Here is a 231,901-nt window from a genome sequence, read left to right as displayed (position 1 = left end):
AGATGAAATATTTTAAGTCAGACCATACCTACTTGACAGTTAAAATACTATTTTCCCATTCTACCCCTTGTTCATAATTGCTTTCATTATTGCAGATTGGGCAAACCTGACCTTAATCAAAGCAGCAAAATAACCAGAAATCACATTGCTTAGATAGTGAATATTCCTCAACAATGTCAGGTCATTTTTTTAAATGTTTATTTATTTATTTTGAGAGAGAGAGTGCAAGCAGGGGAAGGGCAGACAGAGAGGGAGACAGAATCCCAAGCAGGCTCTATGCTGTCAACATAGAGCCCAACTCGGGGCTCCAAGCCATGAACCATGAGATCATGACCTGAGCCGGAATCAAGAGTGGGACTCAACCGACTGAGCCACCTAGGCACCCCCATTTTCTTAATTTTTCTTTCTTTTTATTTTTTATTTTTGAGAGAGCATGAAGGAGGGAGGGGCAGAGAGAGGGAGACAGGATCCAAAGTGGGCTACTCACTGTCAGCACAAAGCCGGACGTGGGGATCCAAACATGAATAGTGAGATCTCGACCTGAGCTGAAGTCAGACGCTCAAGTGACTGACCCACCTGGGTACCCCACCCCTCTTTTTAATAAACTAGTTTTTAGAACGGTTGTTGGGCCATTTAAGAAAAATGGGTTTAAGGGCAGCTGGGTGGCTCAGTTGGTTAAACCTCCAACTTCAGCTCAGGCCATGATCTCACAGCTTATGTATTTGAGCCCCGTGTGGGGCTCTGTGCTGAAAGCCCTCTCTGTCCCTCCCCCACTCGTGCTCTGTCTCTCAAAAAATGAATAAACATTAAAGTTTATTAATAAATAAATAAATAGGTTTACAATTCTGACAGATCTGATTTGCAAAAACAAAAGAGAGAAAAGGCAATCCTGCTATGTTCAGCATCAGGAAGATTATTCTTAGAGTATTGTGCACAATTTTGTTTTCCCTAATTGAAGAAAGATGTGCACAACTTGGGTATAGTCCCAAAAAAATCAACCGAAACATTCATAGGCTAGAGAGTAAGCCATATGGAATTTGTCATCCAGATATACTCACACAAATGGGAAATAGTAAATGTTCAAGTTTATTCATTACAGCATTATTCATAATGACAAAAGATTGGGGTGCCCAGGTGGCTCAGTCAGTTGAGCATTGGACTCTTAATTTCAGCTCAGATCATGATCTTGCAGTTCATGGGATCAAGCCCCACATCTGGCTCCATACTGAAGGCATGGAGCCTGCTAGGATTCTCTCTCTCTCTCTCTCTCTCCCCCCTCTCTCTCTGCCCCTCCCTCACTCTCTCTCATTCTCTCTCTCAAAATAAATAAATAAGCTTTAATTATAAATAAACTCTATATACACACACACACACACACACACACACAGTGACAAAAGATTGGAATCCACCTAAAAGTTCATCAGTGTGAGACTGGTTTGATGAATTATAGCACAACTATACAATTGTATTTATTGTAGCTGTAAAAAAGATTGAGAAAATTCTTCATATTGTATTATGGAAGGAGCTCTAAGACATATGTTAAGTGAAACAAGCAAGTGCTGAACAGTGTATGAATAATGCTGCTATCATGTTAAAAAGTAAAAGGAAGGGCATCTGGGTGGCTCAGTCGATTAAGCATCCAACTTTGGCTTAGGTCATGATCTCACAGTTCATGAGTTTAAGCCCCGCATCCAGCTCTGTGCTGACAGCTCAGAGCCTGGGGCCTGCTTTGGATTCTGTGTCTCCTTCTCTCTCTGCCCCTCCCCTGCTCATTCTCTCTCTCTCTCTTTCAAAAATAAATAAACCTTAATTTTTTTTTTTCTTAATTTTTTTATAGTAAAAGGAGATGGGGTGCCTGGCTGGCTTAGTAGGTGGGGCATGCAACTCTTGATCTCAGGATTATGAGTTCGAGTCCCATGTTGGGTGTAGAGATTACTCAAAAATAAAATCTTTAAAGAGGCTCCTGGGTGGCATAGTCAGTTAAGCGTCCAACTCTTGATATCTCTCTCTCTTTCTGTCTCTCTCTCTCTCTCAAAATAAATTTTAAAAAATCTTTAAAAAGAAGGAATAGGAGGGATGATATATTTATATCATATATATATGACAGCTATATTTATATCTATTTGTGTATGCATAAAGACAATCTCTGGAAGTAGACACAAGAAATCAATGATAGTGATTACTCACAAAGAGTAGGTGGGAATTAGATGAATGGGAGATCGAGAGATAAAGAGACTTTTTATATTATAGATTTATATACCTTTTGAATTTTATTCTTGCAAATATGGTACCTTTTAATAAACCAAATAGATCATTCAAGTGGACAGCAAAAAAGAAAAGAAACAAAATGAAGCATGGTAAAGGGGATGAAGATTTAAATTTTGTCTACATCTATGATGAGCCCCAAGTAACACATCTTATCTGAGTATCTCCATAAGCGGTGTAAATTACCTTATGGTTAACTCACTTGCAAAGACAAACAATGAATGAATTGATTGTGCCATAATATAGTTCACTCATGATTCAAAGATATAACCCTAATTTGCAAAAGAGAAGATTGAATTAGTATTGGATTTTTCCAAAATGACAAGGAATTGGTCAATAAAAGAATAATATAGTTCACCATTCCCTCAACTTAATAATGTTTGTAAAGCACTTTATAATTTGAAAACTACTTTGACATATTTTATCTCATTGGGCACATCTTTACAAAAACATTATGTGGTATATAAGACAGAAATTTGTTTCTCATTTTGCAAATTGAGAAATGGAAATAAAGAGAAGACAGATACTTGTGGGTAGACTCGACCAATAGAACGGGATACATGAGACCAGAATTAGCTTGCAAAATGAGACACCTATGATCACTAAAGTATTGCCAAGTCATTGGACTCCTTAGATGTACTTACAGCTTTAGAGTTTTTCTACTTAGGCTCTTTGCCTAGAGTTATTTCTCAATTATTAATTTTCCTTTGTTCTGGTTGAGAGATTTAGCTGAATTTCTGACTCATGTTGTTTCTTCATAGTGAAATGCAGAGAAACTCTTTATCTCACATCCTTTCAATCTTAAATTTTAACGCAAGAATCATGGAAGATGCAGATTCAAATGCAGATTCTTAGCACCTCTCCCCAAAGATTCTGAGTCACTGAGTATCAGGTGGAGCCTAGGAATATGCTTCTTTTATAAGCATGTGGCTATACTTGTCCAAGTGGTCTGAGCATTGCCCTAAATAATATGCTCAAAAAGAAGTGCAATCATTTGTAACTAAGAACTCTGTGTGGCTGATTAAAATTAAAAAAGCTTCTCAAATCCTCTTTGCAAGCTCATTATTGTTACTGAAAGAGGCAAAGGCGAGGAGCTGGGAGTGATGATTAGCCTCTAGTGAATTGAAGAGAAGTCAATGGTGGCAACACACCTTGCTAATATTTGCATAGCATTCCAGGGAAGATGCGCAAAATTAAATTGAAACTCATCAGATTTATTTCCTTTACCTCTGAAACTCTGAAAGTATGAAATTGAATTCATCTTGGAGGGTTTGAACAATCTGCCTATTTGCTTCTAAGAAGAATTTTAAGTGTTGACCGTGTCTATTAAAGACCTAAGTGGTTTGAGACTTGGTTACCCTAGTGACTGCCTCTTTCCCCCTGTAGGGCTGCAGCAGTCTGAGATCTGGCAGGGCACATCCACAGACACGTCCCAAATTCCATCCAGGAAAGAGGGAACGGAAAACCACAGAGGCCTCATCATGGAGGACCCTTGTTTATATAGCTTCCTTCCCACTCCAATCTGGGTAAAGCCCCTCATCTGGCTTCCTTCAGAGTTTGGACCAACATTTATCTTTCTTCAGCTGGCTTCTCCATAAGGAAGTATTTTGTGAAAACTGCTTTAAAATAATTTAAAATGGTTGAATCCTCAAAGTGCACCTTTATCATCAGTTGAAGGCTTTTATGGTTTTACATAACTTTCTGAGTGTTTTTAACTTTGTACTCATGGCCCAAGGCAATTATCGCAAAGGACATACTTTTATTAATTGAAATAATAAATACTTTATAAGTGTTCTAATAAAATGTGGTGATTTAAAGTTTAAATGGTATATTGAGTCATTCAAGAATAGCCATGGAGCACCCTTCTGTGAAAGCCAAATGGAAAAATATAGAGGGAGAACAAACTCAATGAAAGGTTAAATCATGCTGCACCAGGTGAACTCACAGAAACAATGGAAAGAATTGTAAGAAAAATCTTCTCATGAATTTTCAAAAGAAACATTCACCAGAACTTTCATTTGCTAACTATTTCTCTTGGGTTCAAAGATTAGCGGATGCAAATTTGTCTTGCTACCCTGTCAATAGGGCATGTCCTCTACAGAAATAAGAGTCACCTGAGTTGTACCCACTTATGGGCCTTACGGAGTTATTGAAAACATATTGGCCAATTTCCTGTTCTCCATACTCTGCCTCTATTAGTTAGTTGATCATTAATCTGCTTTCTAAGAAAGAGATAGATACAGCGACTAGAAGTTTGTCCAAGGGCAAAACTGGGTTACCTATTACATTTGTCTCCAATCCTTAAACTCTCTTTCACAAATAAACATAAAAAGGAGCCTTACCTGGATGGGTTTCTTCTGTTTCTTGGTAAAATCTTTATTTGAAAATCTTACGGGGCACCTGGGTGGCTCAATTGTTAAGCAGCATCTGACTTCAGTTCAGGTCATGATGTCATGGTTCGTGAGTTCAAGCCCCACATCGGGTGAGCGTGAGCCCAGGGTGAGCTTGAGCCCCGCTTCTCACTTCCCGTAAAAACACAAGCCCCGCTTAGGGGGAGCCCTGCTTCTCTCTCCTTTCTCCCTCTTCCTCTCCTGGGATTCTCTGTCTCTCTCTGCCCCTCCCTCACTTGCGCCCTCTCTCTCTCAAAAAAAAAAAAAAAAAAATGGAAAGAAAGAAAAAGAAACTCTCAGAGATGCAGGACAGAAAGCCTAAGCGGCTTCCCAAAAATAGCAGTCTCCAGGGAAGAGCGGCAAGGGCTCTAATTAGCTAGCTCTGCCTTTGTCATTCATGTACTATCCAGTTTCCTCACCCAGAGTTGCACATGCAGAAGATTTTTGAAACCAGGAAGATGGAAGTGGGAAACTGGAAAGTGCAGGAAATGACCACAGCTGCAACGTAATGCCAGACCAGCTCTGTCCAACGGCTCTTTCTGTGGTATGGACGTGTTCTGTATACGTGCCGTCCAACACAGAAGCCACTAGCCACATGTGACTGTTGAGCACATGAAAACCTGCCTAGTGTGACTGAGGAACAGAAATGAAAATTTTTGTTTAGTTTTTCTAAACTTAAATAGGCACATGTAGCTAGTAGCTGGTAGCTGCTATAGTGGACAGAATTACTGTACTATTCACATATACAATCCTAAACCAAGTAGATAAAAAAGAAAAATGTAGTTGATCACTTGAACATGTGGTATCTATACAACACCAAAACCCTATTTTGCTTTTTTTCCCCTCTGAACTGAATGGAGTGAATTGGCAGATGAATTTGGCATTATGTAACACGGTGAAATATAAATGAAATACACCCAGCAAGCCTGAGTGGATGTGGATTACATTAAATATTTACACACTACACAACAGATCTTTTGTAAAGGGCAATGGTATAAACCAGAAACTTCAATAATAAAGGGGTGGTAGGGAGGGTTTTATTTATATAAGACCTGTTGTTTGACACCTAGGCCAAAGGCAGTCCAACCCAGCTGCCAGCAGGTGACTTAGGTATCACAAAATAAAATGATCCAATTGGACTTAAACTGCATTTGTATGATGAATAGAAAAGATAGGAGATATATAAACCAATCAATATTGGCAGTGGTTATTTTAGCTAGGTTTTTGCTATTGTTATTGCCTTTATCCTTTTGTTTTCTCCAGATTTTCAGCATTGAGCTATAACATTTTTTTAAGAAAAGAAATTTTTTCTTCAAAAGAGAAAAGCACAGGGGCGCCTGGATGGCTCAGTCGGTTAAGTGTCGACTTCGGCTCAGGTCATGATCTCACAGTTCGTGAGTTCGAGCCCCACGTCGGGCTCAGTGCTGACAGCTCAGAGCCTGGAGCCTGCTTCACATTCTGTGTCTCCCTCTCTCTCTGCCCCTTCCCTGCTCGTGCTCTGTCTCTCTCTGTCTCAAAAATAAATAAACATTAAAAAAAAAAAAAGAGAAAAGCACAGAGAATAATATCATAAACATTCATGTGCCTACCATCCAGTTGAACAGTTGTTCACAATTTGGTGTATTTGATTTGAATATTTCTTTCTTTTAAAAATAAAATAAAATACAGGACACGTGGGTGGCTCAGTAGTAGGTTAAGCGTTCAACTTCGGCTCAGGTCACGATCTCGGGGTTTGTGATTTCCAGCCTCCTGTTGGGTTCTGTGCTGACAGCTCGGAGCCTGGAGCCTGCTTCAGATTCTGTGTCTCCTTCTCTCTCTGTCCCTCTCCCACACTCTCTCTCAAAAATAAAATAAGACATTTAAAAAATAAATAAAATAAAACACTAGAGCTACAGGTAAAGTCCCCCGAGTCCCCTTCCCCAGTCCCACTTCCTCTTTCTCCCGAGAAGAACCATAAGTAGGAGTATAATATGTTTGCCCACATATTTGAAGTACTTTTTCTATATATGTATATATTCATGAACAACATATAGCACTGTTTTCTGTGTTTTAAAATTCACAATGTTCTTCAAAGAAGACATATAGAATGTCCAAGAGGTACATGAAAAGATGCTCAACATCATTCATCACCTGGGAAATGCAAATCAAAACCACACTGAGATATCACCTCATACTTGTTATAATAGTTATCATCAAAAAGATAAGAGATAACAAATGTTGTCCAGGACGTGGAGAAAAGGGAATCCTATTGGTGGGAATGTAAAATGGTGCAGTCCCTGTGGAAAACAGTACGGAGGTTCCTCAAAAAATTAAAAACAGAACTACCATATCTGGATCCAGCAATCCCACTTCTGAGTACATGTCTAAAGGAAATGAAATCACTACTCAAAAAGAGATCTATACCACCCCCATGTTCATTGCAGCATTATTCTCTATAGCCAAGACATGGAAACAACCTAAGAGCCTATCTACAGATCAAGAAAATGTGGTAATTAAATGTAATGGAATATGATTCAGTCCTTAAGAAGAAGGAAATCCTGTCTTTTGTGACACTATGTATACACCTTGAAGACATTATCTTGAGTAAAATAAATCAGGCAGAGAAAGAAAAATACTGCATGGTCTTACCTATGTATGGAACCTAAAAAAGTCATACTTAAAAACTAATAAAATTAAATTGAAAAGTCATAACTTTTAAAAACAGAATGCTGAGGGGCACCTGGGTGGCTCGGTCAGTTGAGCATCCGACTTTGGCTCAGGTCATGATCTCGCGGTCCGTGAGTTTGAGCCCCGCGTCGGGCTCTTTGCTGACAGCTCGGAACCTGGAGCCTGTCTCAGATTCTGTGTCTCCCTCTCTCTCTGACCCTCCCCCGTTCATGCTCTGTCTCTCTCTGTCTCAAAAATAAAAAAACGTTAAAAAAAATTAAAGAAAAAACCAGAATGCTGATTGCCAGGGTTTGGGGAAGAGGGGGGAAGTGGGGAAATGTTGGTCAAAAGATACAAGCTTCCAGTTATAAGGTTAATAAGTTCTGGGGAGCTAATGTACAGCATGGTGACTGTTAACAATAGTTAAAAATATTGTAGGGGTGCCTGGATGGCTCAGTCATTTAAGTGTCTTACTTCAGCTCAGGTCATGATCTCATAGTTCTTGCGTTTGAGCCCCCTATCAGGCTCTGTGCTGACAACTCAGAACCTGGAGCCTGCTTCAGATTCTGTGTCTCCCTCTCTGTCTGCCCCTCCCCTGCTCGCACTCTGTCTCTCTCTCTCTCTCCAAAATAAATAAACATTAAAAAAAATTTTTTTTAACACTGTATTGTATACTTGAAAGTTGTTAAGAGAATAGGTCCTAAATGTACTTATCACAAAAAAGAAATGGTGATTGCGAGGTGAAGTGAGGAATGTGTTAACCAACCCTATTGTGGTAATCATTTCACCACATATAAGTGTATCAAATCATAAGACTCTACACTTTACACTTACATAGTGTTACACGTCCATTATATTTCTTTTTTTTTTTTTTTTTTTTTTTCAACGTTTTTTTTTTTTTTTTTTTTATTTATTTTTGGGACAGAGAGAGACAGAGCATGAACGGGGGAGGGGCAGAGAGAGAGGGAGACACAGAATCAGAAACAGGCTCCAGGCTCCGAGCCATCAGCCCAGAGCCTGACGCGGGGCTCGAACTCACGGACCGCGAGATCGTGACCTGGCTGAAGTCGGACGCTTAACCGACTGCGCCACCCAGGCGCCCCTCCATTATATTTCAATAAAACTAGAGAAATAAAATTTACAATGAATTACATTGCATATGTTTCTACAAATCACTCTTTTCATTCACTTTTATGTTTCCAAGAGATGTTGAAATATACATGCCTTCCTTAATTAGATAAATTATTTTTTTTTAGTGCTCCATTAAAAGCCACCACGATTGGGCACCTGGGTGGCTCAGTTGGGTAAGTGTCAGACTTCGGCTCAGGTCGTGATCTCATGATTTGTGGGTTCGAGCCCTGCATCAGATTCTGTGCTGACAGCTCAAAGCCTGGAGCCTGATTTAGATTCTGTGCCTCCCTCTCTCTGCCCCTCTCCCTCTCACACTCTGTCTCTCTCTCCCTCAAAACTAAATAAACAGTAAAACCCACCACAACAGACTGCTGGGTGGCTCAGTCAGTTAAGCATCTGACTCTTGATTTTGGCTCAGGTCATGATTTCATGGTTCCTGAGCCCAAGCCCCACGTGGACACAGACTGACTCAAGCTCAGAACCTGCTTGAGATTCTCTTTCTCTCTGCCCATCCCCCACTGGCACACATGCTCTCTCTCTCTAAATAGATACACTTTAAAAAATAAAAAATAAATATAAAAACCACCACCACAGTAATGAAAAGTAACATTTTTTAGCAATTGGAAGGTGTAAGCTCAAAGTTCCTTCATCTGAGTTTCAAAACAAGCTGGGAAGGAAATGTTACTATTAAGCCCATTTAACAAATAAAGCAACGTAATTCAAGAAGTTCAGGTACTTGTCCAAGGCTAAATAGGTAACAAAAGGAAGAACCTGCCCTCACACCCTGGCTTTTGCAGCCAGGAGTTTTGGAGAATAATTTGCCTGCTGTAGATTCTTGGGTTTTTTTTTTTTTTAAACGTTTATTTATTTTTGAGAGACAGGCAGAGTACAAGCTGGGAGGGACAGAGAGAGAGGGAGACATAGAATCTGAAGCAGGCTCCAGGCTCTGAGCTGTCAGCACAGAGCCCAACGCGGGGCTCGAACCCACAAACCAAGAGATCATGACCCAAGCTGAAGTCAGACACTCAACCAACGGAGCTACCCAGATGCCCCTGTAGTTTCTTGGGAAGCTAGAATCCTGGGTTTTCAGTTAGCCCCAAGAACCACCAGGTAGGGTAAAAAATGCTGGGCAGAATTCTCCCTTACTGACTAAAGGATGGTGAGAGCTGAGAAGTCACTAAGAGGGAAGAAAATTAGAGCAATTGAGAAAAACAGAATGGGGGATGGGGGTGAAGAGAAAAATAATCATTTTGGTCAGGTATGTCGTGTTCCCAAATTTTGCCCCAGATGTCCATAGCTCGGAAAGGATAGGCCAAGGTTTAGGAAGATTGAGAGACGTGGCTTAGATATTCTTCAACATTTTCAGTGTCCCAGTGGGCGACCCTAGGGCTATTGGGTGGGACAGAAGGTAACACTGCATTTCCCTAGAGCAGTGTTTTCCCAAATATAGGAAGTACCAACATTTTTAAAATTTTATTTCATTTTTAAATGTTTATTCATTTTTGAGAGAGAGAGTAAGAGCAGGTGCATGAGTGGGGAAGGGGCAGAGAGAAAATCCCAAGCAGACTCCACACTGTCAGCACAGAGCCCAACGTGGGACTCAAACTCACGAACCATGAAATCATGACCTGAGCTGAAATCAAGAGTCAGATGCATAACTGTTTGAGCCACCCAGGTGCCCTACAAAGATAATTTAAAAAAATTTTTTTTAATGTTTATTTATTTTTGAGAGAGAGAGAGAGAGAGAGAGAGATTGAGAGTGCAAGCAGGGGAGGGGCAGAGAGAGAGGGAGACACAGAATCTGAAGGAGACTCCAGGCTCTGAGCTGTCAGCACAGAGCCCAACTAGGGGCTCAAACTCACTAACCGTGAGATCATGACCCAAGCTGAAGTAACCGACTGAGTCACCCAGGTGCGACATATACTTTTAGATGTTACAGTATGGGTGTTAGTTGAATGGCAGAGTCTTAAAGTGAGGTCTTTTTCAGTTGTTTGAATTCCTCTCTACTCAGTTCATTGAACAGTCTGAATCAAGTGGAGAACAAACATGAAATGTTTTATTTTTCCCCTTCTGCCATGCTCAACCGAATCTCTTTTCCCATTATTTTGTGAAAGAAAGGAGAGGGGAGAAATGTGTCTCCCTTAAATGATGTCTGACCTTCTGGCTGCCTTGCCTCTCTGGCTAAAACTTACTGGTTACGGATGCCCCTTTGTTCCAGTATCCAAATTCTGGTTCTCACACTAGCGTGAGGGTGAGCGCTTCAGTGCGGCCTGCATCGTTCCTGGACATCAGAGGCTCACTCGGCCTGAACCACTTCAACCGTCCCCCATCTCCCATTCCCAAGGGTCTCAACTAGGGTCGTGTACACATCCAGCTCCAGGAGGGTCCACCCAGCCTCCTCCAAGGCCTCTGTCTCCACACCCCGTGCTGGCATAGCAGCTCAGGCCAGGGAGACTGATTCCAACCTCAGTGAGGAGGGGAGATACCCACTCCTTTCTTCCTCTTCCGTGGTTTCTGTGACTGATTCTCTCAAGACCCTCACTGCCTCAAGGCAGTAGCATTCCTGAACTGCCTAGTCATCGTACGTCATACCTGACCATGCCTGAGAAGTCAGGACTGATTTCCTCCAGCCCCTCTCTCCAGGCATCTGCTTTTATGGACATATAGGGACATAATGATAAAGTAGCAGAAGCAGGCTCAGGGGCCTCCTGATAAGCCCTGAGAAGGTATCTGGACTTTATTGTTTTCAACTCTGTACAGAAGGTTGGGGCACAAAAAACCTCCTTTGTTCTCAGCCTGGGATCCCAGTCGCAGGTTCTGATTACATCAAGGAGAAATTCTCTGTTGGTGTTAGTATGTCAAAGTCACCTCTCTACATTTTCAGGCTCCTTTTCCAAGCAGAGAGAGCAAGGCTTCTTTAGGCAACATCTGTCTGCAAACTAAGGCCATTTGGCTTTTCTTGTGCTTATTCTCACAGAATTTTTTATTTATGACAAGTGATAATGGATTTTCCACTCGCCATAGCAAGAGAATGTTTTATTTTTAGATGACCTTATATAAGGTTTTCAAAAAGTAATTTGTTTAAAGAAAAATATTTGGTTGATAATTGTGCAGATGTAAGTGGACATGGAAAAATAGTGAAAGTGGTATTTGAAACAGTGAAACTTTGTGAAACTTACAAATGTGCCTTGGGGCTCATATATATATGGGCCTGGGTGGCTCAGTCAGTTAAGTGTCCAACTCTTGATTTCAGCTCAGGTCGTGATCTCCCCTCAGGTTATGATCTCATGGTTCGTGGGTTCGAGCCCCAAGTCAGACACTGTGCTGGCAGTGCAGAGCCTGCTTGGGATTCTCTTTCTCTCTCTCCGTCCCTCCCCAACTCACATGCTCTGTTTCTCTCTCTCAAAATAAATAAATACCCTTAAAATAAAAATAAAAATAAATGTGACTTAGAAATAAGACTTGGGGTCCCTGGGTGGCTCAGTTGGTTAAGTGTCCAATTCTTGGTTTCAGCTCAGGTCATGATCTTATGGTTCATGAGGATGAGGCCCATATCAGGCTCTGTGCTGGCAGAGACAGCTTGGGATCAGAGACAGCTGGCAGAGACATCCCTGCTTGGGATTCTTGCTGTGCTCCTCCCCTGCTTGCTCTCTCTCTCTCTCTCTCTCTCTCAAAATAAATAATAAACATTAAAAAAAAGAAAGAAGGAAAGAAATGGGGCACCTGGGTGGCTCAGTCAGTTAAGCATCTGACTTTGGCCCAGGTCATGATCTCATGGTTCGTGAGTTGGAGCCCCATGTTGGGCTCTGTGTTGACAGCTTAGAGCCTGGAGCCTGCTTCAGATTCTGTGTCTTGTTCTCTCTCTGTCCTTCCCCCACTCATGCTCTGTCTCTCGATCTCAAAAACAACAACAACAACAAACATTAAAACAACTTTTAAAGAAAAAAGAAGTAAGAGTTAAATTGAGCTGGGACATGAAATGTATTTAAAGAAGCTTACTGACACCTGGCTGGCTCAATCTGTGGAGTATGCATCTCTGGATTTCAGGGTTGTGAGTTCAAGCCTCATGCTGGATGTAGAGATTACTTAAAAATGTATATATTAAAAAAACTTTTTTAATCTTACCAATAAAAAAAAGGTAGTTTACCAATAGATGTTTATTAAATGTTAGTGATTCATTATAGTACTGAATATCACATGCCTGGTAGGTTTATTAAAACAGACTTATTGGGGCGCCTGGGTGGCGCAGTCGGTTAAGCGTCCGACTTCAGCCAGGTCACGATCTCGCGGTCCGTGAGTTCGAGCCCCGCGTCAGGCTCTGGGCTGATGGCTCGGAGCCTGGAGCCTGTTTCTGATTCTGTGTCTCCCTCTCTCTCTGCCCCTCCCCCGTTCATGCTCTGTCTCTCTCTGTCCCAAAAATAAATAAAAAACGTTGAAAAAAAAATTAAAAAAAAAAACAAAAACAAAAAAAAACCAGACTTATTACTGAGGGTTGGTGGGGGGTGGGAGGGAGGGGAAAGTGGGTGATGGGCATTGAGGAGGGCACCTGTTGGGAGGAGCACTGGGTGTTGTATGGAAACCAATTTGACAATAAATTTCATATAAAAAAACAGACTTATTGATGTATAATTTATATACTATAAAATTCTACATTTTTTAGAGAAATGCTCATTTTTTTAAAATATATTTTTTTTTATTTTTGAGAGAGAGACAGAGCACGAGAGGAGATGGGAGGAGATGGCAGAGAGAGAGGGACACACAGAATCCAAAGCAGGCTCCAGGCTCTGAACTGTCAGCACAGAGCCCGACGTGGGGCTCGGACCCACAAACCGTGAGATCATGACCCAAGCCGAAGTTGGATGCTCAACCTCCTGAGCTACCCAGGTGCCCCTAAAATTCCACATTTTAAGTGTATTTGCAATGACTTTTAGTAAATTTACAGAATTGTGCATCCACTACCACAATCCAATTTTAGAGCATGTCCATCACTCCCCAAAGATCCTCCATGCCCTGCCACTTGCAGTAACTCTCCCACCGTCCTCCCCCAGACCCCCGCAACTCTAACCTTCTTTACGTCTTTATAGATTTGTCTTTTCTGGATTTGCCTTTCCTCATGCAATTGGACTTATAGAATACGTGATTCTTTTTTGTGTGTGGCTTCTTTCACTTAGCACACTGCTTTTGTGGTTCACTCATGAATAATATTGCTGTGAACATTCACACACGAGTCCTTGTGTGGACATGTGTTTTCATTTCTCTTGGATAAGTGCCTAGCAGCAGAATTGCTGAGTCGTATGGTAAATTTATGCTTAACTTTTTAAGAAACTGCCAAACTGTTTCCAAAGAAGTGGCATCATTTTCCATTCCTACCAGCAAAGGATGAGAGTGTGGGGCGTTGTACATATATTATTTTGCATAGATAGGTGTGATCATATCCTAACCACTACTTTATAGGTGGGAAACCTGAGACTGAAGAGGTTAACTGACTTGTAGCCTTGACAAAGCCAGTATTCAACCATGTCTGATTCCAAAGCTATCCTATTTCTACTATAGGCTTTGTGCTGGATGTTTGTTTCCTTCAGCAGAGACGGGGGAGGGTGCTTTGCTTTTGGCCCCCTCACTCTGTGGAGCCCCACAAGAGACCAGGTGACTAATGGAGCCTCAAGCCAGGGAAGGAGGCTTTCCGGTTTTTGCCCCCTGGTCCTGGATTCCAAGCCCCGGAAACGATTTACATGACTCATTTATTTCTTCAAGTTTAGAATGAAACTTCAGTCCTGCTTAACGGGTGACACAGCAAATGAGCAAGCTGGGCAACAGAAACAGGTCCCCATTACTGTGGACTTTGACAGTCTGGTAATCGCTTGGCTGGCCACAGAACAGGGACAGGAGAGTTTTGCTTTCCTCTTGTCTCTGAGTCAGCAAGTAGTTGGTTACTGAAATCACATCCGCTAACAAGTCCAGGCAACTGCTGACTGCATTGTTCCCTGTCTTGTTTTGTGTGGTTGATCAGAACACAAACAGCAAGATGTGTAAATTGATTATATAAACACATGGGCGACAACATAGTCAACTGAAAAGACCAAGCAAGAGTGCTTGCTTTCTGTAATCTTTACCTTCAGCAAGATTTTAATAAAAGTCTATCTTCTCTTACTCAGACCTTCCCACTTCACCTTCCCCCAGGGCACCATGTTAGGGTAAACAAGCATGGAGTCTGGCATTTTCCTTCATTCATCCTTCACAGCAGGGACTGTGTCTTGCTCAGCTTTGTGTTCCCTGCTGTGCTTAGCGTGATGTCTTGTAACATCAGACCTTCCTCATATCTCACCTGGACGGTGGCAATCAATCTCCCAGTGGTCACCCTCCACCTCTATCTCCTCTCCGCAGTCCATTTTCCACACTGTCTCTTGAATTATCTCTCCAAAACACATGTTTTATTTAAAGAGAAATGATTCCATTGTATTATTTAATTAGATGCATGGTGTTGCAAATATGGCAAAGTTAATGCCATATATGTCTGTGCATTTAAAGATGCCTGCTGATTTATGGTGTGGCCCGAAGAAAGGAAAAAAAAAGATATTTTAAAGCTGTCAGTTGCTGTGGGGGAAAAACAAATCCATATTCTTTAGCAGGTTATAAAAGACCATTTGTAACCTGGCTCAGCAACCTGCAGGTTTGATTTCTCACTATTCTCTTGCCCCCTCTGCTCCAACTAAAAGAACCACTGGAGCGCCTAGGTGGCTCATTCAGTTAAGCATCCATCCGACTCTTGATTTCAGCTCAGGCTATGATCTCACGGTTTGTGGGTTCAAGCTCTGCATCCAGCTCTGTGCTGGCCATTCTCTGGCCATTCTTTCCCTCTCTCAAGATAGATAAACTTAAAAAATAAAATAAGATAAAAGAACCACTTATTAAGGGTGCCTGACTGGCTCAGGCAGTGGAACATGAAACTCGTGGTAACATGGGACTCTTGATCTTGGGGTCATGAGTTCAAGTCCCACACGGAGCATAGAGCTTGCTTCAAAATAAATAAATAAATAAATAAATAAATAAATAAATAAATAAGAGGCTTCTGTGTGGTTCAGGAGGTTAAGCATCTGATTTCGGCTCATGGTTCATGGGTTCAAGCTCCAGATAGGGCTCACTGCTGTCAGTGGGAAGCCTGCTTCAGATCCTTTGCCTCTCTCTCTGCCCCTCCCCTGTTCATGCTCCTCTCAAAAATAAATAAAATTTAAATTAAAAAAATAGATGGGGCGCCTGGGTGGCGCAGTCGGTTAAGCGTCCGACTTCAGCCAGGTCACGATCTCGCGGTCCATGAGTTCGAGCCCCGCGTCAGGGTCTGGGCTGATGGCTCGGAGCCTGGAGCCTGTTTCCGATTCTGTGTCTCCCTCTCTCTCTGCCCCTCCCCCGTTCATGCTCTGTCTCTCTCTGTCCCAAAAATAAATAAAAAACATTGAAAAAAAATTTTAAAAAAAATAGATAAATAAATCACTTATTTACTCTGTTTATATTTCCTAGCACCTGCTAGGCTTGAACATAAAGGGAGGCTAGACAAATATTTTTTGGTAGTTGTTTTGACCTGTTAAGAGCTATATTAATTCAATAAGGTTTCTTTTTTTTTTTAATTTTTTTAATGTTTATTTTTGTGAGAGAGAGAGAGACAGAGCATGAGTGGGGGAGGGGCAGAGAGAGACAGACACACGCAGAATCCGAAGCAAGCTCCAGGCTCTGAGCTGTCAACACAGAGTCCAACTCGGGGCTTAGAACTCATGGACCATAAGATCATGACCTGAGCTGAAGTCAGACGCTTAACTAATTGAGCTGCCCAGGTGCCCAATTTAACAAGTTTTCAAAGGAGGCTTCTACTAATTCCTAGGTCTTTCTTCATAACAGAGAAGGTATAAAAATGATAAATAAAGGACACTTTTTTTTGTTCTCTGAGTGAAACTACTAATTCATTCAATCTATGTCTTAAATTTTTAAAGTTCTTTTTATATCTTTATTTTAAAATTTCAGAAGTGTCCACCCTTCAGAGTAGAAGAAGTTCATAAAGAAATAACAAGAGTGCTAATTTTCCTAACGTCAGACAGTTTAATGAAATGCAATTGAAAAGCTTGAATGGTCATTTAAACTTGACCTGCTAATTATTTTCTTGAGAAAACATAACACAACAAAGAAATAAAGAAAAAAAAACATACATGAAAGGTCTCATATAGGGTATTCGAGATGGCTCACATTTTACAATCCACATGTAGGTCAACATTTAACGGTCCTGTCGATGCCATTCTTTGAATGGATGAGTTAAAACCACCAAGAGAGGGCCACCTGGCTGGCTCAGATGGTTAAACATCTGACTTTGGCTCAGGTCATGATCTCAACAGTTCACAAGTTTGGGCCCCACGTCAAGTTCTCTGCTGTCAGCACAGAGCCTGCTTCAGATCCTCTGTCTCCCTCTCTCTCTGCTCCTCCCCCATGCTCTCTCTCTCTCTCTCAAAAATAAATAAAACATAAAAAAAAAAAACCACCAAGAGAATCTTAGTGTTTAGCCAATTTCAGATTAGCATATACATTTGTAAATTTCATGATACATTAATGATTTTGCCATCAAAGTGTCCTATTATGTGTATGACCACCCTCATAAGCAAGTTGACACAATAGAGGTTATTATTTTTTATTTTTTAACCCCCTTTTGTTTATTTTTATTTTTTAACCCCCCACCCTCTCAAACCCTTTAATAAAATACTTACAGGTATTACTTAAAAACTAAACCATGTGCCAAAAAAAAAAACTAGTAAAAAAATTGTAGCACATTTGACAACAAATTAATATATTATATAAAAAGCTATTAAATGAGATAGAACCCTGTATCCAACAGTGTTGATGGGCAAACGGCTTGAAAGACAGATAAAGGAAATAATAGGATTAATAGATGATATGAGAAAGTCATTCAGTTCTTCACCAGAAACCAAGATACCACCATTTGCTGAGCAAACTAGCCAAAGTTAAAGAAAAAATTAGTTTTCATCCATGCCTGGTGAGTATGTAGTAAAACAAGGAACTAATATATTTCTGGTGGCAATATAAAGCTGGTACGGTACTTTTGTAAAGCTATGTGGCAATACGTGCCAAGGATATCTAAGGGAATAATCCTACATGAAGAAATAAAGAAATATAATATGCAGAAAGATATTTGTCAAAACATTATATACAGTTGCAAATCACCTAAATATGCAACAGTAAGAGACACAAGAGAAATTATTATGTATTTATTTGATGAATAGGACAGAGCAAATATGAATTGGCATGAATGACTCTCATAAATATTATATCAAAAAGAAAATAAAAGCAGATTGTAGGATACATACTGTATGGTAGTAATTATGCAGGTGAAGCTACTTAGTGAGGGATGCATATGTATGTAGTGAAAGTATAGAAATGCATGGACTGAATAGTTTCTTCCCCTCAGATCTGCAGTTTTGGGGTAGGGCTGAAAGTAAGAACCGGTGTAGTTCTTTTTTTTCTTCCCATTTGAAATACTGGATGACTTTCAGAAACACGAAAGGAATGATTTCGAAGGACCTGGTAAACAAGCGTGTGGCTTCACACAGAGTAAAAATCCCGATGATTTGGTCAGACAGTTGGGTCATAGAAGATGCGTCTCAGTAAGGGGGGAATTGTTAGTTTATTTTTTTTGTGTTAAGTTTCAGATGTTGGCATCTGATATTGATAATCTGGTATTGATAATCTTGGGTAAGTCAATTATAATAAGAGATGACAAGAAAAATAAAGTGAATATATAAGATGAAATAATCTTGTCCCTGCTGAAATAATAAAATGTGTTTGTTTTATGTATTTCTAAACCTGTTTATAACAATGCTTTATAAGCCTTGAAAAAGAGAGTGCAGTATTTTACAGTTTCGAAGATAATGGGACAATGACTTTTTTTTCTTTTCTTTTTTTTATTGCCAGGAACACCATCAATTTATGTCTATCTGTACTTGGGGAATGGACAGCATCTTATTAAACTCTCTCTAAGGAAACCATTCTATGGATGGGAGGAATGGTGGAAAAAATGCAATAGGAAATACAATCAGAAAGCTTCCAATGTTGTATGACATCTGCAAAAACTGACTTCAGACATCCAAATAGTGGGGAATGGTGTAACTTTTCATTTCATGAATGTACTCTTTTTTCCAAGTTTGGCAAAGTCAGTGCTGCTAAGTGTTTATTCTCCTTTCTTTGTCGGACCTTAGGGTATACTGACCAGTAAGTATTTGATTCTTCTTTTTGAACTTTGTTTTTAAACATTTATTTATTTTTGAGAGACAGAGAGAGACAGAGCATGAGCAGGGGAGGGGCAGAGAGAGAGGAAGATACAGAATCTGAAGCAGGCTCCAGGCTCTGAGCTGTCAGCACAAAGCCTGATGCGGGGCTTGAACTCACAACCTGCAAGATGATGACCTGGGCCAAAGTCGGTTGCTTAACCGACTAAGTCACCCAGGCGCCTTTGAATGTTCTTAGCATATGAAATTTTCTGAACTCTGCATAGGGCCTTGCTTTGGGTGTGTCATTTTTTAAAAAAGTTTATTTATTTATTTTGAGAGAAACAGAGAGAGCACAAGTGGGGGAGGGTCAGAGAGAGAGGGAGAGAGAGAATCCTAAGCAGGCTCCGTGATTCCAGCGCAGAGTCTGACTCAGGGCTCAAACTCACCAAACTGAGAGATCATGACCTGAGCTGAATGCAAGAGTCCGATGCTTAACCAACTGAGCCACCCAGGCTCCTCAGGTGTGTCATGTTTTTTGACATTACTCAAAGTGTGGTCCATGCACCAGCAGCAATGGCATCACCTTAGAATTTGTTAGAAATGCAGAATCTCAGACCCCACCTCAGCCTTTCTGAATTATAATCTGTATTTTCTACAGGATCCCCACATGACTCATATGTGAATTAAAATTTGGAAAGCACTGATGTAGCCAATTAAGAAAATGAAATTCAACATAAAAGTCCCTTGGATTTTAGTAATTATTAAAAGGCAATGATTCTTAGCCTTTATGGAGTTTTGGACTCTTTGGAAGCTGCTGGAAACTATGAAGTCTTCCCTCAGAAAAAATGCACATATGAACTGGAACATGATATTTAGCATAAAGCTTTTACAGAGACTCAAGCGTTTCAAGGTTAAAAGCTAGGGCCCTATTTTTCTTCTCTAACCTGGGAGAAAACTTTTCAACAATTTGCGTATGAATGGACTGAATGACTAGGGCCTGAACACGACCTGAATAGTAGAAATGTTTGTGTGAGCCTGTGACTTTTGTATGAAGATACAAAAGAACCTAAAAAGATTTTTTTCTAGAAACATAGTGACCAGCAATGACTGCATTTGTAGGTATTAATGATTAATGTTTCTTCCTGGTGAGGAAATAAATTTAAACTTAAAAAAAACTTGATTTTCTTTTGAATACAATGAAGAGATTGGATGCCATGCTAGAATTTGAAAAGGAACCTTGATAGAAAAGAATCCTGCTTAATTCTCAAGTTTTCTGTTGGTTACTTTAATATGATAAGAAAGCAAAGTTAAGAGAATATTTACATTCCATGACCACAGGGGTAGAGTGAATAAAAAACACTGTTAAGAAGGAGAAAAGGTCTTACTTAAATTTAAATCTATGTAGAACCTGCCTCTTGTTAATGTTTGCTGAAGAGCAAAAGCTCAGCAACTTAAACTCCAAACATAAAGTATCGTGATAGCCATTAAAGTACAACAGACCTGGGGCGCCTGGGTGGCGCAGTCGGTTGAGCGTCCGACTTCAGCCAGGTCACGATCTCGCGGTCCGTGAGTTCGAGCCCCGCGTCAGGCTCTGGGCTGATGGCTCAGAGCCTGGAGCCTGTTTCCGATTCTGTGTCTCCCTCTCTCTCTGCCCCTCCCCCGTTCATGCTCTGTCTCTCTCTCTGTCCCAAAAATAAATAAAAAACGTTGAAAAATAAAATTTAATAAAAAAAAAAAAGTGTATTTATTTATTTTGAGGGAGAAAGGGAGAGAGAACATGCATGAGTGGGGTAGGGGCAGAAAGAGAGGGAGAGAGAGAGAATCTCAAGTAGGCTCTGCACTGTCATCATAGAGCTCGATGTGGGGCTTGAACTCACAAACCATGAGATCATGACCTGATCAAAATCAAGAGTCAGACGCTTAATGGACTGAGCCACCCAGGTGTCCCCACAAATAAAATCTTTAAAAAAAATAATAAAGGGGCACTTGGGTGGCTCAATCTCTTTTGCCCTTTTTATAAGAACACCAGTCGTTTGGGGCGCCTGGGTGGCGCAGTCGGTTAAGCGTCCGACTTCAGCCAGGTCACGATCTCGCGGTCCGTGAGTTCGAGCCCTGCGTCAGGCTCTGGGCTGATGGCTCGGAGCCTGGAGCCTGTTTCCGATTCTGTGTCTCCCTCTCTCTCTGCCCCTCCCCCGTTCATGCTCTGTCTCTCTCTGTCCCAAAAATAAATAAAAAACGTTGAAAAAAAAAAATTAAAAAAAAAAAAAAAAAAGAACACCAGTCGTTATGTTAAAGCTCAACCTATCTAGTACATTATCTTAAGTATTTATATCTGTAAAGATCCTTTTTCCAAATAACTCAGTCACAAGTTCCAGATACGAACTTTGGAGGACACTGTCTAATGCAGTATAAACGTCAAATACCCAATTATACGCATAGTCACCCCACACTTGAACCCTCTTAGGTTTCTTTCTGAATGACCCCTATCTAAGTGTGAAGCTCTGAAAATTTCTGACCTGGTCACAAACTCCTTGACTCTTTCTCTGCAGCCCACCCAATTCCAATATCAGTCATCCCCTTTCCTCATAGTGCAGACCTGAAGCCAAATGACTGGGCTTCTGGGTTTTTTGTTTTTGTTTTTGTTTTTGACTATTATCATGTTTTATTATTTTGAAATGATAGAAAAGTTGCAAAAATAGCACAGGAATTACCATACACCTATCATGCAGTTTCTCCGTATGTTAACATTTTAACCATATGTACATGGGAATTTTTTTCTTTTTCTGAACTGTTTGAGAATAAATTGCAGATACATTTTTCCTTCATTTGGTGTATATTTCTTAAAAGTAAGAATATACTTTTATCAATCCACAATACAATGCTCAAAATCAATAAATTCACATTTATACAATATTATTATCTCATCTACAGATTTTATTCCAGTGTGGCCAGTTGTTCTCTATATGTGAAAAAATGTTTTTCCCGGTCCAGCATCAAAATCCAGGGCATTTAGTTGTTATGGTTTTTTTTAGTCTCCTTTAGTCTGGAACAGTTTCTCAGGCTTTGTTGTTCGTGACATTAACTTTTTGTTGCTGTTGTTTAAGTAGTCTCCAGAGACACCCAGGTGGCTCAGTCGGTTAGGCATCTGACTCTTGATTTTGGCTCAGGTCATGAACTCATAGTTTGTGAGACAGTGCAGGGATTCTCTGTCTCCCTTTCTCTCCACCCCTCCCCTGCTCACTCTATCTCTCTCAAACTAAATAAATAAACAAACATTTAAAAATAAATAAATAAATAAATAAATAAATATGTTAAAAAAAAATAAAGTAGGCTCTATGCCCAATGTGGGTCTTGAACTCATGACCCTGAGTAAGCCAGCCAGGTGCCCCATGACATTAACATTGTTTTTAATGACATTAACATTTTTAAGGTGAGTACAGGCTAGTTATCTTGTAGGATGTCTCTCAATTTGGGTTTGTTTATTGTTTCCTCACAATTAGGTTCAGGTTATTAATTTTTGGCAGCCATATTGCAAAAGTGAAGTTGTATTCTTCTCAGTGTATCATAGGCAGAGGCACATAGTCCCTAATGTCCTATTCCTGAGGATAATAACTTTGATCACTATGATGGTATCTGCCAATTTTCTCCACTGTAAAGTTATCTTTTCCCCTGTAATTAATAAGTATCTTTTGTGGAGATATTTCAAGACTGTGTTGACATCAAACCATCAAATTTTCATCTGTTGGTTTCAGCATACGCTGAAAATTCTTGTTTGAAAAACTTTAATAATTGTTTCAGTTGCTTGTCAAATGGTAGTGTTCTTTTCCCAGTGTTCCTTTTTCTTTATTCCTTTGCTTTCCTCTATAATGATGAGCTTTCCCTTTTCACTCACTGACTTTGTTGTTAACCTTTATCATCTCCTCACTCTTGTCAGCTCTGTGATGCATTTAAAAAAAGTCTTTTTCAAACAGCAGATACAGCATTTTTGATGTTTTTATTGGCCTAGTTTATCGGCTACACTATGGGCAACAGATGCCAATCATCACCTCCCATTATTTCTTCAGGCAACTCCTACTGTTTCCCAACCTTCCCTTGAAATTGCTATTAAGTTACAAGCTACTTGCACCTCCATCTTTCCAGATCCAAAGGTTATCTGCCTCTATCTTTCTTTACCTCTCAGCAAAATTAGCTGCAGCTACTACCCCCTTCTCGAGACACTTCCTTCCCACAGCTTCTCAGACATCATCCTCTTCTGTTCTCCTTCTGTTTTACTGGCCTTCACAGTTTCTTTCTTCACAGTTGGATCTCCTCCTGTCCTTCACCTCTAAATTCAGCAGCTCCCAACAACAGCTTAATCCTGGACCTTCTTGTGTCCAGAGAGTACAGATACTCTCTTCTTCACCTAAGCCTTATTAGATGACCTATCTATCTAATTAGACTTCACGTAACCTTACGTACTTAAATTTTTTAAGTAGACTCTATGCCCAATGTTGGCTTGAACTCATAACCCTGATATCAATAATTGCATGTTCCACTTACTGAGCCAGCCAGGTGCCCCAACCTTATGTATTAAAAAAAAAATTTTTTTTTAATGTTCTATTTATTTTTTTTATTTTTATTTTTTTTTTTTTATAAAGGAAACCTCATTTATTTATTTATTTTTGGGACAGAGAGAGGCAGAGCATGAACGGGGGAGGGGCAGAGAGAGAGGGAGACACAGAATCGGAAACAGGCTCCAGGCTCCGAGCCATCGGCCCAGAGCCTGACGCGGGGCTCGAACTTGCGGACCGCGAGATCGTGACCTGGCTGAAGTCGGACGCTTAACCGACTGCGCCACCCAGGTGCCCCAATGTTCTATTTATTTTTGATAGAGACAGAGTGTGACTGGGATAGGGACAGAGAGAGAGGGGAACAGAAGATCTGAAGCAGGCTCTGTGCTGATAGCAACAAGCCCGATGCGGGGCTCAAACTCACAAACTGTGAGATCATGACCCCAGCTGATGTCAGATGCTCAACCAACTGAGTCACCCAGATGCCCTCAACCTTATGTATTTAAATACAATTTATAGTCTGATGAATCCTGAAATTGTGTCATAGCCCTGATCTCTCCTTGAATTCCAACTGTCAGTACAATATGACCAGTTGGGTTTTAAAATATATACTTCAAATGTAACATGACTACAAGGGAATACTGCATTTTTTGACCATTTCTCTCCCAATCTTCCCAATTTATGTGAAGCCATTGACATTTACTTGGTCACCCAATTCTCAATTTTTCTTTCTAAGTCTTTTTCAAGCCATTCTTTTTTTCTTTTTTAATGTTTATTTTTGAGAGAGCGAGAGTGGGGGAGGGACAGAGAGAGGGAGACAGAGGATCTGAAGCCAGCTCTGTACTGACAGCAGAAAGCCCAATGTGGGGCTCAAACCCATGAGCCAGGAGATCATGGCCTGATAACCTGAGCTGAAGTCGAGGCTTAATTGATTGAGCCACTCAGGTGCCCCTTTTCAAGTCATTCTTGATCATTCTCTTGTCATCACAGAAACCCCCACTCTGTTCCATTATTTTATCTACTTGCAAGTTCTGTGGCTTTACCTCCAAAATATATCTCGTGTCCACAAACGTCTCCCATCTACACTACTTCTAGTCAAGATCACCAGCATTTCTTAGAGTATGCTGCAACAGACCTCTAACTACCCTGTCTCTTACTTCTTGCCTTCTCGCCAACAAAGTAAGCTCCCAAGAGCACCAGAATTATCTTTAAAAAATGTTTAAAAGTTATACCCCTCCTGAAAGCCTCCAACTACTTTATTTTTAATACTTATTTATTCTTGACAGAGAGAGACAGAGCGTGAGCTGGGGAGGGGCAGAGAGAGAGGCAGACACAGAATCCAAAGCAGGTTCCAGGCTCTGAGCTGTCAGCCCAGAGCCCGACGGGGGGCTGGAACTCACAGACCACAAGATCATGACCTGAGCCAAAGTCAGCCACTCAACCGACGGAGCCACCCAAGAGCCCCTAACCTCCAATTACTTTAAACTGCACATAGAATACAATAACAATGTCAATACCACAGCCTTCAAAGCTTTGTATGATGTACCTGGCTCTTGCTATCTCTCCAAGTTTTCTTGTATCACTGTCCCCCTTGTTTTGGATTCCAGCTACCTCGCTTTCTTACTGTTTTTAGTGTGATAGAGTGAAAGCTCCATAAATGCAGGGATTTTTGTGTCGAGTTTTTCCTTTTGTTTACAGTGTTGACAAATCCCAAAGCACCTAGGACATTGCCTGGCATATCATAAGCATTCAATGAATACTAATTCAGTGGGGGAATGAATCAATATGTGCACACCTCTTATGTTTTTACATTTGTCATTTTCTCAGACTGGAATGTTCTCCAAGATCTTAGCAAGGATGGCTTTTGTTTCCTTCCTCCAAGTTTTTATCTAAATTCTAGTTAATTAACATACAGTGTAATATTAGTTTCAGATGTAGGATTTAGTGATTCATCACTTACAACACCCAGTGTTCATCACCACAGGTGCCCTCCTTAATATGCATCACCGTTTAGCCCATCCTCCCTCACAACTCCCCTCCAGCAACCCTAAAATCCTCAGTGTTCTTTGCAGTTGAATCTGTTTTATGGTTTGCCTCTCTCTCTTTTATTCCCCTATGTTCATCTGTTACATTTCTTAATTCCACATACGAGTGAAATCATATGGTATTTGTCTTTCTCTGACAAACTTATTTTGCTTAGCATAATACTCTCTAACTCCATCCATGTCATTGCAAATGGCAAGATATTCTTTTTTATCGCTGAGTAATATTCTATTGCATCTCTCTCTCTCTCTCTCTCTCGTTCTCTCTCTCTCTCTGTATGTATTCTACTTCTTCTGTATCCATTCATCGGTCAATGGACATTTGGGCTCTTTCCATAATTTGGTTATTGTTGATAGTGCTGCTATAAACATTGGGGTGCATGTACCTCTTCAAATCTGTATTTTTGTATCCTTTGGGTTAATGCCTAGAAGCGCAATTGCTGAATTGTAGGGTAGTTCTATTTTTAACTTCTTGAGGAACCTCCTTACTGTTTTCCAGAGTGGGTGCTCAGTTTGCATTCCCACCAGCGGTGTAAGAGGGTTCCCCTTTCTCCACATCCTTGTCAACATCTGTTGTTTCCTGTGTTGTGAATTTTAATGGCTGCCTCCCCCCCTCTGCCCTTCCCCCATTATTCTAGTCTCAGCTCAAACGTTAGTATTTTAGAAAAGACATTTTTGACACTCTATTTAAATTGTCAGCATTTCCCTCTCCTTTGCTTTTTCCTGCTTTAGTTTCTTCACAGCACTTATCATCGCCTGGAATTATCTTGTTAATTTTCTTCTGATGCCTCTACTACATACAGTACATATTCAATAAATACTTACATGCCAAAAGGGGTGAATTTTACTGAGTGTAAATTTAAAATTAAAAATTTATATGAAATGCAGAGTCCTGAGTTTCACTCAAGGCCTTCTGAATAAAAAAATGTCTGGGGTGGTGTCTCCCTGTAATATGTGTGCACTCTAAAGTTTCAGATCATTTCTCCAAGTCTGTGAGGGTAACTGGTGCTTTGCAGTCCAGATGGCCCCATTCCTCATGGCAACTTCCTCTTTTGGATTCCTTGGTGTGTTATTTCTGGTCAGCGGACCTCATTTGGGACCATTGTAATCCATTAAGGGGCATGTAATGTCAAATATCAAAATGGGGAAAGTTTTCTCTAGAGGTCAAGAGATACAAGAGCGGACCTGTCCAGTCTCTGACATTGTTTGTCTGCTTACAGCACTAAAGGGGAACACTGGAGTGACTCTTTTAACCAATACAATCTTTGTTAAGGCAACTGCTTCCAAGTGTCTGTCCACTGAAGAGTTACTAGCATCCGCCTTATCAGGCCCCAGATTACGCTTTCTTCTCAATTAAATTCAAGTGTTTAAGGATCGCTGAATTCTAAGTCCAGCGTGACCTCCATCTCTCTGGAGGAACAAGACATGGTCTAGTCATGGTCTACCTTACAAGGTAATCAACTGTCTTGAAGCTTGAAAAACACTATGTTCTTCTTTCCACTTTGTTTCCAGTGTTTTTTTTTTTTTCGTTTTTGTTTTTAATAAATGAAACAGTGAGGAGGACACTGCTGAATGAATTTTACAAATTCCCCTCCCCACCAGTGGGTGTTTTCAAGTCTCAAGTCTTTTGCTTAGTTGTGCTTTCTTCCCCTTCTTGGTTAGCCAATTAGTTTAGCAGTTTTGTATGTCTTATCGTCATTAACACCTTCTATTCGTTTGAGTTCCAGCGTGGGAGGTACTTTTACATGCAAATCTGTCTTCAAAACAATGTAGCAAGGTAGATGTCTTGGAAGGGAACACTCCCTGAAGGTTCCAAGGTTCGAAGTTTTTTCGAGATTTAGTTGCCATTCTTATTCAGGGTGTGTAACGAGGGCTGGGCGTCTTGCTCCAAAGCTTGGGCTCATTTCTGTGCACTTGGCTGCCCTTTGGGGAGGCAATTTTAAGGGATGGTAGGATGTGGAAGCCTGAGGTTAAGAAATGAGTGATTGAGTTGCCGGTTCATCAGTGTTGGATAATATTTCGTGTTTCTGAAAATCATTTCCTTTTTCAGAATGGGAAAGGGTAAAGGAGAGATGCAGTGAGGGGCTCCAGGGTTGGGCAAGGACTGAGCAAAGACGCAGTCGCGCGGTCAGAGGTGGCGGCGCCATCAGCCCCAGGAGGAGCGGCGCTCGGATCGCGCTGCACTCCGGGAGGCTGGAGCCCGAGGCCCAGGAAGGCGCTTGACCACCGGTCGAGGCCCGCGCCGCCTTCGGAGTTGGCGCGTAGCATCCGTACAGCTGAGCCTCCGCAGGCAGGTCGGCTTCAGGTGCAAAACTGTGTGAGGGCGCCAAGCAGGAGCACGCCCGTAAGCCCGCGGCGCGCTCCCCCCGCCACATCCCCTGGTGCGGCTGCTCAGCACACCGAGCATCTCGGGTGCAGGGGGCTGGCTCGGCCCAGAAGAGCACTCCAACCCGTCTAATCCGGCCACCGAGGTTGAACGTTTCCCCACCTCCGCGGCCACGGGACCCTCAGGGCCGGCTTGACCCTGAATCCTAAGAGTCGGGTTTTCTGATTGGCTGAGAGTACAAACGCAAGCGAGCGCTGACTGAGACCCGCTCTTTGATTGGGTTTTAAATGAACAGCAGAGCACGAAATAAAGAGGCCTTCAGTCATTGGGCCATTGTGTGAATCTCCTTTTGGCTTTCTCTGCCGCCAGAATAAGCGTCTCAGGATCTTCGTCATGAGTCTTAAATCTGGGCCTGTCAGTTCGCCCCAGCATTACTCGTCTCTAAGCAGGGCACGGGGTTTACGGAGTTCAACCAATCATATGACGTCGAGATCAGGTTGCCAGGCAGATTATGCTAATAAGGCCCCGCCTTTTATGCTGCTCCCACTCTGCGGCGGGAAGAACCACCTGGAGGTGGCGGGGGGGGTTTGATTTCCATCACCCCTAGGGAGAGAGGATCGGGGACCCGCTGATCTTCCAGCTCCCCTCACCCAACGTCGTGTAAGTACCTAAAGGATTAAGGGAACCGGATAAGCCAGCGTCCAGAGTACCCCATCGACTGGGAGGGTGTTTCGTCTTTGCTTAGTCCCACCCAAAATGGCGCCAAGCTCTTTCCGCGTCTCAGAGCCCGGCCGGGGCCAACCGACCGCGGACCCGGGTGGGGGGGGAAACTGATGGTGGTGGTGGGGGGGAGAAATCCCGGCGGCACCGCCCGATGGTACAGTCCAGCCGGGGCTGGGACAAGGCACCTCACTCGGGGTGGGGGGTCAAACCATCTGCACCTTCTAAGGGGAAAGGGGCAAAACCCCCTAAAGGAGCCCCTCCTGGCGCTGCTTTCAGCGATGGCTTCGGCGCCTCTTGGCCCCTGCCTTCCCCGCGCGCAGCCTCCCCTCTGCGACCCCCGAGTGGCTCGCACGCTCCGCCGGCCGCGCGCACCTCTCCTCCCCTGCCCGCGTTGGTTGGGCCGGGACGGCAGTTGGGCGCCCTGCGCGCTCCTGCGGCGGCGGTTGGGCCGGCGCTCGGGGTGCGGCGGCCGCTCGGGGTGCGGCGGGCGGTCTCCGCCGGCCCGATACCCGGGGGGCGGCGCGGGGGTGGCGGCGCGGTCCGGGCCTCGGGGCCAAGCGGGCGGTCGGCCCGCGTGATGGAGGGCTCCCGCGGCTGGGGCGCCCCGCTTTGTCTCGTGAGGCCGCGCCACCCACCTGCCATTGATTGCCGGTCCCCCCCAGTCCCACATTTACAAGCTGGCGTCGCCGGGACCCGGGGAGGCCGGGCTTGGAGGGGCGTGGGGATGGCACGTTTGGGTCAGTCTCGGTAAACAGCGTCCCGGGGGTGGGCAGGGCGCAGGCCGAGGTCAACCTGCGCCCGGTGTTGCGTGCAAAGGCGTGAGCCCGAGGCCCTTTGCGAGCGGGTTGGTTGTGTGTAGTTCCAGCCGATCATCAGCTTTCCTTAAGCATTTCTAAGTCCGCAGCCAGGTGTTAGGTACTCTACCAAGTAAGATGAAAACGCGGCGCTGTTGAATTTTGTGTGCGGGCGTGTTTAGCCTTGTTTGGAGGATTTGCTGGATTTCAATTTTCAAACAGTGTTTGTGTACATTTAAGCACAAGGAGGGCTGCTGGTGGTGCTGTCATCGAGGATTAAGTGTGCGACGAGTCCCACCCAGCTCAGCCCTGTGCCGAAGTCTGCGCCATCGTCTGTTCAAATCTTGTCCCCCCAAATTCTTGATCCTCAACAGTACTAACCTTCATTAAAAACCAAAAGAATCACTCGTGACTGTACTGTGGCCTCTTTGCCCGACCCATTCCTTTGACATCACTCCAGTTTTTGCAGTAAGCTCTTTGAAGGCAGGAAGGTACACTGTTTTGGGTACTCTTCTCCGCACTCCACACCCACTCCCCCCCCCCCCCCCCCCCCCCCCCACCTCAGTAGTTTGCACCTTCAGGAACCATACTTCTATGTTGCCGTCCAATTCAGAAAACAAAATTGTCATTGTTGGGGGCAAAGCCCTGTTGCAAGCAGTGTTGATTCAAACTGGTATATTTAGAAAGTTACTTCTACGTTTACTTTTTTCGTGAATTGAGGTGAACTTGACAAATGAGCTGTTTTAAAGCGAACAATTTAGTCGTCGGTCTACATTTTAAAATTTTCGACCAAGACATTTTTCCCACCTTGAGACTCCTTAAGAGGAATCAATTAAGATTGATTTATTCTTTGAGCATTAAACTGCTTTCTGTTTTTCTAAGTGAAGCATTTTTTAGTTTTCTAATGTTTTGCAGCACAAGTATTAATGTGTGCATCTGTATTGTACGCGTGAATATAATCAAGATTCTACTACAGACAAGGCATGGGCCCTGAATGCTTTCTTCTTAGATTTGCATGGTATAAGGGATAGCCTGTCAATGCAATATAATCCTGTTGATTGGCACTGCCTCAGATTCCACCTGTCTAAATTTTTTCACCCTAGTTTTAACAATAATACGTGATCATTGTAGAAAATGCAGAAAACCTAGGAACAGTATAAAATACCATAACTGAAAGTAAAATTACCAGAAATAATCCCTGCTGCTATTTTTAGTGTGCTCCAAATCTTTTGTGTGTGTGTATGGAACATTTTTACAAACTCGGCATCGCGTGTGTGGTTTTTGTATCTAGTTTCCGTTGTTTTTAATGTAGATGGGTAGGTACCCTGAGGACTTCGCTGATGATTTGCCACTTGCAGTAGTTTTCCCCATTACTTGAAGGGGCATCATGAAATCCTCAACTGCAGGAATTACAGCGTTTGATTTCTTTTACTTTTTACAAACGTATCCTGATGGGATGAGTTTCTGTATAACAAGCAGAATTGATCAGAGTGCTTAATTTTACCTTTTAAGCACTAGTCAACACATCGTAACTACATACTTTGATTTGGTAAAAGTGATAAACGGTGAAACTCTTGTTTGCAATGTTTGAATGGTTTAGTGCGAGTCTGTTTTAAAATTGAATGCTGATGTACTTTGACCTATTACCACATAAAATACATAATCTCCCACCCTACCTCTTGCCCAGAGTGGAGACACACCCTGTCCAGCAATTTGTATGTATTTTTACAGGCAGAATTTACTGATTATTGTCTAAATTTATCATAAGTACTTCAATAGATTAGCAAACAAGAATTTGATCTGGTGTCTAGATCTTAAGACCCAGTGAGTTAAGAAAAAGGAAATGGGGGCTCCAGGGTGCCTCAGTCCTATGCAGCTCAGTTCTGGGGTTCCAGCCCTGCCTCAGGCTCTCTGCTGTCAGCTCAGAGCCGGGTTCAGATCCTCTGTCCCCCTCTCTCTCTGCCCCTCCCCCATTTGCTTGCGCGCGCGCGCGCTCTCTCTCTCTCTCTCAAAAATACATAAAACATTAAAAAAAAGAAAAGAAAAAGGAAACGTTTGCTACCACCAAATCTTTGCTGAAGGGTACCTCTGGAATTCTCCTTGGGTATTGTGTGGGAGGAGGAGGGTGAGAGGGGAGCTCTGACTTCATTATTTTGGTTCTTCTCTGTTGAAGCCTTCCTCTCCCTCTTCTGGCATTTTACCGTTTACATGATTTACTTAAATCACTGCTAAATCTAGCCTCTGTCTTTTTTTTTTTTTTTCAAAGCCACATTCCTATTTCAAGATTTATGTGGAACATTCTGAACAGGTGCCTTTCCAGTTTATTGCCTACAGCACCTTCTGTGACATTGATAATTCACTATTAGTACTGAAACATTATTTCCAATTCCCTTATCCAAATCCTTCAGAGGCTTACACATTACCTGTGTAGATTTTAAATTTGTTCAGGTTATGGAAAGCACCTGGAAGTAGTTTTTTTGTTTGTTTTTATCTTTTGTTTTTGATAACTTTGAAATAGTTTAGAGATTACTTGGTGGGGGTGGTGAGGAAATGGGGAGGGAGGGGAGAAATTATGGATAATTCCAAATCACAATTACAGCAAGACTAGTTACAATGTAGAGGAAACAAATATCATAAAATCAATACTGTACAATACTTTAAGAACCTCCAGTACATTGCTGAAAGGTCATTATCTGCTAAAATGGCCCATTATTGTTTGTTATTCATTTCCTAGTTGAACTCTCATTTATTTCAACATTAGAATATTGGAGGAGCTACATGCTCCTTTTCTTGACCCATATCCTTCACTTTCTGGGTCTGACTCTCTGGTTGTGATCCACAGCCTCTTTCCGGCTGTGATCTTTATACACACACACACACATACACACATATATATATTTAATTTATTTTTTTTATGCTTATTTATTTTTGGGAGAGGGAGAGCGAGAATCCCAAGGAGGCTCCACACTGTCAGTGCAGAGCCTGATGCGGGGCTTGAACCCACCAACCGTGAGATTGAGACCTGCTCTAAAATCAAGACTCAGTCGTTCAATCTACTGAGCCACCCAGGTGCTCCATGTTGTGATCTTTGAAGGGCTGCTCCTGGGGCACCTGGGTGGCTCAGTTGATTCAACGACTGACTCTATTCTAGCTCAGGTCATGATCCCGGGACTGTTGGATGCAGCCCAGTGTCAGGCTCCACACTCAGCTTGGGATTCTCTCTCTCTCTCCCCCTCTCTTCCTCTGTCCCTCTCCCCACTGTGTACCACCCACCCCTCTAAAAAACAAAATAAATAAATACATTTATTCAAAAAAGAAAAGAGCTATTCCTTAGATCTGTGCCGTCCAACATGGTAGCCAGTAGCCGTATGTGGCTGTGGAGCACTTGAAATTTAGCTTGTGCTGTAAGTGTGAAAAACATGCTAGATTTTGAGATTCGGTATGAAAAAAATTCAATTTATAAAATACTATAAAGTTTAGTATTTTTAAATTAAGAGAATTCTTTAAGTTTACTTATTTATTTTTGAGAGAGAGAGGGGGACAGAGAGAGAGGGAGAGAGGGAGAGGGGCAGCTAGAGGGGGAGAGAGAGAATACCACACAGGCTCCATGCTGTAAGCATGGAGCCCAACCTGGGGCTCTATCCCACAAACGTGAGATCATGACCTGACCTGAAACCAAGAGTAAGACACTTAGCTGACTGGGCCACCCAGGTGCCCCTATTTATTTATTTTTAAGTAATGTCTATACCCAGTGTGGGGCTTGAACTCATGACCCGGAGATCAAGAGTCCCATGCTCTTCCAACTGAGCCAGCCAGGTGCTCTTAAAATACTGATTATATGTTGAAATGATAATATGTTGCATATACTAGGTTAAATAAATATATAATTGCAGTTAATTTCACCTGTTTCAACTTTTAAAAGGTGTAGCTATTTAGATTTAAAATTACATATGTGGCTTGCATGTATGGCTTATATGATATTTCTATTGAACTGTGCAGCTTTAGACTTAGTTTGATAGGGGTGGGAGTGTTTCTAAGCAGTAAGCTGTAATAAGTAATTACCTATGTATTAATTAATATGTATTATTACATACACTTAGTACTTAATATGGAGTAAGTAATAAGATAATGTATTATCTTTTCCTTTCTATGGTTTCATCTAATAGATACTGCTAATGTGTACATGTGTCTGATTTTTTTCTTAGTGCTTATGATAGCTCTCTCAGACACATTATTCTTTTGAAGAAAAACTTAAAACCACCTCCAGATAATTGAGTTAACTGTTGAATTAATGTATTCAATTAATCATTTGAACTTAAAATAATAAAATGGAAATCTGTTGAGCACATAATCCATTAAAAAAAAGTTGAGCTAAGCATAATCAGCTGAATTTTCTCAAACTTGGTCTGCTACTTACTCATTGATTTTTATAGTGAATCACTTTTGCAAAGATTTAAGAAATATTTCTAGGCAAAACCTGAAATTGAAAAAATCAAGCTCACAGTTCTTTTTCTCCTATGACTTAGGAAAAGCCCATGATAATTTGATTTCAATTGTGGAACATTTTGGACCACCAGCTCATGGGACAATTGTCTTTTTGTTTTGTTTTGTTTGTTGTTTTTTTAAAGTAGGCTTCATGCCCAGCGTGGAGCCCACCATGGGGCTTAAATTCACGACCCCGAGATCAAGACCTGAGCTGAGATCAAGAGTTGGATGCTTAACCAACTGAGCCACCCAGGTGCCCCTGGGATAACTGTCCTTTTAAACACAAAAGAGTCATAGCCTACAGATAAAATCATATCCCTTTTACACCTATAATTGAAAACATTGAGAGTTTTGCCCCAACTTACCTTTGTAGAAATATTTCCTTTTACTACCCTGTATGGAGGTTTGATATAGTGTAGCATTGAACAGCATGGGCTCTGCAGGGAAAAGAACCTAGATTTATAGACTAGATTCACTTGACTCATCTTGGGTCCATTACATAATATCTGTAAACTTAGTTTATCAAATCATTTGGCTAGTTTCTTAATTACTATTATTTGTTAATTTTTTAAAATGCTTATTTATAGGGGCGCCTGGGTGGCGCAGTCGGTTAAGCGTCCGACTTCAGCCAGGTCACGATCTCGCGGTCCGTGAGTTCGAGCCCCGCATCAGGCTCTGGGCTGATGGCTCGGAGCCTGGAGCCTGTTTCAGATTCTGTGTCTCCCTCTCTCTCTGCCCCTCCCCCGTTCATGCTCTGTCTCTCTCTGTCCAAAAATAAATAAAAAATGTTGAAAAAAAAAAAAAAATTAAAAAAAAAAAAAAATAAAATGCTTATTTATATTTGAGAGAGAGACAGAGAGAGCGCAAGCCAGGGAGGGGCACAGAGAGAGAGAGAGAGAGAGAGAGAGAGAGAGAGAGACAATCTGAAGCAGTATCCAGACTCTGAGCTGTCAGCACAGAGCTGGACACGGGGCTCGAACTCAAAAGTGGTGAGATCATCATCTGAGCTGAAGTCGGATGTTCAACCAACTGAGCTACCCAGGTGTCTTGACTAGTTTCTTAATTGTTAATGTGGATAATAATAGTATCCCTCTCATAGTCTCAGTGTGAGGATGCTTGTCATTAATTAGTACAGTAGTATAAACAGCTCAATAACAAAGCAAATAGTGATCAGTGGGTCGGTATCTGTTTGCCGATTTTGGACCCTCTGCTTCAGCCAAACTGGTCTTCCCACTGTCCTTGCAGTATTCTGGAGATTTCCTTCATGTTTTCACTCCTTCATTTCTCAGATGGAATGTTTGTCTTCTCCTTGTACATCCCCACTCCCCTGCCCCCAACCCAGCCTCCTCCTCCAGTTCTGCCTACCAAATTCTAATCCATCCTTCTAGAGCAGTTGGTTGGTGATTTTTTTTTTTGTTTTTTTGGTAAAGAACCAGGGACTAAATATTTGTGGTTTTGTGGGCCATATGGTCCCTGTTACAACTATTCCTTCACCCCTGTCGTGTGAAAGCATGGCTGTGTTCCAATGAAACTTTGTTTATGGGCCCTGAAATGTAATGTAATATAACTTTCATGTATGATGAAATACTCTTTTTTTTCCTAAGTCTTTGCAACTATTTTAAAATGTAGAAACCATTCTTAGCACACAGGTTATATCCAAAAATAGGTGTCGAGCCACACTTGGGCTGTAGTTTGCCAACCTCTATGCTAGAGCAAGTCGAAAGCACATAGTCTTTCTTCACTGAGGCCCTATTTGACCATGTTACTTGGAAGTGATCCTTTTGTCTCTGTCCTACAGGATTTTTGTACTGCTTTGTAATTAATAGTACCATTTATTGAGAAATTAATCTGTATCACGTAGCAATTATTTGTGCTTATGTCTTGTTTCCTAAACATGTTATAAATTCCTAGAAGTGATGGATACTTTTTTGCCTCCCTTGTCATATAGAATGCGGTACAAGAATGCCCTTTACTTACTGGATTCTAAATGTTTGGAGGAATAAAGCAGTGAGTGTAATTAAGGTATTCAAAGTGATTTCTGAAGTTTTCTTCCCTTCAAAAATTTTTTTTTTTAAGTTTATTTGTTTTTGAGAGAGAGGGAGAGAGTGTGTGAGCATGAGTGGGGGCGGGCAGAAAGAGAATGCCAAGCAGGTTCTGTGCTGTCAGTGCAGAGCTGGATGTGGGATTCGATCTCACGAAGTGTAAGATCATGACCTGAGCCGAAATCAAGAGTCCGATGCTTAACCAATTGAGCTACCCAGGCACCCCATTTTCTTCAAAATTCTTATTTTTGTGTGCAAATCTCTACCATTTTCTTAGCGTTGCTTGAAGATTTTTGAGGCCAATCTGTTGGGGGTTATTTTCAGTCTTGCTACAAACCATGATTGTAGGCAACCTTAGTCTCATGTCCTTCTGGTAGTGGAACACCCTTGAGTAAATGTTGCTTTGTGTTTTTGACCAACCATTTTAGTTGTTTTCTAAGGAATTTGTTTATGTTTCATCCTTAATGTGTGACATTGACAGAACCATATTGTAACTACTTTACAAATGGAAAAAAAGGAGGCAATTTTAGCAAATGATATAAGAGTGGTGGGAGCTAAGGCCAGGAGCAAGGTGTGTGGGTTCTCAATCCCAGACAACAGTGTGTATATCAACAAGATTTCAGTCTCTTACTTATTTATTCATCCTGTCTTGAAGTTGATGAATGAAATTATTCTGCATTGTAAGTACTTCATACATTGATAACTATAAGGACCTACAACCAGTAGGTGTTTAGGCCACTTGTTTATGTGACATATAAGTTTTCTCAACTACATTAAACCTGCTGAGGTGAGATATGACATAAGTACAAAATGATAATTCTAGAATTAAAACTAAATTATGGGGTGCCAGTGGAATGTGTGACTCTCGATCTCAAGGTTTTGAGTTCAAGTCCCAAGTTGGGAGTAGAGATTATTTAAAAAACAAAACAAACAAACCCCAAACCTAAATTATATAGCTGAAATTGTACTTTGATGAACTTTGTTTTATTGAAAAATTTTAAGTATGTTTATATTCATTCTTTTATATATGAATGATATATGAGTTATCCCAAACTCTAGCTGTCTCATCAAAAAAAAATGATATATTTTTATACATCATTTAAAAAATCTTTTTTCAGACTATAGGAGCTGTAGGGCTTCTGGTTGGCTCAGTCAGTGGAGCATGTGACTCTTGATTTCAGGGTTGTGATTTGGAGACCCATGTTGGATGTAGAGATTGTTTAAAAATAAAATCCTAAAAAAAAAAGTATAGGAGATATATTTTAAGTCTAACAAAATATGTATAAAAGACCTTTACAAAAAAATTCTAAAACTTTATCGAGTGACTTTAAGTGAAGTCTAAGTAAATGAAGAAGATACACTGGGTCAAGGATTGGAAGATTGGATATTGCAGTATGTCAGTTCTTTGGAAACAGACTTATAGATTTAATATAATTCCAGCAAATTAAAAAAACAACAACAACTAGACAAGCTGATGGGGTGCGTGGGTGACTCAGTTGGTTGAGCGACCAACTCTTGATTTTGGCTCAGGTCATGATCGCAGGGTCATGGGATCGAGCCTTGTGTTGGGCTCTGTGCTGAGTATGGAGCCTGCTTAAGATTCTCTCTCTTTCTCTTCCTCTCCCTTTGTCCTTTGCCCCCCCAAAAAAAAACAAAAACAAAAAACTAGACAAGCTGATGCTAAAATATCTGTCAATGCCTAAGAAAAGGCAAGAGACTCTTGAAAAAGAAAAAAAATAAATTGGAAAAACTTCTCTACTGGAAGTCAACAAAAGCTATAATAATTAAGACAGTGTAGTATTGGCACCAAGATAGACTAATTGATCAATGGAATGCCGCAGGAGTCCAGAAACAGATTCACATGCATTCAAACACTTAATTTATGACCCAGGAAGCATGGCAGTTGAAAGGCAAAACAATAAATCTTTTAAGTTAACATAGGAGAATATATCCATGACTCAGTATAGGTCTTGAATATTCAATCTTATTGTAGATAAGATGTTACCTGCACTAATAAAATAATGGGCAGAAGTCTTGAACGGGCCCTTCAGAAAAGGAGATATCCAAATGTCTAATAAACCGATAATAAGGTGTTCACCCTTGTTAATAATTAAGAAAATGCAAGCTATAACCACAGTGCCATATTCCTGTATACCTAAATTATAGTTGGCAATAACAAATTCTGAAGCTGTGTTGAGCAATATGAATATTCATACCTGGCCGATGGGAATATAAGTTGCTATGACTACTTTGGGAAAGCAGTTTGGTATTACCTAGAAAGTAAAAAAATATGCAGTCTCTAAAGCCCAGCAATTCCAGTGTTAGAGAAATGCATATACATGAGATAACCAGAAAGTATATTTGGAGTAATTTTCCTGATATGAGCTGACTCAGTTAACACTGAGTATTTGAGGGCTGCTATTTTCTGTTCTGTACACACAGGTAGCTTTTGTTTTGGTACAACTGTGAATTAATGTTATTTATATTTTCCCTTTCTGCTGAATATTTTAATACAATCTTCCATCCAATCTGTTGTTTAGTTCCTAAAATAATGCTGGGCACAAAATTGGCATTTAATAAATATTATGTTTCTAAAAATTATTGTTTGAATTTTTATTATTTTTATAGCTTTGTAGTTACCTCCACTCTCTGGCCCATTTAAACCTCTTTGTGGGTTTGGTAAATTATAACCTCTTTGGGTTCCTTTGAGATCAAGCCTACCCTAGTGATTGCATCATCTGGTAGGAGGCCAAGGCAACAGCAGCAGGTCCAACCCAAGCGTGGGTTCTGGCAGCTTTGCCTAGGAGGACGCTGTGCAGCAGAGAAGGAAATGATCAAGCTCTGGAGTCAAAGGGATCTGGGTTCAAATCCCACTTACCAGCGTTATGACCTTGGACAAGTACAAATTTTTGGTTGTTGTGAAGATTGAAATTGAGTATTTTTAAATTTTTTAAAATGTTTATTTATTTTTGAGAGAGAGACAGCATGAGTGGGGAAGGGGCAGAGAGAGAGGGAGACACAGAATCTGAAACAGGCTCCAGGATCCGAGCTGTCAACACAGAGCCTGATTCAGGGCTCGAACTCATGAGCCGTGAGATCATGACCTGAGCCAAGCTGGTTGTCCAACCGACAGAGCCACCCAGGTGCCCTGAAATTGAGTATTTTTTAATTTTTAATTTTATTTAAAATGTTTATTATTTATTTTTGAGAGAGAGAGAGAGCCTGAGCATGGCGGGGGGTGGGAGGGCAGAGAGAGAGGAGAACAGGGGATCTGAAGCAAGGTCTGTGCTGACAGCAGAGAGCCTGATGCAGGGCTTGAACTTGTGAGCAGTGAGATCATGACCTGAGCCAAAGTCAGAAGCTTAATAGATTGAGCCACCCAGGAGCCCCAATTGAATATTTTTTATTTTTTTTAATTATTTTTTTTTAATGTTTATTTATTTTTGAGACAAAGGGAGACAGAGCGCAAGTGGGGGAGGGGCAGAGAGAGAGGGAGACACAGAATCTGAAACAGGCTCCAGGCTTTGACCTATCAGCACAGAGCCCGACGTGGGGCTCAATCCACGAACCATGAGATCATGACCTGAGCTGAAGTTGGACGCTCAACCGACTGAGCCACCCAGGTGCCCCTTGAGTATTTTTTTTAAAAAGGCCATCTCACAATGCCTGGCATGTGATAGATGCTCAGTAAATGGTAATAGCTATAATTATTACTATTCCCTTGGTGTTTACTTACTAACATTGGATTTCCACAGTATACATTTTATTAAGATGGACTATGATTATGCTGAATTTTAAAATAAAAAACTGCATCCATTAGGGGATTCTAATTTTGTGGTTTCCGTTAACTACTTCACTGAATTTGCAAATGAATCCAACATGTTTTAGTCTACATCTGAATGAAATGGTTTGTAGAATGAAAGTGTTTGTAGAGTAGATATGGCTGAGCTTTCTAAACAGGAATGCAATGCCACTATTTTGTTTCTCTTTATGGAAGAAAATGCTAATCATGTAGTTTTAAAATTCTATCAGTTTTAATTTGAAATATACACATTTTTTTTGAAATATACATATTTTCTTGTGAAACATATCAGCTGAGAACCCTTGCTTATAGTTAAGAGATATTTATTCCCAAATCAATTGTTCAATAATGAAAACATATTAAAATGTCTTTTAATTGGAAGTAAAACTTTTCTGGATATACCTTTATGATCTAATACTTAACCTGGGGTGATCATAACTTTAATAGTTATTAACATTTATAATATGCTCAATACTATTGTACTATATTGTAACTTTTTACTTGTCTTCACATTCAATATTTTCACCTTGCTCTGTACTTTAAGAAATGTCCTGGCTTGAAGAAGAAAGGAAGGATGGAAGGGAGGGATAGAGAGAAAGAGAGAGAGAGGTAGACAGAGAGAGAAAGAAAGAAGGGAGGAAAGAAAGAAAGAAAGAAAGAAAGAAAGAAAGAGAAAGGAAGAAAGAAAGAAAGAAAGAAAGAAAGAAAGAAAGAAAGAAAGAAAGAAAGAAAGAAAGAAAGAGAAAGGAAGAAAGAAAGAAAGAAAGAAAGAAAGAAAGAAAGAAAGAAAGAAAGAAAGAAAGAAAGAAAGAAAGAAAGAAAGAAAGACATGAAGGAAGGGAGGGAGGGAGGAAGATAGTTAGATCCTGGCTTATAGAAGACAATTGTGAATACTAGACCATGCTGGCCTCCTATAGTTAGTTTAAGATGGAGGAAGTTGAAATTTGAAGAAGGTTGAATTTTGATTACAAGTCTACTCATATGCCAGTAAGATAGAGTTTTTATGGAGACAATAACTGCTTCCCCTTGTCATCCGTCTTGTTAATCAAATGCTTGTTTTTGACCATTCTGTGTTTTATTTTTAAATTTGCAAACAAGGGACTGAGGTTGAGGAATGAAAATTTGAAAAGGAACAGCAGGTGAGACCCACATTAACCTTTTGTGGGGGAGTGAATTGGATATAAAGGGAATTACTTCAAACTAGTATCAATTTGCTTTTTGTCCTGGGTCAGCGCCATGGTCCCGCCATGGTGCTATGTATATTTCAGGAGTTGAAGTAGCCTGAACAGGTAGTCATGCTGTTTTCTCTTGTATTAAACACATAATGTTAATTAAGGAAAATTGTGTTCCAGAATAACTTCCTGCAACCAATTTTAATAGGAAATTCTTTTTTTTAAGTTAAAACAACTTAAACCACTTGAATTTAAAGAGACAGCTTAGCTCTGCCCCTGCCCTGCTCGCTTTTGCTCTCTCTGAAATAAGTAAACATTAAAAAAAAAAGAGAGAGAGAAACAGCTTAGTACTTAAGATTATGCTTCTTTACATTATCCAGTAATTTATCCTAACAATTTGGGATTGTGATGGTTGAGTCATCGTGACGATGGAGAACCATCTGTAAGAAAGGCTTTTAGAGCTTCAGAACACCCATCTGCAGTCTCCTACTTAGTTACTGCAATTGCTAATTCAACAGAAGAGCTTGAGATATTTGGGCCAGATAGCTTTCTGTGTCTAGGTGTGCCAAGGCCACAGCAAGTATTTGTACCCCTGCCAGTTGTCTGGTGAAGCAATGCTACTGTTTGAAAAGGGAGCTGGGGTTAAATGCTTGCAGCTATGTAAATCTATTATCTGAAGTTGAAAAACATGGGTGCTCAATATTACTTGATGAGTCATTTGTATCCATTCGTATCCATCGTTGAGTCTTCAAATGTTCCTCATACATCCATATTTACTTTGGAAGCTCTTTTCAAATGTTACTCATTAAGTAGACAGAACAGATTTGCTTGTTAGCAAGTGGCGAAGGGAAGCTGGAAAATCAAATACCCATCAGAGCAAGGTGGTTGGCAAGGAAGACCACCTAAATTAACAATTGCCTCAGCATTTCAGAATTCTGACATAAATTCCACAAACATTTTAGAGAGGCTGGTAAGTTGTGTATTTTGAAAGGTGTCGGGATTCTTGCTAAGTTTTTGTTTAGTAATAAAGTGTTTTACTTTGTTTTGTTTTTTTTTAGGTGACGACTTATAGCACTGAAAGTTTGTGTATGAGTGTCTATTAATGTCACTAAGCCCCAGTAAGAATTCAGAGCTCTGATCCTTCCTTGCATATTAAAGTCAGGTCTTGGCCTAATTATAATCAGTCTCTCGTATTACTTCTAGAATGATTTTCAAAAAGTGTTACTGCTGTGATAAAAGATTTTTCTTTCCTCATTTGTCCAAGGGTTGGCCAGATTTGGCTGACATCAGAATCACTTGGGGACATTTACTTATTTAGTTTTTTTTTTTTTTTTTAATGTTGATTTATTTTTGAGAGAGAGACAGTGCAGGAGCAGGGGAGGGGCAGAGAAGAGAGGGAGACAGACAACCCGAAGCAGGCCCCAGGCTCTGGGCATCAGCACAGAGCCCACGAGGGGCTCAAACCCATGAGCCGTGAGATCATGACCAGATCCAAAGTCGGATGCTTAACCGACTGAGCCACCCAGGTGCCCCTATTTAGTTTTTAAAAATATGGAACACCACGAGTCTGCGTGCTATCCTGGTGTAGGGGCCCTGTTAATCTGAACGTCGTTGCAACTTTCGTATGTGTGCTGCCGAAGGGAACACCTCCTGGGGATGTTGAAAAACTAAAATTCCTGTGGTTCCCACCTATGTCTGCAATGGACTGAATTCTCAGGGAAGTGAGTGCAGGGCTGGCTCAGTTGGTAGAGTATGTGACCCTTGATCTCAAGGTCATGAGTTCAAGCCCCATGTGGGGTTTAGAACTTACTTAAAAAAAATTCTCAGGAGTAAGGCTCTGGAATTTGTTTCTTTGCCTAGCTCCCTAGGTGATTCTGATAAAACCAGTTCGTGAACTTTGGGAATTGTAACTCTTTTACAGGCTCATCCTGTTCCAGACTTTTCTCTCTCAGTACGCCCTGAGCATGTCCTCAATTCCTCTCAAGTCTGGAACTTTCTTAACCTGTTTTTATATATATATATATATATATATATATATATATATATATATATATATATACACACACACAGTAATATATAATATATAACAATTACATAATAATATAAATATTATGTATGTACACATATGTCAAAGTTCTTGATGTTTATTGCCAAATTGCTTCCTAGAAGGTCTTCACTGATTTAAATGCTCATCTTTCTTTTTCTTTTTTAAAAATGAGTTTATTGAGGTATCATTCATATACTATACAATTCACTCATTTAAAGCATACAGTTCAGAGGCTTTAGTATATTCATAGAGGTTTGCAAGTGTCACCACAGTCAGTTTTGGAATATTTTCATTACCTCCAAAAGAAATTCCATAGCTCTCATCCATGTTGTCCTAATTCCCCATCTTCATTCTGCTGCCTACCTCTATTCATTTGCCCATGCTGCATATTTCCTACAAGTGAAATCATTCAGTATTTGGTCCTTTGTGACTAGTTTCTTTGACTTAGCAGAGCACTTTGTACCTGGTCCTATCAGACATGCCATACTACAGTACTTTCCTTACTGGTGGCCACAAATAATTCCAGTTTTTTTTTCCCTAAGTTTATTTATTTATTTTGAAAGAGAGAGAGAGTGCAAGCAGGGGAAGGGCAGAGAGAGAGAGAGACAGACAGACAGAGACAGAGAATCCCAAGCAGGCTCTGTGCTGTCAGTGCAGAGCCCGACATGGGGCTCAAACCCATGAACTGTGAGATCATGACCTGAGTCGAAACCAAGAGTCGGATGCTTAACCAACTTAGCCACCTAGGCACCCCGTTTCAGGTTTTGTTTTTTTTTAAGATTTTATTTTATTAAAAAAAATTTTTTTAATGTTTATTTGTGTGTGTGTGTGTGTGTGTGTGTGTGTGTGTGTATGTGTGTGTGTGAGAGAGAGAGAGAGAGAGAGAGAGAGAGAGAGAGAGAGAGAGGGCATGAACAAGGAAAGGGCAGAGAGACGCAGAAGGAGACACAGAATCCGAAGCAGACTTCAGGCTCTGAGCTGTCAACACAGAGTCCAATGTGGGGCTCAAACCCACGAACTGTGAGATCATGACCTGAGCTGGGGACAGATGCTCAATGGACTGAGCCACTCAGGCACCCCTTATTTATTTTCAATGTTTGTTTGTTTGTTTGTTTGTTTAGCGCCTGTGTGCCCCCCGCGCACCAGTGGAAGCGCAGGAGGGGCAGAGAGAGGGGGAGAGAAAGAGAATCCCAAACAGACTGAGAGCTGACAGTGCAGCTCCCATGAATGGGGCTTGATCTCATTTACCATGAGATCATGACCTGAGCTGAAATCAAGAGTCAGACAGTTAACCAACTGAGCCATCCAGACACCCCAGTTCTTCCATTTTTGATAAACACAGTCATCAGAAGAGGAAATGTTTTCCACAGTCTCATATCTTTGGGATTGCCCTCACTTTCCTACTGAGGGAGGCAGCCAGCCAGGCCTTGAGGGATCAGATCCTGGGCAGAGGGGATGTTTATGAAAATGAGCCCAGGCTTTCTGCACCTGCTTTTCCTCTTGGACCATTTTTCAGTTCTTGGGATGTATCAGGAGTCTCAGAAGCTGGTTGGGAGGGGCTTGCTGAGAAGTCTGAGAGGCAGAGAATCCAAAGAGCTTTAGGTAGTCTCTTGGGACTGGAGAGATAAAGATCCGAGTTGAAGGCAGTCATAACAGGAGGGCCAACATTTCAGAGGCAAGGAACACACAGAGAGGTGAGCCTGAGACTAGCACTGGTTTTCCTCTGAAGGTATTCACTGCTAAGCTGTGCTGCTCAAGGGGCTAACAAGCACAAAAGCAACAGAACAGAAGAGCATGGATTTTGGTAGTCTCACATTGCTGGGGTGATAGAAACTGGAACTCAGGGCCCAGCAAGGACAAACCTCCCTAGGTGACACCTCAGAGTCTCTGCTGCAACTCCCAGAAGGTCAAAGCTAGGAGCAGACCCAATCTTCTAGTTTCATAGACTGCAGAACAGCCAGGGGTCAGCTCCCTGGGACCCAGTGCCCTGTCCTCCCGCAGCCTGCCACGGGATGGGTGGATCTCGTGGAGGAAGATGGTAGCTGCCTGTGGGAGAGGGCACCATGAGGCTTTCAGGCGGTGGTGGTGTCCTGTTCCCTGTTCCACCGCCTTTACGGTGTGAACATCCCTCAAGTCGGATGCTAATGATTTGTGCTCTTTTCTGTAGGCCTGTGATACACTCTGCTGCTTTGAGGTTCCCTCCTAAAATCTTGTGAGAGGAGAATAGAGGACTCCTGACAGACTCTCTTTGAAATTGCTTTCAGGTTTTACCAGCCAACTAGCTATTCTTTGTAAAAAGGAAAAGTCAAACATCAAGGTTTAGCATTCTTTAGAACTCACACTGAGTGGTGGTTCCTTTTGAACCCTCCAGGATTTTAATGTAGAATTGTGGGCTCAGACCCCCAATAAGACTCTTAGCCAAGGTTTTTCTTTTCTTTGAGGAAGGAGGAGGACTCATTGCCTGGTGGGAAGATTTCTGCATGGGAAGTAGAAGGGCAAAGGGACAGATAAATGGAGGGGGAAAAGAAGGCCAAGGTTACCATTTCAGTTCTGCTTCATACTGCTTGATACACTTCATTCCTTGCTTGTTTTTGTCATCCTGTGTTTTTAATCTTTATTGTTATTATTACTTTTAAACCTTAGTTCAGTTCTCTTCTGGTTACACAGTGTTGTTCTTGATGACGGCCAGAAACGAATTAGGAAAGTTTCTTTAGGATATATATATTCTGCCATGGTTTTTAGACTGTAACACATCAGCCTTGTAATATTAAAAGTGCAGCTTATTCTGAAATTTGCCTGCCATCATTGCTCATTTACCCCATTTCGGAAGTTTTTTCTGGAGTTTTTTTTTCCAATGGCATAAAATTTTACCTGGAGGGGCACCTGGCTGGCTCAGTTGGTAGAACCTGTGACTCTTGATCTCAGGGCGGTGAGTTCAAGCCCCATATTGGATCTGGAGCCAACTTGAAAAAAAGATAAATGAATAAAATAAGATTTTATCTGGCGGAGTTTTTCTGCAGTCTTGAACTTTTCATTATTTGCTTCACTGTTAACACTTATAACAAATGTTAAATTGAATGGTGTCAGTAAAAATACCTGGAGGACCCCACTGTTATCACTTGTCAATTTTTTATCTTTACCCTCAGACCTCTCTGGTGATACGGAAATATTCCAAATCCATAACAGCTTACTTAGAAACACTTTTTACCTTTGGAACCTAGTCAGAGGCTTGTTGTTATTACATTTTAAGTTTGTTGAAAGCTTTTATGAAAGCCGAGTTTCCCTCATTATTTTCCCCCCTGCTCGCACCTAACTGGCTTCCCTGATTATTTACTTTCTCAGAAACCCTTAGTTCTGTAGGCATATTTTCCCTAATTAACATTGTGTTTATTTTACTTCATTGTGGAATTAAAAATAATATTGTAGTCCTGTGACTCTGCCCTCAAGCATGGGTTTGCAGTAGCCCTTTAGCTGGGGCAGGGGGGCACAGTAGGGTGGGGCTGAGCCCTGGCAAACAGAGGGGGCTCAGGCTGACCAGACCCACGGCTGGGCAAATTATGCCACCTCTCCCTGCAGTCATTTCCCGCTCTGTGAAATGGCACACAGTGTGGCCTTAGTCTCTTCCCAGGGTTGAGGTCAAGAGCAAATCAACAGCGTCTGTCGGGGCGCTTGGAACCTCGCTGGACGAGGTTCTAGTATTGTTCTTTTAAACGTCTCATTTCTAGTTTTTCTCAATGTTCCCAATTTGTTGTGAATTTTTAAAATTGCGACACATGGGGTGCCTGGGTGGCTCAGTCGGTTAAGCGTCCAACTTCGGCTCAGGTCACGATCTCGCGGTCCGTGAGTTTGAGCCCCGCGTCAGGCTCTGGGCTGATGGCTCAGAGCCTGGAGCCTGCTTCCGATTCTGTGTCTCCTTCTCTCTCTGCCCCTCCCCTGTTCATGCTCTGTCTCTCTCTGTCTCAAAAAAAAAAAAAAAAGTTAAAAAAAAAAAATTAAAAAAAATAAAATTGCAACACTTACGTGACAGCTTGTTTATTAGACTTCCTCTTCCCAGCAAGATTGGAGAATTTGTGCTGAAGTTTGTATAATTTTGGGATTTGCCCATCGCTACTTGCGCTACCAGTTCCTGTTCCTCCTTTAGAATGGAGTCCAGTACTTTTTTCTTTTCTTCCAAGTTCCGAAATGATCTCTCCCAGAAATCAGTTAAATGTAAAACCTCTACTTGCCATTCTAAGTGAGTGAACATAACAGAAGCCCTTTATTTTCACTTCACTTGGCCTAATTTTATAGCTTTCGAATTTCATACTACACCTCAGTCATGGAGTGGTTAGCAGCTGTTCAGAGCGCTCGTTTATGACTCTGTACTGTTGTTTTCTGAATGATGAAGGTATGGGTTTTAAACAACTTCATTGGGTTGTTGTGCTATTAAATTGATTCACAAATTGATAAGTGGTCATTGCTTACACTAGTGACTATGGCACGGAAGGCACTCAATACACGTTAGCTATCCACATATCCTGTCCCCAGGGTTGGCCCTGTGCACACTGCGCCCCCGGGCCATGCCCCGGGCACAGTGCCAGAACCAGAGGGCTATGGTTAACAGTAGATGCTCCCATGGCTGGTGGGATAGGGAGTTTCCCAAACTTTGCATTAAAAAACATGGTATAAAACCCAAGATGAATCAGGACAGGGGGCTGAGATCCAAGAAATAAATCTAGAACCAGAGTCAGGGAGTTTGTGGGCTAGGAAACTAGGATGTGAGGGGAAAAAAGGAGCAGTTGAAATAGGTCCACAGGGTGGCCTGTACTGACTGGGCCTTTAATAGGAAAGTGAACTGAACTTGGCTTCCTTTGTACCCTCTCACCCACCCACCCTGCTCCCCCTAAAATGAAAGTCTCAGAGGTCTCTCTTGTCAGGGAGGTATTTGTACCAAAGAAGTGGGAAGAATGAGACTAAGGTTGGACAGGACGTTGGCAATAAGAGCAGTCACTTCTATTTATTGTTCACCTACTGTGTGCCAGACACTTAGGGGGTGCTTTATATGGCAACTATCCTGCTAGAAGAAAAGAACAGCTAATTGGCTGTCAGGAATTCCAGAGACAGGTGTATTGGAAGTCAGCCCCTTTGACCTGAGCTGGGAGTGATTGCAGTGGTGACCTCAGGAGTGCAGGTTCAATCTGGCTGGATGGAGGCCATTGGAGGGCAGGGTTCATCCTGGATGGGAGAATCGATTAGGGGCCCCGAGTGACCATGGTGTTTCTTCATGGTCCTGATGTAAAAGGGACCAGTAGAATCCCATGTCCAGCATGGTGGAGATGGTTGACCATTACTACTGCAGCCATATGGTGTATTTTTATCTTAATTTGTTTTTGTGGTAAAGTATACATAAAATAAAATCTGCCGTTTAACCATTTTTCAGCGTACAATTTGGTGGAGGTTAAGTACATTCACAGTGTTGAACAACCATCATCGTTACTCATTTTCAGAACTTTTTCATCACCCCACACAGATACTTTACCCATTAAACAGTAACCTGCCCAGAACCTGGTAACCTCTCTTCTACTTTCTGTCCCGATGCATTTGACTATTCCAGGTACCTTGCCTAAGTGGCGTCCTACCATATGTGTCCTTGTGTGCCTGGCTTATTTCACTTAGCATAATGGCTTAGAAAAAAAAAATTTTTTTTAAAGTTTTTATTTAAGTCATCTCTACACCCAACATGGGGCTTGAACTCATGACTCTGAACAAACTGAGATCAAGAGTCACATGCTCCTCCTACTGTGCCAGCCAGGTGCCCCCTTGGCATAATGTTGTTAAGGTTCATCCGCCTTGTAGCATCTGTCAGAATTTCCTTCCTTTTTATTTTTTATTTATTTATTTATTTATTTTTTAATTTTTTTTTCAACGTTTTTTATTTATTTTTGGACAGAGAGACAGAGCATGAACGGGGGAGGGGCAGAGAGAGAGGGAGACACAGAATCGGAAACAGGCTCCAGGCTCCGAGCCATAAGCCCAGAGCCTGACGCGGGGCTCGAACTCACGGATCGCGAGATCGTGACCTGGCTGAAGTCGGACGCTTAACCGACTGCGCCACCCAGGCGCCCCACCTTACTTTTTAAAGCTGCGTAGTATTTCATTATATGTATAAACCACGTTGTGTTTCTCTTTTCATTTGTTGATGGCACCTAGGACGTTTTTAAGAGCAGTGTTCTGGGCACTTTACCAGGGTCCCATTTGTTCCCAAAAGGTCACTGTACTTAGTAGTCTGAGAATGGTGGAGCCTCACAGGTGTCTCCTCCCCCAAACCTGACTGTAACTGTTGGGCATCTTTTACCTCAGGAAATCTCTAGCACGGGAATAATCTCATGTTCGGCTTTCCCTTCTAATTCTTACCCAGTTAGCTCAGAACAATCAGATTCACTTTTTGTCTTTGGCTTTTCTTTCCCTTCTCCTGCCCATCCCCGCTCCCCCCTGCCTATTTTGCTTGTTAGTTATTCCTTTCTTAGATTTCTCTCCACCCTGTTTATTCCTGTGTTTTCCTGCCTCCTTTCCTCCCAGTCTTATCGCTGTCTTCTGGAATACTCGTATCTCCTTCTGTTTCCTTGTTGCTTTCCTCTCTTTTCTTCTTTTCTTGCCTTACTTACTCCCTTCTCTCTTTCCCCCCAGTTAATTTCTTCTTGCTCTACCATTTTTAATTTATGGCTCAGAATTGACCCTAATTATTACCTCTTTCATTTAACACCTAAAGTGCTGACTATATTCTAGTGTTCTACGCACTTTGCAGATATTAGTGCCCTTAATCCTCTTTACACCTCTACGAAGTAGATCCTGTTCTTGTTTCTGTGTTATATACGATGACATTGAGCCACAGAGAGGTTAGGTAATTTGTGCAAGGCCAACCGTTGGTGAGGGGTGGAGCCAGGATTCGAACCCAGGAGTGTGGCTCCAGCTTATGGGCCTGACCCACTTTGCCACACTGAATGGCGTTCCCTAGCTCACGGGCAGAGGGGTTTTGTAGCTCATGGTCAAGTTAAACGTAAACAATGCTTGTCCCACCAAGCTCTAAATGTTTACGGGTGCCATATCCAGAAGTCTCATTGTAGCAAGGGCGCAGGGGCACAAGAGCACCTGGCCGGGGGTCCCAAACAGGGCACGCTGCTCACAGCTGTCAGAATCCAAAGGCAGAGAGAGCAGTGGTGGGGAAACAAGAAAGGAATTTATTTCAGTGAGGCCAACGCTGGGAAGATAGTCCAGCGTCTCAAAGACTGTCTCCAAAGTGCCAAAAATAGTTGCAGGTTTATATAAGGAAAATGTGGGGCAAAGCTGGGTGGGCACGTGCAGGTGGGCAGGAAAGGTCAGGTCAATCATTGTCTTGGGGTCAGTCACACTGAGTCTTGTGTCTTGCTGGCCCAGGGAAGTCCTTACTTCTCGAGGGGGCAGGTTCGGTTCCCATCAGGGAAGGTTATGCTCTCAGAGCCTTCCATCTGCTACAAAAAAGAACCCAACTGGAAAGTTTAAGGTCAGAACAGAGGCAGTCAGAGTCCGTTTTCATCATCTTGTATCTTTACAGGAGTCTTTACAACTTTTATCTTACACTATTTGAACCTGTATTTTTTTCAAGTACCATGATTTTAAAAAATCATTTAATCTTAATTATAAAGGTGAAAAGTATTTTGACAAACTTATTTTCTAAAGAGGTAACTGATTTTCCTTAATACATTTAGTTTTGTTTTCTAGCTTTGTTTCATCACTGACATCTGACATCATAACATAACAGATGGTTCCTTAAATTTTTATTTCAGCTAAATTTATGTTATTTCAATTAAATTATTAGTAAGTGAACTTTTTTATTATCCAGGGAATCAAAATATAGTACATAACATAACTTTAAAGGAAATATACAAAGCATTGTCCATCAATTTAAATTATCACCGTTTGGAGTGTAATCCATGTCTAAGTTGCTTTTTGTCTTCTACTCATCTTTACTGGGAAGGTTTCTCTAACTGGGGAGTCAAGGACAATAAGCTTAAAAAAAAAAAAGGAAAGCTAAGATAAACAGTTTTAGGCAGTGTAAGAAATCTCTGCCTAAAGCATCTTCTAAATCTTTTCCACACTCAGTCCAGTGGGGGCAGTGGGGTGGAGGGGTGGAGGGGTGAGAGCCCTACAAGTCACAGGCTCTGCTTTTTGCGCTCTTTATTTGCTGTGTGACTTGAAGTGATGCACCTAATCTCTGGTTTTTCAGTTTGTCATCTACAAAATAGAAGTTGCTCCAGAGGGGTGGTTCTCAAACTACTCCCCGCCACCCCGCCCCTTCTGGCCCAACACTAGTGCTCTACAGCTGTACCAAGGTGTTCTTTCTTTTAAATAAAAATAAAGGGTACAATTTTCTTAGTTTTGAGTTTTCACCACATGAAATCTCATTAACCTTTTGTTGCTGTTTCTGTCAGTTGCCTTAGCCAGCACTAGGAGGTCACAAAAAAGTGGCAAAAAGAAAAAAAAAAATCGGGGAAAACTTGGAGCCCTAGTCCTGCTTAATTGATAGGTCTTTCTTTCTTTGAGGAGGGGGAGGGGGAGAGGGAGGGGGAGAGGGAGCATCTTAAGCAGGCTCCATGCCCAGTGCAGAGCCCGACATGGGGCTCCATCCCATGACCCTGGGATTATGACCTGAACCAAAATCAAGAGTTGGACACTCAACTGAGTGAGCCTCCTAGATGCTCCTATTTGATCATTTTTGAAAAAATTATAAAGTGAGGTCAGATGTGATTTTTATGTAGTTTATGTAATGGAGTTATTTGTGCTGGAATCATAACACAGGTGAAGTGTTCTTAGTTTATAGGATGAGAAACAGTGTAGAATAGTGGCCAAACATACGAGCTTGGCAGCAGGATCGCTCAAGCTCATATTGAGCTCTCCTACTTACTCTCACTAGCTCTTACTAACTCAGTTGCTGGACAAAGCATTTAACCTCTTTCTCAGTCCTTTACTGGTAAGGTGGAGATAATAACATACCTACTTCATGATTATTGTGAGGATTAAATGAATCAATGCATATTAAGGTGCTTAGAACATGCCTAGCACATAGTAAGTATGTTACAAATGTTAGCTATTGTTATTCTGTAACAAATGTATTAATATCTAATGGTACTCAGCCAAGAACATTGATTTCCCGAGCTCTGTCTTTTAAACGTATTTGAGAGCCAAGGGCCTGGAATTTCTCTTCTTGTTCTGAAATTCTGTTATTCTATGTCGTAGAATTGGATTCCTATAATCTTCTTGCTCCCTTTTTATAACTTAGTGCCTTACTGAACATGTTTTTTCTCTATACATAGAGTGAACTCACTTTTTTCATTTATCAAGTAGAATCTAATCTTAAATAGGGCTTTAGAAGGGTTTCCTTTCTGTTTCTTGACGTAAAGGTGTTTTTATATTACATACATTAGTTACAATTGCTATCTATCATTAAATACCTAATATACTTTATTCTTTGTCCTTAAGGCTGAAGAATCTGAAGCTCAGAGAGAGTAAACAAATTGTCAAAAGCTCTAAGTGGCAGATCCAAGATTCTAAGCCAGGCTATCTGACTCCAAAGCTTGCCCTGCTAGAAATACAGCAAATCTGAGTTCCTATTCCAGTTGCTGTAGTGTTTATGGAAACTAATTTAAAGCAAGCTCAAGCAGCTCTCCTTTAAGTGGAGACTAATTTCTATGTGAGTATTCTTTTTTTTTTTTAATGTTAATTTTTGAGAGAGAGGGAGTGGGGAAAGGGCAGAGACGGAGGGGGACAGAGGATCCAAAGCAGGATCCACACTGACAGCAGTGAGCCCAGTGTGGGGCTCGAACTCACTAACTGGGGATCATGACCTGAGCCAAAGTTGGACGCTCAGCTGATTGAGCCACCCAGGCGCCCTTCTATGTGAACATTCTTGAGGAATGATCTTTTTATACAAGGGTCAGCTGAAGTCACCATGTAGCTGTTCATACTCGTTCAAAGAAAGGTGAAAGATCAAACAATGACCATAAGCAGTTGTTTGTGTATCAGGTCAGCGAGCCTCTGGGCCCAGCCACATTCTGCTTGCCCCAGAAGAACCTCTTGTCTGTGCACACTTCTGTCCTCACCCTGAGGGGAGGCAGCTAGCCAGTCTCCTGCCTGGCCTGTGGTCTCTCTGTTTGCCACCCAGCCTTCTTGCACTACCTTGAGGATTCCTCACCTCTTGCAGCACCGGGCTGGCTCCTGTGTTCCTGTGTGGCAGTGATGATATAGGTACAACATGGGCAGTGGGAGCTCAGGGAAATATTAGGGCGAGATCTACACAAACACTCTGCCTCCTCCTCCCCTTCTGTGGTGACTGGTCCCCTTCTGTTCCCCTCATGAGTCCATCCACAGCTCCTTCTCCGGATTGAGACCCCGCTTCCTCCATTTTATTCCTCACACTTTTTATGTTCATTTTGCAAATCTGTCAGTCTCCCTCTAGCTTCTTTCTATGGTGTGTCTAGTGTTGGATTTCAGGGAAGGAGCCAGCAGTTTATGATAATTAGTCAGTTTGTAATGAGCCAGGAAAGTTAATTTGTAAGTGCACTGTCTGGAATGTGGGACAGCTCTTTCTGTATGAATAATGATGACATATAAGGTGCCAGGCCAATACAGAAACCGCTGTTGAATTCTTAATGTTTCTGAGTTTTAATAATGTACCAATAATCCTATGGAATTTAATTTCTCTGTGTAACAGCATTTTCTTTTTCTTTTTAATTTTTTTTCTAGTTTAAAAATGTTTATTTTTGAGAGAGAGAGAGAGGGAGAGACAGAGAGAGAAAGAGAGACCACATGTGTGGTGGAGGTGGGGGGAAGGGCAGAGAGAGAGAAAGAATCCCAAGCAGGATCCGAGCTGTCAGCACAGAGCCTGATGCAGGGCTTGATCCTGTGAACCATGAGATAGTGACCTGAGCCAAAATGAAGAGTGGGACACTCAACCCACTGAACCACCCAGGTGCCCCAATAACTATGTATAACAACATTAAAAAATTTTTAAATGTATTTCTTTGTTTATTTATTTTGAAAGGGAGAAAGTGTATGTGCAAGTGGGAGAGGGGCAGAAAATGAGGGGGAGGGAGAGAATGCCAAGTAGACTCCATGCCATCAGCACACAGCCCGATGTGGGCTCCACCCCATGAACCCTGAGATCATGACCCGAGCTGAGATTAAGAGTTAGACGCTCATTTGTGACTTCAAGCCCCGCGTCAGGCTCTGTGCTGATGGCTCAGAGCCTGGAGCCTGTTTCAGATTCTGTGTCTCCCTCTCTCCCTGACCCTCTCCCGTTCATGCTATCTCTCTCTGTCTCAAAAATAAATAAATGTTAAAAAAAGAATTAAAACACACACACACACACACACACACACACACACACACACACACACAAAGAGTTAGACGCTCAACCAACTGAGCCACCCAGGCGCCACTGTATAACAACATTTTAAAGTGAAATTGTGTTTATAGTTCAACCCTTATCTTAGGTACACATCTACCTTTGAAGGCAGACCTGTGCCTTGTCTAACACCTCTACATTCAGGTGATGAAGTGAGAGTCTCTCAACTTTAAGTCCTGGGCAGTTCTGGAGTAGTGGCTTCATTTAGCGCTCTAGGCCCAGTGGTGGTGGGAACTAGGCTGGTGGATGATGAGGGGGTATGGCTCAGGGGTGAATGGCAGGATGGGAACTCTAGGAAGTAGGAGGAGGGCAGGTATTTGGGGAGGCTGGGCACAGTAGCACGCTCCATTGACCTGTTTAAAATTTTTTTTTTTTCAACGTTTTTTATTTATTTTTGGGACAGAGAGAGACAGAGCATGAACGGGGGAGGGGCAGAGAGAGAGGGAGACACAGAATCGGAAACAGGCTCCAGGCTCCGAGCCATCAGCCCAGAGCCTGACGCGGGGCTCGAACTCACAGACCGCGAGATCATGACCTGGCTGAAGTCGGACGCTTAACCGACTGCGCCACCCAGGCGCCCCCATTGACCTGTTTAGACCCAACCTTATTAGTGAACTGGCTGGAACAGCAGGCATGTATCTTTCCTTCTTCCTTCCCCTTACTCTTCAGTGTGGTCAGTCTTTTCATGTAAGTATTACTGGGATGAGCTGGGAATTGGGCCGCCTGTCTCCTCCATCAGACTGTGAATTCTACAGGAGCAGGGTTTTTGCTCACCTTTTTATGTGTTTGATGTTCACAAAGCATGAAAAAATATTGATACCATTTCTTGAATGTTCATCATTATGCTATGTTATCCCAAGTGTTACCATGTTTTATTGAATCTAAGATGTCTATGGTAAGATACGTAATTGCTTTATGTATTGTTACAAAAGAAAAGGCCTTGCCAATTAAACTCTGATACAAGTGCTTTTGCCGCTTAGAATTTTTATTGTATACTTACTGAAAGAGCTCTTGTAGATTTATTTAAACATGGATTTTTATCACATTGCTCTTATGCACACATAAAAGGGAAAATGTAAGTGAAATAAATTGATTAAGGTATTCCCCCAATTTTATCACTTCCAGAGTCTGACTCTTCAGAATCTTTTCTGACTCAGAGTCATTGATGTATCTCTGTGTCATCAAGAGTGTTGGTGATGCAGTATTTCTTAAAAGAAGGCATACTGTCTCCAGGAATCCCCTCCAAGCAGCTAGTACCCATTCTGGGAGTTTTAATCCCAGTGTTTTTTCACTCGATCTGTGGCAGGCTAGTGTTCCCCGTATCCCAGTAATAACAGTGCATATTCATTGCCATCACTGTCTCCCCAGGTCCTATCGGCCCTTGGTTGTTAAGGGTATATTCCCAGTGATGAATATTTGCTTCCCTAATCAGATTTATGCCCATGCCTTTCAGTTTTAATGCCAAATTATAGTGTAATCTTTTTGAAGACATTTAAAATGGCAGTTAGACTCAGGGTGTCCAGTGTTGACAACATCATGACTCAGTGAAGCGAGGACAGAGCTAATGAATGGCTGTGAGCAAGGTCACACGCAAGCAGGCAGTGGCATCCACATCCTGACTGCCACCTGGAAGATAGTGACCACAGGACACAACAGTTGTAAAATGGATTCAGAAGTGTTAAAATGTGGGGAAAAATGCACTATAGGCTTGACAAAATATAGATTGTTAATTCCAACAACAACCATGCTGGGCAGATCATTTGGATTTTCAGATGACAAAACTGGGGATCAGTGTGTGGCTTACTAACGTCAGAGCTCCTGAGCACCTGGTAGATTTGGGAGAGTAGAACCCAGGTTTGTCTGATTATAAAGTTCATACTTTCAACTATACAACATTATTCAAGAAAAAATAACTAGACTAGAAGCTTCAAGGAGGCAAGGATTATTTATTTATTTTAATGTTTATTTTTATTTTTGAGAGAGAGAGACAGAGCACAAGCGGGGGATGGGCAGAGAGAGAGGGAGACACAGAAACCGAAGCAGGCTCCAGGCTCTGAGCTGTCAGCACACAGCCTGACGTGGGGCTCGAACTCACGAACCACAAGATCATGACCTGAGCTGAAGTCTGATGCTTAACCGACTGAGCCACGCAGGTGTCCTTGTTTTTGTTTTTGATACACTGATGTTTCTTTTTTTTCTATGTTTATTTATTTATTTATTTATGAGAGAGAGAGAGAGAGAGAGAGAGAGAGAGAGCATGCATGAGTGGGAGAGGGGCAGACAGAGAGGGAAACAGAGAATCCCAAGCAAGATCCGTGCTATCAGAGCAGAGCCTGACATGGGGCTGAACCCATGAACCACAAGATTGTGACCTGAGCCGAAACCAAGAGTTGGACACCTAACAACTGAGCCATCCAGATCTTAAGGACCCAGAATTGTACCTGGCATATACTAAGTACTTAATAAATAGTTGTTGAATAAAGTCTTTAGAGAAAGGATAGAGATGCAATCATGTCCTATTTTCCTGGAAATGAAATCTATACATTTTGGACAATGGGTAAAAGCAGGGAAGATGGGTGACGATTTTCTAGACAAAGTGTAGTGTGTAGTTTACCAGTTCTTTCAGGTCTTAGAAGAAGCACAATAGTGAGGAATGGAAGGATGTCCATCGCTAGCTAGGAGGCTGTCAGCACCAGGCTGCTGGACAGCACTAAAGTAGTTCCTGGACTCTTCCTCCCCATCTTAGATAAATCAAGATCAACAAGGGAGGTACCTAGCTGGCTCAGTCAGTGGAGTGTGTGACTCTTGACCTTGAATGTGAGTTCGAGTCCCATGTTGGGCGAGGAGCCTACTTAAAAAAATAAAATATAAAAAAAAAAAAGATCAACAGGACTCTATGAATTGTATAGTTAAAATAAATAAAAATGGAGGGACATCTGGGTGGCTCAGTTGGTTGAGCATTGGACTCTTGATTTTGGCTCAGGTCTTGATCCCCAGGTTGTGGGATTGAGCCCCACATTGGGCTCTGCGTTGAGAGTGGAGCCTGCTTAAGATTCTCTCCTCTCTCTCTCTCTCTCTCTCTCTCTCTCTCTCTCTTCCTCTGCACCTCTCCCACACTTGCATGGGCTCTCTCTCTCAAAAAATAATAAATAACAAATAAATAAAATATTAAAAAATAAGGTTTTAAAAATAAAAAAGGAGAACAAATCTGAGAAGACTTACTATCCAGGAAATTTGTATATAGGGCATATGTTATTGGATCAATTGCTGGGTTTAAGAAAATACATGAAATGTTTTGAAAATTCTGAAAGTCTTATAGCTCATCTGTAAGATATAAAAGTTGACATATTTGGACACTACTATGTGCTAGATCTTGTGCCTAGAAGTTTTTCATATATCATGTAACCCTTATAATAACTCTAGGAGGTGATTACTGTCTTCATTTTACATATGATGATATTGAGGGCAGACAGTAAGTGATTTGGCCAAGGTTATATACCTGTGAACAGTTGAGCCAGTCTGGGAGCCAGGATGTTCAATTGGGATTCTGTGGATTTTCCTCTGCACTCTGCTGCTTCCCCTCTAAGCTGTTTTCTTTTAAGTTTTTATTTATTTGTTTGAGAGAGAGAGACAGATGGTGTGAGCATGGAAGGGGCAGAGAGAAAGGGATAGAAAATCCCAGGCAGGGCCCGAGCCGCCAGCATAGAGCCCAATGAGGGGCTTGAACGCACAAATCGTGAGATCATGACCTGAGCAGAAACCAAGAGTCAGATGCTTAACTGACTGAGCCACCCAGATGCCCCTCCCCTCTAAGCTTAAGGCAGGACTAGACTTTAGAAACCACTTTACACTCTCATTTTACAATGGAGACACTGATACTAGGTGATATAAAGTTACTTAGTAGTGGAGTCATGTCTAGAATTTAGGTGGCTTTTTTCTTAAAGATTTGATTAAAAATTTTTTTAAATGTTTATTTTTGAGAGAGAGAGAGAGAGCATGAGCGGGGAAGGGGCAGAGAGAGAGAGGGAGACACAGAATCTGAAGCAGGCTCCAGGCTCCAAGCTGTCAGCACAGAGCCCGACACAGAGCTCAAACTCACAAACCTTGAGATCATGACCTGAGCCGAAGTCGGATGCTTAATCGACTGAGCCACCCAGGCACCCCTAAAGATTTTATTTTTAAGTAATCTCTACACCCAACGTGGGGCTTGAACCCACCACTCTGAGATCAAGAGTCACATTCTCTACTGACTGAGCCAGTCAGGCACCCTTTAGAATTTAGTTTTCTTGAGCAATTTATTAAACAGCAAGTAATTATGGAATGTCACACTGGTGTTTTAAGTAGTTTCGTAGCTACAGAAGCTGAATAGTTTTATAACTATATTTTAAAGAACAAGAACTACCAAGTGAGTATTCTAGGGACTGCTTTGGATTCCGGACACTTTCCGAATTAAAGAGTTCTCACCCTCTTGGGTTCCTTTATTTGCTAATGGTATTCTAAAATTATTGGGAAATGCGACTGTGAGCAGTATTTCACATCCTCGTTGCTAAATTTTATTGGCAAGCTTTCCTACGTGTAGATTAACTATTGCGTTGTTTTGCTCCACATCTGCTAAGTAGTTATTTCCTTTTTTTCTGCCCTTTATCCTTGCCTTGTGTAGCTTACTGGTGTTTTATGCCGTGTAATGCCTACTCCCTTATTTGGGTAAGATTAGAAACAAGATGTTTCAGTCTGGGGCAAATGTCCTGTCCCTTCTTGTTTTGCTTTTCTGCTCCTCTCCTTCCTTCAGGTGCCCTCTTCTCTGAGCTCCTTCTTGAGCACCCATTTGGGACCAGGTGTCCTGTTTTCCCTAGCACACTGGAATTGCTTTGAACACTCCATACAGATTATTGGGTACCTGGCACATGGCAGATCTGGAGTTCCTCTCATGAGCACACACATTCCTTGGCCTGTAAGAACTTAATAGTTGAGATTGGAGAGCCAGACAATTTGATAGAAACATGATTGAATACCTTTTTTTTTTTTAAAGCTAATATGTGAGTGTTATGTAGCAGGCATTGTGTTAATAAGCACTTCACATTTATTATATCATGTCATTCTCTCAATAACCTTATGATTCCCATTTTACAGGGAAGGAAGGGGAATTTAGAGAACTTCTATGTTCTGTGTGAGGTCAGTTATGTTTCAGAATTGCTACCCAAATCCAGGTCCAGAGCCCAAGCTCTTAACCACTGTGTTCTTGTACTGACTACTGCCTCTGCACAGGTCAGAGGACTTTTCCCTGTGTGTCCCCTGTGCCCTCACTCACCGTGTGCCACGGTTGGAATTTGAAAACTAGTAACAACTTACGAGTCAGACAGCCTCTCTAAATGATTCAGCATCTTCCCTCAGAGGCTTCAAAGGAATTCATGATCTGAACAAATGTAAAACAGTGTCCAAGTTATTATCACAGTATTGCTTGTAATAGGAAAAGATTAGAAATAACCTAAGTGTTGGGGCACCTGGGTGGCTTAGTCAGTTGAGCGTCCGACTTCGGCTCAGGTCATGATCTCACAGTTTGTGGGTTCAAGCCCCGTATCAGGCTCTGTGCTGACAGCTCAGAGCCTGGAGCCTGCTTCAGATTCTGTGTCTCCTTCTCTCTCTGCCCCTTCCCCACTCATGCTTTGTCTCACTCTGTTTCTCAAAAATAAATATATGTAAAAAAAATAAAATAATAAAAAAGAAATAACCTAAGTGTTGATCAAAAAGAGATTGATTAAATGAATTAGAATATATTTATATAATGAAATGATGCAGCTGTGCTAAAGAATGAGGAAATGACATATAGATGTGGGACAATATAAAAGGTAGGGCATTATGTGGAATAAACATAACTTAGAAGAGATGTTACTTTGCATAGAATCAATAGTACGCTGTCATTTGTGGTGGGAGAGGCAGAGAGTGTATGTATGTATGTATGTATGTATGTATGTATGCTTGTATGCAAGCCCTGTGTCCAATGTGGGGCTTGAACTCACAACCCAGGCATCAAGAATTGCATGCTTTACTGACTGAGTCACCAGGCAGGCACCCCTCTATTTTTGTTTGTACATGCATAAAATCTGTGGAAGGATAGACAGAGATTGGTAATATAGGTTACTTCTGTAGAGTGGTTAAGGGATTCCAGGTAGGGAGATTGTCTGCTATATACCTTTTGTGTGTCTTGAATTTGGATTTCAAATAATAAGCACCTTCCTAGAAATGAAAACAAATACAGAAAGGCTTTCAAGGCTGTGTATGTTTCACAAATGTGTGGGATAAGCCTGCCTTCGTCCTTGCTCCATCCCAGTGCCTGGCATAGTATGTACTTGCGTATTTGTGCAATCAATGAACCGCGTTGAGAAAAATATCTCAAATTCCTGTATAGGAAGGGTACAGCATCTCTTTTGTGGTATGCCTGCTAAAAATACATATCCTGGATCTAACCATGAAGAAACATCAGACAAACTCAAATTGAGGAACAGCCTGAAAAATAAATGGCCTGTGCATTTCAAAAATGTCAAGGTCATGGATGGCTAAGAAAGACTAGGGGACTCTTCCAGATCAGAGGGGATGGGGGGATATGACAACTGAACGCACTGTGTACAATGCCAGATTGGATCCAGGGCCAGAAAGAAAGTTGTTTCTTTCACCATAAAAGACATTAACTAGACAGACAATTAGCAAAATATGAATAAGGTCTGTAAATTAGGCAATAGTACTGTTACATTGTATCTTCCTGGTTTTGATAGTAGTACCATGAGAAAAAGTCCCATTTTTAGGAAATAGGCACTTATGATTTTAGTAGTAAAGTGGCATTGTCTGCAACTGACTCTCAAGTAGTTCAGGTAAAAAGCAAAAGAGGGAGGAGAGAGAAAGAAAGAATGGTAAAGTAAATGGGGTAAAATGTTACCATTTGGTGAGTCTGAGTGAAGAAATACAGGTATTCTTTCTACCATTTTGCAGCTATTCTGTCAAACTATTAAAAAAAAATATTTCCTGTATGGAACATTTTGTGATTTTATAATACTGAGCCTTTTATATCCTCTTATACAATTTTATGGTTTTCTTCGTGTAGATCTTTATATCTTTGGTAACATTTAGTCCTAGATTTCTTTATGTATTTGTTCCTTTAAAAAAATAACAGGTGGGGTGCCTGGGTGGCTCAGTCGGTTAGATGTCTGAGTCTTGGTTTCGGCTCAGGTCATGATCTCACAGTTTGTAGGACTGAGCCCCACAGTGGGCTCTGTGCTGACAGCATGGAGCCTGCTTGGGATTCTCTCTCCCTCTCTCTCTGTCCCTCCCGTGCTTACACACTCCCTCAAAATAAATAAATAAACTTAAAAAAAAAATAACAGCTTTGTTGACTTATAAGCCACATATTGTATAGCTTGCCCTGAATGTCTTTTTATACATGCTTAAATGGCACTGTTATATAAGGAAAGTATGCTTTTTTTTAAAACAATAATAAACTTTTTTAGGGTATAATGTACATATATTAAACAAATTTTTTTTAATGTTTATTTAGTTTTGAGAGACAGAGAGAGAGAGAGAGAGGGAGGGAGGGAGCAGGGGAGGGGCAGAGAGAGAGGGAGGCACAGAATCTGAAGCAGGCCCCAGGCTCTGCTCTCGGTAGTGCTGAACCACCCAGCCTAATTTGCACATATTTTAATTGAATAGGTTGACGACTTTTTTTTTTAAGTTTATTTATTTACTTTGAGAGAGAGAACCCTCAAGGAGGGGCAGAGAGGGGGTTGGGGACAGAAGATCCGAGCAGAGAGCTGGATGCTGGGCTAGATCTCACAAACTGTGAGATCATGACCTGAACTGAAGTCAGACACTTAACCGACTGAGCCATCCAGGCTCCCCTGTTGACACACGTATTCCCTCTGTAACTACCCACCAGTCTAGATAGATACAAGATAAAGAACATTTCCATTTATTAGAAAGTTCCCCAAACCCCTTTGTTTGTACATGCACCTGTTGGTAGATGTGGGTGTTGTTTCTAGTACCCCCTAATGGAGAGAAGAGTAGGCTGTATGGGGGGGTGACTGTGTGTGGTGGGTGTGGTTTCTGTGGGGGTAAGGCTGACAGTGCTGAGATGAAGCAGGGACAGTCTCCTCAGAAGATCGGAAGAGGCTGCCAGGCGGTTGGGATGTGGCAGTTCCTGTATTCCGGAGTAAGGCCCAGACATTGGATGTTCCCGTCTTTTCTTTCTTTCTTCTTTGGGTCTTATTCTGGTTCAGAGGTTGGAGCGTGTACAATCTAAGAATGTGCTTCTTGGCTTATTTCCATTGACAATGGGGAAAATTCTGACTGAATCTGGTCTTCCTTACCTTTGGTTTAATGGTGTTCTGAGCAGTTTTAACCTTTTCTGTTTACGTATGCTACTTTCATGGGGTGGTGGGAGGATGTATATCAGGCACAGTTGCCCTATTAAACAGCAAATCTCACGTGACTCTTAATATGTCAGTGTTTTATCATTATGAAAAGGAAAGCTTGATTTCCTTTTTTTTTTTTAATTAAAAGAAAATTTTTAAATGTTTATTTTTGAGAGAGAGAGAGAGACACTGAGTGTGAGGGGAGGGGCAGAGAGAGAAGGAGTCACAGAACCCGAAGCAGGCTCCAAGCTCTGAGCTGTCAGCACAGAGCTCTCAGCACAGAGCCCGACGTGGGGCTTGAACTCAGACTGTGAGATCGTGACCTGAGCTGAAGTTGGACACTTAAGTGACTGAGCCACCCAGGCACCCCAAGAAGATTGATTTCCTTAAAACGCCTATTTTGGAAAACAATAGGGTTTCAAGATGCAGAGTTAGTGCATGTTGATGTTTAGTAAGGCTTGTGATTTGTTCATTAATTGCTCCTGTATTGACCAAATGTGAAACAGTCTACATTTGTGTTCACCAAATTGTGAACTCAGAAAACTCAGAAAACTCAGCCCTCCTCGCCTGCCATTTTCCCCTTGTTTTGTGACTTTTATGATTCTGCTATACATTTCAAGTAGGGGGTATAGGAGGTCAGTGTTTAAACAAGTGTGCAGGGGAGAGCTGAGCTGGGGCCGTGCAGCATTCAGGAGTGCATGTGAACCCATCACTTATCTGTGTTTACCATCCAGGAACTTCATTCTCCTTATCAGCAGAGCTAAGAGAGCTACCGTTAGCTTTTTCCCCCTCTCTATTCCACATTGTTGACCTTCGGTATTTATTCATTCATTTATTTATTTTTTAAGTTAACCCTACCCCTAACATGGGGCTCGAACTCATGACCCCAAGACCAAGAGTCGTGTACTCTGCTATTGAAGCCAGCCAGGCACCCCAGACCTTCAGTATTAAAAAAAATTTTTTTTGATGTTTGTTTGTTTGTTTGTTTATTTATTTATTTATTTATTTATATAATTTATTGTCAAATTGGTTTCCATACAACACCCAGTGCTCATCCCAACAGGTGCCCTCCTCAATGCCCATCACCCACTTTCCCCTCTCCCCCACCTCCCATCAACCCTCAGTTTGTTCTCAATATTTAAGAGTCTCTTACGGTTTGCCTCCTTCCCTCTCTAACTTTTTTTCCCCCTTCCCCTCCCCCATGGTCTTCTGTTAAGTTTCTCAGGATCCACATAAGAGTGAAAACATATGGTATCTGTCTTTCTCTGTGTGACTTATTTCACTTAGCATCACACTCTCCAGTTCCATCCACATTGTTACAAAAGGCCATATTTCATTCTTTCTCATTGCCATGTAGTATTCCATTGTGTATATAAACCACAATTTCTTTATCCATTTGTCAGTTGATGGACATTTAGGCTCTTTCTATAATTTGGCTATTGTTGAAAGCACTGCTATAAACATTGGGGTACAAGTGCCCCTATGCGTCAGCACTCCTGTATCCCTAGCAGTGCTATTTCTGGGTCATAGGGAAGATCTATTTTTAATTTTTGGAGGAGCCTCCACACTGTTTTCCAGAGTGGCTGCACCAGTTTGCATTCTCACCAACAGTGCAAGAGGGTTCCCGTTTCTCTACATCCTCTCCAGCATCTATAGTCTGCTTATTTGTTCATTTTAGCCACTCTGACCAGTGAGGTAGTATCTCAGTGTGGTTTGATTTGTATTTCCCTGATGAGGGTTTATTTATTTTTGAGAGATAGAGAGATAGAGAGAGAGAGAGAGAGCAGGGGAGGAGCAGAGAGAGGGAGACAGAATCCGAAGCAGGCTCCAGGCTCTGAGCTGTCAGCACGGAGCCCGACGTGGGGCCTGAACCCACAGACTGTGAGATCATGACCTGAGCTGAAGTCGGACACTTAACCAACTGAGCCACCCAGGCGCCCCCAGACCTTCAGTATTTTAAATGAGGGTTACACCTATCTAATGAGTGTGTAGAACATAGCAAGCATGCAATACATTGTATTATCATTATAAATAATTTCTCCATTTTTACCTTTTTGTCCAGGTGTGTTATCTTTTACAAAGCTCTTTTTTTCTCTCTCTCTGTGGTTGAAACTGCAATTTACTAAAATGCATTTATCTATTTAAAGACGTGGTTCCTTTTCTCTCTCTTTCCAGGCACGTTGCAGAGAGGTCTTTCTGTCCTTCATGAACACGCGCGTGGTGGACAGATGACTGTCCCCCACCCTGTGCTGTTCTAGCTGCCCTGGACGTGGAGCTGTCCAGTAGGGGGAAGGATGGATTCCAAAGATGACAGCTCACACGTGTGGTCTACATCTGCAGAACATGAAGAGAATGCTGCACAGGTGAAGAGTGGCCTTTCCAGCTTGGTACTGATAACAGTTTTTCAGCTGGGTACAGTTTGCGGACAGCTACAGAAATTGCAGCTTCTCTGTAGGGATGAGTAGCTGGGAGGGAGCAGCACACAGGACTTGCACAGGAGGAATAAGGAGGGTTTTAGCACTTTGAATGCTCCATCAGTGTGAGTCACTATGATTTAGAGGAGCTCTGTGACCCCCCCCACAGGCTTCTCTGCCATTTCTGCAACTTATCGTCATACTTTGTTTCACTGTTGTATTTTATGTTATTGGCACTGAAAGCCTCCAACTGTAGTGTGTTTCTTTTATGTTATCTCCTATAGGGTTTTGATTCTTCACGTGTAATGAAGCACAAAGTATGTCTGTAGAGTGGCTTTTTCTTTTCTTTCAAATTCAGAATGTAAAGGTCTAATTGAAAGTGGTCCCATTGAGTCAACCTCTTTGGAGGTTAGTCACTTACTAAAATGTGGCCATAATGGATGATCACTGCCTTTTGGACTGTGATCATAGCCAGCTGCATGTTCTTTTGAATATTCTTAGCAAAGGCAAATGTATGCTTTTTTGGTGTGGATTTGAATTTTGGGAACAGTCAGCAGTCATATGGAACCACACGTGGCCAAAGTATAAAACTTGATTTTTAAGCATTGTAATAAATATGCAATTTTAATTCAGTGTTTTGTTAAATTACATAACCTTAGTATTATAATCAAAATCAGGCAGTTAACATTGAGATCCTTAAATATACACATTTCATTTAGCTTAAGTAGTATGACAAATGTTACAATAAAGTTGATCTTCAATACTTAAAAACAAACAAACAAACAAACAAACAAAAAAACGTTCTAGTGATGCTTCTAGCGGAATAGCTGAGAAAACTGTGCTGTTTCTCATAGAAAACATTTTGAAGACAACTTTCATGTAGCTATGCATTTTGGTGTATTTTGTTTATAAACAAAAACATAGTCCATTCAGAAACAGGGTCCCCATTTGTAGGTAACCACATAGTAGAGCTCAACACCCCTCATTGAAGTCCCCCTTCTCAGTTGATTCTTTTCCTAGCCAAGAACTCTGATTTAGCAAAGTGCTGAGTGATGGAGACCAAGTTTTGATGTTAATGAACAAATCTAAAGTCACAAAATTATCATGTAGCACTTAAAACTGCAAATATGTTATAAGCTTAATTCTTCCAATAGACAAATTATATCTTCATAGACAATCAAATTTGTGTAGAAACTGGACTAATCACTGAGTATAGAAGTGGAGGTTTGTTTTATTTGTCTGATGGTTTGATTCTGTTTGGTCCCCAGGTTTCTTTCTGGGGATTAGATTTGCTTATTTCATCTTTGGAATCTACTATTCTCCACTGGAGAACACTGGAAGAAAACAAGTTAGGTCTGAAGCCAAGATGATATAAGAGTAAAGATCCCAACCTAACTTCAGTATCAGCACATAAATTATTTCTCTCCCAAAATGTGTACTTGGCCATCTGCTTCCATACCTTCAATATCAGGCATCAGGCTATGTGCCAAGCTCCAGCCTTCAAGAATTCAAACCTCCAAAGCTGACTACTCAGAAAGCATTTTATAGAATTCAGTTTCTGCTTTAGTTCTTGGTAGATAGAAAATTACTTACCTTGGTGATAACTGCAGTAGTTTTCCAAAACCCCTTGAAAGTGCTTGATTAGAATTTCCTTACTGGCAAGGAAGAGTTCAGTCACACTCACTGATGTAGCAAACGGTCACTGACATGTGTCCATATAGACTTGGATTGTGAAAAAACATGTAGGAAAGAAAGTGACCTTGTGTTAACGTGTCTCCCGAAAGGCACTGTTAGTTATAAAGCGTGATATTTATGATGTGTTGAGAGCCATTGGCTTTTGAGTTGACATTTTTTTATATTACAGAATAATTTGTATTTTGTATTTTGGTCATATCGACAACCAGGAATCTTCAGTCACATTTCCAGGTTTAGCTAACTGCCCCCTCAGGACTCCCCAAAAGAGATGTCTGCATTGGACATTTGAGGCAAAGAGAGATTTATATCAGTTGCTTAATATAAAGCAGTAAATGATCTGACAACAAGGTCATTGGATCCTGTCTCCAAGTCACTAATAGTGTAGATGAAGGTGTATCAATTCTTCTTTCATTGGGGATGTTTTAGAAATACAACCGTGTACTGTGCTTGGTCAGCCATACAGCTTTGTGAGATTGGTTTTGTTCTACAAGGACACTTTCTACCTACTTGCTGCTTTTTGCCCCAGGTGCACTTTGTTCCTGACGCTGGAACTGTGGCTCAGATTGTCTACACTGATGACCAGGTTCGTCCACCCCAGCAGGTGGTATACACGGCAGATGGTGCCTCCTACGCTTCAGTGGACGGTCCTGAGCATACGCTGGTGTACATCCATCCTGTGGAAGCTGCACAGGCATGTGAAGGATTATTGTTTGTAGTTCGTTTGTTAATTGGCTAACTCACCAGTGACTTCTGTGTTCATTCTCTGCCAGTCACTGTGCTAGGTGTGGTGATGTATGATATGCTTCAGATAAGATTTGTGCTCTTCGGGAGCTTATAACTATCTTGGCAGAGGAAGATGTGCTTTGTTTATTTAAATTAAATGTGATGAGTTAGAGCACTGCCTTCCCATGAGTTCTTGTCCCAGTCACTATTGACTCTCAACTTGTTACTTTTCTTTGTATCAAGAACCAGGTCAAAAATGGCATTTAGTTTTGTATAGCTTAATCAAAGACAGATCAGTGAAAACCATACAGACTATTTCAGTTAAATATGTAAGCAAAAAGTCCTACTAGCTTATTAACTACTATTTATTAATTTACTGATTTGTAGAACTGCGATGGAAGCAAAGGTAAATGCTGCAAATTAGAATTACTTTTATTTCATTTTTTTCTCAGTGACTTGGGGTGTTAGTTTCCAAATGCATGACACATATATATACACGGGTGGGCACCTGGCTGGCTCAGCTGGAAAAGCATGTGACTCTTGATCTTGGGATTGTAAGTTAGAGCCCCATGATGGGTATAGAGATTACTTGAAAATAGAATCTTAAAAAAAAAAAAAAAAAACAAAAAAACCCCCAAACCCCCACAAATATTTAATTGTTAGTTTGTATGTTACCACTTTAGAATGCACAGAGCACTTCTAAATGTATTTACAAAAAAGTTCCATACTTTTATAGTAGAATCCTGGTAATAAAAATTTACCCTCATCCAATATTTAATCAAGAGACTCTAGTCACTCTCAAGAAGAAATAGGGCCCACCTAATTAATACCTTTCAAATTTATATGAAGGTGAAATCACCTAATAATCAGATGGTACTTTCAGAATGCTTCTGCTGCATTTTAGTCACATAACTATGTTAAAATAAGGTCATATAGTTTATGTAAAAAGCCCAACTTTAGTTTATTACTATATTACTAAATGTCTGATTATGAAGAGAAGTACAAATGTCTGACTTACTAGAAAAATTAGATGTTTGACTTATGATAATTTTTTTCAGTTTATTTAAATTTAGTAATCTCTACACCCAAGGTGGGGCTTGAAATCACAACCCTGAGATCAAGAGTCACCTGTTTTTCTGACTGAGCCAGGCTGGTGCCCCCCTGACTTAACAATAAGTTTTAAATATCAAGTCTAAGAAATCTTACAACTGGCTGAAATTCTCCTATGTGTACCTCTGGAATCAAAACTCAACTACAGTTCTTATTCCCCTAGGTTTGCTAAAGGCTTGAACAAATTAGAGGAAAGAAAACTTTTCTGGATTGGTGATTTTTTGTGGTGCCCTGGCTAAAATAACTTTGAAGATTTTCCTTCTCTAGTTAGCTTTGTTGTATCATGACCAAATTATTATGTGTTTATAATGAGAACTTTTCAAAAATTATGATTTTACTGGCTTTATCCAGGGATGAATCTGTGGAACATTAAATTCAACTTATTTTCCTTCTCGTTCTTTTTTGCTAATGAGCATGCATTGTGTTTGAAAGATATCCTTGTGTATATACTAGTTTTCTGTGTGTCTGTGTCTCTATCCATTTTCGCTTAATCACGAGTCTCCTCCTATGATGTATAGTGTCATGTGTGAACGTATGCACCCTTGTTCATGCCATGTCTTTTACGTTTCTGTGACATACCCTTTTAATTAGTGCTGACATTCAACCTCAAGAGAGATTTTGCTTAAGAGTAAAATTGTCCAGTATGTTAGCTAGTTGAGATGGTTAACTTATACAATCTCTTTGGAGCCCTCTGAATGAAAGGCTTTAGCTAAAAGTACGATTACTATCTTTATCTTCTTTATTAATGAAGGATTATTACTAGCTACATGGGAACAAAGCCTGTCAAGAATTTTTCCTGTGCAGGCAAGCTGTCTAAAGATTTATTGATATGTTTTTTGTTTTGTTTTGTTTTTTTGCCTAGACTCTGTTTACAGACCCAGGGCAGGTAGCTTATGTCCAGCAGGATGCTACAGCTCAGCAGGTAATGAGTTGGTTTTTTTTGCCTTTTTATTGTTTACTGTTCCCTGGAATGTGCCCCCCTCCCCACCCTATGCTGTGCATTCTCTGGTTGTCTATTTCTTATGTGTTACAAATGGTCTCTACTTCCTTTGATGAAAACAAAGCAAAACATAGCCCGAACACATTCCAGTCAGTACATATTGAAATAGTCTGGTAATAAGAAAATAATTCATCAGGAAAATGTGAAAATTAAGTCTATCAATAAGATATTGATTCAAGTTCCAAAGAATAATCCTGAGTTAAAAAATGTCTCTTTTTGGAAATTTGGAAACATTTTGGTACTTTTCCTATTTTTAAATATTAGGGAAAACATTTCTATATGTAAATTTGATAGCACCCTTTCTTATCCTAGCTTCTGAAAAATTGAGATCCTTCTCGGTTTTCTTTTAAAATGTTTTTTTCCCCTTTTATCCATATTTCTAGTATGTTCTATTTTACTTTGAGGGATTTCTTCCTTATTTTCCTCCAGATTGTGAAACTGGTAAAGAAGGTATAGAAGCTAGATACCCCTCAGTCTTACTGTAAAGGAGCGATGGATCCAAATGGTTTTATTTCCATGTTGGCTAGCGTGACTGTTACTTAGCGGTACTACTGAGTGTCATGAGTGATTATGAAGTAAATTCCCATTAGTAAGCACTTTGTGCATTTAAATTCTTTTTTTTTTTTTTAACATTTTTTATTTATTTTTGGGACAGAGAGAGACAGAGCATGAACGGGGGAGGGGCAGAGAGAGAGGGAGACACAGAATCGGAAACAGGCTCCAGGCTCCGAGCCATCAGCCCAGAGCCTGACGCGGGGCTCGAACTCACGGACCGCGAGATCGTGACCTGGCTGAAGTCGGACGCTTAACCGACTGCGCCACCCAGGCGCCCCTTAAATTCTTTTAGTAGATGATTCAGATACTTCCATTTGAAATATCAACAGTAGTTTCGTTAATGTTATTTATGAAATCTAGAGAGAATTCTTAGGAGTCTTTGTCATTTAAGTTATAGTTGAATTTATTCCTGATTGATAATAATTTGCAATTTTGTGGTGTCTGTGAACTTGAATGAGAATTTGTCTTAATCTGTTGAGGCTGCTGAAATACAATATGAAACACTGGGTGGCTTATAAACAACACAAATTTATTTCTCACAGTTTTGGAGGCTAAGAAGTCTCCAGGTGTCTGGGGATGCCCGTTCACGAGGGCTCTACCTTCAATACCTAATCACCTATCAGAGGCCCCACCTCCTAATATCATTACGTTAAGGATTAGCTTTCTTTATTTTTATTCCCTGTGTAGCTAATATACAGTGTTATATTAGTTTCAGGTGTGGGATTAGCGTTCAACATACAAATTTTGGGGAGACACAGTCCATAGCAGAGTTATTTTATTTTAATAGTTTTAAAATAATTAGGTATATTCTTGACAAATCATATCCTTTTCTGTATTTATTGATTCCATCAAGCAAGCAAAGGCTAGATTTAATTAGTTTTGACAACTTGGCAGAAAAAAAATTTTTTGTCTTTCCTAGGTGATTAGTTCATTTACTCAGTTTTGGGGTAATGATTTTTTTTTCATAAAATATTGAAGCAATACAAAAAACAAAAACAAAAAAAAAAGAAGTACATAAAAAAAAAATTCTGTCCAGAAACATCCTCATTAACTTAATATTTGGTGACTATTATTCCAGACATCCTTCTAGACATACAAATAGATAAACAGGCATGGGCGGGGCGGGGGGGGACAAATGGCATTGTGCCCTAATGCTGTTATGAATCTAAATGCTTTAAACTTAAATTGACTTGAGCAGAAGAAAACAAAACTGAGGTGAAAGTAAAGGAGGTTGGAGTCATCATGTTCTCCTGGACTGCACTTGAGCTCTAGTCCTGTGTTGTCCTTGGCTCCTGCTGTGATAAGAGCATCACTGACGCTGACACTTCCTCCCAGTGTCCTCACCACTGTTCTGTGTCAGGTGCATTATTATTGTGACTCATATATTTATGTCCTGCTCACTAACCACAGTTATTTAGAGTTTAGCTGCATTCTCTATTGGCATTTCAATCTGTAGAAATCTTGAGTCTAATTTTGATTATTTTCCTCATTCCTTCTCTGTCTTCATGCCTATCTGATACTTTATCCTTGAAGTTTTCCTTGGAAGTCTAATGACTTCGCCAGCATATGAATCAGAATTTCCCTATACAGTGTATGTCCTTGAGATGTATAGGTTAAGACTATTTCAGGAGCGTTTTCATTTATCAGACTTTTGAAAATCTTTTCAGTTTCATTTGATATGTTTACTTTTCAGGAACATCAGTCACAAGTATATTGACTCTTCTTCTAGTTCTGTACCTAATCTATTCTCTATAATCATTTTTATATCTGTTCTCTTCCATGTTATTGTGTAATTTCCTTTGTGTCCACCGTGTGTGTGTTTTTCACTTTTTAATGAACTTACAACATACATCTAGAAAAGCACAAAAGATTGTAAGCATATAGCACACTGATATATTGTGAAGTAAGCATGCAGTATAACCAACACACAGATATATAGAACATTCCCAGCTCCTGAAAGCCAACCTCATGCTTCCTCCTAATCACTTCTTGTTCCTTCCTCCTCAAAGTAACTACTCTCCTGCTTGCTAACATCGGAGATTAATATTCCATGGTTTTGAACTGTATATAAATGGAACTATTTAGTATCATTTCCTTTCTTTGTGGCTTCTCTTGTTCAGCATAAGCCCCCAGAGATCCGTTTGTGTTGTTGTGTTGTTGTTGTGTTGAAGCTGTGGGGTTTTGTTTCCTTCTTGTTTTATTGCCATCTAGTATTCGGTTTTATGAATATACCACAATATATATTCCAGAGTGTGATCCTTTCTCCACTTTGTTCTTCAAGAGTTTCTTGGCCCCTTTTCCACATGCATGTTAGAATCAAACTGGAAGTGTCCACAAAAGTCCTGCAGGATTTATTTCGCTTGGAATTTCATTGTATCTATGAATCAGTTTGTGAAGAATTGACATCTTTATAGTTTTGAATCCTCCAATCTGTGGACATGATATATCCCTAAGTTTAAATAAAAGTTAAAAAACTATCTTCTGAGTAGTGAATCTTACATATCCTTCAGTGGACTTATTCCTGGATATTTGGTGTGTTTGATGATATTATAAGTGGTATAATTTTTAAAGTTTTCATTTTTTTAAATGTTTGTTTATTTTTGAGAGAGGGAGAGACAGAGACAGAGTATGAGCAGGGGGAGGGGCAGAGAAAGAGGGAGACACAGAATCCAAAGTAGGCTCTAGGCTCTGACCTGTCAGCACAGAGCCTGATGTGGGGCTCAAACTCACGGACCAAGAGATCATGACCTGAGCCAAAGTCGGGCACTTAACCAAAGGAACCACCCAAGCGCCTCTACAGTTTTCATTTTCTAACTTTTATTTTGGATTTTCTTAACAGTCATGTTGTCTGTGAATACTGACACTTTTCTTTCTTTCCGATACTTTCTAAACCTTATATCTTTTAATTTTATTTCTTTTTTGTTCCCCTTTTCATCTATTGGCTGGGATCTCTAATACATTGTTGAACAGAAGTGGTGCTAGTAGGTTTCTTTTTTTTCCTTCCTGGTCTCAAAGGAAAAATTTTCACTATTAAAAATGATGTTTAATGTAGGATTTTAAAAATATATATATTTAAATGTCTATTTATTTATTTTGAGAGAGAGCACATAATAGGCTTAGAGAGAGGGAGAGAGAATCCCAAGCAGGCTCCATGCCTGGCGTGGCAGGGATCTCAGGAACCATGAGGTCATGACCTGAGCCAAAATCAGTAGTTACATGCTTAGCAGACTGAGCCACCCAGGCGCCCCTATGGATGTTGACTTTTCTCAAATGCTTTTTCTGAATCTGTTGAGATTTTTCTCCTCTTTTCTGTTAATATGGTGAATTATATTAATTGATATTTACAAATTAAGCCAGACTTGCACTCTGGAATAAACTCTACTTGATCCTTTTCATATATGTCTGAATTTGGTTTGCTAATATTTTGTTTGGATTTTGCATATTTATTCAGTAGTCGATGGTGTTTTCAACTAGAGTATTCGATTTTTTTCTTTTAAAATGACTTTCAAATATCAAATCATTATGTTGTATACCTGAAACTAATATAATGTTATATGTCAATTACAGCTCATTTTTTTAAAAAAGAAGCAAAAACAGAAGTAGCTTTCATCTTGATTTTCTTCTTTTAATAGCATCCTGAAAAGCTACATTGTCATTATTGACTGTATAGCATGTGTGTGTGTGTGTGTGTGTGTGTGTGTGTGTGTGTGTGTATATATATATTTTTTTAATGTTTGTTTAATGTTTTAATGTTTAATATTTGGAGAGAGAGAGAGAGAGAGAGAGAGCATAAGTGGGGGATAGGCAGAGAGAGAGAGGGGGACAGATGATCTGAAGCAGGCTCTGTGCTGACAGCAGTGAGCTGGATGTTGGGCTTGAACTCATGAACCATGAAATCATGGCCTGAGCCAAAGTCAGGTGTTCAACTGACTGAACCACCCAGGTGCCCCTGTATAGCATTTTATTATTTATATTCTCTGTTTATTGTTTTATATGTAAGTTATTTTCTTTTTTTGCTACTATATAGAACATTGCCATAGATATCATATCCACTTATTTCCTTAGAATAAATTCCCAAAGAGAAATGATAGAGACTAGAGGTATTCATATTTAAAGTTATTTAAGAACCAAGATTTTTTGTAAAAGTGAAAAAAAGATACAGATGTAAAAATCAAACAAGTTAAATAAAATCCCAGAATGCTAAATCTGAATTAGAATGTCTGTGTAAACTCATAATGTGTTTTCTCTTAAAACACATGTTTTCTAGTTTGGACCACTGAAAAAGTTTAGCCCGAGTCATCAATCCAGTAACAATGAGCCAGTGTGGTCTCTAATACAATTTTCCAATAAAAGGGAAATGGCAGATTCAAGCTCTGGGACAGGAAATATACAAGATGTGCCTCAAGTGTCTTGTCAGAATGCAAGGAAGGTAGTGAAAACTTCTGGGGTCCTGTGGAAAGAACTCACAATCCAGCTTGAAAATGTCAAAATGGGACATTTGACCTGTAAAAAAAGGAAAGCATCAACAATAGATTGAAATACATCAAATATATTTCAAATCCGTAAGGTCATTAAATAGTAAAAGAAATAACTCATTGGTCACTCTTTGAGGATGTTGGGGGCGACCACATTATTTGAAAAACTGGTAAATGTTGGAAAGGAATCCAGCCTTTCTCTCTGAATGCACTCAGGTAAATAATTACTTGAGGGAAATTTCTTTATAGGAGCATTCCAACTAATAAATAAAGAGAAGGTGATTGGCTTGGAATATCACCATTTTTCATTTCCTAATGAAATGGGGATCTAGGCAATGATCATCAACAATAGTCTGAAAGCATCAGGAAAAAGCTGATGAGGCACTTTATAATGGATGGCTCGACCTAACCCTCTGGACGTAGTTAATATCACTGAGAAGAGAGAACCATTCATTATAGGCCTCCTGGTGTTGTGTACCTCCTATTGCATTTTATAACATATGAAGTGTTCCTCCCCCAACACCGAACACCTGAATCTCATTACATCTCCAGATTCTACTTTCAGTTTAGAGGAAGCACAGTAGACAAAATGGAACAAGTAAAAGACACAAAAGGATGAAGTCAGTGTAGTTGGACAGTGGGAAGATCTTTGGACAAATGGCCTATTTTCTTCCACATGTAAATTGTGAAGGAAAAGAAGAGGAACAGGAATTTACACATTCAAGGAGTCTTCACAGACATATCCATCACATGTGATATGTGGACCTTGAGTCCTGATTTGAACAAACTAACTGTTCAAAAACAGCAGCATGAGGGGCACCTGAGTGGCTCAGTCAGTTTGGCGTCTGACTCTTTTTTTTTTTTTTTTAATTTTTAAAATTTATTTTTGAGAGAGAGAGAGCATGAGCAGGAGAGAGACAGAGAGAGACACACACAGAATCCGAGGCTGGCTCCAGGCTCTGAGTTGTCAGCATAGAGCCCAATGCGGGGCTCAAACTCACAAGCCGCTAAATCATGACCTTAGCCAAAGTCGAATGCCTAACTAACTGAGCCACCTAGGCGCCCCACGGTGTCTTGTTATTGGCTCAGGTCATGATCTCATGGTTATGGGATCCAGCCCTGAGTTGGGCTCCATGCTGAGTGGAGCCTGCTTGGGATTCTCTTTCCCTCTCTCTGTCTCCCTCTCTCTGCCACTCTTTCTCTCTCTCTCTCTCTCAAAATAAATAAATAAATGAATAACTTTTAAAAAATGCAGCAGTGTAAGACAATTGGGGAAATTCTAACACCAGCTACATATTTGATATTACTAAGGAATGATGCATACAATACAGAAGTTCTTTTCTTTTTGAGATATCTACTAAGCCATTTATTTATAGATGAAAACGTATCATGTCAGAAGTTTGTTTCAAAATAATTTAGTGAAGGGGAAAGTGAGTGGCAGGATAACTGAAATAAGGTTGACGTTGAATTGATAATTGTTGAAGCTGAGTGATGGGCGCATGAGGTTTATTATACTGTTCTCGCTAATTGATGTGTTGAAAATTGTTTTATTTATTTCTTTTTTATTTATTTTATTATTTTCTTTCTTTCTTTCTTTCTTTCTTTCTTTCTTTCTTTCTTTCTTTCTTTCTTTCTTTCTTTCTTTCTTTCTTTCTTTCTTTCTTTCTTTCTTTCATATGAAATTTATTGTCAAATTGGTTTCCATACAACACCCAGTGCTTATCCCAAAAGGTGCCCTCCTCAATACCCATCACCCACCCTCCCTCCCTCCCACCCCCCATCAACCCTCAGTTTGTTCTCAGTTTTTAAGAGTCTCTTATGTTTTGGCTCCCTCCCTCTCTAACCTTTTTTTTTTTCCTTCGCCTCCCCCATGGTCTTCTGTTAAGTTTCTCAGGATCCACATAAGAGTGAAAACATAGGGTATCTGTCTTTCTCTGTGTGACTTATTTCACTTAGCATAACACTCTCCAGTTCCATCCACATTGTTACAAAAGGCCATATTTCATTCTTTCTCATTGCCATGTAGTATTCCATTGTGTATATAAACCACAATTTCTTTATCCATTTGTCAGCTGATGGACATTTAGGCTCTTTCTATAATTTGGCTATTGTTGAAAGCACTGCTATAAACATTGGGGTACAAGTGCCCCTATGCGTCAGCACTCCTGTATCCCTTGGGTAAATTCCTAGCAGTGCTATTGCTGGGTCATAGGGTAGATCTATTTTTAATTTTTGGAGGAACCTCCACACTGTTTTCCAGAGTGGCTGTACCAGTTTGCATTCCCACCAACAGTACAAGAGGGTTCCCGTTTTTCCACATCCTCTCCAGCCTTTATAGTCTCCTGATTTGTTCATTTTAGCCACTCTGACTGGTGTGAGGTGGTATCTCAGTGTGGTTTTGATTTGTATTTCCCTGATGAGGAGCGACGTTGAGCATCTTTTCATGTGCCTGTTGGCCATCCGGATGTCTTCTTTAGAGAAGTGTCTATTCATGTTTTCTGCCCATTTCTTCACTGGGTTATTTGTTTTTCGGTGTGGAGTTTGGTGAGTTCTTTATAGATTTTGGATACTAGCCCTTTGTCCGATATGTCATTTGCAAATATCTTTTCCCATTCTGTTGGTTGCCTTTTAGTTTTGTTGATTGTTTCCTTTGCAGTGCAGAAGCTTTTTATCTTCATGAGGTCCCAATAGTTCATTTTTGCTTTTAATTCCATTGCCTTTGGGGATGTGTCAAGTAAGAAATTGCTATGGCTGAGGTCAGAGAGATTTTTCCTGCTTTCTCCTCTAGGATTTTGATGGTTTCCTGTCTCACATTCAGGTCGTTTATCCATTTTGAGTTTATTTTTGTGAATGGTGTCAGAAAGTGGTCTAGTTTCATTCTTCTGCATGTCGCTGTCCAGTTCTCCCAGCATCATTTGTTAAAGAGACTGTCTTTTTTCCATTGGATATTCTTTCCTGCTTTGTCAAAGATTAGTTGGCCATACTTTTGTGGTTCTAATTCTGGGGTTTCTATTGTATTCCACTGGTCTATGTGTCTGTTTTTGTGCCAATACCATGCTGTCTTGATGATTACAGCTTTGTAGTAGAGGCTAAAGTCTGGGATTGAAAATTGTTATTATAAACGGGAAAGTTATTTGCGGGGATGAGAGGGAGTTATTTTGTATATGTGCTGCGGAAGTGAGCACTTGGGAAAGTTATTTTGATAAGACTCTCTAAATTGCTTTGCAGATGCTGAAGAATTTACCTTCCCACTAACGATACGTGCGAATACCTATTTCCACTCACCCTTGCCACACTGAGTATTTGCATTCTTTTCAAATTTTGCCAATCTGATAGGCAAAATGGCATTTTGTTGTTTTAATATCAAGGCATAGTTTTAATTAGAAGTTTTGCTGCCCTTGGCACCTCAAAGAGCCCTTCATTTTCTCTAATCTCCAGAAACAATCTGCTCCTCTCATGTTTTGTAGTCGGAGAGCTCTCTGAGCCCTGGTGTTACGAGGTGGTGTAACTATTGGCTTAGCACCTTTCCTTCTTGCAGTTTCCTTTCAACCAGCATGGCTTTTATTTCTGCCTCTAATAAATACCTTAGAGATGGTCAGTTTATTCTGTGACCTGGAAAAATTCTAGATAGGAAGTTAAGAGTGACAGTTTACCACAGCGGATGAGTGCTTTTTCCCCTCTCCCCTTAGCAAAAACTTTCCTATTTTCAGTTGTTTATAGTGGTGGCAACATTCATCTGAAGCCTTTTTCATATATGTGCATCCCTTGTCCTTAAGGAAGACACTGGCACTCTCCAGACCTAGAAGCTCTCCAGACCTAGAAGCACGCTCTCCCCTTTGTTTCTGAAAATGAACATGTGTGACTCCCCACACACTGAGAAGGAAATATGCTACAATGATAATTGGTCTCAGTAGGAATCCAGAAGCATTCTGTTGTGTTTGCTGCTGTCCAATGTAGTTTCATATTTCACTTCTGGGATACATTGTATCCTGAAATGCATTATGTAATTTCAGAAATAATTACGGAGACTGATATTAAGTGGGCAGGAGAAAGTGTACCATAAGTTGAACACATTCTTTTTCCTTGTCCTGTGTTTTGTTGTGCATGATAAAGTGCATAGGATTAACATATTTTTGTTGCTTACTCACTTCCTGTGAGTGAACTTGGCACACACAGCTTGCCTCCTCACTGCCTGGTTGGTGCCTCCGGAGCAGGTGTGGTTACCTTGTTGCTCTGGTATTCAAGGTGTGTGTGATGTTTACCTCCTCTGGTGCCCTCCTTGAACAGACTTAACCACATAGGTGCCACTGTGACGGAGTGGAAAAAGCAGGGCAGAGTCTGAATTTGAATTCCCTCTCTGTCACTTAGGAGCCGTATGGTAGTGTTACCCGACCTCAAAGGAATTTAAAGACATGCCTAGCTCTCCAGAAATGTCAGTTGGCTTTGAATTATTAATTAAACAAATTTGTAAGGTGTGCCCACTGTGTATTAAGGTCTGTGCTACCTAGAAATACACTGGTTACCTAGAAGTGATTATAATCGACACTAACGCTCACAGTGTCTCGCTTGATTCTGGTCTATACACAACCTCTGCTTTAGCGTCAGTTCTTCAAGCTAATGCTGAAGGATTCAAGCCTTTTAGTCGCTACAGCCTTTCAGGAGTGTTCCAGCACAGGGGAGGAGGAGGTTGTTGGTACTATTTTAATGTCAGCTTTCTCAGCAGTGGCCAGAAGCCAGCGGTAACCTTGCCCAACCACAGTCTCTCTAGCAGCATCTGTTGGGAAAAAATGCATCACAGCTTCACTGGGATAACTCTGGGTTACTGAATTCATTTGTTTCGGTTGGCTCTGCAACATGATAAAGAACTTATGTGGAGTAGAGGTGGATATATATGCTTTAGTTTGTTCAGTGTGTGATAACATTCATCACTAACGCTGGCATGAAATTTAAGTGGCTTCAAATAAAGGGTGATAAGGAAAACGCACTCTGAGATAGCAAGAATAGCTTGGTTGCAGGATCAGGAGAGGATCCGGGGGGAGGTGACGCACGCAGTTTCATTGCCAGAAGTCCCTCGTTCTTTTCCTTGACGAGTCTCACTTCAGTGGATGTTTTATCCTGTTTTTATTGTGATGCTGAAGCATCTCCCAGAATTTTGTTCTCTCATATAAAAGCTTCTAAAAGGCCCTGAGCCAGAGATGGAATGTCATATACGAGTCTGGCTCCTGGGTTAAATGAATGCATGTTTAAACATGCTCATGCTATTTTGAGGTAACTGATTTTATCTGCTCTCTGGAGCCTGAGTGCTTCAAATATTGGGCAGTAATCATAAGCTGCTGTACAGCTGTCCAGGTCAGATTCTGTAAACACAGACAATACTGTTTCTTCATGGAGTTTGAGAAGTTCTTAGAAGCACGACTGAGGAGCACCTGGGTGTCTCAGTTGGTTGAGCATCCTACTCTTGATTTCTGCTCAGGTATTGATCTCAGGGTCTTGGGATCAAGCCCCTCATCGGGCTCTGTGGCATGGAACCTGCTAAATGCTCTCTCTCTCTCTCTCTCTCTCTCTCTCTCTCTCCCTCTCTCCCTTTGTCCCTTCCCTCTCCCCTGCTCACGCACACTCTCTCTCTCGCTTAAAAAAAAAAAAAAAGAAGCACTACTGAAAAAGGACTTTCTGTGAATACAGTAGAGTTCCTTTACGTGGCTGAAGAGATTAATGTCATTTCCTAAAGGGCCAAATGTATTTCTATAAATGAATCTTCATTGAATCCCTGCTACATGCTCTTTTAAGGTTGTGGAGGAAGTATGTGATATCTCAGTCCTTAAAGAACTTGTGATAGTAGTTGATTATTATTAAATCAAGCAGTTACTAAATGCCAGATACTCTACTACTGGCCTCATATACATAGTGTTTCATTTTATCCTCACAACAACTAATGAGGCATGTATGACTATGTCCATTTGACAGGTAAAGAAACTGAGGTTCAGAGAGGCTTTATTAACTCACTAGTGGGGCCGGGATTTTAATCCAAGTCTGTGTGAGTCCAAAGCCCATGGTCTACTTCCTCGAGGTGCAGTTGGAGAGGCAAGAAGGACTCACATGCAAATGCACGCTAATTGAAACCTAGATGGTGTTTGGCACTGGATACAAAGCTATGAGAAATAGCTAATGTGTGAGGCGTCAGAATCAAGACTCTAAAGGATCTTGGCAGACTGGAAGAAGAGAAAAAGTAACAAAATGAAATTACTGGAGATAAATGCAAAATCTGCCTGCCCCCCCCCCCCCTTTTAGGTAAAAATCAGCTATTTAAGTCATGAGGAGGAGTAAAATGGTTTAATAGCACTCTGTGGGAGGAAGAAAGGACTCAGGGATTTTAGTTATTTTCAAGTTCAAACTGGGTCAGTAGTGGAACAATGGCTGTCATCAATGCTAATGTAATCTGAAGCCATATTCATTTGAAAATGTGGACTCCATTGATGAATACTTGAAGACAACAGGATGGTGAGGGATCTGGAAATTTGGCCATGTGAAAATGCTTGAATGAGGTAGGGGTTTTGGTCTTGGAGTATTTGCAGAGCCTCTTATCTTCACCAATTCTGTCTTACTTGAGAGGAAAGGTACAGGCACTGCCTCCTGCATGGAGACAGGGAGAACTCGGCCTCATGGAACCATCACTGAATGACTCCAAATGATCTGGCCTGTCTGGTGAGATGATGAAATGTTGGAGCAGAGGGATGTTGTAGAATGGGATTCCATGACTCCAAATGCTACAGGGATCAGAGCAGAGGAGAATCAGGGAGGACTAGAGTGGTCAGAGATGGTTCATGGAGAAACTGGAACACGACAGGGTTGGGGAGATTGGTGGGGGAAGAGCCTTCTGGGCGGGGACGGCAACATATGGGAAGATAAAGAAAGAAGGAGTAGGCATTTAAAAAACTTGCTTTATTTATTGAACAGGAAAGTGACATGACTTGAGTACGGGCAGTGGAAATAAGATTGGATAAAAGAACCTGGGGTAGCATATAACCCCGTGACACTTACTTAGGTAGGGAACTTTTTAAGGGGTCTTAAAAAGGTGTCTGCACTGTCAGTACAGAGTCCAACACTGGGCTTGAACCCACGAACTGTGAGATCATGACCTGAGCTGAAATCAAGCGTTGGACACTTAACTGACTGAGCCCCCAGGCACCACCCCCGCCCCCTGCCGTGTGTTTAGTTTTAAAAGTGAAGTGGTTGAATATTGGTCAAATTATTACTTACACTGTGTTGTGTCCACCCTGAAAAGGCAGGAGGGACCCCCCCACACACACACACACATACGCACACTCAAAATTGAGTCCAGATGTTGAGACATGACACCACGGATACACCGAGAAGGTATGGAAAAGTTTGAAGTCTCTGGGGAGACAGGGCAGGCACTAAAGGAGGGAGCGCCCAGGCTTTCTTAACAGCTTTCCCAGATGTGGGGTAGAAATTGCAAAGATGAAGGCAGCCTAGAGCTGGAAATAATTTCTTCTTCAGGGTCTTGAAGGGAGCTGATGTGATGAACATCTTCCACCAGAACCTCGTAGTGTGTGTGTGTGTGTGTGTGTGTGTGTGTGTGTGTGTGTGTGTGTACCAGCCAGGTGAAAGCAAATGTGTGCTAACTTTATGGCTAAACTTTGTCCAGGCCTCATTACCGGTGCATAACCAGGTGTTACCTTCAATTGAGGGTGTGGACGGTTCAGACCCTTTGGCAACACTGCAGAACCCTATGGGTAGACTGGAGGCCAAAGAGGAAGAGGATGAGGATGAGGATGAGGACACTGAGGAAGAAGAGGAGGAGGATGGTGAAGACACAGACCTGGATGACTGGGAACCGGATCCGCCTCGGCCCTTTGACCCGCATGACTTATGTAAGTATGAGCTGTTCCTTGGGAGTGTGTGTGGTCACAGCAACATGGTTACCATGTGCTGAGGGCTTCCTGTGTGCAGATGCCGTGCTTTCTGCTCTGCGTGTGCCATCGTACTCAGTCCCCGCCGCAGCCTTGTGAGGGAGGCGCTGATGTTTTCTCGTGGGTTCAGATTTTAGTGATGAGTGAACCGATGGTCAGAAGAAGCTAAGCAGCCTGCTCTGTGAGTGGTTCACGTCACGCAGGAGTGAGTGGTGGATCGGGTTCGGAGCCCAAGTCTCTGAGACCAGCCCTTGAGCTGTCACACCACTGGGGTACGTTTGTCCAGTCCTGGAACTTTCTGCCACTTCAGCTTCAACAAGTTTGCTTTGCTGTCTTGCCTCTCTTCACAGTAACCTTTTAAACATGCCTATTATATTGTAGGCACCGGTGGTACATTTTCTGAGTTACTTAATGCTTTCCATAGCCTTTTGATGGGGTTGGTCGCTTTCCAGAGATGATGTTAATTGAGAGTCAGGATTGCAGCTCAGGTGGTCTGGCTCCAGTGTGACCCCCGTTAACTGCCACACTTACTGCCTCTCTGTACTGTCTGCTTTGGGAGAGAATGGGAGGGTTCCTGCTTTCACCTACCAAATCATTGCTGCTTTTCATCGATTTTCATGCTTACATGGCGAAGTTCGTATCTCATTTAGTTGAATTACTGAGGCTGTTCAGAACTTTGTGGACGCGCCAACTCTTTCCTGGGACCTTCTGTGTGGTGATGGGAAAGTCTGTGTGCTTGGGGCCAGTGCTCACCTCCATGGGCAATAGAGAACTTCCTCATTTTGTTTTTCCTTGAATTCCTGAGTTTTCAAAGCAACTCCTTAGTCAAATACACATGAGGTTACTTTATCTTACAAATAGTAATACAAAGTAACTCTCTGTTATTGGAGAATTGTAGGAATTGAAAAGTACCTATTTCCTAAGCCAGGTCATCACACAGCTGCAGTTGGGTGAAAGACTTTTGGTTAATTAAATGTGGTTAAGGGTCATGAGTAGGATGCCTGTGTAGTCCAGGCACTTTTCTCTGTTTTGTGGCCATTTATATCTAGTGCTGGCAGTTAGCTTACAAATAGGTACCACTGGGAAAGAGAGACTGAGTGTAGATGCTGAGTGCAAAGTTATCACTCCTAGAAAGAGCTGGAAATGTGTCCTGTCTGGTCTGTGCTAACTATCATTCAAGAGAATGCAGGATGGAATGCTAAATTCATTCATTCATCTTAGCATTATCTTCGCACAATATGCATTGAAATCTCAAACTCTGCATCGTGCTCTGTTTGAGTTAGACATTCCCAGACAATGAGGCTTCTATGACTCCCTTTGAGGAACCTGATTAAATGGTATTGTCAGGGTTTTTTAAATAGCTTCACTGAGCTATAATTTACATACTATAAAATTCACCTATTTTGTCTTACCAGATTTTGCAGCATTTATCCTAATAAGCTCTTCTTTTTTTCTTTTCAGAACTGTTATAATTGATTTGTAAATTTAGTGGACTACTATGTGACTTAATCTCCAGTAGAGAAATAAATCACTGCCTGTGTATTATTTTTGATAGGCACAAGCAAATTCTGGCTGATTTTAGAGGAAAGGGACAGGATTTTATTGGTCTACAGTCTATGAAAGCTGGCATATTACAATTGAACAGGTAGTATAATTGTAGGAGTTAATTGGATTTTGGCTTGCAACCTTAGATTGGAGGGGGGGCAGGCTTCAGGTTAGAACTTTTTACTTGAGATCAGGTGATGTTCAGGAATTTGACTTTAAGATTTTCTTTCTTTTGCAGGGTGTGAAGAGTGTAATAATGCTCATGCTTCAGTGTGCCCAAAGCATGGCCCCTTGCATCCAATCCCCAATCGGCCTGTGCTCACTAGAGCGCGAGCGAGCCTCCCCCTGGTCCTCTACATCGACAGGTTCCTTGGAGGGGTGTTCTCCAAAAGGCGCATTCCCAAGCGCACCCAGTTTGGCCCTGTGGAGGGACCCCTTGTCAGGGAGTCCGAGCTGAAAGACTGTTACATTCATCTGAAGGTAATTTCTGCTTTATTATAGTTCACTCTTGCTCTTAATACCTTTTAAAGAGGCACATGTTTTCCTACTGATTTTCTTAATTCCATAGCAGTTGTTTGCTAGTATTTTCTTTCCCTGCTGAATTTGTTTGGAAGGGAAACATTTTCTCTCTCCCCAATAAATTGGAGATTGCAGTTTCAGCCCCCTCAGGGATTATTCTGAGAGGTGGCCATTCTCAGGGGCTGCATTGTCTGCTGGAGCTGCTGTCACAACTACCACAGTCTGGGTGGTTTCAAGAACAGAAATTTATTTTTTTTCATAGCGCTGGAGGCTGGAAGGCCAACATGCAGGTGCTGGTGGGGTTGGTTTCCTCTGAGGGCTCTCTCCTCGGCTTGTAGACAGCCTCCTTCTCTCTGTGTCCTCATGCCTTTCCTCTGTGCGCGCACTTATCCCCGGTGTCTCTCCATGTCTCCCAATCTCCTTTTCTTTCTTCTTTTTGTCTAAATATTTATTTTTGGGAGAGGACAATTTCCCTAAAATAGGAAGACTACTTTTCAGTTTCTGGAACAGGTCTGTCCTGTTGAAGCTGTTGTTAAAGAACGGCTCACCTAATATTAAAGTGTATTTATACTGATCCCTGTTCTTCACATTTGATGCTTTTGCTTGTATCCAACCTCTGCGCTGTCTGCTTCTTGGAGAGCCACTCTGGAGAACCACGAAAGGGCAGCAGGAAGGGAGAATATTTGGGGTGTGGTTTTTGAGAAATCAGCTGTTGTCATGCGGAGGTTTTCTTTGGTGAATGCTCAAGATCTCCAAGAAAGAATGTTACTTTGTAAAGAGAAATACATATCACTAGGCTACTCATAATTTTTTTTTAAATGTTTATTTATTTTTGAGAGAGAGAGAGAGAGAGAGCACGTGAATGGAGGGAGGGAGGCAGAGAGAGAGAGGGAGACACAGAATCCAAAGCAGGCTCCAGGCTCTGAGCTGTCAGCACAGAGCCTGACACGGGGTTTAGACCCACAAGCCCTGAAATCATGACGTGAGCTGAAGTCGGACGCTTAACCGCTTAACCGACTGAGCCACCAAGGTGCCCCTAGGCTACTCATTAGAAGTGAATGCAGTTGGGGGCGCCTGGGTGGCGCAGTCGGTTAAGCGTCCGACTTCAGCCAGGTCACGATCTCGCGGTCTGTGAGTTCGAGCCCCGCGTCAGGCTCTGGGCTGATGGCTCGGAGCCTGGAGCCTGTTTCCGATTCTGTGTCTCCCTCTCTCTCTGCCCCTCCCCCGTTCATGCTCAGTCTCTCTCTGTCCCAAAAATAAATAAAAAACGTTGAAAAAAAAAATTAAAAAAAAAAAGAAGTGAATGCAGTTGAATCCCTAAAGTAAGTAACTTGTAAGGAACTAGAGAGTATTTTGCTTTGATTTCCCGGCTTATTTACAGCATTTTTTGATGTGTTAGTTAATGATGAAGCCTCAACTGAAGCCACAGTGAGATTGTTAACTTTAACATTTTGCCAGGTAATTCTCAGAAAATGTCCTTTTCCTTTTACATTTGGCAAGACACAGTGCCTGTATCTTTCTAGATACAAAAGGAAGAATAAGGATACATGGTTAATTTAAGGAGCAGTGTTTTGTATATTACTACACTAATGCATGTTAAAAGTTTTGTTTGTTGTTTTGGTGTGGCTTTTTACGTTCTCTTTGGTTACAGGTTTCTCTTGAGAAAGGGGACAGAAAAGACAGGGATTTGCATGAAGACCTGTGGTTTGAATTGTCTGATGAGACCCTGTGTAACTGGATGATGTTCGTACGTCCAGCCCAGAATCACCTGGAGCAGAACCTGGTGGCTTACCAATATGGCCACCATGTGTATTACACAACAATAAAGAATGTAGAACCCAAACAGGAACTGAAGGTACAGTGCTGGGGGCCGTGGTACCTTTGTCAGAAATAGTGATTGTTTCACGCTTTTCTTCTTATTTTTTCTCTGAAGTGGGATTCTTATAAAAATGTTCCTTTCCTTATAATTTGCTTACTTATTGAGTACCTGCTGTGTACAGTACATCTGTGGTAATTCCATAAATGAAAAAGAATGAGGGGCGCCTGGGTGGTTCAGTCAGTTAAGCGTCCCACTTCGGCTCAGGTCACGATTTCACGGTTTGTGGGTTTGAGTCCTGCGTCAGGCTCTGTGCTGACAGCTTGGAGCCAGGAGCCTGCTTCGGATTCTGTGTCTCCCTCTCTCTCTGCACCTCTCCCACTCACACTTGGTCACTCTCTCTCTCTCAAAAATAAACATTAAAAAAAAAAAACCAGAATGAAAAGTGTATGACTTTGGGGTCTGTCCAACGCCTACAATAAGGCCCATGGGTAAAGAGGTAGTTGTGTTTGGGGAACAGACTGGTATTTGTGATGGAGTGATTAAAGTTGGGGTCACTTAATGTCATTTACACACTCTGCAGAATTGGTTGGAAACAGGAAATCTTATAAAATCAAATTTAGATGTATAGGCAAGATCTCTTTACCAGATTACTTCGTTTTACCCAAAGAATTCTATGCACTGCCTTCTGATTTCAGGAATATATTTTGGGGGGATAACTATAGAAATTTGTCTAAATATTAACTCTTGATGACATAATGAAAATTCTGCTGTGATTCTAAGGAAAAATTCTTGATATAAATGAAAAAAGAGGTGAGAAATGATTTTATCAGTACATGAACACTGAATTGCACAGTGCTTCAATGAGGTAAGAGTGAGAAATACGTACCTTTTTAGGGGGAGAACAAAGACCTAGGCTTTGTTCAAAAGTTATACAAAACCCGTGTCTTTGAAACCATCAACTAGATGATTCATTAGCCCCAAAGAAAATATACGAAAGGAGATTCATATCTCATATTATCCATCGCAGTAAATTCTTTTTTTTTTTTTTTTTTTAAATTTTTTTTTTTTTTCAACGTTTTTTATTTTATTTTTGGGACAGAGAGAGACAGAGCATGAACGGGGGAGGGGCAGAGAGAGAGGGAGACACAGAATCGGAAGCAGGCTCCAGGCTCCGAGCCATCGGCCCAGAGCCTGACGCGGGGCTCGAACTCACGGACCGCGAGATCGTGACCTGGCTGAAGTCGGACGCTTAACCGACTGCGCCACCCAGGCGCCCCATCGCAGTAAATTCTTGATACCAAAGTGAATACTTCTTGACTGAGGAAGGGAGATTATTTTCTCTCTTAAATCAGTAGATAGAACTGTAGAGGTAAAGACAGGCAGAAATAATTCAATAAGACTATCAGTGTAACGAACAACCAAAACAACAGATGCAAAGGAAGCAACAGGGTGGGAGAAGTATTTGTAATACACGTTAAAAGGTTTAAGACAAAAAACAGAGAAAACATCTCTACCCTTTTTGGTATCCACACAGACACATGACTGAATACCAGGAACAGACTTTATTTAGAGGAGGAATCACTAGTAAAGAAATATTAAAAAATGTTTTTTCAATGTTGATAATTATAAAACCCTTAAAACAACTCTGAGTTACTATTTTTATTAATTTGAATTAGCAAAAAATAAATGGGTGTAGTACAATGAATGTGAGGGTTTAAAAAATAGGGATATTTGTTACAAAATTGCAGTATTTTATGGGATTATTTCTGGCTGTGTGTAGTAAAAATGTACTTGGCTTGGTAAATCCAGTCCTTGAAAATTAGTCTGAGGAAATAATTATAAACAAAGATAGAACTAGATACATTCTAATTTTGTAATGCCGTGTTTCACTGACTCAGATACCCAGGACTTGAAGATGAACCATTATTTTATACACCATTAAGAAAAAATATGTTGCCACTTTAAGCTATGTTATTGTGCTTATTTTTGTCACCAAAAAGAGTAATTTTCTACTTATTGTAGGAGCTGTGTTAGACTTATTTAGAGATAATTTTGAAATCATACCACATTTCTGCATACTTAAAAAGGCACATATAAGCAGAAAATTGGTTAAGGTATAAACTGCCTTTGTGTACAGTATAACTTTTTTTTTAAGTTTATTTGTTTTGAGAGAGAGAGTGAGAGAGCAGGGGGGTGGGGGGAGTTGCAGGGAGAGAGGGAGAGAGAGAATACCAAGCAAACTTTGAGCTGTCAGTGCAGAGCCCAACTTGGGGCTCAATCCCACAAACTGCGAGATCATGGCCTGAGTCGAAATCAAGACTCAGGTGCTTAACAAACTGAACCACCCAGACGCCCATAACATTTAAAAAAAAACCCAGAATCACTGTTTTACTTTGTCATGGATATTTGTGTTTTGTTTATCTGTTGTCTTCTGTGCCATCAAGGTGTTTGTGATGCTGTAGTATTTAAAAAAAAATGTTTATTTATTTTTGAGAGAGAGAGTGTGTGCAAGTCGAGGAGGGGCAGAGAGAGGGAGACACAGAATCCGAAGCAGGCTCCAGGTTCTGAGCTGTCAGCACAGAGTCCAATGCGGGGCTAGAACCCACGAACTGTGAGATCATGACCTGAGCGAAGTCGGACGCTTAACCAACTGAGCCACCCAGGTGCCCCGATGCTGTAGTATTTTTAAAATAAATGATCTACTGTTGCCTCTTGGATATTTTTCCAAACTACTGATGGCATTTCTGTGCAAGTTTTGACCCTATGCTTTCTCACTGACTGAACCCATATGTCTTTTCCCTCAATTAAAACACATATTTTTGGAAGTTAGGTGGTTTTTCATTAAGTCAGTAGGAAGTTTCTGACAATTTGATGTTTGGTATATTCATAGAAGTCCTGCAAGGTGATCACACCAGCCTTGCATTGCTTTGACATTTCCTTTATTTATTCTCAGGGAGATGGCTTTTTTTTTTTTCTTTTTTTCTTTATTTTGCATTTCTTGTCAAGTGTTAATAAGTCATGGAGTGCCGGTAGGGCACACAACTGAATGAGGTGAAAACAGTGTAAAGAGCATGGCCAGGTTTGTACAAGAGAAATGAGCAGGTAGTGAAAGAAAGCTACATTACAGCAGTAATTGCAGAATGCCATGGATAGTGAGATGGTCTGAGATATTAAAATAGGAGAAATAAACATCTTGGAATTGATGGAATAGGGTAGAATTTATAACAGCAAAATGATAAACTCAAAATCCAACTACAGGCCCTGGTCAAGTAAATTACAGAACACAGATTCTGTAGAATATTATTCCACAATTAAAAATGGGGTCTCAAATATTTCCATATAGTTAAAATAGTGTGTCATAACAATTATACATGATTAATTCATTTGGCAATTAATATATTGAACTCCTGAAACTCTGTTTCAGACACTAAGAAGAGGCAGACTGGTGCCTGTGTTCTAGAGGGAAAGTGGGCAGGAAGATGTAAATAAGCAAATACAGTTGAGCCTTAAACAAAACGGGGACTAGGGGTGCTGACCCCGCAGGCATTTGAAAATCTACACAGAACTTTTGTCTCTCCAAAAACTTAACTATTAATAGCCTACCATTGATTGGAAGCCTTACCAATAACATAAACACTTGATTAACATACATTTTGTATACTGTATGTATTATATGTTGTATTCTTACAATAAAGTAAACTACAGTAAAGAAAATACTATTAAGACAATCATGGCGGTGGGGGGGTGGTGTGTGTGCCTGGGTGGCTCAGTCAGTTGAGTGGTCTGACTCTTGGTTTTGGCTTGGGTCATGATCTCGTGGGTTCATGGGATTGAGCCCCATGTGAGGCTCTGCACTCACGGTGTGGAGCCTGCTTGGGATGCTCTCTCCCTCTCTGTCCTTCCCCCTCTCTCTTTCTCTTTCAAAATAAATAAATAAGTATTAAAAAAAAAAAAAAGACAGTCATAGGGAAGAAAAAGTGCATTCACAGTACTCTGCTATAAAAAAAATTGTGTATAAGTGGACCCATGCAGTTCAAATTCCTGTTGTTCAAGGGTCAACTGTAATATCAAATAGTGGTAGGAACTATGAAGGAAACAAATGGTGTAGAAAGAGCAGATAGCAGGCAAGGGACCAATTTAGAAATGCTGGAGAGGGAAGGCCTCACTGAGGAGATGATAAGTAGGTGAGGGACTATGGAATGGGAAGGAGCCAGTGCTGTACAAGGGCTAGGGGAGGTGAAGGGGAAGAACCCAACACTCCTGATGGTGGACCAGCAAGGGCAAAGGTTGGGGTGGGAAAGATCTTAGCCTGTTTGAGAAACTGCAAGCAGGTCCTCTTGCTGAAAGGCAGTAAGGGAGAGTGAGAAGACCTGGAGTAGATCATGGAGCCCTTTAGAGACCGTCATCGAACATGGCATGTTTTTTATGAGTGAGAAGCTGTTTAAACATGGGAATGATGAAATCTGATTATGTTTTTAGAAGCCTTCTCTGCTCCTGTGTCAAGAATGGATTGGAGGGAGCAAGAGTGGAAAAGAGGAGGCTCTTAGAACAACAGGCAAGAGCGCGTCTTGGCATGCATCTTGGTGGGAGAAGCAGAGTTGGAGAACATTTGAGCTGTTCACAGTTCTTGCTGAAGGATGACAGAAGGACACTTAGAAATATGAGATACCTTTTAGGTTTCAAGTCTGAGCAGTTGGTTGGAAGGCAGGGTATTTATTGAGATGAAAAAGATGGCCAGGGGTAGGGGTGCAATAGGGAAGCAACTAGAATTCAATTCTGGACATGTTAAGTTTGAGCTGTTTGTAAAACATGCCAAATACCAGGTAGGCATGGAAAGTATGTAGAAGGAACAGAGAGGGAGGGTCTGGGATAGGGATATTAATTTGGGAGCTGTCGACATAGAGTTGGTTGGAAATAGATGTGGTCACTTTAGGGAAAAATAAGAAGGCCCTGGACTTGGATTAAGCTCTGAGGAAGCTGAGAAAGGAAGAGCCCGATGAGGAGACTGAGCAGAAGCAGCCAGTGAGATTGGAGGGAGGAGGAGACTCAGGACAGTGTGGTAGCATTTGAAATCCTCATTGGTGATCCCAGCAAGACCATTGGGTGACATGTTGGGGTGGAAGCCACTATGATTCCAGCTGTGTGAAAACCCGTGTTTACATACAGATAAAACAACCAGAAGGCTATGCTTTTTTGATGAAGAGACTATTAATATTATCTCTTGTGAAGTTGTTCTGATAACAAAAACAATTTTTTAAAAAGGAAAAAGAAAACACACAGTGAGTGTGTCTTGGCATGTGAGCTTCCTGACTGACCATCTGGTGTGAAAGAGATCGGCTCCCAGTGCGATCTTTTTGTTGTTTGTTTGTTTTTTGTGGGTTGTGGGAAAGCCTGAATTGTTTTATGCAAGCAGGAGAAAGAATTTACGCATGCACAGAACATCTGGTGATGTCCTTTAGTTCTTGATGCCGTACTTGGTTCTTGCAGGTGTGGTATGCTGCATCCTATGCTGAGTTTGTGAACCAGAAAATTCATGACATTTCTGAGGAAGAAAGGAAAGGTGATTGGACTTTTTTCTATTTTCTATATGAATTGTAAATTGTATATATTACATCATTATGCAATCTCCCAATTTTTCTACCTTTATATATCTAATGATATTCCAGTATTGTTTTGTTTTGTTTTGTTTTGTTTTGTTTTTCCAGCTACATATCCCTGTCTAATTCTAGGATCAAATGACAGGGACATGTTTACATTTCTTTCGTGGGTGCTGGAAAACAGTATTTAATATAATGAAAACCTCCAAATACTAAATTAGAACCTAGACCAGAGGATGATCTCTATCTAGATTTAATCATCTCTGAGGACATTAGCAAGACAGGCATTGACTTTGTTTTTGATATAAATATTAGTGAAGTATAATTTACATACAGAGAAATGCACAAATCATAAGTATACAGCCTGATGAATTTTCATAAAGTGAGCATATCTATGTAACCTGCATTCAGATCAAGAAACACAACATGAGCTGTACCTTGGAAGTCCATTGTGCCTTTTTCCAATTCTTCTTCACTCCCAAGTGTAATGGATCTCCTGACTTCTGATACCACAGATATAATATGCTTGTTACCAAATTTCATATAAGTAGAATTATATGATGTATGTCTGGGAATATTTTGCTCAACATTTATTTGTACAATTTATCCATATTGTTGTATATTCTTGTAATTCGTTCATCCTCATTGCTATTTGGTGTTCTCTTGTATGAATATACCATAATTCATTTATCTATTTAACTGTAGATGAAAATCTAGGTTGCACAGTGCACTTCTGACACTACCTGGGTTAGGTTACATTTTTCCAAGTTAAAGGCCACGTCTTTTACAAGACTCTCTTCACTTCAGACACTATCTGCAAGCTTGGGGTTCCCATGCTACCTGTGTTTCTGACCAACTAACTACAGTTTAGGGAGCTAGTATCTCCTTAGGCTAGATAATTTACCAAAGTGACTCACGGAACTCAGAAAAGTGCTATACTTAGGATTATAAAGGACACACATCAAGACCAGGCAAATGAAGACATACTTAAGGCAGGGTTTGTGAGGGTCCCAAATGCAAAGCTTCCATGTTGCTAGGCCATGTGACTTCCTTGGCACAGTGATACGTGATTTCCAACCAGGGAAGCTCTCCTGAGCTTCAGTGTGCAGAGTTTTTATTGAGGCATCACAACATAGGAATGGTTGATAGAATCATTTGGGCACACAATTGAACTTACTCTCCAGCTCTTGCTCCCTGGCTGATACCACCTGTTTCAAAGCCCCAACCCTGTAATCACATGGTTCAGCTTTCTGGCACAGGCAGCCCCCATCCTAAGTCATATTAGCAGAAACTCAGGTATGGTCAAAGACCACAACGAATAACAACAAACACTCCTATTACATGGGAAATTCCAAAGACTTACAGGTTATTTGCCAGGAACCAGGGATAAAAGCCAGCCAAATTCTTTATGATGCAACAGGGTTGTTTCCAGTTTTGGGCTAATTTGAAAAGTGCCACTGTGAACATTCTTCTACGTGTCTTTCGCGAACATTTGTGTATATTTTTGTGGGGTGTGTATTCAGGGGTGGAATTGCTGGGATCGGGTGTGCCAATAATCAACTTTAGTAGATATTTAGTAGATACTGTAACATTTTATTATTGAGCATTGACTTTTAAGGTTTTTTTTGTGACAAAATATGCCTTCAGATTATAAAACCTGGATCTGAATCACTAAGGTATCTGAATCCAGATTTCCATTGTAACACATTTCTGCCTTTCCGGTGTGGTGAGGTTGTGTGTGTGTGTGTGTGTGTGTGTGTGTGTGTGTGTGTCTGTTGGGGAGGTGTCAAAGGGTAGTATGACAGAGTTTGTTCTTTGATGTCATACATGAATGTAGAAGAAAATAAGATCCTAACAACTACTCTTTGTCAAACTGTAGCCTTTGATTTTATCACAAAACAGTAATGCAAACAGCAGACACTATGTTTATGAACGCTGGGCTACCGGTGAGATGACATTGGTGGAAGTACTGGGCACTTGAATTTATCACTGTCTGTTGATCATTAGCCTCTATGATTTCTCTCCTGTGACTACAGTTCTTCGCGAGCAGGAGAAGAATTGGCCCTGCTACGAATGTAACCGCCGATTTATAAGCTCGGAGCAGTTGCAGCAGCATCTCAATTCCCATGATGAAAAACTGGATGTGTTTAGCAGGTATGAGAGAGAAAGTTTCACCAACTCAGTTTTTAAAGGTCCACATTCATTTCCATGTTTTCTGTAAATTAACGAGTGTTTCTGTGTATAGACAGGTAATCAGGTGGGCTGCTGAGGGAAATTATTTCCCGTTCTTCTTCTTCTTCTTCTCCCCCTCCTTCTTCTTCTTCTTTTAAATGTTTATTTATTTGAGAGAGAGAGAGAGAGCAGGGGAGAGGCAGAGAGAGAGAAGAGAGAGAATCCCAAGCAGGCTCTGTGTTGTCAGTAGAGAGCCCAAAGTGGGTCTCAAACTCATAAACCGTGAGATCATGACCTGAGCTGAAATCAAGAGTTGCATGCTTAACCGACTGACCATCCAGGTGCCCCCACTGAGGAAAGTTTCTTATCTGTCATTTCCTTTGCCCCACCCCCACCCTCATTTACTATTTACTTCTTTTCCAGCATGACCAGAGTACCCAGCAATAGGAGATCCTTCCCCCTCAGTTATATCTCCCCTAACTTGAGATTCTGGGATAGGAATTCTTAAGATAGCACATTCTGCATCTTTGATTTGTAAACTTTTTTTCAGAAGTAGGATTTCTTCATCAAACTTAATCATAGGTTTCATTCCACTGTCTGAAAGAAATAAATCAGAGAGAATCATATAGGATGGGGTAGGCTGGAGCCAGATCAGGTAGGCTTTGTGGATAATGGTAAGAAATTTGGATATTATTCTAAGCATGATAAGAAGTCTTAAATGGTTCTGATCAGGGAGTACCTGTGATGTGAATTTATGTGTTGAAATGTCATGCTGGATAAAAAAAAAATGTCACTTTTGCTTTCATTGGAGCAAGAGTGAGGACGGGAGGTCAGCTGGAAGCTATTTCAACAGTTCAGGTCAAGAACGAGAGTATGTTGGACTAGGGTGATGGGACAGATGTAGGGTTGCCAGCTTTTACAGGACTTGAAAAGAGAAGAGATGGTGTGACAAGGCATTTAGGAAAGTAAGAAAGTCAGTGTTCTAGGGAGGTACAGCATGACTGCCTGCAAGGTAAGAGCTCCCTTGAGGTTCATGGTCATGACATTAAAATAAGACCACTAGCATGCTGGGTGTCATTTTCCAGCTCCGTTTGCTGCAATAATGTCAGTGCAGAGCAGCTGGAGAATTGGATTGCACAGTAGTTTCTCCCAAGCACGTGCAACACAGCAAAAGTGATGGAGCAGGGATGGCAATCAAGAGCATACACGAGGGAGTGCTGACAGCGAACGACTTTGCTTAATGTGTGGAAAGAAGGGAGGGAAAACATCAAGAAGACTTAAGACTGCAAATAGGTGACAAGGACTAGATTGTAGGTGGTAGTGAGATAGAAGGATTGTTGAGTCCAGGTATTTGAGGATGTGCGCTAGAAAGCTAGAGATAGCTTTAGAGTGGACGATGCACAGAATTGGTGTAAGGCGGGAGGCTCTGCACTTCTTGAGGATAACAAGGTCTAGGATATGACCATGGGAGTAAATGTCTGAAGTGGGTGGAGGACACAGTGAGAATTGAGTCATTTTCTGTCAGGTGTCCCTAGAACTCTGTTCATGGCTCTATTATAGCACTTTTTGTGTTTTATTGTGATTTTTGCTTTATGTGCCTGCCGCCTCTACTAGACTTCTGAAGGTAAAAACCGTCATATAGAACTTGTCTTTATTGCCTAGCACAAGCGTGACACATGGTTGGTAAAGATATTTGTAGGCTAGCTGTTAAAAAGAAATTTGAGACAATTAGGAAAATTTCAACTTTGACTAGATTTAATAATATTGAGCAACTATCAGATTTTTTTAAGGTGTAATAATGGTATTGTGGATATATATGAATCTTTTTAAAGTATTTATTTATTTTTGAGAGAGAGAGAGAGACAGACAGAGCATGAATGGGGGAGGGGCAGAGAGAGAGGGAGACAGAGAATCCAAAGCAGACTCCAGGCTCTGAGCTCTCAGCACAGAGTCCAACGCGGGGCTGAACTGAACCATGAGATCATGACCTGAGCCGGAGTCGAATGCTTAACCGACTGAGCCACCCAGGCGCTCCATAATATGAGTCTTTATGTTGTGGAGACGCTTACTGAAATATTTACGGATGAAATAACATCTGGGACTTACTTCACAAATAATCTAATGGGGGCGCCTGGCTGGCTCAGTCAGTAGAACATGCGACTCTTGATCTCAGGGTTATGAGTTCAAGCCCCATATTGGGTGTGGAGCCTACTTACCAAAAAAAGTAATAAGTAACTAAGAAAAAATCTAATGGGTGTTTGTGTGTGTGAGTGAAATAGTGGGAATATGATGGAATAAAATTAGCCATGAATTGCTAAGGATTGAAATTAGGTAATGGGCACATTGGTCTTACTCTCTACATTTGCCTAGGCTGAGAATTTTCAATAGTAAGGAGTCTTTTAAAAGTTCTGGAACAACATATAATTTTTGTTAAATTGTGAAATAGATGAGTGGAAGAATAAAACATGATCTGATTAATTTTATACATATCTCTCGCACACATCTCCTTTTCTTTTAATTCCAATGTAGTTAACATACAGTGTTATATTGGTTTCAGGTGTACAACATAGTGATTCAATAATTCCATATATTACTCACTGTTCATCAAGTAAGTGTACTCTTAATCCCCTCACACACGCATCTTCTGAAAGAGATTTTAATGATACACTTTCTGAATTCGTTTTATTAAGGAATTTTTGTATGCTAGGAATCTATTAAAGGGGATGAAATTGATTTGGTGTTTACTAGGCATGTTATGGAACAATTGAATTAGAAGTTTGTTTTGAGCTTCCAGAAGCTTATGGTAAAACAAGAAAGTTGTTTTGAAGCCAGCCACAGTTCTTGGAAGGAATAGGAAGTGAAGCAAGGAGACAAGAAGGAAAGAATGGAATCTCGTTTCTAGGAATGGCTTTAAGGCTTAGCGCGTTCTGTCCTGTCTGCATTTCTCATGGCATTTCAGAGATATGTTTGTGCTTCCAGAACTTTCAATAATGAAATGGTGTCAGTGCTTTGAGTTTTTATAGCTCCTTTTTTTCCTGAATAATGTAAGAGCTATCTAGATGGCAAGGATGAGACGTTTAGAAAGTGTATATTATCAAAACGACTGTTCCTGTTAGAAAAAGAATCAAGACAAGTAGTAAAATGAGAGAAAATCAAGATTCAGGGCTCATCAGGACCATCGAGGGAAATATTTCCACAGTGAGAACTGTGTAACCATGACTGTTTATAACCCAATCTTTTGTCCCCAGAACAAGAGGCAGAGGAAGGGGACGAGGCAAGAGGCGATTTGGCCCAGGTCGACGGCCAGGGCGCCCTCCAAAATTTATCCGCTTGGAAATAACCAGCGAAAATGGGGAAAAGTGTGATGACACGACACAGGTATTGGGCGAGGGAAGAGCTCCTTCCTTGTCAGATGCTTGCTTAGGGGACCTGGAGCAATTACCAGGTTTCAGTACAAACATCCCCCCAGAGGCCGAGCATCCTGCCATGCCGGTGCTTTGCCGTTCCTTAAAGGGTGACCGGAGAAAGGCAAGAAGAATGTATTCTTTTTTTTTTTTATTCATAATTTATTTATTTTTTAATTTACATCCCAGTTAGTTAGCATGGAGTGCAACAATGATTTCAGGAGTAGATTCCTTAATGCCCCTTACCCATTTAGCCCATCCCCCCTCTTATAACCCCTCCAGCAACCCTCTGTTTGTTCTCCATATTTAAGAGTCTCTTATGTTTTGTCCCCTTCCCCTATATTCATCTGTTTTGTATCTTAAAGTCCTCATAGGAGTGAAGTCATATGACATTTGTCTTTCTCTGACTGACTAATTTCACTTAGCATAACACCCTCTAGTTCCATCCACGTAGTCGCAGATGCTAAGATTTCACTCTTTTTGATTGCCGAGTAATACTCCATTATACACACACACACACACACACACACACACACACACACACCACATAAGAAGAACGTACTCTTGAATGTTACAACAAAAACCCAACATTGCTGCCCTCAAGATTTGAGATTGATCAGAGATATTACTGGGGGACCCTGTTTAATCCGTTGAAACAGTTGAAATGATTATATTCCAGAAGAGTTCTCCCATTAGAGTCCTTTCCTCAAGAAGTGATCTGGAATATCTCCTAGTTTTCACAGCCTGGGGATGGTTTTCCCAGAAGGAGAATCTTTTTTTTTTTTTTTTTTTCTGGGTATCATGACTCTAGCCATTTAAAAAATCATGCAGGAACTCTGAATCTTAGCTGACGATCTCTGTAGCACGAGTCTCTACCTAGGTGGGGAAATAATTCCTGGTTATTGCAATTTCAGGACTTGCTACATTTTTCCACCAAGGAGCAGTTTGATGAGGCTGAGCCAGCGACTCTGAACGGGCTGGATCAACCAGAGCAGACTGCTCTCCCCATCCCACAGCTGCCACAGGACACCCAGCCTTCTCTGGAGCATGAGCCAGAGACTCACAGCCTGCATCTGCAGCCCCAGCATGAGGAGAGCGCGCTGCCTGCCCAGAGCACTCTGACGGCCGATGACATGCGCAGAGCCAAGCGTATCCGAGTAAGTGGGGAGCGCAGCTCCTCCCTGATGAGGTGCTGCCCTTTCTCCAGTCAGCTGGCTTTCGAGGTGCCACGTTTCCTGACTTATTATTCACCGTCCACTTCGAAATCCTGCATCTAACCTACCACATGCTTGATTCCCTTATTTCGGAAGAACGTATTCACTACTTCTCAATGTCTTTGTGTCCTGTGACAGGCTGGAATGGCTGGTCCTAGATCCCATCAGTTTAGTAATGACACAGAAGCCTGGCTTTTGGCAGCTTCGGGACAAGAATAGTTCAAATAGGATCATGCTCTGGATCCCTAAACTCACAGATTGGAAATGGGGAAATAAGTCCACTTAATTATAATAATGATTTACAGCGAAGCTGAATCTGTGATTTACAGCGAGGCTGATCTGTGACTAATGAGAGCTCTCAGGTTAATTCTGGGTAAATGAACTTGGTTGTCTACAGTTTCCAAGGGGAGACTGGCAAATGTCATTACTCGTCAAAGCAAAGGGACCCGTGGCCGAGTTGATATGGCAGGTACGCTTTACACACCCAGGACAGCTTGAAGTTTAAGCTCCAGGTTCAGAGTTGGTCAATACCTCACTTCTGTGGCCTGCGTCTTGACTTTAGACCATGTGGCCACGGGACCTCCTTGGCTTTCAGATCAGATGCGTGTTAGTCTTTTTTCACAGATAGCCTCAGAGTCTGAGTTAGTTGCTGCAGGGGATGCATGTGGAGAGCAGGATAAGTGCATGTGCTGACCAATTTACATCCAGAAGACAATTACTTATACCCCTGTCTGTGGCAGCAGGGTATATACTTTTATTGTACTTTATATGTGGATAGAAAGAGGGGTTTTTCTGTATAACTTCTCAGGCTTCACAATTTCTAGATAGGTGATTGTTTTAGCTTATGTTTCTTTTGGACTTCTCATTTGCCTATGGGCTAGAAGGGACCTTGAAAAATAGTTCAGTCCATGCCTTCATGTAAAAGTACATTTAAACACTTTCAGCTGTGTAATAGTATTCAAACATCCTTTTTAAGGGTCCTGTGATGGAAACACATAATACTCTTGGCTCCATGTATATTCTTTCAAAAGGACATGTAAACATACATAAACATAGACCAGAAAGGCAAAAAGCTGTGAATACCTTCCCATCTGTCATTCTACATTATTTCTCAATCTTCGTTTTACTCTCCTGCTCAATTACTGTCTTTTCTGCTTTGGCCATTCTGAATTTTTACTAAGTTCAGAGAAATGCTTACCAGATTTAATTTTTTTTGAAGGAAAAAAACCAACCTCAAAGCCCACACGTGTAGTGAAGTTGTGGTTGTACAAGCGTAGTGTGGTTATAACCATACTTGCATTCTTCAGTGAGTTGGGTGACTGGTTTAGGTACAGGGTTCCTTGTGTCAAAGCCAAAGCCAAAGCCATGTGCATGTGGCTTCTGGAGGTCAGTCTTAGTTGAGCTTTTGTTTTTTTTCCTTTCACACATTCTAAAAAGTAGGGCTATGTATTTTTTCATCTTTTCTATCCAGGTTGGTAATGACCAACTGAAGGGAAGTCTTCCAATCCAATTGGTAATGTAACTATTTTTCTCTCCTCTAATGCTGCCTGCTCAGTTGGAGCTGCAGGTAGGTTTGTTTCCTGTGTCTCACGTAACAGAATGTTATTTAAGTGTTTGCCTGACCTGCTCTTCTTTGCAACCTGTACGTGCTAAATCCTGGTGGAAACTACAATTTGGTTGCTACAGTGAATGCTAATTAGTTAATGAGCAACAATTGATCTTCAGATAGGTCAGTGAATAAATTGTGGGCGACAGATTCCTCCCACACAAAATAAAGGGTAGGACCAAGCGATCTCCAAGGTCCCTTCCAGCTCTACAACAACTTGAACGACTTGTGGGATAGTCGTGAGATCTGACTATAGGCTCGGCACTGTGCTGGGGGCACAATACAATTTTCACATGAGTCCTGTCCTCTAGGAGCTTATAGTCCAATTAGGGAGATAATGGTCATGTAAGGTGGCTTACAGTTGAGTGCTAAGTTTAAAAGTGTAACCTGTAATTAATTGTTACCAAAACTGGGAAGCTAGGAAGGCCAAAGAAAGAGGAAGCAGTCAGGGAATATGGATGCAACAGTTCATGGATGATGTGAGATTTAAACAATCTGGGAGAGAGACGGGAAGAAGGTAGGCTGTTTCTGTGGATGGTGGCCATAGGATCAAAGGCCAACACACAGGCATGTGCTTGGAATGGTTATGGGACAGTGCACATAGTAGCTTGACCCTAGTGGGTGCCAGGTGAAGGACAGTGGAGAGTGAGATTTGTTGGCTAGTCCACCAAAGGCTTTGAAAGCCGGGTAGAAAATAGACAGAGAAAAGTTAAAAGTAAATTAATTAATTAAAAAGCCAACAAACAGGGCCCCTGGGTGGCTCAGTTGGTTAAGCATCTGACTTTTGATTTCAGCTCAGGTCTTGATTTCAGGGTTGTCAGTCCAAACCCCAAGTTGGGCTCCATGCTGCATGTAGAGCCTACTTAAAAAAGTCAACAGGGGCGCCTGGGTGGCTCAGTTGGTTGAGCGTCTGACTTCAGCTCAGGTCATGATCTCGCAGTTTGTGAATTTGAGCCCCACATTGGGCTCTGTGCTGACAGCTCGGAGCCTGGAGCCTGGTTCAGATTCCGTGTCCCCCCTCTCTCTCTGCCCTACTCCCACTCCCACTCTGTCTCTCTGTCTCAAAAATAAAAATAAAACTTAAAAAAAAGTCAACAGGATTTATTTCTTTTTAGTGTCAAGATCAAAATAATATGCAAATTGATCAATTAAGTTTCCTTTAGCTATTAATATCAAACTTGAGAATCATTATAGGTATTTGTCTATAAAGAACGCTGTCTCAGAATTCATTAAAAATTTTTTTAATTAAAAATTAAAAAAAATGTTTATTTACTTATTTTTGAGAGAGAGAGTGAATGAGTGCAGGGGAGTGGCAGAAGGAGAGGGAGAGAGAATCCCAAGCAGGTTCTGCACTCTCAGTGTGACCCAGCACAGAGCTCAAACTCAAGAACCATGAGATCAGGACCTGAGCCAAAATCAAGAGTTGGATGCTTAAACGACTGGGACACTCAGGTGCCCTTTAATTTTTAAATGATCTTCTTTTATTTTTTAATTTGAGAGAGAGAGAGAGACAGAGAGAGAACACTTGTGAGCAGGGGAAAAGCAGAGGGAGAGCGAGGGAGAGCGAGGGAGAGAGGGAGAATCTTAAGCAGGCTCCATGCTCAGTGTAGAGCTGGATGTGGGGCTCGATCCCACAACCCTGGGATCATGACCTGAACTGAAATCAAGAGTTGGGCGCTCAACCACCTGAGCCACTCAGGTGTACCTAAGAACTCATTTCATTGTGGATTGAATCCCTTATCACAGGTTTTAGCAACCATAACATTGTGGTACCCTTGAGGATCTTATATACCAAATAGTATGGCATGGTTGGCTGATGGCAACTCAGAGATCTGAAGATCCATAATGGATCCATCTGTGCTGCTTCTGCCACTTTTTGTGGTTTCCTCTAGAAATATGTGCCAGCACAGCTCTGAACTACAGAGGATACAAGTGGCCTGGAAGTGGGTTGGGGTGGGGACAGTTTTCAGTACTTTCACTGCCCCGTGCTGTGTGGATTACATGAGGATCATTAGATCAGAGAAATACGGTCTTCAGGGCTTCATGGGGATTAGAAAGATGACAACAACAAGGTTTGTGGACAGAACTAAGAATGAGGAGCCCGGTGGCTGGTCAGTGATCAAGTGTCTGAGGACACTCCTGTTAATTAGGAATGGCAGAAGACTTATTAGCATAATAGTCCAAAACAAAATCGAGTTCTGAATTTGGCGCCCAAAAAGGAATGGAATCCCTAGTGGGACCAAGATCAGTGGTACATTGTGTCTGCCGTTGGAAACCTTATCAAACTTGGATAAAGGAACTGATTCTTACCTGCCAAAAGCACTCTAAATCTTGAATGTCTGAACCTCAGGACAGTATTTGTTTATTTGCAATATTTCCATTAAGTTTTAGAAGTAGCCAGAATAGTGTAAGCTTTTATGTAAAATAAGTATTTGTTCAGGCAGAGTAAAAAGATTAGGTAACTGCTGAACCGTATAACAGTGCAAGAAAGCTCTGTGGCTGACATGAAAAAGGGCTACTGTTTAAGATCTCTGCAGATACTATAAAAGAGACCTTGAAAAAATTCATCTTGATTTTCATATGGAATACATTTCATTAATTCTGAAACTTTTATTGAACACTTCCTATGAGCTAAGCTATATGTCAAGGGATTTGGATACAAAGGAGAATAAAATATGATGCAGTCTGGAAGCAACCTCAGTAAACTTGGGAAGACAACAGAATTTCTAAATACCTACCTGAGATAAATGAGTAGGTAAAATGTCTCTCCCAGCCCTGTGAGAGACCCCTGAAGAGGAAGTTTTCTGTCACATAGTAACTGTGTTCAGAATTTCCACTAACTAAAACATAATTATTTTGCTTTTCCCCGAATGATTATTTCACTTTAAATTCAGTTTAGACATTGCTTCTTGTAAGTAATTTGAAAGTAAGGGGTTAAGCATGGTTCCTTGTACTTTTTTCATCGCACAAATAATGCGTTAAGGTCTCCTTTAACCCTTCAATTACTATTCCCTCATAGTTTCATAAGCATACCCACTCACAGATATATTTTTTTGAAGGATTATTTTTCCTTCTCCTAGCTCTCTAGAGCATTCTCTCTGGCATTTTGAGGAACTAATGAATGAGTCTCCATTATAGTATAACTAAAATACTGATTCAGAATTCTCTGTGTGAAAGATGATTCTGTTGATCTGCTCTCAGTAGAGCATGAGCTGTTTTTCCAGCCATAGTGATGAATTTGCATTGAATATCCATCCATAGTCTGCCACTAGGATTCCGTGTAACAATTGCATGAATTTATAAGATAGCTAATCAACATTAGAAGTGCGATCTGTGACTGAAAAAAAAAAAATTGGCTGGTCTAGACAGAGAACAAAGTGATAAGCTTAACTTTCTTAGCATGGCCTTCTAACCAGTGGAACTAACTAGCTACACTGAGAACTTGTCTTCTGCAATTTCTAAGTAGGAAGTGGTCAAATACACATATTCCATTTATGATGGGTGTTCATGTATCTTGTGTCATGAATAAACATGTTCATATAAATCTGTATCTTTCATTTGTCTCTCAAGTTTCTTTTCTTAAATTGAAATATAATTCACATACCATAAAATTCACCCTTTTATAGTGGCTTGTAGAATATTCCCAAAGTTGTACAACCATCACCATGATAATTCCAGAATATTTCTCTCACCCTCAAAGAAACCCTGTATCCATTGCCTCCTTCCCTGCCCCTGGCAAGTACTGCCCTTCAGTCCTTTTTATATCTTTTATTTCCTCCTAAACATTTTAATCAAGCTTCTAATTATTTTTCTCAAGAGCTTCAGCAAGTAACATTTGGCTGACTTGCTCCAACCTCATTAATGCGTGTGTGACTTATCCCACATCATTTCTAATAAATCTTCTATTATTCTACTCCATTCGGGGATTTATTTTTTTATACAAATCCTTAATTGGGAATTATTTTTTGAGTCTTACTTAAATTCTTTCACCCCCTCCCCCCAACATCCATAAATATTGTGAGACATAAAAGAAATTTGTCTTTTCAGCATTTGGGGCTTGCTTTGTTTTTAATGTCTTCACCAGAAAAATCTTCTTTCTTTAAAAAAAAAATTTTTTTTTAATTTTTGAGAGAAAGAGAGAGAGAAAGAGAGACAGAGAAGCAGACAAAGAGGGGGAGAGAGAATCCTCAGCAGACTCCATGCTGTTAGCATAGAGCCTGATGAACCCTGAACCCTGAGATCTCGATCCCATGAACCCTGAGATCATGACCTGAGCTGAAATCAAGAGTCTGACGCTTAACTGACTGAGCCACCCCAGGCGCCCCGAAAGACTTCTTTCAACTGTGTGTCCCAGAGTTGAATTTCTATGGAAAGTCTGACTGCAGAGATCATCCTACTTGTCTATAAAGGTGTGAGCTGCTTCTGCACTTGATTTCCTCACTAAATAATCGTATTTGTGTGTGTCTTTCAGAATGCAGCTCTTCAGCATCTGTTTATCCGGAAGTCCTTCCGGCCTTTTAAGTGTTTGCAATGTGGGAAGGCCTTCCGTGAAAAGGACAAACTGGACCAACATTTGCGCTTCCACGGGCGGGAGGGGAACTGCCCGCTGACCTGTGATCTCTGTAACAAGGGCTTCATCAGCAGTGCGTCCTTGGAGAGCCACATGAAGCTCCATTCAGATCAGAAGACTTATTCTTGCATTTTTTGCCCAGAATCCTTTGACCGCCTTGATTTGTTGAAGGATCACGTGGCCATTCATATCAATGATGGCTGCTTCACCTGCCCAACCTGTAAGAAACGATTCCCAGATTTTATCCAGGTGAGTGTCTACTCCTGAGATTCCTGTACACTTTCTTCTTTGGTAAGAGACCCTTCGATGTTTGGGAAATTGAGACTGCCTGCCGCCTGCATTTTCATCCCTTCTTTGAACTTTACGGTTGAGAACGGTATTTCTTCAATCAAGCTGCTTTTGATAAACAAAAGATTATTATGACCCTCAATTGTCCAAATCAGACATTGGCATTTAAACATTTAAGTTTTATTACAAGTAACAAATACCCAGATCTGATTATAATTTTTACAAAGTCTTTCTTAATCTTTGCCAGTACCCTCTACTCATAAAATATAGAGAGCCTGTGGAAGACATACTCCCATTTCCTGGCCTGGAAACATTTTCTCTCTACTACTGTGGTATCCTGTCTTGCTTTACTAAGGTCATGCATTTTGGAAGGAAACAAAGAGAAAGTTGGTATATAATATACTTTTGTGTCAAGCACTGACCTCCTTCCTTGGACTATAGTCTGGAGCAAAATAGGTGAGGATAAATTCCAGAATATTCATGATTTCATTTGGACTTCAAGTGATGATATGCTAGTTCTATGCTAGTCAATGAGTAATTAAATATAAATATCTAATGAAAAATATTCTCTTTTAAAAAAATTACCCAAATAAAAGATCATAGTTTTATTAGTGTTGGGACTCTTGGTAATTTTATCACTTCACACAAGCAATTAGCAAGTGGCTTAAGGCAGAATCTAATGGCAAAAGAGACTCAAAAACAACGAAGCAAAATGTCTTACAGAAATACCTAGATATGACTACTTAGCTCTCATTCACAACTCTCATTCATTGGATATTTATGGCTAAGAGAGTTCAGAGGTCATATTCCTTTATTTAAGTTATCTAAAAGTATAGGGAATAAGTCTCAATTAAGGAGAAATGATGCTGGTGATTGTATTTTTCTCATAAATGCATAATATATTTTATGTCATCCAATTCATGTCTTTATTCTTCAGAACGTGATTTAATAGATGTAAAAGGACCAATTACTAAAAGGGGCTAAATTGCTTCTGTACATGTTGGAGGCAGGAAAAAGTGAGAAAGAATTATTTCTTTATCTTTCTGCAGATAATTTTTAGCAAGATTCATTTAAATCCAAAGGAACTCTGCTTTTAATCTTAAAGAGAGAGAAGGAAAAATGGGTCTTATGTGATCGGGGCTTTGACTAAGCAAGTACTCTTTCTTCCTCTTCTTCAAATTCAGGTTAAGATTTGTAAGGCTTTCTGGCTACTTGTTCTGTTTCTTTGTGACAGGGATACTATGTGTGATTGAGGCCAATTATCAATCACATCTGATTGGATTACACCGCCAGGTTGATGAAAATCCATGGTAATGCGTTTGGCTCCCTCTAGTGTTGATAAGCCACCTTTTGCCATTTCATTTGGTGCTTGAGTCCTCTGACTCTTTCGTGTCTTCTAACTGCCAGGTGAAAAAGCACGTGCGAAGCTTCCACTCGGAAAAGATCTACCAGTGTACAGAGTGCGACAAGGCCTTCTGTCGTCCTGACAAACTGCGTCTCCACATGCTCCGACATTCGGACCGCAAAGATTTCCTGTGTTCCACATGTGGAAAGCAATTCAAGGTACGTAAGCAGGGAACAGCCTAAGGTAGTTCTCATGCTGCTGAAATTATGTCAAGCTAAGGCCTGTTCATTTCATCAGTTAATCACCTACTTACAAAGAACTGAACTTGAAATGCATTTTATGTCTCATGTTTGACTTAGTTATTATTATAAAATTAAGGAAAAAAACTCACCTTAATTTCTCCAAATAATTAATTCAAATTGCTGAATAGAGTAATACCACATCTCCTTAAAAGATCTAAATGCATAATGAACAGAACTAAGTTGCTATTGAGGAATTCCTAAGAGAACAATACATTTACTTACCAAATCAAGAGATTTTTATTGAGCACTTATGAAGTATTAGAGCCTGGTAATTGAGCCCTGAAAGTCGTAGGACTCTCATCTAAGGGAGGTGGGAAATCTGTAGAACACTGAATGGCTTAGACAACTTTAGGGGAATGGTAATGACTCCAAGGATTAAAATAAGACATAATCGGGGTGCCTGGGTAGCTTAGTTGGTTGAGTGTCCGACTCTTGATTTTGGCTCAGGTCATGATCCCAGGGTTGTGGGATCGAGCCCTGCATTGGGCTTTGCACTAAGCAAGCTTGCTTGGGATTCTCTTTCTCCTCTCCCTTTCCCTCTGCCCCTCCCCCATTTGCTCACTTGCTCTCAAATAAATAAACATTAAAAATTTTTTTAAAAATAAAATGAGACATAATAAGTATCAGTTACCTGCCTGGAATTTAGAAGAAGCAAAGGAAAAACCTACAGGAGAATCAGATAAGAATTAAACAAGTAGGGGCGCCTGGGTGGCGCAGTCGGTTAAGCGTCCGACTTCAGCCAGGTCACGATCTCGCGGTCCGTGAGTTCGAGCCCCGTGTCGGGCTCTGGGCTGATGGCTCAGAGCCTGGAGCCTGTTTCCGCTTCTGTGCCTCCCTCTCTCTCTGCCCCTCCCCCGTTCATGCTCTGTCTCTCTCTGTCCCAAAAATAAATAAAAAACGTTGAAAAAAAAATTTAAAAAAAGAATTAAACAAGTAAATGTGGAAATAATAAAGTGTTCTTCGTTGGGAAATCAGATGGTTTGCATTCAATAGAGAAACTCCAGTAATGTGGTTGTATGTCATGCTGTCATAGAAATGAAAAGAATCAGAAGTGGATGCAGGAAGGAAAAACTAATTTGAAAAAGTTGTATTACATAGAATGTGTAGACATTAAAGAGAAATAGGGAGTAATTTTCAGAGTTTAAGTTGATGTATTGTGGAATATAATCCTGATAGCTTTCAGTATACAGTAGCATGGTTTAGAACTAATGTGAAGGGTGTAAATGGGCCTAGTATTTTTTGTTGTTGTTTCTGAATCAAAAAACAACACCAACAGTATATGTAAAAGGAAGGATCCCTGTCTTATGATGTTAACCGGTTGGCCATCCATCCATCCTATCCATTCCATATTTTTTCATAATCTCTTTTGTGCCAGATGTTATTTTCACACCATGCAGGTAAAACACCTTGCTACTTTCATGTTCTCCTTTACCTTCACCCAGTGTATTACACAGGGTTCAATCAGAGAAGCAAACCCACTAGAGTTGTGCAGTAAAGGATTTTCTTATGGGAATAAGAACTTCATTATAGAAGAAGAGAAGTAAGAGTCTGGCAGGAAAAGTTGGAGGATCAGAGAAGAGTCACTAAGGCACCCTTCTGAAGCCCTGGTCTGTGTAGATAATGGGAATTTACCTGGGAGTCTGGGAACCCAGGCACCTGCACCAGGCTCAGGAAAGAGAGCTGGTGCTGTCCGTGGGAGGCTGGTGCTGCCTGTGTTAGTGAACGCGGACTGGCCAGTGACACCTGCTCCCAGGAAGAGGGCTGGTGGCCTAGTGGGAGACAACAAGGGTGAGTGAGGCTGTCCTGCATCTGACCCACAGCCTCATGGCCGCTGCTTCATTTCCACCTTGCAGTCTGGCGCGAGCCTCTTTCTTAGCTAAGACTAACTGGGAACCACACTGGGAAGGGGATCCGTGTAAATGTAGTTAGTTCCCTTTAGTCAGATTGACACATTATAAAAGCACAATGTACCTACAACCCATTTTTCAGACTATAGTGAGTTATTTTTCTAGAGAACAAATCTGATGCCATGTCCCTTCAGAAAAACCCTTTAATTTTAATTAATGTTCTTAAAGTTTATTTATTTATTTTGGGAGAGAGAAATTGAGAGTATGCCCGAGTAGGCAAGGAGCAGAGAGAGAGTGAGAGAGAGAGAGAGAGAGAGAGAGAGAGAGAGAATCCCAAGCAGGCTCCATGCTGTCAGCACAGAGCCTGACACGGGGCTTGATTCCACAAACCATGAGATCATGACCTGAGCCAAAATCAAGAGTTTGACACTTAACCAACTGAGCCACCTGGGTGCCCCAAAACCCTTTAATTTTAATAGCCACCTAGATAGATTCCTAAGTTCTTATCACTTAAAAGTCACCACAAGGCACCTGGAAGGTTCAGTCAGTGGGGTATGCAACTCTTGATCTCAGGGTTATGTGTTCAAGCCCCATGTTGGGTATAAAGTTTACTTAATTTAAAAAAGTCACCACAAGATTTGGCTCCCATAACAGAATATACAGAGTTGTCAAATCACTAAATTGTACACTTGAAACTAATGTAACCTTGTGTGTCATTTAAACTCTAGTGTTTTTTTCGGGCGCCTGGGTGGCTTAGTTGATTGAATGTCCAGCTTCAGCTCAGGTGATGGTCTCACAGTTTGTGAGTTCCAGCCCTGCATTGGGTTCTCTGCTGTCAGCACGGAGCCTGCTTCAGATCCTCTGTCTCCCACTCTCTCTGCCCCTCCCCCCGCCAATGAATTACAATAAAAAAATAATAAACTCTAGTGGTTTTTTTTTTACATGTTTATTTATTTTGAGGGAGAGAGAGAGGGAGAGAGAGAGAGAGAGAGACAGAGTGTGTGTGTGTGTGTGTGTGTGTGTGTGTGTGCTCGTGTGCAAGCAGCAGGGTGGGGGGCAGACAGAGAGGAGGAGAGAGAATCCCAAGCAGAGCCTGATGCAGGGATCGATTCCATGAACTGTGAGATCATGACCTGAGCCGAAATCAAAAAGTTGTCCACTTAACTGACTGAGCCACCCAAGCACCCCTACCCTCTGGTTAAAAACAGAATCTGGCTCCCAGTTACCTCTGCATTTCCCCCTTCCACTTTGTACTCTGTTCTACTGAACTGTGTGCTTTGCTTAAGTGTGGCATGCTGCCTCTCCTGGAGGCTTTGCATCTGCTCTCCTTTACACCCCACCCCTGCTTGAAATATACTTTCCGACTCTCTCATCATTCCACCCAGCTGATGGCACTTCGTAGAGGCGTTTCTTGCTGTCCTCCCCTCCACTGGCTGAAGTGCTTCTGCTTCTCCTGTGTGTTCCCCTAGGACCCTTTACTTATAACCTTGTCATAGCACTTATACTGAGTTGTAATTGTCCTACTACACGCTCCATGAGGGCAACACGTGTAAAGACAAGGCAGGACCTTCTGGCTTTTAGGAGCTCTCAGGGTTTGTCTGTCTTTCTTTCTTTCTTTCTTTCTTTCTTTCTTTCTTTCTTTCTTTCTTTCTTTCTTTCTTTCTTTCTTTCTTTCTTTCTTTCTTTCTTTCTTTCTTTCTTTCTTTCTCTCTTTCTTTCTTTAAATTCTTTTTAATGTTTATTTATTATTGAGAGAGAGAGATACAGAACATGAGCAGGGGAGGGGCAGAGAGAGGGGGAGACAGAGAATCTGAAGCAGGCTCCAGCCTCTGAGCTGTCAGCACAGAGCCCAATGTGGGGCTTGAACTCACAAACTGTGAGATCATGACCTGAGCTGAAGTCAGTCGCTTAACCAACTGAGCCACCCAGGCACCCCGGTTTTTTTCTTTTCTTATAAAATTTTTTTTAATGGTTATTTGTTTTTGAGAAGGTGCAGGTGGGGGAGGGGCAGAGAGAGGGGGACAGAGGATCCAAAGCGGGCTCTGCGCTGACAGCAGAGGGCTTGATGCAGGGGCTTGAACCCATAAACCGTGAGATCATGTCCTGAGCTGAAAATTGGACACTTAACTGACTGAGCCACCCAGACGCCTCAGGAACTCTCAGTTTAAAGAGAAGATTAGAGGGACACCTGGATGGCTTAGTCTGAGGAGCATGTGACTCTTGATCTCAGAGTCTTAATTCGAGCCCCGTGTCAGATATAGAGATTACTTAAATCAATAGCACTTAAAAAAATTATTACTGCTACTGTAATAAAGAAAAGAATAAAATGCCATGAGGATGAGCTCTGACTCCGGGTGTAGGAGAGACTTCATAAATAAGGTGACCCTTGAATTCATGAAAGGGTGGGGAAGAGTTAGCCTGCTAGAGAAAGGGACAGGAGGAGGAGGGAGGGAGAGAGGGATAAAGACACCCCAGAGGCATTTTAAAGCTGGGCTGAACTAAGACACAGGCAGTGGGCACGGAGAAGAGGACCCCTATTCAAAACAAATGTCTGAGGGAGAATTGGTAGGACTTTGTGTCTGGATGAAAGGCTGATGGTTAGACAACGAGGGCTTGGGATTTGTAGCTTGGGAGGCTAGGTGTTTGGGAAAGTTGGTGATCTGGCAGCAAGATTTAGGCAGGAGGAGAGAGTAGGGGCGTAATGGATTGGTGTTAGGGCTGTTAGGATGGAAAAGCCTTGCTGAGATTTGTCCTTCGGCAAACATGTCTGTCTCTGCATGCAGAGCACAGAGAAGTACTATTAGTAGGCTTTTGGACTTAGGCAGTGATTCAGTAAAAACAAATTGGCTTGTTTAAAGGGAATAGGTGGGGGAAATTGGTGAATATAGAAATGTAACAGAAGTCTGAGGCGGTGACTTTGATCACTGTATCTAAAGACACTAAAGATAAATACTGTTATTTAGGGCGGGGTTTGTAATCAAGACTTTACTGCAAATAAGGAGACTCTCAAATTCTCTCCTGGGCTTTCCAGGAATTAGGTGGGTGGCAGTAGGAGGAAAGAGCAGCTGGGTGTCGTGCAGAAGGGAGAGGTAGGTGAGGGGTGCTGAGCTTTGGAAATCTGAATTCAGCGTGGTTCCTGATACGTGGTGGGCACTCAAGAAATACTTGTTAAATGCACTGAAAAATGCAGTGGTTAAATAAAAGTCCCTATACGGAAACGTGGGGAGGACTGTTCTGGTGAGCAGGATCAAAATCTTTATAAGACCAGGGCGCCTGGGTGGCTCAGTCGGTTGGATGTCCAGCCTTGACTCAGATCATGATCTTGTGGTTCATGGGTTCGAGCTCCATGTCGGGCTCTGTGCTGTCAGCTCGGAGCCTGGAGGGAGACACAGATTCTGTGTCTCCCTCTCTCTCTGCCCTGTCCCTGCTTGCACTCTGTCTCTGTCTGTCTCTCAAAAATAAATAAACATTAAAAAAAAAACAAACCTTTGTAAGACCAGTAACAGTTTAATCATATGTGTAAGAGAAGAGAGCCATGCTGGATAAGGGAGCTGGCATTTGTTTGAATTCGTTTTTACTCAGGATGGGCTCTGCCTGATTTTCTCTCTATGGACTCATATCAACCCGTATCACTAGATGAGGTCATCAAACTAAGATCTGTGACCTAGACCGTAATGCTCCATCCACAGTGGGCCATGGAATTGTTTACTTGAACCTCTAAATCCACAAAATGAGAAATTCTTAAATTTATGTGGGATTTAGAAGAATATCATAACATTTGCTAAAATGTGTGGGAATTGAGCATTCATGTGGCTTTGTAGATCTAGTATTACTTATCATCCATTATCAATTTACCTTGTGGTTCGTAATACCAAACCTACTCCATTATCCTTTGATCTCTTCCACATACACGTGAAGTCCTTCTTCTCAGAGACCAAGGCTCAGTGGGACACACTTACTTGCTAGTGGACAGAGTAATCCCCGGTCATTTTTCATGTCCTTGTACCCTCCAGCACCCTAGCAACTCAGGTGCATCATGGCAGGTTGTGCTTACTAGGAACTTGTATTGCTTTTTTTAATCCTTTCGTTGAAAGCTTTTCTACCCCTGCTCCCCACTCCCCTGCCTTTTCAAAACTTCCCTCTAAATAGCGAAAAGACAAACTACGGGAACATATGCAGAGGATGCATAATCCTGAGAGAGAGGCCAAGAAAGCCGACCGCATCAGCCGCTCCAAGACGTTCAAGCCTCGTATCACGTCCACAGACTACGACAGCTTCACGTTCAAGTGCCGCCTGTGTATGATGGGCTTCCGGAGACGGGGCATGCTGGTCAGTGCCAAACGGCTTCCAGATCCACCTATTTCTGTTTATGGGGCTGGCTTCTGTGCAGTATCCTGTACGAGATTGGTCAGTAGGTTCTGTCCGTGGTTTGGGGAGAAGCCGGAAGTGCATAATGCCCAATGGGGTTCTCTCCTTTCCAGGCCCCCCTGCCCTCCTTTGCCGCAGCTCATTTCTGGTGACCTCTTGGGAGAGGTCTTTTTTTGTCACTTTTCATTACTAGTTTTCTTTGCCTTCACCCTTCTCAATCTCTGCTCTTATACTTTATTTCCCTCTTCTCTTTTGTGTTCCTGAACATATTTTCTGGTGAGGTCTTTCCTTGTCTCCAACTGCTCCCTTTTCCAGATGTGATACGACACTAAAAGGAAACTGCCCCTCAAAGCTGGGTATGTGAACCCAGGTTAGCAGACACATTAGGGTAGCCAGTTCACTGCCCTCAATTCATTTGGACCTCATTACGGTTTTGGCAGAATATATTTCTGCTGGCAGCTAGAGGCATAGGGCATTATTTACAACTTAGAACCTGAGTTTGCATCTCATTCAGTGTCCTCAGTAAGGCTAGGGCACTAAACAATGAAAGACAGGTTTGCATCAGGAGAATTCAACAACGAAATTCGTGCCAGTGTAATTTTCAATTTTCCATCAGCGGGTCTTCCAGTCAGAGTGTTAATGGAATCTGCAGTGACCCAATTCCCCTTCAGTAATTTGCTGAATTACTGTTAGCTCCCGTCAACGGTGACTGTTAAGGCTTGGTGTCAGATGGGCCTGGCAGTGCTGGTTCTGGCCACATGCCCTATTGTTTTGGGGCACTGCTTCAGAGAATGCCAACTTCCAGCAGTCTAGACCAGGAGCGTTTGGTTAGTGTCTGTCTGTAATGGGCTCTCTTTTTCTCATTTGCTTCTTCCCCTCTTTAGGTAAATCACTTATCAAAGAGGCACCCAGACATGAAGATAGAAGAGGTGCCAGAGTTAACTCTGCCCATCATAAAACCCAACCGCGATTACTTTTGTCAGTATTGTGATAAGGTAAAAGGCAACGTGTCTCTCTGGGAGCCCTGTGCAGAGCCCATGTGTCTGCATGTATAAATACATACTCGGATCTTGCAGTTACTCTTAACAGATGGTTCCCTGTCTCTCGGTAGTTTTCCATTCAGATGAGAAAGGGCTAGAAGCGCAGCCTCATTTTAAGCCAATTTTTTTTTTTTCTTTTTCTGAAGCATTAGTTGACTTTGTGTTTAACACTTTTCCTTCATTCTGTGATTTTTGTTATAAAGGTAGAGGCTTACCAGGAGCTTAGTATATGAATTCATTTCAAATTCCTAAGCTCCAAAGTGAAGATGTTCATCATCCTCCTTGTAAAATATACAGGTTTTGGATTTCTAGAAGATTGAGTAGGATGTAGAGAAGTTTTGCAATGGAAGACTCTTTGTACTATTTCATTCTTTTGTGCAGTTACAGAAAGACAGAATATACACGTATTGTTCCATTGCAATATTGTTCCCTTATACAATGTAGTTGTGTCAGCTTAAAACTGGGAAGCTTTCTAAAGTGTAGATTCATCATTTCAGGTACTAGTCGCTATTAGACTTGCCATTTTGGAGGATTCTTTGGCATCTAGTACTAGTAAACATATGGGAGCTTTTGCAGAAAGGCAAAATGGGATGAATGGGCCTTTGAAACAATCCTTTTTCTGTGATTATGTAACCATCTCTTAAACTTTAGGGTAAAGCGTATTTTTATTATTACTATCTTAGATATATAAATTCCAAGAAGATACTTAGCATATCTATATTATGTTCTTATTTTATTTATTTAGGTTATATCCTTATTATCCTTTAATATATCTGTTAATACATTTTATTTTGGGCTACATGAATGCTTTTTCTCATTTCTCATACCTAACAGTGGAACCGTTAGTTTGCTTTAAGTAAGAAAGTGGAACCGCATACCGCTTTCATGGTGGAGCATTTGAATTTGCAGGTTTATAAAAGTGCCAGCAAGCGAAAAGCCCATATTCTGAAGAACCATCCAGGGGCTGAGCTCCCACCAAGCATTCGCAAACTCCGTCCAGCTGGCCCTGGAGAACCAGACCCCATGCTGAGCACCCACACCCAGCTCACTGGCACGATCGCCACCCCTCCCGTCTGCTGCCCTCACTGCTCCAAACAGTACAGCAGCAAGGTATGGGGAAAGGCTTTGACTGCATCTGAATCAAGGTCATTATTCAAGGAATCTCTTAAGAGAAGGTGGCGATTCACTTGCTCTGAATTGATGGGGCATTAACGGAGTTGTTTTCCTAGGTCAGATGGCTAAGGAGCTGCTTCCTGAGAATAGGGACCGCAAGTCCAAAATGAGAAGAGAATAGTGGAATTTCCCCAGTTAATGCATCTCATACATAGGCCGAGCACTCGATTGGTTTCCTCTTCCCTTGGTCTGCGGAGGGTCTCATATTTGAATATTCTATGATCATATTTTATGAGCTCAGGCTTACAGGAACACTACATAGGAACTTATGTGATAGATCTTGAAAAGGGGTCATTCTTGGTTGGGGGGAGGTTGTGATTGATTGCTGTACATATTGGTGGATTAGGGGATGCTATGAGGTATTCTGACCTTGCTTGACATTGTGGGGGTCACATGAATCTTCAATTTCTTTTCAGCCTCTTTCTTTTTCTCTTTCATACTGTTGTGCTGCTTTGGGAGGAACAGGCGTGGCGTCAGCATCACTCTATTTTTTTGTTGTTGTTGTTTTTTTAAGGCATTAAAGACCTTAGGAATCTTTGGAGGGTTTACATTTGAGAAGGGTGGAAAACAACAAATTCTAGTAATTATTCTTGCTTTTGCCGTAATTTTTCAGACCAAGATGGTACAACACATTCGAAAGAAGCATCCGGAGTATGCCCAGCTCCCTAACACCTTACATACACCACTGACAACAGCCGTGATCAGTGCTACCCCAGCTGTGTTAACCACAGACAGTGCCACTGGAGAGACCGTGGTGGTAAGTGTGTGACCGAGGAGGGCACCTCACCTCCTTCAGTGCCTATCACAGCTTCCATTACCACAGCTTGTGTTTATCTTGCTATTTAATTGGCTGCAAATGTAGCCCATTTTCCTTCAGTTTTCTGCACAGGGCATTATGCTTATGGTTGGTTGGTCTCCTAGTCGATGCTTTCCAAAGCTCTCTGTACAAGGGATAGCAAGAAATATTCAGTGCTGCTCCTCTGTGGCGAGAGGGTAACTCCATTGGGCCTGACACAGAGAGATAGATACAGATATATAGGTAATCTTCCAGCATCTTCTCACCTTTGGATTTTTTCCTATCTGAGCTCAGGGCTAGTTTGTACAAGCAGGAGTGTTACCAGCTAATGTGTTTTTTGGTGACTTTTCTAGACAACAGACCTCCTGACCCAAGCCATGACAGAGCTGTCCCAGACGTTAACAACAGATTACCGGACGCCGCAAGGGGACTACCAGAGAATTCAGTATATTCCTGTGTCACAGTCTACATCTGGTCTTCAGCAACCGCAGCATATACAGCTGCAGGTGGTGCAAGTAGCTCCGGTACCGTGTCACACTTGCTTCTCTTTACCTTCATGCATGCCATGTTGCCACTAGCCAATATGGCAGGCGGGCCATCACAAGCACCCAACTCTCAGAGCTGGGACTGGACCCGACGGAATGTGCTTGTGCACCTAAGTTCTGAGTCTAAGGCATTCGTAAACCCCTCCCCGTCCCCCCGTCCCCCTCCCCCCCCCCCCCCCCCCCCCCCCCGCCAGCTATAGAGGGCTCTGGACTCAGCAGTGTAAGAGATTCCTCTCAATAGCAGTGTAGAGATTTTAGGCTCGAGTGTATGCTGTAATCCCGTGCCATTGCAGGACAGTACCATATGAACTCTTTCGGAGCCTCTTCCAGACCCTTGAGCACCAAAGTTGACTATGTGGTGAGGAACCAGTTTGATAAGTCCCTATGTGGGCATCGAACAACTAACATGAGTGGGAGGTTGTGAAGAGTAATTGTGAGTTTTGAGTGTCGGTCAATATCTTATTACTACAGAGGTATAACTGTGTTCCTTCTATCAGACGATTAGTAGCTCATTCTCACTAATTAGGGAGCTAGAAGAAGGAATCCTCCCTAAACTATTGTTTTACTTAATTATGCTGAGGAAGTATACTCAAGGCACAAATGAACAAACTTGTTGCTTTGAAATCATTTGGTCTCTGAAAGTTTAGAATTAATATCAGAGTGGGAAATGGGGAGTTGCTACTGTCATTGACTGTTCTTGACCTTTTTTTCCCTTTGGGAAGGTTCTTAACTTCAGCCTTTGGAGGAACCTTTGAATCCCTGAAGTTGCCTGTAGAATATGATGCATATGTACATTATTCTAGAAAAGGGGACTGTACTGTAGCCAGGTTTTCAGAGATGTCTGGGATACATAAAAGGTTAGGAAACACTATTATAGTGGGTCAATAGTGACAAAAGCTAAAAGCAAACTCTCTTGTTTGATCTCTTTTAACTGATCAAGGGTAGGTCATTAAATTTAATTGAAGCTTAGGGGCGCCTGGGTGGCGCAGTCGGTTAAGCGTCCGACTTCAGCCAGGTCACGATCTCGCGGTCCGTGAGTTCGAGCCCCGCGTCAGGCTCTGGGCTGATGGCTCGGAGCCTGGAGCCTGTTTCCGATTCTGTGTCTCCCTCTCTCTCTGCCCCTCCCCCGTTCATGCTCTGTCTCTCTCTGTCCCAAAAATAAATAAAAAACGTTTAAAAAAAAAAAAATTTAATTGAAGCTTAATGGAAAAAGACTTGATTCCTGAGAGCTTCTCATTCCAGCTTTTTATAAGGAGCTGTATTCCTTCTATCTCCTTCTTTTCTAGAGTTAGTGTTAGTGGCTTCTGTTTTATAAGCATAATATTTATTAATTTATTTATTTAGAGAGTGCATGCACGTGAGCAGAGGAGGGACAGAGAGAGAGTCACAGGCAGGCTCCACGCTCAGCACAGAGCCCAATGTGGGGCCTGATCCCATGACCCTGGGATCATGACCTGAGCTGAAATCAAGAGTTGGACTCTCAACCAACTGAGCTACCCAGGCACCCCACATAAGCATAATTTTTAAAACTGTCTTCTTTTCTGGACCACTTAGGTAGCTCAGTCAGTTAAGGGTCTGACTCTTGATTTTGGCTCAAGTCATGATCTCACGGTTTGTGAGTTCGAGCCCCGCATAAGGCTCTGTGCTGACAGTGTGGAGCCTGCTTGAGATTCTCTCTTACTCCTTCTCTCTCTCTCTCTCTCTCTCTCTGCCCCTCCCCCACTCACCTCTGTGTCTCAAAAATAAATAAATAAACATTAAAAAAAAACCCAACTGTCTTCTTTTCTAACATTTACCAGCTTGGCTCAGGTATGGGCTTTCTGGGAGTGAGGCTAGGCTGTCGAGTTCCATCTGCTCTTCTGCTGGAATATTGTCCTAGCTGAGTATCTTCTCTGGAAGGATCTCCCTTACTCTCCATCAATATGCATCTGGTTCTCCCTCCAGGCCACATCCCCTCACCAGTCTCAGCAGTCCACCGTGGATGTCGGCCAGCTCCACGATCCTCAGACCTACGCCCAGCATGCCATCCAGGTGCAGCACATCCAAGTCACAGAGCCCACTGCCCCTGCTTCGTCGTCATCCCAGGTACGCTCTCCGACTGTTCACCCGGGGGGGTAACACAGCCTAGGAAAGTTTCATGCAAAGGGTAAGGTGTTAATAAATATTTTTTGAATGGATGTAGCTCTGCTTTTTCAATAACAAGACTCTGTCATTCAGACACAATAAGACTCCACAAAGTCACCTTCCTCACCAAAATTCAAGAAATACCTTAGCAATTGGATGCTATCGGACAGTCCTTTAGAATAGGAAGCAAAGTCTCTAGGATGTAAAATCACGGGGCTCCGTTTGGTCAGGGGAAGCTAATCACTGAAAGCAAGTGTGTCCACAATGCCAATATTAAAACTGGAGGTTTGGGGGGGGCACCTGGGTGGCTTAGTTGGTTAAGGGTCTGACTTCGGCTCACGTCATGATCTTGCCGTTTGTGAGTTCGAGCCCTGCGTCGGCCACTGTGCTGACAGCTCAGAGCCTGGAGCCTGCTTCAGATTCTGTGTCTCCCTCTCTCTCTGCTCCTCCCCTGCTCACGCTCTGTCTCTGTCTCTGTCTCTGTCTCTCAAAAATAAACATTAAAAAAATAAATAAAATTAATAAAATTAAAAAATAAAATAAAACTGGAGGTGGGGCACCTGAGTGGCTCAGTAGGTTAAGCATCTGACTCTTGATTTTGGCTCAGGTCATGATCTCACAGTTCATGAGTTCAAGCCCCACATTGGGCTCTGTGCTGACAGTACAGAGCCTACTTGGGATTCTGTCTCCTTCTGCCTCTGCTCCTTCCCTGCTTCCTGTCTATTTCTCTCTCAAAATAAGCAAAGATAAACTTAAGAGAAAAAAAGAAAGAAACAGGATATGAAGTGAAGGTATCTGAACCAGAAAGGATGCATGTAGTCCCATCTCTGATATCCACTGGTTTCGCATGCCATGTGCCTAGGTAATTAAAAGTTTTAAATCACGCTGACAGACCGTTAAATAAAATATGTTCTTTGCAACGACATGGATGGAGCTACAGAGTATTATGCTGAGTGAAGTAAGTCCGTCGGAGAAAGACAGATAGCTTATGATTTCTCTCATATGTAGAACTAAAGAAACAAAGCAAGCAAAGGGGAAAAAAAAGAGACAGAGGCAAACCAAGAAACAGACTCTTAATTATAGAGAACAATGTGATGGTGACAGAGGGAAGGTGGGTGAGGAGATGGGTGAAATAAGGGATGGGGACTAAGGAGGGCACTTGTGATGAGTACCAGGTGTTGTATGGATGTGTTGAATCACTTGTCCATCTGAAAGTAAGATTACATGCTATGTTAACTAACTGGAATTTAAATAAAAACTTAAAAAATGTTCTGTTTTCCAACTTGATATATACATATACTTTCATAATAACAAAATTGAAAAGTATGTGTAAAGTAATAATTGATTCTAAATCACATGGATAGAGCCAATTCTAAATTGCTTGCATTTCTGCCAAATGCGTGGGTGGCACTGGCAGTTGCCTTGCTGGGGTGGGAAGAAGTGGGAGAAAGGATTTCTTCCCTCCTTTGCTGGCTCCTTTGAATTGCTGCAGAAATCTATAGGATAAACACCTACTTTCTCTGCCTTCCTGTTTACTGAGGGCCGTTGGCGGTGGGAGGCTGTGCCTCTTGCCATCTGACGGCCTCTCCCCTCCCTCTAGTGTGAGGTCCAGCCACCGCGAGGTTTCTGTTACTTACTTCTCCCAGTCCCAGATAGGCTGCCTCTGTCCACAAAGGGCCCAACCTCCCTCCCCCCCACCCCCAGCATCACACCACTAAGTTTCTCAAAGAGGCTGGAGGGACTCCTGTGAGTTCCTTTTCAAGAATATGGTGGCACGGGGACAGCCTTCCCCAAGACAACTCTCCCTTTCTTCTCATGCAGCCTCCAGCCTGCACCTCACAGGGCCTTCTGTGTACCCACATAGATACTCTGACCCACACGTCTCAGCTTCTTCCACATTCTTGCAAATGGGGATCCAGTGGCCACCCCCTTGGTTCCACGTGCCCAAATACCATTAACAGAGCCTGTATCCAAAAGATAGGACCCTTGCAGGATGACAGACCCAGGGAAGACACTTGTGCAGCCCTGGAAGTGGGTACAGGGCTGTTTCCACAGGGAATGGGGGACTCTGGTTCCCAACATGTCACCTATAAGGGGATACATATTCCAGGTCTGTGGTCTAAGGATGGGTCTTGCCAGGGTCTAAGGACGATGTGGATATATGGATAAGTTATAAAGGTTCAGAAGAGGGAAAGATTATGTTTAGCAGGGAATCAAGTGTATTTATGTGCAAGTGGTGTTTGAATTAGGTCTTGAAGGAGGGGTAGGATTTTGACATGGTAGTTGGGGAAGGCATTGAGATCTGAATGTGCTCTCATTGTGAGTAAAGACACAGTGGGCAACTGGTGCATTTAAGGAAAACTGTTTAGGTTGGTAACAGGAAATGATGTTTGAGAAAACAGTTAGAAAGGCAGTTTGGAGCTGGCTTAAACACAAACGATGGAGCTTGGACTTTATCCTGTGGACAGGAGTAAGCCTCTCCACTGGATGTCTGCCTGTGTACCTGTGTTCATCTCCACTAACTGGGTGGGATTTCCCAGTGTTCTCACTGGAAATGATAATTTCTGAGTTCTACTACAGATTCGCTTTGTGATACAGGCAAGTCCTTTAGCATCTCAATTTTTTACATCTTATGTAATGGAGATAATTATACTTTCATTCACTTATCGTTCTGGTAAGCTTGGTGAAATTAATTTTGGGGATATTCTTGTAGATAATTCCTTGCAAGCTAATTAGGACTGCATCGTTATGATTGCTTTTCATTAATCCTGATCTTATTGAAAATACTATTATTTTAGCAGTGATACTTTCAGTGTTATAATTCATGTTAGCCAGATTTATTTTCTTCCGTTATTTGTGAATCTTAACTATACTGGAAGTTCATTGTTTTCTACTCCTGCTTTGTCTTTCTCTCTAGGTATCTGGGCAGCCCTTGAGCCCTGCCTCCCAGCAGTCCCAGCAAGGGCTCAGTCCCTCCCATATACAAGGTAGTTCCTCCACACCCGGCCAGGCTCTCCAGCAGCAGCAGCAGGGCTCCTCTGTACAACACACCTACCTACCCAACGCTTGGAATTCTTTCCGTGGCTACTGTAAGAAATGGGGATAATGCTGTGTAGCTCATGGGTGGGGAAATCTACAGCCATGGGTCATAGTTTCATTAGCTTTAGAAATAGATTTTCTGGATTAAATTATCACTAGCCATTTTCTGCAGTCTGTAGTGCATGTACTTGAATGAGTTTCATGACCAAGTTCAAAGCAGCATTCTGATCTCAGAGAGCCACCCATTTCAGAGACATGAGGAGCACTGCCAGAGGAAGTAAGTGGAGGCAGGTAGACTAAAGAGCAGAATAGGTGGTTGTAGGATATGTTGATTGCCTTCATATCAAAGGATGTGCTAGATCCTGGGTACACAAAAAATTTATATTGGCATTCATATCAGTAACACCACACAATAATAATGTCAGTCAATTTCTATTAAGTTCTCACTGTGTGCCTGGAATGATTCTAAACCATATATATATATTGCATTCAGGATTCACAACAACCTGTAAGTATAATTATTTTTCCACAATTTATTTATTTATTTTGAGAGAGAGAGAGCTAGCAGGGGAGGGGCAAAGAGAGAGAGAGAGAGGGAGAGAAAGAATCCCAAGCAGGCTCTGCACTGCCAGCACAGAGCCTGATGAAGGGCTCCAACATATGATCGGTGAGATCATGACCTGAGCCGAAATCGAGAGTTGGACACTTACGACTGAGCCACTTAGGAACCCCTATAAGTACAGTTGTTATTTGTGCTTTACAAATAGGGAAATTCAGACACAGACTGATTTGCCCAAGGAACATAGTACCTAGTTTCTCAAGTATTTAGAGGATTGGAACCCAGGCAGTCTGGCTTCAGAGTTTATACTCCAAACCACCCCACTGTGGGTGGCCTCTCCTTATAAGATGGTCTTTGGCTCAAAGAAATCATTATCTAGTAGAGAGAAAGAGATATGAGTAGTTGCTTTCACAGCTCTGCAATTAGTGTTACAGAAGCAGTAAAAGACTGACTGCTCAAGGTAACAGATTTGGTGGGGACAGTAGTCTTGGATATGAGCTGCAAAGTGTGAGATCTTTATGGTCAAAGATCTGGAATAGAGGAACAGTTCGACCTCAGGAGCAGGGACTATGAGCAGCAGAAGTGGAGAAGAAAGGGAGACCGGTGCTGATCATTCTTCTACTATTGATTTCCTTCTTTGAGTCCGTCTCCATTGTCATTGATCTTTGGCCATGTTATATACATTTGGTATGGAATCAGGCTCAAACTCTACCTTTTAGTTGTATTTACAATCTACTGTCTTAAATATTGGTGGTCACAATGAGGGTTTAGTCTTGTTTCTAGTCAGGGAAAGATTCCTACTCATGAAATACCAGAATGCTGGTGAGTACACTGATATTTACACTAAGTTCAATTCCTGTTAAAGAAATGTGGAATCATGAAGATTGCCATGGTAATAATAGTATGAGCTAGTATTCCAACCTGAAGAAAAGATTGTGGAATTTAAGGTTTTTTTTTTTTTTTCATTAAAAACAATTTTTTTTTAATTAAAAAAAAAATTTTAAGTAGGTTCCATACCCATTGTGGGGCTTGAACTCATGACCCTGAGATTAAGAGTCACACATTCTATTGACTAAGCCAGCCAGATGCCCTTGGAATTGAACTTTTTTTTTTTTAATTAGGGAAAACATTTAAAATATGCAAAAATAAAATAGCATAATGAATGCTTTTGTAGCCATTATCCAACTTCAGTTATCAACTCAGAGTCAATCTTGTCTCCTCTGTACCTCCTATCATTCTTTCCTAGACCTCCAACTATATAATAATCCATATTATTTCATCCATAAATATTTTATTAAAAAAAATTTTTTTTAATGTTTTATTTATTTTTGACAGAGAGAGAGAGAGAGAGAGAGAGAGACAGAGCATGAGCAGGGGAGGGGCAGAGATAGATGTAGACACAGAATCTGAAGCAGGCTACAGGCTCTGAGCTGTCAGCCCAGAGCCCGACGCGGGGCTCGAACTCGTGAACCACGAGATCGTGACCTGAGCTGAAGTAGGACGCTCAACCGACTGAGCCACCCAGGCGCCCCATAAATATTTTCTAAAACACAACTCCAGTACTGTTCTCAAAGCTAGAAATAAATGACAGCAATTCTTTAATAACCATCAAATACCCAGTGTTCATGTTTCTGTTACTGTCTCGTAATTTTTCTTTTAATAATTTGTTTGTTCAAATTGGGTACCAAATAAGTCTCAAGCATTGCAATTTGTTATTTCTTTTGAGTATTTTTTAAGATTTTAATTTTTAAGTATTCTTTATACCCAATGTGGGGCTCAAACCTACAACCCCGAGATCAAGAGTCACCTGTTCCACTGACTGAGCCAGCCAGCCCTTGAGTTTTGTTTTTTGTTTTTTGTTTTTTTTTTTAATGTTTGTGTTCTCTCTCTTTTAAGTTGCAACTTCTGTGTTGAAGAAACTGAGTCATTTGTTTGGTAGAATTTCTCACATTCTGGATTTTGCTGTTGGCATTCCTAAATTATCATTTAAGGTGCTTTCTTCTGTCCCTTTTATTTCCTGTTGACTGGAGGCTCAATCAAATTCAGGTTCAGTTTTTTCCCATAAGATATTTATGGCTGGTGGTGTGTACTTTCATCAGGAGGCACATAATGTTTGGTTGTCTGTCTTTTTCTTTGGTTCCACTATTTCATTAGGAATCATAAAGTTGTCATATTCTGATTCTATCATTCTTCACTCACTTATCAGCTAGGAAACTTCTGTAAAGAAAAAGTTTTTGTCTTAACAGATGATTCTGAGGTACAGTTTGCACAGGAAAGTATAGTTTTACACTTAAATATCCAGTTCATCTCCTTCATTTACCAATTTTCAAAATAATAAGTTATTTCCTAGTATTATCCAAGGTGACTAATGAGGGGTATGTGTGTGTATCTTAGTATCATTGTGTACTCATGAATTTCAACACATTGGATATGTTTCAAACCATTGTTACCCTTATTGATGCTAAGATTATGCTATCCTTGGCCAATGGGAGCATCTTCAAATTGGCCTCTGTGTCTTTTCTATATGACTCCGTAGTCTTTTTAAAACATTTTTTATTTTTTATTTATTTTTGAGTGTGTGAGAGAGAGAGAGAGAGCACACGTGCATGAGTGGGGGAGGGGCAGAGAGAGAGAAAGAGAGAGAGGGAGACACAGAATCTGAAGCAGGCTCCAGACCCTGAGCTCCAAACTGTCAGGGCAGAGCCCAATGCAGGGCCTGAACTCATGGTCTGTGAGATCATGACTGAGTTGGAGTCAGTTGCTTAACTGACTGAGCCACTCAGGTGCCCCCTTCGTAGTCTTTTATAACATCTTGCATGCTGGTATGATCTCATGTTCTGGGCTCATCTTAGAAGGTTTCCTGCACCAGCTCGGGAATTAGCCAGAAGCCAGAAGCTTTGGGTCCTTTTAAAGGAAAATATTATATAAAGACCATCAACTGTATGCTAGGGTGAACTTTGTTTTTAATTTGCTTTAATAACACTGCGGTGAAATAGAATTCTAGTTAGATTACATTGTGATTACTAGGCAATAGTGGATACATTTGCCAGTGATTCAAATCCGAATATAAAAGATAAAAATATGGAGCTAAGAGGTAAACCTTTGCAACTTATTTCAAGGTTTTAAAAAATCATTGAATATTTTGTTTTACGGATATTCAAAGGCTCATTTGGGGGTGATGCATTGATTGTTTCTGACATTTGATAATTCTTTGCTAACCTCCTATGATCATTCTTATCAGAATATCAAGAAGTCATATCATTATAAAATTCTCACAGCAAGCAAATACATGAAAATGTCTCAATGGGGAATGTGGCCACTGGTTAAGTATTTGTTTCTACAGCTTGTATTAAAATCTGAGACCACTGAAATATGGATATTTCCTGTTTTTCAGCATCAGAGATTCAAATGATGACGCTTCCCCCAGGTCAGTTTGTGATTACAGACAGCAGTGTGGCCACTCCTGTCACCACTGGCCAAGTGAAGGCAGTTACGCCGGTAAGTTATCTGCTCATGAGGGCTTTCCTGTCCATCGTACTGCACCACTCTCCCCTCCCTCTATTTCCTATTCCTCAGCTTCCCATATCTGAGTTAGAAATACCTCCTCTGTATTCCCATAACCCCTTATGCTATATTATAACCCTTGTTTTAATTTGTTTAAATTATTGATTTACTGTATATCTTTTCCTAGCAGACAATGAATTCCTTGAAAGCTGTGTCCTGGTGTTTATCTCTTTATTCTCAGTGCCTTGCACAGGAGACTGGATTATAGCAAATGCTCAATAAATACCTATGCAATTAATAACTATAATGAACCTCCCAGGTCCATATACATACAGATTCACAATTGATCGCCTTTTTATGTGCTTTGTGGAGAGTATTCATGACTATTGGTCCTCAACTGGGTTGGGAGAAAATAATAAAATTAATGTTATGGAGCTCTTTTAAACTATTTTATTTTATTTTTATTTTTTAAATTTATTTTTAAGCTTATTTATTTATTTTGAGAGAGAGAGAGAGCATGCACACGAGATGGGGAGGGGCAGAGAGAGAGGGGGAGAGAGAATCCCAAGCAGGCTCTGTGTTGACAGCGCAGAGCCCAATGTGGGGCTTCATCCCTCAAACTGTGAGATCATGACCTGAGCCAAAATCAAGAATTAGACGTTTAACCGACTGAATGCAGGGCCTGAAGTACCCAGGGGTCCCACTTTTAAAATACTTTATTTTATTTTGTTGTTTTTAAAAATTAAAAAAAAATGTTTATTTACTTTTGAGAGAGACAGACAGAGTGCGAGTGGTGCACGGGCAGAGAGAGAGGGAGACACAGAGTCCAAGGAAGACTCCAGGCTCTGAGCTGCCAGCACAGAGCTCGACACAGGGCTTGAACGCATGAACCATGAGATCGTGACCTGAGCCGAGGTCAGACACTTGACCGACTAAGCCATCCAGGTGCCCCTGAACTATTTTAAACATTCAACCCCCTTCCTGGTGAAAAACATTGCCATGAATTATCTTGTTATATTTAGATTAGGCAGGTCAATGTTGATTGTATCTGCTATCTCTGTTTTTGTCTTCACTGGTTTGTTCCAGCTTGCCTCTAAGTAATTAGAAAACAGAGTATATAAATTTAAATTAAGAATTATACTTGTATGTGGCTAGGGATATTGGGAAGTCTTCCAGGGAAGACTGTTTCCCAAGAAGTCTCAGAGAGCAGCAGGGTAGTCTAGTGGCCTCAAAAACCTGATTGTTTTTCCCAGAGCATGCTCAGAGCTTACCCATTTCTCAGCACACAAGCTCACATTCCCTAGTCTTAGGAGAGATGTATAAATCCAGAGTAACACTATTGTCAGTGAAGACCATAACTAATATAAAATGGAATAGTCTCGCTGGCATAATTAGTGAAATTTTTACTGCCTATGGGACCCACTGACTCTTTACCTTTCTTTGGCCAGGAACTCGTTTGAGAACCTGATTATAGCCAAGGATGTTCCCCTTTCCCTGCCACAATACACACACACACACACACACACACACACACACACACAGAGACACACATACATTTAAGGTACATTTTCCAAGGTTCGTAGAATTTCTAAAGCCTACCTGTGGACCACCTAGTAGTTCATTGACCCTAAGTGGAGAAACAGCCCCCTTCCTGTTAGAGAAAGACCTACATGGGAAACCAGATCATTATCAGAGATTGATGGGTGTGCACTCATAGCACATGGCCCTAGATATAACAAATGGTTATTTGGCTATGGCTTTTGTTCTGGACAGTGCTTGGAAAGGCTACTGTCTGGGCTTTCTTCTGTGACTTCTTTTTTCTAGCCTATATAGCAGACCAATCACCCTACCAATGGATACATTCTTTCTTTAAAAATGTTAACTTAAGGGACTAGCTAGCTCCAGGTCTGTGAAGGTTTCATGATCAGAGAAAGAGTAATGACAATGCATATTTTCATAAAGCTAAATTTATTCAATGTAAGGGACTTCATTCTGCGATTGTATCCTTCCTATGCTTTTGAGTGTTAAAATTTCTCTCATTTGACAGTTAGTGTCTTAAAAATGACTTTACTTGGTAAAATAAAATTTGGGAATACTTATTATTACTTTTAATTTGCTCATCTATGAAATTCTGAAGTCTAGGAACCTCTGACCCTGACTACTGGTCTTGGGAGCCATTCTGTCTCTTTAAGGAAACTTTATCTCTTCTGTGATGTATTTTGTATTACTCTAGCAAAGAAACTCACAAAAAACAAAAAAACAAAAAATTAATCTACAGACAGCAATCTTACGAATTTCAAAATTCTTAGGAGTAGTACAATAGCACGTGTTTTCCTTTGCCACATAGATTACTGTCATGATGCAAATTTCTGTACCTGAAGCTCTTCACTATCTTATTTGGTAGAACAATCAAAGCGCTCCTTTAAATTACCTTTGTAGTCTCTTACTCTGATCCATCCCCTCTTAAAGCACTTACATAAAACATCTAACATAGGTGTCTATTTTGGTGTTACTTTGTAACATCTCCTTTCCTATTCCTTCTTTCTCTTTCCACCAAGAACCTCCCCACCAGTTTTAGACCTCAGATTTCTAAAGATCTTTTGTTTGTGTGTTTGTTTTCTGTTCTAGGGTCATTATGTGTTATCAGAAGGTCAACCAGAATTGGAGGAAAAGCAAGCTTCTGCTCTCTCTGCGGGAGTCCAGGTTCAGCCAGCCACACATGGTGACTTGGACCCCCAGACCACCAGCCAACAGCAGCCCACACAGTACATCATTACAGCCACCACCAACGGGAATGGGAGCAGTGAAGTGCATATCACTAAACCTTAACTTCCACCCTGGAGCTAGAATCCAACAGTCACACCATGTCTTTTCTCATTCAGAAGTCTGAAAGCTTCCAACAGTTGGAACTCTTTTTTAAGATTTATCATTCACTCAAGAATTTGGAAACCACAGTTTTGACACTGTACACACCCCAGGGCTTCTTTTATCAAGGTCATCTTTACCAAAATGACTCTTCAAACCCTAGGAACTTCTGCCATGGAATGGAGACCTTTAAGCGGAAAGTGGATTTCAAGGTGGAGAGACTTTGCCTTGCTCTTGGTTTGTTTTTTTTTAATACATTGGTGGGCCTTACTTTTCCTTTGTGGAAATATTAAGTGGTGTATCACGTTTGTACCAAAGGTGGAGAAAGGATGTGCCAAGTTCATGGCCACTGGACTTCTTAATTCCGCGCCGTGGCACCATAGGAGAGGGGCATTTCATTAGGTCAGAACTGCTTCATCTTTTGAGTTTGCATTTTCAGTAACTTAACAAAGGGAGCCTATTGAATATGAAAATAAAAATGATGAATAGGTTTGACAGTGATGTTCTGAAGGAAAAATTTTTATCTAGATTTTTCTTATTGCTGATTAAAACAAAACAAAACAAAACAAAACAAAACAAAACAAAACAAAACGACTTGCCTCTTTGGGAAAACTGTTGGCAGGCCATTACTGGTAGTGCTTTGCACAGATGCTGGCCTTCAGCAGCTTAGGCCAGAACCTCCTGTTCTGATAGAAGTTACTTTCTTAGTCTACAATGGTAGACTCCCTGTAAGAGAAAAGGTTTGTTTGATGTCAGCAGAATTTGAACTCCTACATTAAAGCTTTGCCTCCCGTTCTCTGGTTGTGGTGTATTAAGAAGGAGGTATTCAAGATATCGGTACCAAGAAAAATTACTAAGATAATTATGTATAGATAAAGTGGAAAGCACTGAAGCCTTGTCCTGCCTTGCAGGATCCATTTACCATTCACTGGTGAAGGATGAATTCCTTGATCTTACCAGGTGTACATTCAACTCACATCATTCAGTGTATTTTAATACTTCTCGTGCTGTCTTAAAATGAACATTCGTTAAGGTTGGATGGAAAAGTGGCCCTCCTTATTTCTTAACACTTTTAACTTCTGCATATTATAACTCATCTGGACCTTTTGATAAGATGACCACCTTCACACTTAGGGGAAAAATAGAAATATTGGGACCATTTATATGTCAAGGCAATTATAAGGGATATGGAAGAAATCTAATCTTTATGTATCTTACACTGTCATTTGGGAGAGGGAAAAAATCTGCTCAGTGACAGTTTTCTTTTTTTTTTACATGTGTTCCTGTTTGCAGTCTTGTTAACTATGAATTCAATGCGGAGAAAGTATTTCCCTTCTTTTTACTGTACATTCCAATTGTACACATAAAACATCGCAGAAATCAGAATGTATTTTAACAACTTTTTGTGACATACTAACACATTTTTAGAGTACTTATTGTGTGATAGAACTTACCACTCCAGAATAGAAAGACCTAACTTCAATTTCAAATGAAGTTAGCTAATCTATTTTATTTACATTTCTGGGTAAAAACTCATTCTGTAAATTAAAAGTATAGGCTTCATCACAGTAAAGATACCTTCCTGGAAAGGAAACAATTCTGTTGAAATAACTTTACTAATATGTAGATTTTGCACTTTGTTTTTGAGACCTCATTCATTCAGTTATCCCTGAAAATTTGGGCACTAAGAGAATATGAGAAAGTTACTTGATAAATGTGTAGGAACTAGGGATGGACTCTATCTTTGGTAACAAAGAGGTAATGTCGATGTTTTCAATAGAAAATATTGACCCTGAGTCCCAAAACAGAGACTCTGGGTCCCAAAGTCCCACAGTGTAATGATTGTAAATATCCTAGTGTCCGATCTAGAAAGACTAGGTGAGGAATATTAAACTTTGCCAAAGGTCCAGTTTAATTTTTACACCTTAAATTTGGCCCTGTTGGGTCCTTTTTAATTTGAACCAGCAAGGTACCTCCCCTTCCCTCAGGAATAACTTATTGATTAAAATAGAAATCTGTCACTGAACGGAATGTTCATTTTATGCCAGTTATTTCAAGTTGTAAAATACACAGAAGAAAATACTTTGAAAGGACCTCTTTGTTTCTTTCCCATCTAAGTTTTTTTTTTTTTTAATTTTAATTTTAATTTTTTTTTTTACTATTTTTTGTCCTTATGTGGAGTAAGTAAAGGATCTGAAACTATTTTGTATCAACCAGAGATGCAGGTGGCGGTAAAGCCAAACAACACTTCTTTAAGATCAGGTATTCTGCACGTTCATTCCAAGTTGAGAGATTTTCAAAAGGACTTGGATTTGAAGAGATGGTAGATTAAAGCCATCTGAAGACCAATATATGGGGGGAAATGTGTGTAGCCAATGTTTATATTGTGGCCTCTCTTCAGACTCACTGGCACTCTAAACTTCAATCAGTGCAGTGTGAAAATTTCAGAGTAGGTTACGTATAGATTTTACATTTTTACTGTTTGATTTGTGCCCACATAAATAGACATTTCATCATGTAAAATTCCTATTATTCTGGAAAAACCTATTGTTTTGATCTTGAATTGTTTTCTGATTTGGAATTATCCTTTCAAAAAACTCTCAAGATATCTAGGGCTAAAAAGCACTTCATGAGATGCTAAAGATGACCCACAGGTTGAAAATGTTGACCCTATCCTGTTATTTAAATGTGAACATTTATTGTACATTCAGTGAGTTATAGTGTTAATAGTCTTGTGCTACTCAGCAGGTGTAAAAATTAATAAATATTTTTTTTTAATAAACATCTTACTTGTTTTTATGTGTGAAGCTACTGAGATGGTTAATTTTTTTTTTTTTTTTTTTTTTTTTTTAATATTATTACGGTGTTTTGACTCTGGTTTACTCAGGTCAGGGTCTGGTCAGAGACCCAACATAAGGGAACTTAGGGATGACAAGTATGGAATGGTGTTCCCCTGCCCTTTTACTTGGTGGTTCCTAATTCAAGAACTTTCCCATGGTCTAAGTGGCAGGGACTAAGGGTAGGTGGGCAGCTAGCAGGGGAGCAAAGACTGGGCTTTGTTTGGAAACCGCTGTTTTCCATCAAGGGAGGAACATTAGTTTGGCCTGCCAGCTTTCCTGACATTTCCATCCAGTAGAGAGAGCTGAGTATGGTTTCTACAACATTGGTGGGAGTAGCTGTGGATTAAGTAGTCTGAAGCTGTTCTAAATAAGACCTGGTGAATACGAAAGGGACCTACATTCTTAACAAGAACGTTATCTAGTTTAAATTTAAATGTATTTCTTCGACGTGTGTACTTTCTTTCCGAAAGTCAGCGGTCCAGGGAGAGGAGGAAGATATGAGGACACGCAGGGGCACAGGCTCCAAGTCTGCGTTCTCCTCACTGAAACTCAAGAAACTGATTTTCCCAGCTGTAAAATGAGAATAGTGCGTAAGAGCACACAGCTGTAGTACAAAGATAGGGGATAGAAAGTGCTTAGCACAGTGTCTGGAGTAAGGGCTCTCTGCAAAAGTTGGCTAATAAAATTGCATTCACTCATTCATGGGCCTCAGTTCACGGCCAGGTAGACTACAGACCGACACTGGCAGCTTCCAAGCCAGGTGAGACCAGGCAGCTTGCAAACTGCAACCCAATATAGAGCAGCGCGGGCTTGCGTTGCCCCAGACCCCGCCCCGCCCCGCGCGGCCCCGCCCCCGGCACTCTACAGGCCCCGCCCCGCAAAACCCCGCCCCTTCCGCCGCCCGAGTCCGGAGCGTGCGCGCACCGAGACGCCTTGCGGGAGCGAGCGCGTCCGGGAGCCCGCGGGCCGAGAAGCGCTGCGGGTAGGGAGACCCGCGCCTGCGGCTCAGGTGAGGGCGGGCCCGGGGCGGTGAAAGGGTTAAAGTGGAGCCGGGGAGCCGGGGGAGGGAGCGGCTGGGCCTCTGAGGCTCTCTGCTCCTGTGGGCCAGGGACCGGGGAACGAGCGTGTCGGGAGCCGGGCGGCCGGGTGGGTGGGGGTTAGGGTTAGGCACGGTGTGGGGGAGGGGCCGTGGGCGCTGAGGTGCAGCTTAGAGGGGCGGGACCCGGGCCTTGGGCAGGGCGGGGTTGGCTAGGGAGGGACTTGCTGCTGGGGCGGCGGATTTGGAGAGAGCTTTTGCTCCGGAAACAGCCTCGGGTTTAGCTTCTGCGTTCGGGAGGGTCCAGGAGGCCAGGCTAGCCCAGGTGCAGAGAAAAGGCCCTTGGTAGACGCCTTCCTGGTCTAGTTAAGGGGGCTAGGACCCACAGGACTTAGAAATCCTTGGCTTTCGGGGTTCAAATCCTCTGGCAGCTACCTGCTTTTTGTATTTTGGGATCCTGTTCAGAATAGTAGCAGGACAAAGGTTGCCGCTCAGATAGATTAAATTTAGCTACACCTCCATGGTAGTTGAAGAAACTGTGAACAAAGTTGTGAAACGGGCGATCCTCCTAAGAGTCCGGTAGAACATTGGCTTTGCAGTTATTACCCTGTTCTATGTCAATTCTGTAAAGAGGACCCTACTCTGAACATCGGTTGCTGCTGCAGAAATTTTTTTTTCTGTTTTAAAGTTTTGTTAAACTCATGTGTCATGTGCTTTCTCACCTGCTTGGGTTATTTAGGCACCAAGAATGTTCAGGATGTTGTAATTCTCCATGTACTGAAAGGTGATGGAGTATAATTGCTTGGAGACCATCTGCTTTGTTCAACACTTATCTTCCTGCTGTATCTTTACATAATCTGAAATCTCTAAAAGATAACTTGAAATAATTTGTGGGAAGATGCTTACTTTAGTAGTATTACAGTTCTGTTTTTTATCATTTAAGGATTTTGGAATCAATTCATTACAATACTGTGTTTACATGACTGCATTAAGTCATATAAACTGTTATCCATCTGGAGATTATTTATTGTAGGATTCCAAGATTGGAAATAGTACACAGGACCTGGTACAACCCCCCTTTGTCTTCCAGATAAGGAAATTGACACTCGGCAAGGTAAGATTTGCCTAACGTCACCGAGATTAAGCTAGAAGTTTGGCATTTTGACTGTTAAGTCTGTTTTTAGATTCCATTTTACTGCGCTTGTTAGGTAGGTATAGGAGAGAGAATGGGTTTAGCAAATGTTTGTAGAGTGATTCCTTTCAAACTCCCTGTGGTCCTGTTAGTTTTGTTCAATCTTATGGCAGTTTTACAGCTGATTTCTAGCCATTAGCCTAAGGAGATGCTCTCTGAAAATGTGTTAATATGTACATTTCTAAAGGTGACTAGTGGCGTTCAGTTATTATAGGAAGGAGAAACAACATTACATTTACATGGTTATAAATATCAGATGGACCTTTAGTTGTCAGATTGACTACTAAATTTATTGGCTGTCATGATCAAGTGCTTGGAAACCCCGGAGTTTATGTGGACTAAAGTCATATTACCATGCTCCCTTTTCACAATTTCAATTGAGTTTATACAGGAGGTATAGTGAATATCTGTTTGTAGTCAGGCAAACCTGAGTTTCAGTACTACCCCTGAGGTTGGGCAAGTTATTTGGCTGCTTTGATCCTCAATTTTAATATTTCTAGAATAGATATGATAACCCTGTCTCACACAGTTGTAGGAATTAAATGAGAAACATGAAAGGCCTTGGACTTAATAGGTCCTCATTAAATGACTTACTGTTAGCGTCTGAGCTTTACTAGTCTATATGGGTTGTCAGATTTTTCTTTGTGAAAGTACAACAAAGAATTACTAAAAAAACGAAACAATAACTGTTAGATTATTTTATAGCGGAGAGATTATTGACCTGAGAAGTCTAAATTATGAACTCTGATCTGTTTATCCTTTAATCTCTAAGTCTCATTTTGCTCAAATATAAAATGAAGGTGTAAGAAATTCTGTAGATTTGGAAGCATTCTGAGCAGTAAGAGACCTACTAGAAAAGGTTTGAAGATTGAGATAAGAATGCAGTGGTACAAGAGTGCAGAGGTGTGTAGTTGCACTTAGGGTATGAGGATAAGGTATAAAACTAGACTTGAGATTGACTATTTTCTGGGCCAGAATATTTTCTGAAGGAGTGTTAATATCAGCCAGATCCCTTGGATTCCTGCCTTTCGGTATACCTAGAGGTATGACTGCATATATTTGTCTAGATTATCTGTGGAACATAAACAATGGATTCCTTGGACCATATGCTGACGGATCCCCTGGAACTGGGTCCATGTGGAGATGGCCATGGCACACGTATTATGGAGGACTGCCTCCTGGGGGGCACCAGGGTTAGTCTGCCTGAGGACCTTCTGGAGGATGTAAGTAGTAGCACCGCCACCACCTTTTTCTGTCGCCTTGTGTATAACTGCTATGCTAAACCTTTTCCACACCCTACAAGTTTTCAGTCTTTTGTGCTCTCTTTGGTTTCATTTTATATATTGCATTCAGAGTGATCTCTCTCTCTTTTTTCCATGCTGTTCTGCCATCTTGGCTCCCTCCCCCTCTCTCTCTTTTTAACGTAAAAATTTTAACATTCTGATTAAAGAAGAAACTATAAGCTACATCCTGCATGTTTAATAATATGTCAATATGATAGTATTATAGAAGCCCTATTTTTAACCAATTTTGACCAATTAACAAGAAATTGTATATTTTAAGGACAAAATTATGGTTGTGTTTACATTAAATTGGTTACCCACGTTGTGGATCATGAAACAAAACCCAAACATACTATCTCTGTTAATAAAGTAACCCTGTAGTCAGTTAATAGTGCATGGAGATTTGTGTGCTTCTGGCCTCTTTCATGGGTAGGCTGTGTAAACACCATCATTATTAAGGTGGCTACTACTTATTAAGTGCTTATTAACACACAAGGCACTACGTATGCCAAAACATGTATTTAACTATCTTGTTTATTTTGCCATGTTTTACTTATAGAGACAGGTGTAGAGTGTCATTTAGCAAACATTTATTTGTGCATTATCCAATTTTAGGAGATAATTTCACTTAGTTATAATTGGTTCAGATTTTTCTTTCGTAATATGTCAAACATTGTAGATAGAATTAAAGCCACCATTTATTCTCTTTGCCACCTGAAGTAACAATTACTGAAGTTGACATATATATCCTTCTCATCCATGCTTTCTGTACCTACTTTTTCAAATAAATTTCTTCATGTTATTCGTTTAGTCAGCAAACACTTTATGAAGTACCTACTCTATGCCCGACACTGAGATACTAGGCTTAAAGTGGTGTGCAAAAATAGATTTACAGGGGAAGATCTTGGATACTGAGGTGCATTGGTACATGAATGCAGAAATGTCTACCAGGTGGTTGGATTTCTGGGTTGTCTCCTTCTCCTGCTTATGGTGGCTCTCTGTTGTCCTTAGGATAATGTCACAAGTATTTAACACGTTTATAGGTCCCTTGCTCCTCTTTTCTTGTGTCTGCCGCCCCCCCTCATTTGTGTTCTTGTCCTAGCCATAAATTGCCTCAACTCTTTTAATTATAAAAAAAGTAAAATGTGGGGCGCCTGGCTGGCTCAGTTGGTGGAGAGTGTGGCTCTTGATCTCAGGGTCGTGAGTTTAAGCCCCACGTTGGGCATGGAACCTACTTAAGAAAAAAAGTGAGATGTATCATAAGAAGAGCATATAAAATCCATGTTTCTACAGTATGTATACAATTGAAGCAGTAATAAAACACCCAACTAGCTACTACTTGGGTTAAGAAGTAGAATGGGCCCATTCAAGCAGTATCATTCAAGCGCCCATCTCATCCCTCTTCATTCTCCCCGCAGGTAACTGCTGTCCTTTCTTTCATATTAATTCTTACATTTTTATGGTTTTTGCTCTGTGGATTTAAAAAATTTTTATTTATGTATTTTTAAGTAATTTCTGTGCCTGATGTGGGGCTTGAACTCCTGACCCTGAAATCAAGAGTCACGTGCTCTACTGACTGAGCCAGCCAGACACCCCTGCTCTGTGGACTTTTAACTCTCCTGCCTCATCATCTTTTTTTTTTCCCCTTTCCTTATCCCCTAATTAACTATCTTAAATGTCACTTCCTCTGGTATATGTTCCCTGACATCTTGAGTCTGGGAGGTGTGCTTCTCCTATGTGCTTATATGCACATTAGCACGTCTTAAGCAACATTGTAATTGCTTGTTTTCCCCTCCAGGCAATGTGTATACCATCCTGCTGCTGGTCTCTCTTGTGAGGTGACCTCAACTCCTCAAGTTCTCTCCCATGTTAACTGTTTGCTGCCCCTCATTTTAAGCTGAATTCAGTTGTCCATCATACCCCTTGTTGGCAGAAATGAAATTATCTTTACTGAGATTGTTTTTCCTTTGGATTATTTTTAACATTAAAAAAATGTTTGTTTATTTTGAGTCGGGGGGAGACAGAGAGAAGGGGAGACAGAGAGGGGGAGAGAGAAAATCCTAAGCAGGCTCCACACTCAGCGCAAAGCCTGACCTGGGGCTTGATCTCATCAACTGTGTGATCGTGATTTGAGCTGAAATTAAGAGTCAGATACTTAACCGACTGAGCCACCCAGGCACCCCTCCTCTGGATTATGATTTACTGTTGGGTATAAGATAGTGGTTTATATGTCGTCTTTATTATTCTCTAAGATTTGAGCATTGAATGAAGATAATTGACATTTTGGTTCAAACAAACTTAAGAACTTGGATGCAGTGATGGTTACACAGCACTGTGAATGTACTTAATATTACTGAGGTGTACACTTAAAAATGGATAAAATGGTAAATTTTCTGTTCTGTATATTTTACCGCTCACAGGAAAAGTTAAAAGCTTGTTTTTCTCCTGGTTTTCTGAATTCTCCTAGCCCGAAATATTCTTTGATGTAGTCAGCCTCTCAACATGGCAGGAAGTATTGAGTGAGTCTCAGCGTGAACACCTCCAGCAGTTTCTGCCTCACTTTCCTGAAGACAGTCTCGAGCAGCAGAATCAGCTCGTCCTAGCCCTGTTCAGCGGGGAGAACTTCCGCTTTGGGAACCCTCTGCACATTGCCCAGAAGCTTTTCCGAGGTATGCTGCTTGTCATTCTGTTGTTGAGAGGAGTGGGAGAAGTAGGAACACATTCACTTACACGAATACTCCTTCTTCACTTATTGAACTTATTTTTGTGAACACATACTGGCTCAGAGACTCGTTGTGTGCAATACTTTGTCTAGGCCATTCTTTTCAGTAAAAATTTTTAACTTACATAGGAAACATAAATCATAAGTGATTGATTGTAGTAAGAACTGTGTAACCACAACCCAGATCAAGAAATAAAACATTACTAGTGTCTTACAGCACCCTTTATGACTAGGCTTTAAGAAAACTTAGAAATAGTTTACCATTTACTTGACCACATGTACATATGTGGATATATGTATTTGTGCGTCACACATACATACACCTTTTTCTCCTGCAGAAAACATGATACTTTCCTGCTAGGCACTTCAGCATGTATGTATCCTTTAACAAGGACATTCTATGTAATCACAGCCCCATTACCGCACCCAAGAAATTTTGCACTGAGCAAATAAGATCACAGACTGTCTCACATTCAGGTGTTCTCAATTGTTCCCTAAATCTTCTTTATAGTGGTCACTTATTTATTTATTTATATTTTGAGAGAGAGGGCACATGTGAGAGGGGCAGAGAGAGAAAGAATCCCCAGAGGGAGGGAGGGAAGGAGAGAGGGAGGGAAGGAGAGAGGGAGAGACAGAGAAAAAGAAAGTGGGGCTCACCTGAAGTGGAGCTTGTGTTTTACCTGAAGCAGGGCTCGTGCTCACCAGATGTGGGACTTGAATTCATGAACTGTGAGATAATGACCTGAGCCGAAGTCAGATCCTTAGTGACTGAGCCACCCAGGTGCCTTATAGTGGGTCTTTCAATTCAGGATCTCGTCAAGGTTCATGTATTGTGTTGGATTTCATGTCTCTTGGCTCCCTGAATCTGGGGCCCTCTGGCTTTTTTTCTTTGTCTTTCAAAAGCATGACTTGTTTTTTTTCAATTTAAGTTTAGTTGACATATAATGTTAGTTTCAGGTGTACAACATTGTGATTCTGTATGTATATTCTGAAGTAATCCCCATAATACATCTAGGTACCATCTGTCACCATATAAGTTATTACATATTATTAGCTGTATTTCTTGTGTTATATATACATTGTATCCTTTTGTCTTATTTTATAACTGGAAGTTTGTAGCTTTTAATCCCCTTCCCTGTTTTGCACAGCCTAACCCTTGCCCCCCTACAAGGCAGTCACCGCATTGTCCATATCTAGGAGTCTGTTTTTTTTTTTTTTTTTTTTTTTTTTAATTTTTTTTTTTTTCAACGTTTTTTATTTATTTTTGGGACAGAGAGAGACAGAGCATGAACGGGGGAGGGGCAGAGAGAGAGGGAGACACAGAATCGGAAACAGGCTCCAGGCTCTGAGCCATCAGCCCAGAGCCCGACGCGGGGCTCGAACTCACGGACCGCGAGATCGTGACCTGGCTGAAGTCGGACGCTTAACCAACTGCGCCACCCAGGCGCCCCTAGGAGTCTGTTTTTTTAGTTGCTCATTTGTTTTTCAGATTTTACATAAAAGTAAAATCATATGGTATTTGCCTTCCTCTGACTTATTTTAGGAAGCATAATATCCTCTGGGTCCATCCACGTGGTCTCAAATGGCAAGATTTCATTTGTTTTTTAAGCTGAGTAATAATTTCCATTATGTATATGTAAAATGTTTATCCATATATTTATCTTTATCTATTCATCTGCTGATGGACACTTAAGTTGCTTCCATGGCTTGACTCGGTGCACATAGGGATACATATACACTTTCGAGTTAGTGTTTTCAGTCCCTTCATATAAATACCCAAAAGTGGAATTGCTGGATGGTAGTTCTTTTCTTCATTTTGAGGAACTCCATACTATTTTCCACATTGGCGGCACCATCTTTCGTTCCCACCATTAGTGCACAAAGGTTTCATTTTCTCCACATCCTCATCTACACTTGTTATTTCTTTTTGATAATAGCCATTCTTTTTAAAATTTTAAATGTTTAAAAAAAAAATTTTTAATGTTTATTTATTTTTGAAGGAGAGAGAGAGAGTGAGCAGGGGAGGAGCAGAGAGAAAGGGAGACAGAATCCAAAGCAAGCTCCAGGCTCTGAGCTGTCAGCACAGAGCCCGATGCAGGACTTGAACTCACCATGAGACCATGACCTGAGCCAAAGTCGGATGCTCAACTGACTGAGCCACCTAAATGTTTATTTTGAGAGAGAGAGCGAGTGAGGACGAGCCGGAATGGGCAGAGTGAGAGAATCCCAAGCAGGCTCTGTGATGTCAGTGCAGAGTCCAACGTGGCTTGATCTCAGGAACTGTGAGATCATGACCTTGATCTGATCAGAGATCCAGAGTCAGATGCTTAACCGACTGCGCCACCCAGGTGCCCCAATAATAGCCATTCTGACAGGTGTAGGTATCTTGTGGTTGTGATTTGCATTTTCCTGGTGATTAGTGATGTTGAACTTCTTTTTCACTTATCTGTTGGCCATCTGAATGTCTTCTTTGTATAAATATTTATTCAGGTTCTCTGCCCATTTTTAACTGGATTGTTTTTTTTTGGTGTTGAGTTGTAGGAGTTCTTTATATGATGCAGATATTAACCCCTTATTGGATAAATCATTTGCGGATATATTCTCCATTCAGCAGGTTGCCTTTTTGTTTTGTTGATGGTTTCCTTTGCTTTCCTTTGCTTTTTAGTTTGATGTAGTCTCATTTGTTTATGTTTTGCTTTTGTTCCTCTTGCTTGAGAGAGAACCAAAAAAATATTGCTCAGACTGATGTCCCAAGAGTTTACTGCCTGTGTTTTTTTTCTAGGAGTGTTGATGTTTACATTTAAATTTTTAATCTCCTTTGAGTTTATTTTTGTATATGATGTAAGAAAGTGGTCCAGTTTCATTCTTTTGCATGTAGCTGTCCAGTTTTCCCATCACCATTTGTTGAAGAGACTGTCTTTTTGCCATTGTATATTTTTGTTTTCTTTGTTGTAAATCAATTGACTATATAATTTGAAGGTTTATTTCTGGACTCTGTTCTGTTCCATTGATCTGTGTGTCCTTTGTGCCAGTCCCATAGTGTTTGGATTACTGTAGTTTCACTGTGTAGTTTGAAACAAAGGAACGTGATATTTCGTGCTTTTTTTTTCTTTCTCAAGATTGCTTTGGCTATTTGGGTGGTTCCATACAAAACACACTGATAGTTTTGAAGAGTCCAGGGCACTGGAATTGTAAAATGTCCTGCTTTCTGGGGAATTGTCTTGTTTTCTCATGATTAGATTTGGGTTAAACGTTTTGCCACGAATATTAAATGGGAAATTTTATGCCCCCCCGCCCCAATCACTTCAGGAGGCACATGATGTCAGCTTTTCAATGTTGGTAATGATGCGTTTGATCTCTTGGTTAAGTGGTATCTGCCAGACATACTGATTGTAACGGTATATTTTTTCCTTCCTAATTAAGAAGGAAAATGTAGGATTAATACTTTGGGACCATGTGATATTATTCTTACCCTAAAGCCTTTGGTTTACTCAGTGGTTTAACATCCATTGATGATCCTTGCTTGAATCTGTTATTACACTGGGGATTGCAGAATGTTTTGGGGCCACTGTTAAGCCACCATTTCCTCTCCAATGGAGAGAAGCAGAGGGAAGCCTCTTCTCCCCTCTTTGGGGTGACTTTGCTTTGGCAGGCAGTCCTGAAAGTACAGTGCATCTTCTTGAGTTTTGTTAAACTGGGCAACGTGATAGCTACAAAAGCCTGGAGGGAACAGGCTTATCATTGCAGATCTTTCATTACCTCAGCTATTTTAAAACTAGCATTCCCTCATTTGGTGGGTTATTGGTTTAAAGACGAATTCTCCTCTGTAGTTGGCAAAGGTTTCCTGCAGCCAGCGGCCTTAGGTGGGAGTAAACCATCTCCTCCAGGAGAGCTTGCCTGGTTTTAGAGGGGTTCTTTCAGGGACTTGTGTAGTGTTTGCACTACACAAACACAAAACAATAGGACTGTCTGGTGAGGATACAGACAAGGAATGTCAAGACAGGAGTTCCTGTGTGTTTCACCCTGACCGCTGTCATATTTCAGGTCTAGTGTTGCTGCAGATGTTTGCAGTTCCATGGTTGTTAGTTCTTTCTGAGCTGTCATTGTGTTCCCATATTCTTTTACCTTGGGCTATCTTTCCTGATTCTGTTTTAAATATCCTTCTGTTTCATAAAGGATCTTGTGTCATAAACTCCTCACTTCCCACTTCCAACCTCCACCCCAGCTCCCTGTGTTCATTTCCATTCTGACCCACTTTACTTGTCTCAGAGGAAGGAGGAGTTTTTTCTTCTGTTTAAGATTAACCTGTGCTCGTGATCCTTTCATCTTTTACATCCTCTGGGACCTTTTTTCCTCAGTTAACCATCCCTTCTGTCCTGTGGATTCACATTTCGCTATTCACTCCACATGCTCTTCTTCAGCCTATGGATGCGACCGGGGGTCTCAGACTAAAAAAAGTCCTTAACCATCTGTCCCCTCTGTTGTCTTCTGTCATTTGCCTTTTAATCTCTAAACTTGTTGAAAGGTATCCATAGATAGCTGTCTCTTTCATTCTTCCCGTTCCCTCATGGCTCTTACCTTATGACCTCACAGAGAGTGCTCTTACTAATGCCACCAGTGACTGCTTTTTTTCTTTCCCTTCAATGTTTTTTTACTTTTAAATTTCAGAGCTACAGAAGACTTCATAATAGACAAAGTCCCAAGATTTTATAACGGACACTCATATACAGTTGACCCTTAAACAACACAGACAGAGGGGTGCCTACTTCCCACTCACTCACAAATCCGTGTATAGCTCGATTCTCCGAGAACTTAACTAAAAGCCTATATTGTTGACCAGAAGCCTTACTTACAATAATCTGTTAACACTTTGTATATTGTGTGTGTTACATAAATTGTTTTTACAATAAAGTCAGCTAGAGAAAAGAAAACACTATTAAGAAAACCATAAGGAAAATACAGTTATAGCATGTACTGTAAAAAATCCACGTATAAGTTGACCCGCACAGTTTAAACCCATGTTCAGGGGCGCCTGGGTGGCTCAGTCAGTTGAGCGTCCGACTTCAGCTCAGGTCATGATCTCATGGTTCGTGAGTTCAAGCCCCATGTCGGACTCTGTGCTGAGGGCTCAGAGCCTGGAGCCTGTTTCAGTTTCTGTGTCTCCCTCTCTCTGCCCCATCTCCACTCACAACTCTCTCTCTGTCTCAGAAATAAACAAACACTAAAAAAATAAATAAATAAAATCCATGTTCAAGGGTCAGCTCTGTTCTTCACCAGGTTCACCAGCTATTAATGTTAACATTTTACCACATTTACTCTCATCATTACTGCATATATGATTACCATCATTGTTTTGCTGAACCATTTGAAAGTATTGCAGACATTGCATCTCTGAATTTTTCAGCATTAATCTCTGAGGAATAAGAACATTGTCTTACATAACCACAAATGATCAGATTCAGAAATACTGTAAACACAATTTTTCTGTATTTAGATTTTGTATATTAACATAAAACATAACGTTGACATACTGTTATATAGTCCATGCTCATATCTCACCAGTTGTTCCAGTGAGCATTTTTTCCTGCTCCATGTCTCTTTTATTTTTTTAAATTAAATTTTTTTTTGAGAGAGAGTGCACGTGCATGTGTGTGTGAGTGGGAGAGGGGCAGAGAGAAAGAGAATCCCAAGCAGGCTCCACACTGTCAGTGCAGAGCTGGATGTGGGGCTTGAATTCATGAACATGAGATCATAACCTAAAGTCAGCCACTTAACTGAGCCAGCCAGGCACCCCGGTAGAGCACAGCATCTGTTGTCTTGACCACTCCCTCCATCTTGAGACTTTCCCCCACTTTGTATCAGTGGCTCTTCCCTGGCCTGGATCTCTTCCTGTGTCTTTGACACCCTATCCCCTACCCTACTTTCTTTGCTAACCGCTCATCCACTCATTGTTCTTGTCTGTTCCTGCTGTTGAGGCTCCTTTCTTATCTCCTTACTTGCCTTCTTCCACTCACCATCTCTTCACTGATGACTGTTGTCTGGGCTGCTTTAGCAGTCGTCTCCACACAGCTCCCAGAGTGAGCTTCTTAAAACTCGCTTTGCAGAATATTTAGCAGTTGCCTTCACTTGAAGTAAAATTCAGTGCCTTCAAGGCTCTTTGTGACCTGGCCTCGGCCCACTTATCCAACTTCATCTGGTACTACTCCTTTTCTCCCTGTTATCTAGACCAGCGCTGGTCAATGGAAATATTACATGGGCCATGTGTTCAAATTACAAATTTCCAGTAGACATATTAAGAATTATAAAGGTAGTTAAGTTAATTTTAATAAGATTTTAATTTACCATAATTATTAATAATTTCAGTTGTATTTACTTCATACAAAATATTTTTAACAGACGTATAGTATTTTTTTTAAGTTTATTTGTTCTTAGAGCGAGTGCACGAGCAGGGGAGGGGCATTGAGAGAGGGAGAGAGAGAATTCCAAATTGGCTCTGTGCTGTCAGTGCGGAGCCCAACATGGGGCTTGATATCACAGACTTGATCATGACTTGAGCCAAAAAAGATTCAGATGCTTAACCAACTGAGCCACCCAAGCTTTCAAAAAGTGGGGGAAACTAAAAACTGAAGGAAAAGAATTTTAAAGAAATACAGAGGCAAAAAAGATATTAGTCTAATTTTTATATATCAAATAGCATCAATAGCATTGAACTCTGGGCTTGTTTCTTGAAGGTCACACTTCCTATTTCCCTACAGCAGGCAGCATAGCAAGGTGGGTAAGAGCCTGGGCTCTGGAGCTAGGCTACCTGGGTTGAAACCTGATTCCCCTTTTATTGGCTGTGTGAACTTGGGCAAATTATTTAACTTCTCTGTGCCTCAGTTTCTTCATCTGTAAAATGAGGATTTAGTAGTGCCTTTTTTATGGGGTTATTATGAGGATCGAGTGAGTTAATATATGCAAGGTCCTTACATAGTGGTGGTTGTCAGGTCTGCTCTAAGCATTTGTTATTATTACTTACCTTTGATAGTATTAGGGTGGTTGGGGGGAAAAAGAGAAAAACACTGTGTAATTTGATCCCTCATTTTATCTTTTCTAAGATTTAGCTTCTGAATCTTGCCCTCTCAGTTCTCATCATGGCCCATCTGCTCAAGTCTAATAAATACGTCCACAGTGGACCTCTCCTTGACCTGTTTATTTCAGGCAGTGATTTCAGATGCTCAGGTTCAATGACAGGGTACCATGTTCAGTTGACCTTCCCATTGCCCTGGTCCTGCCCCAGCATCAGAACTATCAGCAGGTCTAATCCCTCTCTCAGATATATATCTCAAGTCTCTCTACTTCTGTACGTGCCAGACATTGTTCAATGTTGTGGAGGTGTAATGGCCTTACATTCTGAGAAGGAAAAATAGATGGTGAACAAGCAAATACTTACTGGCATTAAGTACTTCAAAGAAAGAGGAGGGTAATGGGACTAGAGTGATGGGAAGGAGCTGTGTTAGAACTGGTGGCTGGCCAGGCCTTCTCTGATGAGATGACAGCAGAACAGGCTTAGCGAGGGTTGGAGGAGCAAGCCGTGAAAATATTAGGTGTTAGTAGGAAGCATTGCAGGTAGAGGGAACTTCAAGTACAAAGGCCTTGAGAAAGATATGTGGCCTGTTCAAGAAACAGCATGGAGGCCATTGGGGCTGGGGTAGAGGGAGGAAATGGGAGACTGGTGAAGATGAGGCCAGAAGTAGCCCAGGATAGATCGTGAAGGCCTGCCAGGCCATCTTTGGATCTTGGCTTTTATTCTAAGTGTGGAGGGAAGCCGCCATCATGTCACCTGGACCCTTGCAGTAGTTTTCCTTCTTCCTCCCTCCATGTCATTCTGCTTTAACCTCTTCAAATTATTTGTGTTCCACTTAGGATAAAATCCAGCTCCACCTGTGACCTGCAAGTTTCAGTGTGGTTGGATCTCCACCCAGCTTCCTCAGGCATCGCACCCCCCCCCCCCCCCCCCCAGCTACAGCCCACTCTGTGTTAGTCATGCAGACATTTCCTTAGGTTTGGGGACATGCCAAGTTCTTGCTTCAGGTCCTCCCTTAGCACAGGCTGTTCCTTTCGCCTATTCACCATTTTTACTTCTCATTTGTAAATTCCAATTTATTTTCCTCTTAATGAAACTTTTTAAAACGTTTGTATAACTTTTACCAGTCAGTTAACATTTTGCCACAGTTGCTTTAATCAGACTTCATTTTATGTCTCATTCTTTAGAGATCCCTTTCCTGAAACAACTCCTTACTCTCTACAATTTTTTCACGTTAATTTCCGATAGTACTTACAAGAGTTGACTATTTCTTTTTTTCTTTTTTATTCTTCTTCTTTTTTTTTTTTTTTTTTTTTATTTTAGAGAGAGAGCATGCAAGTGGTGGAGGGGGCAGAGGGAGAGAGAAAGAATCTTAAGCAGGCTCCACGCTCAGCATGGAGCTGGATGCAGGGCTTGATCCTACAACCCTGGGATCCTGACCTGAGCGGAAATCAGAGTCAGACACTCAACTGACTGAGCCACCCAGGCACCCCTGTTTATTTTCTGTCTCTTATTGGACTGTAGACCCCACATTGACATAGATTGTTTTCTTTCCCCCTGTACTGTATTCTAGTTTGGTACAGAGTTTACCACACTTTAAGCATGCATTAAATATTTGTTGACCTGTCAGTACATCTATGTATACATGTATATGTGTATATATATATATATATATATATATATATATATGTGTGTGTGTGTGTGTGTGTGTGTATAGGTATAGATATCTAGGTATATATCTAGATATATGTAGTTGTACTTCTGTTCTTTTAAGATGGACACTTTAACCCCGAGGTGGTTAAGTACCGGCAGCTGTGCTTCAAGTCCCAGTACAAGCGATACCTCACCTCCCAGCAGCAGTATTTCCATAGGCTGCTGAAGCAGATCCTGGCTTCCCGGAATGTAAGTAATGCTGGGAACTAGATACCAGATGTGGACAGTGAACGCACAGATCTCATTACTTCAACAGTTGGTTCAGGTACCAAATACAAAAGGTAGCAAGCACTAAGAGGAAAATGCTGCCAGTTAAGCCGTGAAACAGTTAGGCTATATCATTCTTTCTAACTAATTTTAAGATGTAGCCTGATTTCAGAGATGTGAAAATATGGGAAAGTACCTCTTAAAATTGATGAAATATCAGAGCTTCAGTATTTATCAAGGTAAACAAATGACTTTGAGATCCATCTTGGATTATTAAAAAGAAGCAGGTTGCTCTGCAGTTGCTATATGAGAGCACACAGGCCTCCAGATATCCTGATGGATTAATAGTGCATCAGGCCTCATGGCCTTGGGATCTGGTAAGTCTGGTAATCTTTGAGGCAAAGTTGTTAACGGTTCTAAGTGGTCCTTAAGATTCGATATGGAAATAGTTGGGTGACTGGTATAAAAGTGTTCATTCTTGAAGGAGCAGTTCACCCCTCAGATTTAAGATATTTTGCAACATAGTAATCAGTAGAGGCCCTTTTTATTTGGATATATTCTCTTATGTGCATCTCTGTGATCTGAAGGGAGGGACTTGAGCTTGTTAAACAATGTCTTCTCTTGAAGAAGATGTAGTCTCCAGGGAATGCACCAGAACAAGCTTTGGATGATGACATGTATCCCCATCTGATTGCTTCATAGGACCTGCTGGAGATGGCCCGACGGAGTGGCCCGGCCCTTCCCTTCCGCCAGAAGCGCCCTTCACCATCCCGCACTCCTGAGGAGCGGGAGTGGCGGACCCAGCAGCGCTACTTGAAGGTCTTGAGGGAAGTGAAGGAGGAGTGTGGTGACACAGACCTGTCCTCTGATGAAGAGGGTGAGTGTCTGGGGGCATTTGGAGTACCTGGGGTGGTGGATCTACACCAGCAACTTGTTCAGTTGGAGCCAGTGGTAGCCATTTATCTCCCCAGCAAGGAAGCCATCTCAGTTGTCTGTCTTTGGTGGGGTGGAAAATGGGGCTCAGAACCGCTTAGTCTTTGGGCACCGAGATGTTCCTGGTAGATGGGGTGTGAGTGCATACCTTTTTTAGCATTGATACTTAAGTGGCATTTGAGCTTAGATGAGATGAATCCCTGCACAGCAGGGCTCTCCACAGTAGGCCTGTCTGGTCCTATTGTGCCACTTGAGAGAACTGCTTTTCCCCTTACAGGAGAGTAGTAGTGACTGTTGGCCTGCTGCAATGCGACCCCATCACTCTGTTGAAGTCTCTCTTCCTGGAAGAGCCGTTTAAATGACCTAAGTGTGCTCCAGTTCGTCTGGAGAAGGGTCAGAAAGGAATGGTGGAACCCTGGCCTCCATGTTGTTGGCTTAGCCTTGTTGAACCCAAATGGCCACTTACCCAATCTCCCCTATTGGAGTCCACAGCCACGTTGGATTTACAAGAAAAATTTTCTTTTGAAGATCTCAGCTCATGGCTTCCGAGCTCTCCAGCGCGTTCTCCTAGCCCTGCGGTGCCCCTGAGGGTGGTGCCCACGCTTTCAACCACGGATATGAAAACTGCAGGTGAGAACTGAGTGATGTCGTGGATGTTTTGGGAGATCAGGATGTAGATCTGAGAACTCCCTTAGATAGAGGTGGGCACTAGATTCTTACCTGCCAGGGAATTGAAGCAGTGCTCTTTAGAAGTAGGAGATTGAGAGAAGTTTTTGTACACTTCCACTTTTTTACAAGTTAGGTAGGCCTTCCTTTCTTCCTTTGTTTGGAAACTTCTCCTTAGTTTCTGATCAGCTGGTATTTTCGGCTAAAGAAAGTAGATTCTTAAAATAGTACTTAGGAGCAGTTCAGTAATAGAACAAGAGGGGTAACCAGAGCTATAGCAGTTTCTTAGAATGTCTGTGAAATGAGAGAGGAATTTTTTTTTTTTTTTTCCAACGTTTTTTATTTATTTTTGGGACAGAGAGAGACAGAGCATGAACGGGGGAGGGGCAGAGAGAGAGGGAGACACAGAATCGGAAACAGGCTCCAGGCTCCGAGCCATCGGCCCAGAGCCTGATGCGGGGCTCGAACTCACGGACCGCGAGATCGTGACCTGGCTGAAGTCGGACGCTTAACCGACTGCGCCACCCAGGCGCCCCGAGAGAGGAATTTTTAATTGGGGTAGGAATCAAAGAAGAATGTTAATTTTTGGTGTGTTTTGGAGCAGCTAAGTAACTGAGGTCGTTGTTCTTGATTGAGGTAGTGAAAAGCTGAAGAGTTGATCCTGTGACTGTTTCAAGATTGTTTGGACTTGTAGTACACAGGACTCAGAAGGGAAACACGGAGAAACATGTTATATTTGAGTATCACAAGTGGCCAGAAAGATTGGAATTTGAGCATCATGTTAGTGAATGACCTAGTCTATGTGGTTTGGTTTGTTTTCTCTCAGATAAAATAGAACTGGGGGACAGTGACCTGAAGATAATGTTAAAGAAGCACCATGAGAAGCGGAAACATCAACCAGTAAGATTGGGTGGGGTGGTTGTTAGAGGTTTTCAGTCTAATGTTTTTGGATTGGCTATTGAAAGATGAAGGTAGTGACAATATCATTATTTATGCTTCCTTTTCTGTCACTGTTGGGGGACAGGAGCAACAGTAGAGGCTAGTTAACAGCAAAGATAGGAGGAAGACAGATGCCTAACATAGCGTCTGATTTCATCTTTACAGCAAGACTGGTACATGGATCGTTATGTCCGTTTTACCTGTGTTCAGAGAGGTTAAGGAGCTTGTCGTTGCCCCTTTGGCTAGGAAGTCAGGGGTCAAATCCTGTGCTCTTCTCACTTTTTACTCTTTCTGTTCCTTCACTTTGACCGAATCAGGGTAATGCCAGGGCAATCAAGCCAGTCCATCTGGCTTGAGGGGAGGAAGAAAAGGCAGGCCATCTAAGGTGAGATGGGAAGTGTCACACCCTGGAAGTCAGCAAATCCCTTAACTTCTCTGAACCCCATTCTCAGACTGTAAAGTACAGTGATACTTAACACGACTGTTTGAAGAGCACATAACATAAGGAATGCAAAAGAGCTTTATAAACTAGATGCTATGTAGTAGAAAGGTTGGAACTGAGTTCTCCTGTGCCCCTTATGCAGGGCAGTAGTTTTAATCTCCATACATTTTTTGATTCAGCATGATTTCCTCAAGTGCGCCCAACATCTGATTGTATCTGTTAGGTAAATTGGCAAAATCATTGGCAGTTTTAGCTCCTTATTTGGGCCTCTATAACAAATCTCTGAATATCACATCCAGGATCATCCGGACCTTTTGACAGGGGACCTGACTCTCAATGACATCATGACTCGAGTAAATGCTGGCAGGAAGGGCTCTCTAGCAGGTAATTGATATCCTCTGTAGGTAGTCATTATCTGACTGTGGTGTTACGTTATGTAGACTACTTACATGTGGCAAAAATAAATGAAACTACAGCTTTCCTTCTTGCTGATAACCTTTGTTTTTATCATTGCATCTTGTGGATTTATAGGTGGAAATGAATATAAAATCAGTACAGTAGATCTTTGTCTCTTTAATAGGTGCTAAAATTAACCTGTAAACCTTTATAACCTGTAAAATCTCTCACTAGGTTTGGTTAAAAAACAAAACAAAAACAACTAAATGTCTTAGTACTAAGACTTTTCTTTCTTCTACTGGTGGGTGTTGGGAAAATAACATGCAGATAACACCCCTCCCTTCCTGATGTACAAAATGCAGTTCTCTGATTTTTGTTGCCTTTTCTTCCCAGCCCTATATGACTTGGCTGTCCTTAAAAAAAAGGTTAAGGAAAAAGAGGAGAAGAAGAAGAAGAAAATAAAACTGATCAAATCAGAGGCAGAGGATTTGGCTGAACCCTTAAGCAGTGCTGACGGGATCCCACCTCTCTCACAGGCCCCTTCTCCGCTGGCTATACCTGCTATCAAGGAGGAGTAAGTGAACAACACATAACCTGCTCACGGGTGAAAGGTTAACCCAGGGAGTGTACCTAGTGCTCATGTGGAATGAGCTGGTATATGTTGAATCTGTGTAAACACACACACACACACACACACACACACACACACACACACCCCACAAAAGACCTGAGTCCCAGGGGACCTGCTAGGGAATTTGTATAGTGTGGTCCCTTACTGAACTTTTCTATGACTGTTAGGTTTAGAGGGCCTAAACCATCTGGGGATGTTGTCTTCATCTTTTTGGTTGTTCTTACATATTTTTTCCTTTGTTAGGCCTCTTGAAGATCTCAAGCCTTGCCTTGGAATCAATGAAATATCTTCCAGTTTCTTCTCTTTGCTATTAGAGATCTTGTTGCTGGAGGGGCAGGCTAGCCTTCCTATGGTAAGAGTTTTGGAAAAATCAGGTGTACGTCAGAGTTTTTGAATTGTGGAAAACTTTAACGGTCTCAAGCTAGAGAAGAATAATTCTGGGTTCCTCCCAAAGCTCTGCAGTTAACTTGCTTTGTGACTTGCAGACATACTCTGGCTTGTTCTGGCACATCTCTGGAATTGCTGGTGTAGAGTAGAACTGTAACTGAGTTCTGCCTTTACTTTCCCTTAGCTGGAGGAACGGGTTTTGGATTGGCAGTCCTCTCCAGCCAGCTCCCTCAATAGCTGGTTCTCTGCGGCCCCCAACTGGGCAGAGTTGGTGTTACCAGCCCTGCAGTATCTTGCTGGAGAAAGTCGTGGTAAGGTACTTCTTTCTTTAGAGTCAAGTATTTTTTTCCCTCTTTGTTTATTTCATTCTCCTGGTAAACTGTAGGCTTCCTGGTTCAATCCATTATGGCTTTGCATAATGCTGTACCTTGGGGGGTCTCTGCTGTCCTGATACACTATCATACATTCAAAAGTTATCTCAGAGGTCAGGGATGGTAATTATTCTGAGTTTAGTGCTCTGTCTGACCTGTGTTCTTGTTCATGTGATTCATTTCTTGCAGCTGTACCTTCCAGTTTCTCTCCGTTTGTTGAATTCAAAGAGAAAACCCAGCAGTGGAAATTGCTTGGTAAGTAATTCATACTGCCTATCCATAGCAGTAGGTTTTCATTCTCTCACTTCCTCTGCTCAGCCTCTTTTGTCTTCCAGTCAATACAGTCTAGTAGAATCTTGAAAACAGCAATATTAAGCCTGTTTTGCTCAGTAAAAACCTCTTTAGTATCTCACACTGAGTTTTACTGCTATATTGGATTTTGGCTTACCCCAGGTGGGGTGGGACAGCCCTTCTATTACAATGCATCCTGATACTTGTGAATTTAAATCTGCAGGGGTATTTACAGTAGCATCCACATTTGAATTAATTGTACCTATGGTTTTAGATTAATGTGTAATAGTATACTGTTTTTCTTTCCTAACAATGGGCTTTGCTGTTGAGGATAATGTGCAGTAAGATGTTGGACAACTGTTGGGGCGCCTGGGTGGCACAGTCGGTTAAGTGTCTGACTTCGGCTCAGGTCATGATCTCACGGTTCGTGGGTTCAAGATCCGTGTCAGGCTCTGTGCTGACAGCTCAGAGCCTGGAGCCTGTTTCAGTTTTTGTGTCTCCCTCTCTGTCTGCCTCTCCCCTGCTCGTATTCTGTCTGTCTCTGTCAAAAATAAACATTGAAAAACAAAAAAAGATGTTGGTTAGCCCTGAATAAACTATTTCCAAGGATTGGGATTCTTATTTTTGTTTTAAATCTACAAAGTCCCACTTACTAAGTTGTAGTATCATGCACCTGAAGTAACTTGGTGACAGTTATGACCCTGGTAAGAGGAAAATTCTGTGTTGATTTTCTGCTGAAATTCACAGATCTTTCTCTTTACCCTCTTGAGTGGTCTGTGGAGAAAAAGATGGAGAGAAGGTTGTGAACTCAGTAGATCCATTTATTTCTTAAAATGTGTATTTAGCTTTTAGGTGTCAGGTATTGTGTTAGGTGCTGGAGTATATAATGAATGTTCATTCAGATGAAATAATAAATATATACATTCTGGAAGGGGAAAGTACCAGAAAGGATGGAAGTTTATGTTGAGGTGTTGGTATATTCTGCAGAGTTGGGAGGACCTTCCTGAGGAAAGAACATTTCAGCAGAGACAGTAATGATGACTAAGAAGGAGCTAGGCAGGCTGAGGGGAAGAACATTACATACGGAGGAAGCAGTATGGTTTTGTGGCGCTAGGGAAGATTCAATTCAAAAAGATTGCACGAGCCCACATAGAGAGCATGATAGTCTGGACCTGAAGAGGGAGAATGGACCAATTTGAGAAAGTTCTAGGTGGTAAAAGCCACAGGACTTGGTTATGACTGGCTGTGGGGAGTGAATGGAGAGTGCCGTCAGGCATCATTTCCTGCTAGATTTGTGCCTAGTGGTGAAGATGTCATTCACTGAGGTAGGCAGCCGTGGAGGACGTCTTGCCTCAGGTGAGGGTGAAGATCTTGAGTTTAGTTTTGGACATGCTGAGTGTGAGCTGCCTTTGAGGTATTTTAAGTATTGATGTTGAGTAAGCAGTGGGGTGTGTGGATTTAGAATCCAGATGGGAGAGTTAAGGCAGAGAGTTGTTGGCATGTCTGCAGGAACTGAAGCCAAGGCATAGGGAGGAAGTGTGAAGTGAGGAGAAAAGAGGGCCTTGGACTAAGCATTGAGAAGTTCCAAGGCAGAGCAGGCTGAGCAGAAGTGCCTATGGAGAAGTGACTATAGACTTGGGGGGAAACCATGAGATAGTTGAATCTTGGAAACCAGAGGAGGACAGAGTCAGGAAGTGGGAAGTGGTAATTAGTTTTGATTGGTCCTAAAAGTTTCAGTAAGATAAAGCCCACGGATCTGTGGACATAGAAGAAATGGTGAATTTCTTGTAAAAATGATTCTTTGTCAGGATGATGGGCGTCAAGGACAGTGGGGAGTTGAAGGTGACCTATGATAGTTGACTGCAGCTCTGTCTGGCTCTGTAGGGCTGGTGGCTTGAAGTCAGCCTGGAGGGGTACTTATGCCCAGGGTGGCAGACTGTCTAGGACCAGATAATAAGGATTTTAAGTTCATGGACCAGATAAAACCAGTGGCCAGTTTGCTGACCATAATGCACTCTTGTAGATCTGCAGGTGCTACCAGTCAGGGTCTCCTTTCCTGTAGCCAGTTAAACCTTTACCTGTGCATGTCTGGTTAAAGAGACCGTGAATCTAAACATCTCTTTCTAGAGTTTTAGCAGTGGAGGGGACGAAAGTTAGGGAGACTTGTGGCCAAAGGAGGCATTTTTTTTTTTTTTTTTAAAGGAGAGAAAGTCTAAGAGAGTCCAGGTGTTGATAGGAAGAGTACAGTGGAGAGAAAGAAGCTGAAAATACAGGAGAGAAGGGAGAATTCACCATAAAAATCCCTGTGAAGATAGGGAGGGATTGGCCTTGGATGGCAGAAATGGCAGCACATTTCTTATTGTAGGCAGAAACAGTGGACACCCAGCAGTAGGCTGACGGTTGTATTGTGGGAACGTTGAGAGAGTTGGATTTGATGGCTTTTCTGTGTAAAGTAGGAGGTGAGAGAGGTGAGGTTGTCATGAGTAAGAAGGGGAGGTTGAGAGAATGGGGACATAGTTGCTGTGGTTATGGGAAGCTAGCTTGATCAGAGGTTATGTTAGATTGCCAGACAGCATTGAGGGTCCGTTGAGGCTGCTCATTGGGCATTTTTAGTGGTATTTTTTGCCCTTTTGTGTGTTTTTTCTTTGGCAGCCCTCAGCTCTCTGAGATGAAGCATGGAGAATGTGGACAGTTGAGATTGTGAGTTTTGTGGGATTGGAATGATGTAGATACAGGAGCAGTGGTTAGCAGGTATTACTGTATTGGTAAGATTGCCACTGAAGTGATGGACATGGATGGAACCCAGTAGGGAGGGAAATGTGACAGAAGGGGGCTTGGAGAAGTGCAGGTGTCAATGGACTGGAAGCCCTGTTGAGTCACAGTGCTGTTTTGGTGGGAGAAGGGAAGCAAGCAAGGGTTCTGGATGACTGTGGTCTGGGAGCAGAAGGTGTGAATTAGCGTAAAGGCTGTCAGCTCTGGCTGTGTCCGGCAAGCGCTTGGAACTTTTTAAAAACACTGATGCCCTAGGTCTTACCCATAGACTTGTGTGGGACCTGAGCCTTAGTATTTTTAAAAGTTCCCAGGTGATTCCTGTGTGTATGTAGCCAGGGTTGAGGGGCACTGGATTAGTCATGTTGAGGATGTGGCAGTTTTAGCTAATGACTACATCCAGTTGTGATTGTGGGAGTGAGTGGCTGGGGTGGAGTGGAGGGAGGAGGTCATGAGGACAGAACCAAGGGGTTTGGATATTGGCTGTACCATCTGTATGGATGTGCCAGTTGCGCAGTGTGGCAGGGAGTAGACTGGTGAGCCAGGTGAGCCAGAGCTCCCCGTGAGGAATGACTAGGTAAGCAGCTGAGAGGAGCAGGGGACAGGGTGGAACAGGTGGATGCTAAGATCCTTAGGTACCAGGCGTTTGTTTTATTTTGATTTTCCAGAAGAGCTGGGGGGAAATAGTTTGGCATCAGTGATGGGATGGAAGGAGGAGCTCCACTCTGAAGGGCGTGGCTGTGAGAGGATAGGCAGCTGGCACACCCGAAGGTTGAAGGACTCGGGAGAGGCCAACTTCACACCAGGCAAGGATGTGGAGGGAGCGATGCGGGAACAGGATTAAGGCTATAGGGAAACTGATTATGAAGAAGCATTTCTAGAGGACAGAGCAGAGTACGAGGAATCTTCCCAGGATAAGGAAGTTCAGCACATTCTGGGGATGGCGGTACCACACATTGTCTAGTGAAAGCATGTAAGAGTCCTCAGAAGTGTCATCTCAGCTGCCTCTGAGAAGGGTAGGGCCCTGGGGGCTGTATTCTTCCCACAAGCTGTCGTGAGTGCTCGTCTCTCTAAGGAAGGTCAAGGGGTTCAAGCTTTTCTCTTGCCTGGGGGCCTTCTTGCTGCTGTGCCGGTTGCCAAAATGTCTCTGGTGACCCACTAATGAGAAGAAGCCTTTTCTGACACCCGCCCCCCACCATGATAAGGTAACTTTTCTAGGGTAAGCTTCCATAATATCCTTTGTGACACCTACCACTTTGAGGTTTTATTAATATGTATTCTTGTGTCACTTGACTGTAAACTCCATGAGAACAGAGACTGAGTTCATGGAATAACCCTAGCCCATGCAGTGCCTGGCACACAGTGGTTACTCAGCAAATCCCTAGGGAATGAGTGATTTACTTAGGGAACATCCGGAAGTGGTGGTCCAGGCGATAGTATGTGCACAGGTCCTGATGGGTTTTCTCTCTGGCATAGGAAAAAGTGGGATTCTGAGTAACACTTTAGATTGTTTTATTATTATTATTATTTTGCCTTTTTGTTTTTCTGATAGGCCAGTCCCAAGATAATGAAAAGGAATTAGCTGCACTCTTTCAACTATGGCTAGAAACCAAAGACCAGGCTTTCTGTAAGGTAAGGTATTAAAGAAATACCAGATCTGGGGCGCCTTGGTGGCTCAGTCATTTAAGCAACTGGCTATTGATTTCAGCTCAGGTCATGATCTCACAGTTTGTGGGAGCAAGCCCCATCTCAAGCAGGAGCCTGCTTGGGATATTCTCTCTCTCCCTCTCTCTACCCCTTCCCTACTAGTGCACGCATGTGTTCTCACTGTCTCTCAAAATAAATAAAAAATTAAAAAAGGAATACCAGATTTTTCTTACTGGGTTTCCAGAGCCCTTAAATTAGCCAGAATTCTTTAGTCCATTTACCTGTTCATGTTTTCCTTTTCTCCAGCAAGAAAATGAAGACAGCTCAGATGCCACAACACCTGTTCCTCGGGTGTGAGTATAATACTTTAATGGTGGGTGGTTTTCCATGAAATTATAGTTTAAGGTACTGCCGTGGTTTTGCTGACATTTCTTAGCATGTTAGAGCCATAGTGGACTTTAAAGATCCTAGGAGTCCACTGATTCTTACCTGCCTTAACATACCTGAGAAGGGCAGCACATTCCCATCAGTAAGAGTGGCTTTCTGAGCAGAGGATTCTGAATTGGGGGAGGACTGCATAGTGGAGTCTTTGAGGTGGATGTAATCTGTCTTGTAGGAGGGCTTACTCTTTTCCCCAAATTCTCCTTCAGTTCCCATTTGAGAAGGATTCATCTAATCTGTCTTTCTCATTTTACCTATGAAGAAATTGAGTCATGAGTTTAAGTGACTTCCTGAAGGTTAGTGACAGGACTAGAATTTAAGCCTCTTGACCTCTAATCCTGAGCTCTTTATATTACATCATGTCATGTGACTGTTTCCAATCTGGTGTGGTCCCTTTTGTTACCCCCAGCCTCGTGGAGATACAGTTGACATATAATATTGTTTAAATTTGAGATGTACAACATAATTGATTTGATGCATGCATATATTATGAAATGATTACCATAATAGTTGCATTTATTATCTCACATAATTATCCATTCTTTTTTTTTGTGGTGAGAACATGTAAGATCTCTCTTCTTAGTATGTGAACCAGTATTGGTAACTGTAGTCATCATGCTGTGCATTCGATCCCCAGAACTTACTCGTTTTCTAACTGGAAGTTTGTACCCTTTGACCTGCCTCTACTCATTTCCCCCATCCTCCAGCCCTTGATAACTACCATTCTACTCTCTATTTTTGTCAGTGCGGCTTTTTTTAGATTCCACATATGTGAGATTGTACAGTATTTGTCTTCCCTGACTGACTTATTTCACTTAGCATAATGCCCTCAAGGGCCATCCGTATTGTTGCAAACGGCAAGATTTCCTTTTTTATGGTTGAATCATATGGTGTCTTAAGGAATATATATGTTCATTGACTGGTAGGCAGTTCGGTTGTTTCTGTGTTGTGGCTCTTGTACATAATGCTGTAAATAAGGGTGCACATATCTTTTCAAGATTTCATTTCCTTTGGAAGTGCACCCAGAAGTGGGGTTGTTGGATCATATGATAGTTCTAATTTTTTAAGGAATCTCCATATGCTTTCTGTAGCAGCTGAAGCAGTTTAACATTCCTACCAGCAGTACACAGCAGTTCTCTTTTCTCTATATTCTTGCTAACATTTGTTGTTTTTTTATCTTTTTGGTAATAACTATTCTAACATGTGTGAGTTGATCTCTCATTGTGGTTTTGATACATGTAGATTTGCAAATATTTCCTCCCATTTGCTTTTTCATTTTGTTTTCTTTGCTGTGCAGAAGATTTTATGTGATGTAGTATCACTTGTTGATTTTTGCTTTTCTTGCTTATGATTTTTATGTCATGTCCAGAAAAGTATTGCCAAGATCAGTGTCCAAGAACCTCTTTCATATGTTTTCATCTAGGAGTTGTACAATTTCAGGTGTTATAGTTAAGTCTTTAATCCATTTTGAGTTGATTTTTGTGAGTGGTATAAGATGGGGTCCAAATTCATTCTTTCCCATGTGGATATCCAGTTTTCCCAATACTATTTATTGAAGATACTGTCTTTTCCCCATTGAGTGTTCTTGGCTCCATTGTCAAATATGGAGCCAGTGGTTTGACCATACACAAAATGGTTTATTTCTGGTCTTTTGATTCTGTTCCATTGGCTTATGTGTCTGTTTTTATGCCAGCAGTGTACTATTTTGACTATTATAACTTTGTAATAAAGCTTGAAGTCTTCATATGTGATGCTTCCCACTTTGTTGTTCTTTCTCAGGATTGCATTGACTATTCGAGGTTCTTTGTGGTTGCATATAAATTTTAGGATTTTTTTTCTGTTTCTGTGAAAAATGGCATTGGTATTTTGATTACGTTGAATCTATAGGTGATTTTGGGTTGTATGGACATTTTAACATTATTTTTCCAGTCCGTGAACATAGACTATCTTTTCATTTATTTGTGTTTTCTTCAGTTTCTTTAATCAGAGTCTTACAGTTTTTAGTGTACACATCTTTCACCTCCTTGGTTGAATTTATTTCTAAGTATTATATTGCTTTGATGCTGTGGTTCGGTTCTTTAGATTCCTGAATGCCAGCATGGAGGGCCAGCCTGAATGTGACAGAACTGTTTATGTAACAGGGGTATAGAACTCACTGTCTCTTGGAAGCAGAAAAACCACCATTGTCATATTATAAATTTGAAGTCTTTTGTTCCTCTAAGGCTGAATTTTTTTGTTGTCATTACATGGGGCTTAGCAACAGTACTGAAAACAGGTAAAAACGTCAGTCTCACTACCTAGTACTTTTCTGGATTTCTAAAACTCAAGTTATTTTTGGAAATACAGGAGTTACTTGGTAGGATCTGGAAAGTCAACTTTTGACCTTTGTGGGAACAGAGTACTAATGAAGGGACATTTTTTTCATGGTGCAAAGGAATGGTTCTGGGTGCTGGAGAAGGGGTGATGGATACAAAATTCTTTATGTTCCAGAAGAACTGACTATGTGGTGCGGCCCAGCACGGGGGAGGAGAAACGAGTTTTTCAGGAACAGGTAAGAAATACCTAGAACCCAGTGAAAATCTCTGCATCTGTGTGGCCATGCTGAGAAAGCTCTGAGCCCGATCTTCTTGGAGTCCAAATTCTTAGAGGGAATTCATACCCTTAACCTTAGACATTCTGTTGGTTGAGATTGTTTGCTGGGGGGTGGAAATGGTGTGAGGAAAGGGAGTAAGAAATGTTTTGATGGGTTTTTCTTCCAGATAGCAAAATAAATTTACATTTATCTCTCAGTCCCTTTGGTAATGACTATGGCTTTGGAGACCACCTAATTCCACTCTGGTTGGCTCAGTATTCCTAGTGGAATAGCCTGTTCCCGTTAGTCTCTCCAGGTTGATCTCCTACTGTTTGAGAGTGTTAGAAAGAACCCCACTAATTCTGACTTAGGTGCCTTGTTCCTTTTCTCTTGTTAGGAGCGTTACAGATACAGCCAGCCCCATAAGGCATTCACCTTTCGCATGCATGGCTTTGAGTCTGTAGTGGGGCCTGTGAAAGGTGTTTTTGACAAGGAGACCTCGCTCAACAAGGCTCGGGAGCATTCCCTGCTGCGCTCTGACCGTCCTGCCTACGTTACCATCCTGTCTCTTGGTATGTGCCATCTATTTCTTTCTGTCATCAGCTGTCTCTCCCAATCCCTGGAAGGGCTTTGAGGGTCAAATGTAGTTTTACGAGGCCTTGGAGTTTGGGACATGAAGGGGGATTCTACCCCCAGAGATTAATGCCAGGAATCAGTTTCTTCCCTGATGTCTTGGGCTCACGTTTACTTTCTTTTTTTTTTTTTTTTTAAATTTTTTTTTTTTTTTCAACGTTTTTTATTTATTTTTGGGACAGAGAGAGAGACAGAGCATGAACGGGGGAGGGGCAGAGAGAGAGGGAGACACAGAGTCGGAAACAGGCTCCAGGCTCCGAGCCATCAGCCCAGAGCCTGATGCGGGGCTCGAACTCACGGACCGCGAGATCGTGACCTGGCTGAAGTCGGACGCTTAACCGACTGCGCCACCCAGGCGCCCCACGTTTACTTTCATTCAGGAATTTTTTACAGACCAGCCAACTAGCGTAAATGTGGAATTTGCTACCTCCAGGCTGATTCTTTCATTTTATTTTTTATTGTTTTTGAATGGATATTTAGCAGAGGAGATTTATTTTTCCTTTTGTATATATATATATTAAGTTTATTAATTCTTTGAGAGAGCACATGCGTGGGGAAGGGGCAGAGAGAGGGAGAGAGAATCCTAAGCAGGCTCTGCATTGTCAGCTTAGAGTCCGACTCGGGGCTTGATCTCACTAACCGTGACATCATGATCTGAAGCAAGATCAAGAGTCAGACACTTAACCGACTGAGCCACCCAGGTGCCCCTAGACGGATTCTTTAAAAAATTTTTTTTTATGTTTATTTATTTTTGACAGAGAGAGAGAGAGAGAGACAGAGAGAGAGAGAGACAGAGCATGAGCGGGGGAGGGGTAGAGAGAGAGGGAGACACAAAATCTGAAACGGCTCCAGGCTCTGAGCTGTCAGCACAGAGCCTGATGCGGGGCTCTAACTCACAGACCACGAGATCATGACCTGAGCCGAAGTCGGATGCTCAACTGACTGAGCCACCCAGGCGCCCCTAGACGGATTCTTTTAAAGATAAGACGTTTAACCTTTTTTTGTGCCATGAAGCTCTTTGGCAGTCTGGTGAATCCTGCAGACTCTGTCTCAGGATTTTGTCCTTATTTATTGTTATTTATTTATATTTTTTATTATTTTTTAAAGATTTTATTTTTAATCTATATACCCAACATGGGACTCAAACTCAAAACCCCAAGATCAACAGTTGCATGTTCTACTGACTGAGCCAGCCAGGTACCCCAGGATTTTGTCTTTTTTTTTTTTTTTTTTTTTATGTTTATTTTTGAGAGAGTGAGTGTAGGTGGGGAAGGGGCAGAGAGAGAGGGAGACACAGAATCCGAAGCAGGCTCCAGGCCCTTAGCTGTCAACACAAAGCCTCATGCAGGGCTTGAACTCATGAGCTGTGAGATCATGACCGGACCTGAAGTTGGATGTTCAACCGACTGAGCCACTCAGGTGCCCCCAGGATTTTGTCTTTAAATGAATAAAATACTTAAGAGTTCTAAAAGAAACCAGTCCTGTTAAAATATTTATCAAAATCTTAAATTTATGGTGCAGAAATATATGTGTTTTTTATGTTATTAAATGACAGCCTTTAATAGCAAGTCACTTAGCTCCTATAATTTCCGAATAGCGATGAGTGGAAATGGTATCGTGAGTTGTCTACAGTAGCTGTGACGTGTGTGATACGAAAATACCTGATTTCTGTCGCAATATCACACTACCGCCAATATAAAGTTTGTTACTGTTGCTCATAATTGAAGGAAATGCTAAATTTTAGTCAGATATAGAACTTTTTTCCTCACCCGAGTTCACAGGCCTCAGTTTTGGCTCAGGGTGTCTGAAGTGTAGGAAACGGTCTCCAGAGGGCAGTGTCCACCTAGTGCTGAGTCTGACTAAGGCAGAGAGACACCTCGGTGAGCTTCTCCCCACAAGAGCAGGTAGAGGGACAATGCTCCTCAGTGGCAGCCCTGCTTGACTCTTCGACTTTCCATTTTCTGATGTCCTCAGTTCGAGATGCTGCGGCCCGGCTGCCTAATGGGGAAGGTACCAGGGCCGAGATTTGTGAGCTGCTCAAGGACTCCCAGTTTCTGGCACCAGATGTCACCAGCACTCAGGTAGGATGGAAAAGAGACAATGTTTTGTTCCAAAATGGATTTAAGAAAACCTACAAGGAAATATACAACATAATGATTTCTTAAAACTGAATGAAAAAGAGGAAAGGAGGAGATCCTGAGAAATGTGAACAGTGATGACCTATGACCCTTGCAGTCTGTGGAGCACAGATTTCCCTCTACCCTTTACTTCTGCTTCTGCAGCTTCTTAGGTCACTGTCTCCTTCAGGGGACAGCGCAGTCTCCCAGGAATCTTGCCATTGGTAGTATTGCCACCAGACTGAGATAGGATCTGCGACTCACACCCGGTGGTTTTTCCCTGGTGTCTGAGTCTGACTGGTCCCTTTTCCACTTTGTTCTGCTTCTCAGGTGAACACAGTAGTGAGTGGAGCCCTGGATCGGCTGCATTATGAAAAAGACCCATGTGTGAAATACGACATTGGGCGAAAGCTGTGGATCTACCTCCATCGGGACCGGAGCGAGGAGGAATTTGGTGTGTGAGGCTCTGACTAGATGAGGGATGCTTCTGAGTTATTGCCCCAATTCCATTCTGCTTTGCGATGCCGTTCAGGCAGGATAGGAATATAGAGTCAAGACTTAGCCCGTTGGCGAGGCCACCAGTGAGGCCTTGGCTCTTAATGAAACCACGCTCCTTACTGTGCTGAGGTTAAACTGTTGCTGAAACTTAACCACCTTTGTTTGCAGAGCGGATTCACCAAGCACAAGCAGCTGCAGCTAAAGCCAGAAAAGCCCTTCAGCAAAAACCCAAGCCTCCATCCAAGGTGGTAAGTGACCTCCTGAGAGCAGCTGCCTTAGCGGTGTCAGGGATGGTGGCAGCCAGGCCTTCCCTGAATTCCCTGCATCAGGAACCATGCCATCCTTTGGTGACTTTGGCTAAACTATCTGCCTTCTGCTTGTAGAAGTCCGGTAGCAAGGAGAGTTCATTGAAAGTCCTCAGCAGTGGCCCTTCTGAGCAGAGCCAGATGAGCCTCAGTGACTCCAGCATGCCTCCCACTCCAGTCACACCTGTGACCCCCACCACTCCGGCTCTGCCTGCCACTCCGATCTCCCCTCCTCCTGTGTCCTCGGTGAACAAAAGTGGCCCTACTTCTGTCTCAGAGCCAGCGAAATCTAGCTCAGGGTAAGCTCTTTCACTGTTTTCTCCAGCTTTCTCCCTCCAGAGATCTTTTGTGTGTATGGCTTAACTTGCTTTATTTTTTAATCATCCCCCTTGCCCCCATTTTCTCGTAGTGTTCTTCTGGTGTCTTCACCCACAATGCCACAGCTAGGAACAATGCTCTCCCCGGCTTCCAGCCAGACTCCACCAAATTCTCAGGCAGCCGCCCGTGTGGTGAGCCACTCTGGCTCGGCTGGACTGCCCCAGGTGCGGGTGGTGGCCCAGCCTGGCCTTCCTACTGCTACTCAGCAGTCAGCAGGGCCGACTCAGACACTGCCACAGATGCCAGCAGGACCACAGATGCGCGTTCCAGCCACTGCTACTCAGACCAAAGTTGTGCCACAGGTAAACGGGGATGGCAGAGCTGGACCTCAAGGTGGTCTGATGGGTCCAGTTGGCAGAGTGGGTAAGGACCAAGGAGCGTTAGATTATTGCTGCTGCTGCTGCTGTTTAACACAGCGACTCATTTGTTATTCAAAGCTGGCTAAGCGTTTTTAAGTCATTGTATTTTACATGTTGGGAATCAGAACTTTTGAGAAGTTTAGTGATTTACCCAGGATTGTAACATCAGAATCCTGGTGGATGGAGGTGGAATGTGACTCTAAATCTCAGGCCCTTTCCATTGTGCCTCTCATCTTAGCCATACCGCTAATAGTTGGGTAATTTTAGAGAAGAGTCTTACTTCCTGCCTCAGTTTCCTTTGCTATAAAAGGGTATAATATTTGTTCTCCGTATGTAGGAATACAACAGGATGTTAAATGTGAAAGCTTTCTGAAAATTAAGGTGCTCCACACAGATACAAGAACTTTACAATGTGCATTTTAGAGCATAGTGAGCCTTAAGCACCGATAGAGCAGAAGTAGTCTCGGGGGAGCACTTCCTGGGCAGTGGCACATGCCAGAAGTGGCTCGCTGTGCCAGGCTGCGTCTCAGTATCTAATTGAGCTCTCTACCTCACACTTGAACCAGACAGTAATGGCCACCGTGCCAGTCAAAGCTCAGACTGCGGCGGCCACTGTGCAGCGGCCTGGACCTGGGACGGGGCTCACGATGACAAGTCTCCCTGCCACAGCCAGCCCCGTGAGCAAGCCAGCCACCAGTTCTCCCGGGAGCTCCGCTCCGAGTGCTTCCACAGCTGCTGTCATTCAGAATGTCACAGGACAGAACATTATCAAGCAGGTCAGTGGAAATCTCTCTGGGTGGATCCAAATCCTTTTTCCCAAAGCAGAGGATAGTCAGAGATCTTAATGATTTGTAGCCTTTGATCTTTAGTTCATGGGTATTTCAGTGGTGAGTTCCCACCAACGGCAGTACAGGCTTCATAGATGCTGAAGATTTCCCCTGTTTCTTTCCAAAAAATTCAGCATGTAGTAGTTGAGCTTCTTGATTTGGAGTAGACTTCCCACGAATTTACTTAGCGAATATCTTGTGGTGTGACATTATACACTTTGTTGGCCTTTCTGTTTACCTTTAATAATAGTAGGATACATTTCTATTTTCCTGGCTATGAACATGCACAGATGATAATTGAACTTCAAAGAATGGTTAGGCAGTGGGCGGCTTGATCTCAGGCATGTGAGTTTGAGCCCCACATTGGGTACAGAGATTACTTAAAAATAAAATCTGTAAAAACAACGACACAGAATTTTTAGGTAAAATAGCAATGATAGTGTGCTTATCATGTGCTTGTACTGTGCTGAATATTTTATAGATATTAAATAATTTAATCCTCATAACGCCATGGGGTAGGTGCTTTTGTTATTCTCGTTTTATAGATGAAGAAACAGAACCATATAATGGTAAAGTATTGTCATTTTTTTCATTAAATACTTACTGAGTGCTCTTTTGTGCCAGGCTCTGTCCAGAGTATTGTGGATGTGGTGGTGTATGACATAGACTGAATCCCTGCTTTGTGGGCTTATCTTCTCCTGGGGCTAGGGGACAAAAACCACTTCAGGGACAGGTATAGAAGAGCTATGAACATCAGTAACCAGGGGAAGGACTACAGAGCGACAGGGGTGCCATTTGAGCTAAGGTGATCTATGAAGGTCTGAGGGGAAGAATGATATTAGTGTGCTGTATTTTGATTATCTGGGGACAAAGCATTCTAGGCATAGGAGTAGTAAGTGAAAGTGCCACGAGTTAGTAATATGCTTGAAGAATAACAGGAAAGCCATCAAGCATGTAGCTTAGTGGGCAAGTGTCAAAGTGTTAGAAGGGGGGGCTGCTTGAGAGGTTAGCTGTGGTTAAGTCATGTTGGACTTTGATTTTCTCTTAAATGTGATGGGGAGCCATTGAAAGATTGTGAGCCAGAGTGACTTGATCTAGTGTACATTTACAGAACCCCTTGGCTGCTGCGTAGGACGGAATTCAAGGGACAGGAACAGAAGCAGGGAAACCAGGGGGGAGGTGGTCGCAGCAGGTCCAGATCCTCAACTGGTGCTGGCTTGTGTGCATTGTCTTTGGAGGTAGGAGAGGCAGTGGGATTCCGGATATGGGGTTGATGGTAGAGCCAGTGTGATTCTTCTCCAGTGGGCAGATTATGGGGTCTGTTGAAAGAAGGGAGTTGAGTGTGCCCCACAGCTTTGGGCTTGAGTGATTGGGTAGATTGTGATATCATTTACTGAGATAAAAGAAAACACTGGGGTGCAGAGACTGGAATACAGACTGAGAGAAAAGTGTGTTGAAGTCAGCACCTATATCGGGTATACGAAGGTGTGAATGACATGAAGCTAAAAATTGATCACTCATTGGTTATGGGTAATGAGTGCACTTGACTGGGCCCAGCGGATTGGTGGTGGTTTGGGAATGGATTCAAAAGAGAATGTAAGATGAGGAAGTAGAGACAGGGAATGGACGCAGTTTTTAAGCAATTGCACTTTCAAAGAGAGCAGAGAATGGGGGTTGGTGGGAATGTGGAGTAAATGAGGATCTGCTTCTGTGTACGTTGGGAAATGTTAAAGCACATTTGCATTCTGATGGCAGCAGTCAGTAGAGAGGAGGAAATTGCTCATGCAGCAGACAGTCCCTGAGGCTAGAAGAGTACATGTGTTACACATGGCCTTCCACAGGCATTGGTGCAGCTCCAAAGCCCATGCTTGATCACTGTGCCATACTCCTCTCAAAATTGAAGATCGGCACAACTATAAATAAAAGACATTTTTGAAACAGTTGGGGATATACAAATGTATATTATTAGATAATACTTGTAGGTCATTATTGGGTAATAATAGGTGGGACTTTTTTGTGTGAGTGTGGGACTTTTTTGTGTGAGTGTGGCCTGACGTGTGATCTGTCTTGGAAAATGTTTCACGTGCACTTAAAAAAAGATGTGTATTCTTCTGTTTTTGGATGGAATATTCCATGATCTCTGTTAAGTCCATCTGGTCCAATGTGTAGGTGATTACTATTATTTTTTTAATTTAAAAAGTTCTTTTCTGTGTTGGAAATATGTAAAGAAGTATTGATCGGCAAAATGCTATATATTGGCCTACTTTAAAATATTCCAACTCCTCTGTCCAGCACCTCCCCACCCCCCCACCCCCAAAAGTGGGGAAGGATAGATAAAACAAGATTGGCAAAGTGATAACTTTGAAGCTGGGTGGTAGTACATGGATTTGTTACACTGTTTTCTACTTTTGTGAATGTTTACCAGTTTTCAAAACAAAAGATTAGAAAAACGTAAAAGACACGTACCGACGAAATGGAGGTTTGTGTGATCATACTCATAACCATTTGAGCGCTGGGAATCCCCTTGTCAGTGCTGTCTCTTCCCTATCCAGGTGGCAATCACTGGGCAGCTTGGTGTGAAGCCCCAGGCAGGCAGCAGCATTCCACTCACAGCCACTAACTTCCGTATCCAGGGTAAGGACGTATTGCGTCTGCCACCCTCTTCCATCACCACAGATGCCAAAGGCCAGACGGTTCTGCGAATTACTCCGGACATGATGGCCACGTTGGCCAAGTCCCAGGTTACCACAGTGAAACTGACCCAGGACCTCTTTGGGACGGGAAGCGGCACTGCGGGCAAAGGCATTTCTGCCACCTTACACGTCACTTCGAATCCAGTCCACGCGACGGATAGCCCTGCCAAGGCCAGTTCGGCCAGTGCCCCTTCGTCCACTCCAACAGGTACCACCGTGGTTAAAGTGACTCCTGACCTCAAGCCAACAGAAGCCTCCAGTTCAGCTTTTCGCTTGATGCCGGCACTTGGTGTGAGTGTGGCAGACCAGAAGGGGAAAAACACAGTGGCTTCTTCAGAAGCAAAACCAGCTGCCACGATCCGCATCGTGCAGGGCCTGGGCGTGATGCCCCCCAAAGCAGGCCAGACCATCACAGTTGCGACCCATGCCAAGCAAGGGTCCTCAGTGGCCAGTGGGTCTGGAACTGTCCATACTTCGGCGGTGTCCTTGCCCAGTATGAATGCTGCCGTGTCCAAGACTGTGGCCGTGGCCTCTGGGGCTGCAAGCACCCCCATCAGCATCGGGGCAGGAGCCTCTGCTGTGCGGCAGGTCCCTGTCAGCACCACAGTTGTTTCCACGTCCCAGGCTGTGAGTAACATAGTGGGGAAGAATAGCCCTTCTGCTTGGGGAACTTGTCTTTTGAGGAATGGAAAGTAGACCCTGTCTCTGTCACTTCATTTGACCCACACAGGCTTATTTCCTACTAGGCTCTTTTGTTTGATTTTGAAACAAATTTCTGAAGTAGTGTGTACATAAGTGATTAAAATAGTACAGAAGTACATAGAGTAAAAAATAAAATTTCTTTCACCGCTCTCTACTTCTTCCTTCATGAGGACTAATTACTAGTATTTTGGCATTTATCCTTCTGGTCCTTTTCCTGAGCATTTTCGTACAGTGTGTACACATTCAGTTTAAACAAAAATTCCTGTGAGAGAGCTTCATCTGTATACTGTCCTGTGGATTGCCTTATTTATTTAAAAATATGTTTTGGGGATTGTTCTAGATCCTACACGGATATTGATGGCATTCTTTTTAATGATACCTGATAATCCACAGAAGGCATGTGCTTTACCCTTTCATCTGTTAAAGAATACGTTTTTACTGTTTAAGAGCAGTGCTGCCATGAAGAAACACATGAAAGTATTTCTGGAGCGGAGGTAGAATGGCTCAGGTATACATACTGAAGGTTGTGATAACTCTAGTTGTGCAACCAAAAAGGCCCTACCACCTTCCACTTCCATCAGCAGCTCTCCTGTTTCCCCCATATTCTAACAAATGCTGGATATCTTGTTTTTTTCTTTCTTTTTTGTTTTTTTAACTTAAGTACCCATCTTACTGGTGAAAAGAGTTCTTTTTCTGTTTCGTTTTCCTGATCTTTAGTGGAGTTGGGCATCCATTCATATGGAGATTGGCCTGTGCTCTCAGTGCAGAATAAATCTTTGCCACTTTTCTTCTGGGGTATTCAGCTTTTCATGTTTGGGTGGTTCTGTATATCTTCTGGATGTTAATTCTTGTTACATATAGAAAATGTTTTCTTCCAGCCTGTTATTTTTTAACCTTGCATGTGGAGCCTGCTCTACAGGTATTTTATCTGATTAGATCTATCAACATTTTCTGTTATGGCTCTTAGGTTTTGCATCTTGTGCCATTCTTACTCCAGGGTTATAAAGATACCAGCCTTCATTTTCACAACATTTTCAGGGTTTTAGAAAAGGTGTCATTGATAATCCATTTGAAATATATTTTGTGAATGGCATGTCGTAGATATCTCATTTTGTATTTCTTACTTTGTTCCAACATCATTGACTGGTTTATTCCTTACCTGCTAACTTGAAATACTACATTTATCATAAAGCAAATTCCCATATCAACATAGGTGTGTTTCTGGGTGCATGTGTATTTCTACTCTTTAGTTTCTGGATAAGGAGCCCTGTTCTGTACAGTGGGGTGAATACGGACAGCATAAAACACAGTTTTACGTTTCCTAAGCAGGCTGTATAATAAAACCTCAGCAATTTGGATAAAAGCCAGAGCGGTGGAGGAAGAACATTAGTAAAACCAACCAGCCAACAAACTCTGAAATACAGTGCGGCTTAAAAGGAAGTATTTATTTAGGTTCTCATATCACAAAAATTAAGGAAGCAAGGAAACAGTGCTTACTTGGTCCACTTTGCTCTCGACTCCTCACACAGAAAGGTAGTAGCCAGGGGCACCTGAACCTGAAAAGCATGTGAGGGGGTGGGAAGTAGTGAGCAGTGATTCTTTTCTCCATCTAGTCAGCTAGTTAGGCTAGTTCACCAAGGGGTGATTCCAGTTGGTGTTGTGGTGGTCTGAAACTTTTGACACAACTGAGGCATTCTTAAGAAAACCACCAGGAAATCCACCTGGAGGCACCATCTCAAGGTATTCTGTTTTCTGTTGGCATCTTTCAGTGCTTTCTGATGCACTACAAATTGTGAGTAAACTGTGGAGATTGGTATGGGGAGCTGTGACACAGTTTTGCACCTGAGGGCCCAGCTTCTTTAGCAATAGCTTGCTCAAGGGAAATGTCGATGCTTTTTCTTAGTATCCTAGCAACTACTTCTCTTGAATCCGTTTTTAAAATCAGATTCACACAAGATTTTACTGTATGTAAATTTTATTACCAACTAGGGGTTAAAAAGCAGGTGGCCTAAAAACAGGTGATGCAGTGAGCTCATCTTTGCCATCCTGAAATCCCAAAGACTAGGCGTGGTCACCTTCTGTTTTGTTCCTTTTAGACCTTATTGGCTTTGGGGTTGGACTTTTCACTTGGTTGAGTTTATTATTAATGTCCCTTAACTAACCTCTTATCTCTGGGAGAGACGGAAAGCACCTGGAAAATGTGACCTGTTGCTAATCTAGCGTGCCCTGCTGTCTGCTCCCTACCAGTGAGCCTGCGCCCCAGTGAAGCAGTAGTTATGCACTCTGTTAACTCCTGAGTGCCTGTGTCCTTCATCACACTTCCTTCAGTACTGTGTGCCAGGTACCGGGAGGCACATGGATGATGAGGAGCCTGGCCTCGAAGGAGCTCAGACTCTTACTGTGCTCAAGTGAACACACGCTTTCCTTAGTGATTTAGTGCACCTATTTATCCTGCTGGCAGCAGTTTTATATGGTTGTTGCTCTTGTAGGTAGTGTGAACGAGGAGCTGCTACACAGATCAGAGACTACCTAAATACAGTATGTGAGCTCTTAACTACAGCCTATTGGCAGTTTTATGAGAGCAGCCTGGGCCCACACCTCAGAAATATCGGGACCCTGCAGTGTACAGGAAAAGAGAGTATCTGAGTGCTCACTCCTCAGTTCTATGGCCCTGTACGTGACACTTGGGGGTTTCCTTATCTAGCCTGTAAACCTGATTTCATTTTCTCTTTAGGGGAAGCTGCCTACGCGGATCACAGTTCCTCTCTCTGTTATTAGCCAGCCTATGAAGGGCAAAAGTGTGGTCACGGCCCCCATCATCAAAGGCAACCTTGGAGCCAAGTAAGTGCTATAGTGATGGGCGGGTGGGGCTTCCAGGTGGCTCCTTGCCACACAGTGGAGAGGCAGCTAGTTTTTCTGGGGGTCTTCTTGAGTATTTCTCCTTTGTTGTGCTCACCAACAGTATTTATTGAACACCTAGTATCAGGTGCCAGGGACACAGAGAAGCGATTAAAATAGACAAAAAGCTGTGCTATCTTCAAGCTTACCTTGTAGGGTGAGGAGAGAAATTATAGAGTAAAATACCCTATGGGGTGGTGGTGTGTACTGTGGAAGAAAAGCAAGGAAGGGGATGATGGAACATTCTGTAATGGGGAGGGCTGGTGACATGGCTCAGATGGCAGTTTCCAGTGTGGGTGTTGGGGAAGGCCTCGCTTTCACATTTGAGCCCCGTGCTGTGGTGTTCTGAGCAGGAGGTCTTACTTGGGAAGCTGGCCTTCCTTTGGTCTTGACTTAAACCAGGATAAAGGGGCATGATGAAATCAGTCTGATGGTTGGAAGGTGGCTGTTTTGGGGGAGAGTTTCTTGTCTGAAACACACACCTTCCTGGGGTTCTGTCCATTATTTCTGCTGATCGAGGTATGGATATTGGGGTCATTGTATCCAGAGCCCTGGGGGCCTTTGGGCTTGCTCTTTTTTCATGGGAAGCATAGAAGCTAGGAGAAAGGTGGTCTCACCAGCTGGTTTCCATTTCAGTCTAGAATGCAGGAATTTTCACTGTGCTGCTGACCTTCCTGTTTTCCTTAAACATGCGGCCTCATTCTGGACCAGAGAGAGCACCCTGCCTGTCATTATGCTTCACTGGTGCTTTCCATTCACAGCCTCGGCGGGTTGGGCCGCAATATCATCCTGACCACCATGCCAGCGGGGACTAAGCTCATTGCCGGCAACAAGCCCGTTAGTTTCCTCACTGCCCAGCAGTTGCAGCAGCTTCAGCAGCAAGGCCAGGCCACACAGGTAAGGTTCCAGGCAAACGGTGGGCTCTACCAGGCCTCTTTTTCTCTTGCTGTTTGCGCTCAGCTGAGGAGCTCGTTTGCAGCCTGTTGACCAGACCGTCTCTCTTTGCAAACAGGTGCGCATCCAGACTGTCCCTGCATCCCATCTTCAACAGGGAACAGCTTCTGGTTCCTCCAAAGCAGTCTCCACTGTTGTTGTGACCACAGCTCCATCTCCTAAACAGGCACCTGAACAGCAGTGATTCAGAGAGAAAGATGACGTCCGTGAAAGCATACACCCAGGCTGCCCTTCTGGCTTAAAGGAGGGGAGCAGGGAGGTGGTGTCGTCCTTCTCAGCTTGTCTGTTGAAGGGAAGGCCAGCAGTGGGATGATGGCAACAGTGGCGTGGATTCTGCCACCACACTCCACAGTGGAGCATGCTGAGAAAAGTCCCCTCCAGGCTCCAAGGGCTGTTCCGCTCCGATCCAGGAGAAGCTCCTCTGTTTGGGGATGAAGTCATAGTTGTGCCACACGAGCCATGGTTCTCTCCTGAGAGCCAGACACCGGGGGAAGGCTTACAGCTGCAGATCGTGCAGACCGTCAGTAAGCCTCGTTCTTGATGTGGATTGTATTTTTTTTTAGCTTCTGGTCTTCTCTGTGACTAGTGGTCTGGATAGGAATTTTATGTCCAGAAATTTTTACGTAACTTATTTTTTTAAAGAACCTGTTGTATGTCTTTATCCAGTGGAAACCTGGGCTTTATAAAGCCCCCACTCCCCACTGCCCCGAACTGATTATTCTCTTGACCAGAATGGGAGAATAGCAGGATTCTCAGTGAGTTGGTGGCTGACTTGAGAGCTGCATGGCAATGGGGAGGCTGTCAGCTGGGTAAGAAACCAAGGGAGTGAGATAAGTGAGATAGCGTGGGTTCCCTGAAATGGGATTAGTTTGGCACTACCTCATAAAGATGAGGTATCAGGATCTTGACTGTGGTCCGTATCTTCATCTGCTAACTTTGTCCTCCTTGTCAGGCCTGTTCACACAGAAGTTCAGAGCCTGTGGACAGGATAGGCAAGTGCCAGCAGACATGCTGTTCTTGCGGCATAGACTTTATTGCAGTTCAGAGGTTATATGTTTTGCTTTGCTCCAGGGCAAGAGTCTGCAAACCACAGCCCTGGGGTTGGCTACCCGTTTTTGTAAATAAAGACTTATTGGAACACAGCCCATGGCCATTTGCTTATGTATTATCCTTGGCTGCTTGCAGTCAGGAGGCAGAACTGAGTAGTTGCCAGAGTCCAGATGCTCCTCAGGCCTAAAATGTCTCTTATGTCCTCAGGCCCATTAAGTAAAACTTTGCAAGCTTCTGCTCCAGAATAGAGGCTGCAAGAGGAGAGAGTGAGTGGGTGTGCCCACTGGGCGGACGAGGCAGCACAGTCACAGGAGAGGTCGGTCGGGGTTTACAAGTCCTTTAATCCTGGCTGCCTCTCGTTTCTCAGCCTCCGTCAAGCTGTGGCAGAGCTCAGAACAGTATTTTTAAATGTAGTAAGTAAGTAAAGCACTGGTTGTTAACAATATATGCCTCTTTTGTATGGGAGCAGGGTTTGGATGGCAAGGCTGTTCTGCAGTGTCAGGGCCTCTCTCTCTCGTTTCCAGATTATTAAAGATGTGTCTTTAATCTGGAAGTTCAGTGATGATCTTTTATGGGGTCTGGTGAGGAAGTGGAGTTGAGGGGCAGAAGGTCCCAATGGTGTAGTTTAAAGGGGTTGCAAGGTGGAAGCTGAGTGATCAGGAAGATTGCAGAGAAGGTCAGGGTGGCTTGTGGCTTTTGAGACATTGCATTTGATTTTTAAAGCAGTTCTGTAAATAGACATCATCAACCGTCTTCTAACTTCTCATCCCTGGGAGAAGTGGTGAGTCTGAGTTGAGGTTGAAGAGAAAAAGACATAAATCCAGTCTTCTGATTTTAAGTATCCTTTCTTTTGCCTTCCTAGGGGAGGATGGCTGTATGTCATGCTGAGCTGTGGGGACAGTTGGAGCTAGGGTGGTAAGCCCAAGGTACAGAGAGCTGAGGCGAATTCGCAGAGAGGTGACTTGAGCTTTTGCTAGTAGTGGGGGGCCGGCACAGATGTCCCACTGGGAAGCGGGGAGAGGTAGGGACTTCCGTGAAGGAGAAAAATAGCCTTTTAGCTGAGTGGAGGAGAGCACGTCTGTGTTCTCCAGTACTTTGATATTTGTACATCATTGCTTCCTAGAGGCACATTTCACATGAAGAGTCCACGTGACAGTGTCTGAATGAGAAAACGGTAGAAATTTGAGGGATCCTGTCTCAGGTATTTATTGTTGGTTGAAACAAACCCCTTCCAAATTTACTTAACAAATGATTTCATGAAGATAGCCCTGGCATTCAGCCCCAGCCCTTCACTGACTTGACTTTACTGAAGTCACCTGGCTGTGACTGTCTCTGAGTGCCTGCAGACATTTGTCTGCATGCTTGGGGAACAGGGATGTTTCAGGATGTTAGTGTAGGACTGACTCCCTGGTAAGTACGATTTGGTACTGCCCAGCCTGTCAGTGGAGTACTGAGGAATGGCAAGCCCCAGCTGGAGTTGTTGAAGTGACGTCACCAGCATTTGCATGCTGTGCAATGTGGTTCTGTGCATACAGACCTCAGGGGTCTTGTAGAGATGTGGTAGCGATGGTGGCTGTTTTGGGGGGGAGTAAGTCCAGAAGAACTCATGGCAGCCACTGAGCCTCTGACGCTGAGGTTCAGAGGTTGGTAAAAGTGGTCAGACCACATGTCTAAGACCAGATTCGGTGAATAGCGTTGTTTGTGATGGGTTTGTATTGTAAACCCATCTAAATGTTTTTCTCCAGGGTTGACCAATTCCATGAAGGTACCCCAAACTGCTGCTGTGAAAGGGATTTTACAGTAAGTTTCAATATTTATATCTGGTCTTCACACCTCAACTGCTTGCTCTGGAGAAAATACTACATTTCCTTTGAGTGTGGTGCACTTCCCCCACCCTTCAAACCTAAAATGGGGATCTTTACTATGAAAGTAAAACTGGGAATAGGTTCCTTATACCCACCTCCAGTCTCTAAAGAAAGAATATGTTTTAATTGCTCATAGTGCTCGCTTCGGCAGCACATATACTAAATTAATTGCTCATAATAGATCCTTCAGTACTTGTTGAATGAAAGTTTGGTTTCCTAGTTAGCAGGCCAATGAAAGTAAACCCTGAAAGGGGACCACAGGTTCTCTTCTCATAACTGTATTTTCAAGTAGCTCATTCTTAACCTCTGACGTGTGACTTCAGCATTGAAAGGCTGGCTAACCGTGGGAGGTCAGCTTTCACTTAAGTACAGCATTTCTTCCAGAGAGCACCCGGTGCTTTGTGTAAAAGATCTCTACCGCATTTGTGGGAAGTAGCAGGAAGGAAGCCGGCTTTTGAGTCCTGAAGGCTGGCTTCCCAACTTGGTAGCTGTGTGACCTTTGGCTAATCAACTTCTCTGAAGAACCTAACGTGGCTTCCATTATAGATGGTTGTGCGAATCAGGTGGGATACAGTGCATTTCAGAGTGTGGAAAGTGTTGTGCAAACCAATGGTACTTGGTCTAGAAGACCTTTCAGAGTTGGCCTAGGCCACTTTTATCCGTTTGTAGAACTTTACCAACTCTCCATGTTCCTTTGTGATTTTGTGGCCTTTGTGCATCCTATTCTCTGTGCCTGGAACGTGCTTTTTTTTTTTTTTTTTCTACAGGGCAAACTCCCCATCTTCTCCCCTCCCTTGTAGTTGTACTTACCCCTTAGGGCACCAGTCACCCTGTATGTAAATGCTTTCATATCTTCGCCATTAGACTGAATTCCTTGCTGGACAGGGATCTCCTTAATCCTTTCAACCATTTCAGTGCTGGCGCAAAGTAGATGTTTAATAAATATTTGTTGAAGGAGGTTTTTTAAAAAAAAGAAAAAACCAGATCCAGAACCAAGATTAGACTGTCAGGACTTTATATTACTAGTTCAAGAGTCACATCTTTTGCACGATTCTTACCCTTTGCTTTCAGCTGTATTGAAATTCAAGGTCTTCGGCAACCTGCCATTTTTCTACCTCATTATACAGACTTCCTGTTAGTGTCTTCTTATTAGAGTTCTTTTGAGGAGCCAGAACATTTGCGTTCCAGCTCTCAGCTGGGCCACTGACTAGCTTTCTGATTAAAAAAACAAAACAAAACAAAACAAAAAAACACCTTTGGCCCAACGTCGTGACTTATCAGTGATATTACAGTACTCTGGAATATTAATGGTAAATTAGGAAATGTTTAGTAACATTTAAAGTACCAAAGTTTGTGAACTATTTTACTTTAAGAAGTATGTGGTAGAATTGTATCTTTAAAATAAAGTCAGTCTCGTGTATTTACTTTCTGATAAGAAAGTGCCTGTTTTCTTGAAATTTGAAAAAGAGAGAAGTTATCAAAAGCAGGATGTTCTGCTGGATTCCTATCCCAGACTCATCCCGTGGCCACTTACTGTTCTCAAACTTTCAGAGTCTTTTATTTCTCTTCATACTGAGACAAAAATAAAGGCTTGTGTCATTTTTCTTTATGAAGGATACCACAGCAGCACAAACTTTAGCCAATTAAATGAGAAAGTGCAAATACATAGAACCGTAAGAGCAGACCAAAGGAAGCATTGAAATGGAGGAGACAAGCTACACCTTTGCACACTCTAGCTGTTTGTGCTCAAAGGGACATGTCCACCCCGCACTGATCACGGGTAGCCTCCTCACTCTTCATCTGAGCCAGTCAGGAGGGCCGTCTGGTAAGTGTGATCTGACTTCAGCTTCTGAATCCCAATGATTTCTCCTCCGCACCTCTTTAACCGAGTCAAATGGCTATAATAGAGCAACAATAAGAAACCATGAAATTAGCCCCCCGAATTCCCTTATTCTCTCAACCAAGGATGTTAAAGTTATCTACTGGTTCTTAGCGCATTTTCTTTGTAAGTCCACCAGATGCTGTGGTTGTCTGCATATCTCACTTCTTAGGCAGTGTTCACTGGTAGATAAAGGGACTCATGATTAATAATATTTAATAGTTAATGTCATAACAGACTAAACCTAGGTCTCCTGCCTCCCAGTGTATGTTTCACCGACCAGGCAGTAGAACTAAAGGAAACTGTGACCTTCTCTTCAGTTTGGTCTGCGTGTAACTGTGTATGTGATGTATATCTGCTTTGGGTAGGTAAATCAGAAACTAGAGGGGCAGCTACAATGACAGAACTAATAATAGCATATCCTAAAAGTCGCTTGCTCTGCAGTTCAGGACGGTCTGCCATTGACTCATAGGGTGACCTCGATCAAGTTACTCAGTCTTTCAAGCCTTGGTTTCCCCATCTGTAAAATGTTACCGTGTATACTTCATAAAATAATGAGGATGCAGTGGCGTAATAGACTTGTGCTTCCCACAGTGCCTGGGAGAGTGAGTGCACAGGAATGATCAGCTATCCCAGTAACCTCTGAACAGCCCTCAAAAGGGTACTTGCTGTCATGGCATCGTGTCTGATTGTCACATCTCTGGGGAGGAGGTGGGGCAGATCCAGGAACAAGGGTCTGCAGTCCAGTACCAATGCCTAATTCAGAGGTTTTCCTTTCACCCGACAGCCTTCCAGTCTGTCAGAACTGCCTTTGAAACCTGAGTCTGTGAGGTTACTACGACCAGACAGCCCTTCAGCCTTTCAATATCTCGCCCATTTGCAGGTGTAGACTACCTTGCACAGAACTTGGCAAGTATTTGGCACTCATGAAGTGGTGGAAGTTAGCACTGGTTAGTTATGAAATGTGGGCCACTGGAAATAAAAATGCAGTGCAGTAGATTTTGGGGACAAGGGGTTAGGAGAAAAAAGCTAGACAAAAGTTGTCTTCCTTTGGACTTACCAGTAAACGAGAGAGTAGCTGATGGCTACAATGCAGAGGGCAGCCATGTAGTGCCAGCAGAAACACATGGTGATGAACATGATGTTTGCTTCATCTTTCTGGTCCCATTCGGGTGCTCCAAACGGTGGGAACAGCACAAACCCAATCTGGTGGGTAGTACAGAGAAGTCGGCCTTAGTTGGTTCTGAGAGGCACAAGCTTACGTCCTTCCCGTGCTACCCAAGTTTCCATGCATTCCCATTACCTCCTATTTCTCATACCTTTTTGCACAGGAGAACTGACCTGAGTCGATTCTGGTTTTAGTATGGGCTTATTAAAACGAAATATCAGGGCCCACATTGCAAGTCAGCAGTTTAGCAAGTGGAGCTTGTAACAAACTATAGAAATGACCCCTGAAAGTACTGCATGTGGAGCCCTGTGAATGGGGTCAGCACCTCCACTGGGGAGGGCAGATGGGGAATTTCTTAATATGCTCTTTATGCTCCGTGGATTCAGCTTGTGAATCCGTGAGCAAGATATTAATGGGTAAAATTAAATCATGGGGCGGACATGGGGAGACCAGTGGCCATCTCAACTCATTCACATGGCATGTCAGTGCTGCCCCTACATGACTTCTCTTGACAAACTCAGTGGGGCTCCCTGAATCCACACAATGTGAAGCACACTGTTTTGAAAAATTACCTGCCAGAACCAGGTGCCCTGAAGAATAACAAGAGTGGTTCGGAAAAGTTGCAGCACAATGTTGTCCCGGAGGATCACCTCTAAGAAGATGCTGAAAGTCCCTCCAAACAGTGCACACAGCAGGAGTGAGTGGATGTGCTGGTCCAAGGGTGGTCGGTTATGGACATGGTAGTAGAAGAGAAAACCTGCACAAAGCCATTTCAGCCATCAGAGATTTGCTGGTTTCTACTCCATTGCTAGAATGCCCTCTTACCCCTGTCTCAAAGCGAGATTTTTCAGCAGTTACAAAGTCAGTTTATGTGACGTGGGGCAACAGACGCAGATTAGATTTATTTTGTGTATGAAGTGGATATAAGTTGCAAGGATGTGTCCTAAAATCTCTTAATCCGTGGTAGCTTCAATACAGGATGTGTAGGTGAAACACGTTGCTGATTCGTGACAAATCGTGTGTGTATGTGTACTTGAAATTCAGTTTTGCCCTGATTCAACCTTTCTTCGTCTCTTCCTGGGGTTCAGAAGTGAGGTTGTTGGATTACAAAGTGCCTTCTCATTACTCTGGTTAATATGAGTTATATTGGGAGATCTGTCCTAGCTGCTGGGTGGGTCTCCTGAGGTTTGCAATAGAGTCCAGGCAAGAACACTCCTGGGTGGGGGGTGGAGTGCAGTGTTTCCTCCGCCGGACAGAGGGAGTTCTCTGGCATGGGTAGCATCCATCCACGTTTTGGAGAGTTCTTGTGTGTTTCAGTGTGCATGTGCACTCAGGTACATGAGTGTGATGGGGGAGGGAGCAGGGAGAGGCCAAGTCCCATGCAGGTTTTTGAAATTCAGAGATTTGGATTTTCTGGGGAAGGTTATTATCTTTGCAGTACTTCTGGTCTTTATATTCTGGTCTGTTACAAACGCAATTTGTCTGTCTCTTACTTTGTTATTTTTTTCCATCCCTACCCCTAAGTTACCTTCAGTGAATACTGCCATAGCCATAACCAATCTGTCCACCCCCAGGGGAACGTGGGCGATGAGATAGGTGAGCATGTCCACGATTCCTGAGACTGCAAAGAACAGATACATGGTGCTGTGCTGCCAGTTCATCAACTTCACCCACTGGTTTTCATGGTACAGGTGGAAGTAGGGCCCATCTGGAACAAACTGCTCTGCCAGGATCCCTGCAGGGAAGTGAGAGTGGAAATTAAGGAGGGAAGTGTAGCTCCGGGGCAGATGGGAAACAAATGCCCCCAAGTCATGAATGAAGTCGAGATGCGAGATGCGGGTGAAAGCCTACTTTGCTCTCTCAGATGCAGCTACTTGAGTATAAAAGAAGGCATTTGCTGAGGAGCCTGTGTAGACCTCTTGCCTTTGTTGTTTCTTTGGGGGTGGGGGTGCAGAGCAAGGAAGCAATAGAAACAGCCACACAGGTCCCCAGGATATTTGTCCAGTGGCTGAGATGAAGGCAAGGCATCATCACTTATGTGGGAATGTGGCTGGTACGTTCATCTCGGGGCTCAGTGAGCAATGAAGTCGCGGAAAGGAACAAGTAGGTGGCAAATAATGGAATCTGAGCAGAGACACGCTGGTGATAAAGGTACCTGTGCACGCCTAAGGGGGAGAAGCAGCTGCCAGGTGTGTCTGTGAGGGCTGACTTCAAGTGCATGGTTTTCCTGAGCACAGAGTGAGCACCTTCCCCTAGCTTTCAGTCTCTGTGCCCTAAACACTGGGAGAAGCAGGTGAGGGCCCCTTCACTGCGGTGTCAGGAGATGTAAGCCTTTGAGATGGGGTAGCTCTCAGTTCTTGTCCCTTCTCTGTCTTTTGTTTAGGAAAGCAAAAGATTGGCCTTTATTCCTGGTGCCCATAACGTTCTTGGGGCCTCAAATAATCCTCCACGGCGACATTCTGAACCCTGTTCTCCAAACTTTGTTTTGTTTTAAACCCAGCCCCTTCCTGAATTTATGCATGAAGGAGCAAGGAATTGGTGTAAACAAGCTGGGAGAAGGGAGGTCCACTGACACTAGAATGGAAGTCTTGTGGCAGCAGGGACTGTTTGGTTCCCCCTTGTAGCCTTAAAACCTGGAGCAGTGAGTTCCTGCACATGGTAGGAGCTCAGGAGACGTTGAGTGACTATTAATTTTCACCCAGCAAAGAGGCCAAATATTTTTCTGGCTCTATTTTCTAGGCAAAGTTGATGCTGTCCTTAGCATTTAAGCCATATAGTTCCTGTCACTTCTCAACTCCAGAAAGATGAGATGCCTGGATGGTGAATGGGAAAATTCAGCTAGACCAGGCAAACCAAGCTAAGCACCTTTGCTCCCTCCAAGAGAAGCTGCTGGTGTTGCTTCCGTTCCTTCTGAGAGACAGCCAAAGTGATTCGTGGCAAAATGCAAGTGCAGAATAAGATCCCTCATTACTCACGTTACTCAGAGCGGATCCTGAGGAAGAACACTTTCTACTATTGGCACGGCTGGCCCTTTTTCATGTGGCCATTAGCGGAGTGGAATGGATGACCAGTCACGGTGGAAGGACGTGAAATTTTGTTGGAATGGGACACACAGTAAGGGAAAATCCCTTTCAGACAGCCCTCTGTTGGCTTTTTTTGGGGGTCTCTTCCACTGCCTCTCTTATTAGCCGTCCAACATCAAGTTCCCGTCTTTGTAATTGCTTGAGATTTGGGGTTGGAGGATATACCAAGGAAGTGGGTGGTAACTACTCTTGAGATTCTAGTGGACAACTGGAAAAAAGATGGTTTTTTTCTAAAACTAAACTCCATTTAGTACTTTCTTATAACTCATGTACATGAGCTCACTCTAATTCTATTTTTTTATTTGTGTTTTACCTTTTTCATAAAGTGTATCTTCTGTTCCTACATCTTATACCTGTGTCCTTCTAGGGCAAAGAATGTAGTTTATTTGGCAGTGTTTCATGGTGCACTACGACGTAAGGTGCTATTAACTGTTAACATTACAAAGCTCAGTGCACAACAGATACTATAAAATATTTACTGGCCGACTGAATATCCCTGTTTATTATCTGCTGGTGGAAACATCCATTTCACAGGGACCAGAAAATGGGTTCCAGTTCTGCATGTGATAGGGAGACCCCTGGACCAGATAAGCCCCTTCTTACCAATGACTGAAAACAAAGTTCGGATTGCGGCTTCAATGATCTCAAGGCGCTGATGGTAATGAGTCAGTTGGCTGCTTTTCCCCTTTTGGTGAAAGTATATCAGTGGATACTTCACTGACCACCACAGTCCAACTATCAAGAAAAAACTCCCTGGGAGAGCATGGCCCTTAAAGTTTGCCATCAGTGTTCTTGGACACCTAAGAAAATAGGGGACAGCTGTTAGGTGACTGAATGAAGAAAACATAAATGTATATTTTGGCAGGAAACACAGTGTGTGATTGAGGATTCCAGATCATAAGCCATGTTAAGAAGGATCCACTCATTCTCATAAAATAAGCCTTCATGTTATGTCATCAAAGTCCTGTCTGCTGAGTGAGTGCCCAAGAGAATACTCCTGGCTCAAAGGCTTTTTTAAAAACATGGGTAAAATAAAAGGGGGCTGGGGATGGGGAGGAGGGTAGGCAAATATTTACTGATCGCAGGGTGCAAAACCTTACCTAAATGTGGAGAGAATTAAAGAAAATTCATCTATGTAAGTATTTTTTGCATATCCAAAACATTAAATCAGGAAGACATTTGTAATAGTTATGGTAAATGGCTATTGTGTTAGTCTTTTGCAAATAAGAAAATGGGCAAAAGACATGAATATGCAATTCACAAAATGATACAAATTGATAAATACTGTAATTCCAGATGACAAATGAAGGTATAATATCATTTTCCACCTAATTTGAAAATAATTTGAAGATTTAGAGATTTGAGGGGCACCTGGGTGGCTCAGTTGGTTAAGCGCCCAACTTTGGCTCAGATCATGTTCTCATGATCTCACAGCTCAGAGCCTGGAGACTGCTTCAGGTTCTGTGTCTCCCTCCCTCTCTGCCCCTCTCCTGCTCCTGCTGTGTCTCTCAAAAATAAATAAATGTAAAACAAAAACAAAAATCTAGAGATTTGATGCAGCCTTCTAATATAAAGGAATATGGTCTATATGATTCAAATTTGGCAAAAGTAAAAATGATTATATAGGGACATTCAGTTGACTAAGTGCCCCAACTCTTGACTTTGGCTCAGGTTATGTTCTCATGGTTTGTGAGTTTGAGCCCCAAGTCAGGCTCTGTGCTGAGAACTAAGAGCCTGCTTAGGATTCTCTTGTCTCCTCTCTCTCTGCCCCTCCCCCACCCATATATTCTCTCTCTCTCTCTCTCTCTCTCTCTCTCTCTCTCTCTCCTTCCTCTCTCAAAAATACACTTCAGTAAAAAAAAAAAATTATATATATATATATATATATATATATATATATATATATATGTATATATGTAAACACCACCTTATTCCAAAAAAGATAGCAGTCATGATTTATATTTATCCCATTTACAGTTATGCAGACTACACAATTAAAATGGTAAGTATTGGTTTAAGATGGCAGATAAGTAGGGGGACCAGGATTTTCCTCAACCTTCAAACACAGCAGTATTGAGGTCAGATCACTTGAAACACCCAGGAATTCGATCTGCGGAGTGGCAGAAAGATCTCCTCAGGTGGAGGGAGACAGCTTGGCAGGATCTAGCCTTGAGCTGAAACTCAAAGGTACAGAAATGCATGACTCTCCTGTCTCCAAATGGAGCTGGAAACATGGCTGTGCTCCTGGGGAGGAGGGAGCCAGCCCAGAATGCATAGCGCAGTGTAACGATCTCAGGGGTACACTGGAAGAGAACAGCCCCCTTCCTTGAGTATTGTGGGAAGAGGGTTTATTGCCTCTCGAAGGACAAGAGTTCCTGTAGGTACCAGCCAAAGACCTTTTATCAGCAGGGCAGGGTGGCACTACACCAGAACAGGGTCTACAAAGTGCAGGGCCCCTTAAGACATGGGGTTTTGAATCCCAGCTGAGTGCCTAGGAGGCACGAGAGACTGGAGCAGGGCAAGCTGACCCCCCAGCTACTCTCGGAGGGCTGCATGAACAGTGTGGTTTGAGACACTTGATCTGGGGAGGAGAAATTGGGGTGTTGCCATTTTTTCCCCGTCACCAACACAGTGGGGCTTCAGAGAGCAGCAGAGCCCCCAGTGGAGGGGGGACCTGCTTTTTTTCCTTTCTCTTTCTCTGAACTTAGCTTTGTAGTTTTCTCTGGTCTTTTCTCTCAATTTTCTCTTTCTGTGGGATCAGGCTCCCCGCCCCCTCCCCCCTCGTTTTCTTTTTCCAGGGTTAAACAGACAAAGCACATCTGGCTGAAGGTCCAAACACTCCACCACTACAAGCAGGGAGGAACTCTGCAGAGGACTGTCCAGTGCAATAGAGCAGCCAAATACACGACAACAGAGTGCATGCACCAAAAACACTTCCTGAAGTGTCAGGTCCTGGATAGGGTATGATCCCTTTTTAAAATAGTACTCTCAGGTGCAAGTCACATAACAAGCTTTTAAAATACACAAAAGCCAGAAACTTAGCCAAGATGACAAAATGGAAGAATCCTCCCCAAAAGAAAATTCTGGAAAAAAATCACAGAGAATTGCTCTCAAGACAGATATAAACAATATATCTGAAAAAGAATTTAGATTAAAAAGTCATAAGACTAATAGCTGGCCTTGAAAAAGTATAGGAGACAGCAGAGAAACTCTTGCTGCAGAGATCAAAGACCTGAGAACAGTCACGATGAAAGTACTATAATTGAGGTGCAAAATAAACTAGACACAGTGACAGCAAGGATGGAAGAAGCAGAACAGAGAATAGGTGAAATAGAAGATAAAATTATGGGAAATGATGAAGTGAAAAAAAGAGGGAAAGGAAATTACTGGATCAAAAGGGGGGAAATTAGAGAACTAAGTGATTACATGAAATGAAACCATATCTGTATCATAGAAGTTCCAGAAGAGGAAGAGCAAGAGAAAGGGGCAGAAGGTTTATTTGAACAAATTATAGCTGAGAACTTCCCTAATCTGGGAAAGGAAGCAGGCATTCAAGTCCAAGAGACACAGAGTACTCCCTTCAAAATCAACAAAAACAGATCAACACCACAACGTATCATAGTGAAACTGGCAAAATACAAAGAGAGAGAATTCTGAAAGCAGCTAGGGACAAATGGTCCTTAACCTGTAAGGGTAATAGCATATCTTTCCACTGAAACTTGGCAGGCCAGAAAGGAGTGGCAGGAAATATTCAATATGCTGAATAGGAAAAATATGCAGCCAAGAATCCTTTATCCAGCAAGGCTGTCATTCAGAATAGAAGGAGAGATTAAGACAAAAACTAAAGCAATTCATGACCACTAAACCAGCCCTGCAAGAGATCGTAAGGGGACTCTCTGAATGGAAAGCAGCAAAGACTACAAAAGATCGAAACATCACCACAAACACAAAACCTACAGATAACACAATGGCACTAAATTCATATCTTTCAATAATCACTCTGAAAGTAAATGGACTAAATGCCTCAATCAAAAGACACAGGGTATCAGAATGGATAAAAAAACAAGATCCATCTATATGCTGCCTACAAGAGACTCATTTTAGACCTCAGGACACCTGCAGGTTGAAAGTGAGGGGATGGAGAACCACCTATCATGCTAATGGACGTCAAAAGAAAGCCATAGTAGCCATACTTACATCAGACAAACTAGATTTTAAAACCAAGACAATAACAAGAGATAAAGAAGGGCATTATATCATTAAAGCGTCTATCCATCAAGAAGAGCTAACAATCATAAATATGCCCCAACATGAAAGAACCCAAATATATAAATCAATTAATCACAAACAAGCAAACTTACTGATAATGTAATTATACTTACAACAATGGACAGATTATCTAGGTAGAAAATCAATAAGGAAGCAATGGTTCTGAATAACACATTGGACCAGATGGACTTAACAGATATATTCAAAACTTTTCATCCTAAAGCAGCAGAATACATATTCTTGAGTGGACATGGAACATTCTCCAAATAGATCACATACTGGTCACAAAACAGCCCAAGTACACAAAGACTGAGATCATACCATGCATATTTTCAGATCACAACGCTATGTAACTTGAAATCAACCACAAGGAAAAATTTGGAAAGATCCCAAATACATGGAGGTTAAAGAACATTCTACTAAAGAATAAATGGGTTAATCAGGAAATTAAAGAAGAAATTAAAAAATACATGGATGCAAATGAAAGTGAAAACACGACAGTCCAAACCCTTTGAAATGCAGCAAAGGCAGTCCTAAGAGGAAAATACATTGCAGCTCAGGCCTATCTCAAGAAACAAGAAAGATCCCAAATACACAATCTAACCTCACACCTAAAGGACCCCAAAATTCAGCAGCAAATAAACCCAAAACCAGTAGAAGGGAAACTGTAAAGATTACATCATAAATAAATGACATAGAATCCAAAACAGAGTAGAACAGATCAATGAATCTAAGAGCTGGTTTTTTGAAAGAATAAACAAAATTGATAAACCTATACCCAGATTTCTCAAAAACTAAAGAGAGAGGACCCAAATAGATAAAAATCATGAAAGGAAGAGGAGAGATCACAACACCACAGAAATACAAACAATTATTAGAGAATACTATGAAAAATTTTATGCCAAACTGGACAATCAGGAAGAAATGGACAAATTCCTAGATACACACTACCAAAACTCAAGTGGAAAGAAAGGAAAATTTGAACAGACCCATAACCAGGGAAGAAATTGAATCAGTTATCAAAAATCTCCCAATAAATAAGAGTCCTGGGCCAGATGGCTTCCCAGGGGAATTCTACCAGACATTCAAAGCAGAGTTAATACCTATTCTGCTCAAACTGTTCCAAAAAATAGAAATGGAAGGAAAGCTTCCAGACTCATTCTATGAAGCCAGTATTACCTTGATTCCAAAACCAGATAAAGACCCTACTAAAAAGGAGAATTGGAGGCCAATATCCCTGATGAATCTGGAGGTGAAAATTCTCAACAAAAAACACTAGCAAACCAAATTCAACAGTACAGTAAAAGAATTATTCACCATGATCAAGTGAGATTCATTTCTGGGATGTAGGGCTGGTTCAATATTTGCAAATCAATCAACATGATATGCAACATTAATAGAAGAAAGGATAAGAACCATATGATCCTGGGGGTGCCTGGGTGGCTCAGTTAAGTGTCTGACTCTTGATTTCAGCTCAGGTCATGATTTCATGGTTCATGAGTTTGAGGTCCATATTGGGCTCTGCACTCACTGCATGGAGTCTGTTTCTGATCTTCAGATATTCTGTCTCCCTATTTCTAGCCTTCCCCTGCTTCTCTTTCTGTTTCTCTCTCTCTCTCTCTCTCTCTCTCTCTCAAAAATAAACATTAAAATATTTAAAAAATAAGAACCATATGATCCTATCAATAGATACAGAAAAAGCATTTGACAAAATACAGCATCCTTAATAAAAGCCCTCAAGCGAGTCAGGATAGAAGGAACATACCCTTACATCATAAAAGCCATATTTGAAAGGCCCACAGCTAATATCATACTCAATTAAGAAAAACTTAGAGCTTTCCCCCTGAGATCAGGAACACGACAGGGATGTCCACTCTCCCCACTGTTGTTCAACACTGTGTTGGAGGTCCCAGCTTCAACAACCAGACAACAAAACGAAATTTAAAAAGGCAGCCAAATTGGCAAAGAAGAAGTCAAACTTTCACTCTTCATAGATGACATGATACTCTACATGGAAAACCTGAAAGACTCCACTAAAAAACTGCTAGAGCTGATGCATGAATTCAGCAAAGTCACAGGATATAAAGTCAATGTACAGAAATCAGTTGCATTTTTACACACCAACAATGAAGCAACAGAAAGAGATATCAAGGAATAGATCCCATTTACAATTGCACCCAAACCCATAAGACATCTAGGAATAAACCTAACCAAAGAGGTAAAAGATCTGTACACTGAAAACTATAGAAAGCTTATGAAAGAAATTGAAGAAGACACAAAGAAATGGATAAACATTCCATGCTCATGGATTTCAAGAACAAATATTGTCAAAATGTCGATATTACCCAAAGCAATCTATACATGCAATGCAATCCCTATCAAAATAGCACCAGCATTCTCCACAGAACTAGAACAATTCTAAAATTTGTATGGAACCAGAAAAGATCCCAAATATCTGAAGTAATATTAAAAAAGAAAACCAAAGCTGGAGGCATCACAGTCCCAGACTATAACCTGTATTACAAACCTGTAATCATCAAGACAGTTATGGTATTGGCACAAAAACAGACACATAAATCAATGGAATAGAATAGAGAACCCAGAAATGGACCCACAATATATGGTCAACTAATTTCGACAAAGCAGGAAAAAGTATCCAATGGATAAAAGACAGTCTCTTCAGCAAATGGTGCTAGGAGAACTGGACAGTAACATGCAGAAGAATGAAACTGGACCACTTTCTTACACCATACACAAAAATAAATTCAACATGGATGAAAGACATAAATGTGAGATAGGAAACCATCAAAACCCTAGAGAAGAAAACAGGCAGCAACCTCTTTAACCTTGGCTGTCGCAACTTCTTACTTGACATGTCTCCAGAGACAAGGAAAATAAAAGCAAAAATGAACTATTGGGACCTCATCAAGATAAAAAGCTTCTGGGGGCATCTGGGTGGCTTAGTTGGTTAAGTGTCCAACTTTGGCTCAGGTCATGATCTCATGGTTTGTGGGTTTGAGCCCTGCATCAGGCTCTGTGCTGACAGCTGGGAGCCTGAAGCCTGCTTCGGGTTCTGGGTCTCCCTCTCTCTCTGTCCCTCCCCAACTCATGCTATGTCTCTCAAAAATAAATAAACATTAAAAAAATAAAAAAAAAGCTTCTGCACAGCAAAGAATATCAGTGAAACTAAAAGGCAACCAATGGAATGGGAGAAGATATTTGCAAATGCCATATTAGATAAAAGGTTAGTATCCCAAATCTATAATGGACTTCACAAATTTGGGGCGCCCGGGCAGCTCAGTCAGTTAAGCGTATGACTTTTGATTTTGGCTCAGGTTATCGTCTCATGGTTCATGGGGTTGAGCTGACAGCTTGGAGCCTGTTTGGGATTCTCTCTCTCCCTCTCTCTGCCCCTCCCCTGCTCACTCTCTCTATCTATATCTGTGTCTCAAAATAAATAAACATTTATTTAAGAACTTACCAAACTCAACATCCAAGAAACAAATAATCCAGTGAAAAAATGGGCAGAAGACATGAATAGACACTTTTCAAAGAAGGCATCCAGATGGCAAACAGACACATGAAAATATGCTCATTGTTCATCATCAGGGAAATGCAAATCAAAACCACAAATGAAATACCTCTCACACCGGTCAGAATGGCTAAAATTAACAACTCAGGAAACAACAGATGTTGGCGAGGATGTTGAGAAAGGGGAACCCTATTGCTCTGTTGGTGAGAATGTAAACTGGTGCAACCACCAGTGTGGAGATTCCTCAAAAAATTAACAGTAAAACTACCCTATGGCCCAGCAATTGCACTACTAGGAATTTATCCAAAGGATACAAAAATGCTGATTCAAAGGGGCACATGCACCCCAATGTTTATAGCAATGCTATCAACAATAGCCAAATTATGGAAAGAGCCCACTGTCCATCAACTGATGAATGGCTTAAGAAGATGTTATGTAAATATACATATATACAATGGAATACTACTCACTGATGAAAAAGAATGAAATCTTGCCATTTGCAACAATGTGGATGGAGCTGGAGGGTATTATGCTAAGTGAAATAAGTCAATCAGAGGAAGACAAATATCATATGATTTCACTCATATGTGGAATTTGAGAAACTTAACAGATGAACATAGGGGAAGGGAAGGAAAATAAGATAAAAACAGAGAGGGAGGCAAACCATAAAGGACTTTAACACAGAGAACAAACTGAGGGTTGATGGGGGGAGTGCTGGGGGTGGGTTAAATGGGTTATTAGCATTAAGGAGGGAACTTTTCAGGTTGAGCACTGGGTGTTGCATGTAAGAGATGAATCACTGGGTTCTACTCCTGAAGCCAAGAGTATACTGTCTGTTAACAACTTGAAAATAAAGAAAATAATAATAAAAAAAAAAACCAACAACAACAAAAGATAAGTGTTAGCTAGAACTGATTCAGAAGGAAAATGATTCTAATCCTGGGGGACCTGGGTGGTGACCTAAAGAATGTGTAAAGTGGGAGAAAAACAGCAGGTGATGGTGATTAGAACATATCTGCTAGGAACATAAAGATGGTCTGCACATGCTATTCCAGCCCTGGCCATCAGGGACATCTACCCCTCTATCAGTGGTACATGGTCAGGGCTATTTCACATCTGATACATTTACAGCTGAGGTCTCCACTCTTCACCAAGAACTTTCACAAGTTTAAAAAAAACTTTATAGTTAAAAAAAAAATCAAATTGCATTTAAAATTCTTAAAATGAAAAGCAGCAGCCCCATGTCCCATCCCTCCTCACCCACTAGTGAAACCACTTTAAACCCTTCCCATTGTTTCTTCTGGTACTTACTTCCACAATTCTCATTCATTTGTGCATGCTGCCATTTGTTATTATATCGTTGTCAGGCATTATCCACCAACTTCCTGGAGCTCTCTTATAACCTCTCCCTCCTCTTCAACCGGTCATGTTCACAGTAGTTACATTATGTTCATTTGCTTAAATCATTAGTTTCATTATTATGGCTCTGTAGATCCAAAGTCCTTACCAGAGCTGATAAATCCTACATGATCCTGAGCTATCTCTTTGACCTCTCTCCTACCCCTTCAGCCGTGCAACACAGGGTCCCTTCCATTGCCTTCCATTTCCAAGCACAGACCCCCTCCTGCTTCTGGGCCTGGGCTGTCTGTTCTTTCTAGTGGTTCCCCACAGAGAGCCAACAGGTCTTTCCTTCATTTTCTTCAGGTATCTGTTCAAATGTTACTTTATTCCCTGACTACTTTGTGAAAAGTAGCAGGCATGTCCCACTTTCCAATCCAGGTATACTACTGCTTCTCCTCCTACTTTTCCTTCTCCCTCTCCTCCTTCTTCTTCTCCTCCACTTCCTCCTCATCCTGGTCCTCTTCCTCCTCTTCCTCCTCCTCTTCCCTCTTTTTTTTTTTTTTTTAAGAATTCATTGTATGTTTATTATTTACAGCCAATCATTACCTAACAAATGCTATCTGGTGTACGTCTAAATTTTCTTTAAGGCATGGATCACTATCTGATATTGCATATTGATTTTCTTTTTAGCATCCAGCTCTATCCACTAGAATGTACACTCCCTGAAAGGAGGGATTTGATCTGTTTTGTTGTTGCCGTTAGCCCAGTGCTTACAGCAGGCCCTGACTTGGTAAGCACTCAAATATTTGTGGAACGAATACATGCTTATCCAAGTAGCATATTATGAGTTGTATTTTCACCATTGTTATTTTATTCTGGAATTAATATTTGCCTTGTTTTTCATTTGTTTACTTTCCCATATACCTAATCACTGTGTTTTTCCCCAAAAGAGCTAACAGATCTGCCAAATGTCCTCCAAATTAATGTCTAGATATTCAAACATCAGAAAACTTGTCAGTTCCATTTTATTCCTAGAGACCTTTCTTCCAGGACCTTTTATCCTCTGTCCCCAAAACTGGACTGGTTTTCTATCATCCTGGAGCATTTGGCACTATCTTTTAAATTCCCTTTGCCTTTTCCTGTTTTTGACCCCCCTGTTTCTTGGATGCCATTTATTCTTCTGTCCTGGTTTATTTCCATTAATATGCCTCTAGTTATTCCCCAAAATATGAACAAAAGGTAGATTCTTTGAGAATTTGTATGGCTGACAATCTCTGCATTTTTAAATAATCAAAACAGGCTTCCTTAATCTATTCATATTCATTGTAATTATTAACGTGGTTACATTTTGCTACTTGTTTTCTATGTCTCTTTTATGTTTTTTCAAAAAGACTATTTTTTTAGAGCTCTAAACAACAACAAAATTGAGAGTAATGTACAGAGATTTTCCCTACACCTTTTGCCTGCACATGTGCACAGTCTCCCCTATTTTTGATACCACTCATCAGAATGGTGCTTTTTTTTTTTTTTTAAACCAAGGATGAGTCTACATTGACACATCATAATTACCCAAAGTCCATAGTTTGCCGGAGGGTTCATTCCTGATGTTGTGCATTCTATGGCTTTGGACAAAATTATAATGACATGTATCCATCATTATAAATAACACACAGAGTATTTTTACTGCCCTGAAAATTCCCTGTGCCCTGCCTGTTCATTTCTCCCCCTCCCCTACCTCTGACACCACCCCTTTTTATTATCTCCATAGTTTTGCTTTTTCCAGAATGTCAAATGTTGGAATCATACAGTATGTAGCCTCTTCAGATTGGCTTCTCTCACTTGCTAATAAGCACTTTAGTTTCCTCCGGGTCTTTTCACAGCTTGATGGTTCATTTCTTTCTGGCACTGAACAATATTCCATTGTCTGGATATACCACAGTTTATTTATACACTCAACTACTGAAGGACATCTTGGTTGCTTCCAAGATTCTGGAATTATGAATGAAGCTGTTAGAAACATCTGTGTGTAGGTTTTGTGTGGACATAAGTTTTTATCTCCTTTGGGTAAACACCAAAGAGCAAAATTGCTGGATTGTATGGATAGTTTTGCAGGAACTGCCAAACTATCTTCCAAAGCAGCTGTACCATTCTGCATTTTCACCAGCAACGTATGAGAGTTCCTGTTACTTTACACCCTCCCCAGCATCTGGTGTCAGTGTTCTGGATTCTGGCCATTCCAGGAGGTATGTTATGCTGCCTCATCATTTTCATTTCCCTGATGATATACTACGATGTGGAGCATTTTTTCATATGCTTACTTGTATGTCTTAGGTGAAGTGTCTGTCAAGGTGGTTTGGCCCATTAAATTTTTTTTTCTTAAGTTTTAAGTTATTTTGGATATCAGTCCTTTATCAGATGTGTCCTTTTGCAAATATTTTCTCCCAGTCTGTGGCTTGTCTTCTAATTTTCTTGATTTTTGTCTTTTGCAGAGCAGTTTTTAATTTTAATGAAGTCCACCCTTATCAGTTACTTCTTTCATGGATAATGTCTTTGGTGTTGTTAACCTAACAAGGTATCACCATATGCAAGGTCATCTAGGTATTCTTTTTTTTTTTTTTTTTTTTTTTTATTTATTTTTGGGACAGAGAGAGACAGAGCATGAACGGGGGAGGGGCAGAGAGAGAGGGAGGCACAGAAGCGGAAACAGGCTCCAGGCTCTGAGCCATCAGCCCAGAGCCCGACGCGGGGCTCGAACTCACGGACCGCGAGATCGTGACCTGGCTGAAGTCGGACGCTTAACCGACTGCGCCACCCAGGCGCCCCTAGGTATTCTTTTATATTATCTTCTAGGAATTTTGCAGCTGTGCATTTTACATTTAGATTTATGGTACATGTGGTTGAAACAAAAGTTTCAAGTTTTGTGATGGTGTAAGGTCTGTGTCTAGATTAATTTTTTGCATGTGGATATCCAGTTGTTCTAGCACCATTTATTGAACAGACTATCTCTGCTCCATTGTGTTGCCTTTATTCTTTTGTCAAAGATCAGTTGATCAAGGTATATTTCTGGGCCCTATATTTCATTGATCAACTTATCTATTTTTTTGCCAATACCACATTCTCTTGGTTACTATAGCTTTAACATAAGTCTTGAAATTGGGTAACATGAGTCCTTTGACTTTGTTCTTCAGTATTTTGTTGGCTATTCTGCGTCTTTGGCCTTTCCATATAAACTTTAGAATCAATTTGTCAACATCCACGAAATAACTTTCTGGGATCTTGATTGAAATTGCATTTAATCTATAGATCTAGTGGGGAAGAACTGACATCTTGACAATAGTGTCTTCCTGTCCATGAACATGGAATATCTTTCCATTTATTTAGTTCTTTGGTTCCATTCATCAGAGTTTTATGGTTTTCCTCTCCTTATTTTGTTAGCTTCATACTTATTTCTTTAAAAAATTTTTTTTAAATGTTTATTTATTTTTGAAAGAGAGAGAGAGACAGAGCATGAGTAGGGAGGGGCAGAGAGAGAGGGAGACACAGAATCAAAGTAGGCTCCAGGCTCTGACCTGTCAGTACAGAGCCCGACACAGGCTTGAACTCACAAACTGCAAGATCATGACCTGAGCCTAAGTCGGATGCTTAACCAACTGAGCCACCCAGGTGGCTCTGGTACCCCAGGTACCCCAAGTATTTCTTTTTTGCGGGGTGCTAATGTAAATGTTGTGTTTTTAATTTCAAATTCCACTTGTTCTCTCAGACCTTTTTTGTTCCTCTGTTCCTTGTTTACTGCTGTCTTTTGTGTACAATTTTTTTTAATGTTTATTTATTTTTGGTTGGGAGACACAGCACGAGTAGGAGAGAGACAGAGAAAGAGAGGGAGACACAGAATCCGAAGCAGGCTCCAGGCTCTGAGCTGTCAGCACAGAGCCTGACGCAGGGCTTGAACTCATAGACCGCGAGATCGTGACCTGAGCTGAAGTCAAACTGTCAACCGAATGAGCCACCCAGGTACCCCTAATGTACTATTCTAATTCTTCTTTTCATTTTTTTTTTTATTTTTTTATTTTTTTTATTTTTATTTTTTTTTAAATTTTTTTTTTTCAACGTTTTTTATTTATTTTTGGGACAGAGAGAGACAGAGCATGAACGGGGGAGGGGCAGAGAGAGAGAGGGAGACACAGAATCGGAAACAGGCTCCAGGCTCTGAGCCATCAGCTCAGAGCCCGACGCGGGGCTCGAACTCACGGACCGCGAGATCGTGACCTGGCTGAAGTCGGACGCTTAACCGACTGCGCCACCCAGGCGCCCCTTCTTTTCATTTTTTTAAGCTATGTTTTTGAAACCTTATTTTTCTTTTTTAGTGCTTGCTCTAGGAATTACAGTATGCATCACTGTCTATTTTAGGTTAATATTAACTTAATTCTGGTAAAATATAGCAGCTTTGTTAATTTATAGTTTCATTTCCAACCCCCTTCATCATGCCATTGTTGGTATACATATCAACAGTCAATAAATATATTAAATATAAGTATGTGATATATATTATAAACCAACAGTATTGCAATTAGTGCTTCAAATAGGCCTTTTATTTTTTACTTTTTTTATTAAATTTTGAGTTTTAATTCCAGTATAGTTAACAGACATATTAGTTTTAGGTGTACAATATAGTAATGCAACAAAAAAATATGGAACACTTCACGAATTTGTGTGTCAATCTTGTGCAGGGAGGGGCCACATTAATCTTTGCTGTATTATTCTAATTTTAGTATGTGTGCTGCTGAAGTGAGCACTAAATAGTCTTACATTTTTCAGGAAATAGAGACAGATAGTCTTTTATATTTAATTACATATTTACCATTTCTAGTGCTCTTCATTCCTTCCTGTGCATTTGAATAACCCTCTAATCTCATTTAGTTCCAGCATGAAGGATATCCTTTAATATTTCTTATAGAGCAGTTCTGTTACCAATGAATTCTTTCAGTTTTGCTTTTCTGGAAATATCTTTATTTCATCTTCATTTTTGAAGACTAGTTAGGTTGGATATAGACTTCTTAGTTGGCAGTTTTTTCTTTCAACACTTTGATTATATCATTCCATGGGCTTCTGACCTCCCATGGTACTGATGAGAAATCAGTTATTACTCATACTATTATTTCCCAGTGAGTCACTTTTTTTCTTGCTTTCAAAATTTTCTTGTTGGGGCACCTGGGTGGCCCAGTTGGTTAAGCCTCCAACCTCAGCTCAGGTCATGATCTCACAGTTCCTGGGTTTGAGCCCTGCATCCGGCTCTGTGCTGACAGAGCACAGATATTTATTTTATCTCCCCAAAATAAATAAACGTTAAAAAAATTAAAAAAAAATTTTGTTTCTTGATATCTTTGGCTTTCAGCCATTTGACATATCTTTGTGTTATTCATTTTGTAGGTTTTTTGTTTTGTTTTTGTTGTTGTTTTTATCTTGGCTGAGCTTCTTTGGTCTATAGTTTAATGTTTGTCATCAAACTTGGGGTATTTCCAGCCATTAATTCTTCAATTATTTTTTCTGACTCCCTTTCCCTGTTCATTCCCATGTTTAACCCATTGAGCCAAGGATTTTCAACCTCCCAAGCACTACCCTGAACCGTGTCTGTTTCCCCTGGCAGCAAAACTATTTGTTTTCATGGTTAGCACCAAGTTACTTAAAAGTCTTTGAGTGAAGGGAATTAATGGCAGCAGCCCCAGGCAACAAGGCCATAGTCTCCAACTGTTGTTACCTGAAGATCTAGTAGCTTTTCAAAAATAAAAGCTTCTGTTGAGAGCTTAGCTGAAGTACTCCATATTGCTGTCTCCTCCATTTTGTGTAGCCAGGTGGCCTGCAGGGGCGAACATGCCCTAGATAACAGCTGCAGGGTCACAAGTAAACGTAAGTTCAAGATATGAGTTCCCCAATGGCCCTTGTGATAAACAGTTCCCCTCCTCTCAGGGCCTTCCCCTTATGCAGCCCTTGAATAAGACCCCTGTGAGGCTCACCAAAACCCTGTTCTTTCTTGTTTGAATTGACCAACCCAGACTTAGCCTGGGAATCCTAAGGGCTCTATTTGTGGGTCCCAGTAAAGGTATGTGCACCAGGTCCTGCCACAGTCTCCATGTGTACTCTGCCTTGACCTCCCCGTATGGCCCCCTGAGGCAGGACTTGTACCTTCTCCACCACCTGGGAGTAATAAAATTCTCTATTTCAGTAGTATCTTGTTGAACAGAGACTCACCATCAGACACCCGGGCACCCTTCTTAGCAAATGTTAATTTAACAAAGTCACAACAGCTTCTCAATTTGTTGTCTGACTTTTGTTCATTACCAGTTCCCAGAAATGGCTGGTTTTGACAATTTTGTCTAGCTTTATACAATTTTTTGGCTTGTTTTCAGTTTTTTGCAGAAAGAAACTGCCTACCTATTCATTCTGCCTTAACTAGAAGGCCTTCTTCCCCTTCTTTTTTTTCATTTTTTTAAGACCCTATATTCATCAATATTTTTTTAAAAATTCTAACGTTTATTTATTTTTGAGAGAGAGAGACAGAGTGCAAGTGGGAAGGGGCAGAAAGAGAGGGAGACACAGAATCCAAAGCAGGTTCCAGGCTCCAAGCTTCAGCACAGGGCCTGATGCAGGGTTTGCACTCATGAACTGTGAGATCATGACCTAAGCCGGAGCTGGATGCTTAACTGACTGAGCCACCCAGGTGCCCCACTGATCAATATATTTTTTTAAAAACCTCCATTTTCTTTTCATGTTTAACTGAGGTCCCTCTCAAGATCAAGCCTGTTATACTCCCTTGTCTTCCTAGCCAGAAGTGCAGAAAAACCAGCTTTGCAAATCCTTCCTGTCCCTTCTCATTTTTTTCCTGAGGAGCGGTACCCTAAATAAAGGCAGAGTCCTTGTCTGTCTTTCTGTAGTGCATACCACTTGTCAAACCCCACCCTTCCCTTTTACCTGGTTTAAGATGTACCTCAGTGGATGGTAGGGCCCACAGCATGTCTGTAGAAACTGTTTCTAAATTTACTTATGCTACTTGGAAAGCTGAATACCTTGATTTGGTGAGGGAGAGGAGCAGGGAGGTAGATTTCTTCCATTAATCAATTATTAGATTAGTTTATTTGCTTAGCTACATCATAGGACATGTGGTAGAAATACAGGATGGGTCAGTTTCAATAAGGAGAAACAAGGTAATAACTAATTTTAAATAGAAGAATAAAAATTTAGACTTCTGACAATTTTGATAACACCATTCAAACAGGCTAAGTCCCTGAGAAGTCTAGCTTAAAAAAATAATTTAAAAATAAGTATTAAATTAAAAAAAAAGCAAATACTCAAGGGGTAAGCTGCCAAGAATTACATGGTACAAAATATTTCAATCTAAGGAAAACCCACAGAGAAGAAACATCAGAAAGTACTTCTGCAAGGACAAGTTTCCTAACATTCTTATTTTAATATATTCATTCTTTTTTGATATTGTGTGAGATAGCATGGGAGTGTGAAGGGAAGACTGAGTGTTTTGGAGAGGTGGTAGCTTTTTTTTTTTTTTTTTAGTGTTTATTTTCTTTTTGAGAGAGAGCATGAGCAGGGGAGGGGCAGAAAGAGAGAATCCCAAGCAGGGTCCATGATGCCAGCACAGAGCCTGATGCCGGGCTGGAACTCACGAACCTCAAGATTGTGACCTGAGGTGAAGTCAGATGCTTAATGGACTGAGCCATCCAGGCAGCTGTGGAGAGGGGGTAGCTTTGAGTTAAAGCTGGCAACCAAGAAGACTAATGGTTCGTGTTATGTCTAAGGAGATCACAGGAAAAGGAACATCATTTGAATAGAGGTTTGACATGATTTTCCTTGCCCTCCTCACCTTTAGCCATTTCCCCCCTCTATATTCTCTATTTTTCATTTGAGGTAAGTGAAATGAAGACAGGTTGATGGTGTCCAGAAGAGAAAATGCGGGTAAGAGTAAGGAAGAATAGGGGACAAGGAAAGAAGAGGACAGAAGAGTCATAGACATAGAGGGAGCAAAAGAGATGAAAAATTATGGCCAATGTCATTTGCCTGTAGTTAAAAATAAAACGTGATATGGGCCTTAAAAAAAAAAAAAGCCTGAATTTTCCCTTATTTTAGATGAAGAAAGTACACACAGTGGAAGGATAGGATGTATCTAGATGAGTGAGAGACTCAAAACCAAGAAGAAAAATGAATTTTATTTTCTTCCTTGAGTGCCTGGGCTTAGCAACCAGCACCCTCCAACATTAGAACCAAGGACTTGGCTTTCATACTTACTAATACATACTTAATGAATTATGGTTTATCTTCACCATGGGATATTATGTAACCATTAAAAAGAATGAATTAGAGCTATACCAGCTGTTCTAGAAGGTTTTCCATGAGAGAGCTGGCTGAGACAAGCAAGATGGAAAAAACTATTACTTATAATATGACTCCATTTTAAACAACAAAGGTAATGTCCTGCATATATGTATTACATATGTATACAGGTATATGATTATATGAACAGGGAAAGCAAAATGGAAGACTACTTTGAGGGTATTTAACACTATTCATTAAGTATTTCTGGCTCTCTGTCTTCTAGGCACATGGTATGATTGCACTTTCTGGCCCCCTTGTCGTTGGGTGGGGTCTTGTGAGTTGTGGGCAGAAATGACATGTGTTGGTGCTGGGAGGAAACACATAATTAATTGGCAGTTCCAGACCCCTCAGAACACATTTCACTTTACCACATTACTATCAATGTTCATGACAGTAGCTTCTCCATCAGTCTAGATCCCAGAATGAGGAGACATTGAGCAGAGCTCCAAACAAGCCATGATGAACATATGGCATAGGAAAAATAAACAGTTGTTGTAATGAGCCACTAAGCTTCGTGGACTGTTTTTATCTAGGATAACCTAAGTTGTTATGAGTCGTACAGATATATATGAGGTTAACATGTTATGGGTAGGACACTCAGGCTTTTGCAGTTTCTTTAAAAAAATATTGGAAAGGGGCGCCTGGGTGGCTCAGTCAGTTGAGCGACCGACTTCGGCTCGGGTCATGATCTCACGGTTTGTGAGTTCAAGCCCCGCGTCGGGCTCTGTGCTGCCAGCTCAGAGCCTGGAGCCTGCTTCTGATTCTGTGTCTCATCGCTTCTCGGCCTTTTGGCTGAGATCAAGTGTGATTCTGTGTCTCCCTCTCTCTCTGGCCCTCCCCCACTCATGCTCTGTCTCTCTCTGCCTCAGAAATAAATAAACATTAAAAAAAAATTAAAAAAATATTGGAAAGCTTTATCATATCAAAGGAAGAAGTTATGATGCTGTAAGAATGGTAGAATTTATACCAAAAAGGTGCCAAAGACTATTTTGGCAAATTGTATCTGGAACTGTCCTGACTCGTGCCTTTTCTTTCTGATATCAGACAGACACATTTTATCTTTTGAAATGGTGCCCAAGTTCTCTTTGGCTTGAAGATGGCTGTCTTCTCCCCGTGTCTTCACATACATCTTCCCTCTGTGTGTGCCTGTGTCCTCTTATAAGGGCAACAGTTAGATTAGAGACCTCCCTGATGACCTCATTTTAACTTAATTATCTCTTTAAAGAGATAATCTTTAAATATAGTCACCTTCTGACATACTGGAGATCAGGACTTCAACACATAAATTGGGGGATGGGGAGCATAATTCAGCCCATTGTACCACATTTTATTTATTCATCACTTAATTGACATTTCCATATACTTTTGTAGATTTAATTACTAAATCACTACAAAAGACAAATCAGATGTATCAAAGAAGACACTCTGAAGGTTTAAACAACCTTATTAAGTATTGCTGCTTTGTATTTCTGGGACAGTTTTTCTTAATGAATCTGAAAATCGCCCTCATATGGTTCTAGAAGTCTCAATGCTTTCTTGCTATTTCTCTCTTACTTTTTCTTTTTTTAAATAACAGCCTTATTGACATATAATTCATATACCATGACATTCACTCCTTTGAAGTATATAATTCAGTGATTGCTGGTATATTCACAGTTGTGCAACCATTACCACTATCTGATTTTAAAACATTTTCATCAACCCCGAAAGAAATCCCACACCCATTAGCAATCATTCTCCATTTCCTTTCAACCCCTCTGACTCTGGCAACCACTAATCTACTTTCTATCTCCATGAGTTTGCCTATTCTAGATATTTCATTTAAGTGGAATCATATATCTCTGCCTCTTTCACATAGCATGGTTTCAAGGTTCATCCATGTTGTAGCATGTAAAAGTCCTTCATTCCTTTTCATTGTTGAATAATATTGCATTGTACAGATACGTCACATTTTGTTTATCCATTCATCTGGTTTTTAAATCTTAATCTTTTAATTTTTTAAAAAGTTTTATGTTTTAAGTAGGCTCCATACCCAATGTGGGGCTCAAACTCATGACCCTGAGATCAAGAGTTGCATGCTCTACCAACTGAGCTAGCTAGGTGCCCAATCCTTTATATTTTTAACTGAAGTATGGTTGACATATAATATCCATTCACGTGTTGATGGATATTTGGGTTGTTATGAATAATGATACTATGAATATTGGTGTACAAATTTTTGTGTGTACCTATGTTTTCATTTCTCTTGGGCATATACTAGGAGTGGAATTACTTGGTCATATGGTAACTCTATGTTTAACATTTTGAGGAACAACCAGAGTCTTTTCCAAAGTGGCTGCACCATTTTCCCATCTCACCAGCAGTATATGAAGGTTCCAATTTCTCCACATCCTTCCCAACACTTGTTATGTTCATCTTTTTAATTTTAACCATACTAATGAGTGTGAAGTATATCTCATTGTTTTGTTTTATTTTGCTTCCCTAATGATTAGTGATGTGAAGCATCTTTTCATGAGCTTATTGGGCATTTGTATATCTTCTTTGGAGAAATGCCTATTCAAATTCATTGCCCATTTAAAAAATTTTTAAATTGTTGAGTTGTAATAGCTCTTTATATATTATAGATACAAGTCTTGTATCAGATATATGATTTAAAATATTTTCTCTTTTGGGGGGTTGTCTTTTTACTTTCTCTATTGTGTCCTTTGGATCACAGAAACTTTTGATTTTGATTAAGTCAGTTTATATTTTTTTCTTTTGTGGTTTGTGCTTTGGTGTCATATCTAAGAAGCCATTGCTTAACTCAAGACCATGAAGATTCAATCCTATGTTTTATTCTAGGATTTTTACAGTTTTATCTCTTACATTTATGTCTATGATCCATTTAATTAACTTTTGTATGTGGTGTGAAGTAGTGATCCAACTTCATTTTTTGCATATCTAATTGTCCCAGCCATTTGTTGAAAAGATTTTTCTTTCTCCCATTGAATTGTCTTAGTGCCTTTGTCTACCTTCTACTCTTGAAAATGGATTTCATCAATCTTCAAAGAAGGGCCTTGCCTACAATAAGATGAAACTGTGGCAAAGAATGAGTAATTCAACAATTATGACACATATATTAAATGTTTTAATAGAGTGTGCAGAGTGTTATGACAATGAAAGTAGGACTCTGACTCAGCCTGGGAGAAATAGGAGAAAGATTATAGAGGGAAGTGTCCCTAAAACTTCCTTGAAAAACAGGTAAACATAGGTAGTGTGCGTAAAGCTCCAGACAGAGAAAATAGTACATGCCTAGACTAAGAAGCAGGTGTAGTCAATCATCCATATGGTCAGAATCAAGCTAGATAATGTTTCTTACTCTCTTTACCCTACCATTCCCACTTTCTTTACCAAGAAAGACCTAATGTCATTCTCTTCCATGGCTGGAATGCATTAAACCTTTAAATTGTCTTAGGTTGGGAATGAACAGAACAGTATACTTAAAAGTCAAATCAACCAGACATTGTAGTCCTATGTGCCCAAGAATCTCTGGAAAGGATATAAACCAACTCACAAATGGGCCTGAGGAAGGTTAAGTTAGAAAGATGCAAGTCAAGTTTTATATTAGTTCAGGCGAATTCTATTTCCTTAATTTCCCTAAAGGAAACTGGATTCCTACATATTCCTTTAAGGGAGAAATACAGTCATATAATAGAAAGAGCACAAACTATGGAGCGTCAATCTTTGCTGCTTTTACTGGTAAGGTCATGGACAACTTCCCTAACCTCTCGGTACCCTTTCAGTACCCTTTCTTCCAAAATGAGGACCTTAACACCACCTCAGAAGCATCTTGTGAGGATTAACTGAGAATGTCTAGCAGCTAACTATAGTAAGTGTTTAACAAATATTAGTTTCCTCTCTTCTCTGGTGTTCTCATACTTATTCCCACAATTAATGGGGGAGAAACCTGGCTTCTCTTTTAGGAGAAGTATAATTATTGAACTAAGGCTGCGGTATCTTTTAGTACTAACTTCAAGTGGGGAGAGGGGAATTATGTTGAACCTTTACCTGACCCTGGAGAGGGTAGTGGGTTTTTTCATTTTTTAAAATGTTTATTTATTTTTGAAGGAGGGAGAGAGAGAGAGAGACAGAGCATGAGTGGGGGAGGGGCAGAGAGACAGAGATGGAGACACAGAATCTGAAGCAGGCTCCAGGCTCTGAGCTGTCAGCACAGAGCCCAATGTGGGGCTTGAACTCACGAGCTGGCCCAAAGTCAGATGCTTAATCAATTGAGCCACCCAGGTTCCCCTGAATACCTTTTTAATAGAAATGGGATATGTGTTTGGTCAGTAGGCAAATAGGTAATGGGGAGAACACAGAATATTATTTTGAATCTGTCTTTGCCAACAGAAACACTTAGATGGCTTCTGGCCTGAGTTTACTTTGGAATACAACCAACCCTGCCTGACTCAGCTTTCTGTTACTCTGCAAATAACAAGCCTAATACCTCCCGCCTTCTTCTATGAGCTGCTTCGTAGTAAAATGCAGAGGAAGCACAAGGTACAGAGTTGAAAGTTCTCTGTGGCCCATGGCTGATGTGACTATGGTTTAGTCCTGAACTTCAGGCAGAGTATCTCTGCTCTGTAGTAGCCTGGGAGCCCTTAAATAACTCTGGAGTCTGTCACTTTTTGAAAAATTTTATAGCTACTACTGTCATTGTTATTTTCTCTGTAAGTTGGTAGGTAGGTCTTTGGTCAGAAGGCTCAAGACCAGGATAAGAATTTGAGCCTTGTTCTGGCATGAGTTCATGATGCCGTGGAACAAAATTCCATGAATAAGAGCTCAGTTACCTCCCAAGTGAGTTTAGATTTCTAAGCAAAAGATGGTTTAATTCCTGCTTCCATTTTTTTTTTAATGGGATCCCATTAAATATGCTGGGTGCTGAGGAAATAATAAAATGAATAAGAAATGACCCTCTTAAAATTTGTATGGAACCACAAAAGACCCTGAATAGTCTAAGCAATCTTGAAAAAGCAAAGCAAAGCTGGAGGTATCACAATTCCAGACTTCAAGTTGTATTATAAAGCTGTACTAATCAACAGTATGGTATTGGAATAAAAATAGACACATTGGTCAATGGAACAGAATGGAAAGTCCAAAGACAAATCCACAATTATATGGTCAATTAATCTTTGACAAACCAGGAAAGAATATCCATGGGGAAAAGGCAGTCTCTTCAACAAATGGTGCTGGGAAAACTGGACAGCAAAGTGCAAAAGAATGAAACTGGATCACTTTCTTACACCACACACAAAAATAAATTCAAAATGAATTAAAGACCTCAAGGTGAGACCTGAAACCATAAAAATCCTAGAAGAGAGCACAGGCAGTTATTTCTCTGACATCGGTTGTGGCAACTATTTTTTCTAGTTAGGTACCTTAAGGCAGGGGAAATGAAAGCAAAGATAAACTATTGGGATTACATCAAAATAAAAAGTGTTTGCACAGCAAAGAAACACAACTAAATCACACAACTAAAGGCAACTAAAAGGCAACCTATGTAATGGGAGAGGATACTTGCAAATGACATATCCATAAAGGATTAGTATCCAAAATATATAAAGAACTTATAAAACTCAACACTCAAGAACCAAATAATGTGATTAAGAATGGGCAGAAGATATGAGCAGACATTTCTTCAAAGAAGACATACAGATGGTCAACAGACACATGAAAAGATACTCATCATCACATATCATCAGGGAAATGCAAATCAAGACCACAATGAGATATCACCTCACACCTGTCACAATGGCTAAAATCAGCAACACAAGAAAAAATGGATGATGGCAAGGAGGTGGAGAAAAAGGAACCCTTGTGCACTGTTGGTGGGAATACAAACTGGTGCAGCCGCTCTAGAAAACAGTGTGGAGGTTCCTCAAAGAGTTAAAAGAACTACTGTATGATCCAGCAGTCACACTACTGGGTGTTTACCCAAAGAATACAAAAATTCTAATTCAGAGATACATGCACCCCTATGTTTATAGCAGCATTAAATAAATACAATAGTCAAACTATGGAAGCAGCCCTTAGCACTCAGCGCGGAGCCTGACATGGGACTGGATCCCATGACTCTGGGATCATGACCTGAGCTGAAATCAAGAGGCGACACTCACCCGACTGAGACACCCAGGTGCCCTTTAATCTGTGCTTTTGATTGTATCCTCACCTGTGTCCTCTGAGTTCTAGCACTCATGAACTTCTCTCACCCTTTGTTGCCTTCTTCCTGTCAACTATAATCAGGCCCAAGAATTTTTCACACAAAATAATAAGAGAAAAAGGAAAAAGAAACAAAAAAATCTGTTTGGACCTGGGTCCCTGAAGAACCACTGTGTATCTCTCTTCCTATTTACTATTCCAAACATAAAAGTAATATAGCTAATGTATATAAAAGTTACAAAGAATAACAGCTGTGTGGCATGACTCAGCTTAACAGAACATTACTAACATCTTTGGAGCTTCTTATTGACACATCCTTGATAGCTTCCCTGACTTCCCTCTTGAGAAGTAGCATCATTTTGAATTGTGTGTTTAGCAATCACTCACTTTTGTCTTGCTCTATATTACATACATTTAGTACATACATGATCTCCAAACAACATATAGTTTTGCAAATTTTCAAACTTTATACATATGTTCTCAAAATAGGTGGATCTTTTTCTCACCATCTCACCTAGTCCAGAGCCAAAATGCCTTTGATAATAGGTTTATTTATAGACAATTACAGTTTCTAATATTAAAATTATTTGGAAAGTCATTAATTATTGAATTAAATTACCACTTAAATGAAATTGTCTTTGGATAGAAAGGGATTTTGATGGTTTGTGTACTGCAATCAAACATTGTCAAAATCAGTTAAATTTCATGAAAAAACCTGGAAATACAATTGCTGTCTCCATTTAGTTCTGCTCCTTCACCACCATGACACTAAAATTATATTCACAGGTGTCACCAAATCTCTTCATATTGCTTCATCAGTGGAAATCTTTAAAATATTATCTGAGTAGACCTCTCTTCTGTTCCTGTGCTACTCTGTAGTTGACATCATCCCTTAGTCACTCATTTTTGGAATTATCTACTGCTTTTGGCTTTCAAGATACTATTCTCTCCTGGCTCCCTTCATCTGCTATAATCTTCTTTTTCTCCCTTAAATGGTCCTCTTCTTTTTCCTGTCTCTTAAACATGAGCAGACTTTGGTCCACTGTTCTATATAGCTTCTTCTGGCAAGAACTCATACATACCCATAGTTCCATTACCACCTGCACGCTGATGACTCTTTTCTCTAGCCTTGACCTTTGCCCTTAGTTTCAAACTCATATATCTAACAACTTGCTGAACCAATAGACACACGAAAACATGTAGATTCTTCTTAGACACCTCAAAGTCAACATGTCCCAAACTGAATTCATCATCTTCTTTCCCCACCAGATTGGTAATGGCTTAACATCCAGTTACTTCTAAAGCCAGATTCCTAGGACTCATCTGAGACTCCCTTTTATTCCTCTCTCTGCCCTGCAGTGTCCCAATTCCCCAAGAGACTAAAATATTCTGCTTATTTTGGCTACCCAAATTTTCTGATGTTCTCTTTCCTTTCTAGTCCTATGATAGTTATCTCATTTAGGCTCTCATTGTCTTTTGCCTGGACCACTGCAGTGCCTCTAATCCTGCCATCCATAAATCCTTCTTCCACTGTGCTACCAGAGTCATCTGCCTAAGATGTAAATGTGACTACGCCACTATAGAATCTAAAATATTTCACTGACTAACCATCACCCAGATGTAGTCCATGCCCCTTTGCATTGCATATACCCAGAATGTGGCTCTTGGCCTGTCTCTCAAGCCTCATCTCCCATCTGTCCCCACCACAAACCTTACAGTGCTCATGCTATTCCCTCCACCTTGTGTGTCTTTTCTATTTTTTCTTCGCATGGCTTCCCTTTTCTCAGTTTTCAATAGGTGTGCCATATCTCCTCTAGAAAGCCTTCTGTGAACTTCCAGGCTAGGCTATGGCCCCACCTCTGTTCTAGCATAGTACATTACGCATATCTTGATTTTTATCACTTAGCCTGTTATATTAAAATTACACATTTACATGTCTTACTCACTAGACCATAGGCTCCTCAAGAGCAGAGATCTTATCTACTTCGTGTTAAAGTTCCCATAAACTTTCCCATAAAGTTCCCATAAAGCTTGCCATATAATAACAGGTCTTGATCTGAACTGAACTAAATCAACCTAGCCATAATCCTGAATCATGAGGACACTAACTCCTGAATCCAGTCATTTCTAAGGGTGTTGCTATCATTACTTTTTCATATAATTTTTAGAGCAAGATGAGTCCTTGAGAGATCATCTAGTCCTTAAGAGATCATGCCTCTCAGACTGGTGTACAGGTAAGCCCCAACAGTCAAAATATCTGAAATCACATGACCAACATGGTTACCATCGTAGAGTTATCAATTTCACCTTAAGATTTTGGGGAAAATGATTTTCATGTTAAAACAGAGATGTGGGGTACCTGAGTGGCTCAGTCTGTTAAGCATCCAGCTCTTGATTTCAGCTCAAGAGCATAATCTCAAGGTTGTGAGATCAAACCCCACATGGGGCTCTGTGCTGACAGCATGGAGCCTGCTTGGGATTCTCTCTCTCCCTCTTTCTCTCTGTCCCTCCCCTGCTCATGCTCTCTTTCCAAAAACCACCACCACCAGCAGCAGCAGCAGCAACAACAACAACAACTAAAATGATGTATTTGAAGGCAGCATATTTTTTTTTAGCACTAAGGGAGACTATAGCTTATGCCATGCTGTTTTCAGCCAAGCCTCCATGCCATGAGAATACACGTTCTATGGTGAGTGGTAGCATTTGAGAAACACTAATCTACAAGATCATTTGATCTTGTAGTTTAGTTCTTGTTCTCTATAAAAATAAACAATCCCAGTGAGAAAAAAGCCTAGAAATTATCTCAAAAACAGCCAGAAGAGAGAGATTTTTCGTCCTGGGTCTAGGTTAGTTTAAACAGGTGTCCACCTGATAGGCAGGATAGGTCTTCTGAAATTAGTACATCAGTGTGCTTTGTGCAAAATATACCAGAATACAAATGAAGGTAGGGGAGAAGAGACAGAAAAAAAATGTTAGAACGGAACAAAGAGAAAGTCTGGGTCAAAGTGGGGGCCAGATCAAAGAGAGTGGAAGGAAGCAAAGGACAGTACAAGAATGGCATGGAACAAGAGAGAAAAAAACATCCAAATAGAACTGTGATTAAAAACGGTGCCAGATGTAGGGTGTTTGGTGATAACCCAAGAAATTATTACATCTTCAGTAAGATGATACAGGGAGTTGTCACTCCAGGAAATTCTACCTGAAGTCCTGGTAGAAGATCTTCCCAGTCTTTTTTCCAACAGCTGTTCCACACATCAAATTTGAGAAGGAGGTACCATCTTCCAGAAAAAAAATGGCATAAAAAGATGCAAAGGAAACAGAGGAAACATCAAGAGGACAAGTAGGAAGGGTTAATTTAAAATGGGTAATGGAGTCGATTTATCTAGGGCCTCTTATGTATCAGGCATGGTTCTAAGTGATGGCGAAACAGAGATAACAGGGCTGGGCCCCAGTCTTCAAGGGCTTTGCCGTCTTCTTTAAAGGTGCCTGAGAGGGAAGAGCCAACAGTACAAAATCTGGTATCTAATGCCTAGGCTTTCTGATGAAGATGTCTTTGAAAGCTAAGTCAGGAATCATTCCTGTGACACATATTATCTGGTGCCTTTTTGTGATCTAAAACTTTCCCAGCAAAGAAAAAGTGCTGACCCTGCCTTAAGTTTTGGGTATCACATGTCAGGCTAAGCAAGGAAAGAAAACAGTATGGATTTGCAGAGTGACCTTCAAGGGCAGAAATTCTCTCCCAAATTCTGTAACTAAGACATTCTTTGGAGGTATTAGGAAAATATTTTCTCAATATAACCTCTTAAAGAGAAATAAGAAGCTAACTATAATTTTCCATCTTAATTAAATATTCTTCTAAGTGTCATTATTAAGATTAAGATAAATATTGGCATGATATGGAGCTTCTCCAAAGGCCCTAACTTATTCTGGATTAAGTATTTCTCCGCCAATGGGTAATAAATGTTTCGCAAATGGTTATTCCAAAACAATTTGTTGTACTTGTGCTTACAAGACTTTTATTACACTAAAATCTCAAACCTTTTTATTTTTACTTATTTATTTTTTAAGTAAGCTCTATGCCCAGTGTGGGGCTTGAACTCACAACCTCAAGATCAAGAGTCACATGCTTTACCAACCGAGCCAGTCAGGTGCCCCAGAGCTTCTTGCTTTTTAATAGAAAAGAACTCACTCTCCGTGGAAGCCTGCTGATTGTCTCCCTGCTGCTGACAAAAGACACACAGAGGAACACAGGGGTACACAGAGGCAGCCACTTCAAAGGGGGGGGGCAGAGTCAAGAACTAAATTCTGAATGTTTGAATCCTAAACTACCACTTACCCACTCAAAACAAGAACCTTTCCTATTAAATGGATTACATAATAAATAAATCAAACTTACTAATGGTCTTTTCTCAAACAGGAATAAATGGCTAGAGATGGGGTCTTCCTGATGAGAAACTGATTAGACTAGAAAGCTGCTAGAGACACAATGATGAACCATCAAAAAAGCCTGCTCTGGATAATCGCCCTACAATGAAGCTCACAATCTGCAAGCCACACTCACAGACTATACATTTTAGCATTTTTGGTACACCATTCTTAAACACGGACAGTTGAATAAAGCTTCTGCCATAAAAGGCAGAACAGAAACAACAGAAAAAAAAGGGGCCTTTGAAAATATACAGACACCATTTGGGATACTCTCAAAATTAGAAAAAAATCAGAGCTAATATTCTCAGGGAAATAGGAAAAGATACTGCATCCATAAAATAGGAGCAGGATGCTATAAAAATTTCTTGAAAGCCGCCTCACTCCACCCAAATAAAAGTCCTTGGGAATTAGAAATATGGTGATAGAAATGTAAAAATTTAATATAAGGGCGGGAATATTTATTAGAACTAAAAGATTAGAGATTTTTTTTTTAAATAGAAAAGATAAGAAACCAAGAGGGAAGATTCAAGAGATCCAGCATCTAAGTAATTTAATGTAAGTTGCAGAAAGAACAGAGGAAATTATGCGACAGAAGAAAACTGAAGAATATGATTTTTAGATTGAAGAGTCCTTTAAAGTATCCAAAACAATGACTGGGGGGAAAAAACCCAAACCAGTATGAACTAACAACATTGTGAAATATCAGAACATGAGGACTAAACAAAAGAAAACCCTACAAACTTCCAGACAGAAAAAAAAATGCATGGGATCAGAAATCATAATGGCATCAGCTTCTCAACTGAGCGATAAGAAGGGAGAAGAAAACGGAGCAATGCCTTCAACATTCTGAGGGGAAATTAATTCCAACTGATAACCTATATCCAGCCAAACCATCAATCAAATATGACGGAAGAAAAATGACATCATAAATGTACAAAGACTCAAAAAGCCAGGTCCTGGGGGCCTGAATCTTCTATAATTTGGGTTGGGGAGCCCTCTTTAAGAAAAAAATAATAAAATTACCAACACAAAATTGGGTGTGAACGTGAATATTTATTTAGATTGAGAAGAGAAATCACAACAAATGGGAACTTGGAGATTCATGGCTCTTTCTTCTAAAATCTTTTTAGAAAATGTGCCCCAAATGCTTCATGATGGCGACCTAGCTTTTCCTCTCCACTTGTCAGCTTTCAACAGTTTGCAGCCCTCACAGAGGCCCTGTGAACTTCAGCAGCTCCTGGATAAATTTGCCTCTGTCTCCACGTGGCTTTTCTCAGGAAGCCATGCTCCAGCAAGACCAAGGAGTGAGAGGGCACGGAATCCAAGAAACAGGAATCCGGTACAATTGACAAGGTGGCAGCAAAGGAAGCTCCCAGTGCAACAAGGAGCTCAGAATAACCAGTCTCAGAGAATAGGGGGCTGGGCAGGGATGCTTCCAAGAAAAGCATATCAAACTGACTACTTACTTGATGCTTAACTCTCTACTGAGAGGAATTTTACCATCCTGTCAAAGTTTGAGTCAGAATTGTAATGAGTACTCAAAAAACCTAAGCAACTGAAGAAGAGGTAGCAATTACTAACTCCAGGTATAGAGAAAGGTTGTACAAGAAAGGAAGTGTAGAAATCATGGTGTATCGCATAGCTGGAAAAAGTCATAATAATGTAAACACTAAACATTGCTATATCAAAAAAAATAGGCTATAACTATATTAGGACCTTGCAAGAAAGGGAAACAAATATGAAAAAGAATAATGAGGGTATAAGAGAGCTACATCCTTATCCTCCCTGGTAGGATGTCAATAGATACTATCCAGAACTGGGAAAAGAATGAGAAATAGCCAGTATTAGCATGTTACTTGGGAATATGGTGGTAAGTATGAGAAAAACATAGATGAGAGACTGAAAGTCATTGCCTCTAGGGAGGTAGCTGTGTAGACTCAGTAAAAGCCTTGTAGAACTTGTGACTTTTAAGACTCTCCATTTATTTGTGTTGACCAAAATCTAGAAACAGCCTCAAGAGGGATGAGACAGAAAGCCTTTGGAAATAAAATGAAGGTGCCTCTGATAAACTAGCCCCAATTCAATGTTTTTCAAATTATGATCCTGTGACCACCTGTGTTCAAATTATCTGGAGTGCCAGCTTATCATTCAGATTTATAGACTCATTCCAGACCGAAATAATCAGCATTTCTTGGGGGTGGACCTCGGAATCTGTAATTTTAAAAAGTTCCCCTACACCCACTGCATTATCTATTGCTTTTTTAATAAACCAAAAAACAACAGGTAAAAATAAAATAAGAATAAAATAAAAATAAAAATAAAAAAATAAAAATAAAACAACAACAACCCATATAGAAACAAAGAGTCAATGACTCATAAAACATATTATGGCAGATGCTGCTAGTTGCTTACCCTATATCTACTTTCCCCTTCTTCCTTAACAGACTCCCTATTTTGTTATATTGGTAACATGGCTGGCTAAAACACTAGATTTGCTCAGGTTTTCCTATAATTAGGAGTGGTTATGTGACAGAGTTCTTATATGAATGAGGTATAAGCAGTCTATTGGGTGGAACTTTCAAGAGTGATATTATTATAAAAACAAGGACAGATTCAGCTGGCACATGCCTTCTGCCCTTCCTTCTGCCCTTCTTTCTGGTAAGCCCTCTCTGATACGAAGAGGTGCCTGTCTCTCAGTGAGGACAAAAGGTGCATGCTAAGGATGGTGGTGCAGGAAGACAGAGGAATCTGGCCCAATCCTCAACTTCTCACCCCCAGACATCCAGCTATTTGAGAAAAACAAACTCCTCACTTACTAAGTTATTGTAGTAGGGTTTTCCGTTACTTGTAGCTGAATGAAGTCCTAATGACATCTCATCCTTGTTCAAACGTTTGTTTGGTAAGTACTGAACGCATTTTATTGAGTGCCCACTACGGGCACTGTGCTCAGAAAAACACAATGGGCCAGACCAAAAGGCTTTTTCTCTCACGGACTGTGGAATCCAGTTAGAGTAGGAGAATCTACGGATATTTGAGTCCAGGATTCAGGGAGGCTATAGTTTGCTGTCACAGACCCAAAACTGAACCACTTGACTTATGTATCTAGGAAATCCTCGAGGGACCACATGCTGGAAACAGCAGTAGTCTGAACACTGGGAAGCCTAGGTTTTAGCTGCAGTTCTTCAGCCAAGTAGGTTTGGGTACTTGCTTAATTTTTCCTGAATCCCCTTTTGTTCTCGGAAGAAACAAAAAGATTGGGCATGATAAATATTTCAGGCTATCCGCAGCTCTAAAATATTTTTGCAGTTACGATGAACAAAGATGGGCATGAAAGATACCAAACAAGAATGTTCCTAAATTTAGATTCTAAGAGTTCGTAGTCAGAGAGTATGGTAAGTAAATGTTCAGGAAAAACAAATCACAGACAACTCTTCACCCCCAAATTACACAAGCAAACAAAAGAGCTCCCCTGTAGGGAGCTGAGGTATTATGGAAGAAGTTCTGGCTTAAGGTTGGCTTTGCCACTTAACAGCTGGATAACCTCAGGCCAGATACTCAGTATTTCTGTTTCAGTTTCCTCAATTATGAAATAAGCTATTACTATTTCCTCACAGTGCTGCTTATGGAAATCGCCTTGTACTCTAAAGCTGCCGTGGTATCAATAATGGTTTATGATATCTAAATTCCACAGGGAAATACATGAGTGTACTTTGGTATCTTCAGCTTAAATTCTTCATCACAGAAGGCTGATAGAGCTTTTGAGTTTCAGGGAGCCTGGGTGGCTCAGTTGGTTGAGTGTCTGACTCTTGACCGCGAGGAGCGTGCCTGGAATTCTCTTTCTCTTCCTCTCTCTCTGCCCCTCCCCTGCTCCTGCTCTCTCTCTCTCAAAATAAATAAATAAACTAAACTAAAAAAAAAAAAAAGATCTTTTGAGTTTCTTTGTCCCTTCAGTAGTGCACCTTGTGACCCATTTTATTTTCACACAGAGAACAGACAAGAGAAACAAAAACAGCTCAAATTCAAATAATCTCTGTTTATTTCTAGCCCCCAGTAAAGGTTTGGGGGAGAAGACTGTTTAATTAAAAGGGAAGCTGAGTCCAAATGACGTGTGGGGATTCCAGTACTTACTTGTAGCCTCTAATTGTTCCTATTGGATATTGCATAGTATTGTACGTGATCTAGTTTTTGTTTCATGACCTGTCCATAGAAACAAATACAGATTTGAAATCTGTCTCATACATGCCCATTAGTTGATGACAGAGTGGTGACTTCTATTCTCTTACCGACAATTATAAAAAGTTTTGCAATAACAGGAAATTTGGCTATGGAATAGGCTCTACATGTGGTAAAACTGCCCTTACCCACTTTCAACAAACAAATGCATTTGAGGGAAAGAGATAATCCTTTAATTATAACCAACATAAGCAATTTCTGTACTTTGACCATTTAAACATGGCAGCCGATGTTAACTTGAAGATGGTAAGGAGACAAGAGAGAAGTCTTTCTTTCTCTTTACTCCTTTTCTCCCCCAGCCCTTGCCAAATCCTATCTCAAAGTTCCATTTGCTAAGATTAGGCAAGAGACACACCAAGGACATACTGGGGAACATTCCAAACAGAATCACTGGTGTCAACGCGAGCTTTGATAGTCTCACTTGGGCCATCACAACCAATTCCAGAACCCACAGAATACATAAAATAAGTACGTGGTGATACTGTGCCTCCCATGGAACAAGTGAGAAGATATCAAAGTCCTTTAAAAGGAAAGTGAATGCTTGGCTTTCCTAATACCAGAACCATTAGTGCACAGCCAGAAATAATGCCTCCCTTCTGCTTATGTCAGGCACTCTCCCTTGGAAAATCAGAGAACCATATTCAATAAAGCTTTCGTATCAATTGCATGGCTTTCTCAGAAACTCTAGGAACAGAGGGTAACTACATCCTTATTGAGCCCATGAACTCTCAGTCCATGAAGAACTATGTTGGACTCTCAGAGTGTATGAGGAGTCTCCCCTGCATGGTTTAACATGGACAAACCCCAGATTGCATTGAACAGGTTGCACATCTGGCCAAAGAGTACATGTTTCTTAGGAATGATAAGCCGTACTACCTATTAAAGTGAATGTAAAGACACGTAAAATTCTTATGCCACTTTATGAGCCAAACAGGGTGGTGAGTAGGGCAATGAGGCAAATGGTCAGGGATGGGGAGGAACATGGCACTCACTGAGGGAAATGGTCACTTCTGTGACTCTTAGAAGAGGTAGCTGGCTAAAACTTTGAAAGGCTGAAATGCAAATCTTTCTTATATCTAGGGCTAGATTACGTTTCCAGAGGTTATCCTTCTGCACCCAGGCAGGGTACCCTAAAACTATTTTTAGGTCCAGTGTAAACCTCCCCAACCCCTGCTAATCTTACCTCTTTGCGCCTGACATCCGTTTCTACCCACTGAAGTATTTGTGGGAGCTAAATCATGACCCAGGAAACTTTATCAGTCAATCGCCTCTTATTAAATTCTAGGCTTCCTGGTTTAAGGAAGTATCTGGTTGGCGGTGTTTGTGGAGTGGCGCTAAAAGGACAGACAGTAGGAGGTAAGTGCCCACGGCGGTGTGGAGCTGGAGAGGAGCGGTCATGGGCCGGGTGTCCCCGGATCCTCGGGTCCTCGAGGGTGGGGTGGGGGGGAGAGGGGCGTTGGTGGAATGGAGGGCAGGGGCTTAGCCCTCCGAAGCTCCGCTCGCCTGGCCACACGGTCGACCTGACTGGCTGGGGACGCAGCAGTTTTCATCCTAGGGCCGCCGGCGACCCGACCCAGGTGCGCACGGCTCCCGGGCAGTCCAGCTCCTCCCCCTGCCCTGCCGGAACCCGCTCCTCCCGCCGAATCCCCTCCCGTTCCGAGCGCCCCCCTGCCCTGTCCGAGCCTCCTCCCCATCGGAGGTCCCCTCCCCTGGCCCGGCGTCCGCGGAGTCCGAGCCCCCGGCCCGTGGCGGCGTCTCACCTGCGCGGAGCGCCTCCGTCCTGCGCCGACTTCGGCCGCCACCCAGCAGGTGCGAGCGCCCGGCCCGGCCCGGCCCAGCAGCGCGACTGCCTGCCCTCCCCACCGCAGACTGACAGCCTCCCCCCGCCGGTGCCGAACGTGCGGAGCCTCCCCGCTCTAAGGCCGAACTTCCCTCCACGCCCCCCGACACTCCCGCCGGGGCCCAAGACACGCCCTAAGGTGTGCTCCAACAGGGGCGGGGTCCTGGGCACCCGGGGCGAACTGCGACTAACCGTGACCTCCTATGATGCAGAGCAATTACAGAAACCTGGGAGGCGGCGAGGACTGTGGCGAAGAGGCTGTCGCAAGGAAGACTGTTTACCGAGCGACGCAATCAGTGAACACACCGACGAACTAGTCACCGATCTCCCTCCAGCAAAGGCAGGCACTGGTGTCCTATCCTGGACGAGAGTCCAGTTCTCTGGTTTAAGCTTGGGGTCACATGAGTTCATTCATTCATCCGACAGATCTGCCGCCTGTTACACCCGCGCAGTTCTAGGTGCTAGAGAAAGAGCTGCGAAGGAGACAAAGCCCTTGCTGGAAGGGGCTCCCTTCCTGCTAAGAAATGCACGCCTTTCTTGCAGTAGCCTGTGATCTCGGTGCCCTCATCTGTAAGGTAAGGGGTTGGCCTCCTAGTTTCCTACCCTAGCTCATAATCCCCTGTGGAAGTGAAAATCTTCCCCCGTCGCAAGATCTACGGCTCCATCTCAGACCTACTGATCAGAATCTCCGGAGGAGGTCGTCAGAGGGACCGGTTAAGAGTTACTTAGGTGACCAGAGAAGTCAGGGCTGAGAATGGCCCCTCTGGATCTCTAAGATGCCTTCCAGCTGATCCCATTGTTGATAGTCCTGGAAACCAAGAAAGTCTTCATGGAAAAGATGCTGCATGTGGGTTTTAAAGAAAGGCAGAGGGGGGCGCCTGGGTGGCGCAGTCGGTTAAGCGTCCGACTTCAGCCAGGTCACGATCTCGCGGTCCGTGAGTTCGAGCCCCGCGTCAGGCTCTGGGCTGATGGCTCGGAGCCTGGAGCCTGTTTCCGATTCTGTGTCTCCCTCTCTCTCTGCCCCTCCCCCGTTCATGCTCTGTCTCTCTCTGTCCCAAAAATAAATAAAAAACGTTGAAAAAAAAAAAAAGGCAGAGGATACACCCTAGCAGGGCGGCAGGGGATAGGATCCCAAGGGCAGCTTCTCTTGATCAAGTAGTCTTTCTTTTTTGTGAAGTCAAAAGAGACTTTTGAGAATAAGGCATCAACTTGAGCAAATCCTTCCTCTATAAAACAGAGTGAATGAGGCCTGGTGGAAGAGATAATGACAGAGAGGCACTGCTATCACTTAAAAGGCTAATGGAGCCACACGCCTCAGATGCATAATGCGACAGTGCCTGGAGCTGGAAGACCACCTCTTTTATTTCCCATCAACTTGGGAATTTACTTAACTACTAGGTCTCATCTGGCACTTGTGCACATCCATTGTTTTTGAAATGGCTGAGAGGGTGGAGTCCTGGATGCCTGTTAGTTACCCTGGGGAACACCGTTCCCTGTCACCAGATTCCTGCAATGGTCAGGCTTTCTTTTTAGTGATCGTATCCTCTAAGGCCATGATGATGAAACAGATGTGTGACTCCTCAGTAGTAGTTACTGGTGGGGGAGATGCTTCTTAACATTGAAAAATTGGAACTAAGAAAATTGTATCTGTTTCAAATTGTAATATCCAAGTGCGAGGACAAACTAGTTCTTACAAAGTAAGTTTGTCTTTAACTTGATCTATAAAAAGAACATAAATCAAATAGCTTAAATCAAACAGGTAACAAAAGATAAATTACTAATATATCAACAACCATAAGTTAATACAAGAACAGCTACCAAGTATGATAAAACCATTAAAGATAACAATGAAACAGGTTAATGTCTAGAAACAGATCCAATTATATGTGGGTCTTGATAAACACAAGGGTGGTTTTTAATTCAATGGGAAATGGCTTATTTTTATAAACGTTGCTGACATAATTGACGATTCTTTTGGAAGATCTTATCATAGACTTGCTCATTATCCAATCTCCCCTAGTCATCATAATCCCAAGTGGGCAAATGGCCACCCAGAATGAGTACTATTTTTCCCAGCCTCCCTTTTAGCTAGGATGGATTATGTGACTAAGTTCAGGACAATAGGTTGGGAGCAGAAGTAGTATAGGCCACTATTCGCCTGAAACGAAGGGGACACACCCATCTCCTCCCTGCTCCTGTCCTGCTGACTGGAACGTGGAGATGGCAGTCAGCCATCTTGTACCATGAAAATGAACTGTGGAGTGAGGGATAAAAGGAGGCTGGATTCTTGGATTATCTCACACAGTAGTCTCCATACCAGTCCTGCAATGCCCATCTCTAGATGACTATGTGAAAGATACATAAAACTGTATCCGGTATAAGTCACAGCTATCAGAGGTTTTTGTCACATGCAACCAAATTCATAACCTAACAAACGCAGACCATCTTTCCTCATGCTTTAGACCATGAATAAACAAAAATTGAAGATGGATTAAAGATCTCAATATACTATTTACTTTGCCCAGTAATTGCAATTTGGAGACTCCATTGTATGGAACTGATATATCATAAGAACCTTAAGGATTCGGACTGCAGAATTATATATTATTTATATTATATATTATTATATATATTATTTATAATAGCAAATGTTTGTCAGTGTGGGAGTAGTTAAATATGGTATAGCATGTCCGTTATTTGACATAGTGTGCAGTTACTAAAAAGGCTGAATTAGATTTATATTTATTGACCAGGAAAATAGTCATGGGGTATTGTTATAGTTAAAAAGTTTGCAGAGAGGTAAGGGATTTTTTTCTTTTTCTTTCTTTCTTTCTTTCTTTCTTTCTTTCTTTCTTTCTTTCTTTCTTTCTTTCTTTCTTTCTTCTTTTTTTGTGGTAAAATATACATAACATAACAATTACCATTTTAGGAGGTGCCTGGGTGGCTCAGTTGGTTAAGTATCTGACTTTGGCTCAGGTCATGATCTTGCAGTTTGTGAAACTGAGCCCTGCACTGGGCTCTGTGCTGACAGCTTGGAGCCTGGAACCTGCATTGGATTCTGTGTCTCCCTCTCTCTCTGCTCCCCGCCCCCCCCCACCCCCCCACTCATGCTTCGTCTCTCTCTCTCTCAAAAATAAATAAACATTGAAAACAATTACCATTTTAACCATCTTAAACTGTGCACTGCAGTGGCATTAATGACATTCACATTAATGTGCAGTCATTACCACCATCTATCTCCAGAATTTTTTCATCATCCTGTACTGAAATTTTATACCCATTAAATAACTATCCATTCCCTGATCCTCCAGCCCTGGGTAACCACTTTTCTAGATTCTGACTCTGAGATTGACTACTCGAGTTTTCTTGTTTAATTGAAATCATACAGTATCTGTCTTCCTATGTCTAGCTTATTTCAGTTAGCCTAATGTCTTCAAGGTTCATCCATGTTGTAGCATGTATCAATTTCTTTCCCTTTAAGGCAGGAATGTACACTACATACATTACATGTAATATGCTACATTTTGTTTATGTATTTATCTGTTGATGAACATTTTGATTGTTTACACCTTTGGCTATTGCAAACAATGCTGCCATAAACCTTAGTGTATAAATATCTCTGGGTTCCTGCTTCCAGTTCTTTGGTGTATATATCCAGAAGCGGTGTTGAATCAAATGGTAATTCTATGTTTAAGTTTTTAAGGAATTGCATTACTGTTTTCCACAGCAGCTGCCCCATTTTGCACTCCCAATATCAGTGCACGCGGTTCCAATTTCTGCACATCCATGCTAACACTTGTTTTCTGGGTTTTGATAGTAGCCATCCTAATGAGTATGAAGTAGTATTTCACTGTGGTTTTGATTTGCATTTCCCTACTGATTAATGCTGATGAGCATCTTTTCATGTGCTTATTGGCCATTTGTATATATCCTCTTTAGAGTATTGTCTATGCATGTGACTTTCCCATTTTTGAATTGGGTATTTTGGCTTTTTGTTGTGGACTTTTAGCAATTCTGTATATATTCTGGGATTAATATCTTATCAGAGATACATGATTTGCAAATATTTTCTCCTGTGGGTTGCCTTTTACCCTGTTAGTGTCTATTGATGCAAAAAAATTTAATTTTGATAAAACCCAATTTTCTATTTTTGCTTTTGTTGCCTATGCTCTTGATGTCTTATCCAAGAAATCATTGCCAAATTCAGTGTCATGAAGATTTCCCCCTATGTTCTCTCTAAGACTTGTATAGTATCTCTACAGTATCTCTACACTTAAATCTTTTATCCATTTTGAGAAGATGTGGCATATACATAATGGAATGTTACTCAGCTATCAAGAAGAATGAAATCTTGCCATTTGCAATGACATGGATGGAGCTAGAATGTATTATGCTAAGTGAAATAAGTCAATCAGAGAAAGACAAATACCATGTGATTTCACTCATATGTGGAATTAAAAAAAAAACAGGTGAACATATGGGAAGGGGAAAGAGAAGGGGAAAGAGAAGAGAGGGAAAGAAACTGCAAGAGACTCTTAATGATAGAAAACAAACTATGGGTTGCTGGAGGGAGGTGAGTGGGGGATGGGCTACATGGGTGATGGGTACTAAATAGGGCACTTGTGATGAGCACTTGGTGTTGTATGTAAGTGATGAATCACTGAATTCTACTCCTGAAACCAATATTGCACTGTATATTAACTGACTAAAATTTAAATTAAGAGAGGGAAAAAAGTCTTTTATACATTTTGAGTTAATTTTTGTATATGGTGTTAGATAAGGATACAACTTCATTCTTTTACATTTGGACATCTAGTTTTCCTGGCACCATTTGTTGAAAAGATTGTCCTTTCCCCATTGAATGGTCTTCCCCCATGAAGCGTCTCGGCACTCTTGTAAAAAAATCACTTGATGATATACATAAGGGTTTATTTCTGGGATTTTTATTTTATTACATTGATCTATATGTCTGTCTTTATGCCAGTACCACACTGTTTTGATTATTGTTGCTTTGTAGTAAATTTTAGGTCAGGAAGTATGAGTCTTCCAAATTTGTTTTTCTTTTTCAAGATTGTTTTAGTTGTTTGGGATCCATTGAGATTCCATATGAATTTTAGGATGCATTTTTCTATTCCTGAAAAAAACATCTTTGGGATTTTGATAAGGATTGCACTGACTATACAGATTGCTTTGGGTAGTGTTGATATTGTCTTCCAATCTATGAACAGAAGATGTCTTTCCATTTCTTTATGTTTTCTTTAATTCCTTTCAACAATGTTTTGTAGTTTTTAGTATACAAGTCTTTCGCCTCCTTGGTTAAGGTAATTCCTAAGTATTTTTTTTTTTTTGATGCTATTGTAAATAGAATTGTTTTCTTCATTTCCTTTTCAGATTTTTATTGTTGGTGTATGGAAATACAACTGATTTTTGAGTGTTGATTTTTTATTCTGCCACTTTGCTGAATTAGTTTGTTACTTCTTTTTTTATTAAAAAATTTGTTTATGTTTATTTTTGAGAGTGAGAGAGACAGAGCACAAGTGGGGGAGGGGCAGAGAGAGAGGGAGACACAGGATCCGAAGTAGGCTCCAGGCTGTGAGCTGTCAGCACAGAGCCCGACATGGGGCTTGAACTCATGGACAGCAAGATCATGACCTGAGCTGAAGTTGGATGCTTAACCAACTGAGCCACCCAGGCACCCCTAGTTTGTTACTTCTAACAGTTGTGTGTGTGTGTGTGTGTGTGTGTGTGTGTATAATAGGCTTTTCTACATATAAGAAAGATCATATCATTTGTGAATAAAGAAAAATTTATTTCTTCCTTCCTAACTTTTCTTGCTTAATTGTTCTGGCTAGAACTTCTAATACTGTGTTGAATAGAAGTGGAAAAAGTGAGCATTATTGTCTTGTTCTTAATCTTAGAGGGAAAGTTTTCAGTATCTCACCACTGAGTATCATGCTAACTAACTGGGTTTTTCATATATGACCTTTATTATGTTGAGGTATTTTCTTTCTATTTTGAGTTTGTTGAGTGTTTTCTGTGAAGGGATGTTGAATTTTGCTCGGTGCTTTTTTCTGAATTCACTGAGATGATCATATCAGGTTTTCCCCCCCTCTAATTCTGTTAATATGGTGTATTATACTGATTGATTTTCATATGTTAAACTCTCCTTGCATTTCAGGAATAAGTTCCATTTGGTTATGCTATATAATCTTTTTTTAACTTATTTTTTTTTAAGTTTATTTCTTTATTTTGAGAGAGACAGAGGCAGTGTGAGTTGGGAGGGGCAGAGAAAGAGAGGGAGAGAGAGAATCCCAATCAGGCTCTGTGCTGGTATTGAACTCACAAAACTTCAAGATCATGACCTAAGCTAAAACCAAGCAACCAACACTTAACTGACTGAGCCAACCAGGTGCCTGTGATATAATCCTTTTAAGATGCTGTTGATTTCTATTTGTTAGTATTTTTTTTTTCATAAATTTTTTTTTCAACGTTTTTTATTTATTTTTGGGACAGAGAGAGACAGAGCATGAACGGGGGAGGGGCAGAGAGAGAGGGAGACACAGAATCGGAAACAGGCTCCAGGTTCCGAGCCATCAGCCCAGAGCCTGACGCGGGGCTCGAACTCACGGACTGCGAGATCGTGACCTGGCTGAAGTCGGACGCTTAACCGACTGCGCCACCCATGCGCCCCTGTTAGTATTTTTTAAAGGATGTTTGCATCAATGTTCACAGGGATATTGATCTATAATTTTCTTTAACTGTAGTGTTTTGATCTGGCTTTGGTATGATGGCCTCATAAAAATGAGTTAGGAAATGTTCCTTTCTCTTCAAAAATTTTTGGAAGAGTTTGAGAAGGATTGTTTTTAGTTCTTCTTTAAATGTTTGGTAGAATTAATTTGTGAAGTCATTAGGTCCAAGATTTTTCTTTGTCAGGAAGATTTTGATTATTGATTCAATCTTCTTAAAAGTTAAAAGTCTGTTCAGATTTTCTATTTTTTCATGGTTCAATCTTGGGAGGTTGTGTGCTTTGTCCATTTCATGCATGCTGTATCATTTGTTGATGTACAATTGTTCTTTTATAATCCTTTTTATTTCTATAAAATCAGTAGTAATGCCTCTACTTGTATTTTAGATTTTAGTAATTTGAGGCTTCTCTTTTTCTTATAGTCACTCTAGCTAAAGGTTTGTTAATTTTGTTAATCTTTTTGAACAACTAACTTTTGGTTTCATTGATTTACTCTATTATTTTCTGGTCTCTATTTTATTGTATTTTTTAATTAAAGTTTTTGTTTTAAGTTTATTTATTTATTTTGAGAGAGAGAGAGAGAGAGAGAGAACATGTGTTGGGTAGGGGCAGAGAGAGAGGGAGAATTCCAAGCAGGCTCTCCACCATCAGCACAGATTCCAATGCGAGGCTGGATCTCATGAACTGTGAGATCATGACCTGAGCCGAGATCAAGAGTTGGACACTTAACTGACTGAGCCATCCAGGGATCCCGTATTTTTTTTTTTAGAGGGAGAGAGAGCGTGTGAGTCGGGGAGAGGGGCAGAGGGAAAGAGAGAATATCAAGCTGGCTCCATGCTCAGCATGGAGCCTGATGTGGGGTTTGATCCCATGACCCTGGGATCATGATCTGAGCTGAAATCAGAAGTCCAACATTCAACCAACTGAACCACCCAGGTATCCCGTCTCTGCTGTAATTTCTATTATTTCCTTCCTTCTGCTAACGTTGGGCTTGTTTTTCTCTTCTCTTTCCAGTTCCTTCAGTTGTAAAGTTAGATTGTTAATTTGAGATCTTCTTGATTTTAATGTAAGCATTCATAGCTACAAATGTCCCTCTTAGTACTGTTTTTGTTGCATCCCACAAGTTTTAATGTGTTGTTTTCATTCTCATTAATCTCTAAGTATTTCCTAATTTCCTTTGTGATTTCTTTTTTTGACCCATTGAGGGTTTAGAGTGTGTTGTTTAATTCCCCCACAGACTTGTGAATTTTTAAGTTTTCCTTCTGCTATTGATTTCTCTTTTCATCCTGTTATGCTCAGAGAAGATGCTTTGTATGATATCTATGTGTTTAAATCTATTGAGGATTGATTTGTGGCTTGACATATGGTCTATCCTGGAGAATGTCCCATTTGCCCTTGAGAAGAATGTGTATTCTGTTCTTGGGTGAAGTGTTTTGTATATGTCTGTTAGATCCAGTTTATTTTTTCTTTTCTTTTTGTTTGTTGTTTTGTTTCACAATAATGACATACTACATAAACACACAGGTGGTGTGTGTGTGTGTGTGTGTGTGTGTGTGTTTGTGTGTGTGTGTGTGTGTGTTACATGTATGAGTAGAAAGGGAGGTGTGGAAAGCTACGTTGGTTACCTCGTGGGAATAACAACGGACAGGAGAGAGGCAGGGGAGAGATTAACTTCTTTCCAAAAGCATGCTCCAAGCTGAAGGACTGTCAAGGGTGACGGAATCTAGATCGGGTTGTATGTGATGACTATCCTAATACTGGCCTCAGGAGCAGGTGAGCAGTGGGGATTGCACTTTGTTCCCCTAATCCTCATGCAGAAACTGTGATTTGCCAGTACATGAAAGAAGCGCTCGATGGATTAGATTTAAGAGAAGCATGAGTGGCTCAAAGGGAATAACTTATACCAGCCATCTCTTGTGCAATACTTCACAATCACTTTAGACTCATTTCTTTGTTTAGTCTTGGTGGTGGCAGACAGTTCACGTGAGCTTTGACAGGTGTCCGCAGGTGCAATCACAGACTGCTTCCCCCACTTGTCTTTGCTTTGCTTCCTGCCTTGGGGCTGCTTTGAAGCTTGCAGGATGTAGAACCTTGGCAGGACTCCACTTGGTGGTCATGTCTGTACACCTGGGAATTCGGGAAGGATCAATGACAATGAAGCCACTCTCCATCAGTGGGGAATAGTAGCTAACCAATAAATGCTTTACTCTTTTGTCCCATGGGTGGAGAGTTCTGAGACATATTTCAAAAGTCTCCTCAAGAAGTACCGGTCAGAAAAGAAGTCCCAGTGGCCAACTTGTCCCTCCGTCCTGTGACACTCCTGCTCTCTGGAATCACCTTCCCGAATACACTACCTGCACACAAACTTTTTTCTCAGACTCTGATTTGGGGAAACCTGGGTAAAAGCAGGAGCTTTGTCAAAAGGCCACAGGAGGTAACTTGAAGGAACAGTCTGAAGATGGGAAAGTTTGAAAATCCAATAGAATGCCAACAATTTATAAAAACATATTGAAAACATAAGTCATAGTGATATTCAAAAGAGAAAGATGACTAAAACTGTTGAGCAGAAAGTGCATTGGTTACCAATCCCAGGAGAACATGCTAACTGCATAGAGGATAGCAAAGCTATCATAATGCCAACTACCAGGAATAGAAGTCCACACATTCTGGGGGAGCCTGGGTGGCTCACTTGGTTAAGTGTCCAACTTCAGCTCAGGTCATGATCTCACGGTTCATGAGTTTGAGCCCCTTATCCAGCTCTCTGCTGTCAGCGTGGAGCCTGCTTTGAATCTCTCTCTCTCTCTCTCTCTCTCTCTCTCTCTCTGCTCCTCCCCCACTCTCTCTCCCTCTGTCTCTCTCTCAAAAATAAATATTAAACAACAACAAACAATGAAGTCCATATATTCTGCTCACTGCATCTTGGTGTCAGAGTCGGCAAGGAAAACACAACACTCTAGAGCCCTGGATGGAACAATGCTTTACTCACCTAGAGAAGAAAGAGAATAAGATCATTTCTACTTGTGTCTCCCTCCAGCCCTGGCAGCCAGTGTAGGGCAGCTGGTCTGTAGGCACCCCCTCAGGCTACAGCAGAAGGACCCTAGCTCCTCCGCCATGGAGTCTGAAATACTGAATGCTGGTGGAGTGCCTGAGGGCCATTGACACTCATGCTTGAGCAGAAGAAAGGAGCACACACTGAGTCCGAAACAGGGGAAGGTACTCCCACACAAGGCTGTAAGGCCAGCATAGTTGTGTGGGCTCTTTGTCTCTTGGTGAGGAAGTGCTCTGGGCTGAAGGCCCATCCTTAAGGGACCATGTGGGGGTTGAAAGTCTGCACCTGAGACTGCCTTTCTCAGCTGTCCACCCAGCAATCCTCATTCGACCACTGAAACAGTAGATGAAACATAGCAAATCCAACAGGACCACTGCCCACCTCGAATTTGGAGGCCCATAAACAACCTATATGGATATGGTTTGTTGCCAGAACCTCCTTGTTATTTTGAGATAGCACTTTACTAGGGTTAGTAGGAGGACCAGATCCAAGAGGATGGCCAGGCCTCCCTGGAGGACGGTCCTTAACCAGGAACCCCAAGTGCATGTGTTATTCCAGTTAAAGAAGTCAAAGAATTAGTCTAAGGGGATCTTCCAGCTGAAAACATTCCACCTGAGCATGGATTTTCTACAGCTTGGTTTCTACTTTCCTTGAATTATTATTATTATTTTTAAAAGCTAATTTATTTATTTGGAGGAAGAAAGAAGGGGAGTGTGAGCAAGCACAAGTGAGGAAGGGGCAGAGAGAGAAAGAGAGAGAGAATCCCAAGCAGGCTTCATGCTGTCAGTGAAAAGCCCGATGCAGGGCTTGATCCTGAGACCCTGAGATCATGACCTGAGCCAAAATCAAGAGTCAGATGCTTAACTGATAGGGCCACACAGGCACCCCTGAATTATTGATATATACACAGCAAGGGGCACTGGCAATAATACAAAAGCCACCCTGCTCCATCACCACCATGGCTAGTGAGTTCGGCGAGAATAGCATGGGGCGTAGTGTTAATATCTCCACTATAGTTAATGACAAGCTGTAAACCATTTTTTTTTTCCAGGGCATATACCAGGTGTGAGGACAGTGACAGCAGAATGGAACCAGCTGTCTGATTGTTTTTCTTTCAGACTGTCTCTGGCAATCTGGCAATGTGTCACAAGGGTGGGGCTCTTCCAATTTAGAGTATCATTTTGTACAAACACCCGAGAACCCTGAAATTCCAAACAGCAAGCCCCATCTGATGGTGACAAGCACTTCATAGCCCCATATGTCCCTCAGAGAACATATAACTCAGAGGAACACATGTCACTCGGGCCAGGGAGCAGTCTTTATGAAAGTCTCTAGCCCAATTGTACAAAGCTCGTGTCAGGTTTAACTACAGGTTAGGTGACAAAGTAAAGTTGCATGATGTATGACAGTCTCATACCACTGATGATGTTTAAAGTCTGCCTCTCAATTTGTGTCTATGTTGGAGGAAAGCTTCATGCATGGGGTACCCTGTGGATAGGAACCTGCACTGAGGTTGTCATTCTTGAATTGGAACTTTCGATAGCTGTTGGGACGCCTGTGAGATTAGCAATAGACCACATGTAGACTATTTGAGTAGAGGGAGGAAATGCTCCAAATATATGGGTGGCAGATACTTCAAACCCTCTGCTGCTACCACCGTGCCAATTTTCACCAATGTGTTGTCAATTCAGATACCGCTGGGTATCTGAAGGAACAACACGGGGAGAGATTAGTTTTCTTCTACCCCCTGACTACTTCATGTATTTCATGTGGTCAAAGGTGTTCCTGTCTGTTACTTGGGGTACTGGCTGTCTAGGTATTGCAGCCCTGGGTCTCTGTCCCAGTCCCAAGGCTACTCCACGGTCACTCATTGCCTTGTGGCTTGATCCAGACCATTCAATCCTGGGCATCTAGTTCATGAAAGTCATGTTCTGCCCAAACTTGGCACATCCCATAATGTCACCCACCTGAATGAAAAGATCAGCTGTCTTTGGCACCACTAGAGATCTCCTAGAACCCTGGTGCTCCTTGTAACCATCGCCTAGAAGCATCACCTCCAGATTAGTCAGGAGGCCCTGTCCAGGGTACTATGGCAGCCTAAACTACATACCACTCCTGAGACATGTGCTCTAAGGAGAAAGAAGAAAAGAAAGGCCGGGCGTTCTGAGATTGGGATTTTGCAGGCACAGCCTGATCAGATGGCTTCCTGGTCCACCTTCACCCTGACCACGGTTGGTATTTCCCAACATGCATTGCAACGCCATATTTCCCTTTGTGTTGGAGTGCAATTTTTAATGTCTATACTGCCCTACTCAGGTAGGGGTACCACTCCACTACCAGGTCATCATGATATTCTTTCTTTAGTTGCTGTTTGAGTTTACTGCTTTATCATCTGATGGCTCCATTGGCCTGTGAGAGATAGGGCACATGAAAAGTCTATTGTTTTCATGAAAGCGCACCCATTGCTCTGTTGTCTGGGCAGTGAAAGCTGTTCCTTGGCTAAAGTGCCATAGAGTTTCTAAACATATGATTTAAGTTATTTTCAAGGGCAGCTATGGAAGTTCCAGTGTCTACATGTTGGACTGGAATGGCAACAACACAGCCTGAATAAGAGTCAAAAGCAGTGAGGCACCACTGGTGCCCATGGCTGGGGTCAGGAGCATGATGTGGTTAATCTGCTAGACCCTTGGTTAATGTGTCCCAATTCTCTTCTTTGGATGATTTGTGTCCATTAGCAAGATTCCCAAGATTGTACTGTGTCCTTAGTTTTGACATCTTCCAGGATCACTCCTTGGGCCTTGGCCTATTCTTGCATCTGAAGTAGACTTCCGTGTCCAGTTCATTGACGTATTCTTTGGGCTACTGTTGTTACCCATTGGGTACAAGCTTGATTGACATGAGAGTTCGTTCACGTTCCATTTTAAAAAGTCCTTTGCCATGAGCATTAACATGAACATTAACATATATTTTTCCTTTCCAGGCAATAAGGTGCTGATATAATCCTTGTCCCCATACAAGGAATCCCTTAATAGTCAATCATTCAGTTGCCATTCTCCAAACCAGATGACTAGGCCATTGGCAATGACTCATGAATTGGTGAAAATGTAGCAAGCTTTGGTGGTATGGGTGGCCTGCACAATCACCACTGCGTGGAGTCCAGCCCACTGAGCAGAATGTCCATGTACAGTCCCAGCCTTTAGTTTTGCAGAGTCATCAGTGAGCCATGCCATATTGTCAGCAGGCACATCTTTAAATCTTGGGCCTCAGGTAGTCATGGGGTGGGGGCAGGGACAAAGCATTCCTTGTGGGTTGCTCAGTCCTTTCTGGTAAGCTGGCTTGCTCATGGAGGCTACTGGTCCCTTGAGGTTGTGACTGGGCCTGACCTTGGATATACCACTCCTAGTTAATAATTGAGCTCTATTGAACTTGCCCAATTTTATTGGTGGAGTCGTACTTGGATGACTTGGATGTAAGCATCCAAGTAAGAATGGGCATTTCAGGTCACAAGTCATAGGTGGTATCTGGCTCTAAGATGTTAGTCTCTACCAAGACCTGATTAGCAAGCCAGCAGTTGCTCTTTAAATGAAGTGTGGCTGGTGGCTGCCTTAGTCAACCCGTAGTTCCAAAATCCAAGAGGCCTACACACCCTAGTGGCAGTTTTTTAAACAAATATTTTAATTTTATTTTTTAATTTTTTTAAGTAGACTCCACATCCAATGTGGGGCTCAAACTCAGGACGCTGAGATCAAGAATAGCATGCTCTTTTTCAAAAAAAGAATGACATCTTGCCATTTGCAACAACGTGGATGCAACTGGAGGGTATTATGCTAAGCGAAGTAAGTCAGTCAGAGAAAGACATGATTTCACTCATATGTGGAATTTGAGAAACTTAACAGATGATCATAGGGGAAGGGAAGGAAAAAAGATAAAAACAGAGAGGGAGGCGAACCATAAGAGACTCAAATACAGAGAACAAACTGAGGGTTGATGGGGGTGGGGAAAATGGGTGTTGGGATGAGCACTGGGTGTCATATGTAAGTGATGAATCATTGGATTCTACTCCTGAAGCCAAGACTACATTGTATGTTAACTAACTTGAGAATAATAATAATAATAATAAAATCTTTAAACATTAAAAAAAAAGAAAGAAAACAAGAGTAGCATGCTCTATCAACTGAGTCAGCTGGGCATCCCCCTAGTGGCAGTTTTTTTGTTACGACATACACTAATTAGCATGTATAGAGGTTGTGGACAACTGTGGTGTTCAGGCCCCAAAGGTCTCAAATGCAGCAGCTGGGCCATGGCTTGTTGAACAGTTTTCAAGACTTGCTGCTTGCAAAAGGCATTTCAAATTAGTAGTATTTTTTTAAAATTTTATTTCTTTATTTTGAGAGAGACAGAGACAGAAAGAATGGGGAAGGGGCAGAGAGAAGGAGACAGAAAATCCCAAGCAGGCTCTGCACTGTCATCACAGAGCCTGATGTGGGGCTCAAAACTCACGAACCATGAGATCATTACCAGAGTTGAAACCAAGATTCGGATGCTTAACTGACTGAGCCACCCAGGTGTCCCTCAAATTGGTAGTTGTATAGGTCACCTTAACAAGGGGAACAAAAGAACATCCAAATGGGGATACATGCTGTACTAGAGAAGGCCACCTCCTTTTTAATAGCGGGCACCACCAGGGGCAACAATTATTACTCTATCACGGATACTTCTTTGGCTTTGTGCACAAGTGACCCTTGGAATTGCACCTGCTGTGCTGGGTCCTGTACTTCATCTGGGCTTAAAGCCCACTGCCATGAGTCATTGTATCAATGCCTAATGGCAGCACCGCCTCCACCTGTCTTTTGGCAGGCTCCACTACCAGATGTCATTAATGTAATGGATGGCCAAAACTCCTGTAGTGACCTGGGTTTGTTGACGGTCAAACCCCACACACTTGTAGTATGTTGAGCATATGAACACCTGTCTGCCATGGGTCACCTCATTTACCCCCAAACGTCCCAAGCTCATTAATTTTCAGGTCCTTATGGGGACCTGAAAATATTGTCATGCGGGCACCAGTATCCAAGAGCTCCATGAGTCTCGATTTTTCTCTTTTCCCTTTTTATCCTGGCAGGGGTACAAGGCCACTGACCCACAATGGGGATCTGAAGACCTTGGCCCCATCCTTAACTGTGCCCTCCAGGCAGAGACATTTGTGTTTGCAATGCCCCTTTATCAATAGAAACACCAGCCAGGCTGCCTGAGACGCCCCTGGCTTCTGTCCATCTATGTCTTTCAGCTTTTGTATTTTATTCTTAGAGAAGGATCTCATTTCAACAGTTCTGTTTTCAGCAATGCCATCGATGGTTTTTCACTGAGTGAAAACAGATCTTATTTGAGGCATGTAAATGACCGGGACTGGATGGAACTCCCTGCACAGGACTCCCTTACTTCCCTTAGACACCACCAGTGACCCTACTTGTTCATAACCTTGGGTGCTTTCTAGGTGAAACCTGCAACTGGTCCCATACTCAGAGGGCAAGAAGAGACCCAAGAAAGAGGCAGACCACTCCAGATTGGTGGATGGCAGGCTTAACAAGCAAGGGATGAGGTCCCAATAGTTCCTTTTTCTTTTATTTCCTTTGTCTCCGAGGACATGTCTAGTAAGAAGTTGCTATGGCCCAAGTCAAAGAGGTTGCTGCCTGTTTTCTCCTCTAGGATTTTGATGGTTTCCTGCCTCACATTTAGATCTTTCATCTATTTTGAGTTTATTTTTGTGTATGGTGTAAGAAAGTGGTCCAGTTTCATTCTTCTGCATGTTACTGTCCAGTTCTCCTAGCATCATTTGCTGAAGAGACTGTCTTTTATTCATTGGATACTCTTTCCTGCTTTGTCGACATTAGTTGACCATATATTTGTGGGTCCATTTCTGGATTCTCTATTCTATTCCATTGATCGATGTGTCTGTTTTTCTGCCAATACCATAACTGTCTTGATTACAGCTTTGTAATACAGGTTAAAGTCTGGGATTGTGATGCCTCTAGCTTTGGTTTTCTTTTTAAATATTACTTTGGATATTTGGGATCTTTTCTGGTTCCATACAAATTTTAAGATTATTTGTTCTAGTTCTGTGGAGAATGCTGGTGCTATTTTGATAGGGATTGCATTCAATGTGTAGATTGCTTTGGGTAGTACTGACATTTTAACAATATTTGTTCTTCTAATCCATGAGCATGGAATGTTTATCCATTTCTTTGTGTCTTCTTCAATTTCTTTAATAAGTTTTCCATAGTTTTCAGTGTACAGATCTTTCACCTCTTCGGTTAGGTTTATTCCTAGGTGTCTTATGGTTTTTGGTGCAATTGTAAATGGTATTGATTCCTTGATTTCTCTTTCTTTTGCTTCATTATTGGTGTGTAGAAATGCAACTGATTTCTGTATGTTAATTTTATATCTTGAGACTTTGCTGAACTCATGTATCAGTTCTAGCAGTTTTTTGGTGGAATCTTTTGGGTTTTCCGCATACAGTATCATGTCATCTGCAAAGAGTGAAAATTTGACTTATTCCTTGTCAATTTGTATGCATTTTATTTCTTTTTGCTGTCTGATTGCTGAGGCTAGGACTTCCAGTACTATGTTGAACAACAGTGGTGAGAGTGGACATCCCTGTCTTGTTCCTGATCTTAGGGGGAAAGCTCTCAGTTTTTCCCCATTGAGGATGATATCAGTGTTGGGTCGTTCATATATGGCTTTTATGATCTCGAGGTATGATCCTTCTATCCCTACTTTCTTGAGGGTTTTTATCAAGAAAGGATGCTGTATTTTGTCAAATGCTTTTTCTCATCTATTGGGAGGATCATATGGCTCTTATCCTTTCTTTTATTAATGTGGTGTATCATGTTGATTGATTTATGAATATTGAACCAGCCCTGCAGCCCAGGAATAAATCCCATTTGATCATGGTGAATAATTCTTTTAATGTACTGTTGGATTTGATTTGCTAGTATCTTGTTGAGAATTTTTGCATCCAGGCTCATTAGGGAGAAAGAAACAATCAACAAAATTAAAAGGCAACCAACGGAATGGGAGTAGATATTTGCAAATGACATATTGGATAAAGGGTTAGTATCCAAAATCTGTAAGGTACTTACCAAACTCAAGATCCAAAAAACAAATAACCCAATAAGGAAGTGGGCAGAAGACACGAATGGACACTTTTCCAAAAAAGACATCCACATGACCAACAGACATGAAAAGATGCTCAACATCACTCATCATCAGGGAAATACAAATCAATACCACAATCA

General features: G+C 41.6%; 3 protein-coding genes and 1 non-coding gene across 8 annotated transcripts; 2 read left to right on the top strand and 2 right to left on the bottom strand.

Annotated features, from left to right (window-relative positions):
* The first annotated feature begins 27,849 nt into the window (after positions 1 to 27,849).
* On the top strand, positions 27,850 to 131,423 carry PRDM10 (PR/SET domain 10). 3 transcript variants are annotated; one of them, XM_058687315.1, is made up of 22 exons: positions 27,850 to 28,272; positions 64,671 to 64,858; positions 67,131 to 67,295; positions 69,300 to 69,359; positions 82,134 to 82,359; positions 84,182 to 84,423; positions 86,114 to 86,317; positions 91,769 to 91,841; positions 93,915 to 94,032; positions 97,299 to 97,428; positions 98,369 to 98,611; positions 104,746 to 105,093; positions 106,540 to 106,695; positions 112,776 to 112,955; positions 113,879 to 113,989; positions 114,944 to 115,144; positions 115,821 to 115,964; positions 116,357 to 116,527; positions 118,493 to 118,633; positions 121,590 to 121,761; positions 125,665 to 125,768; positions 128,403 to 131,423. In XM_058687315.1, exons 2-22 carry the CDS (start codon positions 64,790 to 64,792, stop codon positions 128,601 to 128,603), a joined length of 3,459 nt encoding a protein of 1,152 aa, XP_058543298.1. In that variant the 5' UTR covers positions 27,850 to 28,272; positions 64,671 to 64,789; the 3' UTR covers positions 128,604 to 131,423. The 3 variants fall into 3 exon arrangements, with proteins under 3 accessions (XP_058543298.1, XP_058543300.1, XP_058543299.1); XM_058687316.1 differs by lacking the exon at positions 27,850 to 28,272 and adding an exon at positions 52,222 to 52,383; XM_058687317.1 differs by lacking the exon at positions 104,746 to 105,093 and having other exon boundaries at positions 27,851 to 28,272.
* A 956-nt stretch (positions 131,424 to 132,379) lies between these two features.
* On the top strand, positions 132,380 to 172,689 carry NFRKB (nuclear factor related to kappaB binding protein). 3 transcript variants are annotated; one of them, XM_058687313.1, is made up of 27 exons: positions 132,380 to 132,488; positions 133,549 to 133,629; positions 134,775 to 134,930; positions 137,458 to 137,659; positions 146,553 to 146,680; positions 147,401 to 147,575; positions 148,160 to 148,261; positions 149,124 to 149,197; positions 149,978 to 150,062; positions 150,468 to 150,648; positions 150,949 to 151,057; positions 151,277 to 151,403; positions 151,653 to 151,718; positions 156,076 to 156,155; positions 156,477 to 156,523; positions 159,102 to 159,162; positions 159,581 to 159,755; positions 161,791 to 161,897; positions 162,264 to 162,387; positions 162,600 to 162,679; positions 162,815 to 163,035; positions 163,146 to 163,416; positions 164,040 to 164,249; positions 166,853 to 167,620; positions 170,430 to 170,536; positions 171,355 to 171,490; positions 171,606 to 172,689. In XM_058687313.1, the coding sequence occupies exons 3-27, from the start codon at positions 134,796 to 134,798 to the stop codon at positions 171,729 to 171,731; spliced, it is 3,897 nt and encodes a 1,298-aa protein (XP_058543296.1). In that variant the 5' UTR covers positions 132,380 to 132,488; positions 133,549 to 133,629; positions 134,775 to 134,795; the 3' UTR covers positions 171,732 to 172,689. The 3 variants fall into 3 exon arrangements, with proteins under 3 accessions (XP_058543296.1, XP_058543295.1, XP_058543294.1); XM_058687312.1 differs by having other exon boundaries at positions 148,124 to 148,261; positions 159,105 to 159,162; XM_058687311.1 differs by having other exon boundaries at positions 148,124 to 148,261.
* Positions 172,690 to 175,460: 2,771 nt separating this feature from the next.
* Positions 175,461 to 214,861, bottom strand: TMEM45B (transmembrane protein 45B). Its single transcript, XM_058687314.1, has 6 exons — positions 214,733 to 214,861; positions 181,196 to 181,392; positions 179,038 to 179,244; positions 178,082 to 178,266; positions 177,402 to 177,547; positions 175,461 to 176,360 (listed from the first exon to the last, which is right to left on the bottom strand). The coding sequence occupies exons 2-6, from the start codon at positions 181,374 to 181,376 to the stop codon at positions 176,252 to 176,254; spliced, it is 828 nt and encodes a 275-aa protein (XP_058543297.1). The 5' UTR covers positions 181,377 to 181,392; positions 214,733 to 214,861; the 3' UTR covers positions 175,461 to 176,251.
* Positions 194,417 to 194,527, bottom strand: LOC131488924 (U6 spliceosomal RNA). The gene has a single exon (XR_009250311.1). It is a non-coding gene; the product is annotated as a U6 spliceosomal RNA (small nuclear RNA).
* Positions 214,862 to 231,901: the final 17,040 nt, after the last annotated feature.

The sequence above is a fragment of the Neofelis nebulosa genome, chromosome 10, assembly GCF_028018385.1.
Source record: "Neofelis nebulosa isolate mNeoNeb1 chromosome 10, mNeoNeb1.pri, whole genome shotgun sequence".
NCBI lineage: Eukaryota > Metazoa > Chordata > Mammalia > Carnivora > Felidae > Neofelis > Neofelis nebulosa.
This window is presented reverse-complemented; position numbering and strand designations above follow the sequence as displayed.

Excerpts from the sequence above, each read along its gene's own strand:
- PRDM10 (XM_058687315.1), top strand. The coding sequence starts at position 64,790 with ATGGATTCCAAAGATGACAGCTCACACGTGTGGTCTACATCTGCAGAA. Across the intron at positions 69,360-82,133 it reads AGGATGCTACAGCTCAGCAG|GCCTCATTACCGGTGCATAA; the intron begins GTAATGAGTTGG and ends AACTTTGTCCAG. Across the intron at positions 125,769-128,402 it reads AAGTGAAGGCAGTTACGCCG|GGTCATTATGTGTTATCAGA; the intron begins GTAAGTTATCTG and ends TTTCTGTTCTAG.
- NFRKB (XM_058687311.1), top strand. The coding sequence starts at position 134,796 with ATGGATTCCTTGGACCATATGCTGACGGATCCCCTGGAACTGGGTCCA. Across the intron at positions 151,404-151,652 it reads TCTTGCTGGAGAAAGTCGTG|CTGTACCTTCCAGTTTCTCT; the intron begins GTAAGGTACTTC and ends CATTTCTTGCAG. Across the intron at positions 170,537-171,354 it reads AAAGGCAACCTTGGAGCCAA|CCTCGGCGGGTTGGGCCGCA; the intron begins GTAAGTGCTATA and ends TTCCATTCACAG.
- TMEM45B (XM_058687314.1), bottom strand. The coding sequence starts at position 181,376 with ATGGCAAACTTTAAGGGCCATGCTCTCCCAGGGAGTTTTTTCTTGATA. Across the intron at positions 178,267-179,037 it reads TATGGCAGTATTCACTGAAG|GTTTTCTCTTCTACTACCAT; the intron begins GTAACTTAGGGG and ends GGCTTTGTGCAG. Across the intron at positions 176,361-177,401 it reads AGCTACTCTCTCGTTTACTG|CCATTTGACTCGGTTAAAGA; the intron begins GTAAGTCCAAAG and ends GCTCTATTATAG.